The sequence below is a fragment of the Trachypithecus francoisi genome, unplaced genomic scaffold (genome assembly GCF_009764315.1).
Source record: "Trachypithecus francoisi isolate TF-2019V2 unplaced genomic scaffold, Tfra_2.0 Lachesis_group15, whole genome shotgun sequence".
NCBI classification, from domain to species: Eukaryota; Metazoa; Chordata; class Mammalia; order Primates; family Cercopithecidae; genus Trachypithecus; species Trachypithecus francoisi.
Genome location: NW_022681460.1, coordinates 25994623 through 26282980, shown reverse-complemented (window position 1 = coordinate 26282980; position 288358 = coordinate 25994623). Strand labels below are relative to the sequence as shown.

The following is a 288358-nucleotide window of genomic DNA, read 5'->3' as shown; positions in this document are numbered from 1 at the left end:
TAAAGGTGGCATCTGGTGGGTGCCCCTCTGGGATGAAGCTTCCAGAGGAAAGAACAGGTAGCAATCTTTGCTGTTCTGCAGCCTCCACTGGTGATATCCAGACAAACACGGTCTGGAGTAGACCTCCAGCAAACTCCAGCAGACCTGCAGCAGATGGACCAGACTGTTAGAAGGAAAACTAACAAACAAAAGGAATAGCGTCAACATCAGTTTAAAAAGCCCACGCAAAAACCCCATCTGAAGGTCACCAACATCACAGACCAAAGGTAGATAAATCCACAAGATGAGGAAAAACCAGCACGAAAAGGCTGAAAAATTCCAAAAACCAGAATGCCACTTCTTCTCCAAAGGATCACAAGTCCTTGCCAGCAAGGGAACAGAACTGGATAGAAAATGAGTTTGACGAATGGACAGAAATAGGCTTTGGACGGTGGGTAATAATAAACTCCTTTGAGCTAAAGGAGCATGTTCTAACCCAATGCAAGGAAATTAAGAACTGTGACAAAAGGTTAGAGGAATTCCTAATTAGAATAACCGGTTTAGAGAAGAACATAAATAACCCAACAGAGCTGAAAAACACAGAACAAGAACTGTGTGAAGCATACACAAATGTCATAGCCAAATTGATCAAGAAGAATAAAGGATATCAGAGATTCAAGATCAACTTAATGAAATAAAGCCTGAAGACAAGATTAGAGAAAAAAAGAATGAAAAGGAATGAACAAAGCCTCCAAGAAACATGGGACTATGTGAAAAGATCAAACCTACATTTGATTGGTGTACCTGAAAGTTACGGGGAGAATGGAACCAAGTTGGAAAACACTTTTCAGGATATTATCCAAGAGAACTTCCCCAGCCTAGCAAGACAGGCCAACATTCAAATTCAGGAAATACAGCGAACAACACAAAGATATTCCTCAAGAAGAGCAATCCCAAGACATGTAATAATCAAATGCACCAAGGTTGATATGAAGGAAAAAATGTTAAGGGCAGCTGGAGAGAAAGATCAGGTTACATACAGAAGAAAAAAAAAAGCCCATCAGACTATAGTGGATCTCTCTGCAGAAACCCTACAAGCCAGAAGAGAGTGGGGGCCACTATTCAACATTCTTAAAGAATTTTCAACCCAGAATTTTATATTCAGCCAAAGTAAGCTTCATGAGTGAAGGAGAAATAAAATCCTTTACAGACAAGCAAATGCTGAGAGATTTTGTCACCACCAGACCTCTCTTGTAAGAGCTCCTGAAGGAAGCACTAAATATGGAAAGGAAAAACCAGTACCAGCCATTGCAAAAACATACCAAATTGTAAAGACCATCGACACCATGAAGGAACTGCATCAACTAATGGGCAAAATAACCAGCTAGCATCATAATGACAGGATGGAATTCATACATAACAATATTAACCTTAAATGTAAATGAACTAAATGCCCCAATTAAAAGACAAGGCATGCCAACTTGGATAAAGAGATAAGACCCATTAGTGTGTTGTATTCAGGAGACCCATCTCATGTGCAAAGACACACATAAGCTCAAAATAAAAGGATGAAGGAACATTTACCAAGCAAATGGAAAAAAAAAAAAAAAAAAAAAAAGCAGGGGTTGCAATCCTAGTCTCTGATAAAAGAGACTTTAAAACAATAAAGATCAAAAAAGACAAAGAAGGGTATTGGGCATTACATAATGGTAAGGGGATCAATGCAACAAGAAGAGCTAATTATCCTAAATATGTATGCACCCAATTCAGGAGCACCCAGATTCATAAAGCAAGCTCTTAGAGACCTACAAAGAGACTTAGATTCCCACATAATAATAGTGGGAGACTTTAACACCCCACTGTCAATGTTAGACACACTAAGGAGACAGATAATTAACAAGGATGTTCAGGAGTTGAATTCAGCTTTGGACCAAGCTGACCTAACAGACATCTATGGAACTCTCAATGCCAAATCAACAGAACACACATTCTTCTCAGCACCACATCACACTTATTCTAAAATTGACCACATAATTGGAAGTATAATACTCCTCAGCAAATGCAAAAGAATGGAAATCATAACAAACAGTCTCCCAGACCACAGTGCAATCAAATTTGACTCAGGATTAAGAAACTCACTCAAAACTGCACAACTATATGGAAACTGAACAACCTGCTCCTGATTGACTACTGGGTAAATAATACAATTAAGGAAGAAATAAATAAATTATTTAAAACTAATGAGAACAAAGACACAATGTACCAGAATCTCTGGGATGCAGCTAGAGCAGAGTTTAGAGGGAAATTTATAGCACTAGATACCCAGAGGAGAAAGCAGAAATGATCTAAATAGATACCCTAACATCACAATTAAAAGAACTAGATAAGCAAGAGCAAACAAATTCAAAAGTTAACAGAAGACAAGAAATAACTAAGATCAGAGCAACATTGAAAGAGACACAGACACAAAAAATCCTTCAAAAAATCAATGAATCCAGGAGCTGGGTTTTTTTTTTAAAGATTAACAAAGTAGATATAGGTCACTAGCCACACTAAAAAAGAAGAGAAGAGAGAAGAATCAAATAGACACAACAAAAAATGCTAAAGAGGATATCTCAACTGATTACACAGAAATACAAACTACCATCAGAGAATACTATAAATAAACTAGAGAATCTAGAAGAAATGGATAAATTCCTGGACACATACACCCTCTCAAGACTAAACCAGGAAGAAGTCAAATCCCTGAATAGACCTATAACAAGTTCTGAAATTGAGGCAGTAATTAATAGCCTACAAACCCAAAAAGCCCAGGACCGGATGGATTCACAGCCAGATTCTACAAGGGTACAAACAGCAGCTGGTACCATTCCTTCTGAAACTATTCCAAGTAATAAAAAAGAAGGGACTCTTCCCTAACTCATTTTATGAGGCCAGCATCATCCTGATACAAAAACCTGGCAGAGACACAATTAAAAAAAAGAAAATTTCAGCTGATATCCTTGATGAACATCGATGTAAAAGTCTTCAATAAAATACTGGCAAACCGAATCTACTAGCACATCAAAAAGCTTATCCACCACGATCAAGTTGGCTTCATCCCTGGGCTGCAAGGCTGGTTCAACATATGCAAATCAATAAAAGTAATCCATCACATAAAGAGAACCAATGAGAAAAACCACATGATTATCTCAATAGATGCAGGAAAGGCCTTCGATAAAATTCAACACCCCTTGTTAAAAACTCTCAATAAATAAGTATTGATGAAATGTATCTCAAAATAATAAGAACTATTTATGACAAACCCACAGCCAATGTCATACTGAATGGGCAAAAGCTGGAAACATTCCCTTTGAAAACCAGGACAAGACATGGATGTCCTGCCTCACCACTCCTATTCAACATAGTATTGGAAGTTCTGGCCAGGGCAAACAGGCAAGAGAAAGAAATAAAAGTTATTCAGATAGGAAGAGAGGAAGTCAAATTGTCTCTGTTTGCAGATAACGTATTGTATATTTAGAAAACCCCACTGTTTCAGTCCAAAATCTCATTACACTGATAAGCAGCTTCAGCAAAGTCACAGAATACAAAATCAATGTGCAAAAAATCACAAACATCCCTACACACCAATAAAAGACAAACAGAGAACCAAATCATGAGTGAACTCCCTTTCACAATCGCTACAGAGAGAATAAAATAGCTAGGAATACAACTTACAAGAAATGTGAAGGACCTCTTCAAGGAGAACTACAAACCATTCCTCAAGGAAATAAGAGAGGACACAAACAAATGGAAAAACATTCCATGCCCATGGATGGGAAGAATCAATATCGTGAAAATAATGCCCAAAGTAATTTATAGATTCAGTGCTATCCCCATCAAGCTATCACTGACTTTCTCACAGAATTAGAAAAAACTACTTTAAATCTCATATGGAACCATAAAAGAGCCCGTATACCCAAGCCAATCCTAAGCAAAAAGAACAAAGCTGGAGGCATCAAGCTACCTGACTTCAAACAATGCTACAAGGCTCCAGTAACCAAAACAGCATCATACTACTACCAAAACAGATATATAGACCAATGAAACAGAATAGAGGCCTCAGAAATAACACTGCACATCTAGAGCCATCTGATATTTGACAAACCTACAAAAACAAGCAATTGGGGAAAGGATTCCCCATTTAATAAATGGTGTTGGGAAAACTGGCTAACCATATGCAGAAAACTGAAACTGGATCTCTTCCTTACACCTTATATAAAATTAACTAAAGATGGATTCAAGACTTAAACATAAGACCTAACACCATAAAAACCCTAGAAGATAACCTAGACAATACCATTCAGGACATAGGCATGATCAAAAACTTCATGATTAAAACACCAAAAGCAATGGCAACAGAAGCCAAAACTGACAAATGGGATCTAATTAAACTAAAGAGCTTCTGCACAGCAAAAGAAACTATCATCAGAGTGAACTGGCAACCTACAGAATGGGAGAAAATTGTTGCAATCTACCCATCTGACAAAGGGCTAACATCCATAATCTGCAAGGAACTTAAACAAATTTACAAGAAAAAACGAAACAACTCCATCAAAAAATGGGCAAGGATATGAACAGACACTTCTCAAAAGAAGACATCTATGTGGCCAACAAACATAAAAAAAGCTCATCATCACCGGTCATTAAAGAAATGCAAATCGATTTTTTGGAGGGTTTTTGGTGTCTCTATCTCCTTCAGTTCTGCTCTGATCTTAGTTATTTCTTGCCTTCTGCTAGCTTTTGAATGTGTTTGCTCTTGCCTCTCTAGTTCTTTTAATTGTGATGTTAGAGTGTCAATTTTAGATCTCTCCTGCTTTCTCTTGTGGGCATTTAGTGCTATAAATTTCCCTCTACACACTGCTTTAAATGTGTCCCAGAGATTCTGGTATGTTGTATCTTTGTTCTCATTGGTTTCAAAGAACATCTTTATTTCTGCTTTCATTTCGTTATGTACCCAGTAGTCATTCAGGAGCAGGTTGTTCAGTTTCCATGTAGTTGAGCGGTTTGGATTGAGTTTCTTAGTCCTGAGTTCTAGTTTGATTGCACTGTGGTCTGAGAGACAGTTTGTTATAATTTCTGTTCTTGTACATTTGCTGAGGAGTGCTTTACTTCCAATTATGTGGTCAATTTTGGAATAAGTGCGATGTGGTGCTGAGAAGAATGTATATTCTGTTGATTTGGGGTGGAGAGTTCTATAGATGTCTATTAGGTCCGCTTGGTGCAGAGATGAGTTCAATTCCTGGATATCCTTGTTAACTTTCTGTCTCGTTGATCTGTCTAATGTTGACAGTGGAGTGTTGAAGTCTCCCATTATTATTGTATGGGAGTCTAATCCAGGAGTTGGTTTTTTGAAAAGATCAACAAAATTGACAGACCGCTAGCTAGACTAATAAAGAAGAAAAGAGAGAGGAATCAAATAGACGCAATAAAAAATGATAAAGGGGATATCACCACCGACCCCACAGAAATACAAACAACCATCAGAGAATACTATAAATGCCTCTACGCAAATCAACTAGAAAATCTAGAAGAAATGGATAATTTCCTGGACACTTACACTCTCCCAAGACTAAACCAGGAAGAAGTTGAATCCCTGAATAGACCAATAGCAGGCTCTGAAATTGAGGCAACAATTAATAGCCTACCCACCAAAAAAAGTCCAGGACCAGATGGATTCACAGCTGAATTCTACCAGAGGTACAAGGAGGAGCTGGTACCATTCCTTCTGAAACTATTTCAATCAATAGAAAAAGAGGGAATCCTCCCTACCTCTTTTTATGAGGCCAACATCATCCTGATACCAAAGCCTGGCAGAGACACAACAAAAAGAGAGAATTTTAGACCAATATCCCTGATGAACATCGATGCAAAAATCCTCAATAAAATACTGGCAAACCGGATTCAGCAGCACATCAAAAAGCTTATCCACCATGATCAAGTGGGCTTCATCCCTGGGATGCAAGGCTGGTTCAACATTCGCAAATCAATAAACGTAATCCAGCATATAAACAGAACCAAAGACAAGAACCACATGATTATCTCAATAGATGCAGAAAAGGCTTTTGACAAAATTCAACAGCCCTTTATGCTAAAAACGCTCAATAAATTTGGTATTGATGGAACGTACCTCAAAATAATAAGAGCTATTTATGACAAACCCACAGCTAATATCATACTGAATGGGCAAAAACTGGAAAAATTCCCTTTGAAAACTGGCACAAGACAGGGATGCCCTCTCTCACCACTCCTATTCAACATAGTGTTGGAAGTTCTGGCTAGGGCAATCAGGCAAGAGAAAGAAATCAAGGGTATCCAGTTAGGAAAAGAAGAAGTCAAATTGTCCCTGTTTGCAGATGACATGATTGTATATTTAGAAAACCCCATTGTCTCAGCCCAAAATCTCCTTAAGCTGATAAGCAACTTCAGCAAAGTCTCAGGATACAAAATTAATGTGCAAAAATCACAAGCATTCTTATACACCAGTAACAGACAAGCAGAGAGCCAAATCAGGAATCAACTTCCATTCACAATTGCTTCAAAGAGAATCAAATACCTAGGAATCCAGCTTACAAGGGATTTCAAGGACCTCTTCAAGGAGAACTACAAACCACTGCTCAGTGAAATCAAAGAGGACACAAACAAATGGAAGAACATACCATGCTCATGGATAGGAAGAATCAATATCGTGAAAATGGCCATACTGCCCAAGGTGATTTATAGATTCAATGCCATCCCCATCAAGCTACCAATGACTTTCTTCACAGAATTGGAAAAAACGGCTTTAAAGTTCATATGGAACCAAAAAAGAGCCCGCATTGCCAAGACAATCCTAAGTCAAAAGGACAAAGCCGGAGGCGTCACGCTACCTGACTTCAAACTATACTACAAGGCTACAGTAACCAAAACAGCATGGTACTGGTACCACAACAGAGATATAGACCAATGGAACAGAACAGAGTCCTCAGAAATAATACCACACATCTACAGCCATCTGATCTTTGACAAACCTGAGAGAAACAAGAAATGGGGAAAGGATTCCCTATTTAATAAATGGTGCTGGGAAAATTGGCTAGCCATAAGTAGAAAGCTGAAACTGGATCCTTTCCTTACCCCTTATACAAAGATTAATTCAAGATGGATTAGAGACTTAAATGTTAGACCTAATACCATAAAAACCCTAGAAGAAAATCTAGGTAGTACCATTCAGGACATAGGCATGGGCAAGGACTTCATGTCTAAAACACCAAAAGCAACGGCAGCAAAAGCAAAAATTGACACATGGGATCTAATTAAACTAAAGAGCTTTTGCACAGCTAAAGAAACTACCATCAGAGTGAACAGGCAACCTACAGAATGGGAAAAAATTTTTGCAACCTACTCATCTGACAAAGGGCTAATATCCAGAATCTACCAAGAACTCAAACAAATATACAAGAAAAAAACAAACAACCCCATCAAAAAGTGGGGAAAGGATATGAACAGACATTTCTCAAAAGAAGACATCCATACAGCCAACAGACACATGAAAAAATGCTCATCATCACTGGCCATCAGAGAAATGCAAATCAAAACCACAATGAGATACCATCTCACACCAGTTAGAATGGCAATCATTAAGAAGTCAGGAAACAACAGGTGTTGGAGAGGATGTGGAGAAATAGGAACACTTTTACACTGTTGGTGGGATTGTAAACTAGTTCAACCATTATGGAAAACAGTATGGCGATTTCTCAAGGATCTAGAACTAGATGTACCATATGACCCAGCCATCCCACTACTGGGTATATACCCAAAGGATTATAAATTACTCTACTACAAAGACACATGCACACGTATGTTTATTGTGGCACTATTCACAATAGCAAAGACTTGGAATCAACCCAAATGTCCATCTGTGACAGACTGGATTAAGAAAATGTGGCACATATACACCATGGAATACTATGCAGCCATAAAAAAGGATGAGTTTGCGTCCTTTGTAGGGACATGGATGCAGCTGGAAACCATCATTCTTAGCAAACTATCACAAGAAGAGAAAGCCAAGCACCGCATGTTCTCACTCATGGGTGGGAACTGAACAATGAGATCACTTGGACTCGGGAAGGGGAACATCACACACTGGGGCCTATCATGGGGAGGGGGGAGGAGGGAGGGATTGCATTGGGGAGTTATACATGATATAAACGTCATGCACATGTACCCTAGAACTTAAAGTATAATAAAAAAAAAAAAAAAAAAAAGAAATTGGATGATTTTAAAAAGCAGGTAATCTCACAATAACATTTAAAAGAGCTTGTATTTTATAATCTGTTAAAATTGTAAAATATAGTTTCTTAAAAAAAAAAAAAAAGAAATGCAAATCAAAACTACAATGAGATACCGTCTCACGCCAGTTAGAATGGCGATCATTAAAAGGAAACAACAGATGCTGGAGATATTGTGGAGAAATGGAAACACTTTTACACTGTTGGTGGGAGTGTAAATTAGTTCAACCATTAGTGGAAGACAGTGTGGCAATTCCTCAAGGATCTAGAACCAGAAATACAATTTGACCCAGCAATCCCATAATTGGGTATATACCTAAAGGATTATAAATCTTTCTACTATAAAGACACATGCACACGTATGTTTATTGCAACACTGTTCACAATAGCAAAGACTTGGAACCAACCCAAATGCCCATCAATGATAGACTGGATAAAGAAAATGTGGCACATATACACCATGGAATACTATACAACCATAAAAAAGGATGAGTTCATGTTCTTTGCAGGTACATGGATAAAGCTAGATACCGTCATTCTCAGCAAAGTAACACAGGGACAGAAAACTGGACACCCATGTTCTCACTCATAAGTAGGAGTTGAGCAATAAGAACACATGGACATAGGGAGGGAAACATCACACACTGGGCCTGTTGGTAGGTGGGCTGCTAGGGGAGGGTGCTAGGGGTGCTGCTACATTAGGAGAAATACCTAATGTAGATGACGGGTTGATGGGTGCAGCAAAACACCACGGCACCTGTATACCTATGTTATAAACCTGCACATTCTACACATGTATCTCAGGATTAAAGTATATATATAAAAAAAAAGAAATGCAAATCAAATCACAATGAGATACAATCTCACACCAGTCAGAATGATTGTAATTAAAAAGTCAAAAATAGCATGTTGGCAAGGCTGTGGAGAAAAGGGAATACTTATGCCCTGTTGGTGGAAATGTAAATTAGTTCAGCCACTATGAAATGTATTATGGAGATTTCTCAAAGAACTGAAAACAGAACTGACATTTGATCCCACACTCCTATTACTGAGCATATACTCAAAAGAAATCATTTTACCAAAAAGACACTTGTATGTTCATCACAGTGGTATTCACAATAGTTAAGATAGGAAATCAACCCAGGTATCCATCAACGGATGACTGGATAATGAAAATTTGATACCTATACACCATGGAACACTATGCAGCCATAAAAAAAAAATCATGTTCTTTGCAGCAACATGAATGCAGCTGGAGGTTATAATTCTAGGTGAATTAATGCAGGAACATAGAAGCAAATACTACATGTTCTCACGTATATGTGGGAGAAAACATTGAGTACATATAGACATAAAGATGGGAACAACACTCACGGTAGACTGTTAGAGGAGTCAGAAAGCGAGGCAGGATGGGTTGAAAAACGACCTATTGGGTACTATGCTCACTACCTGGGTGATGGGACCTGTACCTCAAACCTCAGCATCAAGCAACATACCCATGAAATAAAATTGTATATGTACTCTTTGTATATAAAATGAAAGTTGTAATTGCAAAACAAGAAATGTTCTATAAAAATTCTATTTTTATATTTCATGTTACCTTCATATCACTCATAAATATATCACATAGGGTCAAATAACAAATGCGAGATAACTAGTGGTTTTACCTAGATGACTGTATCACACTGGTGATTTTTCATTTCTTGAAAATAGATTACTTACATGAGCATAGCATTTTTATGTGATGCAATTTAGATAAGCACTGGCAGCAAAATGAAAGCTGGATTTCAAATGACACAACTAAAATATTTCGTTCTGGTGACTGTGTTGCTCTAAGCTGATATGATTTCACAAAATATTACTAATTAAGATGTGTACTGAAATGGTATTTGTAAAGTTAAATAAGAAAGTGATATTCAACCAAACAATTCTGGGAGAACTTTTGAATATTATATATACTTCCATTCTTGGAAATACATATACATATATAAAAATGTATATGTACATATACGTATTTTACATACACATATATAAAATATACACATACACATATACATATACAGATGTATATACATATACACACATATACATATGTATATATACATATAGGCATATACATATTTTACATATACATATATAAAATCTGTATATGTAAAATATTTATTTATTTCACCCATACAAATTTATGGGTGAAATAAAGAATACCATAAACCACCAGCGTAAGACATATAATGTTCAGGTTTGTTTTGCTTTAGTGATTATTTTTTAAAAATGAAAAATGTACAACATACTAAAAATCTTCTTAGTTTTGTGCTATGATGAAGCATGTTTTTACTACAGCTACAGTTACGTAAATAAAAAGAGTGTAATAATGTCAGATTATGCCAAAGTTCTTTGCCCAGAAGGCCATTACTAAGACATCTGTTTTATCCATGAGTCAGAGCAGATCGACAGCTATATTTTTAAACAAATGTGTCATCTTGTAAACCAGTGACTGTATCTTTCATTTTAAATATCTAAAAAACAACTGGTTCCTCCAAATCAACAATTCCCTGATATATTATAAATTTGATAGCACTGAACATATTTTTGTTGTTTTCATTGTTGTAATACCTTACTGGGATAATAATTTTAAAACTATATTTAGACTAAAATATATATGATTGATTAAAAACAGAGAGTTGGTGGATAAGCTTGAAATAAGTTCAAAGTATGCAAAACAGAAAAATCAGAAAAATCTAAAATCCTTGATGTTTGAAATAGAAAAGAGTTACTATTAAGACTCCCTGCAATGAACCTGTAAGTGAAGATGGTAGTAATCTCTTAACACAATCAGAGGGTCTTTTGGAAGCAGCAGCAATGTAAGAAACAGTATTTATAGATAGTTGTTTGTAGTACGCAAATTAATGGAAGACAGCTGAATAATGGCTTTAAGAAACATCACTCTGACAATCACATTTAAAATTCAGCGATGGGAATTTTAAAGAAAGTGTCACAACTGAAGAGAAAAGTCTCTGTTAAAGATAATTCAAGAAAAGGATACTCAAAGCAGTACTAGTTTTCCAATTGCTGATTCTTCCATGAAAACCAGCTTCAGAATTTCCTTGGTAGTAAAAATTTGTACAATAGTACAAACATCGATGACCCAGAGAATTGAATCGGCTTTAGGTTGAAAAAAAAAAAAAAAAAAAAAAACTTTATGCTAAAAAACGTGTGCTTATTGGATAATATTATCAATCATTTTAATATACTTACATACTATTTTTAAATGACTGTGTAGAGGTTGCCTATTACTTGCTTCTTTACCTTAGAGGAAATAATGGAAAACTGATAATTTAGACATTTAACTGATATTTGGTTAAAAGGGTTAAACTCCTCTATTATCTCAATAATAGAAAAATGATGCCTAGTTGTCTTATTTAGCAGGCATGATATTGAGACCAAAGAGAAACCAAAATTACAGGACAAAATTGTGAATGTTTTGGTTTTCTTTTTGCACTACAAGATATGCAGACTAAAATGGAATTTGAGCATTGGGTGAGAGAGTTTATTATGAGAATGAGTTGTTTGAAATTCATTTTATTTACATGAGATGTATGGGTGAAATAACAAATATCATTAACCACCAGCATCCTCAAATTCTTTTCCCTGAGTTCCTTTCAATCTACAGTATCATGCAACCACCAATTCTCTGAGGAAGACATCCTTATCAACATTTTTATCAAAATGGGTGAAAAACATTCTATACCACATTTGGGGCAGTATTCTTAGTGCAATAACTTCACTGATTGCTACTATAGGGTATAGAGAGTGGAGAAAAACAGTTGCCATCTGAATCTATATACTTATATGAAAGATTATGTTAATATATTATGACATCGACTGAGAAGCAAGCCAAAATAATTCAATGTTGAATATGAAATGAGCATTAATTCTCTTCAATTCAGCCCAAATTTCTGAAGTTGACAGGCCCCTTGAAGAAGGAATCCTGTCTGTTAGTCAAGAACAGTAAAAAATGTTTTTTTCTGATGGTAATTAATTTTAAAGACTGCCACACCCCATGGAGTATACAATTTTTATATGAATCCACAGAATATTCATAGGGTGTGTGCTAGTCAGAGCCGTCCAGAGAAATAGATGAATAGGAGATATGTTTGTTTGTTTATTATAAGGAATTGGCTTATGCTATTATGCAGGCAGGTAAGCCCCAAGATCTACATGGCAAGCTGGAGACCCAAAATTGCTGATGGTTTAGTTCCAGTCCAAGTCTGAAGGCCTGAGAACCAGGAGAGCTGGTGGTGTGCTTCCTGTCTGAAGGCTGGCAGGCTGGAGATGGAGGAATGGCCAATGTTTCAGTTTGAGTTCAAAAGCAGGAAAAAAGCCAATGTCCCAGCTTCAAGGAAGTTGGGCAGAAAAAAAAAAAAAAAAAAAAAAAGAGTCTCTCTTATTTAAGACAGGGTCAGCAATTTTGTTCTAGTGAGGATTTCAACAGATTGGATGGGGCCCACCCACATTGAGGAAGGCAATCTGCTTTACTCAGTCTGCCATTCAAATGTGAATCTCATCCAAATACACCTTCATGAAAACACTGAGAATAATGTTTGATCAAATGTCTGGGCACCCTGTAGCCCAGTCAAGTTCACACATAAAATTATTCATTACAGGGTATATGTTCATACTTCATTCAGGGAGAATTAAAGATATGTGCTTCTACAGAGAGGTTAAGATCAATGCATATAATAGTCATTGCTTTTTCATGAAATTGTGGATTCTAACTGTAATTTAATCAAATGATTAAAATTTTGTTTTCATTTTAACAGATTAAAAAATGATTACCTATTAATTATCCTGCTTAATGAAACTAAAGAGTAGAATTCAACACTGTGTCCAAATCTAATAGTTTACCACAGAGAAAAGTAAATAGCAATATGTAATATTTTAAAAATTTTAAACATTTTATCTTCTATCCACTCTCATGAGACTGTTATTTAGTTTAATATCACATATATTTTTTCACTAGATAATATGCAAGATAGTATTCTTGAGATTGCGGTGAAGTAGGGGAGGGTACAAATACGAATCAAATAAAGTCTCTTACATCAAGCTTCTTATATAGTAATTATACTTTATTGAAATAGTGGCATAACTCTAGTTATAGTAGAACATAAGTTCACACAAAATTATAAATAATGAAATAAAAAAATAGAAAGCAATGGAGGGTTTTAAGTTGGAATTTAAACATGATCTATTCTGTGTTTCAGAAAAATCTTTCCAGCTAATATATGATGGATTATAAGGAGGTAGGAATGGAGTAAAGAGACAGAAAATTACGGGGTTTAAAAGTACTTTAAATAAAAGATAGTCATAGATTAAATCAGCATCCCCTCAGTGGGGGTGGTAAGTCGTCAGATTTCAGGATGTATTTTCAAGGTAGTGATGGCTGAATTTAGAAGCAGGTTTTTAAAAAGTACACAAGAAAGAGAATAAACAATAATGGCACCTAGCTTTGCAGACTAAATAACTTCCTAATTTACTGAAACGGGGAGGGCTTGAGGGAGAATAGATATGAAGGAAAATTAATAGTTCTATTATAGTCATGTCCAGTTTGAGATGTTCATTGCCCACCCTGACAGAGATTGAAGAGAGACCATTGCATAAATGATGCTAGAGCTCAAAGAAGAGACCTAAGTGCTAGATAAGACATTTGAATCAATATATGGATAGTATTTGAAGGCACAGGAAAGAATGAGATGGCACAGGTAGAAAAGGTAGATGCAGGAACCCATGGGCACTTCAACATCCAGAGCCCAGTAGACAGACGAGGAGGAGACAGGAAAGGTTTCTGAGGAGAGGCTGTGAGGGAGGGAAACCAGGAATATTAGAATCCTAGAGAGGTATGTGTTTTATAAAGGAGGCAGTAGGCAGTGGTCAGCCTTTTCAAGTGCTTCTTGGAAGTGAAAGAAAATGACAGAAAACTGATAGATTTGGCAATACATAAGTCACCTGTCACCCTAATAAGAACTATTTTAGGGGAGTAGAGAGTATAAAAGCCTCATTGGAGCTCTGCCATTCGCTATGAGGTTGTAGCAGTGATGCAGTAGCCCACACCATTGCACCCTTGCTGGCCTCTCCTTGCCTAGCAAGAAGGCCCTGCCACAGTGGCCCAGTCCACTGCCACACCCCCACAGCCAAGTCTACCAGATCGGAATCCTCATCCTCCTTCCTCAGAGTGCGCGGTGGCCCTAGCACTGTAAGATGGCAGAACTCCATCCAGAGCTACATGACGATGTCCACCACACTTGCAAGCCTGGGTAGTGCGCTGTGCCTTGGTAGCAGTTGCTGCCTCTATACCTTGTCTCCTGTGTTTTGTGTATGCCAGGAGCTACTCCACCATGTACCATCAACAGCAACTTGGAAAAAAATGCCTGCACCAACAAGAAAATGGAGCTGCAGGAGCTGAGTGATTGTTTCATACACATCGACAAGGTGCACTTCTTGGTGCAAAAGAACAAGATCCTGCTGATAAACCGAAGCAGCTCAAGAACCAGGGAAAGTCAGCCTGGGGAACTTCTACAAGGAGGAGATGCAAGAGCTGCATCAGCAAGTGGACCGGTTCACCAAGGCCAGTATCAAGGTTCAGCATGACATCCTAGCCAAGGACATGAAGACAATTTGCAGAAAGAGATGCTTCAGAGAGAGGAAGCTGAGAGCACCCTTAGAAATCATGCAAACTTGAAGATTGTGTGTTGACAATGCTTCTTTGGCACTCCATGACTTGAAGGTAAAGTGGACTCCTTGCAAGAAGAGATTGCCTTTTTGAAGGAACTGCACAGGAATGAAACCCAGGAGCTGCAGGTCCAGATTCAGGAAGAGCCACACAAATTGATGATGTTTCCAAGCCCGAGCTCACGGCTGCACTGCATGATGTGTGTTAGTAGTATGAATGTGTAGTTACTAAGAACCTTCAGGAACAAGACCAGGTTTGTTGGTCTCTCTGAGGCTATTAACTGAACCTGGACAGTGATGTCCTGCATTAGGCAAAGCAGGAGTCAAAAGAGTACCAAAGATAGGTCCAGGCCCTCACTGGCCAAGCACTCAAAGGAACTGAGAAGTCTCTGCAGTGTCAGGTGTGCAAAATAGATGAGAACTTTGTTGTGAACTACCAAGAAACTATTGGCCTCATGCAGGATGAGATTCAGAATGGTAAGGAAGAAATAATTAAGACCTGCCACCTTAATCAATGTCAGGACCTGTGGGATGTTCATAGAACCCTTGACATTGAAATTGCCACCTACAAAATGCTGCTGGAAGGTGGGGAGAGCAGGAATTCTCTGTCTCTTTCAAACTTTTCTTCTCAGAACAGGAGGGAAACCATTCTGAGTTCACTCCCTCTGGTTGACAGCTACTCATACAGGACCCTTCTGACATTTAAAACTGGGAGATGGACAGGCTATCAATGAACCTTCTCAGCCTCATGATTAGCTTGATGAAAATTGCACGTACTCACTGCAGCAATATATTACTAGCAAGAACACAAAAGGAAGACTATATCTTAAAGAAACAGCCTTCAAATGCCTTTCTACGGCTTTTCAGTAGCATAAGATAAATTTGGAATAGAAACAAGTTACAGTTCTTAAGAACTAGCACTCCTAAAAGATTTAGAACAAAAGTTTAAAACATACTCTGGTTTATGAAGAAGTTTTGTGCTACACCAGTTTTGTAAAAATATTTTGAAAATCGTTATAACTGCTTTTTTTTCCTAGCAAGTATTAGACTAACTTGTTTCTACTTCAATAAACCTTTGGAAAAACTAACCAAGAAACAACAACAATTTTTAAAATACTTCTTGGAATGAACTGAAGAGAGAATGGAAGGTAAGAAACTGGGGAGAGCAAGAATACTTTCACTTTTTGAGGAGTTTTGTTGTTAAAGAGAGAAGTAAACAAGATCAGTAATTGGAGGAAAATGTGGGATAAAGAGATGTGTTTTGATTTTGGTTTTTAAAGATAGGTGATATTGAGACACATATGGGCTAATTCTGTGGAAATGAAAAAATCTGATGAAGGTGAAAGAAGGTAGATACATAATTGTAGGAATAAAGCCTTTGAGAAGTAAGGGAATGAGGTTCCAGGTCAGCGGGAGCTGGCCTAAGAAGCAGATACTTGCTCTTTCATAACAAGATAGAGGGCTGAGATGTAGTTGGAGATGCAGGCAGGTTTTTAGAACTTGTGGGTGGAAACATGAGATTTTGATTTCATCACACTACACTAATTTTCTCTGTAAATGTTTTTGAGAGGTCATCATATGAATGTTAAAAGAAAATGTTTTGTTGAAGATTTGAGGAGAGAAAAGGATAGGATGGTGAATTTCACAGGAAAATGTAGTGGTATTCTGGAAGTGTTTAGTGTCCCTTCAAGATTTAAATTGAAGCCAGTTTGACTATGTGTGTATCTTTTTTTTTTTTTTTTTTTTTTTTGAGATGAAATCTTGTTCTGTCGCCCAGGTTGGAGTGCAGTGGCATGATCTCATCTCACTGCAACCTCCGCCTCCCGTGTTCAAGCAATTTTCCTACCTCAGTCTCCGATTAGCTGGGATTACAGGTTCATGCCACCATGCCCAGTTAATTTTTTATATTTTTAGTAGAGATGGGATTTCACTGTGTTAGCCAGGATGGTCTTGATCCCCTGACCTCATGATCTGCCCACCTCAGCCTCCCAAAATGCTGGGATTACAGGCATGAGCCACTGCACCAGGCATGTGGACCTTTTATTAGTCAAGTTTTGTTTTTCATGTGCACTTAGGAAGTAAGCAGGAAAATATGTTTAACTGGTACTGTTTTGCCAGAAGGATATGATGGCTAGACCATAGAATCTAAGAGAAGTAATGATAAAAGTAATTACGTGGGTGACAAAATAATCTGTACAACAAACCCTCATGACATGCAATTTACCTATATGGCAAACCTGAGCATGTATACTTGAGCCTAAAATAAAATTTAAATAGAGAAGCAAGTTCTCAGTACATTAATAGTTGATGATTGACTTTATTTTCTCTGCTGTCACACATGTATTTTCTAAAAATACTGCAAAGCTGGCTCAGATATAAAAAAATAAACAATGCATACATGTGGCCTTGAATCTTATTCCAATTCAAACTTTGACTCAATTTATTTGAGCACAGATTTTGAATATCAAGATAAATAGCCTATATATTTTGTGTTAAACCATTTAGAACACATATCATATAGATCAATTGAAGAGGGCATTTATAAATAGAACTGTATAAACAGTCCAAAGTGGAAGGAAGAATCTAGAGAAATGCCAAAAAAGATAACATAAAAGCAATTATAGCACACTCAATAAAGGGAGAAAACAAAGAGACAAAGGTTATGTCTAAATAATGCCAAAGCAAACAGTTGGTAAGTGAAACATCTAGTCAATCAGCTGCATGGTTTGTCTACGGAGAGCCTAGCAACTGACTTTACTGATTTTTTTTTTTTTTTTTTCACTGAATTGACTAAATTAACTGGTTTTTTTGGAGGCATGTTGACATATGCATAATGAAAGAGTCAGAAAGGAAGAAAAGGAAAGGATGCATTTGGGAAAAAAGTCCTTGGGATCTCGAAGTGATAGGTGATAAGATTAAAAGATTATAAATTGAAACGAGAGCAGATTTTGGGAGGGGATGAACTTAGTTACATAAATTCAAATTTGGAATATAAGCTACAGGAATGTATTTTCCATAATTATGGGAGACTTGTTTGTGACACAATGGAAATATTTGAAGACTAAGAAGAGTTTCTAAAGGGTCTGCTTTTAGTCTCTTGTATTGATTCTGCAACATTTATTACCAGCACATATTACTAAAGTGCAAATTATCTTCCTTGAATTATAATTTCATTTACTATTACAACAATATTCATCTTCCTACCCTTCCTACTTTTTAAATACTGACTTTGAGCTACTCTTCTTAATACTTCACTATACAAGTATACTAACAAAAGAACAACTTCCAAATCTCCTAATGGCAAGATCATCTACCTGCAAACAATTTATATTTAGAAAGTTATATAAGTTACATTATGCACTTTTAAATTTATTCTACCTGGGAAGTAGTGAATTACTAGAGGAGATGCACTATCCTGCTAGGTCATGTGGATAGTAAGGAGGAGGAGAAAGACACGCAACAGCGTACAGTATTTGAAAATAAATATTCTTTTAGCACTTCAATATTTAAGGATTAAGTATGTATATACATACATATAATTTTTAGTTTTGTTTAAAAATATATAAATTGTAGTATATGAAACAAGAAACTGTTCGTGCATATTATGTGAAGATTTACAGAAAGTATAGAAAAAAATGTCATTCAATTGACTAATAGTACAAATGGGGCCAATACAATGCTGACTCTTTGCTGCTACTTCTAGATTACCTTCCTGATTTTTTTCCCTAGATTCTCTTAAAATGGCTCACTTAAACAATAATTTAAAGCTCCATTGAAAAATTATAAGGAAATAACTTGACAAAAGATTCAAACACATTTAACACTGAAATATATATTTTCAATGATCTTTCCCTGCCCTCTGCCACCCAAAAACCCATGCTGTCCACATGAAGCCCAGAGAATAACTTCTTTCAGAATTCCCTTGTGCCTAACCCTGTAAGCAATATCCTACTTTCTAGAAAGCCATGTGTCATATCGGGAAAAGGACTGACTTGGAAAACAGACCCTGGTCTTTCAGTTTACTAACTCTATGATTTTGGATGAGTTGTTTAAATTTTCTGTGTCAATTCAGACAGATGAGTAATGGATTAAATGAGATAGTGTATGGAAAGTACGTAATACTTGCTTAATTTTCCTTATTGTTTTTACTTTGTATCAATAGATCACAGCAATTTCAAAATTCATTTTGTAAATAATCCACTAAAATGTAAGTTGTTTCTCTACTCAGAAATAATCATGCTGAATTCGTTAATAAGAAATCCCTAAATATATTATATTAAGAATACATAACGTGTTTACTTATAGACACGGAAGTTCAACTCCATTTTACTTCCCAAAATACACTTTTTGGGGTAGCAAAAAGGTCTCTATTCAAATCTGCCAGATCTTTTTATAACTTTCAGGTAAGCTGTTGTACTTATCATTCAAAGTTGTAATAGAAATCACTACTACTTTAAGCTCAACAAATTTTGCGCATTATTTGTTCCTCAAAATGTGAATCCAAATGGAAATTGCAGTTTTGAATTCTGAAAGTTTCCTGGTTTTTCACTTTTGTACAAAATGTAAGACTTTTACTAATTCATACAAAATATATGAGTGATTGGAGAATCACGTGTACTTTCTTAATCAAATGCTTAACTGAAAGTTTATAGCAAATGAGAAACAAATGATATCACTTATATTTAAGCAATAGGTGCTATGCTTAAAATAATCACTAACAAAAATAACTTATATTTATAATAATTAAGAGTGAGCAAATAGAGATAAGGAAAAGACAATAAAATGCTCACAAATTTTTTTTAGGTTTCTTACAAAATTCTGAGTGCAATGTAACTTTTTCAAAAGATCTTTAATAATTTTAAAGCAATAGATATGTATTCTTTCATGTTAATTTGCTAAACCTCATTTCAATCTCTCTTTATTTTCTGAAGTCTTATAAGTAACGTCTGTCATCCATCACTGACTGTCATCTGAGGGGATAAAACAAGGAATGTTCCAAGTATGTTTTGAAAGCACCATGGAAATAAGTTGTTTAGACAGAGTAAGAAGTGGTAAATAGGAAAAATAGCCAATCTGGAAAGAGAAGAATCAGCTATACAATGGGGGGCAAAGGGGAGAAAAGACAAAAAAATTAAAAGATTTTATCAATAACAGTAACAACTTCAAAATCCATCCTGAGCCTATTTTTTAAAGTAAAACTTAATTGAATTGAATGAAATTCTTATCTCATTGTTGAGTTGAAAAAATTTAATATCAAATGAACTTCTCTGTTTTAGGCAAGGGAAAAATATGAGGACAGTTCTTCCACACCCTTCTAGTAGCAGAAAGTTTGGATGCTAGGGGGTGGTATATTAGAAATAATAAATTAATTCCACAATGTTTTAACAACCAAAAAGAACATTTCAGTCAGATTTAAAAAAAAAACACCAGATGCATTTGTACAAGACATACTACACAGCAGCAGAACTCTCTTCTACCCTAGCTGTAGTCCCCACCACCACACTTAAAAGATTAGTGACATCTCAGGAGATATATTGGAGTTACATACATGAATAATTTGATTACAATGAAAACAGTCATCTAATTTCCTGATTAGGTATCTGTTTATGCAACAGAGTTGCTAATCTGCACTTGTATATTTGAAGCAGGGGAGGGGTTTAGGGAGGGTAGAAAACTTGAGGTATATGGCAGAGTGGAGATAGAGGGATGTGTATGGAAAGAGCTGCAGTGAGGCAAGTGCACTCTCATTTCTTTGGGTGGCAGTAGATGTGTGCCTCATCATGACCCAGTGGACAATAAAGAAGTAACAGTGCTTTAGATGTCTGCTTGGTATTCTATCAAGAGATCCTGGCAAGCATGTAAGGATGAGGAGCCAGAGAAGACTCCATCTAAGAAATTTCTTCAAAAGAGGGTAACCCAGAAAATAATCTTCATTATTTGCAAATGATGAAGAATTGATCAAAGGTGCCTCTAAAGAACCAACTCATGACACATGTAAAATGCCACTAGTTAAACACATGCCACAAAGAGGGCTTAAGAAGGAGGGAAAGAAAAATCAATAGAGAAGGGAGTGTGCTTTCTCTCTGAACTACTTTTTTCTATGCCTGGATAAAAATGGACTCAGAAGGGGAAGGGAAGGATGAAAGAAAGAATAGCCCTCACTGCTACCTACAAGTGGCTTTTGGCCCAAAGTCAGGTTTGAATTTAGGAAAAAAAAGGATATGAGTTTGAAACTTTAATCCGGATAAAACAGAATTGGATTAGATTGTTTCATGCCTTAAAATGAGGAGAAAGCTATAGGATCCTCTCAAGTATTATCTCTCCTCACTTTTCTATTACATATCTCTGGTTTTCTGATTATAAAAATATCTTCATTGTATCTTCTAAGTCTCTTAATATCTCTTTAGCTGTTTTAATCTGAAACTTTACTTCTCCACCTAGTTTTTAAACCCAATTATACAGGTTTTACAAAAATTCCATTTGCTAGATTTTTAAAAATATGTGTGCTTATATTTGATGGTTTCCTGTTCTTAGTCCTATTTCTGATATATCATTTCTTTAAGCCTACTAAGTATATTTGTATTGTATTTTCTATCTGGAAGTCTCTATAACTATTAATATATTATTTGTTGTGGTCTGATTCTGGCATTTGTTTCTTCTGACTCTCATTTATAGTTTTTTGTTTCCTTTTTTGTGTTGTGATTTTTGACTGTGAGTTCAAGTTTATTTGAATATTACATACAGCAATCTTTAGTACTGGCTTTATGTTACATCCTTCTAAAGGGGATTTGTGTTAGTGTCTTCTAGATGCCCAAGGGCAGAACTATCATGCTGAATTTATTGCTTAGACTTTGGAGTCATGCAGGAAGCCTGACTGAAAGCCCGTTTTATGCTCCAAATTCTCTGGGAAACTCTACCCTGCTCCTATATCTCAGCCATGATAAACACAAGTTTCTTTCTTCGGGAGGTGGAGTTTTATGTTGTATATTTGTTTATTTGATTGCTAAGTAATTTACCCTTTCAGAAGGGCTAGATTTACACAGGTTTCTCTGATATGACTTTTCACCTCACTCAGAATCTAGTTTTTCTCCTATTATTTAAGCATGGTTGATTAAAACTAAAAATCTTGCCTATTAAGAATGGGCTGAGAGAAACTCACATCTTTCATGTTACCACTCTGAATTTGTCCTTTCTTATTAAGTCTGAAAATCTGCTTACTCTTTTGCTATACATTTAAAAACCAAAGTTCAATTAATTTTTTCAGTATTTGTATGTAACTAGGCTATTTAGTCTTCCATTTTACCAGAAATAAAATTTACTATTATCCTAAAGTAGGAACTTGGTGTGCTTAACAGTGTCCATTACCTAATGTAGCTTTTTACTTAACATTGTTTATCAATAAATGATAGTATATTTTTTCTTGTCTTCTTGTAGAAACACTGAAAGGCAATGTGGTACCATGGAAAGTATACTGAACTGGGAAATAGAAAGTCTGAGTTTTCAATCCACCACTGAGACCCTATGTTACCTTAGGTGAGTCATTAAACTTTTTTGAGGTTTATGTATAGATAAAAAGAGGAAAACAATATCTGTTAAGCATAACTTACTCAGTAATAATACACACCAATAATAAATATGTATGTCAAAGTGCTTCATCAAAGCTGTTACATTATCTAAATACAAACTCTAATTATTAATATGAATAAATACTGGTGTCACAAAATAACATGATCTTACCTCATGCATTCCACAGGAGAAAATTACATGAGAGTTTTGGGGAAAAAAATCACACACACACAAATATTGCCATTTTACTTTCAGGTAGATATAAACAATGTTATGACACCCTCAGTCATTCTCTCAGGTAAAACCATAACCATCAATGGTATTTGATTTTCTTAAATCTTAACCAAAAGAATCCAGTATTTTTGTTCAAATATGCTTAAAGAAACTTCATAGAAAACTCTCTCTTTGTTTTTGATGTTTTCCTTTGTCAGTTATCAAATCTTTATTGAGGTTGGGCATGGTGGTTCACACCTGCAATCCTAGCACTTCAGGCGGCCAAGGTGGGTGGATCACCTGAGCTCAGGAGTTTGAGACCAGCCTGGCCAACATGGTGAAACCCCGTCTCTACTAAAAACACAAAAATTAGCCGGGTGTGGTGGCACACACTTGTAATCCCAGCTAATTCAGGAGGCTGAAGCAGGAGAATTGCTTGAATAGGGAGGCAGAGTTTGCAGTGAGCCGAGATCATTTCACCGTATTGCAGCCTGAGAGATACAGTGGGATTCTGTCTCAAAAAAAAAAAAAAAAAAAAAATATATATATATATATAATGTCCCTGGGTGTACAGATCTGTCACTGTGATTTGATGTGTGAAATTATATATTTTACTTTCCAGTACATTGTATGGCTTAATACAATTTAAACCTATGTTTTCATATTGGTGTTGTCTAAAATACCAAATTTTAATGCATTAGAGATTTAATGCATTACCAATCAATGTTTTACACTCTCATTTTGGGTCAAGTTCCTCACTCTAAGACTGTTGATATAAAGATAATTGTTTTGGCCAGGCGCGGTGGCTCACGCCTGTAATCCCAGCACTTTGGAAGGCTGAGGCGGGCGGATCACAAGGTCAGCAGATCGAGATCATCCTGGCTAACACTGTGAAATCCCGTCTCTACAAAACATAGAAAAATTAGCCGGGCGTGATGGCGGGCGCCTGTGGTCCCAGCTACTGGGGAGGCTAAGTCAGGAGAATGGCGTGAACCTGGGAGGCGGAGCTTGCAGTGAGCCGAGATCCTGCCACTGCACTCCAGCCTGGGTGACAGAGGTAGACTCCGTCTCAAAAACAAACAAACAAACAAACAAAAAAGATAATTGTCTTAATTCTCCACTTGGTTTTGTGAATGAAAACACAATTTGGGTTTACAAAAAAGGAATCATCAACAAAAGATAGTCACAAAACAAGAGAAGGAAATTAAAGTAAGCTCTGAAAATTCAAGATAAAATCAATATAGTCTGTGAGCCACAGTCACCTTTGGTTCAAATGAAAGTGTAATGTTAGATTGACTCTTCACCACAAAGTGATATCTAATATTAAGAATGTAGCACAAATATTACTCCTGTCAATCTTAAGGCTTTATCATCTAAGATACTGTATTCAACACAAGAATATTCACCGCTGATTGTAGAGAAGGAATGAGCATTGGCATTCCCTCCTGGTTCTACCCTTGACAGTTGTTTTCTTTATCCCTACTTTTTTCCTTGCTGCTGGGCAGTTCATACTGGTCTCGCTTCTTATTGATCCTACTATGTGCTTTTTGTAGATTAGCAATATCAAAAGAGATGGAGGCAAGGAAGAAAAGGAAAAAAAAAAAAAAGAAAGGCAAATGCCAGCAGTACTTCTTTTCTTAAAGTCTCTAGCCCAAATCCATTGAACGCCCTCCTTGCTACTCTGCACCCCATATACATCTATAATTCTAAGTCATGATTCCTGCCTAGAATATCCTCTTTGAAACTTCTACCTAATGCCACATACGGATGTTCTCACTCTTCCAGGCATCATTTTCTCTAAGCAAGTCCTCCCTAAGATTCATACTCCCGTTCCTCATGGATCAAGTATCCTAATCCATATTCAACAGTGATTTTTGACAAAATTTATTTTAAATTCTTATTACATGGCCAGCCATGCAAAATGACTTAGTTCAACATCAGATGACTTAATACACATTTCATTTCTTACAAAAACTTTGTGAGGCAATTATTATTATATTTACCTGTGATAACTAGGTTAAATAAATGTTCGAGGTGAAGCATTGGGTAGTGATAGAGCCAAAATTGGAACCTGGGTATGTGTCATTCTAATATGCTTGCTTTAACCCAATGCCTCTCAACACTTTACTTCTTAGTAGATTATAAATTAAACAGATTTCTGAAAACTGCCTAGAAACCTACCTACTAAGTATAACACTATTTCTATGTGTAAACACATCCAGAGTTTCAAATCACCAACTTTTAAACGGACCACAGTCATTTCTTAAAGTGGGGATTACCTGAGTTACTAGAGTGTGCAGAAACATGTTCTTGATCCAAATGATGAATTATGGGGCTGTGACATGGACTGGAAAGTAAGCACAAATTTTCTCTGACCTTTGGGTTCTTGCCTTCTTCTGCTCTGATGGTGAACCTTTGTTATTCTACAAAATAAAAGCTCATTACTCCCAGAGGTCTTCCCTTTGAAACTAGGCTAGCTAAAATTTTTTCTAAAGTAAATACATTGCACGAACTTTCCAAATTTGGCCATACAAATTGAGTTTATGAGGAAAGTTTGAGAGTTGAGTAGAAGTAGAAGTAGTAGTAGAAGTAGAAGTCTTGTCCAATGCAAATAAGAAAGTGAAAGCCTTGCTTCTCAGACATTAGAGTGTACGAATCACCTAAGGATCTTGTTTAAATGCAGGTTCTGATTCAATAGGCATGTGATAGTGCCTTACTTTTTTTCCTTTGGCATTTCCAGTGAGCACCCAGATGATGTGGATGATGTTGGTTTCTGCACGTTCCTTTGGATAACCATAGTTTATTTCATGTAAGGATTTTTTTTCTGACTTAAACTATCAATATAGTAGGTACCAATTAATTTTCATTGGTTTTACTTACATAAAAATATCTCCACCTACCATAAAAACTTAACATAATTTATACACACCACTCTAGCTGAGTTACTTATTTTTAATGAGAACAGTGTCCTTGGATAGCCATTCCCTAGCCCACTACAACTTGATGATGCATATACATTTCTAACCTGCTAGCTTATAGTTTTTTTCTTCTTAAAAAGTCCCTGTGTTTTGATACCTTCTGGGTTATATTTAAATTAAGAAACAGATGTTACCATTTTTTTTCTTGGAGAAAATGGCATGAAAAAGATGCTAGGGAAGACAATTGCTGATTGCAATATTTCAATGTCTATGTGAAAAAGAAATGCTTATTCTACATACGTATCAGGAACACTTGAGAATCCATAGTTCTTATAAGGCCCCATAGGGCTTTATTGATACCTAGTTAAGTTTTTATTGATGCCAAATAAAGGCTTTCTAACATAAATCCTTTACCTCTGACACTAGCAAGACTCTTTCTTGGTGTTTTCATCAGAACATAAATCTTCTTACATATCAAAAAATGATGTAGTATTTACATTTGGCAGAACCAGATAACAAAAGTGGTTAATGTAGATGGGTGTTATATTAACTATAAATATGATTTGATTCTAGTTTATAGAATTGAATTTCTTTTATAATTTGAGCATGTTATGCACATGAAGAAAGATTGTCCTGAATCTTTTCTGCAATACTTAAGTTTTTGGTCTACCTTTGATGATGACTTCTGAGTACAAATTAATGCCAACTAATTATGAATATGTCTACTGATATCAGGTTATAAATGCTTGTATTGATATGATTTACTTACTCTTGGTTCTGTTAAATTTTCTGTGGGGGGGCATATTTTTTTCATCTTTTTGGCCAGATTAACAATGTCTTCTTTTGGATGTGACAAAATAGGACACATATATACTAAGTTACTTACTTTGGAAGTATAGGTATTTTACTTCGGGCTATCGCTACAATTATAATCCATAATTTAAGCCTTGACATAATGACAATACCTTACACTTATGTAGTGTTTATATTTCCCAAGTCAGCTTTTCTTAATCTATTATGTTATTTAACATAGGCATTCAGTATAGATTTACAAAAGCTTAAAAGGGTTTATATTGTTTCCTCTCACACTAAAGGTATTTCACCCACCCATTAGTGAAACATCAGGCAAAGAAGTTTTAAAAAGGATTATCCTATTGTCTAAACCTGTCCTGTGTTACCAAAATACCAAAGATCCTGTTTCTTTCCTTAGCTTTATTTACATCCTTAAAGAAAAGATGCAAAGGTTAAAAGGGCAGTTATTACTGTTCTCACATTAAGAACATTGATATCTATCTGCTTTTGTTTTTACAAAGGGGAGTCACTGTCATAGACCAATAGTAAATAAAATAAATAGTTAATAGCAGAAAATGATTAAAGAAAAACTGTCTAACATCTCAGGCAATCAGTAGTCTCATCATTTTTACCCAATTATCTCTGGTTGTTGTTTTAAGTTTTTGCTTTACTTTCATTTATTGATTTAGTGAAAAATAAAATATATATGTATCATACACAGCATGTTGTTTTGAAATATGTAGACATTGTGGAATGGCTAAATTAAGGTAATTAACACATGTATTACCTTACTTATTTTTTGTGATGAAAACATTTAGAATCTATACTCTTAGCTTCACGTTTCAAGAATACAATACATTGTTATTAACTATGGTCTTTTAATCAAAATCTCCCCAATCCCCTCCAAACCCTTTACCCCTAGTAACCTCCATTCTACTCTCTACTTATATGAGTTTAACTTTTTAAGATAACACATGGTGAGATCATGCAATATTTATCTTTCTGTGTCTGGCTTATTTCGTTTAACATATATCCTTTATGTTCACCATGGTTTAGCAAATGACATATTTCCTTCTTTTTAAGGGCTGAATAGTATTCCATTGTGTATATATACACATTTTCTTTATCCGTTTTTCCATTAATGGATACTTTGGGTAATTCCATATTTTGGCTATTGTGAATAATGCTGCAATGAACATGGGAATGCAGATATATCTTTCACATACTGTTTTGATTTCCTTTAGATATAAATCCAGTAGCAGGATTCCTGGCTCATATGGTAGCTGTATTTTTAACTTTTTGAGGAACCTCCATACTCTTTTCCACCATGGCTGCACTAGTTAGCATTCCCAGCAGCAACATGCAAGTATTCCCTTTTCTCTACATCCTCTCCAAAACTTATTATCATAACCATCCTGACAAGTATAAAGTGATATCTCATTATAGTTTTAATTTGCATATCTCTGATGATTAGTGATATTGAGTATATTTTCATATGCCTGTTGTCCATTTGTATGTCCTCTTTTGAGAACTAGCTGTTCAAGTCCTTTACCCATTTAAAAAATGGGGTTATTTGTTTTAATGCTATTGAATTGAGTTATATATTTTAGATATTAACTCCTTATATATTTTGGATATTAACCCTTTATGAAATGTACGGTTTGCAGATGTTTTCTCCCATACCATAAGTTGTCTCATCACTCTGTTATTTCCTTGGAAGTGAAGAAGCATTTTAGTTTGATACAATTCTATTTGTCTATTTTTGTTCCTGCCAACTGTACTTTTTGGGTCACATTCAGACAGATTATTACCCAAACCAATGTCATGCAGCTTTCCCCTGTTTTCTTTTAGTAATTTTGTGGTTTCAGATATTTTTATGTTTATGTCTCTAATTCATTTTTAGTTGAGTCTTATGTGTGGTGTGAGAAAAGGGACTAATTTAATTCTTTTGCATGTGAATATCCAGTTGTTTCAACACCATTTGTTGAAGAGACTGTCCATCCCCATTGTTTGTTCTTGTCACCTTTGTTGAAAATCAGTTGACTCTAACTGCATGCATTTATTTCTGGGCTCTCTCTTCTGTTCCATTAATCCATAGATCTGTTTTTAAACCAGTGCAATGCTGTATTGATTACTATGGCATATTTTTAAACCAGTGCAATGTTGTATTGATTACTCTCTAGCATATTTTGAAGTCAGATAGTGTGATATCTCTAGTTTTTTTATTTTGGGTCAAGATTGCTTTGGGTATTTGGAGTCTTTTCAGTTTCCATGTGAATTTTACAATTTTTTTTTCTATTTCTGTAAAAGATATCATTGGTATTTTGATAGGGATTGCATTGAATCTGTACATAGCTTTGGGTAGTATGATCATTTTAACAATGTTACTTCTTCCAATCCACAAACATGGGATATCTTGCATTTATTTGTATCTTCTATTTCTTTCATCAATATTTTATAGTTTTCAATGCACAGGTCTTTCACTCCTTTGGTTAAATTCATTTCAAAGTATTTTTTGGCTGCTATAGGAAATGAAATTATTTTCTATGTCTTTAAGATTGTTTGTTGTTATCATATAGAAACGCTACTGGTTTTTTTACCTGCTGTTGTTGTTTTAATGGGAATCTTTAGCTTAACATAAAGAAAAAAACCCTTTTATGCCATTTGCTAATTTTTAATATTATTACATAGCAAATCTGGCAAAGTAAAATAGTCTATTAAGCCTTGTTTTGACTTGTCATCTCAACTTATTTTTCCTATCTGAAAATATTGTCTATTAACATTTCATCTGTTTTATTTTCCTAAAAAAATCATTCATTAGCTCTTTTCCAAAATTTGTTTCCCAGAGTAAATTTCTCCTGTGTAGTCCTTATTTTTTCACCTCTGCTTCAAATTTTATTCTCTATCCTTTAGTTTTAGGATCAAATTTAAAACCTAGAAAAATAAGCTGAGTGCAGTGGTTGCACTTGTAATCCCTACTTGGGAGACTGACACAGGAGCATTGCTTGAGCCCAGGAGTTTGATGCTGCAGTGAGCTATGATTGCACCACTACACTCTAGCATGGGCAACAGAGTGAGATCTCAACTCTAAAACAGAAGAAAACAAAAATAGAAAATTTATCTAATGTTTTCAAATCTATTTTGATATAAAACACAATATGTAATAAAAGACCTTTTGGAGATGGAATGTAACTTAGATTCTGTAACTAGGTCAAAACAGGAAATAAAGGCAAATCTAATAACATCTTAGCCTCACATTGGTTAGCCAGTCTTCTTAATCACCTAGAAAACTTGTTTAGGTGATTTTATTACAGTATTTCTAGGATTATAATAAAAATTATATCTAAAATTTAATAAAATTATTGTCATAATTGAAGTGAGAAAATAACCACTACATAATAATTATTCATTTAGAGATTTTTAAATGCTCCCAGGAATCAACTTTCAAGGGTTTATACCAGAAACTGTTCAATAGCAAATAGGAACCAAAAATGATACAGTTTTGATACGGCTAATAAAATGCAATGTATCAGATCAAGGAAGCAGTTAATAAGCTCTGAACTTCAACTCTGATCTTCTCCACAATAATCATTGTGAAGGCTTCTACTTCTGCTACTCTTTGGCCAGGCTGAGACTCTCGAAAATTTTATAACCAATGATAGATGCTTCTCTCTGTCTACAGTTAGAATGCATAGCAGAGAACTGAGACAATTTTAAGTCTAATTTAAGCCTACTTTCCCTCCTATTAGGTTACTGATACCTAAAATAATTCCAATGAGTGATAATCCAGGACATTTATAGATGCTTCAGATCAAACAAATCCTGAGCTACACAAAGCAAGATCAACTTCCTCTTGGTTGGATTTGAATCTTTTAGAAAAGGGCTATATGCTGTTTGGAGTTATATATTCCTTTGCTAATCTGATAAAATCTGTAGGTCCTAAATGCGAATGCTCCCCAAATTGAAAATTGAACATAATTTGATAAGAGTTTCTACACATCCCAAACCTACAATGCACAGACAGTGGTTTGAGAACAGCAGAGAACAGAAAGGAAATAAGTGATCCACTTAAATATCTCTGATATTTAACTTATGGATATATTTTCCTTAAATACAACTTTTTACTTAGATATGGTACACTTTATGGTTTCTCTAGATAAAAATTTCTCCATAAAACACATGGTCCATGCACAAGTCTCACTTTTTCCTACCGCAGAAACAGGCCTTAGACTGATCCTGCTGGGAGACTTACTATGTGGAAAATTGAAGTTCAGTTCCACAGGGATTTTTGTTGTTTTTTTTAGTTGTTTTTGTTTTGTTTTGTTTTGTTTTGACTATTTAATTCCTTCTGGTAAGAAAACAAGCATAATCTAGAATTTTAAAGTAGGAAGCTTGTGGTTATTAAAAAATAAAATATACCTTTATAAGATTACAGAAGAAAAATTATATAACTTTCAATAGATACAAACCAGTATTTTATTATATCCCACATTTATTCATGGTTTTCAAAACCTCTCAGCAAACCAGGAATAAATGGAACTTAATCTGAAAAAATGTACAGTGAACATCATATTTAATGGTGAACTCTTAAAATGTCTAAAATTTTTGGCCGGGCGCGGTGCTCAAGCCTGTAATCCCCAGCACTTTGGGAGGCCGAGACAGGTGGATCACGAGGTCAGGAGATCGAGACCATCCTGGCTAACACGGTGAAACCCCCTCTCTACTAAAAATACAAAAAACTAGCCGGGCGAGGTGGCGGCGCCTGTAGTCCCAGCTACTCGGGAGGCTGAGGCAGGAGAATGGCATGAACCCGGGAGGCGGAGCTTGCAGTGAGCTGAGATCTGACCACTGCACTCCAGCCTGGGTGACAGAGCGAGACTCCGTCTCAAAAAAAAAAAAAAAAAAAAGTCTAAAATTTTTAATTTCAAAAATTGGAAATCAGACAAGGTATGCGTGCACTTCGTTTCTATTACATGTGACACTGTGTGGGTCCACTTAATGAAATAAGGCAAGAAAAAGAAATAAAAGACATAAATATCACAAAAATGAAGCTAAACTACTTTTATTCATAGATTATGTGACAGCATATGTACAATACAAGGGAATGTGTCCAACAAACAAACAAACTTCTCACTAGATCCAGTGAGTGAATTCATGAAGGTCTCAGGATACATGATCAAATACAGTTACAAGTCGCTTAACAACAAGTGTATGTTCTGAGAAATGCATTGTTAGATTATTTCATCATTATGCAAACATCAAAAAGTGTACTTAACGTAAACCTAGATAATACAGCATACTACATACCTAAGCTGTGTGGTATAGCCTAGTGCTCCTAGGCTACAACCTGTAGAGCAAGCACAATATTATGCTAGATACTGCAGGCAATTGTAACACAATGGTATTTGTGTATGTAAACACTTGTAAACACAGAAAAGGTGCAATTAAAAGACTGTATTAGAATCTTATGTGATCAGTCTCTTAGGTGTGGTCCATCCTTGACCAAAATATGGTTATGTGGCACATGCTGTAGAAAAATTATTATTATTATTTTATTATACTTTAAGTTCTGAAAATACATGTGCAGAACATGCAGGTTTGTTACATAGGTATACGTGTGCCATGGTGGTTTGCTGTACTCCTCAACCCGTCATCTACATTAGGTATTTCTCCTAATGCTATCCCTCCCCTAGCACCCCAACCCCCGACAGGCCCTGATGTGTGATGTTCCCCTCCCTGTGTCCATGTGTTCTCATTGTTCAGCTCCCACTTATGAATGAGAATATGCGGTGTTTGGTTTTCTGTCCTTGCAATAGTTTACTCAGAATGATGATTGCCAGTTTCATCCATGTCCCTGAAAAGGACATGAACTCATCCTTTTTTATGGATGCATAGTATTCCATGATGTATATGTGCCACATTTTCTTTATCCAGTCTGTCATTGATGGGCATTTGGGTTGGTTCCAAGTCTTTGCTATTGTGAATAGTGCCACAATAAACATATGTGTGCATGTGTCTTTATAGTAGCATGATTTATAATCCTTTGGGTATATACCCAGTAATGGAATTGCTGGGTCAAATGGTATTTCTAGTTCTAGTTCCTTGAGGAATCACTACACTGTCTTCCAGAATGGTTGAACTAATTTACACTCTCACCAATAGTGTAAAAACGTTCCTATTTCTCCACATCCTCTATAGCATCTGTTGTTTCCTGACTTATTAATGATTGGCATTCTAACTGGCATGAGATAGTATCTCATTGTGGTTTTGATTTGCATTTCTCTAATGACCAATGATGATGAGGTTTTTTTTTTTTTTTTTTTCATGTTTTCTGGCTGCTTAAATGTCTTCTTTTGAGAAGTATCTGTTCATACCCTTCACCTACTTTTTGAAGGGGTTGTTTTTTCTTGTAAATTTGTTTAAGTTCTTTGTAGGTTATGGATATTAGCCCTTTGTCAGATGGATAGATTGCAACAATTTTCTACCATTCTGTAGGTTGCCTATTCACTCTGATGATAGTTTCTTTAGCTGTGCAGAAGCTCTTTAATTTATTTAGATCCCATTTGTCAATTTTGGCTTTTGTTGCTGTTGCATTTGGTGTTTTAGTTATGATGTCTTTGTCCATGCCTATGTTCTGAATGGTATTGCCTAGGTTTTCTTCTAGGGTTTTTATGGTTTTAGCTCTTACATTTAAGTCTTTAATCCATCTTTAGTTAATTTTTGTATAAGGTGTAAGGAAGGGATCCAGTTTCAGCTTTCTGCAAATGGTTGGCCAGTTTTCCCAACACCATTTATTAAACGGGGAATCCTTTCCCTATTGCTTGTTTTTGTCAGGTTTGCCAAAGATCAGTTGGTTGTGGATGTGTGGTGTTATTTCTGAGGCCTCTGTTCTGTTCCATCGGTCTATATATCTGTTTTGGTACCAGTATCATGCTGTTTTGGTTACTGGAGCCTTGTAGCATAGTTTGAAGTCAGGTAATATGATGCATCCAGTTTTGTTCTTTTTGCTTAGGATTGGCTTGGCTATATGGGCTCTTCTGTGGTTTCATATGAAAATTAAATAAGTTTTTTTCTAATTCTGTGAAGAAAGTCAATGGTAGCTTGATGGGGATAGCACTGAATCTATAAATTACTTTGGGCAATATGGTCATTTTCATGATATTGATTCTTCTTGTCTATGTACATGGAATGTTTTTCCATTTGTTTGTGTCCTCTCTTATTTCCTTGAGCAGTGGTTTGTAGCTCTCCTTGAAGAGATCCTTCACATCCCTTGTAAGTTGTATTCCTAGGTGATTTATTCTCTTTGTAGCAATTGTGAAAGGGAATTCACTCATGATTTGGCTCTCTCTTTTTGGTGTACAGCAATGCTTGTGATTTTTGCACATTGATTTTTTATCCTGAGACTGCTGAAGTTGCTTATCAGCTTAAAGAGATTTTGGGCTGAAACAATGGGGTTTTCTAAATATACAATCATGTCATCTGCAAAAAGAGACAATTTGACTTCCTGTCTTCGTATATGAATACGCTTTATTTATTTCTCTTGCCTGATTGTCCTGGACAGAACGTCCAATACCATGTTGAATAGGAGTGGTGAGAAAGGGCATCCTTGTCATGTCCCGGTTTTCAAAGGGAATGTTTCCAGCTTTTGCCCATTCAGTATGACATTGGCTGTGGGTTTGTCATAAATAGCTCTAATTATTTTTAGATACGTTCCATCAATATCTAGTTTACTGCAAGTTTTTAGCATGAAGGGGTGTTGAATGTTATCAATAGCCCTTTCTGCATCTATTGAGATAATCATGTGGTTTTTGTCATTGGTTGCACTGTGGTCTGAGAAACTGTGTGTTATGATTTCCATTCTTTTCCATTTGCTGGGGAGTGTTTTACTTCCAATTATATGGTCAATTCTAGAATAAGTGCAATGTGGTGCTAAGAAAAACATATATTCTGTTGATTTGGGGTGGAGAGTTCTGTAGATGTCTGTTAGATCTCGTTGGTCCAGAGCTGAATTCATGTCCTGAATATCCTTGTTAATTTTCTGTCTCTGTAATCTATCTAATATTGACAGTGGGGTATTAAAGTCTCCCACTATTATTATGTGGGAGTCTAAGTCTATTTGTAGGTCTCTAAGAACTTGCTTTATGAATCCGGGTGCTCCTGTGTTGGGTGCATATATATTTAGGAGAGTTAGCTATTCTTTTTGCATTGATCCCCTTACCATTATGCAATAACCTTCTTTGTCTCTTTTGATGTTTGTTAGTTTAAAGCCTGCTTTATCAGAGACTAGGATTGCCATCTGTACTTCTTTTTGCTTTCCATTTGCTTGGTGAATATTCTTCCATCCCTTTATTTTCAGTCGATGTTTGTCTTTGCACATGAGATGAGTCATCTGAATACAGCACACTGATAGGTCTTGACTCTTTATCCAAGTTGGCATTCCTTGTCTTTTAATTGGGGCATTTAGCCCATTTAAATTTAAGATTAACATTGTTATGTGTGAATTTGATCCTGTCATTATGATGCTAGCTGGTTATTTTGCCCATTAGTTGATGCAGTTCCTTCATGTGTCGATGGTCTTTACAATTTGGCATGTTTTTGCAGTGACTGGTACCGGTTTTTCCTTTTCCTGTTTAGTGCTTCCTTCAGGAGCTCTTGTAAGGCAGGCCTGGGGTAATAAAATCTCTCAGTATTTGCTTGTCTGTAAAGGATTTTATTTCTCCTTTGCTTATGAAGCTTGGTGTGGCTGGATGTGAAATTTTGGGTTGAAAATTCTTTTCTTTAAGAATGTTGAATATTGGCTCTACTCTCTTCTGGTTGTAGGATTTCAGCAGAGAGATCTGCTGTTAGTCTTATGGGCTTTTCTGTTATGGTGGGTAACCCGACCTTTCTCTCTGGCTGCCCTTAACATTTTTTCCTTCATTTCAACCTTGGTGAATCTGATGATTATGTGTCTTGGGGTTGCTCTTCTCAAGGAGTATCTTTGCGGTGTTCTCTGTATTTCCTGAATTTGAATGTTGGCCTGTCTTGCTAGGCTGGGGAATTTCTCCTGGATAATAACTTGAAAAGTGTTTTCTAACTTGGTTCCATTCTCCCTGTCACCTTCTGGTACACCAACCAAACATAGGTTTGGTCTTTTCACATAGTCCCATATTTCTTGGAAGCTTTGTTTGTTCCTTTTCATTTTTTTTCCTCTAATTTTGTCTTCACACTTTATTTCATTAAGTTGATCTTGAATCTCTGATATCCTTTATTCTGCTTGATCAATTCATCTATTGATACTTGTGTATGCTTCACGAAGTTCTTGTGCTGTGTTTTTCAGTTCCATCAGGTCATTTATGTTCTTCTCTAACTGGTTATTCCAGTTAGCAATTCATCTAAGCTTTTTTCAAGGTTCTTAGCTTCCTTGCATTGGGTTAGAACGTGTTCCTGTAGCTTGGAGGAGTGTGTTATTACCCACCATCTGAAGCCTACTTCTGTCAACTCATCAAACTCATTCTCCATCCAGTTTTGTTCCCTTCTGGTGAGGAGTTGTGATCCTTTAGAGGAGAAGAGGTGTTCTGGTTTTTGGAATTTTCAGAGTTTTTGTGCGAGTTTTTCCTCATCTTCGTGGATTTATCTACCTTTGGTCTTTGATGTTGGTGACCTTTAGATGGGGTTTTTGTGTGGTTGTCCTTTTTGTTGATATTGATGCTATTCCTTTCTGTTTGTTAGTTTTTCTTCTAACAGTCCGGCCCCTCTGCTACAGGTCTCCTGGAGTGTGCTACAGGTCCACTTCAGACCCTGTTTGTCTGGGTATCACCAGCAGAGGCTGCAGAAAAGCAAAGATTGCTGCCTGTTCATTCCTCTGGAAGCTTTGTCCCGGAGGGGCACCTGCCAGATACTAGTCAGAGCTCTCCTGTATGAGGTATCTGTCTACTTCTACTGGGAGGTATCTCCCAGTCAGGAGGCACAGGGGTCAGGGACCCACTTGAGGAGGCTGTCTGTCCCTTAGCACAGCTCACGTGCTATGCTGGAGATCTGCTGCTCTCTACATAGCTGACCCTGGTGGTGTAGGCAGCGTGGGGAATCTTCTGGTCTATGGGTTGCCAAGACAGTGGGAAAAGCATAATATCTGGGCCAGAATGCACCGTTCCTCAGAGCACAGTCCCTCACGTCTTCTGTTGGTAAAGGGAGGAAGTTCCCCAACCCCTTGCACTTCCCAGGTGAGGCAACACCCCACCCTGCTTCAGCTGGCTCTCAATGGGTTGCACCCACTGTCTAACCAGTTCCAATGAGATGAGCCAGGTACCTCAGTTGGAAATGGAGAAATCACCTTCCTTCTACATTGATCTCACTGGGAGCTGCAGACCAGATCTGTTCCTGTTCAGCCATATTGCCACCCACTATTTTATTTCCATACATGAGTAACAAATAGAACATGTAATTTAAAAAATTAATTTCATTCAGAAAAGCATCAAAAGTAAATAAAATATATGGGGTAAATTTAGAAAAATATAAAAAGGAACAAAGCATTGTTGAGAAAGTTTAGTGTTGCTGGAAGTTTCAATATTGTAAAGATGTCAATTATTCCTAAACTACTCATAATGTAATTAAGATAAAAATCCCAGCAGGCTTTTTTTAGATATTGACAAGCCCATACCAACATTATATAAAAATCTATTGGTCTCAATTTATCTAAACAATTTTGTAAAAGAAGAACAAATTTGGAAAACATACCAATTGATTTCAATACTTATTATAAAGTTATAGTGATTCATATAACATGGCATAAAGATAGATAATAAATAAATAGATCAATGGAACAGAATAGAAATGAAAAAGAAGCATACATATATAAACAAATGTTTTTCTTGCCAAAAATTCTAACGTAATTCAATAGAGAAAGAAAAATTATTTAAATGAGGGGTGGTAGACCACTAGATGTTGAAAACTAGATAAAGAATAAATAGAAACTTGATTCACACCTAATGTCATACACAAAATTAATGCTAGATGGCTTACAGACCTAATTTTAAAGACAAAAAATATACATGCTTCTAAAAGAAAACATAGGAACACATCTTTTTAACCTGGAGATAGGCAAAGATTTCCTGGACAGACACAAATATCTATAATTATAAAAGAAAAAAATATAAATTACACTTCATTAAAATTAAAAACCACTATAATTAAAACACCTTGAAAGAAATGAAAAGCAATCCCCAGACAAGAAGAAAATATATTCAGAAAAGCAACTCATATCAAGATTAAAGAAATTATAAAAATTATAATAAAAAGACAAGCAAACAAATACAAAAATAAGAAAAAGTGTTATACAGACATTTCACAAAAAAATGTATAAATGGCCAATAAATGCACACGAAAATGTTCAACATCATTAGCCACCAGGGGACTGCAAATTAAACCAGTTAGTTACTACTACATGCTTGAGAGAATGACTAAAATTTAAACAATAATTAAAAGAAATGTTCAACACCAACCATTAGTAAAGATGCAAAACAGCTAGGATCTCTTATTCATTACTGCTAGCAGGAGTATAAAATGTGTGTGGAAAACTGGCAGTTTAAATTAAATATGTGACTACCTTATGACACAGTAATTTCACTCTTGGCTATTTATAAATTTTTTTTAAATGTATGTCCACAAAAGCTTGTACTAGAATGGTCACTGTGGTTAATTTATATTAACAAAAATTGGAAACAAACCAAATGTCCATCAACAGGAGAATAAACAAATTGTGGTATATCCATGCCATGGAATATTACTCAGCAATAAAGAGGAACAAACTACTGATACATCCAATCTCATAGATGAATCTCAAAAATATTATTCTTAGGGAAATAAGTCAGAATAAAAGACTGCATACTGTGTGACTTAATTTTTATGAAGTCCAATTATGGCCCAAACTAATTTATGGAAGAGAAATTAGAGTAATTTCTGCATTCAGTGGAGAGGAACAATGTAAAGGGACACTATGGGACATTCTAAGGTGATGATGTTCTATATATCAATTGATATGCTGGTTACTTGGGTACATACTTTGTCAAAACTCACGGAACTCTATACTGAAGATTTGTACATTTTATTATGTAACCATATTTTCATTTTTAAAAATGAAGTTAAAAACTTCTTAGGATGAGAAAGAGAAGCTTCTTGCACCTGGTATTTTTTTTTTTTCTCTGTAAGTGGTAAAATTGGCAGCTGTAAGTCCTTATAGGGAATTTGGAAAACATAGGAAGCCTATAACACAGTGGTTCTTAAATTGGCTGCACATTGGAATCACGTGGGGAGTTTTAAAGAGCAGTGGTGTCTGGGTCTCACCCCTAGAGATTCTTTTTTAATTGCTTTTGGGGGTGGCCTAGGCATCAGATTTTTTAAAGCTCCCCAGATAATTCTTAAGTGCAACCAAGATTGAGAATCATTACTAAAACTGTTACTGGAAGCAGGCCGCACTGCCCCTTGGTTTGAATAAACATTTCCAAACATAGGATGGTATTCTTCATCATTTCAAAGTCTTTTATAAAACATATCAATTAGCATATTCGTAACCATCATATTACCACCCCATTGTGATTCCCTTGCAGGTGTAAAAACAAGGAAGAAATCAAATAAAAATGAAAGAGGTAGCACTTGACTTAATATCCAGACTTAATATTCCTATGCTGGAATCTCCTAGCGTAGGTTTTGCCCTTTGACATCTATTTACATAGTATCTTAAATTTTTCTGTCAACTTATTAGACCTGTACTATGTCTCTTCTGCCACCTCAAAACTTAAAAAAGCAGGGACCATATGTATCATTTAAACACTACATACAGAACACCTGACATATTACAGAAGCTCAATAAATACATGTTGAATAATAAAAATAAACTCCTCCTTATTTGGCAACTTGCTAACAGGAATGATGACTGTTCTTCTCATCTTTGATACAGGAGAAAAATACATGTAATGCTTTTCTCCCCTCCAATCAGGTCTGTGGTGAAGAAGCAAGAATGCTGTGGGAGAAATCTGTTTCAACACATCTGTACCAGACTCTTTGTTATTTTAGGGATATGTCAACCAACAATATGACAAGTCATGGCTGACTGGAAAGAAAAAGATTATGGGGTCTCTGCAAGGGGGCAAATGGGGAAGACGAATTGTTTGGACCACTGCTAATCATAGTTTATTATGGGGCTGCTATTGACAGGGCTGCAAACAGCCCATCTCACAGAAGAACAGGCATGTAGGCCACTCTTAGATTCCGTAAATTGCCTAAGAACAACACAGTTCATGAGCCTTTAATGAGGAGAGCACTTGGAGCAGGCAGCATAATTTGACACCAGCAAATAGAGATATCTACCACAGTTTAACACTCCTTAATCTTCACTGCATTAGACAGCTGCCCTGTCATTTATCTTTCTATTTTATTGGTGTTACATTAGTAGCAATAGTCAAAAAATGGACATTGATGCTGAACCATGGATCTGCTTCCAATCAGCATGCAGACAGGGACAAAGCTCCTGTAACACTGTGAGTAGAATGCTCCAGGAGTCAGTCCTTGGGGCATTTCATGGAGTGAGAGATGCAGACATTTGAGCGTTTCAGCCCTTTCCCATACTGCACACTGTGAGTACCTTGTTACCAGAAATTATAGGTACTGAATGAAATACCTGGCTGAACACAACCCATCTCTCTTCCATACCCTCCTTAGCCAAAATGGAAACCAAAGACTACAGAGAAAGAGACTTTTGTTTCAGACTACATTAAATCTTTCCTTTCACTCAAACTAATGTTTAATTATAGGTTATTAAAACTAGTTCCTGGCCACGTGTAGTGGCTTATGCCTATAATCCTGGCACTTTGGGAGGCCAAGCCAGTTGGATCACCTGAGGTCAGGAGTTCAAGACCAGCCTGGCCAGAATGACAAAACCCCATTCCTACTAAAAATACAAAAATTAGCCAGGCAGGTGGCACACGCCTATAGTCCCAGCTACTCAGGAGGCTGAGGCAGGGGAAATGCTTTAACCCAGGAGGTAGAGGTTGCAGTAAGCAGAGATCACAACACTGTACTCCAAGCACTCCAGCCTGGGTGACAGAGCGAGACTCTGTCTCAAAAAAAAAAAAAAAAAAACAAAACTAGTTTCTTCAACCATTATCAGAATGCTACCCACATAATTTTTTATTGATGGTTTTAATTAGTTTCATGATATTTTCCAAAGTAAACATTTACCTTCTTGGACTTGAGGGCTGATCATTTGTAAAACTAAATAGGTAGGCTCTGGTGATTCACAGTTCTATGGGAGTGTGTATGTGCATGTGTGCACACATGCCTGCCTGTGTGCACACTCATACACAAACACACACATACACACACACACACATAGATGTGTGTGTATGTTTTCCTTTGTTTTTGGAACAATTCTAAAGTAACAAGCCATTTCAGAAGCATTATATATATATATGTATGTATGTATATGTGTGTGTGTGTATATATATATGTATATTCACTGGAAATAGTACAAAGAAAATCATCTCTCTTTTTCTAATATACATACTGTGATCTGGGCCTAACCCAAGAAAAAGAAAGGTCAAATAATTTATAAGTCAAGAAGGACCCATAAGAGTGAAGAAGGCATTCAGCATCTGTTTATAAGACTTGTATGGAAATATCCATGATATAATGATTAGAATAACATGAAAACAGGGACCACATTTTCTAAATATAAGAGTAATATTTTTGCTTTAAATCCATCATCACATAAAACATAATGAAATTTTAAGTAATAATAACACCTTAGCAAATGGCATTATTATTATTATTGAGAAACAGATTGAAGCAGTTAGGAGACTGTTGGCTGATCTGAGTCATTTTCTACATAAAATACAAACTTGGAAGCAGTGAACAACTTTATTTTAATATTAAACCCTTTTAGTATAAAGTGAATACCTCTGTGCAAGGTTCTAGCCCAAAAAGTTAGAAGAGTTGTATTTGTTATCTATTGCTGCACAACAAATTACCCTCAAATTTAACAGATTACAAATAAGAAACATGTATTAGCTCACAGTTTCTGCGTGTCAGGCAAGTGGGGACAGCTTACATAGGTGTTTGTGGCTCAGGGTCTCTTATTCTCTTTAGGCTGTAGACAAGATGTCTGCAAGGGTTGCAGACATCTGAAAGTTTGACTAGGGCTGAGGGGTCATTTTCAAGGCGGCTCACTCAACATGCCTGGCAAGTTAGTGCTGGTTGCTAGTAGAAAGCATCAGTTTCTCATCATGTAAACCTTTCCACAGGGCTTTTTGAGTGTCCTCATGGCCTGGCAGCTGGTTTCCCCAAAGCAACTGATCCAAAGGAGCAAAGCAGAAGCTGCAATGTCTTTTACGGCCAGCTTCAAAAATCACAAACCCTAATTTTGTCAATATCCTTTTATTACATAGGTCAATCATATTTACTGTAGAAAGGGGCAACATGAGGTTGTAAATATCAGAAAACATTCAGAATTTTTGGGGGTCATTTGAAGGCTGGCTACCACACCAGTGGACATATAGAATAAAGAGACACCTTAACTAGCAAGAATGGGAATAAATTTAGGCTTGTGCTAGTCTATTACACATCAGATTACCATTCAAATGCATTTATAAGTTAATACACATCAAGCTGTTGTAGGCACTGTATTTATCTGAATGTGTCCTCCAATGTGTCACCTTTACAGGCATCTAGGCAAATTTCCCAAAATATACATGACCATCTTTTTCCAGGGTCCCTGATTCTGAATTTCAGTATTTATTCAAAAGGTTTCACAAGTTCCTATTATTGTACCATTTAGGACAGAATGTTACTTTATCAGAAATACTAACATTTAAATATAGGATTTGATATCAAAAATAAAGAAATGCTCTTTTTCCATATTTCTCTCTATATTGTCTAGGTATTGGAGCCTTTATACATTTTATTTAAAAAGTATTATGTTTAAATTTTTTCTAAGTGTTGCTCTGGAGTAAGAAAACAGGGAGGCAATAAATTTTGATGCTTTTATTCTAAACTTTACCTGATATTTTCTCCAAAATATAATCCAAACTTTTTCTAAGGAGTAGATTTTGGATCAATTTCCTCCAACTAAAACTATTTAAATATTTACAAAATGAGCATCAAAACTGAAACATTTTTTCAGTGTTTTATACACATATTTTCAAATAAAAATGTGACCTTTTCCTACTTGACTCTAAAATATTTTCTAGTTTACCCAAACATCCTTATCAAAATTATCTTCCCAGAAAGAAAATCTAGTCAAATCGACAGGCTTTTGGTTAGATAAACCTAACTTTTCAATATATCATCAAAACTTACATAAATTTAGGAAGTCCATCACTGGCCAGGCATGGTGGTTCACATCTGTAATCGCAGCACTTTGGGAGGCTGAGGTGAGCAGATAACCTGAGCTCGGGAGTTCGAGACCAGCCTGACCAACATGGAGAAATGCTGTCTCTACTAAAAATACAAAATTAGCTGGCTGTGGTGGTGCATGCCTGTAATCCCAGCTACTCGGAAGGCTGAGGCAGGAGAATTGCTTGAACCCGGGAGGCAGAGGTTGTGGTGAGCTGAGATTGTGCCATTGCACTCCAGCCTGGGCAACAAGAGTGAATCTCTTTCCTCCTCCTGCCTCCCAAAACAACAACAACAACAACAAAAAATGAAAGTCCATCACTCTTACTGAATTCTGGCTTATATATCTATACAACTGAGGCTAATGACTTTAAAATGTTGGTTTGAAGATTGGAGTTACATGTAAATTTAAGTTTAACTGCCTTGATCCTTTACTGATCACAAAATGAAACGGCACATTACAGAATAATGCTCAAACTCCTTGGCTTGCCATCAAGACCATTCATGAATGTGTCACAACTACATTTGCATTTCCCACCATCTCTACAACCTACATCCTCCAGCCACATTGGATTGTCTGATACTTCCCAAACATATCTTATAACATTATTCCATTCTAATTTTGTTTATGGCATTTGTTATCTATGAAATGCAAAAAGACTTCTTTACCTAAAGAAATCCACTCCTCGGCCGGGCGCGGTGGCTCAAGCCTGTAATCCCAGCACTTTGGGAGGCCGAGTCGGGTGGATCACGAGGTCAGGAGATCGAGACCATCCTGGCTTCACATCCTGGTGAAACCCCGTCTCTACTAAAAAATACAAAAAACTAGCCGGGCGAGGTGGTGGGCGCCTGTAGTCCCAGCTGCTCGGGAGGCTGAGGCAGGAGAATGGCGTGAACCCGGGAGGCGGAGCTTGCAGTGAGCCGAGATCCGGCCACTGCACTCCAGCCTGGGCGACAGAGCGAGACTCCGTCTCAAAAAAAAAAAAAAAAAAAAAAAAAAAAAAAAAGAAATCCACTCCTCTTTTAATGATCTACTCAACTATCTTCTCCTCTAGGGAACTTTGCTTGATAGTCTCAGAAAATTTTCTATCTCTGGACTTCCACTGTTAATTTATATGTATGTTACAACACTTGTCATTATTCCCTTTTGTTAGTTGTTAAAATGTTGTTAACTCTTTCATAGATGGTGTGGAAATAAAGACTCTATATTAATTATCTTTTTCTAAAACCAAGCACTGAGCAAGGCATATATGTCAGTTCAGGAACTGACACTGGAAAAATACTGTAAGTAATCAGTGGAAATCTTTGAGAAATGAAAACTTACCAAAATATGGAAAGTGATTAAATATTTTCAGAAGATATAAAAGATATTTCCAGATCAGTAAATTCTGCATTAGTCCATTGGAGATTCTGGAATAAACACTTTAGGGTACTTCTAAAGAACACTGTGGTCACCAGGAACTTACAAGATCACTACAAGAGAATGGTATATACAAACTACATTTTATTATTACTGCTCTTTAAGAGGGTAAACTCCACATATCTTGATTTTAGGAAGAGTTGGAAAAAGATTTTTAAGATGTAACTGACAAGAGGAAGAAATGTAGCCAGGATGATGATGATACTGACATGGGAGGGGGGCAGGGAAGTACTGGGTAGAGAAGAGCAGGGTCCCTGGCAAAGGCTCAACACTCGAACCTGGGCCTATGGACCTAAGTGAGAATAGGCACTCCTGTTTTCATGCCCAAATGTTGCATTTTCCAAGATCACTCTGGCCCACCATGCCCCCATCCTGTGTCCATATAAACACAAGACCTTAGGGGGCACAGACACAAGTGGCTGAACATCAAGAGGAGCAGAGGAGCAGACCAGCAGACACCAGCTGACCAGCAACAACAGAACAACACAGCAGAGAAAGAGAGAAGAGTAAGGACATCTGAATGAGGGGAGTTCAGCCAGAGGCAGTCGGAGAAGAGCCTGGCAGCTGTGTGGCCTGACTCCAGGGGAAGACCACTTTCCCACTCCATGCCCCACTTTACACCTCCCCATCCATCTCGCTGAGAGCAACCTCCACCACTCAATAAAACCTTGCAATCATCCTTTGAGCCCATGCGTGATCCAATTCTTCTAGTACACTAGGAAAGAGCTTGGGATATAGAAAGCTGTTGCACTGGCCCTCTGTTCTTCTGATAAGGCAGAAGGTCTAGTGAGCTGATCAACACAAGCCATCTGTAGATGGAAAAGCTGAAAGAGCACACTGTCACACACACCTTCTTGGGCTTCAGAAGTCACAGACACCCATCCCTAGACATTGCTGTGGATCCAGAGCCCAAAAGCGATCCCTATGGCCTCTGCACCTGCCCATCTGCATGCTCCCCCTGGGGATTTGAGGGCAGCAGGATGGCCAAAGGAGCCAGCCACAGCCCTGTCACAGGACCTGCAAAGGGTATAAGGGAACTCTTCTGTTTCAATACTAAATTAGGGTCTGATTGCAGGCAGTGCCCTATGAGTATTGATTAATGGAGAAAACCCAGTCAGGGGAATGAACTGCCTAGTGTTTGTCACTCAGTTTCGTGCTTATGGTTTTCTGGTAAGCATTTTTATCAGCTACTTGAGAAAAGACATAGGAAACAGGTTCATTATATTTGCCGATAAAATATAAGGAGGTACATTTTCCGAGACAAGCTACTGACATACATCACCTCCCCCTCCTCTATTTTGATAATCAAAAATATTCCCAGACATTGCCAGATGTCTCCTGGGAGCAAAATCTCCCTGAGTTGAGAACTCCTGGGCTAGAATCAGGAAGTGAACCGAACCACATGAAACATGTATAAATGCTTTGTGAGGTAAAGAATGCACTATCTTTCTGGCTTAACTTTTTACGTTCTGTGCTTGAGACATAGTAGACATTTATTGAATAGAGAAATGAATAAGCGAATAATTAAAACACCAGTTCTGAACTTATATTTTGAAAAGCACAATAACATCTCTTGAAGATGAAGAAAGTCCAACTGATTGAATGTACTTTCAAAAATACAAAATTTGCTACAAGATCAGCATGAGCCAAATAATAATATTGCTCCGGAGAACCAGAACAAACTAATAAATGCAAGGTTAGGCTTCATTCCTAATATTAATAGGAATATCCAGAACAAGGGATGTGATGTTACACTGACTAAAACATGGCATTCAGTTCTGTTGAAATATATTTAGAAAAAAATAATAGACCGGAGTGATTTTAAGAGTAAACATAGGTAAAGTTCCTGAAAAAAATACGTCACAAAATAAATGTCTAAAGTATAAGATTATTAAGATTAGGGGAAAATATCCTGGAGAACATGAAAATTTCAAATATTTGAAAATTAATCCTGTGATTAGATTCTGTGTATTCCAAAGGCTAAAACAGAATTAATGTATAAAGTTTTAAAGATAGATTAAGGCTCAAAGGAAATAAAGAACTTCTACAAATAGAACTTTCTAAAAATTTAATAAGCTACAATGAAACTTCATGACTAGCTTCTGTTTCTGAGATTCTAAGAGTTTTCAATGATCAGATTCATAATATCTTGAAAGTGCTTTGATATTCAAACCATGATGATGCCTACAGGACTATAATTATAGTCAAAATGTGATCAAAATAAAATGTTCAAAAGATATCTAGATTCAAAATTTATTTGCCTTGAATGTTTTTTTCAGAACCAATTTGAAATGTTTAATAATTATCATTGATACAGTAAGTGAATCAAAAACCTTTTTTTCTCATTTCTATAAAGTGAGGGATGTTGCAGTCTACAGATGTCAAATGAACATTGGTTCAGTAACTAAGTGTCAGCAGCAAGTAACCAGAAGTGGTGAGCTAAGCTAAGAAACTATCAGCTGTGAAAATGCCGGGGGTACAAACACAACAACCTGAGGGACAAATGAAAATAGAAGAAAAAGGAGTCCTGAGACAGTAGCTCAAAAGCACCAGGATTGGTCTTTTTTGCCAGGGATTTTTCCCAGAGAGAAAAAACGGTGTAACAAGCACTTTCCTGCCTAATTCTCTCACAGTAGCTCAGAACATCCTTTGATTGCCTCAGGTCACATGGTCTCATCTAGTCTTAAAGAGAATTGGACTGTTGAAGGCAAAAGAAATGTTTTCTATGAACCAGACATTCTTCCTGTCTCCCTGAAGAGGATGATCTACTTCTGCACAGTAAACCAGGGATTTCCATATGAGCCAATGGGAACTGTTACTCTGAGCTCTCCATGACTATTTCTATGATTGGCTCTCTGCAGCAAACTTCAACAGTGGTCCAATTCACTGACAGATTTTTTTTTTTAAAGAAATATCAGGGGCATAATAGGCTTATGGCAGAAGCATTGGTTTCTTCGTCATTATCTTAAGCTTTTTTAGCTACCACTATTGCTATAACAACCTCGGCACTTCTACCACTGTCTGTTCAAACCCCACTACATTCTATCCTTTTTGGACATTGGCCTCAACTCTTTCTACTATGTCATGGCTACCTTCTCAGCTATCTGAATCTTTACTGCTGGCCCTGTGCCAGCTACTATACTATCTACCAAAAAGCTGCTGACCCTGCCACTACAGAGGGGCATTTCTCTCTTCACATTCTTCACATTGACCTCTGAGCTTTCCCCACATCTAAACCACACATAAACTGCCTGACCACCACATCTTTTCTTTTAGTTCTATTTATTTATTCATTTATTTGGTACCGTTTTACCAAAAAGAAACTATGGTCCCAGCAGACTGGTCTCCCTATAGATGTTACAAAAAAGAAGCAATGTTGGATTTAATAAAACACAATTTTTAGTATGTTTTAATTTGAATTTTGGTCAAGAAATTGCCCAAAAGAAAATAAGCTAGTCATTTAAAAAAGAACACAGATGATTTCTGCCCACAAAAGCAAGATACAGAGGTCACATAACAATATGAATTAGAAAGAATCACATATGTTGAAAAACTCAGTGGGTCTCTGCTTCATAGATGAATTCTGTCCTCATTGTCATTCTAATCTCACTGATTCTTGAGCAAGGACAGAATTGTCAAGAAAACTTTAATTGTGCCTCAAGAGGTTCACTTTTTATTTTTTTTATTTTTTTATTATACTTTAAGTTCTAGGGTACATGTGCATAACGTGCAGGTTTGTTACATATGTATACTTGTGCCATGTTGGTGTGCTGCACCCATCAACTCGTCAGCACCCATCAATTCATCATTTATATCAAGTATAACTCCCAATGCAATCCCTCCCCCCTCCCCCTTCCCCATGATAGGCCCCAGTGTGTGATGTTCCCCTTCCCGAGTCCAAGTGATCTCATTGTTCAGTTCCCAAAAATAAAAAAATAAAAAAAATTTTTAAAAAAAGAGGTTCACTTTTTAAAGAACTTTAATAATACTTTGTGGACTCAGGAAGAAGTAGAAATTATTGCTTCAGACAAATCTGAAGATTAGATCAGTGTTAAGATAAAGAGTGCTAAATTTGGGGAGTTGTTTTTCAAGTGTAACCTCTGAATCTGTTGAAGTTGTTTATTAACAAGACAAACTAGCTCCTAACCAGACTTAGGAATGCATCTTGAGGCATTAACATTTCCTTTCAACTGACAAAGCTTACTGTGAATTTAGCATCATCCACCCTTAATCCCAAAGGATTCATCACACCTGGGCAATCACCCAAGTGCTATTTAAGTTCATGTATCAATTCGAGTAAGTTATATGTTATATGTAATGAAAACTAGCAGTCCACCAAATAATTTTACTTCATAAACATATCTAACAAGTGGAGAAAGGAATTTCTGCTTTTTATGAGCCAAAGTTTCCATTCAGTGTCTCAGACAAGTCTACTTTGACATGTACAAAAGGTGACTAGGAAGAACAGGACTCTCATAAAAAGCAGTGTAATATCAGAGTAAGTTTTTCCTTCTCTAGTAATGATATTCAGCTCATGTGCCTGCCAAAATTGATTCATTTTGGAAACATTTTATCCTGCTGTTCTCTCAACATACACCAAACAAAATACAGATCTGCTATAAACAGGGTAACTTTCGTAGTATAATATATAACAACACAAAGGAAACTCCTCCCCACATTATATCATTGGTATCCAAAGCCTTAAACCAAATTCAACCCAAACCAGCCTCATATTTTTATAAAAACCCAATAACAAAAAATCAGGAAAATTTCTGAAAACAAAGACAGTAAATTTCCTAGGAGTACTGGCAATTTTTGTAATCAGTGATAGAATATTCTCAGAACACACGTGTTGATTCTGTGGGACATGACAGTTCCCATAAGAGCTGAAAAAACCAACAGAAACACTTGTGTTAGTACAATGTGCTGAAGGTTGCATTGTGATGGCTACTTCAAAACAAAATAACTTTTGAATGGTAAAAAGTAATCAACTTTCGGGAAAAGTATGCAGTATGAGCCCCATTCAGTTGCTGAAACTTCCATGGAAATATTTCTCTTCTCGCAAACACCATGCAAGAATAGAGAACCTACCTATAGAAGGCAAGTCCAGAAAAGTTAGAAACATTGTTCTACCTGGCAAAAAGTAAAGAAATTTTTAAAACCACTGTCAGTACAGAAAAATGACAAGACTAGTCTTGATCATTTTAGGAGGTTTATTTGCCAAAGTCAAGGATGTGTGCCTGGGAGACAGGCCTCTGCTTTTCTCCAAAGATAATTTTGAGGACTCCAGATTTAAAGGGAAAAGAGTGGCATATTGAGAAGTATACAATTTTCATGAAGAGGTGGGTAGAGAAAAATAGTCATTTATGCCGTTGTCTGGCTCAGTGAATCTGTATTTTTTTTTTTTTTTTTTTTTTTTTTTTTTTACATAAGATGACATAGACAAATGGGGCAGAGGAACAATCAGACATGCATTCGTGTCTGGTGGGCAGGGGGGTAAATGCACTTGTAAAGATAAGCTATCAATAATATTGCCGTGGTGAAATTTTAACAGAAACACCTTAGGGTAAAGGTCTTGGAGCTCACTAGGAATTCTCCTGTGGGCAAAACATGGGGGAGGCATGTAGCTTTCCATCTAGTAGCCATCTTATTTAGGAACCAAAGGGAGGCAAGTTTGTGTAACTCAGCTCCCAGCTTAACCTTTCCCTTTGGCTTAATGAGTTAGGAGTTCCAAGATTTATTTTCCTTTCACACTACCATTTCCTATAAGTAAGTCATAATTATTTCTTCTAACAAAGCAAATCATAATCATGTAATGTTCCTATGTCTCAATGTAATATGCTTATATGTCAACGTGTAACTTATTTTTAACACTGTTGATCTGTGTTTGCAAATTCCTAATTAAACATTTTTTTTCAAACCTATGGCTGCCAAATGTATTAAACAATATAAGTGCTAATAAATAATTTTGAGGGTCAAAACAGGAAAGCAAGAAAAAGCATACAGTCTCAGGTTCACTGCCAAGGTTATCATCTAAATCTAATTTAGAGAGCCTCATTAAATATAAGCTTCCCAGCAAATGTAATGGAACTCAGGAGAGGCAACCATTTCAAAGTTTGTGGAGAGCAGAATGCGTGTTTTTAATTGATAGTTTATTTTATTTCAGAACCGTTTTTAAACAGAATATGTAAGGCACTACCAAGAATTACTTTATTCCATGTCATTTGTGTTTTAGTTGGGTACATCTTTTGCACCTGTCATTGAGAAAATATAGTATTTGAAAAAAATTAGATTTGAAAAGTAACATAATTTTAGTAGGATGATTTTTATATAAAATTATCTGATAAATCTTTCCTGTGTTATTTAAAAATCAAAGGTTTATTCCACACTGTTATCAAAAAGATGAATAATAACAAGTGTTTGTAAGGATGTATTGAAAAGGGAACTCTTCTACATCCACTGTTGGTGAGAATGTAAATTAGTACAGCCATTTTAGAAAATAGTGTGGCGATTTCTCAAAAAACTAAAAATTGAATTACCATATGATCCAACAATCCCACTTCTGGGTATATATCTAAAGGAACCGAAACTGATAATGTTGAAGAAATTTCTGCACTCCTATGTTAATTTCAGCATTGTTCAAAACAGCCAAGATCTAAAGGCAACATAATTGTCCACCAATGGAAGGATAAAGAAAATGTGGTATATATATAATGGAATGCTATACAGCCTTAAAAAAGAAAATTAGCTCCTTTGTGGCTATATATGACATTCCTTAGAATATCTGGCACATAATAGGCACCAAATAAAAAGTAGTTTTTTATAATCAATAATATACTGAATAAATTATGGTTATATTAACTGTAGTAACAGTAACAGGTAAGCCTGAAAATTTAGTGGCTTAACATATGGAAGCTTATTTTGCACTATCCAATGCAAATTTCCTTGTTAGAGAGTGGATTTTCTCATTATGGTAACTTCATAACCCAAGTTATTTCAATTTTGTGGCTCAATTATTATATGGTTGATGAGTCCCCTGCCCTAACCAATCTAAAAGGAAAATAGTGGCTCATGACTATAATCCCAGCACTTTGGGAAGCCAAGACGGATGGGTCACTTGAGGCCAAGAGTTGGAACCACCTGGCCAACATGGAGAAATGCTGTCTCTACTAAAAACACAAAGAATTAGCCAGGTGTGGTGTGCACCTTTAGTCTCAGCTACTCAGGAGGCTGAGCCATGAAAATTGCTTGAACCCAGGAGGCAAAGGTTGCAGTGAGCTGAGATTGCATCACTGCACTCCAGCCTGGGCGACAGAGCAAGAACCTATGTCAAAAAACAAAAAGGGACATAGAGAGTTGAAGCGTCTTAGCCACTATTTTAAAAACCCGGTCTCATGGTAACAATGATCACTTTCATAGATATTCCCTAATATAAAACTAATCAACTGACACACGTGGGTGTAAAGGTACCTGGCAATGTAGTTCCTGGTGGAATACCTTTCTTTCTAGTGATAACTCAACAATATAGAAGAGGTAACAAATTCTATGTGGACAGCTATCCATCTGTACCACAGTCACCTCCTTTGGCCATTAAATATCTTTGTGCACTCTTCTTCCCCACAATATACACTCACTCTTGCCCCAGACTGTATTCAAAAAGTTCCATCTAGTTATGGCATCCCTCTCAAAATCCAGGAGCCCTAAGTGATACACAGTTATTTCCTCTAGCCATATGTGGCACCTTATAGTCCAGTGACCCATGAACTAAAAGTCAAGTTGTCTTTCCCTGGCTCTTCTGACACCCAACATACAATGTGGCAGCAGAAATAGAATAATCACCATAAACACTCCCACTGGGAGAGGGAAAGAATAGGAAACATATGTCAGTCCCTGGTCCAATAATGAAATTCTGTCAGGCAGACATGGTGAAGACCTTTATTTACCCACACCATGATAGAAGCTCTCTTCTTAGACTTGGGATCAAATTTCCTTGCCAATCAATTATTTCAAAGTTATGAGGCTTCTGAACTGTTTGCTGCTAGTGAATTCCATGTGTCAATAATGACACCCAAAGTTTTTTTATCTTCATTGCAGAGTTGAGCCCACTGTTTAACTGAAGCCTTAATGAGAATTTTTTTCAATCTCATCCAGTTGTGGTCCAGACCTTGAGCTTTTACAACCTTGTGAGGCCTTACATTTAATCTATTTCCTTTTATATATGCTATCAAAGCAGTCAATTCTTGCCTAAATCCATCTCTTTCTTGTAGTATCTTATAAAATGTAGCAAGTAACAATAAACACAAAATATAATGCTGTTTTCCAACTCCTGCTTCTAGAGTCACAGCCTTGGAAGCATATGGCCTAACTTCAAAGTTATCATTGGCAACCGTTTTATCAATAGTCTGCCACTGTAAAACATGGATCTTCATTTTCCCAACCTCCAATATCTGTTTTATCATCATCCAGTCTTGAGGTCAATGTTACATATTTATGCTTTTTGGGAGCTGCAATCCCACTTCCAATGCCAATTTGGTTTGGTAATACTAGTAGCTATAACAAAAAATAATTTTACTGACAGTAGATAGTCATTTCCCACTGTTTTCCCAATTCCTTCTAGATGGAAAATCTTTATAATGATCTTATCAATCAAGTGGTCCTGTTAGCAGGCAGGACAAGACAATACGAAGATGCCCTACCAGCTCCTTAAAACCCAGGCCCGGTATGGCACACACTATTTCCTCTCATATTCTTGTGGTAAGAACAAGTGACATGGCCATACCCGGATACAATAGTAAATGTGAATTACTGGCTGGGCAGCTATCTTCCAGTATAACCTACCTTATAGAATGAGGTATATAAAATTTTTGTAATCAAATGACTTCCTTTTTCACATATAATTCATAGCACTAATATAATTCTTATAAAATAACTTATTAAAACAAGAACTGGAAGGTTAGAGCAGAGGTCTATGTACTGGGGCCTTTCTAATCTGTGACTAAAAACTATTTTAATTTCCTTATGAAAACAATTAATCTCCTTTAGTTTTTCCTTTAAAGAGAGAACCACTTCTGAGTTTAATTATCAAATTTCATTTGATCTAAGCATAGCAACAATATAAGGCAAGATTGCAGCTTTTCTTTTCATTCAAGAAATACTGATTCAGTGTCAAACTACTCTGTACCAGGCACTATTCTAGGCTCTTGGGATTCATCAGGGAACAAAATAGGCCCAGTGAGATATCTAATATCCTATAAATAGCACAGATTCAAAAACACAGTGTTAGTTTTTTAGACAATATATGTCCTTTATGACTATGGTCAACCAGTCTGGATTCTTACCCACACTCTGCCCATTATTAGAACTGTACTCTTGGGCAAGATGCGTATTCTCTCCCAAATCTATCACCTTCATCTCCAAAATTGAAATAGAATATCTCTCCTTCCTGCTTTACACAGTTGTTTCAAGAGTCAAAAGTCATATTATGTACGGAAAGTTATTGAATGCACAGCTGTGTTAAGATGCAGTAATGAATAATCGTTAGGCATTCAAGCTTTCAGAAATGGAGAGATACCTAATTTAGGGAAAATATTATCAATCTGTTAAGATTTCAACATCATTCCTTAAACAAAGTTTTTGGCATGAATTTGATTCTATCTTTCACAGCCATTCCATCGGAATTCCTGTTAAAACCCATTTCAAAATATAATTGCATTTGCATACTATTTACCATACTTACCACTAAAATCCTGATCTTTGTAACCTTTATTTCTCACCAGGTTAATCTCAGTAACTTCCTAATGAGTCATCCTATTTCACCTGTCTCTCTTAAGTCACTCTCCTCAGAGCAGCCATAGTGATTTTATTTATTGCTTGTTAGAGTTTATCCCAAGTATGCCTCAAAAGAGGCATATTTTCCTCAGAAGTAGCACATAAGTAAAATAATCTTTGCATTCTCTCACATCCTCAAAATTACACTGGCTGAACCTTCAAAATCTATCCAGATGCTATCACTTTTTACTGCCTCTGCTGCAGTCATCCTGGCCAATGTCCCTGTCATCTCTCACATGAATAATTATAATGGCTCCTACACAAGTATCTTGCTTTCGTTTTGCTTCATAGTCTATTTTTTACACAGCAAGGAGTTTGATCAAGTCACTCGTCTGTTCACAATTCTTCAATGATTCCAGCGCATTCTAAATAAACTCTAAAGCCCTACTCACGTCCTTTAAGGCACCTGTGATCTTCCTCCTGGCTCCCACTCTGGCCTTAACTCTTTTAGTTCTCTCCTTTGCTACTTGACTCCAAACTCACTGGCCTCTTGGATTTTTTTCCAGAATACAGACTCAGGTATGCCCTCACTACTGCTTGCTGAAATCTTGGCCCCCAGATATTTCTAAGACTTTCATTTTCATCCTGTCCACAGATAGAAGGACACCTTCCCTGATGAAACCCATAGGAAAAAAACTATTCATTTGATACCATAACTTACTACCTCCTTGTCCTGATTTTTTAATTCTTCATAGTATTTATTACTACTGCACTTGACTTATATCTGTTTAATACCTGGAATCCAGAATATAAGCTACAAAGAACAGAGATAGTGTCAGTTTTGTTCAGTGACTAAAACAGCATCCAACATATAATACTGTATATGTAGGTGCTCAATTAATCATTTTTAAATTCATCAGTGATCTTTAAGGATATCAGTTGTTGGCCGGGCGCGGTGGCTCAAGCCTGTAATCCCAGCACTTTGGGAGGCCGAGACGGGCGGATCACGAGGTCAGGAGATCGACACCATCCTGGCTAACACGGTGAAACCCCATCTCTACTAAAAAATACAAAAAAACTAGCCGGGCGAGGTGGCGAGCGCCTGTAGTCCCAGCTACTCGGGAGGCTGAGGCAGGAGAATGGCATGAACCCGGGAGGCAGAGCTTGCAGTGAGCCGAGATCCGGCCACCGCACTCCAGGCTGGGTGACAGAGCGAGACTCCGTCTCAAAAAAAAAAAAAAAAAAAAGAAAAAAGAATATTAGTTGTTATTTACATTCCTCTATTAAATAAATCAAGTATTATTAGTTACGAGTATAATCTCCAACCCCCCTGCTAGGGTTCAGTTAAGCTATTGTTATTTTAAATTAATAAAAATGTTGCCTATATATTTTATTTTTCCTGATACAATCCTCCTAGAAAGACTGTTTCTCATAATCATGCCAAACTGATGTATGTTATTAGAACAAGACTATCTTGATGAGTGTCCATAACTTTGTAGTCATATCCAAATGCATGTGTGAAGTTCTAGTTATATCCAAATGCATGGGACACTTTGATTTATATCATTCCATCATCTAAACTAAAAGTTGTTCATAGAGACAGAATTGTGCATGTGTACATGTATTATATAGAGAGAGATGAGGCCGGGCACGGTGGCTCAAGCCTGTAATCCCAGCACTTTGGGAGGCCGAGACGGGCGGATCACGAGGTCAGGAGATCGAGACCATCCTGGCTAACACGGTGAAACCCCGTCTCTACTAAAAATACAAAAAACTGGCCGGGCGAGGTGGCGGTGCCTGTAGTCCCAGCTACTCGGGAGGCTGAGGCAGGAGAATGGCGTGAACCCGGGAGGCGGAGCTGGCAGTGAGCTGAGATCTGGCCACTGCACTCCAGCCTGGGTGACAGAGCGAGACTCCGTCTCCAAAAAAAAAAAAAAAAAAAAATATATATATATATATATATATATATATAGAGAGAGAGAGAGAGAGAGAGATGATAGATTAGTATAGATTTAAATATTTTCATTTTAAATATTAAGTAAATATATTATAATAAATACATTATAAATAATAATTAATAAATACATTTCTCCCTCTTCTTGGTCTTCCATTTCTGCAGGGGTATGGCAAAGAGGGGAACATGTGCTTCTCTATTAAAATACAGATCCTTAAAACCTTGAAATCTCAGTATAAATTCTACATATTCCAGGAAAGGCAGAGTTTAACTTAAATATATTTTTCCAAGGCAATTAGTAGTTAATTGTTATTGCTTCCTTATAAACGTTATATAATTGCTGGAAACTCCTCACAAGATTTTGTTCAATTTAGCCATTTTTATAATTAAATTTTCTGTTGAAATTCTTGGGTTTTTGCTAACAGCTGCCAACTATACTGCATTTCAAGAATACATTATCAGTAAGAAAGCAAAACTGATCCTAAGATAATCACTACCCTCTTCCAAAACAAAACAAAAAAAAAATGTAAGAATGTATTACAGGATAGCTCCCAAAATATACTCTTCACATCAGAATGCTAGGCCCTGTGTGTTAAAACATAAAACCCAACATCAATAGATTCCCAGAAGACATTACTAAGCAACACTGGACTTCTGGCTCTGGGAATCACATGGGCTCAAGCGTTATGAGACCATTAAAAGCACTACTTGAGGAATGAAATAACTCATAGGTTCTAGATTATAGATAGTTGTCCTCTGAAACATTATTTTAAAATTTAAGAAAGTTAGGAAATATTTTATCCTCAAATAAAAACTAAACTAAACAAAAAATTTATGATAAAATAGGATGGAAAAAACCCTTTATATTTGTCTAAGTAATTTGATTATTTTGGAACTCATGATGTAAAAAAAAAAAAAAAAAACACTAATAAAATAATTAAAGGTACAGCTGTTCTGGCCATACAGTTCCTAAGATTTCTACAAGCTGAATCAAAAACAAAAAACAAAAATTGTGTTGACATAGTCCCTTGCTTCCTTCCATCCCCTTTGATATTGTTTCTCCCAATATGTTTACTTATGAGGTCAGTGCTTCATTTTTTCTCCCATCATATTCAAAATCACTCCTATAGGATTTTGTAGCATATCAAATTTAAAATGTTTCTATTTGTTTCCATTCATACTTTGCCTGCTTTCATTTCTTCCCAGTATATTTAACTATCTAGAAAAAATTTCCCAATGTGGCTTCCTCAGCATTAATAACATCTCCCTCATTGGGCTGATTTCAATATCCCCCTACCCAGGACTTCTAAGGCAGAAGTTATAAGAAAGCCACATCAAAGAATCTTTGAAATAATAGAAAAGTTTTTCCTTTTAATATCTCTAATTCATTCAGGCATACATTCAACAAATGAGCCTACTAGGTATGAGGTTCTGTACTTTGCACTGTGAAGCGTAATAAGCTCACAAAAGACATGGTCTTTTCACATAAGAGTTTATACTTATGTAGAAGAGAAAAATGTTTAGGCTCTATCTAAAGGGCAGTGTAAGGTAAGAGTTATACAACTGATACAAACTAGTTCTTTAAAAGGTGCAGAGGAAAAAAAATTTCTTACAGCTGCGATAACTATGAGCAGTATCAAAGAAGAGGCAGACTTTTAGCTTGGGCTTAAAAGAGGGCTAGACTTTGAACAGAGGACAGCACCTTACAGCTGAGGGATAGGTATGAACTGAAGAGACAATATGAGAAATTACCAATTTCAGTGTCCAAAGAAGGGTGACTAATCCACAGTGATTCAGGCCTGAGTCATGATCTATGGTGATGGAATGAAAAGGATGGACAAGAGTGAAGCAAATAGCAAAACTCCAGGCAAGTTGATTGGAATTTAGTACAGAATAGTAGTATTCAAGCATTCTTTTGTTTATAAACCCCAAATAATGTTGAAAACGGGATACCCCTTCACATATTTTTAAGATCTAAAGTAGTCATGATAAATTTAAATATTTGCAAAGAATATGATTTCTGGAAAATAGAATATGGTTTTTAAAATAAAGTTGTTGCATCACTCTTTTAAACATACACAATAGAACGTAGCATACTTTGTTCTCTGCTAGAACCTATATATGCTTTGACAAATACCAACTATCATCTGTTTACATAAAGGTAGATAGGCTCATATTTAAGTTTCACATTGCTAGTATTTTGTGTAGAGCTTATTTTGATCCCACTTCCACAACATAATTTTACCTCATCTATTTGTATGTTTGGAAGTCTCCTGTTACTATAACACTTCTTTGACAAAAAATATATAAATAGAAAGTAATGAATGTTTCCCTTGTCTTTAAAGTCTCTAATATTAAAATAAATGTTATACATTGAGTTATTAATACTAAGAGTAGTATGAAATTTGGCAAAAATCATATTTATATTACAAATTTTAACAAAAAGTATTAAACATAAATCTTTTCTGGAAATGACTCTCTCAGTGTGATAGATAAGATAGGTTTTTTCAATTGGTATATTATTACATAAATAAACATCATTTTTGCTAGGATAAAACAGGGAACATCATAATTCTATCTTATTTTCACTTTTATAAGTGTAGCACTAGGAAAAGTTGTTCCTAAAATAAGGACATGGGAAGGGAAAGGCTATTTTTATAGAACTGTACAAAATTCTTTGAACTCTGTCAGCGTTTCATGCCAAAAATCACATGGTGATCTATCATCAAAAACTATTTTTAATGATCTAGCAGCTGACAACAAGATTAGGTTTTCCTTCAGTTTTGTTGAAACATAGGAAACCACCTGCCTTGGGGGAGGGTGGAGAAGATGAGGGAGATCTAATCAGGTAAAAAAGTCCTGCGACCCACTACAAAAATTACAGAGAAGGAACCAAAGGACACGTTCATTTATTTATGTTCAAACTGGAAAGGAGATTCTCCAATCTCTTTCCCTCATACAAATGAAAAATAATGTCAGCTGCAGCAATAATAACAGCAGCAGCTGCACAGCCATTGTAAATATAAGGAACAACACTGAGAATTTGAATGCTTAAAATAATGGCAATTAAATAGCACATTTGAACCATCTTTATAATTCCATATAAAACCACTTATATATTTTTATAACTTTTAACATTTTTTTGCAGTTTTAACTTAGGTCTCTTCTTTTCTGGGAAAACATAAATCACGCAACTACTTTTTGTTATAAAAAGGTAGCTTACAACGTACAAACAAGATTCCTTTTGTGAAATTCATTATTTCCTTCAAAACTACCATGAGAATTGAATATAAAAGCAAACCAAAAGTCACATAGCTGAGTTGAGCCAAAGTAATTCTGAGATGTGCTCCAAATCTAGAGCTGACAATTTTTTAGTGCACTGTATTATAAAGTTGGCAAAATTACTTCTCTCTTCTTCCAAATAGAGAACAATGAAATTTGACTTGGACTAGTAGTCTCACAGACTCTTATTTTTTTTTTTTTAATTCAGACTAGTTTCCCACCACCTAACTACCAGAATTATCTTATTAAGGATTAAAAGGTATCATCTTTATTTGAGTACTTTTATAATATTTTAAGTAAGACATAGATTCACCAGAAAAAGTAAAGTGAAGCAATATAGGAAAATTCTTCCAAAAATATAGCAAAGTATGTGAAAGAAATAAAATCATGAAGACATGTGGCAGCATGCAAACTGATTTACATTTTCTTCTATGCCAGTTTGCTAAACTTTCCAAATTAAGAGCCCTCTGTGTTATCTTCCAAGGAAGTGCTCCCAAATCTACCAACATGACCAATTTTATTTAATTTTCCTTGCAGAAATCTATTAGGATTCATATTATAGACTCTTCTAGATCTCTCATTAAATCTCAATATTCATGAGTAAGGAAATAGGGGATGAAAAGCTAGAATTCACTTATTATTAATTTGTGCTTATAGAATCCATATTTTAGAAAATTGAAACTTCATCTGAACCAAAAAAGCAATACTCAGTTGGTAATTTGGGACAGTAGTAGTATGTTCCTTAAATTACTTTTGTACTCCTCTGTATTTAATTTCTCAAAAGAAATGAAAGAACATTTAAATAAAAAGAAAGAAAGAACAATACATTACCTTCCCAATACCTGCACACATCTAACACAAAACACACACATTACACACACACACACACACACACATTTTAGTCACTGATAATTATGCAAGAAGGACAAAAGAGTATGTGTAATCATATATTGGGGGAGATAATCAATTTGAGTTGATCAACTTTAAAATACTTTATCATAAACCATATCTAGGTCTGCATCTGTCTATCAATTCATTTGACAAAATTCTAATTGCAGCATTGATTGATGTTATATTATTAGAGACTCAAAATTGTTATTCTTGGTTATACGTGAAGAAGATGTTAAATAGATCAATATACGGGGTGCTGAGAGAGATATTGGAATAATAAATCTCTGGAGGATTCCCTCTTTAATTAATCTGTCTCTTTGCAAAGCAAATTCTGAAGAAATAAAAAGGTCCAAATATCCAGCTATTATTCATTTGACTTGTGGAAAACTCAGAAAAATAAATTTGGCTAAAACTAGTTTTAGATTAAATTCTAGCTGTTGAAAAACATTCAATAGTCTTAAAGTACTCTGAGAAATGTGAAACAAAGGAGTTATCTGTTACAAAAATTATATTTTTCCCAGAGATATTTAATATACAAATTCTGAACAAAAGTATAAATTAGACTAGAACAGAAAGAGTGGCACAAATGTAACTAAATTTTGGGTCTGATTTCAGCATAACCTCCAACAGATTACCCAATTTCATTTTTAAATTTCACAGCCTTACTTCCCTTTAAAGATACATATGCTATGAAAAAAACAGTTATAACTTGTCTTACAACGAAGGAAATAAATATACCATACCACAAAAGAGACTGCAAGGACTTTTCAGTGATTACTATGTTTTAGAAGCCTTAAAAAAAGATATGAATTTAATTAAGCAAAGACACCCTACATATTGACTGGCTCCACTGTCCTCTGAAAGTAGCCAGAATTCTTCTTTAATAATGTTCTTGAAAAAGAAAAAATCTGTTTCAATCTCCATGAAAATATATTTAGTCCTGTGTGTGTATCTTGGTTAGTGCACTCAAAACATTCAGGCTTGGTGTCCTTCCAAATATTTTTTTAAACCGCACTGTTCCACGACATTGATGAATTTAAACACGGGACTGGGAGCAAAAAGGAAGGTGTGGTGATTGAACACTATGAATAGGATTTTCAAGGTGATTCAAATAAAAGCCTTAAACTAACCAATCTGAGATATTCAGCATCTCAGAATTATTGCCAACAGTAAGGTTTGATTTCTTTCGACTATATTCATTTTTGTTGTTGTTCATAGTTTTTCATTAGTCATAATATAGCAAAAAAACAACTCTGATCATATTTTACTGCAGAGTTATAATTCATGTATTTAATAATTCAAATCATGTGAATAGAACATATGCACTAATTGAAAAATAGCTCGAACAATAAGGTTAAATTTTTATGTGGGAGTAATTTCTAGCTGATAGCACACACTTCATGTATAACTCCAGACTCTCACCAAATCAAAGAGATGTCCCAGCAGGGGATGCTTGCTTAACAGAGAAAAGAATACTTTAATGACAGCACATAATGCATACCCCATGCACAGCCCACAGGGAAGTCTGATTTCTTTTAACCCTTTTAGCTAACATTCACTGTCAAAGGATTCGTTGTTCTTGTATTCTTCTGAATTCCAAGAGTTTTCCGGACCTCAAATTACAAATTTTATGTATGTATAGCCTATAACTCTACAGCAGTTCTGAGCACTTAAATAATGAAAATATTTTGCCATGAGTTTTAACTCATAATAATGTTTTGCTATCTATTTACTATTCAAATCTAAGGCCTGAAGTGAAGTTGAGGGTGGAAAGCAAAATGGTCATTCTATAATGAGGAGAGTTCAGTTAAGACTATATTCCTAAACCAGATTGGTAAGTGTAGCCAAGCTGCAAAAGTTTATTTAAAATGCTAGAATTATACAATACGTTGTCTTCTGTACCAGAATGACACCACTCTCCCACTATCAGGCCATGTTAGCTCTGATCTGGGGCCTCCTTGAGAACCATTTCCTGATTTGTAAAGTAACCGACTTGGAGATATGGATTTCCTTTGTTATAACAAATCAAAACTATTTTATCTTCAGTGAAAACTGGCAAGTAATGGAGTTTTATATTTTAGTCCACCTTTGACACTCACACTACACTTTTTATCTCAGTATTGAAGCACTTGTGAAAATACATCATAGACACACCCCTGGTGTGAGGCAAACAGTACAGTCATCTGGCAGCCCTGTGAAAAAAAGGTTACAAGAAATTTGGAAGAAGCTTCTCCTTTGCATTTATCTTTCTTCCAAGGATAGACTTTTAGGTGCTTTCTGTCTTGTCCATTCTCATTGTGTTTGCCATAATAGGGAAAAAGCATTATTTTGTGTGTTTTACAGGCAGACCTATAAAATCACTCCACTCAAACCAGAAATATCATATGACATTTTTAAGCCACCTCCTGCTGTTACTACTATGTACACTTAATTGAACAGACATACAGCCTTTAGAACTTAAAGTTAGATTCTTAAATGGTGGCATATTGCTAAGAATTTTGGATTTACCAAGGGTGATTGTAGGATATATCTGTCAGAAACACCCTAAGTGTGATCCTGGTTGATGTTAGGGGATGACCAGGCAAACGAGCAGTGCCACTGTGGTAAAATGCCATGTTTAGATGACTTATCTTCACTGTTATTCCTATTGCCAAATGCTGAGAACACCTTCCTAGAGACTATGTCCTTTGAGAACATCCCCTCTCCTTTCTCATACATCATCTTTCAAAGTAAGAATAGGGAAAAATCAAAAAGTTGCTACATGAATAAAATATATCTGAGCACACATTTTATTCCAGGGGAGATTGTTTTAAAGAATTGAAAGAAAATCTATCTAGGTCCTGGGTGTTATGAAGTATAACTCGGAGCAGTTGAGTACTTTCTGGGTTCAACCTGTTCTCAGTATGGACTTGCTCTTGTGTGGCTATCTTGAAATTTCTAATTCTTGCAAAATGGACCTTGTTTCAGTTCTTCACTTCAGCTCAAGTCATCTTCCTACTTCTCCACTCCCTCTTCCATAGCACTTTTGCATTAAGAACATAAATATTTCCCTTCCTTCTTTATTTTCTCCCTGTCTTTCATCCTTCTCCTTTTCCTTCCACAGTGTGATAGATGAAAGTCTAGCTTCCACTGGTAGAAAGATTAATAAGATGGAATTTGCCATTTTCTTCCCTTGCTGGTGTCAAATGACTCCTCAAGACTTCCATAGATTTCCATAGCCATAGACTCCAAGGCAAAGCTAAGATGTTGAACCACAATTCTATTTGACTCACCATTGTTTTCATGCCTTTGTTGAGTACTAACTATGTGCTAACTATGTAACCTGGCTCTCCATGATACTCTGAGGATACAGAAATTAATACAATATATCTTTTTCCATTTAATATAGTGGGAGAGGTAAGTATTTAATTAAAATAAACACAGAAGGTGCTATAGAAAATTTACCGAAACATGCAGGAAATAAAGAGGGATCATGCATGGATTTTTTAAGAAGATGACTACTATTTGGTTTAAATCTTAAGTAAGGAGAAGTGGCTAACTTGAGAAGGATGAGGTAAGTGAGGGGGAACATCAAAGGAGAACAGCATGGGCAAATGACTTGTGGAAGGAAAAAGAATACCATGATGCCAGAGCAGACAAATATTTGATACTACTAGTACAGGTCATAAACAGGTAATCCAGGGTCCACGTGTCCTGAAGACTTGTCTTATTGCCCTAATACAAATAAAGTTGAATTCTTTAGGTGGGCCTTGTATATTTCAGAATGTCATAGTTCCCACAACTCCTTGTTTCTTCCACCCAGCCCACTTCAATTATTTATCTATCTATGCCCTGTGGAGAAGTGTTTTGCAAGCGGGGATGTTTGAAGGCAGGAATAGGCAGAGATGAGGCTAGAATGATTGGCAATAACCAGATTATGGAGGGCCTTAAAATATAATAACAGAGACTGGATTTTATCTTCTAGACAATAACCAGATTATGGAGGGCCTTAAAATATAATAACAGAGACTGGATTTTATCTTCTAGACAATGAAGAACTATTTTAGAAAAGAAAGTGACAGGGATGGAATAGATAGAACATTTTGTCTGTTGCATAGTAGACAGACTAAAGATAGGGAGACTAGGCTGGGCATGGTGGTTCATGCCCATAATCACAGCCCTTTGGGAGGCTAAGGTGGGTGGATAGCACTTGAGCTCAGGAGTTCAAGACCTGGGCAACACGGGGAAACTCCATCTCTACTATATATATATATATATATATATACACACACACACATACATATACACACACACACACACACACACAAATTAGCCAAGAGTGGTGTCACATGCCTATAGTCCCTATTACTCGGAAGGCTGAGGTGGAAGGATCACTTGAGCCTGGGCAATTGGGGCTGCAGTGAACCATGATCGTGCCACTGCCGTCCAGCCTAGGTAAAGAGTGAGACCCTTCTCCAAATAAATAAATAAATAAATAAATAAATAAATAAATAAAATAGGGAGACTAGGGCTTAACTAACTTTGCGCAGACAAGAACAGAAAGATGTGGCTGAATTAAGGCACTGAGAGAAGACTTGGAGATGAGTACAGGGATTCAAGGAATGTTTTAGGGGTTAAATCTGGCAGAACACAGATGACGAAGGGAGAGTAAAGGAGAGCCAATGGGAAGAGAGAGTGGGAGAATATCCTGGAAGTAGCGGTATTGTGGATAAGCTCATTAACAGGAAAAATGCAAAAGATGATACAGAAGCGAAGATAATACAGGTCAAAGGGTGAAGGAATAAGTGGGAGAGGCAAGGGATCATGTTTGCACACATCACTCATGTAATGGTTAATAGTATATTTCAAGTTGACTCAGCTAAGGGGAGCCTAGGTAAGGGGAGCCTAGGTAGCTGGCAAACATTATTTCCTGGTGTGTCTGTGAGGCTATTTCCAGAAGAGATTAACATTTGAATCAGTAGACTGAGTGAAGATCACCTTCAACAATAAGAGTGGTCATCATTCAATCTGTTGAGGGCCCAAACAGAACAAAAGGTGGAGGACATGTGAATTTTGTTCTCTCTCTCTCTCTCTCTCTCTCTCTCTCTCTCCTTAAGCTGGGATATCTATCTTCTCCTGCCCTCAGACATCAGAACTCTTCTTTCTCAGGCCTTCTGGCTCAGACTGAATTATACCAGCTTTCCTGGATCTCTGACTTGCAGACGACGTATCATGGGACTTCATCGGCCTTCATATCTGTAAGAACCAATTCCTATATTTTCTCTTATATATCTATATATCTTATTATCTCTGCTTCTCTGGAGAACCCTAATACAATCCCTTTGTGACTTATCAAAGCTAGCTTCCTCCAATTACTCTATGCTAACTTTCAACTCCCCCTTTTAATCTCTTTGTTCACCAGTTGTTACATATGAACCTTGTGTCTTGCCTTTATCTTATTGTCAAATTGCCAACCAGAATTCTGGCCAAACATATACCCATTTCAAACTAGCATATATAAACATGTTCACTTTATAGGGCAGTCTTCTTCAGAATATAACCAAGGACAGCACCCCAGAGACTCTCACTGATAAACTAAAGCCAGTCTAATATTTAAATAATTACTGTGAAAAGTGTTCTAAAGACCTCCACAAATATCCTACAATATTTTAACAGCTGAGGAATATGTAACAGCATGAACCTAATGCAACATTCTACAGTGACAAAGTTCTCACTTAACTTATAATGGTAATAATTTGCCACATCTGATTAATATTACCACCCTACTAAAGAATCTGTTATGGTGTTAGAACAGAAAGTCAAATAGTTTCTATTTTATATTGAAGTTTCGATCCTAGCCAAAAAAAAAAAAAAAATTGAAAGGGAGGTATTCACAAGTTCATGTTGAATATAGCTTTATTTAACCATTACAAAGTTCATGGAAAGTACAGGAAGTGAACTACTTATTGCTTACACTGAAAGGAACACTTGATGTACTCAGCCTCCTCCCAGATAGATGTCTAAGCTCCACAGAAAAGGAAATAAAGCAGATATTTCTAATACTAATTAGCCTGTGCTATATAAACACTTTATACTGAGAAAGGGCTTTATCATTTGCATTTAGGGACTTTTCACAAATCTATGGTTCTTATTACAGGGGATAACATTTGGCCATATCAGTGTTTGATTTGTACTTTCAATGTTAATTTTCCTGTACTGGGTTTCATGACTCTTGATTTCTGTACCACTCTCAGTGAGTAGGCATGTTATTTATACTATATATAATGTTATGTGAAACTATCATTAATATCCAGTTCTTTGAACCATGATTATCCCTAGGAATTCTAACTAATGGCCCTCAGAAAGTGGAGGCACCCTCCTCATATTGCTAAACAAGCTTATCATCTAGTGAAGAATGGCAAAATGTTGATTAGTATGACCTATAAAAGATCAAATTGTCCAGCCCTAAATTATTCAGAAAGGAAAAATATTTTCAAGACAGGAAGGTCAGCCTTTTTCTTTCACAGACAGTTCTAGCAGTATTATTATAAATTCACAATTATTTATAAACTGTTGATACAATTTCATGTTTCTCTCAAAGTACTGAATATCTCTAGAGATAGTAGTTCAAGCTTATGTAATGCTAATGTTAACTACTATCCTTTTATCTAAGCCAATGTCTTCACAAACTTGATCCTTAAATCTGTGAACTCTGGGCAGCCCTTGTCTTGTTACATGACTCTCAGTTTCCAGGTCAAGTGAGAAAAGCTAACGTGAACAAGCATCTCTGTGTTTCCCTCATTTCTGGCAAGAGTTTAGGAGAAAAAAAAAATGAGTAGGGTAAGATTAGAGTCCCTTTGAACCCCAATACGATCTGGGACTCTGCTTGAGTGGAAGTGGCTTTGGGTGATGATGTCATTTACACATCAATGTCTGTCTCTTCTGTTATCATTGTTCCACAGGGACTGTTTCTGCTGCAACTTCAAAAGATCCTTATGGCATACAAGTGTGTGCAAGCTATCAACAGCCAGTTTCCTTACTTGTCCTTTCTCCCTTGGTGCTTTTTATTTCCTTGCTTATTACATTAACACAGACTTAAGCTTACTGTGTAGTTTGGTTCTAATCATGCTAGCACACTCTGCTGTACAGTGGTAACATCACAACATGCTCAGTACTCTCTTTGATATTGTTGTGCATCTCAACATAGTTTCCTGTCCCAGGTAATTAATCTGGAGGTGATAGTCATCCTTCACTTAGCTTTGGCAGCAATTCATTCACCTTTCTTTTTTCTAGCCAATTGATCATTTCCTATAACTTTTTCTAACTTGATTTTTGGATAGTTTTCCCAACTATCTTTCTATGAACTTTCTAAGAACTATGATTCTTTAGCATCAGATAGATGTCTTCAAGTCATTTTGGTCTTTTTAACCACCTTACTTATTTTGTCTTTTCTGTCTTTTTTTTTTTTTTTTTTTTTTTTTTTGGAGATAGAGTCTTGCTCGAGTGCAGTGGCATGACCTTGACTCACTGCAACCTCTGACTCCTGGGTTCAAGCAATTCTCCTGCCTCAGCCTACTAAGTAGCTGTGATTACAGGCATGTGCCACCATGCCTGGCTACTTTTTGTATTTTTAGTAGAGATGGCATTTTGCCATGTTGGCCAGGCTGATCTCGAACTCCTGGCCTCAAGCAATTCACCTGCCTCGGCCTCCCAAAGTGCTGGGATTACAGGTGTGAGCCACCGTGCCCAGCCTATTTTGTCTTCTTAATGGGATATACTACAACCAACTCACTTTCAGTTTCAAATCTTATTCTGTCCTCTTATTTTGTAGATTCGCCACCCTATCCATCCCATTTAAGAAACTATTACTAGAAGAATGCCATAGCTGGATGTTTTGGAAAGTTTTAAAACAAAATTTTATTCTAATAATATCAAGAGAATAAAACTAAAAATTTTCCACTGAAAAGAGTAAGGTCTTAGAAATTCTGGCTGCTAGAGGGTAATGAGAAGGATAACCTGACCTATTGACAGAGTTTTGTTGCAAAAAATAAAATGTTACAAACTGAGAATATATATTGCATTTCTCAGATATATTATTATTTGAATATTAGAAAATAACTAAAATGAAGAATACAGATCTTTCATTTGAAGTTACTATAACCACTAATAAATAGCTCTAAAAATAAAGTCATTCAGAGATATCAAACAATACATCAGTCTTCCTCCCTTTTATTTCTATAAGATTGTGAGGAGCAGAAAGAGGATTAAAGAGATAAGATGCTACAAGAAATGGTAGGGCAATGGAATCATTCCGCATTTCCAGAGTACATTTCCTGGACCCAACATTACCAGAATCTCGTAATAGGGGTGGAGATGTTTTTTAAGGATCTTGTAATAGGACAGAACATGAGACAGATCCCTCTAGAATAAGGTAAGCCTACATAAAACAGGAACATGTATATATTTTATACTGAACATTTTAAACAAATGGTCTTCAGTGAGTAACTCTCAAAGCTACTTACTTTGAAGATGTAAAATATATAACAAAATACAGTGCATCAAAAATTATTATATCAAACATCACAAATAGACAAGAGGCATTGTTGCTGAGTGAACTAGTGGAGGCTTCTGTGCTGAGTCTGACTATGCCAGGTGAAACTAATCTGAATAGGAGACAAAGATGTTTCCTTTCCTCCTCCTGGAAAATCATTACAGTCCATCTGCTAAGCTTTCTCATCTCTAGTAGAATAAATGTGATTTCCAGTTTTTCACTTGCGCTGTTAACAAAACATACAGCATTAAAGAACTTCTTGTTTTTGAAGTCACAAAACCAAGTATAGTACAATTATTTCATTTCCCAGCATAACCTCAAATTTTTAGCAGAGATATTAATATAATTATATATGCTAAAAAGGTTAATATCAAGTCACTTATAATAAAAAAAGAAGCAATAAAAATGATAGCATTACTCAGACCTAATCAGAACTATCTAAGATAATACATATGCAGAGGCTGAAAAGATTGTTGGCTCAAAATCTGACTAACCTCTCCCCTCCTCCATTTGAAACAGCTCTCAAAAATATGTATTAAACTAAGAAGAGATTGAATATCTTTTCTTTCTTCTTGGCTTGACAAAATTAAATAGCTTTCATGTTACCAAAGAGTCCTTTTCAATTATTCTGCAAACATATCGTTTTAAATTAAGGCATTTAAATCAAAATAGACAACTGAAGGATGATCTGAATTATAGCTGGGAATATCTCAGATTCAAGAGGCAGTTAGAATACAGTTTACCTACCTACAAAATAATTATAAACTTCTCAACTGACATGATTTATTCTTCACCTACAAACCTGAATTCAAGTGCAAATATTCCTCCAAGTATAAAAATAATAATAAATAAAGTAGGAAAGATTTCCAACACTAAAACAAAAGGAAGAAGAGTAAAGAAATGAGAGGGAAAGTTTAATAGAAAGTTAGATATTTCTTAAAACTGCAGTGGCACTTTACATTAACAGAATACATTTCGATTAGAATCTTGGCCCCAGGCAAATTGAACCATGAAAAATCAGCTCCCTGAGTGTTCCTGTCAGAGGCCAGTGATGGAGGGATCCCTGTAAATTCTTAATCTGCCTTTTTTCAGAGCAGGACAATATAGCTCTACTGAAAGGAAGGTCGAGCTGCTGAACCTCCACAGTAGGTAACCCAGAAAGCAATCAAGCTGAGCTGGCAGGGAGTAGATTCCAACTGAACTCTGTAGTGAGGTCTTTTCTCTTCCCCTGCAGGTACCATACAGAAAGGAAGATTCCTAGGACTTGTGGCTTAATTTCTCTGGCTACCGCACTAATCGCACGCATCCCATAATTATTGTCTTCTTTCTTCCTCCAGACTGTCATTCTTCTGTCTTTTAGCTCCATCCCACAGGCAGACAGTGTCTACACAAAGGGCCAAGCTAGTTAGCCAGCCACCTGAGGGAACTTCGTGGCTCCACTGTGCTCCCCGTGTCTTTTTTTTTTTCTTTTTTCTCCTTCACTTGTCACCCCTCCCATTCTTTCTAGTAAAGAATAATTTGCATTCTTTCCCAGCTAAACCAGAGTTAACGAAATTGCTTCATTAAATGAGACGCCTATGCAGAAAAGCGGAAGAAATCTGTGAACTAAGTCTGGGCTCCTAAAAAAATTAACCACAGATCTCTCAGGTATCACCAGGATACCACAAAGAGGTGCCTTAGGCAGCCCACAGTGGCATCAAAGCTGCCCTGGCCATGCTTTAAACATTTTTACAGGTGTTTGACCTGTAACTCTCTCCCTGAACGGGGCACTGGAAGACTTTTCATATAGATTTATGGCTTTCCAATGGTCACAAATGAGGTTATTGAGAAATCTCTAGTCAAACTAGCTACGAAGTGATAAACATATGTGTGACTATAAAATTTAACAGGAGTGGAGCTTGTGCCTTGCGCACCAAGCTTGATTTGCTTTTCTGTGTGTCATGAGTATTCTTCTCAGTCATTGTAAATATATGAAGAGCCAAACAAAAGAATATTCAAAAGGTTCTGTTTTGGAAAGCTATACAGATCTTTTGGTGTGTCTTTCTAGGACCCTGGGGTAGGTGTACTAACCACTTATGTAAAAGATTGATTGGTTTCCAGACCTGGAGCATCTGGAGGCATTGTGGAGACAGTTTATGGTCGCCCTGGAGGTGCAAAGCACCTCCTACCATGCTGAGGTGACCCCATTGGTAAAGTGTTAATTGGCTCTGAAGGGAGCCTCATCTGGTCAATCCAGATGGAGATGCAGATTTATTTCCCTAGATTGAAAATAGCACAAAAATGCCAAGCCACCTTCTGAGAAGGATGGGATTGATGCTAGGCAATAACAGATTGTCGATATAATGAAAGGTTAAAGAGCAATCAAATGACTTGTACTTCCCCCATTTGCCATAATGAACAAAGCTGGAGTGTTCACAGAACATAAAAATAATTTAACTTATCTGTTTTGTTTAATTGAAAAAATATATATATAGATATGTGTGTGTATATATATATATATATTTTTAAATGCCCAGGTCAATCAATTCTTGGGTTATGGGCAAAATAATCAAGTATATTTAATCATTATAAATAAGTAAGAAAAATGATGTTTAGAAATGTAGTTTAATTCACACTAGACACCCTGTGTGCTTTAAGTCTCTAGAGCTCTCTTACAACACATATGTACCACAGGAAGACTTATTAAAGTGCGTTAACTCTGTTTCCCCTAAAACCAAGCCTAAGAATTAATGACCAATTGTTTCTCAATTATACATGTTGCTTTTTCTGTTAAGTATCTGGATTCTCTGGTGTGGGGAATTGTATTATAAGCTATCTGTCACAACATCATGAATGTAAAGCAATAACAACAAAATGTTAGACATGGTCGTTGCTCATATAGAAGTTGTTATCCTTATGCTTAAGGAGAAATTAGAAAATAGATAAAGATTTTAGAAAATATAAAAATATATATCCTCTCCCATTGAAACCAGCTTTCTTCAGCTAACGAATCTCATTATGGCCTGAAGTTCAGTTATGATCATTTATAAATATTATTTATTGTTTGTCATTCACTATACTCAGTAGTTTCTGCAGGTTGATGAAACCTCCAGCTTCACAACCACCCTGCAGAGTAGCTTTTATTTGCCTAATTTGGCTACCTAAATCTCTAAAATCGTTAGTATAAAAACATAAAATATCTCAAATATTCATATATTAAATTAAATAATTTATTCTGTATTACAGATTCACATTATTTATGACTGTTTGCTAGTACAAATAGATAGCTGTTTTTACATTTTAACACTGGACTGAACACATGGGAAAGGAGCCACAAGTTTAATCTTTACTTAGGTGACTTGTGAACAACACTCACAAAGAATAAGCTACAATCAGCTCTTGGAGACAGATGGGATCAGCTACCACAAAAAGAATAGGGACAAGTTGGGACACAAAAACCCCTACTATCCCTTTGACCCCTTTGATGTTCTCTGAACTACAGCTTGAATTTACACATTGAAAGGGCTGGTACAATCATTTCTGTTACTGCTCCTTCAGTATGCTCACGGAAGGCTGGCAAGGAAATTTTCCTTACCTTGACTATTTCGCTCAAAAAAACTATTTGGGGAAGGTGCTCACTTAAAAAATGATATGAAAACTTGATCTGTGTGCAAGGCTCACCACAGAAGTTTAATTATTTGGTATTCTGGTTGTTTATGTGGAGAAAAATTAGATATGTGTGACATATTTTCTCATTAGACAGTCTCAAAAACAGCTTAATGACTAAGAAATGGGATCAACACCGACTGCATTTCCTATGATTTGTTTTCTCCTCATTCTTGCAAACAGGAACTCATTTTAAGAAACAGTTTTGTTTTTGTTCCCCTCCGCCCTGCCCCCCGGCCAGGCATAAAGTATTGCTTCAATCTCCCAAGCATTCCTGGAAAAATAAGTGTTTAATATCTAGTTGAGTTTTCTATATAACTGAAGTTTATACCTGATGCAGTCAACATTTTTAAAGGTAGTTTTGATCAAGAGTCCTCAAATGTATATCTGAATAACTAATTTTAAAAATTAACTTATTAAGAACAAGATAATGTTCACATATATTCAGTCATGTCCCTTGTAAAGGATTTCTAAATTCAAACTGTATAAGTTGAATCTAATTTTATGAATGAAATAATTCAGTTTTATGTCTTTTACCAAAAGTCTGATGTTGATTGAGGGAGAATTGTAAACATTATGTTTCACTATCTTTGATCAATCCATAGTAGAATTTAAGCAATCATTGTCACTCACGAAATAAAACCAAACAAATTAAATGTGTTACAGTTACATAAACTTATAACAATGTGCACCATATGATTCAATATTCAGCATTTAGTGGGTTAAGCTGTTATTGTTTTGTCTGTAAAAATATAATACGAAATAAAATAATTCCTTCATTTTATAATAACAATGTTTGGGACATGGCATAACAATCATTGAGCAAGGTTTTACCAAAGACATGGCAGTAATTAACAACACTTTTAAAAACAAGTCCTGGAATGGAAAGATATCCTGTGTTCATGCATTGGAAGAATTAATATTTTTTAAATGGTAATACTACTCAAAGCTATCTACAGATTTAATGCAATCCCTATCAGAATACCAATGACATTTTTCACAGAAATAGAAGAAAACAAACCTAAAATTTGTATGGAACCACAAAAGATTCCAAAGTATCCAAAGCAATTTTGATCAAAAAGAACAAAGAGACATCACACCACCTGACTTTAAAATATACTACAAAACTATCGTAATCAATATAGCATTATATTGGTGTAAAAACAGGCACATAGACCAGTGGAACAAAATAGAGAGCCTATAAACAAAATTATGCATTTATGGTCAATTGATATTTGACAAAGCTTTCAGGTATACATATAATGGGAAAAGGACATTTTCTTCAATAAATGGTTTTTGGACAAATGGATATCCACATGCAGAATGAAATTAGACCTTTATCTCACACATATATAAAAATCAATTCAAAATGAATTGAAAACTTAAACATAAGATCTGAAACTGTAAAACTCCTAGAACATAGGGGAAATCTCCATAGAAAGACAAGTATCACATGATCTCACTTACATGTGGAATATAAAAATATTAAACTCATAGAAGCAAAGAGTAGAATGGTTAGTAGAATCTAGCAGAGGGTTTTGGGGAGGGTTGGTCAAATAATACAAAATATTCTTATGTAGGAGGAATAAGTTCAAAAGATCTATTATATAACATAGATACTATAGTTGATAACAATGTATTATATTCTTAAATATCACTAAGAGGATAGGTTTTAGATGTTCTTATCACAAGAAAATTATGTGTGTGAGGTGATACATATGTGAATTAGCTTGATTTAGCCATTTCATAAGGTATACGTATTTCAGAACACCATATTGTACACAATAAATATATACAATTGTTACTTGTCAATTAAAATATTTAATTAATTATTTTTAAATAATATAACCAATCTCTGAAGCACATGCTGCTTTTTAAATTTGTCGTTGCACATTTCTCTGTCAAGCATGGGAATTTAAGGTAAAGCTCATTTTTCTTTTACCTTTGAAATAAATGTCCTTTTAAGTTTTTGTACTTTCTATCAATATAAACAGCTTTAACCTTTTGTCCTTATGAAAGTGTATACTGCATTTTAGAAATTATTATTTGCATTCACTTCTTTATCATTTGATCACTCATTATTGAATTGTCTTCTATAGTGAACCCAATAACATGTAGTATTTAATTTAATCATAAGTTCACAGAATCAAATATCATTATCTCTTATCATTATCTCAATATCTATCTTATCATTACCTCAATATCATTATCTTTTAGTCATGCATTTTGCACAGCTAAAGAATTATTAAAGTTTAGTTATAGTGTGTCATTCTAAAATACTGAACTATTATGTATAATCCAACCAGTCTAGCAGCCCAGAGAGAGACATTAAGAGAAAATAGGATGTAGCGTTTGTTTGTTGTTTGTCCTTTAACATTCCAGTTCAGATCTTAGTATGTTTTGTGATTGTGGTGGTATAATTTGAAGAGAATTCTTTATATATGGAACTAAGGTAAATGCATATATCTAAAAATATTTGGGGACAGAGCAACATGGCAAAATAGAAAGTTCTACCTATCATCCCCCATACCAAGACATTCCAATTTAACAACTATCTACACACAAAAAAAAGAACCTTCATAAGAACCAAAAATTAGGTGAGCACTCACAGAACCAGGTTTTAACTTCATGTTGCTGAAAGAGGCACTGAAGAGGTAGGAAAAACAGTCTTGAGTCTCCAACACCACGTCTTCTCCATCCCTCTCAGCATCAGTGGCTGGTGCAGAGTGTTTTTGTGCACTGAGGAGACGGAGAACACAACAGTTTTAAGGCATCAAACTCCCCTGTTGTAGCAGAAAACAAAACCAGACCAAACTCAGCCAATGCCCTCCTAGGGAGGAAGCATTTAAACCAGCCCTAGTCTGAGGATAATTGCCATCCCAGTGATCTGAACTTGAGTTCTGCAAGCCTCATCAATATGGGCTAAAGTGTTCTGGGGCTCTAACTAAACTTGAAAGGCAGTCTAGGCCACAAGTACTGCAATGCCCAAGTGAGTCCTAGTGCCACTCCTAGCCAGTGGACTGGGGCAAGCTCAGCCTACTGAGACACCAGCAGAGGGCAGCTAAGAGAGTTCTGGCATTACCTCTCCCATAACCCCAAGCTACGCAGCTTGTGGCTCCTAAAACAACCCCTTCCTTCCACCTGTGGAGAGGAGAAGGAAGAGTGGGGAGGACTGCATCCTGCATCTTGAATATCAGCTCAGCCACAACAGGATAGGGCACCAGTCAGAGTCATGTGGTTTTCCTTCCAGGCCGTCACTTCCAAACAACATTTTTAGATATGACCTGCACCAGAATGGAATCTGCTTCCTGGAAGAAAAGAACCCAGTCCTGGCAGGATTCATCACTTGCTAACTGAAGAACTCTTAGGCCCTGAATAACCAGCAGCAATACCCAAGTACTATGTAGATGGCCTTGAGGAAGACTTTGAGACTTGCTGGCTTTAGGTGAGACTCAGCAAATTCCCAGCTGTAGCTATGGGGTGAGATAACTTCCACTTGAGAAAAGTGGAGGGAAAAGTAAGAGGTACTTTGTCTTTTACCTTAGGTACCAGCACAACCACAGGTGAATAGAGCATCAAGTGGGCTTTGGGGGTTTTCAATTCCGGGACATGGATCTTGGATGGCATTTCTGGACTTGCCCTGGGCCAGAGGGGAACCCACTTCCCTGAAGGTAAAATCCCAGGACAGAAAGCATTCACCACGAGCTGACTAAAGAGCACTTGGGCCTTAAGGGAACATCAGCTGTAGTCTAGCAGTAATCCCCATGGGCCTGTGGTGGAGGTGGCCACAGGGTGAGGCTCCTCTGCCTTTGGAAAGTGGATGGAAGAATGAGAAGAGCTACATCTTGTGGTTTGAGTCCCAGGTCAGACTAAGTACACTAGAACATCAGAGGGATTTCTAAGGTTTTTTGGTTTAGTCCCAGGCTCCCAGACAGCATCTCTGGATGCACCCCGGGCCTAAGGAACCTTGCCACCCTGAAGAGAAGGACACAGCACTGACTGGCTTTGTTACCTGCTGATTGTAGGGCCCCAAGGCCTTGAGTGAACGTAGGTGGTAGCCAGGGAGTGGTTATAGGAGACTTTGGGCAAGACCCAGTGCTCTGTTGGATTCAGGCCTGACCCAGCACAATCATAATAGTGGTGGCCACAGGGGTGCTTATGTCACTTCATCACTTGGTCCAGGTGGCTCAGAACAAATTCCATTTGTTTGGGAGAAAGTAAGGGAAGAGAACAAGAATCTCTGCCTGGTAATCCAGATAATTCTTCTGGATGTTGTACAAGACCATCAAGGTGGTATTTCAACAAGTCTGCAAGAACCACAATGTTAATGAGGTTAGGGTGCTCCCAAAAGCAGATACAGCTTAGATCACAAGACTCAACTCCTTTTGCATATCTGGAAAGCCTTCCCAAGAAGGATGGATACAGATAAGCCCAGACTGAGAAGACAACAATAAATACCTAACTCTTCAATGCCCAGACACAGAGAAACATCTACAAGTATCAAGACCATCCAGGAAAACATGACCTTAACAAATGAACTAATTACAGCACCAGAGACCAATACTGGAGAAACAAAGATAAGTGACCTTTGGACAGAATATTCAAAATAGCTATTGTAAAGAAATTCAAAGAAATTAAAGATAACACAGAGGAAGAATTCAGAATTCTAGCAGACAAATTTAATAAAGAGATTAACATATTTAAAAACAAGCAGAAATTCTGGAGCTGAAAAATTCAATTGGCACAGTAAAGAATGCATCAGTCTTTTAATAGCAAAATTGATGAAGCAGAAGAAAGAATTAGTGAGTTTGAAGACAGGTACTTGAAAATACACAGTCAGAGGAGGCAAAAGAAAAAAATTAAAAACAATGAAGCATGCCTACAGGATCTGGAAAATAGACTCAAAAGGGCTAACATAAAATTTGTTGGCCTTGGCCGGGCGCAGTGGCTCAAGCCTGTAATCCCAGCACTTTGGGAGGCCGAGACGGGCGGATCACGAGGTCAGGAGATCGAGACCATCCTGGCTAACACGGTGAAACCCCGTCTCTACTAAAAATACAAAAAAAACTAGCCGGGCGAGGTGGCGGGCGCCTGTAGTCCCAGCTACTCAGGAGGCTGAGGCAGGAGAATGGCGTAAACCTGGGAGACGGAGCTTGCAGTGAGCTGAGATCCGGCCACTGCACTCCAGTCCGGGCGACAGAGCGAGACTCCGCCTCAAAAAAAAAAAAAAAAAAAAAAAAAAAATTTGTTGGCCTTAAAGATTGTAGAGTAGGTACAGAAAGAGATGGTGTAGAGTTTATTCAAAGGGATAATAACAGAAAATGTCCCAAACCAAGAGAGAGATATGAATATTCAAGTGCAAGAAGGTTATAGAACAACAAGCAGATTTAACCCAAGAACACTACCTCAAGGCATTGAATAATCAAGCTCACAAAGGTCAAGGATAAAGAAAGGACTCTAAAAGCAAGAAGAGAAAAGAAATGAATAATATACAATGCAGCTTCAATACACTTGGCAGCAGACTTTTCAGTGGAAACCTTACAGGCCAGGAGAAAGTGGCATAACATATTTAAAGCGTTAATGGAAAATGTGTTTTACCCTAGAATAGTATATCTGGTGACAATGTCCTTCAAATATAAAGGAGAAATAAAGACTTTCCCAGACAAATAAAAGCTGAGATATTTCATCAACATCAGACCTCTCCTGTAAGAAGTGCTAAATGAAGTATTTCAATCAGAAAGAAAATGACATTATCAGCAATAATAAATCATCTAAAGGTACAAAACTCACTGATAATAGTAAATACACAGAAAAACATAGAATATTTTAACACTGTAACTGTGGTGTGTAAAATAAGTACCCTTAAGTAAAAATAATGAACCAGTAAAAAATAACAACTACAACAACTTTGTAAGAAATAGAAAGTAGAATAAGATGTAAATACAAACAACAAAACTTAAAAAGCAGGGGGATGAAGTAAGGCATAGAGTATTAGTTTAGTTTTCTATTTGCTTGTTTGTTTACATGAATAGAAAGTTGTTGTCATCTTAAAATGATGGGTTATAAGGTAGTATTTGCAAGGCTTATGGTAACCACAACCAAAAATCATAAAGCAGATAGACAAGAAATAAAAAGTAAGAAACTAAACCATATCACTTCCACTAAAAGGAAGACAGGAAGAAAGAAAAAAGGAAGAGAAGACCAAAAAACAAATAATAAAATGGCAGCAGTAAGTCCTTACTTATCAATGATAATATTGAATGAAAATTGACTAAACTCTCCAATCAAAACACACACAACTGAATGATTTTTTTTAAAAAAGACTCAATGATCTGTTGCCCTGTTGCCTACAAGAAAATCACTTCACATATAAAGACACATAGATGAGAAATAAAGGAATGGAAAAAGATATTTCATGCCAATGGATCCACAAAAGAGCAGGAGTAGCTACATTCATATCAGATTAAATAGATTTGAAGACAAAAATGGGTTGGTGCAGTAGGAATTGCAGTTTTTGCGTTGTTGGGACTTGCTGTTTGATATTGGAATACATTCTTAAATAAACGTGATTATGTTATACATTATTTTAATGGCCATTTCTTGCTTTTTTTCTAATGACTTATTACTTGCTGTTTATTTTAGACTATTGAAATTATCTTAGATAAGAAGCAAATTCAAGTGATTTTCTTATTCAAGTTCAAAATAGGTCATAAAGTAGCGGAGTCAACTGGCAGTATCAACAATGCATTTGTCCCAGGAACTGCTAACAAACGTACAGTGCAAGTGGTTCAAGAAGTTTTGCAGAGATGAGAGGCTTGAAGATAACAAGTATAGTGACTGGCCATCACAAGTTGACAACGACTAGTTGAGAGTAATCATCGATGCTGATCCTCTTACAACTACACAAGATGTTGCCAAAGAACTCAAGGCCAACCATTTTGCAGTTGTTTAGCATTTGAAGCAAATTGGAAAGGTGAAAAGGCTCGATAACTGGGTGACTCATGAGCTGACTAAAAATTTTAAAAATTGTCATTTTGAAGTGTCATCTTCTCTTATTCTACACAACAACAAATCATTTCCTCAACCAGATTGTGACATGTGATGAAAAGTAGATTTTATATGAAAATTGGTGATGACCAGCTCAATGGTTAGACTGAGAAGAAGCTCCAAAGCACTTCCCAAAGCCAAACTTGCACCACAAAAAGGTCATGGTCACTGTTTGACGGTCTACTGCCAGTCTGATCCACTACAGCTTTCTGAATCCTGGTGAAACCATCACATCTGAGAAATATAATCAGCAAATCAATGAGATGCACCCCACACTGCAATGCCTGTAGCTGGTATTGATCAACAGAAAGGGCCCAATTCTCCAGAAAAATGCCCGATCGCACATCGCATAACCAACACTTCAAAAGTTGAACAAATTGGGCTATGAAGTTTTGCCTCATCTGCCATATTCATCTGATCTCTCACCAAGGGACTATCACTTCTTCAAGCATTGCAACAACTTTTTGCAGGGAAAATGCTTCCACAACCAGCAGGATTAAGAAAATGCTTTCCAATAGTTTGTCAAATCCTGAAGCATGAATCTTTATGCTACAAGAATAAACTAACTTATTTTTCACTGGCAAAAATATGCTGATTGTAATGGTTTCTATTTTGATTAATAAAGATGTATTTGAGCCTAGTTTTAATGATTTAAGATTCATATTTTGAAATTGCAATTACTTTTGCACTAACCTAATAATAAGAGACAAAGAAGGTTACTATATAATGATAAAGGGGTCAGGTTGGGCATGGTGGCTCATGCATGTAATCCCAGCACTTTGGGAGGCTGAGGTGGGTGGATCACCTGGGGTCAGGAGTTCGAGACGAGCCTGGCCAACGTGGCAGAACTCCATCTCTACTAAATTTACAAAAAATTAGCTGGGCGTGGTCGTGGGCACCTGTAATCCCAGCTTCTTGGGAGGCTGAGGCAGGAGAATTGCTTTTACCCAGAAGGCGGACGTTGCAGTGAGCCAAGATCATGCCATTGCACTCCAGCTTGGGTGACAGAGTGAGACTCTGTCTCAAAAAGAAAGATAAAGGGGTCAATTCAGCAAGAGGATGTAACAATTGTAAATATATATGCACCCCAACACTGCAGCATCCATATATTTAAAGCAAATACTGTTAAGTTAAAAAGAGATAGATCACAACATAATAATAGTTAGAGACTTTAACACTCCAGTTTTAGAACCGGACAAATCATTGAGAGAGAAAACTCAACAAAGAAACATCAAACTTAATCTGCACTATAGACCAAATGAATCTAACAGATATTTACAGAACATTTCATCCAATGGCTACAGAATACACATCGTTTTCCTTACCACAAGGATCATTTTAAAGGATAGACCATGTATTAAGTCACTAAATAAGTCTTAAAACATTTTAAGAAATTGAAATAATACCAAATATTTTCTCCAACCGCAATGAACTAAAAGTAGAAATCAAAAACAAGAAGAATTTTGGAAAATACACAAACACATAGAAGTTAAACAATGTCCTCCTGAATGACTAGTGGGTCAATGAAGGAATTAACAAGAAAATTGAAACGTTTATTGAAATAAATGATAATGAGCATATACCATACCAAAACTTATGAAAAAGAGTTAAAGCAGTGCTAAGAGGGAAGTTCATAGCTAAAAGTGCTTACATCAAAAAAGAGGAAAAGTTTCAAAGGATCAACCTAACAATGCTACTGTATCTTTAAAAACTAGAAAAGCAAGAGGAAACCAAACCTAAAATTAGTAGAATAAAATAAATAATAAAGATCAAAGCAGAAATTAAAATTTATTTCATTGAAATAAATGAAATTGAAATGAAGAAAACAATACAAAAGATCAATGAAAAAAACCTTGGATTTTATGAAAAGTTAAAATTGACAAAACTTTAGCAAAACTAAGAAAAAAGAAGATCCAAATAAAATCAGAGATTAAAAAGGAGACATTACTGCTGATACTGATGAAATTCAAGGGATCACTAGCGGCTACTATGAGGAACAATATGCCAATAAAATGAAAAATCTAAAAGAACCAGACAAATGATTAGACATGTACAACCTACCAATATGAATCATGAAGGGAAACTTGATATATCCACATGCAGAAGAATGAAACTATATCCCTATCTCTCGCCATATACAAAAATCAAATCAAAATGGATTAAAGACTTAAATCTAAGACCTCAAACTATGAATCCACCAGAAGAAAACTTCGAGGAAGCTCTCCAGGACATTGGCCTGGGCAAAAATTTCCTCAGTAATATTTCACAAGCACAGACAACCAAAGCAAAATGGGACAAATAGGATCACATTAAGATAAAAAGCTTCTGCACAGCAAAGGAAACAATAAACAAACACCAAAAGTATTTGTCAAATGTCAAAAGACAACTCACAGAACTGGAGGAAATATTTACAAACTACCCATCTAACAAGGGATTAATAACCACAATATGTAAGCAGCTCAAACAACTCCGTAGGAAAAACTCTAATAATCAGATTTTAAAATGGGCAAATAATTAGAATAGATGTTTATCAAAAGAAGACACACAAATGGCAAAGAGGCCCACGAAAAGGTGCTCAACATCATCGATCATCAGAGAAATGCAAATCAAAACTACAATGAGATATTATCTCAGCCCAGCTAAAATGGCTTACATCCAAAAGACAGGCAGTAACAATTGCTGGCGAGTATGTGGGAAAAAAGTAACCTTCGTATACTGTTGGTGGGAATATAAATTATTACAACCACTATGGAGAAGAGTTTGTAATTTCCTCAAAAAAAAAAAAATACAGTTATCATATGATCTAGCAATCCCACTGCTGGGTATAAAACCAAAGAAAATCAGTATATTGAACAGATATCTACATTCCCATGTTTATTGCAGCACTGTTCACAATAGCAACAATTTGGAAGCAACTAAGTGTTCCCTAACAGATGAATGTATAAAGAAAATGTGGTACTTATACATAATGAAGTACTATTCAGTCTTAAGAAAAAAAAGAAAAAAAAGAATGAGATCCTGTCATCTACAACAACGTGGATGGCACTGGAGGTCATTATGTTAAGTGAAATAAGCCTGGCACAGAAAATCAGGTATCACATGTTCTCATTTCTTTGTGGGATCTAAAAATCAAAACAATTGAACTCATGGAGATAGACAATAGCATGATAGTTACCGGAGGCTGGGAAGGGTAGTAGGGGTGGAGGGTAGGTGAGGATGGTTTATGAGTACAAAAATAGTTAGAAATAATGAATAAGACCTAGTATTTGATAGCATAACAGAGTGTCTATAGTCAATAATAATTTAATTGTATATTTAAAAATAACTAAAAGAGTATAATTGGATTGTTTGTAACACAAAGGATAAGGATAAATGCTTGAGAAGATGGGTACCTCATTTTATATGATGTGATTATTAAGCATTGCATTCTTGTATCAAAACTTTCTAGGTACTCCATAAAAATACACATCTACTTTGTAGCAACAATAATTAAAATAAAAAAAAAAATAAAAATAATTCACAGAAATTGTCAAGAATAAAGAAGGAAATAGACCAGTTAACTTAAAGCTGATATTCCTGGGAATCCCTGAAAAACAAAGTGTCCCAGTGTAGAGCCAAATAAATTAACCATTTAGCCACCACAGATTGGCAGGGATTTTTTCTAGGAACAATTACAACGGTAATTTCTTTTAAAGTCATGAAAGTATTGAAATTAAAGTACTGGTCCTGTGCACTGCAGATATATGCTGTTTCAATTCCCACACAAGTCAGCAAACAAACATTTGTTAAATGCTTTAAAAAATCTTTATTGTTGAAGACAGTACAGTGATTTGGAAAACATCTTTCTAACCTTTGTTTTGAGAAAACAAAGCATTTTTAAATACAAATGGAAAAACAAACCAAGAAGGAAGTCAAAGAGCAGAAAATTCAGAGGCAGAAAGAGAAAATAATCAAAGCCAAAACGTTTGTAAGTGGAGAAATGTGATATTATGATGAAGATTTGTTTAAAAATTGAGGATCAACAAAGTTCAAGGAAAGGTATGATGGAAAATTCCTAGTTTCCATTTATGGCAAAACAGAACTGTCCCTAAAAGTATTCTGCTAAAACTACATAAAAATGTGAAAAACAGTAATATAAAAAGGATTTTAAGTATTTTACAGAGTTTTCAATAAATAAAGGGAAGTAAGTTGGAGATTTAGAGGAAAAGAGCCCTGAAAGCAATAGAAAGTAGCTAAATCTGTGACTTCTGTGAATACAAGGTGAAATGCAGGGTGAAAAGGTTAGCTCTGAGGGGGCAGCCAATATTTACAACCCAAGGACTCTAGTTTTAAACTCTGTGTGGAAATAGAAGGGAACGTCTCCTCTCATAAGGGGGCAGTTGGCACAAACGAATAAAGTCAGGAGCCTCAAAAGGCCATGCTCTTGTTTTAAGAACAGAAAAATTCTATCCACCACCACGGAGAGTTCCTGATGTAAGTATTTCTGTCGGAACTCTGGATGAGCAAAAACAAACAAATTTTTAAAAGCTTCCCTACAGATTCCAACTTTTGACTCATGTACATTTTAAATTTTAACCTCTTTATGATCTGAAAGCCCTCAAGTCAAGAAATAAATTTAAGAATTTATCTTGGGTTGGTTATTCCATGAAGCACTTGACAGAATGTGCAACCACATCTGCAGGGTAAACCATTAACTTAAATCACAAATTCTACTGATAAAGTCACCATGAAGATGAGTTCACAATCAAAAGTTACAAAATGTATGAAGAAACAATTTATCAGAAGCTAGATTTAGCAGAAAAAACAAAAAGAGGACTAGACACCCAAGAATTTAAGGAGGCAAAATTATCTGATATAAAATGTTTTAAGTAAATAAATAAATAGCAAAATAAAGTACACACGTATAACGTGAGTCAGACATTGGTGCAATATGATATGAAAAGAACTAAGAAAACTCTACAAAAGAAAGATATGGTCATTGAAATTTAAGGACAAATAGAAGAATGGATATGGGTAAACACAGAGTTAATAAACTAGAAAAAAGTATCAGAAAATTTACACAGAATGAAGTATAGAAAGATTAATAAATGATAAACAAAAAGAAGAGTTTGAGAGATATAAAGGGTAAGACAAGATTGCCAACTTTGGATAGGACTTACAAAAGGAGAGCATAGACAAATGATAGGAAAGACAGTACACAATTACATAATAGCCTGGTGTTGAGAAGAATCATAAGCTCTAAATAAGATAAATACAACTAAATTTCTTTCTAGACATAGTGTAATAATAAATAAACTTCTTTCTAGACCAAAAATAACAAGGTCTAAAAACAAACCCAAGATAAAAGAAAGGTTGGCCGGGCGCGGTGGCTCAAGCCTGTAATCCCAGCACTTTGGGAGGCCGAGACGGGCGAATCACGAGGTCAGGAGATCGAGACCATCCTGGCTAACATGGTGAAACCCCGTCTCTACTAAAAAAATACAAAAAACTAGCCGGGCGAGGTGGCGGGCGCCTGTAGTCCCAGCTACTCGGGAGGCTGAGGCAGGAGAATGGCGTAAACCCGGGAGGCAGAGCTTGCAGTGAGCTGAGATCCGGCCACTGCACTCCAGCCTGGGCGACAGAGCGAGACTCCGTCTCAGAAAAAAAAAAAATAAATAAATAAATAAATAAATAAATAAATAAATAAAGGTTATACATTTAAAATAACATTTAAACTGATAACCAATTCCTTATAGCAACACTATAGAACAGAAAATAATACAAGTAGCTTTATAGCAATGAAATAAAATCCCTATCAACCTAGAATTCTGCAGCCAAATCAATTATCATCTACTATTGAATGCAAAATTAAAATATTTTTAATAAAGACTGTTTGCCATTAATTACAATCACTGAAAACTAAACAATGTACTTTAGAAATAGAGAACAAAATAATCCAAATTAACAAAATACAAAATGAAAAACTAGAAGATGTCTACAAACACAGCCATTAAAAGAATAATAAATCTAATGAAACAAAGATAAGCGAAAGTTGATTTGGGGAAATTAAAGTGAATCAACAGAGATAGTGCAGATAGCTTAAAAATTAATCAACTCACAATTATTAATGCCCCTTTCTATCACCTAAAAATAGAACAGAAAATACTATGCCACTCTCTAGTGCAAAAAAAAAAATCTGCAAACTAATCTAGCAAAAATATTCATAGAGAAAAAATTTTAAATCTTAAAAATGGCATAGAAGTGGATCTGAATAAATGAAGGGATATACCAGTTACATAGAGTTATTTGTATTTCTCAGCCTAATAGTGTGACCCTCTGCATGCTTATACATTTGTGAATTTTCAGTAAATTATATAATTTCTTCAACTTTATTTTGTAATTTTTGTACACATTATAATTTTATTATTTTCCAGGTTGAATCTTTTATCTTGAATATATGAATTCTAACGGATACATGACATTTTATTTCAGGAAAATAGTTGTAACTATATGCCTTAGCTTCAACTCAAAATAACAAAAGGTACAAGCATATTAAATTAGTGTCCTAATATTAACTTCAGAAAAACTGACTTATTTCTGTGTATATTTGGTTTATTAAATCAGAATCTTACTCTGAGTGTGAGATACTTTATATTTTTTACCAGCACATGAAGTTAATGGACATATTAGTCCCACCAATCATTTAGTCTTTTCCTGATTACCAATGAAACTAAGCATATTTTAATATAATTATTAACTATCCAGATTGTCTTTTTTGTGAATTGCTTGCTCATATACTTTTGCCCATTTAAACAAAATGTTTTTTAAGTTACAAGACACAAATGCAGAACATGTAGGTTTGTTACATAGGTATACGTGTGCCATGGTGGTTTGCTGCACCTATCAACCCATCATCTAGATTTTAATCCTCACATACATTAGCTATTTGTCCTAATGTTCTCCCTCCCCTCCAGCCTCACCCTCTGAATGGCACCTGTGTGTGTTTTTCCCCTCCCTGTGTCCATGTGTTTTCATTGTTCAACAGGTGTTTTCATTGTTCAACTCCCACTTATGAGTGAGAACATGTGGTGTTTGGTTTTCTGTTCCTGTGTTAGTTTGCTGACAATGGTGGCTTCCAGGCTCATCCATGTCCCTGCAAAGGACATGATCTCATTCCTTTTTATGGTTGCATAGTATTCTATGGTATGAATCTACCACATTATCTTTACCCAGTGTATCACTGATGGGCATTTGGGTTGGTTACATGTCTTTGCTATTGTAAATAGTGCTGCAGTAAACATAGGTGTGCATGTGTCTTCATAGTAGAATGATTTATATTTCTTTGGGTATATACCCAGTAATGCGATTGCTGTGTCAAATGGTATTTCTGGATCGAGATACTGGAGGAATTGCCACACTGTCTTCACGATGGTTGAACTAACTTACATTTCCACCAACAATGTACAAGTGTTTCTATTTCTCCACAGCCTCGACAGTATCTACTGTTACTTGACTGTTTAATTATTGCTGTTCTGACTGACATGAGATGGTATCTTATTGTGGCTTTGATTTGCACTTCTCTAATGATCAGTGATGCTGAGCTTTTCTTCATATGTTTGTTGGCTGCATAAATGTCTTCTTTTGAGAAGTATCTGTTCACATCCTTTGCCCATTTTTTGATGGGGTTGTTTACTTATTCTAAATTTGTTTAAGTTCCTTGTAGATTCTGGATATTAGCCCTTTGTAATGTGGGTAGCTTGCAAAAATTTTCTCCCTTTCTGTAGGTTGTCTATTCACTCTGACGACAGCTTCTTTTGCTATGCAGAAGTTCTTTAGTTTAATTAGATCTCATTTGTTGATTTTGGCTTTTGTTGCTATTGCTTTTGGTGTTTTAGTCATGAAGTTTTTGCCCATGTCTATGGCTTGAATGCAATTGCCTAGGTATTCTTCTAGGTTTTAATGGTTTGGGGTTTTACATTTAAGTCTTTAATCCATCTGGAGTTAATTTTTGTATAAGATGTAAGGAAGGGGACCAGTTTCAGTTTTCTGAAAATGGCTAGCCAGTTTTCCCAGCATCATTTATTAAATTGGCAATCCTTTCCCCATTGCTTGTTTTGGTCAGGTTAGTGGAAGATCAGGTGGCTGTAGATGTGTGGTGTTATTTATGAGGTCTCTATTCTGTTTTATTGATCTACATGTCTGTTTTGGTACCAATGCCATGCTGCTTTGGTTAGTGTAGCCTTGTAGTATAGTTTGAAATCAGGTAGCATGATCCTTCCAGCTTTGTTCTTTTTGCTTAGGATTTTCATGGCTATATATGCTCTTTCTCGGTTCTATACGATATTTAAAGTTTTTTCTACTTCTGTGAAGAAAGTCAATGGTAGTTTGATGGGAATAGCATTGAATCTATAAATTACTTTGGGCAGTATGGCCATTTTTATATTGATTCTTCCTATCCATGAGGATGGATTGTTTTTACAGTTGTTTGTTTCCTCTCTTATTTCCCTGAGGAGTGGTTGGTAGTTCTCCTTGAAGAGGTCCTTCACATCCCTGTTAGCTATATTCTGAAGTATTTTATTCCATTGGAAGCAATTGTGAATAGGAGTTCATTCATGATTTCACTCTCTGCTTGTCTATTGTTTGCATAAAGGAATGCTTGTGATTTTTGCATATTGATTTTGTATCCTGAGACATTGCTGAAGTTGCTTATCAGCTTAAGGAGCTTTTCAGCTGAGATCATGGGGTTTTCTAAATATGGAATCATGTCATCTGCAAATAGAAACAGTTTTACTTCCTTTCTTCCTATTAAATACATTTTAGGTCTTTCCCTTGCCTGTCTGCCCTAGCCAGAACTTCCAATACTATATTTAATAGAAGTGATGAGAGAGGACATCCTTGTCTTGTGCCAGTTTTCAAAGGGAATGCTTCCAGCTTTTGCCATTCTGTATGATATTGGCTGTGGGTTTGTCATAAACAACTCTTATTATTTTGACATATGTTCCATCAATACCTAGTTTATTGAGAGATTTTTTTAACATGAATGGATGTTGAATTTTATCAAAGGCTTTTTCTGCATCTATTGAGATAATCATGTGGTTTTTGTTATCGGTTCTGTTTATGTGATGGATTACATTTACTGATTTGTATATGTTACCCAACCTTGCCAGGGATGAAGCCAACTTGATCGTGGTGCATAAGCTTTTTGATGTGCTGCTGGATTCAGTTTGCCACTATTTTATTGAGGATTTTCACATCAATGTTCATCAGGGATATTGGCCTAAAGTTTTCTTTTTTGTTGTGTCTCTGCCAGGTTTTGGTATCAGTATGATGCTGGCCTCATAGTAAGAGTTAGAGAAGAGTCCCTCCTTTTCAATTGTTTGCAATAGTTTCAGAAGGAGTGGTACCAGCTCCTCTTTGTAACTCTGGTAGAATTCAACTGTGAATCTGTCTGGTCCTGGGCATTTTTTGCTGGTAGGCTATTAATTACTGCTTCAATTTCAGAACTTGTTATTGGTCTATTCAGGGATTCAACTTATTCCTTAGTCTTGGGATAAGGTTTGGGTCCAGGAATTTATTCATTTCTTCTAGATTTTCTAGTTTATTTGCACACAGGTGTTTAGAATATTCTCTGATGGTATGTTGTATTTATGTGGGATCAGTGGTGCTATTCCCTTTATCATTTTTTTATTGTGTCTACTTGATTCTTCTGTGTTTTCTTTTAGTATTCTAGCTAGTGTCTATTTTGTTATTTTTTTCAAAAAACTAGCTCCTGTATTCATTGATTTTTTGAAGGGTTTTTTGTGTGTCTCTCTCCTTTAGTTCTGCTCTGATCTTAGTTATTTGTTGTCTTTTGCTAGCTTTTGGATTTGTTTACTCTTGCTTCTCTAGCTCTTTTAATTGTGATGTTAGATGTCAAACTGACATCTTTTGGCTTTCTGATTTGGGCATTTAGTGCTATAAATTTCCCTCTTAACATTGCTTTAGCTGTGTCCCAGAGATTCTGTTATGCTGTCTCTTTGTTCTGATTGGTTTCAAAGAAATTCTTGATTTCTACCTTAACTTCATTGCTCACCCAGGAGTCATTCATAAGCAGGTTGTTGAATCTCTATGCATTTGTGTGGTTTTGAGTGAGTTTGTTAATCCTGAGTTCTAATTTGATGCACTGTGGTCTGAGAGACTCTTTGTTATGATTTCTGTTCTTTTGCATTTGCTGAGGAGTGTTTTACTTCCAATTATGTGGTCAATTTTAGAATGAATGCCATTTGGCACTGAGAAGAATGTATATTCTGTTGCTTAAGGGTGCTGAGTTCTATAGATGTATATTAGGTCCACTTGATCCAGAGCTGAGTTCAAGTCCTGAACATCCTTGTTAATTTTCTGTCTTGTTGATCTGTCTGACAGTGGGGTGTTAATGTCTCCCACTGCTATTGTGTGGGAGTCTAAGTCTCTCTGTAGGTCTCTAAGAACTCGTTTCATTAACCAGAGTGCTCCTGTGTTGGATGCATATATATTTAGGATAGTTAGCTCTTGTGGTTGAATTGATCCCTTTGCCAATATGTAATGCCCTTCTTTGTCTATTTTTATGTTTCTTGGTTTAAAGCCTGTTTTGTCAGAAACTAGGATTGCAACCCCTGCTTTTTTCTGCTTTCCATTTGTTTGGCAAATTTTCCTCCATCCCTTTATTTTGAGCCAAGGTGTGTATTTGCACATGAGATGGCTCTCCTGAATACAGCACACCAGTGGATATTGACTCTTAAACCAATTTGCCAGTCTGTATCTTTTAATTGGACCATTTAGACCATTTACATTTAAGGTTAATATTGTTATGTGTGAATTTGATTCTGTCATTATGATGTTATCTGATTATTTTGCACACTAGTTGATGCAGTTTCTTTATAATATCTTTGGTCTTTATAGTTAGGTATGTTTTTGCAGTGGCTGGTACTGGTTTTTCTTTCCATATTTATTGCTTCCTTCAGGAGATCTTGCAAGGCAGGCCTAGTGGTGATGAAATTCCTCAGCATTTGCTTGCCTGAAAAGGATTTTATTTCTCCTTTGCTTATGAAACTTCTGGGTTGAAAATTTTTTCTTTAAGAATGTTGAATATTGGCCTGCACTCACTTCTGGCTGTAGGTTTCTGCAGAGAGGTCTGCTGTTAGCCTGATGGGCTTCCCTTTGTAGGTGACCTGGTCTTTCTCTCTGGCTGTACTTACCATTTTTTCCTTCATTTTGACCTTAAAGAATCTGATGAATTTGTGTGTTGGGTTTGATCTTCTTGTGGAGTATTAGTGGTGTTCTCTGAATTTCCTAAATTTGAATGTTGGCCTGTGTTTCTCACTTGGGGAAGTTCTCTTGGATAATATCCTGAAGTGTGATTTCAATTTGGTTTCATTCTTCTAGTCTCTTTCAGGTACTCCAATCAATCATAGGTTCAGACTTTTACATAGTCCCATATTTCTCCGAGGTTTCATTTGTTCCTTTTCATATTTTTTCTCTAATCTTGTCTACATGACTTATTTCAGCAAGATAGTCTTAACTCTGATATTCTTTCTTCTGCTGGTCAATTTGGCTATAGATACTTGTGTATGCTTCACAATGTTTTCTTGCTGTGTTTTTCAGCTCCATCAAGTCATTTATGTTCCTCTCTAAACTGGTTATTCTAGTTAGCAGCTCCTGTAACTTTTTTTTTTTTTTTAATTATATTTTAAGTTCTAGGGTACATGTGCATAATGTGCAGGTTTGTTACATATGTATACTTATGCCATGTTGCTGTGCTGCACCCATCAACTCGTCAGCACCCATCAATTCATCCTTTATATCATGTATAACTCCCCAGTGCAATCCCTCCCTCCTCCCCACTCCCCATGATAGGCCCCAGTGTGTGATGTTCCCCTTCCCGAGTCTAAGTGATCTCATTGTTCAGTTCCCACCTATAAGTGAGAACATGCGGTGTTTGGTTTTCTCTTCTTGTGATAGTTTGCTAAGAATGATGGTTTCCAGCTGCATCCATGTCCCTACAAAGGACGCAAACTCATCCTTTTTTATGGCTGCATAGTATTCCATGGTGTATATGTGCCACATTTTCTTAATCCAGTCTGTCACAGATGGACATTTGGGTTGATTCCAAGTCTTTGCTATTGTGAATAGTGCCACAATAAACATACGTGTGCATGTGTCCTTATAGCAGCATGATTTATAATCCTTTGGGTATATACCCAGTAGTGGGATGGCTGGGTCATATGGTACATCTAGTTCTAGATCCTTGAGGAATTGCCATACTGTTTTCCATAATGGTTGAACTAGTTTACAATCCCACCAACAGTGTAAAAGTGTTCCTATTTCTCCACATCCTCTCCAACACCTGTTGTTCCTGACTTCTTAATGATTGCCATTCTAACTGGTGTGAGATGGTATCTCATTGTGGTTTTGATTTGCATTTCTCTGATGGCGAGTGATGATGAGCATTTTTTCATGTGTCTGTTGGCTGTATGAATGTCTTCTTTTGAGAAATGTCTGTTCATATCCTTTGCCCACTTTTTGATGGGGTTGTTTGTTTTTTTCTTGTATATTTGTTTGAGTTCTTTGTAGATTCTGGATATTAGCCCTTTGTCAGATGAGTAGGTTGCAAAAATTTTCTCCCATTCTGTAAGTTGCCTGTTCACTCTGATGGTAGTTTCTTTTGCTGTGCAAAAGCTCTTTAGTTTAATTAGATCCCATGTGTCAATTTTGGCTTTTGCTGCCGTTGCTTTTGGTGTTTTAGACATGAAGTCCTTGCCCATGCCTATGTCCTGAATGGTACTACCTAGATTTTCTTCTAGGGTTTTTATGGTATTAGGTCTAACATTTAAGTCTCTAATCCATCTTGAATTAATCTTCGTATAAGGGGTAAGGAAAGGATCCAGTTTCAGCTTTCTACTTATGGCTAGCCAATTTTCCCCACACCATTTATTAAATAGGGAATCCTTTCCCCATTTCTTGTTTCTCTCAGGTTTGTCAAAGATCAGATGGCTGTAGATGTGTGGTATTATTTCTGAGGACTCTGTTCTGTTCCATTGGTCTATATCTCTGTTGTGGTACCAGTACCATGCTCTTTTGGTTACTGTAGCCTTGTAGTATAGTTTGAAGTCAGGTAGCATGATGCCTCCAGCTTTGTTCTTTTGACTTAGGATTGTCTTGGCAATGCGGGCTCTTTTTTGGTTCCATATGAACTTTAAAGCAGTTTTTTTCCAATTCTGTGAAGAAAGTGATTGGTAGCTTGATGGGAATGGCATTGAATCTATAAATTACCTTGGGCAGTATGGCCATTTTCACGATATTGATTCTTCCTATCCATGAGCATGGTATGTTCTTCCATTTGTTTGTGTCCTCTTTTATTTCACTGAGCAGTGGTCAGGACTAAGAAACTCAATCAAAACCGCTCAACTACATGGAAACTGAACAACCTGCTCCTGAATGACTACTGGGTACATAACGAAATGAAAGCAGAAATAAAGATGTTCTTTGAAACCAATGAGAACAAAGATACAACATACCAGAATCTCTGGGACACATTTAAAGCAGTGTGTAGAGGGAAATTTATAGCACTAAATGCCCACAAGAGAAAGCTGGAAAGATCTAAAATTGACACTCTAACATCACAATTAAAAGAACTAGAGAAGCAAGAGCAAACACATTCAAAAGCTAGCAGAAGGCAAGAAATAACCAAGATCAGAGCAGAACTGAAGGAGATAGACACAAAAACACTCCAAAAAATCAATGAATCCAGGAGTTGGTTTTTTGAAAAGATCAACAAAATTGACAGACCGCTAGCAAGACTAATAAAGAAGAAAAGAGAGAGGAATCAAATAGACGCAATAAAAAATGATAAAGGGGTTATCACCACTGACCCCACAGAAATACAAGCAACCATCAGAGAATACCATAAATGCCTCTACGCAAATCAACTAGAAAATCTAGAAGAAATGGATAATTTCCTGGACACTTACACTCTCCCAAGACTAAACCAGGAAGAAGTTGAATCCCTGAATAGACCAATAGCAGGCTCTGAAATCGAGGCAACAATTAATAGCCTACCAACCAAAAAAAGTCCAGGACCAGATGGATTCACAGCTGAATTCTACCAGAGGTACAAGGAGGAGCTGGTACCATTCCTTCTGAAACTATTCCAATCAATAGAAAAAGCGGGAATCCTCCCTAACTCATTTTATGAGGCCAACTTCATCCTGATACCAAAGCCTGGCAGAGACACAACAAAAAAAGAGAATTTTAGACCAATATCCCTGATGAACATTGATGCAAAAATTCTCAATAAAATACTGGCAAACCGGATTCAGCAGCACATCAAAAAGCTTATCCACCATGATCAAGTGGGCTTCATCCCTGGGATGCAAGGCTGGTTCAACATTCGCAAATCAATAAACGTAATCCAGCATATAAACAGAACCAAAGACAAAACCACATGATTATCTCAATAGATGCAGAAAAGGCTTTTGACAAAATTCAACAGCCACCTGCTAAAAACGCTCAATAAATTTGGTATTGATGGAATGTACCTCAAAATAATAAGAGCTATTTATGACAAACCCACAGCTAATATCATACTGAATGGGCAAAAACTGGAAAAATTCCCTTTGAAAACTGGCACAAGACAGGATGCCCCCTCTCACCACTCCTATTCAACATAGTGTTGGAAGTTCTGGCTAGGGCAATCAGGCAAGAGAAAGAAATCAAGGGTATCCAGTTAGGAAAAGAAGAAGTCAAATTGTCCCTGTTTGCAGATGACATGATTGTATATTTAGAAAACCCCATCATCTCAGCCCAAAATCTCCTTAAGCTGATAAGCAACTTCAGCAAAGTCTTAGGATACAAAATTAATGTGCAAAAATCACAAGCATTCTTATACACCAGTAACAGACAAGCAGAGAGCCAAATCAGGAATCAACTTCTATTCACAATTGCTTCAAAGAGAATAAAATACCTAGGAATCCAGCTTACAAGGGATGTAAAGGACCTCTTTAAGGAGAACTACAATCCTGTAACCTTTAATCAAGTTTCTTAATTTCTTTGCAATGGGTTAGAACATGCTCCTTTAGCTCAGTGGAGTTTATTACTCACCTTCTGAAGCCTACTTCTATCATTTCATCCATCTCATCCTCTGTCCAGTTCTGCACCCTTGCTGTAGAGGTGTTGCGATCATTTGGAATAGAGGCACTCTGGCCTTTTGAGTTTTCAGTGTTTTTTTCGTTAACTCTTTTTCATCTTCATTAGTTTGTCTAGTTTCAATCTTCGAGGCTGCCAACCCTTGGATGGGTTTTGGTGGGGACTTTTTTTGTTGATGCTGCTGTTGCTGCTTTCTGTTTGTTTTTCTCTCAATGGTCAGGTCCCTCTTCTGTAGAGCTACTGGTTTGCTGGGGGTTCACTTCAGGTCCTGTTCATCTGGTTCACTCCTGCATGTGGATATGTCACTCGAGGAAGCTGGAGAACAGCAAAGATGGGTGCCTGCTCCTTCCTCTGGGATCCCTGACCTCAAGGGGCACTGATCTGATGCCAGTAGGAATGCTCCTATATAGGGTGTCTGACAACCCCTGTTGGAGGGTCTCACCCAGTGGGTAGCATGAGAGCAGGACTCATTTAATAAAGCATTTTGCCTACCCCTTGGTGGAGGGGGTATGCTTCACTCGGGGGGCGGGGGGGAAACCCAGTCATTTGGGCTGCCCAGATTCCTCAGAACTAGCAGGAGGAAAGACTAACTATGCTGGTCTGTGGATATGATGGCCAACCTTCCCTCTATAGGCTCATGCCCAGGGAGATCAGAATTCTGTCCCTGTGTCCCTGGCTAGAGTTGTTGAAGTTCCTGCAGGGAGGCCCTGCCCAGTAAGGAGGGATGGGTCAGGGTTGGGCCTGAAGAGGCCCTCTGGTCACAGTCTGCCACAGCCAGTATGTTGGGCTGTGGGGGATACCTCTTGAGACCAATCTGTCTAGCTTCACTAGCTCCAGCAGGGGAAAAGCATGGCCTGGAGCTGTAGAGATGGCTGTCACCCTTTCCCCACCCTGGGATCTTAGGCAGCTATCAATCCCAGTGTTGGCTGCTACCCCTCCCCCAAGGAGCTCAAATGGCTTAGACAGCAAGCAGCTACAGCTGTGGTGCTGGTCATCCTTCACTCTTGGGAACTCAGCAGAAACAAGCAGATTCTAGCTGAGCAGCTGTTGAGAATCTGCATGGCTCCATGGTTGGGACCCTAGGCCCAAGTGGCATGGGCGCACAAGTGGGATCTTTTAATCCATGGGTTGCACAGTTCCATGGAAATAGCACAGTTTCCCAGGCTGGGTAGCATGCTCACTCACTGTCTTCCTTGGCTGGGGGGTGAGGGCTCCCCTGCCCCATGTGGCTCTCAGGTGGGCCTCTGCACCATGTTGCTCTTCCTTCCTCTCTGTGGATCAAGCCAGCTGCCTAATCAGTTCTGATGACAGAACCTGGATACCTTGGTTGCTAGTGCAGGATTTGCAGGCTGTTACGGTTCTTTTCAATGGAAGCCTCCTATTGCTGCGGCATCTAGTTGGCCATCTTGGCCCACCCCCAACCCCCACATTATTGGCTGTTTTCCAAGGGACAATTCAGTAATTTCCTTGTGTATCCTGTGTAAGAGTTCCTGTTTGGTTATATGTATTATAAATATATTTCTATAGTTTGTGGCTTTTCTCTTAAGTGTGTTTATTATATTTTTCATCAAATACATTAAAAAATTTTTTTAATTCAAGATATTTTTCAAGTGTGTGCTTCCGTACTCAATACAGAATATGAAAAAGATATTATTCTTGTATTTGTCAAAAGTTTTAATATTTTAGGTTCACATTATTTTTTAAAGAATCCCTTCATAAAACTCTTGGTATTTTATCATGCTGTATCCTGACCTGGTTCTTTTTTTTTCAAAATTGCTTTAGCTATTCCTCATTCTTAGCTCTATAAACTTTAAGATTAGCTTATCATTTTTCCCCAAACAACTCCTTTTGGGATCTAAATGAAATTACATTAAATTTATATTAATATAGAGAAAACTAACATCTTTAGAATACTGAGTGTTCCAATTTGTGAAAATAATATAGCTCTCCAGTTGCTCAGGTCTTCTTTAATGTTCTCAATAGTATTTTACAATTTTTCTATAAAGTATCTTGAGGTTTTGTTGTTACTGTGAATACTGTATTTACCTATAACATTTTCTAATTAATCATTACTAGTGTTTAGGAATCCTGATTTTTTTTAATGTTGATCTTACATATAGCAATCTTGCTGAACTCCCTTATTAGGTTTCTGCACTTGCTGTAAGTTCTCTTGTATCTTCTATGTAACTATGTATATCATTATCATCAAATAGTAGCTTTTCTCGTATTTTCCTATGCTTCCTTATTTGCTTTGTTTTTCTTTTCTTATTATTTTAGCTATGATCTATAATACAATATTTATAGAAAAAATGACAGCAATAATCCCACCCTTGTTTTTGCCTAGAGCTCTGTTCTTCAAAACGTTTCTAATGCTTCACGATTAAATATAATGGTTTGTCCTAGATTTTGATAAATCTTGATCAGATTAAGAAAGTTTTGATTTAATCCTAATTTAAAGCTTTTTTCCTAATCTAAGCAAATGTAGAACTTTATTTTTTAAATTTTTCATCTATTGAAGGAATCATATGGTTTTTCTCCTTTAAGGTATTGTGAAGGATTTTAGTATAAATGCTTGCTAAAGTTGAACCATCCTTACGTTATTGGTATAATAAGTTGTGAAATACATAAGAATTAATTATATGTGTGTGTGTGTGTGTGTGTGTGTGTGTGTGTTTGTGTGTGTGCTGAGACCAGCTCGTTCTTGGAGACCCTAACCTAGTGGTGCTAGAGGAATTAAAGACATACACACAGAAATACAGAGTGTGGAGTGGGAAATCAGGGGTCTCATAGCCTTCAGAGCTGAGAGCCTTGAACAGAGATTTACCCACATATTTATTGACAGCAAGCCAGTCGTAAGATTTACTAAAAGTATTCCTTACAGGAAATAAAGGGATGGGCCAAAATAAAGGGATGGTCTCTGACTAGTTACCTGCAGCATTAACACATTCTTAAGGCACAGATCTCTAATGCTATTGTTTGTAGTTTAAGAACACCTTAAGTGGTTTTCTGCCCTGGGTGTACCTTGCCCTCATTCCAGTAAACTGACGACCTTCCAGCGTGGACATCAAGGCCATCACGAGCACATCACAGTTCTGCAGAGATTTTCTTTATGGCCAGTTTTGGGGCCAGTTTATGGCCATATTTTGGGGACTTTTCCCAACATGTCCCCCTTTTATGTTTTGTAAAGTGATAAAAGCAAAGGCAGCTTTGTCACGGCAAGCTACTTCTTGCAGGAGTTGGGATCTGCATCTGCAGACTACATAAAGACAAACAACACAGAGTAATAACACAATCATCATTGAAATCACAGAGCTTCCAAGTGTTTTTATCCATTTTAACGGGTTACTAGCTGCTAATCTGTCTGCAGCTCCGTCAAACACTCCAGTTCCTGGCATTAAGGTCAGGTGTACCTGGGATGCTTTAAATATTTGTTCTTTTAATTTTGCAATATCCAAAGACAAGTTTGTAGAGTATCATTCTAGATGCTTTTTTATTCTTTCCTAAATTTTGATCTTAGTAAGAGGCATTAATTGTTTCCACAAATCCTTATGTTTAGTTCCTACAGTGGGCCATATCATTTGAAGTTGAGGTGCCACTATACCGCCATGTTTCCAGGTAACAGAAACTCTTGCCATACTTCTTACCATTTCTACCATCTGACCATTTTGTTCAGACCAGCTGAACATAGTGTGGCCATGGCATGCAGACTGAGAGGTGCAATTCAAGCTACACCCCCTTAGGGGACACATCAATAATGATTCCATAGGAATCATTGTGCAGCACCTCTGCCTGTTCTGCAATGCAATCTTCCTAAACAAGCACATTCATTTTTTCTGGCCAGGTCCAATTCTGTTTACAAATAGGTTTTTGAAGGTGGTATGCCTCAATTATAGGAGCAGATTTATTATGGTAAATCAGAAAGAATGTGTAAATGTGTCATAGAGCAATTACATCCAGGCAATTGCCAACCAAGATTGATAAATATGCCCAATAAGTATAATTGCTCCCTGTGTCAGCCCTTGTTGAAGGAAAACTCACGGCAATGGTGATCACGGCTATCATAGCTGCCATTAGATTATTCATTATGACTGGTTGTCCCACTTTCCTCAGGTTTTATTTCACCATATGTGACAGTTTCTTGATCTGTCCCCAGGTGGGTGGCTGTGTTCGACGGGTGTTGCTTGTGACAGTTGGGGTCCTACTCAGCATCAGTCTCAACATGGCTGCAACCAGGGGCGTCCTCAGGATCCTCCCAGAATCTCTTCCTCAGCATCTGGCTCATGATAAGGTGTCAGGTGTCTTGATGGTATCCAAATCGGCTGCTGATTTGGTCCTGGAGAAACAAGCATAACCTCTACCCCAAGTTATTATTTTACCTATTTACCAACTTTTCATTATCAGATCTCTCCACCAAACCAGTTGTTCTTCATCTGTCTTTGCAGCTGGTTTCTGTAGATGTTGTTCAGTTGCTGATAACATCTGGCCTTCAGGCAGGCTCAAAAACATTAAAGTTAATAATGCTAGATTCAGTTGCATCTGGGGTGTCCCATAGTCTCTATTTCCCCCCTCTGCTTTTGCAATTGTCATTTCAGGGAGAGATTCATTCTTTCCACTATGGCTTGTCTTTGAGAATTAGATGGGATGCCAGTAATGTGTTTAATATTACATATAGAGAAAAATGTAGCTAGAGCTTGGCTAGTACAGCCTGGGGCATTATCTGTTTTAATAGAAGCTGGAATGCTCATAACCACAAAACACTGCAAAAGGTGATGTTTAACACAGGCAGAAGACTCTTCTGATTGTCATGTAGCCCAGACGAAGTGAGAAAAGGCGTCCACGCGTACATGTACATAAGTTAGTCTCCCAAAAGAGGGAACATGTGTGACATCCATTTGCCAAAGAGAATTGGGTTCCAATCCTCGAGGATTAACTCCTCCTATAGAAGATGAAGAATGCACCATTTGGCAAGTTGGGCATCGCTGACTGAAAGACACAATATTGATAAAATGCCAATCTCTCTCAAATCAACATAATCTCTATCCAAATCCCAGCCTGTTATTTTGCGCAAATTCTAAAATGTACATAGAAATGCAAGGACTTTATGTAGTCAAGAAAATATTACAGAAGAAAAACTAAACAGGAAAACTTATACTACCAAATTTCGAAGCGTTTATAAGGCTAAAAATAATTAAGATGGCGAGGAAATAATACAACAAAAGGTAAACAAATGAAACAGAGTTCAGAAATATACTCAAAAATACTTAGCTGGTTTTGATAAAACACTATTGCAATTCAATGTATAAAGGATGTCTTTTTGATAAGTGGTTCTGGGTCAATTGGATATCCATATAAAAATAAATTAACCTAAATCCATATATAATATCATGTATAAAAATCTTATATTTAAGGACCATCAAAACCTAAATGTGAAATGTAAAACAAGACTTTCATAGGAAAATATAGAACATTATTGTCATGATGGGTGCCTCTTTCTCAAATAGTATATAAATAGCACTTATCATAAAAGATTGACATATTAAACTTTTATTATATCTATCTGACAAAATAATAATATTAATATATGTAATGCCTATAAACTGGGCATTATACTTGCTAGAAGGAAAATTGTACTTGCTGGAAAGCACTTATCTGGTTTTAGAGGATATTTTATTAAGCAGATCATATTTGCTCTCAGAAATGTTGCACTGAGAAAATCAAACTTGATCAAACAGCCCAAGAAAATGATGATATCCAGTAAAATTAATAAACCCAGCACAAGCAGTATCTATACTCTGAAATAAATTTTTCTACCACAAAAGAAGTTATTCCTGAATTATAGAGCATTTCCTCCAGCATTTTGGGACGTTTTTGATGAGTATGGAAAATAAATACAACAGAAAGAAAAAATGGTCAGAAGGCTTCAAAAGGAACTTCGCAAAGTAATATATCCAAATGATCAATAAGCATTTGGAAATAAGTTCAATATCATTTATTATCGAATTTTTAGTCATTAATGCAAATTAATACCAAATTTAGTATCACTACATATTCATTATAGTGCTAAAATTAAAATAATTGATTATACCAAGTGTAGCAAGATTTTGAACAATTAGATCTCTCAAATGATTCTGGTGGGTGTTTAAAAAATGAGTACATTCACTTGGAAAACTGGCATTTTTATAGCAAACATATATGCTATGGTTTAAATATTCCTTCCAAAACTCATGTTGAAATGTAATTGCTATTGTGACAGCATTAAGAGTTGGACCTTCAAGAGGTGATATTGTATTATAAGGGCTCTGCCCACATGAATACATTAAGGCCATTATTGTGGGACTGGGTTAATTACTGCTGGAGTCAGTTGCTGATAAAAAGATGAAGTTCAGCTCTCATTCTTTCTGTCACAAGCATGCTGCCTTGTCATGTGATGCTTTCCAACATATAGGACACAGCAAGAAAGATTTCACCAGATGCAGCCGTTTGATCTTGGACATCTCATCCTCCAGAACTCTGAGGGAAATACATTTCTTTTCTTAATACATTACCCAGTCTACAGTATTATGTTATAGCAGCAGAAAACAAACTAAAACAATATGCCTATCAAAAGATCCAGAAATTACATTCTAAATATGCACCAAATAAGAAAACAAGTGCTTAGTTATATGCACTACACAATCAAAAGTATTCAACACTCAAAATTCCATGTTTGAGCTCAGGTAATCTGAAACTAGATATTCAGTAACATATATTCTACCAAATATTAAGAGAAGACAAGAGGATAAGCAAACAAGAAAGAAATACAGTAGTGAACTGATAAAGTAAATAAATTAGTTATAATTTATTATGACTAAAGTTCATTAGACATATCCTTAATATGTATATGTAGGATTAGTGCAAACTGAAGCTGATTCCATTTGCCCATTGATCTTATTCCAAAGCTGTGTGTGGTAGTTGAGATTTTTGGTATTTTCTTTTCTCTGGGGTAAAAAGTTTTAGAATAAAATGTTTTAGAATATAAATGTTTTACCTCTGGTAAAATATAGCATATTGAATGTTAATGTGCTTGCTGGAAGGTATTTATCTAGCTTTAGAAGATATTTACTTGAGCAGATCATATTTGCTCTCAGAAATGTTACACTGAGAAAATCTAACAGCCCAAGAAAATTATAATATCCAGTAAAATTAAGAAACCCAGCACAAGCAGTGTCTATACTCTGAAATAAAAATTTTCTACCACAAAGAAGTTATTCCTTAATTTCATAGCATTTCCTCCAGCATTTTGGGATGTTTTTAATGGGTACTTGCATAATGTTCATCTTCCTATTCATTTTGTGGAATTTGAGGTGATCTATTAATAACAAATTAAAGATGTTATGATTCTAAAAAGCTCAGCATTTCTTACATTTCCAACTAACCCTTGGTGTATTATTTATTTAGCTGCACTGTCAATTAAATTAATGATCTCCAAGTAGACTAGAAGTCATAATGTAAGTGAAATGAAGATATCAGGTAATTTGTCCATGACCACCCACAGAGTTCATTTTCAAAGCCAGCATTAGTTAAGAAACTTTCCTTATTCTCTGTGCGATGCTCATAGACCACAACGCCATGCCTCATAACCCAAAATGATGAAATTAAGTATTGCAAAGTAAAATAACATTTTTTATTTCCTCTAACCCTTTCCTTGACCCTCTAGAATTTCTTATATTAACATTATTCCTATTTTATTTCTCTCTCTCTCTCTCTGTGTAGATAAGACTTTTAAAAACAAAGTTAAATAATAAACTATGTATTTTGCCCAAACTTTGTACTACAAATATGACAAGGGGAAGTAGGAGGGTGGGAAGAGCACTATAACATGCACTAAACGTTATACACTTGGGTTGGGCTTCTGGTTCACACCCATGTCCTCCATGCATAGTGGGAGGTCAGTTTGGTTAGAAGAGTAGTTATTTTTAAGACATGGAAAGCCATATATTAAGTGGTTATGTAAGCAGTTAGGAAAAGCATTGGGAAAATTTTCCCAGCATGTTAAGAAAAAAAAGAGTAAAAGCAAAATAAAACAATAGAATCTGCAAGATGCCTCTTAAAATTATAGTGTTCTCATATAACAAGTGGAAGCTTATATATTATAGCAAAAACCGAGAGAAATTAAAGATCCAAATGTAAACACTTGCTTGCTAAAAAGAAAATTAATCTAGAAAATGAGATTTAAAAATATATGTGAAAGACATCTGTGATCCCTTACCTCCCACACCACCAGCCTTTCTTAATATGCTGAAGAATAGTCAGGAAAAAGATGCATTTTTGAGACACATAGACTACGAATCTGAAGGGAGAAAGAAAATCCAGAATGTGTCCCTCAAGTTTTGTTTTGTTTTGAATGAATTGTGTGTTCTACTGGTGAGAGGGGGAATTTGACAGAAAGAAGGTGAAGATGATCTCATTTTTAATGAGGGTAGAATCAGGGTACTCATAGAATACTCAGGAGGTGATGTACAGCAAGTAAGTAAATTTTAGGGTCTGGAGCTCAGAAAAAATGTAGATAAAAATGTATAAGATATTTGTTTATAGGTAGTATCTAATAACACAGAGCACAATGAGTTTGCCTGGCTAGGAGGCCAAGTGGAAATAAAAATGGATTAAAGACATAGAGCCCCGGGATAACAGCCTTTAAAGGAAAGCAATGAAAGAACAAACTATAGTTCCCTAGGAAGAAGAACCCAGAGAACAAAGAGATAAAACCAAGTAATGTGCCACATAAACAGAAGGAGGATTGCTCAAAGAAGGAGAAAAGAATAAATTTTTTTGTAGTAGGACCGGGACTCAAATGTATGCAGGACTCTCTGTGGAGTCTGGTAGGGAAGTATATAAGAAGGCTTATCCAAGGACTTTGGCTAAAGAGGTCTTTCTTCACAAATGCACCCTATCAAGAGAGGCAGCTACAGAAGCCAAAGTTTTCTTCATTAGAAACTCTGAAACAGGAGAACCCAGCTGTTTCTTTTCATGTCTAGATAAGAGAGTGAGAAAGAGCCAAGAAGATTTTCCTACTCCTTCACACATCACAGCATAGCTGTGAGGCATCATTTTTAGCAGTTCCAGTGTTCTGGGATATTTGGGACTATCACCTTCCTACAGATATCAAGGGCCTAGGAAGGACACCAATAGCAGTGAGTAGTAGGTAGGTAAGTCAAATCTCTTCAGAATGCAAGTAAAGAAACAACTGTAGCCAGTTTAAACAAATATGGGCTTTGTCACTGACAAAACTGGGATGGACAGAAAAGGATTCAGGGCCAAATACTGTGTTGAGAGCACATTTTTTACTCTCCCTACAATTCTAGTTTCAGCTTTCTCTATATGTTGGCTTCAATTTGTTTATCTGCAAATAGCTTTCTTTATACTTACACCCAGAGAGAGAGAGAGAGAGAGAGAGAGAGAGAGAGAGAGAGAGAGAGAGAGAGAGACTTCTATTTGGAGGGAGTGGTGACAGATGACTGTTGGCAGACCTAGACTTTTTTTCCAGCTTAGTGGCCTGGAGGAAAAATGAGGTGCTTCTCTTTCCACTTCATTATTTAAACATCTCAAAGAAAACACCAGTTCACTCAGATTGCCCGCTTCTTAGACCAATCACTGTGATTGTCTGACTGGGTAAACTCAACTCCCTAAGTCAATGAAGTCAGGGAGAAAAGAAATAGCTTTGGTGTAATCAGAATAAGGGAGAAGAAATCCTGTATAAAACATATAAAAATGAAATACAGATTATTCTTATAAATTTGACCAATTGGTGTCCACAGTCTGGTGAAGCCAGAGGAAGTTGGATCTCAAGAGTTAAGTACTACCTGGGTCAAGTTAGGCAAGAATAAGAATTGAAAAGAGCTGGTAGAATTCAGAAATTAATGATCACTGTTCATCTGCAGATGAAGCAGTTTCAAGTCATGGCAGAAGCAAAATGACGGATGGCAATAAGAAGAGAAGAAAACTGGTGGTAAGGAAGTGAAAACAACAATAGACAGGACATGTTCTGAAATCTAGAAGCTTAGCTGTGAAAGAAAAGAAAGCAAAAAGAATGTTCAAGATAACAAGACAATTTGCTGGAATTTGGGGGAATTTTAAAAAGCTATCACTTAAAAGTTAACTAAACTTCTTGCTGTCTTACTATCACAGTTGTTTTCTTCACATAATTCAAACTTTTACTCTTTGGGCTACAGAGTTCATTAGACTTTGCTCAAATCCTACATGCACAAAATTGAGTAAATCATTTGAACTCTTTTTGAGTCTGTTCCTTTATTTGTAAAGTAGAATAGTGCTTATCACAGAGTGTGTGAGAATTAAATGAGATTAATACATTATTTCCTGGCAGAGATCTCTTAAAAATGCTTGGTTCAACAATCTATTATAAATTTTCTCAGATGAATGTGATTGTCATCAGTTCAGAGGCTAAAATTAGAGCATTAAAAAACCCTGTTAAAATTTCATTTGTTCAAGCTCTTTTTACATTTGTTCTCATGCCAACCTCTTTTGGTTTTAATGATTTACAGTTCTGTCATATTATTAATGTTAATAGTTACCATCGATCTAGTTTTTGATTCTATCAGTGATACTATTAGGAAGTAAGCAAACTATATATTAACATTGTACTCTCTTAATAGGCAACTGGTGTTTCTTCAATAATATGTTGGAGACAGCATATGTTAGCAAAATTAAGGTTAATGTAAGAAATATGATCCAAACTATTAATGGTAGACTTGAATTTTCTCTGAATTCCAATATGGTGTTATCCTCATGTTTTGAATGTGGTAATATTAATTTCTTTAGCTTTTATTTCTCTAATAAACTTAGATTTGTTTGTTTTTTAATGAAGTATATTTCCTTTACTCATTTACTATATATGGAGAATTAAGTTAGAACAGTCACCCATTTAAACTGATAAGGCTCAGTTCACATTCTTTAATCCATCTGGTTTTAGACACTTCCACAGTTCTTCTCTTTATGATCACACAGCTGGATATATAAGGACAGCTACAATCAACCTCTCAGATCATCTGTCTTTATAAATGGGAAACGATTATATAATTTGTGATATGTCTCCTTCAAAAAAGGTTCATGTGCAATGATATTCTCTCATACATAGATATTGTAAGTGTTCCAATGAGTTAGCACACAGATGGGAAGCCTTACAATCTCAAATCAGAATTACAAGATCTTTCGAAATAGAAATAGGGTTCTAACAAAAGTCATTTTGTAATACTCAACACATAATGTGACTCCTCTACTAAAAGGACAAACTGTATTTTCATTGCAGGTTTAACTTTAAGAAATCAAACATACAGTAATAAATTATTATCTCTAGATGAGCCACACTAAAGATCTTGAATAAAAGCACTGATTTTCTCATGATTTTCAGTTCGAAGTGAAATTTTAGAAAATTGATCACTAATGCTTTTTCAGTAGAAAGCTAGAGGGCATACTGATCTTCGTCATGTTTAAATTCTTCCAAATTAATATTTTAAGAAAAAGTAAAACTAGGAAAATCATCACAAAACGTAATCTTTGAGATTTGACTGACCACAACACACAAAACAATGAAACAAACAAAAAATATCTTCTAGCTAATAGTCAACTGTCCCTACTGAGTGACCTGAATATAATTCCACTAGGTAGGAAGAGTGGAGGCTATGAGGGGAAAAACTTAATCACCTGATTTTTTTTTTTTCTATAAGAATACTAGAAAAATGTACTGGCAGTCAGGTAGAAAGGGTGGAGGAATTAGAGCCAGGGATTTGAGTTCTACTACTACTACTAGCAGTAGCATTAATTCACTATAAGTGGCATTCAATAGCTCTGATGAGACAGAGACAGTTTCCCCAACTGAAAAATTAGGGAGTTAGTGGCAACTCAATAATTTCTAAGGTCTTTTTTAAGGCTGCCATTCCATGTATAAAGATGCCAAACTTATCAAGAGTGGTGTAAACTGAAGAATGCATAAGCAACCTCAGATATTATAAACACATATATAATAACAGTATTTTTCAGTGTTTCAAAGACCCTATGTCAATGTTTACATATATTATTATAAAGTTTTAAACTATTTGCAGAGTAGTTTTCATCATCCACACTTACAAATGAGGAAATGTAAACATAAGAAAGGTTACGTGACTTACCAGAGATGACTGGTAAGTAGCAAAACCAGGCTTTAAACTTGAGACTCCTAGGTGCAAAGCCATTGTTCTTTTCAACAAATCAAATATTTTACCCAGGTTATGGTTTGTTTATAAGACTTAATTAAAAATGAATATTATTGCCTTCATATTTTGAGAAAATGAAAACGAACTGAAATTCATAAATTCATATAACCTTTCATTTTTATAATTTTTTATTACTTAAAAAAATTTTTAATTGTATCTATTTATGGGGCACAAGAGATGTTTTGATAAAGGCATGCAATGTGAAATCATGAAGAATGGGGTATTCATCCCCTCACTTATAATTTGAGTTACAAACAATCCACTATCCACACTGTTTACAATAGCTAAGATTTGGAAGCAACTTTTTATTCCCTGATATAAAATCCCCTGGTAATAATTGTAACTAATATAAAGGTGACTATCTACATAATTGGTTATTTTTGGGGTGACACTCAAGTTTTGAATTTTCAAAATAAATGTTATTAAAATTTAAATTAGAAATAAAAATACGAAATTTTAAAGATCTTTAAATTCAGAACATTTAACTTTTTTTTTCCAGAAAGAGAAGTTTAAAAGAGCTAACTGGTGGCTGCTTCAAAGTATTTACCTTCCACATGCTACATGTAATGTGATTATGAGCCTTGTGAGACATACTCGCTGGTGTCATACAACCTTTCTCTTCATAGCAGGCACCTAAAATCTGCTTTCATATGTAGCAAAGTAAAATTTATGGAACTGGATGATACAGTGTCATTATTTCAAACTATTTTATTGGCAAAAACTAATAAAATCTTCAATGGATTCCACATTTACTTTTAGAAATCTTGATGCTCTACCCTGGGATAGAGATCACAGGTGAATTGAGAGTAAAACCAGTGAATAAGAGGAAATAGATCTGGTGTGCTGAAGGGTAATGATATTGTTTGCATATGATTTACATTATAAAGTATTTGCTTCAAAGGGTGATAAAATATTCTGGCCAATTTAAGAATGATGGTGGCTTACAGCAGAAGTAGAACCTCAGAGAGATAATTGTCATAGAAGATAAAAGATGAAAACTTTCCACTGGCCCTAATAATTCTTTTGGGAACTACCTGTTATTAAAATATTCTAAACCTCTTTGCCCTTGGTCACATACAAGGAAACCTCCATGTCCTCAGGAATATGAAAGAACCTCAGGTCACAGTGTGGGTGCCCAGTAATTGGTTCAAGCCCTAAATTTCTGACTCTTTAAACCCACAAGGTTTACATGGGGAAAATTATTATTATTCTGAATCCTTAGCAAGAAATGTAAAAACAAACAAAAAAAAAAAAAAAAGAGCTTTATTGTTTAGGCTAGAACTTCCAGTACATGTTGAATAAAAGTGATGAAAATGGGCATCCTTGCCTTGTTCCCAATCTTCATAGGAAAAGCTATCAGTTTGTCACCACTGAGTATAATGTCAGGTGTGGGCTTTTCATATATGGTCTTTATAAGCGGAGGTAATTTTCTTCCATTTCTCATTTATTGAGAGGTTTTCCTTCTTATCATGAATGGGTGTTGAATTTTTCCAAATGTTTTCTGCATATACTGAGCTAATGAGTAGTTCTGGGGTTCAGTTAATGTGGTATATCATATTAATTGATTTTCCTATTTTGAAGAATCCTTGCTGCCCTCAGATAAATCTTTGATTATGGTGCATAATCCTTTTAATGTGCAATTGGATTTAGTTTGCTAATATTTTGTTGAGTATTTTGCATCTATGTTAGTCAGGTATATTGACCTATAGTTTTCTTTTAGTATCTTTATCTAGCTTTGGTATCAGGATAATGCTAGCCTCATAAAATAAGTTTGAAAGTATTCTCTATCCTTCAATATTTTTAGAAGAGTTTGAGAAGGATTGGTGTTTATTCTTCCTTAAACGTTTGATAGATTTACCAGTGAAACCACCTGGTCATGAACTGATTTTAAAAAATATGGTACATACATATACAGGAATGTTATTCAGCCTTAAAGTGAAGAAAATCCCATAATATGCAAAAACATGAATGAACCTAGAGGACATGATTCTAAGCTAGTCACAGAAGGACCAATACTGTATAATTCCACTTACATGCGAAATAAAATAGACTCGTAGAGTCTATTGAGAGTAGAATTAGGGGACAGAGTAGAATGGGGGCATTGCTGGGGACTGGAAAGAGGGGTAAACAGGGAGATACTATTCAGTGGGTATGAAATTTCACTTAGGTAAGATGAATAAATTTTTGAGATCCGTTGTACAACATCATGCCTATAGTTAACAATACTGTTTTATATTTTTAAAAATATGTTGAAAGGGTAGATCTCATGTTAAATGTTGTTACCACAATAAAAATAATCAATTAATTGATTTTTTAAATTAAAAAGTAACCAAAGTAGCACAAAAATAAATGTCAAGAATGGTCTCCTACTTAAAAATCATACCTTTTTAATATTATATTTAGTTTAAAGCCAAGGGCCAACAGTATATATATCAATGATAATTCTAGAATCTGGAACAAGTCAAAGATACTCATGATCAACACAATTATTTAACATTGCTTTGGAAATGTTAATATAATTAAACAAGAAACAGAAATAAACACTATAAATATTGGCAGAAAAAAAGTCAAGTGGTTTCATAGCTAATGACCAAGTTCTCTTCAATCAAGAATGTCTACAGTTAATTAAGAAGGGCACAAATGCCATGTAATAAAGCATCTACTAATTGCTTCCATCTCTAGTAGCACATAGTGGCTTGCCCAAGAGTCAGTCCCTAATAAAACTACCTTTAACTAATGAAACACTGCAGAATGCAATGTTGCTTACCAGTTTTGCTGAGGTATGGTTGCTTGAGTTTTCATTTGCTCAGAATAAATGTTCTTCTGAATGATATCAAATGTTCAAGTGGAATTGGCAAGATCCCATACTCACCTGCATAAGATACTCTCTTTTCTTTAAAAAAAAAAAATTCTGGGCAAATAATGTGTCATAACTAGTCCAAGATAATTCTATAAACTGAGGCCTGAGCTAGGGGTAGTGAACAATAACCACAGTTATTGTAGCAACAGAGCAATTAGGATACTGAGCCTTGGACCTGAGACACCACTGGATTAGGCCAGAGTCTTTAATATGCACAGTAAATTTTCAATAGTGTCCATGAAAAGGACTGAAATAAAGTGCAAATTCTAAACCAGCATGGAGGAAAAAGGGAATATACATAATAAAAATAAAATGCAATTGATTCAGAATAAAAGGAAAGAAATAAACAACAATACTGTAGCAGAAACAGAGCAACACAGAAATAAACAACAAAGGCCGGGTGCGGTGGCTCAAGCTTGTAATCTCAGCACTTTGGGAGGCCGAGACGAGGTCAGGAGATCGAGACCATCCTGGCTAACACGGTGAAACCCCGTCTCTACTAAAAGATACAAAAAAAACTAGCCAGGAGAGATGGCAGGCGCCTGTAGTCCCAGTTACTTGGGAGACTGAGGCAGGAGAATGTCATAAACCCGGGAGGCAGAGCTTGCAGTGAGCTGAGATCCGGCCACTGCACTCCAGCCTGGGCGACAGAGTGAGACTCCATCTCAAAAAAAAAAAAAAGAAAGAAAGAAATAACAAATAGAAGATACATCCAAATATGTAAATAGCCACAAAAATTATAAATTGACTACATTCAAAAAGAATAATTATTAGTTAAGGTGAAAAAAATCAATTTATATGCTTTCATATGATACATTAAATGTAAGGACATAAAATATTTGAAAGTAAATAAGTAGGAAAACATATAACAGGAAAATACTAACAAAAAGAAAGCCAAACTGGCTATATTGCTGATCCAAGTAAATACTAAGGAAAAAAATTAGAAAAATATATGCTCACTATATAATGTTTAAAGGTCAGCTCCTCATAATAACTCCAAACTAGAGTGCACCAGTAAAAATAGCTTGACATAAATTAGTAATACTGAAATAGTAAAAGAAAAAAAATTGCTAGACATTAAGGAGACATTAAAAAATCTACCTTTATAGTATTAGGTTTCAAAACACATCTCCTGATTATTGATAGATGACATAGATTTTAGAAATTAGTAAGCATATAAAAAATGAAAACACATAAGTACCAAGCTCGATTCAACAACACATATAATATTATATAGTGTACCAAGCTTGATTCAACACTATATATATTATATGGTATTTAGTATAAGTACCACGCTTGATTCAACACCATATATATATACTAAATGGTATTGAAATTCTATACCAAATGATCAGAATATATAAAATTCTATAAATGATTAGAATATACACACACATAACATTCATAAAAATTTACCACATACTATTTTGTAAAACATTTCCCAGTAAATTTCAAAGAAGCTTCAAGTTCTGTTGCCACAATCTAAATAAATAAAAAATTAATGAGAAAAAGAAAAACATTAAGTCCATATAGTAATTATAAAGATATATATGTGTATATATCTCTCTCTACATATATATATAATATTCTACTCTCATTGTGTCCCCAGTAGAATGACTAAAATGATAAAAGACTGACCATAAATATATATGTGTGTGTATATATATATGTATGTGTGTGTGTGTGTGTGTGTGTGTGTTGTGTGTGTGTGTGTGTGTAGAGAGAGATATTCACTCTGTTATCCAGACTGGAGTGCAGTAGTGTGACCTTGGCTCACTGCAACCTCCGCCTCCCAGGCTCAATCGATTCTCTTGCCTTAGCCTCCCAAGTAGCTGGAATTAAAAGTATGTGCCACTACCACCCAGCTAGGTTTTTATTTTTAGTAGCGACAGGTTTCACCATGTTGGCCAGACTGGTCTTGAACTCCTGACCACAGATGATCCACTTGCCTCAGCCTCCCAAAGTGCCGAGATTACAGGAATGAGCCACTGTGCCTGGCCTATAAAGATATTTCTAAATAGCATGGGTTAAAGAGGAAAAAAGTTAAGATAAAAATACTTAGAATTCTATAATTTAAAAGCCATATATCATATTCACTATGGAAGAAAGTTTGCCAATTTTTTATAGAACTAAACATAGTTTTACTATGCAATCCGGCAATCTAATTCCTAGGTATTTACTTAAGAGATTCAAAAACTTACATCCACCAAAACAAAAAGGCCTACACGTGAACATTTATACTTGTTTTATTTATAATTCCCAAAAGCTGGAAACAACCAAGATGTCCTTCAGTAGGTGAATGAATATGCAAGCTTTGGCATAACCATACAATGAAATACTATTTAACAATAAGAATAAATGAGCTATCAAGCTATGAAAAGGCACAGAGAAATCTCAAACGCATAATGCTTAAGTGAAAGAAGCCTATCTGAAAAGGAGGAATATTATAGTATTTCAGTTACATGTCTAATAATGTTGAGTATCTTTCTTGTGTTTATTTGCCACTAGCGTATTCTATTAGGTAAAAATTCTACTCAAATCCTTTGTTGATTTTTTTAAAGTTAAGGATATAGAAATTAAAATCATGAAGAGATAACATTGTGCCCCTAGTAGAATGACTAATATGATAAAAGACTGACCTTACCAAGTGTTGGCAAGGATGTGGAGGAACTGTAACTCTCATATGCTGAACAACTGTAAAGTGGTAAAATATTTGGCAAACAGCCTGTCAGTTTCTTATAGATTTAAATGTGTATAGATTTAAATTTATATGGTAAATATAGTCTACTCATTCTACTCCTATGTGTTTAACAAAGAAAAAGGGAAATCTATGTCTATACAAAGTGCTCATAGCAGTTTTATTTCTAATAGGCCCAAACCGGAAACAATCCAGATGTCCCTCAACATATGAATGGATAAGCAAATTTTGGCATTTCCATACAATGGAAAGCTACCTATTAATTAAAAGGAATGAACTATTGATACATGCACCAGCATGGGTAAATCACAATTCATTATGCAGAGTAAAAGAAGCCAGACAGAGTACATACTATATGATTTCATTCATATAAACCTGTGGAAAATGCAATTTCATCTACAGTGACAGAAAGCAAATCAGTAGCAACTGGTATGGTTGGGCCAGAGCAGAGAGAATTCCAAACAGGCACAAGAAAATTTAGGGTGGTGAGGAAAACTTACATTTCTTGATTATGTATTATGGCTTTCATGGGTGTATACATATGTCAAAACTTGTCAAATTTTATATAATAATTATGGGCAATTTCTTGTAAGCCAATTGTAACATACTAAAGAGCTTTAAAAATATACCAGGGAAAAAGGAAAGTTAAATAATATTGGCAAAGGTAATAATTATTGAAGCTTTATGATAGGTCCACAGGTGTCATCATATTATCTCCCTTTGGGTACATTTGAAAAAATTTTACTATTAATAGTTACTTTAAAATGAGCTTTTGTTGAAAAATATAAAGAAATTGAAAACACAAATGTAGTAAAGAGATTTATAGCCCAATAACTGATATCAGATTCATGTGCAAAATATATTTATATTCCAATGTAGACAGATAAAAAAATTTATCAACTTGAACACACCCATGTGATGTGCACTCTCAGATCAAGCAACAGAACATTACCAAACCGTCATAGGTCCCCCTCTTGCTTCCTCCCAATTATTGCACCCTTTCCCCATGCATTAGTTTTGCCTATTATACAATATATAAATAACATGGGATGTACCTTTTTGTATATCTGGTTTTCTCTACCAACTTTATATTTCTGAGATTCATCATATTTTTGTGATTAGTTCTAGACTGTTTATTCCGATTACTGTGTTTTCAATGGTAAGAATATATATTTATCCATTCCAGTGTTGATGAACATTTTGATTGTTTTCAATTTTTGGCCATTTAAAATAGTGCTGCTATGTAGATTTTGGTACATATATTTTGATGACATGTATTCAGGATACATAGTGTATTAGTTTATTTTCACACTGCTATAAAATTACTACCTGAGACTGTATTTTATAAAGGAAAGTCTCATAATTCTGCACAGCTGAGGAGGCCTCAAGAAACTTACAATCATGGCAGAAGACAAAGGGGAAACAGGCACCTTCTTCACATGGTGGCAGGAGAGAGAGAGAGTGCACATAGGGAATCTGTCACTTTTAAACCATCAGATCTCATGAGAACTACCTCACTATCATAAGAATACCATGGGGGAAATGCCCCCCACAATTTAATCACCTTCCACAAGGTGCCTGCTTCCCCTTTGTATTCTGCCATGATTGTAAGTTTCTTGAGGCCTCCCCAGCCATGCAGAACTATGAGACTTTCCTTTATAAAGAACAGTCTCAGGTAGTAATTTTATAGTAATCAACACATGGGATTACAATTCAAGATAAGATTTGGGTGGGGACACAGAGCCAAATAATATCATTCAGTCCCTGGCCCCTTCCAAATCTCATGTCCTTTTCACATTTCAAAACCAATCATGCCTTCCCAACAGACCCCCAAATTCTTAACTCATTCCAGCATTAACCCAAAAATCCAAGTACAAAGTTTTATCTGAGACAAGGCAAGTCTCTTCCACCCATGAGCCTGTAAAATCAAAAGCAAGTTGGCATTTCCAAGATATAATGATGGTACAGGCATTGGGTAAATGTTCTCATTACAAATGGGAGAAATCAGCCAAAACAAAGGGGCCACAGGCCCTATGCAAGTCCAAAATTCAGTGAGGCCATCATTAAATCTTAAAGTTCCAAAATAATCTCCTTTTACTCCATGTCTCACACCCAGGACACGGTCATGCAAGAGGTGGGCTCCCAAGGCCTTTGGCAGCTCTGCCCCTCTGGCTGTACAGGGCACAGCCCCTGTGGCTGCTTTTATGGGCTAGTGTTGAGTGTCTGCAGCTTTTCCACATGCACAGGGCAAGTTGTCAGTGTATCAACCATTCTGGGGTCTGGAGCACAGTGGCTCTCTTCTCACAGCTCCACTAGGCAGTGCCCCAATGGCAACTCTGTGTGAGGACTCCAAACCCACATTTCCCCTCTGCATTGCCTACTAGGGGTTTTCCATGAGGGCTCCACCCCTACAGAAGATTTCTTCCTGGACATCTAGGCATTTCCATATGTCCTGTGAAATCTAGGCCGAGGTTCCCAAATCTCAACTCTTATCTTCTGCACACCCACAGGCCCAAAACCACATGGAAGTTGCCAAAGTTTGGGGCTTGCAGTCTCTGAACCAACGGCCTGAAATGTATGTTTGCCCCTTTTAGCTACAGCTGGAGCTGTAGTGACTGGGATGAAGGGCATCAAGTTCCAAGGCTGCGCAGAGGAGCCGGCACCTGGGTCCTGTCCACGAAACTATTATTCCCTTCTAGGCCTCCAGGCCTGTGATGGGAGGAGCTGCCTTGAAGATCTCTGGAATGCCCTGGAGAAATTTCCTGCATTGCCTTGACAATTAACATTTGATTCCTTATTTTACCAATTTTTGTAGCCAGCTTGAGTTTCTCCCCAGAAGATGGGTTTTTCTTTTCTACCTCATGGTCAGACTGCAAATTTTCTAAACTTTTTGCTCTGCTTCCCTTTGAAATATAAGTTCCAATTTCAAACCAAGTCTTTGTGAATGCATATGACTGAGCACTTTCCAAATCAGTGAGGTCACCTCTTGAATGCTTTGCTTCTTAGACATTTCTTCCACCAAATACTCTAAATCACCTCTCTCAAGTTCAGTTACACAGATCTCTAGGGTAGGGAAAAAATGCTGCCATTATCTTTGCTAAAGTGTAGCAAGAATGACCTTTGCTCTGGTTCCCAAGAAGTTTCTCATCTACATCTGAGACCACCTTAGCCTGGACTTCATTGTCCATATCACTGTCAGCATTTTGGTCAAAGCCATTTCAACAGGTCTCCAGGAAGTTCCAAACTTCCCACATCTTCCTGTCTTCTTCTGACCCCTCCTAACTGTTCCAACCTCTTCCTATTACCCAGTTCCAAAGTTGTTTCCACATTTTCAGGCTACGTTTGTAGCAGAAGTCCGCTCTATTAGTAACAATACTCTGTATTAGTCTGTTTTCATACTGCTATAAAGATACTACTTGAGACTGGATAATTTACAAACCAAAGAGGTTTAACTGACTCATAGTTCTGCATGTCTGGAGAGGTCTCAGGAAACTTACAATCATGGCAGAAGATGGAGGGGAAACAGGCACCTTCTTCATAAGGTAGCAGGAGAGAGAGGGAGCCTGCATGCAGGATAAACTGCCACTTTTAAACTTCCAGATCTCATGAGAACCCCCTCACTGTCACAAGAGAAGCATGGGTGAAATGGCCCAGATGATCCAGTCATCTCCCACCAGGTCCCTCCCTTGTCATATGGGGATTAAAATTTGAGATGAGATTTGGATGGGGACACAGAGCCAAACCATATAACATAGATCCATAGATATAGAAATGCTTGGTTGATTGTAGTGGTTCACACCTGTAATCCAGCATTTTGGGGGGCCAAGGTTGGTGGTTCACTTGAGGTCAGTACTTTGAAACCAGACTGGTGAAACCTTGTCTCTACTAAAAATACAAAAATTAGCCAGGCGTGGTGGTGTGTGCCTGTGGTCCCAGCTACTCAGGAGGCTGAGAGAGGAGAATCACTTGAATCCAGGAGGTGGAGATTGCAGTGAGCCAAGATCGCACCACTGCACTCCAGTCTAGGTGACAGAGTGAGACTCCATCTCAAGAAATAAAAAAGGATATGCTCCATATTTTTAGCAACAATTTATACCATATTCCATCTTGATGTTATAGTTATTCCAATGTAAGTCTTATAATATCTCATTGTATTTTTAAAATAAGAAATTTTAGAACAACTTTAAATTTACAGAAAAATTGCAGATAGTATAGTTACCAGGCATCCTGCATCCAGTTTCCCCTATTATTAATATCTTTACATTAGTTTGATACATTTATTATATTATATAAACTAACAATGATACATTATCACTAATTAAAACCCATAGTTTATTCAGATTTCTTTAGTTTTTCTCTAGTGTTACTTTTCTGTTTCAGGATTCTATTTAAAATACTGCATATTTAGTGGCCACATTTCTTTCTCTTTTTTCTTTTTCTTTCTTTCTTTTTTTTTTTTTTTTTTTGAGATGGAGTTTAGCTCTGGTTGCCCAGGCTGGAGTGCAATGGCACTATTTCAGCTCTTTGCAACCTCTGCCTCCCGGGTTCAAGCGATTCTCCTGCTTCCCAAGTAGCTGGGATTACAGGCATGCACCACCATGCCCAGGTAACTTTGTATTTTTGGTAGAGATAGGGTTTCTCCATGTTGTTCAGGCTGGTCTCAAACTCCCAACTTCAGGTGATCTGCCCCCACCTCCATCAGCCTCCCAAAGTGTAATCCCCCAAAGGGATTACAGGCATGAGCCACAGTGCCAGGCCCAAGTTACCACATTTCTTACTAGTTGCCCTATCTCTTTAGACTCCACTTGGCTGTGACAGTTTCTTCTTTCTGAGTGTCCTTGTTTTTGATGACCTGGACATTTTGACATTTTAGTACTGGTTGTGTATTTTGTACGATGTTTCATAATTGGAATTTGTCACATGTTTTTCTTATAATTATATTGCAGTTATGAGTTTGGGGGAGGAAAATCACATAGGTAAAGGACAATTTTCATTACATTGTATCAAGGGTATGTATTATCAACATACTTACTATTGGTGTCAATTTTGATCAACAGTTGAGCTAATATTTGTCAGATTTCCCCACTATGAAATTACATTTTTGCCCCTTTTTATACTGTACTTTTTGGAAGAAAGTCGCCGTGTGCAACCCACCTTAACAAGTTATGCCCCTTGAAGATGGAGTATCTGCATAAATTATTTACAATTTTTCTGTCTGGGAGATTTGTCTCATCTCCCACATTTATTTATTCAATCATTTTTATCGATATAGATTCATGAATATTTAATTTACATTTACATTATAATCCAATGTACTTTGTCTCGCTGATCAAATTATTCCAGCTTTGGCCACTGGAAACTTTTTCAGTAGGCTCTTGTTTCCCTTTGACACACTCCCATCTTTCTGGGTTTTGTGGTATTTATTTGTTTTTAAGTTTTTTTTAGCATTTCCTTCTTCCTAGTTTTCCCAGCACCATTACTGAATAAGAGATACCTTCCCCATTGCTTTGTTAGCTTTGTTGAAGATCAGATTGTTGGAAGTGTGCAGCCTTGTTTTGGGGCTCTCTATTCTGTTCCATTGGTCTATGTATCTGGTTTTGTACCAGTACCATGCTGTTTTGGTTACTCTAGCCCTGTAGTATAGTTTGAAGTATGGTAACTTGATACCTTCATCTTTGTTCTTTTTGTGTAGGATTGCCTTGGCTATTTGGGCTTATTTATGGTTTCAAATGAACTTTTAAATAGTTTTTTTCTAGCCTGTGGAAAATGTCATTATTAGTTTGATAGGAATAGCACTGAATCTGTACATTGCTTTGGAAATTATGGCCATTTTAATTATATTAATTCTTCTAATTCATGAGCATGAAATGTTTTTTCACTTGTGTCATCTCTGATTTCTTTGAGCAGTGTTTTGTAATTCTCATTGTAGAGATCTTTCACCTGTCTGGTTAGCTGTATTCCGAGGTATTTTATTCTTTTTGTGGTAATTGTGAACAGGATTGAGTTCCTGATTTGGCTCTTAGTTTGACTCTTGTTTGTCTATAGAAATGCTAGTGATTTTTGTACATTGATTTTGCATCCTGAAACTTTACTGAATTTGTTTACCAGCTGAAGGAAATTTTGGGCCAAGACTATGGTGTTTAACTGGACCCCTTCCCTACATTACATACAAAAATCAACTCAATATGGATAAAAGACTTAAATGTAAAACCCAAAGGAATATATGGATGTGCACACACACACGCACGTGTGCACACACATGCACACACCTATAAATACATCTACATGAAAATGTCTATATCTATATTAAATTAAACATGAGTTCATACCAATGGCTCCATCTTTATACCATTACCACATGGATAATTCTTATCTCCTGCCCTGCTTATCCATAAATCTCAATTCCAAAAATGAGAAGTCTGGTCTCCACTATTCACCACAGATTTACTTAATTGTTCAATTCTAGTACACATACAGAGGGTGGGTCTACCTCTCCCAGAGAACTGACTCAAATGTTAATCTCTTTTAATCACAGACACACCCAGAAACATTACTTTGCATCCTTCAATCCAATCAAGTTTACACTCAATATTAACCATCACAGTGCCCTTTATCAGATAAAATTCATTTCTATTCTTTGAGAGTTTTCATCAGGCATAAATATGACATTTCACATCACAACTGCTTTTTCAGCACCTATTGAGATGTTCAGGTGGTTTTCTTTTTATAATTTTTAATATGGAGAGTTGTACTGATTGTTTTTAAATGTTAAACCAACCCTATATTTCTAGGGTAAATCCCACTTGATCGTGATGTATTATCCTTTTACCATATCACTGGATTTGATTTTGCTAAAATTTTGTTTGCAATTTGATAACAATAACATATATGTTTAAAGAGTTATCAATATGTAGTTTGTTTTTCTTACAACAAAGTTATTATAATATCTGTCTGGTTTTGATATAATGGTAATTTTGACTTCATAGAATAGGCCAGAATTCTGTTAAAAAGTATCCTATTTAAAACTTTTTGAAAGCGTTTATGAAAAGTTGGCACTATTTCTTCCTTAAATGTTCTGTGACATTCACCAGTGAAGCCATCTAGACCCAAAGGTTTTTATGGAAAGTTTTTAATTACAGTACCAAGTTGTGTAATAGGTATAGGGCTATTTTTGTTTTCTATTTCTTCTTGAGTGACTTTTTGGTATTTGTGTCTTTCACAGGCATCCATTTGAAGTTGTCTAATTTATTGGCATAAAATTGCTCAAGTATTTATTCTATTAAGATCTGGAAATCACAGTGATATAATCTCTCTCTTTCCTGATATTAGTAATTTATGTTTTCTCCTTTTTCTCCTGATCAGTTTGATTTTATCAATTTTATTTACTTCCTCAAGGAATCAGCTTTTGGTTTTATTGATTTTCTCTATTGTCTTTATGCTTTCTATTTCATTGATTTGTTCTCTGATGTTATTTTCTTTGTTTTGCTTAATTTGGGTTTAATTATTACATTTTCATTTCCTTAAGATGGGAATGAACAATCTATAGTCTTTTAAAGGAAATGGCTTATCTCATCCTTATTTCCTAAACTGTGATTCCAAAAGTCAGATTTATTTCATCAATAAGAAGACACTTACATTTTTCATAATTTATAGATAGCCTCTCCGCCTCTACGTATATCCTAGGGTCTCCAAACCACACTACAAACACCCAGGACTTTGGTCTTCTTGTGGGTGCACTCCCACGTAGAATAATGTCAGTGAAGAAAAGGATTCAAAGATCATGCAATTTAACATGAGAGAAGAATGTGTCTGTAACTGTCATGCAGTAAATTAGGAACAGAGCCACAGTTAAAACTCATGATTCAAGACTTTATACCTAATCTTCTTTTCACTATATTATGCTATTTTCTAAACTTGTCCCATTAAGTTGTCATAGCATGAACTAAATGTAATATCCTACTCCAAAATGGCATGTTTTAGATAAATCAATATTCTAATTTGCAAAATAATACAAATTTATCAAATTGTAAAAATTATATTTTATGCCTTCAATTCATAGGCCCTCTATTTAAATACACATGAGTCAGTTAATCCAGCAGTTGATTTTACAAGCACTTGTCCTTTCAAGTCTGCCACATAGCTGAGCTCATTATATCAGTCACAGGCAAAGACACCAATGCCTATATATATTACAATAGAAGGGTAATTATTGTTTTTTTAAAAAAATACATAATTTTGAGTGTAGTAGAGTATTTTGTATATTGGTCTCAGTCTGGGACACAGTCTTATTTTATGTGTGGTAGTGCTCAAAGGAATTTACCATCTATGTAAGTTAAAGGAATGTAAAACACAAGAAAGAGAGTAAGAGAACTTGCATGCGCGTGTGCGTGTGTGTGTGTGTGTGTGTGTGTGACAGAGGGAGAGAGAAGAGAAGAGGTGAAGGAAATGAGGGAACAAGAGTTATCATTTTCTCCTCAGCTTTCTACTTGAACTAAAAAAAAAAAAAAAAGCTGAACAATGTTCTTAAATTTTCTAAACAATCTAAACCAAATCACTAAAATATATATTAAGAAAAGCTAAAAATTATTGGGTTGTATGTCTATCAGTTTAAACTTCGTTGTAAGTTACATAAGTAAAGTGGCATGACAGGAACACTAGAAAGCTGTCCTTCCTTGTGAGGTGATGGATATGTTAATTTGCTAGACTATAACTATTTTACTGTGTACAAATACATCAAAGCATCATGTTGCACACCTTAAATACATATGATAAAAAATAAAGATAAAAGAAAGATGTCCTTCTTGCTCAAAATAATTTCCCCAACTGATATCTCAATATTTATGAACAATCCACTCTATCTATGTTTGCAATATCCCAACGCTCCTTTTAAATGAAAAATTCTCGTAGGAGAAAAGCATACTAAATTTCTAATATTTTAGTGAGAAGTAATTTACTGGTCAATTTACTCACCTTACAATGTAATTAGAAATGAACCTACTTCTAGACAATGATTCCTAAAGAGTGTAATTCAGGATTGTTACCACTAGAAACCTTAGAGATCATCTAGTTGGACCTTCTAATTTTAAAATTGAGAAAACCTATATATTAAGAGACTATTTTAATGTCACATATTGAACACTTTTCTTTGCATTATAATTCTCTATTATTACTTACAACATACATCAAAGCTGTATCATCATTCTCTGTTTGGGAAGAAGTCTTACATAATGGCAAGTGTGCCAAAAGAGATAATATGGTAAAGTGACTAGAATACAGACACTGGAAGGCATTATGTATATTTATTTCTCACATCAAAATTTTTAGCTAAACATTACTATTCTCATTTTAAAGATGAGAAGACTAATCCTCAGAAAATTGCACATGGTCACAACTGGTATTAGGTTCAAGATTCAAACCCAATTCTGTCTGACTCCAAAGTCAGTGCTCTTTTTTTGAAATAGCTTAGTATTTGGGACACACTTAGCATTCAGTAAGACTCCAAGGCTAGCACTTTTTCTTTGAAATAACTTAGTATTTGGGACATGTATTAGTCCATTTGCATGCTGCTAATAAGGACATCCCTGAGAATGAGCAATTTACAAAAGAAAGAGGTTTATTGGACTTACAGTTCCACATGGCTGGGGAGGTCAGACAAGAGAGCTTGTGCAGGGAAACTCCCATTTTTAAAACAATCGGATCTCATGAGACTTATTCACTATCATGAGAACAGCATGGGAAAGCCCGTCCTGTGATTCAATCATTTCCCACCAGGTCCATTCCACAACACGTGGTATTTATAGGAACTACAAAATGAGATTTGGGTGGGGATACAGAGCCAAACCATATTGAGTCATATCACCCAACACCCTCCCCCTAATGTATAACTTCAGAAATATTTAGTGAACATCTTCTCTCTGCCAGCCAGTATGTTAAGAACTGGGAATACAAAAAATAGATATACTCTGTGCCTTTAAGTAATCCCCCGTCCAGTGACACAGACTTTCTCCTTGACTAAACTTCAGTCAGGCTCTTCTAAGCCCTCTAGTCTTCAACATTTATGTCTGCCTTGTTGGGCCTGCATGGCCCAGCTGTAGCACAAATCTTGCTAACTTAGCTTACAGACCATTTCCCACCCCTGATACTATCTTGTCACTCTCTTGATGACAAATCCCTACTTGCCCATGCTGCATTAGAAACTGAGCCAAGTTCTATACTGAGGTCTCTTTTCCCCCATTGCAATAGCTCTGAATAAAATTTATTTTTACTGCTTTAACTACTGTCTAGCTCTGGTTTTCATTAATACTAGTAAGTAGAAAAACATGGACACAGTAATAACTTAAGTGATGAGGGAGAATCATGGCACTTTTAAGGACACTGAAATCAGGAGGGGTAAGACGTTAGGGCCAGCGTTGACACTTGAGTCTAAAAAGATAGAATGCTCTCCTTCTTTAAAGTGCTTGCATTACACAGGAAAGCAATTGTACAAACATGAATAATAAAGGCAAAAATCCCATGATTTTCAGACTAAGTTCTCAGAACCATCCATTTGCGTATCAAATTGAGAGCAATTTAATTTGAGTATTAGTGAACAATATTGTTTATATTAGTACTCGACAGGAAATACTTACAAATCTTAAATTAAGGGTCCCAAATGTGATTCAGGATTCTCTTTTCTTCAAGTAAATTTAAAACAAATCCTCAACCCCTGATCCCAATTGTTTCCACATTAACACATGTGGTTGCCGGCTTAGAGACTTTCAAGATAAATAATGAACTAAGTTACCGAAAATTTGGTGTAAGCTTTAAAATGAGAATTGTCATCACTTGAGTATATTTTTCCCCCCAATTTGAATGTGAACAGCAATCCTGCATCTTTGCTTATTAAAAACACAAAATTACCCACAAGAATAGAATTTATTTGTTCAAAAACAAATAATTAAAATGTAACCACCAAAGAAAGAGGGCTTTCCTTAAAAAAAGAAAAAGAAAGGAAGAAAAAACATTGTCAGTACATTGTTTTGAGACATCTAACAGTTGTTAATACTACAAACAGTGTTTCATTCTAAGAGATAACCATCCTAAAATCCCCGAATTACAAAGGAATTAGTGAGGAGCACAAAGTTAGGGAGAAGAAGAAGCTGTTTAACGATACGTTGAGTGATCTCTTCTAATACTGATTTTTAAAGTTAATTTTCTTTCCAAAGCAGCTAATTCACCGACTTGCTCTTGAAAACACCAAGACATTTGATTCCTCTAATACGGAATGTTGCAAGCTAATATACAAGATACTTTTTAAGACATCATGCCATATTTTACCCAACTGGTGTTACCTCAAAAATAATTTCAGTTTTGATAATATTTTCTTGATAACTCAATTCACAAATTACTATGTGAATTCTGTGTTTACAAATCCTTTTGTAAGGTAAACAATTGTCATTCTGCCTTAAATACATTAACTATAATAGATACTTTCCAACCTTATTTTGTAAATCATCTTTTAAGATAAATCGTATTTGCATTTACAGATTATTACCAACCTTTCAGTCTTTACTTCTCATCATTCTGGAGTTTATTAATTCTTTCTTTTCTTTTTCATTGTTAGTAATTATCTAAAATATAGACTCTCTAGCAAAGTTTCTTCACATAATGATAAAAAAATCTGAATGGAGAATAGCAAGTCACAGAGAAGCTAAAAAAAATCCATTAGCATTGAATCAATGAAAATCAGAACAGAAATAGGCATTGGAGGTGAGATACAAAATAATTAAATAACAATGAAAGATTATTTATAAATAAGTGACAAAAATTATGGTACAGATAATAAAACTTGAAATTTAGACACGATGAAGATGACTACATACTGGAATAATCAGAGAAAACGCCCTAGAGAACTTAGTTTTACTGGTCCATGAAGAAATTGTAGGCAAGTTTCCACACAGGAAAAGAAAATAGATCATTTATTACCTTCTACACAGACCAAAATGGATCTGGGAATGTAAAATTAAGCAAGACACATAATGTACATTTTAGTATTATTCTAATTCCCTGAGACATCAAGATCTGTTACTTAAAATCTTCAAAAACTACATTATTACTTGTAGTTGTCTTTAATAATTGTTTCAAACTGATGATGACTCCTTTCTCTAGGTGGACCTCCTTTCTATCATGATATAGGCAATGTCATTAATAAATATTCATTATAAGCAAATTTATTCCCTCAGTAGGTTGATTCCACAAAGATTCTCATTGTCTTCCTGAAAATTCATTACTTTCTTCCTCAGGACACAAATAGAGAAATTACCCTTAAATAGGGGCATGGAAAGCTCACCAATGGTAACAGACTGGTAGAAAAACTATAGATGGTGATAAATGGCAGATGTGGTAAAAGCCTGGAAAAAATCTCATTTAATTGTTTCAATATTCTCAGTAAATTAGAAAGTTGAATAAAAACAGGAAGAAGAAATGTTGTGGTTTGAGGACAGAGGGGCATATATGAAATATTTTGGGGGAAAAGTGAGAGAGCAATCTGACTAGGAACACATAGTATGATTGCCTAAAAGCAATAAGATCCCCTTTGAGGATCATAGCCATGAATCATCCTGAGATCAGCACATTCAGCTGTACATGTGCTGATGGGAAATGGGTGGAGAACTGGATTAAAACAGGAGTTCAGTTTTGCCATAAGAGGAAAGTAAAAGAAGTGAAGGAAAGCCAAAAGCATATCCAAGGAAATGATTATCATTGACCAGAAATTGTAAGCTCAATAGAAGAAATCGAAGACAATGAGACGATAATATAGACTGGCATTCTCAATGAAGTCAAAAGTAAGTTGAGGTAAAGATTCTAGAAGGTAAGAGCTAGACAGATGATGGTGATAAACAGAGAGTCCCATGCCTGAAGTTTAGATTATTGGATGGTACTTCCATCATTGATTCTGGGGCCCAAATATTTCTACCATGAGGGGGACCATACCATAGAATGATCTGTGAGTTAAAGTATATATTGACTCTTGTAAGAGAGAACCCCATCCTTTCAGAGTGTTGTGTTCCTATTGATGCCCTGAGTCTTCAATAAGCCATTTTGCTTTTCCATTAGGCCAGCCACTACCAAGCGGTGGTTTTAGTGATAATACCAGTTAACTTCATAGACATGAGCTCATTGCTATACTTGCTTTCCAGTAAAATGAGCTCCCTGGTCAGACACAAAAATATAAAGAATGTCATGACAGCTGATAAAGCCTCTTCTGAGTGCTAGATCTTGCTATTAGCAGAATAATTACAGTAGGCCCCAGTGTCGGTTGTTTCCTTGTGTGTGTTCATGTGTAATCAGTGTTTGGCTCCCATTCATAAATGTGAACATACAGTATTTGGTTTTCTGCTCCCATGTTAGTTTGTTTAGGATAATGGCCTCCAGTTCCATTCATGTTGCTGCAAAGACATGATCTTGTTCCTTTTTAAGGCTACATAGTATTCTATGGTGTATATGTACCACATTTTCTTTATTCAGTCTACTATTGGTGGGCATTAAGGTCAATTCCATGTCTTTGCTATTGTGAATAGTGCTGTGATGAATATACATGTGCATGTGTCTTTATAAGAGAATGATTTCTATACCTTTATTGGTATATACTCCTATATTGGTATATACCCAGTAATGGGATTGCTGGGTCAAACAGCAATTTTGTTTTGAGTTTTCTGAGATCACTACGTTACTTTCCACAATGGCTGAACTAATTTACATTACTACCAGCAGTGTATAAACATTCATTTTTCTTTGCAACCTTGCCAGCATCTGTTTTTTTTTTTTTTTTTTTACTTTTAATAGTAGCCATTCTGACTGGTGTGAGATGGTATCACATATGTGATTTTCATTTGCATTTCTCAAATTAGTGGTGCATAGCACGTTTTCATGTGCCTGTGGGTCACAGGTATGTCTTCTTTTGAAAGTGTCTGTTCATGTCCTTTGCCCATATTTAATGGGGTTGTTTTTTGCTTTTAATTTGTTTCAGTTTCTTATAGCTATTGGATATCAGACCTTTGACAGTTGCATAGTTTGCATATTTTCTCCCATTCTATAGGTTGTGTGCTTACTCTGTTGATAGTTTATTTTGCTGTGCAGAAGCTCTTTAGTTTGATTGGTCCTATTTGTCAATTTTTGTTTTGGGTGCAATTGCTTTTGGTGTCTTCATCATGAAATCTTTGTCAGGGTATATGTTCAGAATGGTATTTCCTAGGTTATCTTCCAGGATTTTAATGGTTTTGGTTTAATATTTAAATATTTAATGTATCTCAAGATGATTTTTGTGTATGATGTAAGGTAGAGGCCCAGTTTCAATCTTCTGCATATAGCTAGCCAGTTACCCTAGCACCATTTATTGAAAAGGGAATTGTTTCCTCATTGTTTGTTTTTGTTGACTCTGTCAAAGATCAGATGGGTGTAAGTGTGTGTCCTCATTTCTGGGCACGCTATTCTGTTCCATTGGTCTATATGTCTGTTTTTGTAGCACTATTATGTGTTTTTGGTTACTGTAGCCTTGTAGTATAGTTTGAAGTCAGGTAACACAACACCTCCATCTTTGTTTGGCTTAGGAATGCCTTGGCTATTTGGGCTCTTTTTTGGTACTATATGAATTTTAGAAGTTTTTCTAATTATGTGAAGAATGTCATTTGTAGTTTGATAGGAATAGAATTGAATCTGTAGATTGCTTTTGGAAATATGGCCATTTTAACAATATTGATTCTATCCATGAGCATAAAATGTTTTTCATTTATTTGTGTTATCTCTGATTTCTTTGAGAAGGGTTTTGTAATTCTCATTGTAGACATCTTTCATCCCCCTAGTTAGATAAATTCCTATTTTTTTGTGGCTGTCGTAAATGAGGTTGCATTCTTGATTGACTCTCAGCTTGGACATTGTAGGCATCTAGAAATGCTACTAATTTTTGTATCTTAATTTTGTATCCAAAAACTTTGCTGAAGTTTTTGTTTTTTAATCAGATCTAGGAGTTTTGGGGCAGAGACTATGGGGTTTTCTAGATATAGATTCATGTCATCTGCAAAAAGAGACAGTTTGACTTCTTCTCTTTCTATTTGGATGCTTTTCTTTCTTTCTCTTGCCTGATTACTCTGGCTTTGACTTCCAGTACTGTGTTGAATAGGAGTGGTGAAAGTGGGCATCCCCGTCTTGTGCTGATTTTCAAGGGAAATGCTTTCAGCTTTTTCCCACTCAGTATGATACTGGCTGTAGGTCATTCACAGATGGCTCTTGTTATTTTGAGGTGTGTTCCTTCAATACCTAGTTTGTTTAGGGGTTTTAACAAAAATGGATGCTGAATGTTATCAAAAGTCTTTTCTGTGTCCATTGAGATGATTGTGTAGTTTCTGGTTTTGGTTCTGTTTTATGATTAATTACATTTATTAATTTGCATATGTTGAAATGCTTTGCATCACAAGAGTAAAGTCTACTTGATCATGATGGATTAGCTTTTTGATGTGCTGCTGGATTCAGTTTGCCAGTATTTTGTTGAAAATTTTTGCATCTATGTTTATCAAGAATATACTCCTGATTTTTTTTATGTCTCTGCCAGGTTTAGGTAACAAGACGATCCTAGCCTTATAAAATGAGTTATGGGGGAGTCATGCCTTAATTTTTTGGAATAGTTTCAATAGGAATGGTACCAACTTTTGTTTATACATCCACTAGAATTTGGCTGTAAATCCATTTGGTCCTGGGCTTTTTCTGGTTGGTAGATTTTTTTAACTACTGATTCAATTTTGGAACTCATTATTGGTCTGTTCAGGGATTCAATTTCTTCCTGATTTAATCTTGGGAGGTTGTATATTTCCAGGAATTTATCTTTTCTTCTAGGCTTTCAAATGTTTGTGCCTAGAGGTGTTCATAGTACTTTTGAGGGTTATTTTTTATTTCTGTGGGGTCAATAGCAATGTCCTCTTCATCATTTATAATTGTGTTTATTTGGATCTTCTTTCTTTTTTTTTATTTGTCTAGCTAGTGGTCTATCAATCTTATTTATTCTATCAAAACACCAACTCATGGATTCATTGAACTTTTGTATGTTTTTTCGGTGTCTCACTTTCCTTCACTTTAGCTCTCATTCTGGTTATTTCTTTTCTTCTACTAGGTTTGGAATTGGTTTCCTCTTGTTTCTCTCATTCCTCTAGGTGTAATGTTAGGTTATCAATTAGAGATCTTTATAACTTTTTCGATGTAGGCATATAGTGCGACAAACTTCCCTCTTAACATTGCTTTAGCTGTCTCCCTGAGATTCTGGTATGTTGTATCTTTGTTCTCATTAATTTCAAAGAATGTCTTGATTTCTCTCTTAATTGCATTGTTTACTCAAAAGTCATTCAGAAGCAGATTGTTTGATTTACATGTAATTCTAGCATTTTGAGCAACTTTCTTAGGATTAATTTCTATTTTTATTGAGCTGTGGTCTGAGAGTGTGTTTGGTATGATTTCAGTGTTTTTGAATTTGCTGAGGATTGTTTTATGGCTGCTCATGTGTTAATTTTAGAGTATGTGCCTATGTGCACATGAGAAGAATCTATATTCTGTTGGTTTGGGGTAGACAGTTCTATAGACGTCTATTAGGCCCATTTGGTCAGGTTTTAAGTTCTGTTTTCAAATATCTGTGTTAATTTTCTGCTTTGATGATGTACCTAATACTGTCAGTGGGGTGTTGAAGTCTCCCACTATTATTGTGCAGTTATCTAAGTCTCTTTATAGGGCTCTAAGAACTTGCTTTATGAATTTAGGTGCTCCTGTGCTCATGCATATATATTTAGGATAGTTAGGTCTTCTTATTGAATCAAACCATTTACCATTATGTAGTGCCCTTCTTTATGTTGTTTTTGTTTGTTTGTTTGTTTGTTTGATCTTTGCTGGTTAAAAGTCTCTTTTTTCTGAAGTTAGACTTGCAACCCTCGCTTTTTTCTGTTTTCTCTTTGCTTGGCTGATGTTGCGAGAAGTCAGGGACCCCAAGCGGAGGGACCGGCTGGAACCATGGCAGAAGAACATAAATTGTGAAGATTTCATGGACATTTATCAGTTCCTCAAATTAATACTTGTATAATTTCTTGTGCCTGTCTTTACTGCAGTCTCTGAATATAAATTGTGAAGACTTCATGGACATTTATCACTTCCCTAATAATACTCTTATAATTTCTTATGCCTGCCTTTACTTTAATCTCTTAATCCCGTTATCTTTGTAAACTGAGAATGTACGTCACCTCAGGACCACTATTGTACAAATTGATTGTAAAACATATGTGTTTGAACAATATGAAATCAGTGCACCATGAAAAAGAACAGAATAATAGCAATTTTCAGGGAACAAGGGAAGATAACCATAAGGTCTGACTGCCTGGGGGTCGGGCAGAATAGAGTCATATTTTTCTTATTGCAGAGAGCCTACAAATGGATGTGCAAGTAAAAGAGATATCGCTGAATTCTTTTCCCAGCAAGGAATACCCTGGGGAAGGAATGCATTCCTGAGGGGAGGTTTATAAATGGCCACTCTGGGAGTGTCTGTCTTATGCGGTTGAGATAAGGACTGAAATACACCCTGGTCTCCTGCAGTAACCTCAGGCTTACTAGGATTGGAAAATTCCAGCCTGGTAAATTTTGGTCAGGCCGATTCTCTGCTCTCAAGCCCTTTTATCAAGACAATACATGCACAGTGGGACATATACCCTCAGTAATTCTAATTTTGGCTTTGCCTTGTGATCTTTATTGCCCTTTGAAGCATGTGGTCTTTGTGACCTACTCCCTGTTCATACACCTCCTTCTCTTTTAAAATCCCTAATAAAAACTTGCTGGTTTTGCAACTCAGGGTCATCACAGACCTACCTATCTGTGATGTCACCCCAGAGGTCCAGCTGTAAAATTCCTCTCTTTGTACTCTTTCTCTTTATTTCTCAGACCAGCCAACACTTAGGGAAAATAAAAAAAAAATACGTTGAAATATTGCTGGCTGGTTCCCCCGATAGGTTGATTTTTCTTCATCCTTTTACTCTGAGCCTATGGGTGTCATTGCATATAACATGGATCGCTTGAAGACAGCATATCATCAGGTCTTGCTTCTTTATCCAGCCTTCCAATATGTGCCCTTTAATTAAGCCATTTAGCCTCTTTATATTTAAGCTTAATATTAACATGTACAGATTTGATCCTGTCCTCACATCATTACCTGGTCATTATGCTGGCTTATTTGTGTGATTGCTTTATAGTGTCACTGGTCTATGTACTTAAGTGTGTTTTTGTAGTGACCAGTAAGAGTCTTTCTGTTCCATATTTAGCACTCCCTTAAGGACATCTTGCAAGGGAGGTATAGTGGTAGAAAATTCCCTTAGCACTTGCTTGTCTAAAATGGATCTTATTTCTCCTTCCCTTATGAAGCTTAATTTGGCTGGATTTGAAATTCTTTAATGAAATTTCTTAAGAATGCTGAAGAGAGGTTCTCAATCTTCTTTGACTTACAGGATTTCTGCTGAAAGGTCCATGGTCACCATGAAGGGAGTTCCTTTTGTAGGCTACCTGTCCTTTCTCTCTATCTGCCTTTAACATTTTTTCCTTCATTTCAGCCTTGGAGAATCTGATGACTGTGTATCTGGGGGATGGTCATCTTCCATATCATGTCACAGGGGTTGTCTGCATTTCCCGAATTTGAATGTTGACCTCTCTAGCAGGGTTGGGGAAATTTTTATGAATGATATCTTCAAATGTGTTTTCTAAGTTGCTTGCTTTCTCTTCATCTCTTAGTTTCCCTTCATCTGAGAATGTCTATTTTACTGTAATTTCATATCTGAAGGACGTTTTTGCTGAATAAAGAGTTTGAGTTGACAATTATTTTATTTTCTTTTAGCACTTTAAATACCAGTGGTCCCACTTCTTTATGGCCTGTCATGTGTCTGATGAGAAATTACAGAAAGTCAAATCATTGTTCCTCTATAAGTAATGGATCATTTTTGTCTGGATTATTTTAATAATTTTTGTCTTTAGCTTTCATCAGCTTCATTATGATGTGTCTGGTCATGGATTTCTTTGGCTTCATCATGCTTGAGGTTGCCTAAATTTAAACCTGCAAGTTTATGTCATTTGCCAAACTTGATAATTTTTTAGACATTATTTTTCAAAAAGTTTTTCAGTATTGCACTTTTTCTCTCTTTCACACTCTGATGGCATAAATTTTAGACATTTTATCATTGTTCCACAGGTTCCTGGGGCTGTTCTTAGTTTTTTTAAATATCTTTTTCCTGTGTTGTTCTACTTATATAATTCCTATTGACCCATTTTCAAGTCCACTGACTCTCATCTGTCATCTTCATTCTGCTCTTGAGCCCATTCATTGAGAATTTGGTTTGGTTTGTTGTTGTTGCTACTCTTTTCTCAGCTCTAACATTTCTAATAGGTTCTTCTGTATATCTTCTATTTCTTTTGTAAAATCTTCTATTTTTCCATTCATTGCAGAAGTGTTTGCAATTGCTTGCTGTAGCATTTCTACAATAAGATGTTTAAATTTTTGTCTGATGATTCCAACACCTGTGTCATTTGTTCTGGAATCTCAATTCTTCTCCATGCAATTTGAAATATTCTTAGTTTCTCATATATCACGTTATTTTGAATTAAATCCTGGATGTTTTGAATAACACACTATGAGATAGTAGGTTCTATTTAAATCTTATTGAAAATGTTGATATTCTTCTTTCAGTAGGAAATCAATTTGGTTAAGTTTAGGCTGTAAGTTCTAACCCATCTTCTGCAGTCTATGATTTCAATGTCACTTCAGTTGTCAAAGCCTTTGCATTTCCATTTGTACCTGTTCCACATGTGCACCAACCAGTATCAGTCTATGACCTGGGTGGTGGTCTATTGGTTAGTTCATGCCTCAAAGTCTTTAGTATAGTTATTAGGGTCAGATCCACACATGTGCATCTCAAAGATGAGTTCAGGAATTAATATTCTATTTGTGGACTAATTTCCCTGAGCTCTATCCTCCCCATGATTGCCACAATCCTAACCAAATTTCTTGGGCTCCACTTTTCACACCTCCTACTAAAAAGCTGAAATTGTATTTACTCCTCTCTGTCACACACTTATGTGACTGAACCACATGTAGAGCTAAGTGGCAAGAGGAAAGGGGGGAAGACAGCAACAGGGGAGGGGGGTGTTTATCCCACCATCTTGGAGGTCATTCCTCCACTGATCAGAAGTCTCCTCTCTCCCAAATTTAGTCTCCTTGCAGGTTCCCACTGAAGCTTCTTTATCCACCCTACAAGCTTGCCTGGGGACCAGTGTGCACGAAAAGAGAGAACAAATAACTCAAGAATCTTATATTATCTTTCTGAGATTAAGAAGTTTAACTTCCTTTTCCTCGAGCTGGAACTATAGGGCTTTTCCTAGAGATCTCTCTTTCTGCACATATACCCACATCCAGGTTTCAGGATGTACATTTAGGCCAGAGAACACCAATGGGAGAAAAATGATAAACCTTTAGGCTTTTTCTTAGTATATTGAATTCTAGTCTTCTTCCCTACTCTGCTTGCTAATACTTCCTTCTGAGTACTCAATTATTTTCCATGCATTCCATCAAAGTTTTATAGTTGCTATCAGTGGGAGAGACAGGTAGGGTATGCCTACTCTATTGTGCTCCAAAGCAGAATCCATTAAATTTTAAAAGAAAGATGTAGAAAAATTTCTAATATTTAACCTTGACTATATTCCTAATATTAATCCCATTCAAAGTTGGTGCATTTTATTATCTTAATATTTGCTGAAACAGAATTACTAATATGTTAACTAGAAATTTTGCATTTATGCTCTTAAGTATAATTGCTTCCATAGTTTTCTTTTCTTTCTTCTGGCTTACATAGAATTGTGGCAGCTTTTTATACTGTTTTTGATATATTTCATTTTTCTGAAGTTCAAGTAACATGAATTATTCATTCACTGAACATGGGAATTCACCATTAAAACTTTCTAGGTTAAATGTTGTATTACTAGTTTTTCAAAAATTTACCTATAAGTTTTTCTCCTTACCTATTAAGGAGAAAAATAAATTTGACAATTGTTAGATGCAGCCACTAAAACTACAAAGTGGATTATGTAAATTAATATATAACATTCTGTAAATCTAATAGTAAACAAACTTGAATAATACTGTGGAAAATCCATGCCTTTACAGGAAAAATAACTACATAAGCATGCCTTTCCACAAGTTGCTTCTCATTTTCATTTAGAGTGTAACAAATACAACAAAATGAAAAAAAAAAAAAGTAAAGGATATCTGAAAAATCAGTAAGTCAAAAACCTTTTTCTGCTTAGTTCATGTGGTAGAAGAAAAAATGGAACTATGAATCAAAAGGCCTGAATGAGAAAACCAACTCTAGTACTTACTGGTTGTATGACATCAGAATATATCACTTAATGTCTTCTGACTTCAATTATCTCATCGATGGAAAGGTTGCTCTATAATTCAGTGTTTCTCACCAGATTTGGTATAAGATTTATCTTTAATACTTAGTAAAAATTATGACTTCAGGAGCTTTACCACAAGATTCTGATTCAATAACTCAGTCTTACAAATTTACATTTTAACAAATGCCAAAAGTGATTTAATACCTATTGTTTAACAACTACAACTTAGAATATATAAAATATTCCAATTTCCATTTGGTCTTATCTTGAGCCTTTTTAACCTACTCATCTGACAAAGGGCTAATATCCAGAATCTACAAAGAACTCAAACAAATATACAAGAAAAAAACAAACAACCCCATCAAAAAGTGGGGAAAGGATATGAACAGACATTTCTCAAAAGAAGACATTCATACAGCCAACAGACACATGAAAAAATGCTCATCATCACTTGCCATCAGAGAAATGCAAATCAAAACCACAATGAGATACCATCTCACACCAGTTAGAATGGCAATCATTAAGAAGTCAGGAAACAACAGGTGTTGGAGAGGATGTGGAGAAATAGGAACACTTTTACACTGTTGGTGGGATTGTAAACTCGTTCAACCATTATGGAAAACAGTATGGCAATTCCTCAAGGATCTAGAACTAGATGTACCATATGACCCAGCCATCCCACTACTGGGTATATACCCAAAGGATTATAAATTACTCTACTACAAAGACACATGCACACGTATGTTTCTTGCGGCACTATTCACATAGCAAAGACTTGGAATCAACCCAAATGTCCATCTGTGACAGACTGGATTAAGAAAATGTGGCACATATACACCATGGAATATTATGCAGCCATAAAAAAGGATGAGTTTGCGTCCTTTGTAGGGACATGGATGCAGCTGGAAACCATCATTCTTAGCAAACTATCACAAGAACAGAAAACCAAACACCGCATGTTCTCACTCATAGGTGGGAACTGAACAATGACATCACTTGGACTCGGGAAGGGGAACATCACACACTGGGGCCTATCATGGGGAGTGGGGAGGAGGGAGGGATTGCATTGGGGAGTTATACATGATATAAATGATGAATTGATGGGTGCTGACGAGTTGATGGGTGCAGCACACCAACATGGCATAAGTATACATATGTAACAAACCTGCACATTATGCACATGTACCCTAGAACTTAAAGTATAATAAAAAAAAAAAAAAAAGAAAACAAATAAAAGCAGAACTCAATTTTTAATCCACAGCGCTTTTAACTATCAGTTCTTTAAACCTTGGTTTACAAAACTCATGAATCTCCTGAACAGTTGGAGTTGACAGAAATTGAATCTTTTACTTGAAAGAACTACTTTTACTTGAAAAACATTACTGGGCATTGTAGAAATTTCAAATACAATGTGGTTGGGAAGTGCAAAAAGTTTTTAGGTTGAAACATAGGAAATTGTTAATATTCAATCACTTTTCACCTACAAAACTGCAATTTCCTATTGTTTAACTAAGGTCATTTTCTTTTAGTTTACCCTTTCCCATAGATTAGTTGGCATAATTCTTTTCAGTATTTCTGTACTATTCCCTACGTTGTGAGCAAGGATATTTATAGAAGGCCTGATGGAGAGGAAATTATTATGAGGTTTTTAGGTCATTAATTTTAAGAGTTGAGAAGGTTATGTTTGTGCTGGTGATAAAAATCAATGTTAGTTATTTTCTTTTCTTTCTTTTTTTTTTTTTAGTTATTTTCTTTGTGAAGCTATTTACTAGTTTCACCTAATCCATAGTCTCTTCTGACAGAGCAGAGAAAAATGGATAAATCTGCAGGAATTAACTGGTCCCTATCATAGCAGTCAAGTAGCTTCTTAAGATTTGAGCTCTGAGTTGTCTTACTGGTTAGCCAGAAGTTTGGTTGGCAATACACTAAAGAGACACAGAATGAACCAATTTCCAGTATTAGGAAGGAGTAAGGAGATCATTCATTTTTTCATTCTATAAATATTTATCAAGATTTTGCAAGGCACCACTAGACACTGAGGGAATTTCAAATATAAATAAGTCCTAGTTTTTGTTCTCTAGAGGCTAACAATTTAGTGGGAAAACAGATACATGCACAAGTAATTACATTACAAGGTAGATGGTGTGATAAGGGTTATAACTTTAATATCATCTCTAATGAAATGAATATGTCTACTCACCCAAACAGCACCCAGTGGAGGCGGAGTACATTTGGTCTCATTTCTGTTTTTAAGAAAATGTAATAAAAGGTTTAGATATCTTTAAAAGAGATCAAAGAAGGTTTGTTTTTTTACATACATTGTGAGGTAAATATTTGTATTAATATCTCTAAAGACAACATGGCATCAGTTGACCCATTATTCAGAAATTATAGTTTGTGCTTGGGAATTTATGGTAATGGCAGATAAGACATGGCAAACAGCAGAGCTTCTTGGTTAGCAGCAAGATAGTTTGAATGAATATTCAGTTTGAATATTTAGTTCGAATGAATAATGAAAGAATATATATGAACACTTCATTGGTTCTTAACTTACTTTGGGGGAGACAGGTGGGTATAGGCTTAGTGTTGTTTTATTTCTATTTTTTTGGCTTATTTCTTTTGTCATAGAACCTGATTTGAGAGTGGATTTATCCTTTGCAGGGAGTTATATGAATGTCATGGTAAAAAACCTATTACAGTACCAGTGACAGCAAAGCCTCAAATACATGGATGCTTCCTTGACCCTAGGATTTACCGGAAGATCTCAACAGGTTTTATAGGTATTAAGTAGTCAAGCCTCAGATCAGCTCTGAAACATGGATATTACCCAGAGTTGTTGCTATGAACCATGGGGCACTAGGATAAATATATTTAAACAGAAAATGTTTCAAGAAACATCAAGCTGAGACTGAACAGTACTGCTCCACACTTGATTGTAGATCATGTGTTAGTGCACATATTCTCCAACTTTCTGATGCCTAAATCCACGGAAGCAACTTATTAAAAACACAGTTATCAGTTATTTTCAATACACAGTTACTGAAAGCCCACATATGTTGTTAAAATACAGGTTCTGTTTCAGTAGGTCTGAGATCAGACTACATATTAAGAACCAGAGGTTGGCACTGGTATCACTCAGAATCAGTAAGTTAGACTGGGGCTTACCTCGATAAAACATAGATGGCTGGGCTGCACCCCCACAGATCCTGATTCAGTAAGTCTTGGATCAAACCCAAGAATTTACATTCCTAACAAGCTCCCAGGTGATGCTGATGCTACCTGCCTAAGGATGACACTTGGGGTAACACTAATCTCCTTTGCTCTCCATAACTGCTAGTCTGAGCAATCTTATTTATTTTATTTTAATTATTTATTTATTTAATTTAATTTATTTATTTATTTATTTATTTATTTATTTTGAGACGGAGTCTCGCTCTGTCGCCCGGGCTGGAGTGCAGTGGCCAGATCTCAGCTCACTGCAAGCTCCGCCTCCCGGGTTCATGCCATTCTCCTGCCTCAGCCTCCCGAGCAGCTGAGACTACAGGCGCCCGCCACCTCGCCCGGCTAGTTTTTTGTATTTTTTTTAGTAGAGGCGGGGTTTCACTGGGTTAGCCAGGATGGTCTCGATCTCCTGACCTCGTGATCTGCCTGTCTCGGCCTCCCAGAGTGCTGGGATTACAGGCTTGAGCCACCGCGCCCGGCCGAGCAATCTTATTTTTAACATACTCTGCTGATAATTATAGTGAACATAAAAATTTGAAGACCATAAAATTCAATAGAGACTCGCCTGGCTATATATAGGGGGCTGACCCTGGAACAGGAAGCAAATAATACATATTCATGAAAGCAAAGTTTTCCTTCAGTCAATGCCCAGAGGAGCAACACAAGAAGTGGAACAGTGAGTGGGGATAAGAGGTAGTTATAAACACATAGGAACAGGACCAACCTTGACTCCAGTTCCAGGAGGCCTAGCTCCTCAAGGTATTACTTGGTTCGGGAGTGGTGGATAGAGGGAGCAGGATCTGATCAAGGCAATGGATGGCAATCACAGAGCCAGAGCAGTAGGTAGAGAAATGAAACATGGAGCGACAAGCCAAATATAAAGCAGTCAGAGCAAGCTGCTCAGGACAAAGGCCCAACTGGATATTGTAGTGGCTGGTCTGACATCATACCTGAAAGAACTGAGTGAAGTGAACATGGACATTTAAAACACTGTATCTATTTCAGTACTAATACCTACAAATCCCTCTTTCTGTTTCATGTGAAATTAGTGTGAGTTCCTTATTGTTTACCATACATACTTCCATTCTCTATGTAATCAGTCTTCTTCAACCATCAAGCTACCTGTCATTTTCATAATTTTTGCTTCTATTTGTCCCGACTTTCTATTTGCCACTGTTTACAGCACAATTGATCATTTTCTTTTTCAAAAAACAATTGTCTCCTGACCACTAAAGTTCACAAATTGTGCTTGGATTCTTTACCTGGCATCTAAAATCCTAATAAAGTTATTTATCAAATTAAGGTCTGAAGACAACTTACAGTATCACACATATAAAATGCAGATTCCTGGGCATTATTCTAAGCTTACTGAATCTGAATCTCTGGAGCTAAGCCTCTGTATTTTTAAGAGGTCCTCCTGAAAATATCTATGCACACAAAAAGTTGAGAATGACTGTACTTACTGTTCTTTCCACTCCACATCCTGTCCCCCTATAACAGCAGGTAGGCCTCAGCTGTTATAAATTTTCTAGTTTGGGTTACTCCTTCTAGGTGAATAATTCAAAATAGCTTCTTAGACGCATAAGATCAATATCAAACTTGGATATTCTGATCTGATGCTATCCCAAAATAGAGAGAAAAAACAATCATTTAAACATGATTAAACAGTTTATTTTCCATGTTAAAATATATAATATAAAGATTGCTTTGAACCAGATCCTCTGAATATCAAACCAAACGGACATACTATTGAGTACCTAGAGAAAAAACTACCTACAATGTTAATTTGAAGTAACTTTATCTATGTTGATATCTAATAATATGGAAATAAATAAAATCAGATATAATAAGCCTGAGTAACATCATCCTCTACTTTATAACCCAGAACATCAAGTACCTTCATTTACTTATTTTATTTTTGGTTAGGTTGGAAGGATAAACCCATCACAGTAGCCTCTGGGCATATTTACAACATTTTAGGAGAGACATTCTACAGTTTCTGTATAAATTCTGAGCAGCTTGAAGTGAATACTAGCTCTGTTATTTAAAAGGATTTCTGGTTTGTTTCAACTTGAAAGTGATTTAATAGGAGGCCCACAGAGAAAATCTGTCTCAGTAATCAAATTATAACAAGTAAGGATTAAAAGTATTAAGAAGTTTAAGCAAACTTCTCAGCTGCCCCGTTTTTTTCTTAGGGGGCAGGGAGGGGGTCATTTGAAGTTGGCTGTGGGAATAAGTACAACAAAATTACACGAAGGAAAAACACAAAAACTGCACGTATTCTGGATTCATTATAATATCTCCAGCAGCAGTGTTTTTCAAACACTCTTTGGCCAAGTCCTGGCAGCCTTTTCCTGAGGACATTTGTCTCAGTTTACTACTCCCTTTCTGAATTTATAAAACCAACTATATTTTACAGGTAAATTTAATTTACATATTCCAGTTCATTTGTACTTAATTCATCAAAGTATTTTGTCATGTGAGCCACTGGGTTTTCGAAAAGAATTGTGATAGTTTCAATTGAGTTTTGGAATTTTTTTTTTTTTTATCCTTTCTTAGAAACAGGAAGCCATTTTAGCTAAAATCAAACAAGGTTAAACTCCAAAGTGTTCAATTTGGGCTTGATGTTTAGAAACCACATATCCAAATGGGTCTTGAGCTTGGCAAAACATTCCTTCCCCTTTTTATTAGGTGAGAAGAAAACATTTAGGATAAAAGCAAAACGATCAAAATGGGAATGCATTCCTGAGTCTTTTATAAGCAAAATAAATTCACATTTTTTTAATTTAAAGAAACTCTTTAAAATAATTTGTAAACTAAATCAATTTTAATGTGTTTTTATTAACATATATATTACATAGATGTGTATTATATATTGTAAATTTTTGTGTATACATACACGTTTACAAAGAGCACATTTTCTATTAAGAATTTATTTAGGTAACTGCTTTTCTGAAGTGACTAAATTGTATAGTAGGATATAACAATGGCAAAGACCTCAAAAAAGCAGATAGTTAAATTTATAGACTCCTGCCCTGAATATGCAAAATGATTGCTAATTAAATCTTCAAGGAAAAGAGTTCAAATCCTCTTAGAGTCATGAAAAAAGATTAAGAATAAACTGATTACTGGTTTCTAGCAGGACAGTATAGGCTACACTGGACTGGTATTTTAATCTTTCCAAACCTTCAATAAAACAAAGAAGCTAGAATGACAAAACAAAATCTTATGTCAACATCTATAGCTGACTTCACAAAAAGGGTGTTCCTGCAATACCAAAACTTGACCTTATATCAGGCCCACATGGTATCAGCTCCTGTATGGGAGAAAGCAGAAAAGAGAAAAGTACTTCTGATGAGTTTGAGATCCAGAAACCAAATTCCGAACAGATATTTACCCTCAAAATAAAGTGTCCTCTCTAGTGGTGACAGCTTAGTGAGTCATTTTGAAGGCATTAAAAGGCTACAATTCATGAGTGAGTTCAAGGGACCATAGAACAGAAAGATCATGCAGAGGAGTCTCGAGCAACATAATTTGTTGTGAAAGGACCCTTTCAAAACAAATGCCCAACCTAAGAAGAAATACCTTGGAGGAAAATCTAAGTAGAAGCAGTGTGGAAATATTAATGGCAAAGAAAAGAGAAGCTCCAGGATAGAAGTATGGAGAAGTCCAGAGCCATGAAACTGGGAACGCTCATCTGACCCTCCCTTTCTTTGAATACAAGAAAACACTTCTCACTTAAAATCAGCAAGAGGAATGTATTGTAGACAGATCACATGTAAAGTTTTTGTAAGGAAAAAGGATAATATTCATGTAGATAATAGAGGCATGCCAGGAAACATCCCATAAAACAGATAAAAATATTTCCTAATATTTCAAAAGAATCTAAAAGAATTTTGTAAAATAATAGAAACTATGAAAGAATAGCAGAAAAATTAGAAACAGAAATGAGCTGAAGGGAAGAAAAAAATATATTTGTAAAGAAAGGGAACAAAACTCAAGAAAGACTTAGGAATAAAAGAAAAATCATTTCAGAAATGATGACTAAACCTAAAGGAATACAAGAACAAATAAATGGATTTGAGTGCTCGCTTCGGCAGCACATATACTAAAATTGGAACGATACAGAGAAGATTAGCATGGTCCCTGCGCAAGGATGACACGCAAATTCGTGAAGCGTTCCATATTTTTAAGACCAAGGAAGCACGCAAGTGCCGTGAAGAGCGCCTCCAGGCCAAGAAGGAGGAGATCATCAAGACTTTGTCCAAGGAGGAAGAGACCAAGAAATAAAAGCTCCCCCTTTGTCTGTACATACTGGCCTCTGTGATTACATAGATCAGCCATTAAAATAAAACAAGCCTTTATCTGCAAAAATAAATAAATAAATAAATGGATTTGTATAGTGAAAAAAAGCATTTGGATACATGGATAATGCCTTATAAAAAAGAATATAGAAAAAGAGAAATTTAAGTAAAATGTAAAAGTAAATATAGAAAAACAACTTAAAAGAAAGTAATGAGAGATAGAGGAAGGCAAACAAAATCAAACACGTATGTAGTAGAAGTCTCCAAAGAAGACACCTAAAGCAATAGAATAGAATCCAGACCAAAATGTAAATTCAAGAAAACTTTTCTGAAATAAATAAAAACTTCAAGCTACATATATACAGAAAGAACAAACCATATACCTAGAAAAAAGTTAACCAGAAGAGAACACAGGGAAACATATTCTAGTAAAAACAACTTTTAAGAAAAAATTAAGATCCTTTCAGTGTCTAAACAAAAAGACCAAGTCACTGATACGGGGTGGGGTGGGGGGGAAGACCTGATTGACGTCATGTTTTTTAAGAGAAATGCTTTATGACAGAAGACAATGAAATATCTTAATATATTTGAGAGTCTCAAGGAAAGAAAACGTGAGCCAAGGACTTTATATGCAGTTTAAGTGACCTACAAATAAAAGTGTTGAACTTTTTGTGAACACACAAGAACTCAAGAAATATTGCCCCATAGAGCTCTTCCATAGTATTCTACTACAGAACAAACTTCAGACACCAAAATGACTGGAGAGTAGGCAATAAAGATCACACATAAGGGGCAGTAGTAATAATTAAATTCTTATTTACCTATAGAACCAAGATTAAATAATAAATGCAACGAAAGCATTATAGTATATAATGGCTATATGTCATGATAATGTTGATATAGCATAGTTATTAAGAAGTGCAGGGAGAAAGAAAAGATAATATAGAAAATAGAATAAACATACTAGTTACCTTAGAGAAGTTGTTAGATAATAAATGAAGGTACCATAGAGTTAGAATATCACCAGTCCTTAATGAAATAAAGGATCTAAGAGAAACAACCAGGCCTCCTGATAAAAGTACACATTACCATCTATGAAGTGCTTTTGTTATGCAGAATAAATCAAACCTGAATTTGAAAAAGTTTCCAAATCCCACTAGTTTACAGAAAACACAGTGAAAAGAAGAACATATTGAATAATTCTACAGGAATGCAATGAGTAAAATCCAGACTGTGGGAAATTCTTCTGGACAAATTATGCAGTTTCTTCTACAAATAAATTGCAAGGAGAAATTAGGAGTAAAGGAGGCTTACCAATCAACAGAGACTCAAGGTACAAGTCAAAACATTGTAATATATATACTTTGAATTCTGATTTGAAAAAACTAATTCTTAAAAAAATTGATGAAGCAATTGAGAAAATTTTAACACTTTTTGGATATATAATGATGTTAAGGAATTACTACAAAATTTTAAATATTTTGTAGTTCTGTTTCTTAGAAAAAATAAACAGCTGACTATAAAAATCTCATAATTCTATTAAATAATCGTATTGTCATAAAATTACATTGTCACTCTAAAGACAATAACATCAGATCACAGTGATCAAATAGAAATTTAGAAATTCTATGTATAAAAGTAAAGAACCGAAATGCTAAAAAAGTATGTCAAATGAGGTCTAGTCTAACAAATGATTCCTTGGCCCCAACCGTGTCATTTTAAGGATGTTCAGTGATAAAACTTTGAGTTCACTGATTAGTCTATTCCATAGATACAATTAGTATTCTATTAAACTGCTTATTTTTATGCCTAAAATGACCTCTTTTTGACTTACATTTGAACCAACTTTCTTTATTCATCCTTCTTAGAAATAGTCATATCAAAAGAGACCTGGATCTGACTATCTTTTTGTAAGTAACCACTGGGTGTTTTGGGGAAACTTAGAAGCTCATAAAGCAGATGTAAAGATTAAGTGAGATAATATTTTAAATGGTGACATGTAAAAAATATTCATTAGTTATTATTACAAAGAAATTTGATTAATGGCAGTAACAAGCAGAAAACTTACTCACAGGAAAAGTAATCCATGCTGGATGTATAGATTATGAAGATTTTCTCCCACTCTGTGAGAAACTGTTTACTCTGCTGATTATTTCTTTTGCTGTGCAGAAGGCTTTTAGTGTAATTATGTCCCATCTATTTAAGGACTAACATCCAGAATCTACAAGGAACTAAAACAAATGAGCAAGAATAAAACAAACAATCCCATCAAAAAAAAGGCTAAGATCATGAATAGACAATACTCAAAAGAAGCTATACAAATGGCCAAGAAACATATGAAAAAATGCTCAACATCGTTAATTGTCAGAGAAATGCAAATCAAAACCACAACGTGGTTTTGATCTCACCTTACTCCTGCAAGAGTGGCCATAACCAAAAATTCAAAAATTAATAGATGTTGGCATGGAAGTGGTAAAAAGCGAACACTTTTACACTGTTAGGGGGTATGTAAACTAGTACAACCACTAAGGAAAACGCTGTGGAGATTCCTTAAAGAACTCAAAGTAGAACTACTATTTGATCCAGTAGTCCCACTACTGGGTACTACCCAGAGGAAAAGAAGTCATTATATGAAAAAGATACTTGCACATGAATGTTTATAGCAGCACAATTCACAACTGCAAAAATATGGAATCAGCCCGAATTCCCATTAATCAATGAGTAGATAAAGAAAACATAGCATATATATACCATGGAATACTACTCAGCCATGAAAGGAACAAAATAATGGCATTCACAGCAACCTGGATGGAATTGGAGACAATTATTCTAAGTGAAGTAACTCAGGAATGGAAAACCACACATTGTATGTTCTCACTCATAAGTGGGAGCTAAACTATGAGGACGCAAATGCATGAGAATGATACAAGGGACTTGAGGAACTTGGGGGAAAGGGTGGGAGAGGGGTGAGTGACAAAAGACTAAACTGGGCACAGTGTACACTACTCGGGTGATAGGTTCACCAAAATCTCAGAAATCACCACAAACTTATTCACGTAACCAAACACCACCTGTTCCCCCAAAACCTATAGAAATTTTTAAACTTTTTAAAAAGTAATCCACTATCCCAGTTTTAGAAGAAAGGGGATTATTGTGACAGGGAATGGAGTGAAGTTAGGAAGTTTACAGAATCTCTGGAAGAACAAAAAATTCTGTTTGATTACTAGAGTCAGGAACAGAGCATCCAAGGAAAAATGCCCAAATTTCTATAGGCTATTCTAGTGTCTACATGACAGCTAAACAGCTATCATCTTGCTGCTTAACACCTAAGTCACCAGGGACTGGTTACCAGAAACTTAGATCATTGCTAGCCATAACAGAACTAAATGCCTCCACCATCAGGATTGCCAGCTGATCAGATCTCATTTACATAACCACTACTGCTCACTTTCACCTGCCAATCTTAATTGGGTATATCTGCTTGGTAGAATGTAGACCATGAACAGAATTTGCCATGCTGCAAAGGATTCTGAGAAGTGTGACATTAGTCTTCTAGTTTCTATTGTACAAAAATTATGTTAGAAGGGAGTCAAATTCTTACTAGGTAAACTCAAATAAATATCTTCCATTGTGTTCCAAAGTACTTAAAAGCAACCTATGTTTTCCCTCTCTAATACAAATACAGCTAACACTTCTGACCCTCCTCAAATGGATCATTCTTTCTGAATACCTTTAATCATCTTCACTAGGCTTCTCCAGTCCTTTCAAATCCTCCATTAAAACATTATTAAGCTAGGCCCTATAATCAAATTTATCTAATTAATGCCAAATATAGCAGAATAATGACTTTTTTAGAAGGTATATATCTGCTAAAATACCCCACTATATTCTGACCTTTATGAAAATAAGTTGATTTTGCAGATACCTGTTTGTTTGATATGATGCTTTTTTCTGTAGACATCTATAACATGTTCTCTATATATTAGCATATACTCTTTAATTAGATCTACAGTTGAATTCTAAATTACCTTTTAAATTCATTAAAATTAAGAAAAATAATTATCTTTTGATGAATATTTAGAATATGTTAGATACTACTTTTAAAAGGGGTAAAACAAACAACATAAATGTTACTAAATTACTTTTTAATGAAATAAAAACCCCCAGTGGCACTTGCAATAAAATAGAGTCAGATTCTGAAATTCCCATTTTTTGAGATGGAAGGTATACTGTCTTTTCTCTTTTTAGTTCAATGTTCATTGCTTATGGCCACTTTTAGAGTTTAAGGAATTATACAAATTATATATTGCTTATGGCTACTTTTAGAGCTTAAGAAATTATACAAACTATATTTATTCATGCTGTCACCTATGAATGAATCCCCTTCCTTAAAACTCTTCTTCTTTCTTACTAGGCAGTCATATATACATACATGTAAAATCATTTAAATATAAGTAGACCCAATGAAGAGTGAGAGACTTTTGTCTTCTAGAAGTAGATGTGTTAATAAATGCATCTGCTCATCAAAGGTTGACTACCAAAAATGATCTGACTTAGACATTTCATAATTCTATTTGCAATCAAAATGGTAAAGAAATCAAATGGAAAAATAAAATTTGTGAAAGCCTATGAGCTGAAGAATAGGGAAGTGTGGAAAGAGATGAAGGTAGAGGTTAGGAATTACTTGAAGTTATGGATGAATGGTTTGAATATGATATGGAAAGTCATGAAGAACAAGTAGTTTAATGATTCCAGGGGAACACCATGATCTTGGCTATAGAATTCGGAAATGGCCTGAAGTATAAGAAGGCCTAGAGAGAGTGGTTAGAAATATTTGGCTCCATTGGCCTAAAGCAGGTATATTTCAAAGTTTCTTAGCTTTGATAAACTACAGTCATCTTCAAGTGCAAAATAATCAATTTGGTACAAACATTCATGTACAAATATTAGCGATCAGTTGTTCACAACAGTAACGATTGATAGACTGAAACTTTTCAATATAATAAACAAATAATAGCTAAAACCAAGGAAGAGGAAAAAAATCCTCTTTCCCTGAGAAGTCCCAGAGAAAAGCCTCATATATACATAACCAAGTCTTATAGGCCAAAGTTTTCAGGCTTCCTTCTTGCTCTAGGGTTATTGGGCCATGTCAGAGGCAATAACCAACCTCTTTCAAGTGGGCCCAGAGGGATCTGACAAGCAAAGTTCAAATCTCTGGAGAATATTTTCATCCCTACGATTAACTACAGGCCATGCTTGTGTTTACCATATGGGCTTATTCTCCAGCCAATTAAAAGATAAGCAGCATCAGAAAACATGTGGTACATATTCTACAATACTTTAGAGAAACTAAGACTGTATCTTCCATAGAATCTACAATTTAACAGAGAATACAAACCTGCATTACAGTCTCAGGAAAACTACCAGTATCAGATTGTTCTTAGGCATAAGTAAATATTTATTTTGCTCTTCTTAATAGGAGGAAAAAAATCCAGATTATCCAGTGTAGTTGGTATTCTATAATTTTTCTCCTTGTAAACATAACAAAAATACATACCTTTGCTCGCCATAAATTACCAATGTATACTCTTTTGTATCTATGTAAGTTACCTTCTTCAAAGTATGTAATACAGTTTAAACAGTTCTTGTGTATTATGTCTTAAAGAAACATAATTATTCTATCAAATGATGTTGCTATATTTTGTTTAATTAAAAGTGCATCAGTATGCAAGTGCTTTAAAATATTTTCAATGAATCTTTAAGTCCTATCTCATTTCATCATGATATAAAATTATAATCTTTTCCCCTGAGTATACAATAAATATCAGTTTATAGGGCATCTCTGGGTAGTATCTGGGGTGTACTTATTGCAGAAAGTGTGTTTGTACTTCCAAAGAGGGTGACAAGATCCCTTTAATTTATAATGTAGAGTAACTGTGCTATTTTACAGCAGGCAATTTTTTTATTTTCTCCTTGTCTTTATTTTTAGTTCCTATGTTGTTTTGTTCCCAGATGTAGGAATGTAGCTGAACAGGCACTGCTGCTAATTGTTAAACAAACACTGTATCCACATGAAGTCCAGATGTTAATATGTGATTAATTTTTTCTATCAACAAATAGATTTCTTTCTGTGTCATGTTGAGATCAGATAATTCCCTTTCTATACTTTACCTTAGTCATTTGGAGCCCTAACTTTATTTAGTTTTCAATCGGTCACATATCATTCAGCAACATTTTTATTTAAGGTTTATATCCAAATGAAATACTTCATATATGTTTCTTAATTTGTTAAGCCCAATTTAGGTTTATATAATAAGAGAAGCCCTTAAGAAAGGTATTTAATTTGCAATTTATAAAATAAAATGTGAAAAGTAAATAAAAAGATAATGTCTGAAAAGGGGAGAGAGAGAGAGAGAGAGAGAGAGACTACATTTTACTGGGCATTAACATCACATTTTCTTCCAGGGTGATTACTAATAATGAGAGAATAATATAAAGTCATGGCAATTTTAAAGGTCTCTCTGTTGGAAGAAAAAAAAGTCAATCTCCCATTGTTTTCCAATTGATCAATAAATATTCACTATAGAAAAATGTTTTTATATTTTAATTCTAATTTTATTTACGGAGTCTATACTCCAGCACTAGCTGCTTAAATAGAGACAATTAGCACAATGTTTTCTAAAGCTAACCTTCTACTATCAACTGATTTCACTTTGTTTTGGACGCTGCAGAAATATTAGCATTATAAACTGAACACTCAACACTAGAAAATGTGCATTTCAGGCCCTAGCTCCCATATGGGAGTAAAATGAGAGTAGAACAAAACCAAAATTGATAATTTGAAAAAAATAAAAGGTCAATGAGCTTAAAATTGTTATGGCAACTTCCATACAATTATTAATTTTTTATTCTTGGAAACATTAAAAAGCACATTCTTAAAGTATGTCTCCATTACTCAGTAAATATATAAATTTATTTCCATTTGTAGACAAAACTGGGTGAAGAAATCCAGAAGACACTATAATTTCAAGTTGTATTTTTGCTCAAACTGAGGTTATAACGTTACAAAGTCTTTCCACCAACCAAGGAGCCAAAGAGGCTGCTCGTTGTCTGATTTGGCTTAAGTTATAAGGGCCATGGCCTTGGCCTTCAGCAGAGTTGGTGGAAAACCAATTTCAACTGGGCCAGAGTCAAAAATGAGCATGATACAGATATATCTGATTGTTTTATATAAGAACATACGGTATGGAAAGATTAATTTTGAGAAATATCTAAGGGTAAACTGGCTTTACTTTCTATTTTAATTTTCTGACAAATTTAGTTTCCTTTTTCCATGCCAGGCAATTTCAAACACATTTGCTTAAGAAACTTTGCTTAAAAGAAATAAGCCATTTAGTCTGGCATTAAAATAAAAATTACTGTCTACAGACCTCCTTCTGTTGTGCGTAATCAATGAAAACTTCTAAATGACTCATATACAGGTTGACTTTAGTTTACCAATTAGCAAGTCACACCCTATGAATGCCAAAAAAAAAAAAAAAAAGCTTCAATGTCCATTACAGAACTTTTCATCATGTGGCATTAGAATACTAACTCTCCAATGTAAACTATCAATTCATACATGTTAATAAATAACAGCCATGTGAACTAATACATTAATCTAGGGCCAGAAAGAAACCAGGCCATATGCCTAAAAGAAATCAGATGGCATATCTATAAGTTCTATTTTTCTTTTATTTCTATTAGCAAACAAAATTCAGCTGATTTATTTTTATTTATTTAGCCTAATGACATATGGTGAAAAGGGGAGTTATGATTAGATAATAACAAAAATAAATAGATTTTAAACATTCTGAAGGAAAGTGAAAAATTTTGTGAGGTCATTGATCTAAAATAGTTTTAAAAGTTTTCATCTTTGGTATTGTGCTTCATATTTCAGGAGCTTGAACCCCAAACTGCATCTTTAACATCGTGGAAGTATTTAAAATATATTTCCCTGCAATGCCATCAATGTCTCATATTCAGAAGCAAATATCATATCTGGGTGATATTAATAAGTAGAGTTGTGTCCACAGTCCTCACTAAAGTTGGGACCTCAAAAGACACTATAGATTCCGTAGAAGTGATGTCTCAACTAACAGATTTGTGATCACTTTCTTTCATCATCATGTCGCATAATACTAACATCCTGGAAACAAATAACTTTGGTGGACTGAAAAGCATTTTGTTAAAATTATCATGTCCTTGATTACTCAGCTTTACAAAACCATAGACTAAAAAGTCTTTCAAAGGTGATTAGTACACTTCCCTGATTCTAGGAAGGATTACACCTAGATTATCTAGTAAATGTAATTGGTGGGAAAAAAATACAGAAAATACATCAAATCGATTATGATAAGCTCTAGTCCCAGAGGTTTCATTGCCAGGCAATATTTTTTATGTCATCATAAACCTTACCCACACTGACCCCGGAACACTAAACTCTGGATAATAAGATTGGTCCCAAAAGGAATCCCCTCAATTGACTGCACACAATCATTTACAGGCCAAGCTTTTAATGAAAGCATAACAGCATTGAAACATTATTTTTACTTCATTAAAAAATATAGTGTAATATTTATTTCTCCAAAATTTGCACTGCATTTGAGAGCATACTTTTAAAAAAACAAACCATGAAGCATTAAGAGTCCAAGGCTTTATCCACACAAATAAAGTGAAATATTAGCAATGTGGTCTTGTGGGAAGGGCAGTGGTCCAAAGGTTTTCACATGCCTCTATCTAATAAGACATTACACTGAGCAAGTGACTCAGCCTCATATTTAATATTTTTAAGCAGTAAAATTGGAATAACAATGGTTATCTGAGAAAATTAATTACATAAGTAACATAGATTGTAGGATTTACAAAGATGCTAAATTCGTATTTTTACTTAACAGCAGGATATGAGCCTTAAATTACCTAAGTTTCACAACAGACATAGGATACTGATAAGTCACAAAGTTTTACTAAAGCATCCAGAATTTCTCCTTCTATATAAACAGATATAAGATGGATGAAGTCTAGTAGAGCACCAGAAAGGCAGAAAAAACAAAAAATATATCAATCACAATGGCTGAGAGGCTAAATAACCTATTAATAGAAAAAAGGAAGCATAATATAACCATAAATGTAGAGATTTATGTAAAGAGGACAGAAAATAATGTACCTGCCATTTTTCACATTTTCATTCAAGCGCATTATAAAATATTTTTTCCACTTTGGAAAGAGTTATTAAAATGAAATTTCCAGAGGCCAAGAAAGAACTATTAAAAAGAGGAAAAACAATTATTACAACATACTGTTAAAGAAGTGGGATGTTTTAAGACAGAGAAGTGGATGCTTTATCTACTCTCTAAGAGTGGAAGGCTATTACAAGGAGAATGTTAACCAATTGTTCTATGTCATGATAAGATGAAAGATTTTAAAAACATTACAAGGAATATTTGTAAACCTTAGCAGGAGGGGCCATAATTAGAGTTATTGTATAATTTTTCATTATGTGGTTAGGCATTGAAACAGACAAGGAAGAAACAACATAATCTGGATCTTTAGAAATAGAAATAGAACAGACAGCAATTCATGTTGAATGACTTGGCTGTACCTTTGCTAAATAAAGTCTGGGCATTTGATCATTGATCTTTGATGTCTCCTCCAGATCTCAGATTTTATAGCTTATTCTCAGAAACAGAAACAGGCTGATCAACTGTGGGTTATAATTTCTTATTTTATTATATGTATTGTAATTTTAACACATCATTTTTTTGCCAAGTTAATAGCAATGTTTTACTAGAAGATGTGAAGCTCTGTATTCAATGAGTTTAATGCCAATCTATTCACTTTAACTGGGGCAGTTTTGAAATAGAGTAGCTGTAAGGTGAATTTGTGACTTAGTTTTCATACACACAATGAATACTACTGTGTTTTCATTTCTAGAGGTAAGCATAATTGTACATGTCTAGCCAGCTATAATTAAGTCTGAAAAGCTGAAACATTGCAGACAGTATTCACAAGAAGAAATGTAATAGAGTAGGTTTCTATTATTAAATGTTATATGTATTATGATATGCCACAAAAGAGACATTTCATTTTTAAAAGATTATTGGTTATATTCAAAATGACCTTCTACACCATTAGGTAGAATTTGTTTCCTTACAGGACTGAAAGTGATACAGCCCTCATCATTTAACTGCTGATTTCTTGGTTCCCACATATTCCAAAACTAGGATTTGGCCTGCTGAGTTTGGCAAGTTTCATGTTGGTATCAAGCAAACTACCATTCAAAAAAGTTGTTGGATAGCACTACCATAACTCTAAGCTGTACTGAAATCCAAATGTGAATTTCCTGGAACACATATGGGAACATGTAATCAACAGATTTCTGAAATTGCATACCAGCACTTTGCTTTGCTTCTACAAGTGCTTGCCTATCTTGGAAGAAAGTCTATTAAAATGTTTCCTGATGGATTCAGAGAGAAAATAACTGCAAGTAAAATGGTCACTTCACTAGTCAGCTTCAAAATTATATATTCTTTCATATAAAACAGAATAAAACATATTTATTATGTATATATAAAGGCATACTTCCAAAATAGCAAATGATTAGAGTGATAAAATAATTATCATCATCCTCTATGCAAATTTTCATTAAATTCAGTCATTCCCCTTACCCATAAACCCCATAATCAAGACAAGGTTGAGACTTAAGACTAAAACTTGCTATTAATATTTTATGCTTTTTCCCAAAAAGAGGTTTGGCTAAAAGCTGTTTTACATTGCATTTTCTTAAACTATCTGACTAGAACATTGGTTTACATATATTTAAATTTCTTTCAACTTGCTCAATTTCCTACTCACCTTATACCTCTTATTTCTAAAAGAATCCTCTTGTTCCCTGCTGAACATATTCTCTACACTTCAGTTTTAAGATACCTGAAAAGCAACAACAAAGCTGAGAGAAAAGCTCCACTGCTTTCTGAGATACTATACCAATGGTCTGATAAAATCAAGTTAACTTGACAAAAAAACTTAGTTATTGTATAAGCAGCTAATGCTTATTCTCTTCTTCTTACACAGTCACTGGGTTTCTGATGCATACAGAGTATTCTCCAGTCAAGGTTTATTCAGCTTACCAGGTAGCCCTGGGCATTTTAAACTACCATGATAAATAGATTCTAGCACAAGGCCTAACATACAGTAAAATGAGGGAAGGACAGAATTAAACATAGAAATACCTTTTCTAGAATCTTAAAAACTACTAAATGTAGTAGCAATAATAGTTTTTAATAACTAAAATAATATGTGTTTCTAAATGAAATGTGTTATGCATAATCTTTAAAAATACAAATTTTTGAAGACAATGGACTCCTATATATGACTGGCATAGAGATAAGCCTCAAATCAAAGAATCAGAACTGACAGGCCTCCACTAAGCAGACTGGGCCAGTTCACAGAAATCCAGGACAACTAGCACAAAATCACTGTTTGCTCTTGCCACTCCTTCCCCCAAAGCTTTCTTAAAAATGGGTTTTAATCATAAGAAGGCCATATTAAAAAAAATACTTCCTGATCTAGGGCAGTAGAACAAACTGGTATTTTAGATATGAAGTTTGAATTAGATTTAGGGCAATGACTGTGTTTGGAGAGAGAGACTGTCATAGTGTGGAAGGTCTCAAGTCTAAGTGATGTGCACAGCTCAGATTCAGACAGATGTGTCCAGGTCTGGCAGATAACAGGCAACCTAAACAGATGTTTATCTGAGTGAGAGGCATTAGAATGGACACAGATCATTTTAATGGATGAGAATCAGATTCATAGACTTGGGCCAATAAAAACAACTGGGTTGATGAGCAGGAGTGGTACTAAGTGTGATAGTTAGTATAATAAGGAGCCTACTACTAATCAGATTAGTTTCCTGACTCAATCTGATATCTGAGTTTTAAGGAGATGGAGACTGCAAATTACAATGAAAAAAAAAAAAAAAAACCTTAAAAAGCTGATTTAAAAAAAACACTATAAGATACTGAGGTTCAAGCCAATTCTTTGGTATATACCCCTAGAGAGGGGATAGCAGTATGAAGACAACAGAGACATACTTGCTAATCGCCTTGCAGCATTGTAGGGTACAGGATATAAGCCATACCCCAGTTCCATAGGCAGTGGGTTGCAGCACATAGCCAATCACTTACACTCACAGTATTTTCTAAGAGCGAGGGTATTGGGAACATAGAGAGTAGTGAATAGACAGTATGGGTGACGAGTGCCATGGGTATTTATGGACATTGAGAATTTGAGAGCACATGAATGCCATGCAGCATAATTCCCAGATAAAAGAAAACCTTTGAATTGAAGTAAGTCTCAAAACAGGAGATGAAAATGAGAACCATTTTTTGAGATGGAATCTCACTCTGTTGCCTACGTTGGAGTGCAGTGGTACGATCTTGGCTCACCATAACCTCCACCTCCCAGGTTCAAGCAATTCTCCTGCCTCAGCCTCCTGAGTAGCTGGGACTACAGGTGCGTACCATCACGCCCAGCTAATTTTTGCATGTTTAGTAGAGACAGGGTTTCACTATGTTGGCCAGGCTGGTCTTGAACTCCTGACCTCATGATCTGTCCACCTCAGCCTCCCAAAGTGCTGGGATTACAGGCGTGAGCCAACACACCCGGCCAATATTGCTCATTTCTAATAACCCATCTCCATAACACTCTCCTCCAGGTTGCTGTGGCATGAAACAACATGGGTTGCATATTTATTATATATATAAGCTAGGACTAGAAATAGTTTAGATTCTAAGAACTCAGGAAAAATCAGATTGTTTGCATTTCCACCCACAGCAAGTAGTTTGTTAGAATTTCATAATAACGGATTGTTTGATAAAACTCACCAGCTTCATTGTGAAGCAGGGGGTAAAGAAAACTGCTTCTTTTACTTTACTTGAAAATGTAAACACTCTTAACAGAGGAAAAGCATTTGAAGTGGTTTCATCAATATAATCAGGTTTAGTGTATGTTTGGAGAAACAATCCCCAAATCTCATACATTGTGCTTAGACAGGAAAAATCCTTGAAGGATGAGAGAATCTCAGCCATTGCTCTACTTTACTTCACTTGTTCAATTGTATGTCCTTTTAAAATGCAATCCAACATTAGCAGATTAAAACAAACAAGCAAAAAATGCACTGGGGTCAGAGCATTCGGGAGGTAAAAAAGAAAGGTCCTCCTTCTAATCATCCAATGGACTAGAAGTTTATGTACTTTTAAATCAACAGGTGTTTATCTCATAAAATTAAAACAGTATACTTAACATCCTCCTTGGCTATCCTAAGGATATTTAGGATAAAATAGGAAGAAAATTCTCCTGTCCTTGAAGTAATGATTTCAGCTGGCTTGACTATGTCTGTATGCATGTGTGTAGGATAGTGCTGAGGAAAATGAAGTGAAAATATGGTCTTTCTTATTTTATAAAACATTCACTAATTGGATTCAATAATAATATTTTTAAAATTTTAATTTTATTATTATTTTATTTATTTATTTATTTATTTATTTTTGAGATGGAGTCTTGCTCTGTTGCCCAGGCTGGAGTGCAGTGGCGCCACCTTGGCTCACTGCAGCCTCTGCGTCCCAGGTTCAAGCAATTATCCTGCCTCAGCCTCCCCAGTAGCTGGGACTATAGGCAAGCGCCGCCATGCCTGGCTAATTTTTGTAATTTTTTTTTTTTTTTTTTTAGTAGTGATGGGGTTTCACCATGTTGGCCAGGATGGTCTTAAATCTCCTGACCTCGTGATATGCCCACCTTGGCCTCCCAAAGTGCTGGGATTACAGGCGTGAACCACCGCGCTCAGTCAGGATTCAATAATAATCTTTATAGATATCAACAACTGACCTTTCCTAGCACCCACTACTGTGAAAACAGTTCAAACTCTTCCCAAAGCAGTGAGCATCACAACCCCATCAGAACAGGACCCACGGGGGAGGAAATCTGTCAGACCTATGTGCAAAACAACACTCTGCCTGCTCCATTTGTTCAATGTATAGCAAAGATACAGACAATGAAAAGTGTAATTATTTAAATTATGCTGGCATATATATGTATTTTTTATTTTATTTGAATGGATCATATGTAAGCAGTCGTATATACTAAATTAAAGTTTAAATCTATTCAAGGCAAATCATTCTTTTCTATGTTGAGCACTGGCTCATTTCACTTAAGAGAGTTATAAAGCCAAATTGTGTTTTACCTATATTTCCCTTCATACTTGTTTGTAAATATAAATTTACTAGGTACTACATACCTGATATGTTCAAGACATGATGCGGATAAATCAAGGGTGGGGAGTGACACAGAAATTATAAGATACAGTCAGTACACAAAACAGCTCAGAATCTATTCCAGACACAGACATGGGTCACTAATCATAAAGTCAGGCATTCCATGATAAGTGAGCTAACACATGCCACAGAATACTGTGGGAGAACAGACATTTGAGCTGACCTTGGAGTCTGAGGACATGTTTTCTCTCAGGTGGGGAAGGATATCTGAGGAAGAAGTACAAACACAGACAAAGGCATAAAGGCATGAAAAAAACTGTATCAAAATTAAAATGTCTCTTGTTTGCCTTGTAAGAGAGGAAACAACTTTGGGGAAAGAGTAGACGGGCATTTGAGGACTTTTTGTTCTCAATGTACTCTAAGGAATTCTTAGATCCCTGTAGAAATTGTCTAAAACATAATACACCTATAAGGAAAAACTCTAAATAATTAATAAATATATTTTTAAAACTCAGCCTAACTGAATAGCAAAGAAATACAAATTGTATTATGCCATTCTTGCATTACTGTAAAGAAATATCTGAGCCTGGGTAATTTATAAAGAAAAGAGGCATGGTGCTGGCTGGCATCTGCTTAGCTTCTGGGGAAGCAGCAGGGAGCTTTTATTCATGGCAGGCGGTGAAGTGGCAGTAGGCACATTACATGTTGAAAGCAGGAACAAGAGAGAGTTGGGAGGAGGTGCCACACACTTGAACAATCAGATCTCTCAAGTTCTCACTATTGAAGGGCCAGCACCAAGGGATGCAGGATCCACCCCCATGACCCAAACATCTCCCACCAGGTCCCACCTCCAACACTGGGGATTACAATTCAACATGAGATTTGGGCAGGAACAAATATCGAAACTATATCACAAATTAAAAAAAGATATTTGTTTTTCACTTACCAAGTAAAGAAATAGGACAATAACACTCTGATTTAGCAAGGGTGTGGAAAGATAGTCATAGACATTTTTGTATATTTCTTGAGACGTATCCTAAGGAATAATCATTAGCCTACAAGAAGATAAAATAACAAAAGAGATTAATCAAGACATTATTTACAAGTAAAAAAAAACTTGGAAAAAATTAAATGTCTAATAATGAGAAATAGGTTAAATAAATTATTGTACAAACATAAAATGAAATATGTATTCAACATATTAAATAATTACGGAGATGGCTTATGTGTGCTCTTTGTATTAACTGAAAAAAGTGAAGTCTATTACAGTGTATACAGAAGCAGAACTAATAGAACACATACAAAAAGAGTAGTATTAGTTATCTCTAGGTGGCATATATAATTATAGTTATTTTCTTATGTTCATCTGCATTTTCTAAAATGAGCATGTAATGATTTTATGTCAAGAAAAATTATGTTTCCAACTTTACCAAAAAAATCAACAGTGTAAAAGTGTTCCCATTTCTCCACATCCTCTCCAGCACCTGTTGTTTCCTGACTTTTGAATGATTGCCATTCTAACTGGTGTGAGATGGTATCTCATTGTGGTTTTGATTTGCATTTCTCTGATGGTCAGTGATGATGAGCATTTTTTCATGTGTCTGTTGGCTGTATGAATGTCTTCTTTTGAGAAATGTCTGTTCATATCCTTTGCCCACTTTTTGATGGGGTTGTTTGTTTTTTTCTTGTAAATTTGTTTGAGTTCTTTGTAGGTTCTGGATATTAGCCCTTTGTCAGATGAGTAGATTGCAAAAATTTTCTCCATTCTGTAGGTTGCCTGTTCACTCTGATGGTAGTTTCTTTTGCTGTGCAGAAGCTTCAAGTTTAATTAGATTCCATTTGCAAATTTTGGCTTTTGTTGCTATTGCTTTTGGTGTTTTAGACATGAAGTCCTTGCCCATGCCTATGTCCTGAATGGTACTACCTAGGTTTTCTTCTAGGATTTTTATGGTATTAGGTCTAACATTTAAGTCTCTAATCCATCTCGAATTAATTTTCATATAAGGAGTAAGGAAAGGATCCAGTTTCAGCTTTCTACTTATGGCTAGCCAATTTTCCCAGCACCATTTATTCAATAGGGAATCCTTTCCCCATTTCTTGTTTCTCTCAGGTTTGTCAAAGATCAGATGGCTGTAGATGTGTGGTATTATTTCTGAGGACTCTGTTCTGTTCCATTGGTCTATATCTCTGCTTTGGTACCAGTACCATGCTCTTTTGGTTACTGTAGCCTTGTAGTATAGTTTGAAGTCAGGTAGCGTGATGCCTCCAGCTTTGTTCTTTTGACTTAGGATTGTCTTGACAATGCGGGCTCTTTTTTGGTTCCATATGAACTTTAAAGCGGTTTTTTCCAAATCTGTGAAGAAACTCATTGGTACCTTGATGGGGATGGCACTGAATCTATAAATAACCTTGGGCAGTATGGCCATTTTCACGATATTGATTCTTCCTATCCATGAGCATGGTATGTTCTTCCATTTGTTAGTGTCCTCTTTGATTTCACTGAGCAGTGGTTTGTAGTTCTCCTTGAAGAGGTCCTTTACATCCCTTGTAAGTTGGATTCCTAGGTATTTTATTCTCTTTGAAGCAATTGTGAATGGCAGTTCATTCATGATTTGGCTCTCTGTTTGTCTGTTACTGGTGTATAAGAATGCTTGTGATTTTTGCACATTAATTTTGTATCCTGAGACTTTGCTGAAGTTGCTTATCAGCTCAAGGAGATTTTGGGCTGAGACAATGGGGTTTTCTAAATATGCAATCATGTCATCTGCAAACAGGGACAATTTGACTTCTTCTTTTCCTAACTGGATACCCTTGATTTCTTTCTCTTGCCTGATTGCCCTAGCCAGAACTTCCAAGACTATGTTGAATAGGAGTGGTGAGAGAGGGCATCCCTGTCTTGTGCCAGTTTTCAAAGGGAATTTTTCCAGTTTTTGCCCATTCAGTATGATATTGGCTGTGGGTTTGTTTATAAATAGCTCTTATTATTTTGAGGTACGTTCCATCAATACCGAATTTATTGAGCGTTTTTAGCATGAAGGGCTGTTGAATTTTGTCAAAAGCCTTTTCTGCAGCTATTGAGATAATCATGTGGTTCTTGTCTTTGGTTCTGTTTATGTGCTGGATTACGTTTATTGATTTGCAAATGTTGAACCAGCCTTGCATCCCAGGGATGAAGCCCACTTGATCATGGTGGATAAGCTTTTTGATGTGCTGCTGAATCCGGTTTGCTAGTATTTTATAGAGGATTTTTGCATCGATGTTCATCAGGGATATTGGTCTAGAATTCTCTTTTTTTGTTGTGTCTCTGCCAGGCTTTGGTGTCAGGATGATGTTGGCCTCATAACATGAGTTAGGGAGGATTCCCTCTTTTTCTATTGATTTGAATAGTTTCAGAAGGAATGGTACCAGCTCCTCCTTGTACCTCTGGTAGAATTCAGCTGTGAATCCATCTGGTCCTGGACTCTTTTTGGTGGGTAGGCTATTAATTGTTGCCTCAATTTCAGAGCCTGCTATTGGTCTATTCAGGGATTCAACTGGTTTAGTCTTGGAAGAGTGTAAGTGTCCAGGAAATTATCCATTTCTTCTAGATTTTCTAGTTTATTTGTGTAGAGGTGTTTATAGTATTCTCTGATGGTAGTTTGTATTTCTGTGGGGTCGGTGGTGATATCCCCTTTATCATTTTTTATTGCGTCTATTTGATTCTTCTCTTTTCTTATTAGTCTTGCTAGCAGTCTGTCAATTTTGTTGATCTTTTCAAAAAACCAACTCCTGGATTCATTGATTTTTTGGAGGGTTTTTTGTGTCTCTATCTCCTTCAGTTCTGCTCTGATCTTAGTTATTTCTTGCATTCTGCTAGCTTTTGAATGTGTTTGCTCTTGCTTCTCCATTTCTTTTAATTGTGATATTAGAGTGTCAATTTTAGATCTTTCCTGCTTTCTCTTGTGGGCATTTAGTGCTATAAATTTCCCTCTACACACTGCTTTAAATGTGTCCCAGAGATTCTGGTATGTTGTATCTTTGTTCTCATTGATTTCAAAGAACATCTTTATTTCTGCCTTCATTTCGTTATGTACTCAGTAGTCATTCAGGAGCAGGTTGTTCAGTTTCCATGTAGTTGAGTGGTTTTGATTGAGTTTCTCAGTCCTGAGTTCTAGTTTGATTGCACTGTGGTCTGAGAGACAGTTTGTTATAATTTCAGTTCTTTTACATTTGCTGAGGAGTGCTTTACTTCCAATTATGTGGTCAATTTTGGAGTAAGTGCGATGTGGTGCTGAGAAGAATGTATATTCTGTTGATTTGGGGTGGAGAATTCTATAGATGTCTATTAGGTCCGCTTGGTACAAAGCTGAGTTCAATTCCTGGATATCCTTGTTAACTTTCTGTATCGTTGATCTGTCTAATGTTGACTGTGGAGTGTTGAAGTCTCCCATTATTATTGTATGGGAGTCTAAGTCTCTTTGTAAGTCTCTAAGGACTTGCTTTATGAATTTGGGTGCTCCTGTATTCGGTGCATATATATTTAGGATAGTTAGCTCTTCCTGTTGAATTGATCCCTTTACCATTATGTAATGGCCTTCTTTGTCTCTTTTGATCTTTGATGGTTTAAAGTCTATTTTATCAGAGACTAGGTTTGCAACCCCTGCTTTTTTTTGTTCTCCATTTGCTTGGTAGATCTTCCTCCATCCCTTTATTTTGAGCCTATGTATGTCTCTGCATGTGAGATGGGTCTCCTGAATACAGCAGACTGATGGGTCTTGACTTTTTATCCAGATTGCCAGTCTGTGTCTTTTAATTGGAGCATTTAGTACATTTACATTTAAGGTTAATATTGTTATGTGTGAACTTGATCCTGCCATTATGATATTATCTGGTTATTTTGCTCGTTAGTTGATGCAGTTTCTTCCTAGCCTCGATGGTCTTTACATTTTGGCATGTTTTTGCAATGGCTGGTACTGGTTGTTCCTTTCCATGTTTAGGGCTTCCTTCAGGGTGTCTTGTAAGGCAGGCCTGGTGGTGACAAAATCTCTAAGCATTTGCTTATCTGTAAAGGATTTTATTTCTCCTTCACTTATGAAACTTAGTTTGGCTGGATATGAAATTCTGGGTTGAAAATTCTTTTCTTTAAGAATGTTGAATATTGGCCCCCACTCTCTTCTGGCTTGTAGGGTTTCTGCCGAGAGATCTGCTGTTAGTCTGATGGGCTTCCCTTTGTGGGTAACCCGACCTTTCTCTCTGGCTGCCCTTAAGATTTTTTCTTCATTTCAACTTTGGTGAATCTGGCAATTATGTGTCTTGGAGTTGCTCTTCTTGAGGAGTATCTTTGTGGTGTTCTCTGTATTTCCTGAATTTGAATGTTGGCCTGCCCTACTAGGTTGGGGAAGTTCTCCTGGATGATATCCTGAAGAGTGTTTTCCAACTTGGTTCCATTTTCCCCCTTACTTTCAGGCACCCCAATCAGACGTAGATTTGGTCTTTTTATATAATCCCATACTTCTTGCAGGCTTTGTTCATTTCTTTTTCTTCTTTTTTCTTTTGGTTTCTCTTCTCGCTTCGTTTCATTCCTTTGATCCTCAATCGCTGATACTCTTTCTTCCAGTTGATCGAGTCGGTTACTGAAGCTTGTGCATTTGTCACGTATTTCTCGTGTCATGGTTTTCATCTCTCTCATTTCATTTATGACCTTCTCTGCATTAATTATTCTAGCTATCAATTCTTCCACTCTTTTTTCAAGATTTTTAGTTTCTTTGCGCTGAGTACGTAATTCCTCCTTTAGCTCTGAGAAGTTTGATGGACTGAAGCCTTCTTCTCTCATCTCGTCAAAGTCATTCTCTGACCAGCTTTGATCCGTTGCTGGCGATGAGCTGCACTCCTTTGCAGGGGGAGATGCACTCTTATTTTTTGAATTTCCAGCTTTTCTGCCCTGCTTCTTCCCCATCTTTGTGGTTTTATCTGTCTCTGGTCTTTGATGATGGTGACGTACTGATGGGGTTTTGGTATAGGTGTTCTTCCTGTTTGATAGTTTTCCTTCTAATAGTCAGGACCCTCAGCTGTAGGTCTGTTGGAGATTGCTTGAGGTCCACTCCAGACCCTGTTTGCCTGGGTATCAGCAGCAGAGGTTGCAGAAGATAGAATATTGCTGAACAGCGAGTGTACCTGTCTGATTCTTCCTTTGGAAGCTTCCTCTCAGGGGTGTACTCCACCCTGTGAGGTGTGGGGTGTCAGACTGCCCCTAGTGGGGGATGTCTCCCAGTTAGGCTACTCAGGGGTCAGGGACCCATTTGAGCAGGCAGTCTGTCCGTTCTCAGATCTCAACCTCCGTGTTGGGAGATCCACTGCTCTCCTCAAAGCTGTCAGACAGAGTCGTTTGCATCTGGGCAGGTTTCTGCTGCTTTTTTTTGTTGTTGTTGTTTAGCTGTGCCCTGTCCCCAGAGGTGGAGTTTACAGAGGCAGGCAGGTTTCCTTGAGCTGCTGTGAGCTCCACCCAGTTCGAGCTTCCCAGCGGCTTTGTTCACCTACTTAAGCCTCAGCAATGGCGGGCGCCCCTCCCCCAGCCTCGCTGCTGCCTTGCGGTTATATTGCAGACTGCTGTGCTAGCAATGAGGGAGGCTCTATGGCCGTCGGACCCTCCCGGCCAGGGGTGGGTATAATCTCCTGGTGTGCCCGTTTGCTTAAAGCACAGTATTGGGGTGGGAGTTACCCGATTTTCCAGGTGTTGTGTGTCTCAGTTCCCCTGGCTTGGGAAAGGGATTCCCTTCCCCCTTGCACTTCCCAGGTGTGGCGATGCCTCGCCCTGCTTCAGCTCTCGCTGGTAGGGCTGCAGCAGCTGACCAGCTCCGATTGTCTGGCACTCCCCAGTGAGATGACCCCCAGTACCTCAGTTGAAAATGCAGAAATCACCGGTCTTCTGTGTCGCTCGCGCTGGGAGTTGGAGACTGGAGCTGTTCCTCTTCGGCCATCTTGCTCCGCCCCTCCTGATATGTTTTTATAAATTTTAAGAATAGGCAAAATTAACCTATGATAATAAAAATCAGAAAAGAGTAAAGGGATATTGAAAGGGCACCAAGAAACTTTGGAGGTGACTGAAATATTCTAACTTATGATCAGGTTGATGATTACATAGGTCAAAATTCATTGAACTGTTCACTGAAATTTAAGAACTTTACATAAATTAAATCTCTATTATATACTCAGCACTAAAAAATCAAAAGAGAAACTCATAAAAGCACCATTGTAATAGTTTATTAAGATATAAATGACAAATAAAAATTGTATATATTTAAGGTAATAAAAAAGAAAAACAGATGTAAAATGGCCATAATAATAAGCACGAAGATCAACTTCTTAAAATAGATTTTCTATTTAAAGCCAAAGTTAAAACTTGTAATTATTCTGTCAATACCTGGTGAAATACTACATACCATCCACTCTGCCCTTGTGCCAGCACAGTCTCCTTCAACTGCTGTTTCTCATTTGTCATTTGATATAGCTGGCCCTCCATATCCCCTGGTCCCCATCCATGAATTCAACCAAAATAATATATCCTGTTGATGAGAATATAAATTGTTCAGCCACTATGGAAAGAAGTTTGAAGACTCCTCAAAGAACTTAAAACAGAACAACCATTTGACCCAGCAATCCCATTACTAGGTATATACACAAAGGAAAAATAAATCGTTCTTTCAAAAAGACATATGCACCCGTATCTTCAACACAGCATTATTCACAATAGCAAAGACATGGAATCAACCCAGATGCCCATCAGCAGTTAACTGGATAAAGAAAATATAGTACAAATATACAACGGAATACTACACAGTCATAAAAATAAATGAAATTATGTTCTTTGGAACAACATGGATGCAGCTGGAGGCCACTATCCTAAGAAAATTAACACAGGAATGGAAAATCAAATACTGCATGTTGTCACTTATAAGTGAGAGCTAACCACTGACTACACATGGACATAGAGACGGGGACAATAGACATTTGAGGATACTAGATGTTAGAGAAAAAGGAGGGCAAAGGTTGATAAACTATATATTGGGTACTACGCTTAATATCTCGGTTATGAGATTATTCCTACCCCAAACCTCAGTGTGACACAATATACCCATGTAACAAATCTGCACATGTATCCCCTGAACCTAAAATGAAAGTTGAAATAAAAAATACACTTATAAAATAATTTAAACAATAAAAGTAATAGAACTGAAAACCAAGACAGCATAACTATTCATGTAGAATTAACATTGTATTAGATAGTATAAGTAATTTTACAGGAGATGATTTAAGGCATATCAGAGGATGTATATAGGTTACATGAAAATACTGTCATCTTACATAAGGAACTTGTGTATCCTTATATTTTGGTGCATGTTGGGAGTTCGGTCCTGGAACTAATTCCTAACGGATACCAAGGGAGAACTGTATTTAATTCAGGGCATATTTTGTTTATTAATAGTGTTTCACACATATTTATTTGCCACCTGCAAAGCACTAGGCATGATGCTGAGGATCAAGATGCTTCAGTGAACAAAACAGACACAGGTCTTTCCTATGAAGCCTAAACTGAAATGGGATAGACAATTAAAATTTAATTATACAAGTAAGTGTTTAACTGCAATTGTGTATGCACAATAAAGGTTATATACAAGTGAGGAAACCATAATTTGAAATCCAAACCTCAACATTTTTAAGATCAAAAAGAGGTGCTATTGGTAGTTATGTCTGCACAATAGGAGTAAATCAGGACTGTCTGAGAAAAACTGGAATGCACAGACACACACACAAGGTGTAGGAGACCAAGCAGGCTTGTAAGGAATCAAACCTAGTTTGATGAGTCAACAAAAAAGGTCTTTAAAAAGTAATATATGAAATCAGCTCTGCAGAAGGTATACATCTTTTATCTACAGAGATAAAAGAGGGTTAAGAGCAGCACAGGTAAATGGAATAGGATGTGAAAAGTCTCTGAGTCAAGAGAAAGCATGGCAAGGTTGAGGAATTGAAACAAGAACAATGTAGCTAAAGTTTAGAGTTAGAATGAAAGTAATGAGATAAGTAAGTTTGATAATGTAAGAGGGAACAGGTCACGAACAATGGGGAACCTTAAAGGGTTTTAAACATCAGAATGATATAAGCATGTGTGTATTTGTATAAGAACAATCTAGGGGCAAAGTAAAGTGGCTGAATAGAGGCCTCCATTGATTGTCCATTATCTCTCACAGGAATGCTAAATTTGATAACCATCTACACACACACACACACACACAAAATCACCTTCATAAGAATCAAAAATGCGATGAGCAATCATAATACCTGGTTTTGTAATAATTTTATATTACTGAAAGAAGCACTGAAGAGGGTAGGAAAGACAGTTTTGAATCACCGAAGCCACTCTCCCTGATTCCCTGGCACCAGCCACATGGTGTGGAAAGAGAATCTGAGTGCTTAGAGGAGGAAGAACACAGAGTCCTGTGAGCCAGTGCACTGAATTCAGTGCTTCCCTGTCACAGCAGAAAGCAAAATCAGGCTAAACTCAGTCAATGCCTACCCATGGAGGGAGCATTTAGACTAGCCCTAGGGAGAGAATTGTCCATCCTTGGGGTTAAAACTTGAGTTTCAGCAAGCCTTGCCACCATGGGCTAAAGTACTCTGGATTCCTAAATAAACTTGAAAGGCAGTCTAGGCCACAAGAACTGTATTGCCTGGGCAAGTCCTAGTGCTATGCTGGGCTTGGAGTCAAGTGGACTTGGAGACACCAAGTGACACACCAGATAAGGTAACTAAGAAAGTACTTGCACCACCCATACCCCAACCCCAGGTAGTGCATCTTGCAGAAACAAAAGTGACTCCCTCTTTCTGCTTGAGGAGAGAACAGGAAAGAGTAAAAAGAACTTTGTCTTACATCTTAGACACTAGCTCAGCCACAATATAATAGGGGACAAGACAGACTCATGAGGACCCCATTATAGGCCCTAGATCCAAACCAACATTTCTAGACATACCCTGGGCCAGAAGGAAACCTGCTGCCTTGAAGGGAAGAACCCAGTCCTGGAAGGCCTCATCATCTGCTAACTGAAGAGCCCTTGGGCTTTGAATAACCAGCAGTAACACACAGGAAGCATGTCTTTGGTCTTGGGTGGAACTCTCAGATATGTTGGCTTCAGATGAGATCCAGCACATTCCCAGCTATGCTGGATATGGTGAGAGACTCCTTCTGCTTGAGAAAAGCAGAGAGAAAAGTAAAGGTAACTTAGTCTTGCACCTTAGCTACCATCTTGGTCACAGTGTGGTAGAGCACCAAGCAAGCTCTTAGAGTCCTTGATTCCAGGCCTTGGCCCTTGGATGACATTTCTGAACCTTCTCTGGGACAGAGGGAAGCTCCCTACCTTGTTTCAGGACTAGCAGCATTCAACACAAGCTGATTGAAGAGTACTTAACCCTTGAGTAAACATTGGCAGTAGACAGGCAGTGCTCCCTGTGGGCCTGAGGAGGTGGTGGTGGTGGAGAGTGGCTCATCTCCAAGCAGGGTGGTGCGGGGGGTAGGAAGAGTGGGAAGGATTTTGTCTTGTGGCTTGAGTATCAGCTTAGTCACCGTAGCTTAGAGCACCATATAGATTTCTAAGGCTTCTGCCTCTAGTCCTTGGCTCCTGACAGCATCTCTGGACACATTCAGGGTCTAGGGGAGCTCACTGCCCTGAAAGGAAGGACACAAATCTAACTGGCTTCACCATCTCATGATTGTAGAGCCCTAGATTCTTGAGTGAGTAAAAGCAGTAGCCAGTTAGTGGTTACACTGGGCCTTGGGTGAGACTCAGTTCTGTGCTGGTTTCAGGTCTGACCTATCACAGTCCCAGTCGTGGTTGCCACAGGGAGCTTATGTTACCTCACCCCCAGCTCCACGTGGCCCAGCACAGAGGGAGGGACTCCATTTGTTTGGGAGAAAGTAAGGGAAGAGAACAAGAGTCTTTGCCGGGTAAGCTAGAGAATTCTTCCAGATCTTATCCAAAGTCACCAAGGTGGTACCTCTATGAGTCTGCAAGAACAACAGTGTTACTGGGCTAGCAGTACCTCCTGATGCAGATACAGCATAGATCACAACACCCAAGTCCCTCTGAATACCTGGAAAGTCTTCCCAAGAAAGACAAGTAGAGACAAGATCAAACTGTGAAGACTACAATAAACACCTAACTCTTCACATGTACAGATATTTAAAAAAATCTGCAAGCCTCAAGACCATCCAGGAAAACATTACCTCATCAAACTAAATAAGGCACCAAAGACCAATCTTGGAGAGACAAAGATATGTGATCTTTCAGACAGAGAATTCAAAATACTTGTGTTGAGGAAACTCAAAGAAATTTAAGATAACAAAGAGAAGGAATTCTGAGTTCTATGAGATAAATTTAACAAAAAGTTTGAAATACTAAAGAGACTCAAGCAGAAATTCTGGAACTGAAAAATGCAACTGGCATACTGAACAATGTATCAGTCTCTCAATAGCAGAATTGAAAAAGCAGGAGAAAAAATTTAGTGAGCTTAAAGACAGGTTATTCAAAAATACATGGTTAGAAGAGACAAGAGACAAAAGAACAAAAAACAATGAAGCATGCATAGTTCTAGAAAATAGCCTCAAAATGGCAAATCTAAGAGTTATTTCCCTTAAACAGTAAAAGGGGTAGTAGAAAATTTATTCAAAGGGATAATAAAAGAGAACTTCCCAAATCTAGAGAAAGATATCAGCATCCCAGTACAGAAAGGTTATAGAATACCAAAATGATTTAACCCAAAGAAGATTACCTCAAGCATTTAATAATCAAACTTGCAAAGGTCAAGGATAAAAGCAGCAAGAGAAAGAAGCAAATAACATACAATGGAGCTCCAATACGTCTGGCAGCAAACATTTCAGCGCAAACCCTACAGGCTAGGAGAGAGTAGCACAACATATTTAAAGTATTGAATAAAAAAAAAAAAAAAAAAAAAAAAAAACGTTTAGTATAGAATAGTGTATCTGGTTTAAAAGAAAAAATAAAAATCCTTCAAAGATGAAGGAGAAATAAAGACTTTCCCAGACAAACAAAATCTGAGGGATTTCATCAACACCAGACTTGTCTGACAAGAAATGCTAAAGGAAGTTCTCCAATCTGAAGGGGTGTTAATAAGCAATAAGAAATTATGTGAAGGTACAAAACTCACTGATAATAGGAAGTACACAGAAAAACACGGAATATTATTATAACACTGTAATTGTGTTGTGTAAACTACTCATATTTTAAGTAGAAAAATGAAAAGACTAAATGATCAAAAATAACTACAATGTTTCAAGACATAATAGTACAATAAGATATAGGTACAACGAAGAGTTAAAAAGCAGGCAAAGTTATAGAGTATTTTGGTTTCTTTTTGCCAGCTAATTGTTTGTTTGTTTATGCAACCAGTGTAAACTCATCATCAGTTTGAAATAATAGATTATAAGATTTTATTTGCAAATCTTATGGTAATCTCAAACCTAAAAACATACAACGGATAAACAAAAAATAAAAAGCAAGAAATTAAAACATACCACCAGAGAAAATCACCTTCACTAAAAGGAAGATAGAAAAAAATAGAAGGAAAAGAAGACCACAAAACATCCAGAGAGCAAATAACAAAATGCTTGCAGTAAATCCTTACTTATCAATAATTGCCTTCAATGTAAATGGACCAAACTCTTCAATCAAAAGACATAGAGTGGCTGAATGGATTAAAAATACCTAATGATCTGTTGCCTACAAGAAACATACTTCACCTATAAATACACATATAGGTTGAAAATGAAGAGATGCAAAAAGATATTCCAGGCCAATGGAAACCAAAAAAGAGCAGGAGTAGTTGTATGTATAGCAGACAAAATGGATTTCAAGATGAAAAGTATACAAAGAGACAAAGAATGTCATTATATAATGATAAAGGAGTCAATTTAGCAATAGGATATAGCAAATATAAATATATGATGCACATATACTTATATATATGCATATATAATTTATATATAAATATATATCCATATGTAATATATATGTGTGTATCTCCATATATAATTTATACATGTAAATCACTCTCAAGGACAGACCATATATTAGGTCACAAAACAAGTCATGAAAAATTCCAAAAACTGAAATAATATCAAGCATCTTCTCTGTCCACAATGGAACAAAACTACAAATTAATAACAAGAGAAATTTTGAAAACAACACAAACAAATGGTAATTAAACAATATGCTCCTGAAAACGAGTCAGTCATGAAGAAATTAAGAAAGAAATAGAAAAATTTCTTGAAATAAAACACAATGGAAATACAACATACCAAAACTTATGGGATACAGCTAAACATTACTGAGGAAGGGGTTTATAGCTATAAGGCTCACATCAAAAAAGAAGAAAAACTAAATAAATAACCTAACAGTGCATCTTAAAGAACTAGAAAAGCAAAAGCAAACCAAATTCAAAATTAGTAGAAGAAAATAAATAACCAATATAGAGCAAAATTAAATAAAATTGAAACAAAAAATGCAAATGATCAATGAAATGAAAAGTTGATTTTTTGAAAACAAACGAAATTGACAAATCTATAGCAAGACTAAAAAAATGAGAAGGTCCAAATAAATAAAATCAGAGATGAAAAAGGAGATATTACTTCTGATAGTGCAGAAATTCAAAGGATCATTAGTAGCTACTATAAACAACAGTATACCAATACACTGTAAAATCTAAAAGGAATGGACACATTCCTAGACACATACAACCTACGAAGATTGAACCATGAAGAAATCCAAAGCCTGAGCAGGCTAACAGCAAATAACAAGATTGAATCTGTAACAAAAGGTCTCCCAGCAAATAGAAGCCCAGGACCCAATGGCTTAACTCCTGAATTTTTCCAAACAGTTAAGGAAGTACTAATACCAAACCTACTCAAACTATTCTGAAAAATAGAGAAAGAGAAAAATACTTTCAAACTCATTCTATCAGACCAGTGTTACCCAGATATCACAGCCAGACCAAGACACATGAGAAAAAGAATACTAGAGGCTAATATCCCTGATGAATATGAATGCAAAAATCCTCAGCAAAGTACTAGCAAACAGAATTCAACAACACACTAAAAAGATCCACGACCAAGTGGGATTTATCCCAGAGATGCAAGGATAGTTCAACAGATGCAAATCAATGTGATACATCTTTCTAACAAAATGAAGGACTAAAACCATATGATCATTTCAATTGATGCTGAAAAAGCATTTGATAAAATTCAACATCTCTTCACGAATGAAATCCTCAAAAAATTGGGTACAGAAGTAACCTACCTCAACATAATAAATGCTATATATGCCAGACCCACAGCTAGTATCATACTGAATGGGAGAAAACTGAAAGTCTTTCATCATAGATCTGGAAAACAATAAGGATGCCCAGTTTCACCACCATTATTCAACATAGTACCAGAAATCCTAGCTAGAGCAATTAGACAAGAGAAAGAAATAAAAGGCATCCAAATTGAAGAGGAAGGAGTCAAATTATCCTTCTTTGCAGATGATAGGATCCTATATTTGGAAAAGCCTCACTCCACCAAATGATTATTAGAACTTATAAACATATTCAGTAAATACGCAGGATACCAAATCAACATTCAAAAATCAGTGGTATTTTTATATGCCAACTGCAAACAATTTGAAAAAGAAATCAAGAAAGTAATCTTTTTTATAACAGCCACAAATAAAATTAAATACCAAGGAATTAATTTAACCAAAGAAGTGAAAGCTTTCTACAATAAAATCTACAAAACATTGATGAAAGAAATTGAAAAGGAAACAAAAAATGGAAAGATATTTCATGTCCAGGGGATTGGAAGAATCAATATCGTTAAAATTTCCATATTTCCCAAAGCAATCTACAGATTCAATGCAATCCTTAACAAAATATCAATGACATTCTTCACAGAATTAGAAAAAACTGTCCTAAAATGTATATGGAATCAGAAAAGACCTAGAATAATCAAAGCTATCCTAGGCAAAAAGAACACAACTGGAGGAATCACATTACCTGATTTCAAATAACGCTACAGAGCTATAGTACCCAAAACAGCATGGCACTGGCATAAATTTGGGCCAGTGGAACAAAACAGAGAACCCAGAAATAAATCCATACATCTACAGTGAACTCATTTTTAACAAAGGTGTCAAAAATATACACCAGGGAAAGGACAGTTTCTTCAATAAGTGGTGGTGGGAAAACTAGATATCCCTATGCAGAAGAATGAAACTAGCCTCCTATCTCTCACCATATAACAAAAATCAAATTAAAATATATTAAAGATTTACATCTAAGACTTCAAACTATGAAAGTACTAAAAGAAAACATGGGAAAACTCTCCAGGTAATTGGAATGGGCAAAGGCTTTTGAGTAATATGCCACAAGCACAGTCAACCAAAGCAGAAATGGACAAATGTGATCACAACAAGTTAAAAAGCTTCTGCACAGCAAAGGAAACAATCAATGAAGTCAAAAAGACAACCCACAGAATGGGAGAAAATCTTTGTCAACCATCTATCTAAAAAGGCATTAATAAGCAGAATGTATAAGGAGCTCAAACAATTCAGTAGGAAAAAAATCTAATAATCTGATTAGAAAATGAGAGAAAGATCTGAAAAGATATTTTCAAAAGACATACAAATGGCAAACAGGTATATGAAAAGGTGCTCAACATCACTGATCATCAGAGAAATACATTTGAAAACTACAAAGGGATATAACCTCATGTCAATTAAAATGGCTTATATCCAAAAGACAGGCAATAACAAATGCTAGCAAGGATATGGAGAAAAAGGAACGCTTGTACACTGTTGGTGGGAATGTATGTTAGTACAACCTCTGTGGAGGACAGTTTGGAGAACAGTTTGCCACAAAGTAGCAATACAGCTATAATATTATCCAGCAATTCTCCTGCTAGGTATATACCCCAAAGAAAGGAAATCAGTATATTGAAGAGATATCTTTATTCCCATGTTAAATGCAGTTCTATTTACAACAGCCAAGATTTGGAAGCAACCTAAGTATCCATCAAAAGATGAATGGATAAAGAAAATGTGGTACATATACACAATGGAGTATTTTTCAGCCATAAAAAATAATATTATGTAATTTGTGACAACATAAATTGCACTGGAGGTTATTACGTTAAGTGAAATAAGCCAGACAAAGAAAGACAAACATCACATCACATGTTCTCACTTATTTGTGGGAGCTAAAAATTTAAACAAGTGAACTCATGGAGATGTTTGGAAGTATGGTTAACAGAGGTCGGGAAGGGTAGTGCAAGGGGTAGGACTTGTAGGGGAAGTGGGGCTGATTAACGGGCACACAAAGAAAGTTAGAAAGAATGAATAAAACCTAGTATTTCATAGCACAATTGGGTAACTATAGTCAATAATAACGTAATTGTATATTTTTAAATAACTAAAAGAGTGTAATTAGTTTGTAACACAACAGATAAATGCTTGAGGGGATGGATATCCCATTTATGTTCGTGTGATTATTGTGCATTGGATGCCTGTATCAAAATATCTTTTGTGCGCCATAAATATACACACCTACTATGTATCCAAAAAATTCAAAATAACAAAATTTTAGAAAAGAACACTCTAGTTGCAATGTGAATAACTGATCATAAGAAGGCAAAAACAGATATGGGGAGATCAGTTAGCAAGCTATTGCTAGGAAAGATGATTTGCCAGGAATTATGTAAAATCCAGTTAAGATCTCTAAATTTTATTCCCACTATATATATATCATCTAATTCAGTGTACATAAATATTTATAGATTTGGAAGGTGAAACTCAGCTCAAATAATATGCCCAAGGTTTCATAGTAACTGGAAAGGGACTTTCAAATAAAAGTTTGACTCCAAATGCCCAAATTCATTTCACTCTGGTACAACAATGGCCTGCAAGTAAAATGCTGCTGCCACAAATGCAAGTTATGATATATGTGTGCATTATAATGATACATACTAGTCTTTGTAGCCACATTTTCTCATAGGTGATTCATTTTTTAGAATTCATAGGAAAGGACAGCATATTTTGCAATTTTGCAAAAGCCAGAAAGAATGCTGAGTTTCAATCTTGATTCATCACTCTTCTTCACAGTCTATAGTCAACCAGTCATCAAATTCTAAATGTATTTCAAATCTGTGTGTATGTGGCTTGATTGCCCTGACAATGTAAATTATTTTTCACAGGCTGGATGAGATGGAGTTGTAGAAAGGGAAAAGAAAAGGATTCTTTTCTCTAGGGACATAACTAGAGAAGGCAGTTTTGAACAAAAGAATCCCAAGAAATGTTTGGGAGAAATCAGTGCCTGGTTTCCTAAAGGAAGCCTAAGGAGGTAGAAACCTTTGGAAATGTTCCCTATTAACAAAAAACAAAGTATTCTTACAGTAAAATTTAAAAATGTGACTAACTCATCTACAACTGTAGATAGCAATTGTCTCCTATGTGGTCCCACATCTGTGTTATGGCAGCAGCAGAGATAGTTAGAAATTATCCTGTGTTGGAAATGAGTTGGAAGCTTTCTTGGTGTCCATCAATTAGAGAGTGATAGGTAAAATGTAGCAAATGCATGCAAGAGTATTATGTTACAGTTAGAAAAAAACAGATTGTGTCAAAGAACAACATAGATGGATCTTTAAAAATTAGGTCTTATGCAGCCATAAAAAAGGATGAGTTTGTGTCCTTTGTAGGGACATGGATGCAGCTGGAAACCATCATTCTTAGCAAACTATCACAAGAACAGAAAACCAAACACCGCATGTTCTCATAGGTGGGAACTGAACAATGACATCACTTGGACTCCGGAAGGGGAACATCACACACCGGGGCCTATCATGGGGAGGGGGGAGGGGGGAGGGATGGCATTGGGAGTTATACCTGATATAAATGACGAATTGATGGGTGCTGACGAGTTGATGGGTGCAGCACACCAACATGGCACAAGTATACATATGTAACAAACCTGCACGTTATGCACATGTACCCTAGAACTTAAAGTATAATAAAATAAAATAAAATAAAAGTAACCAATCTTAAAAAAAAAAAAAAAGGCAAAGGGCTAGAATGTTAAGTTTTTTTAATTGTCTGAGTTCAAGCTGTTACATCCTTAATAATGATTTATTTGATCTGTTATTGTCTCAATGTAATTGTATATACATTTAGGTCTAGCTTTACATTTTGAACCTCATTGATAGGGGAAAACATCCAGAAACAGAACCACATAATCAATAGAGGGCTCACTGTTTGTTTTATTTGTCAATAACTTTAGTAGATGCAGTGTGTCTGTCTCAAGTGGCAGCAAAACATCCCTTTAGATAGACTGTATTATACCTGTCTGTGAAAAAGAAAATAATAATGTCTCTTCTCCTTGTTAGTTACAGCCTCTGAAACCCCTGAACTCTCTATATCTTCCACCCTGCCCCTGCCAATTTTTCCAAAAGTTAATTCTGGCACACTGTTCAGTCTCTCATTTAAGTCAAACAATTGCAATTTTTTTAATGTTTATTGTATGGTTTTCCTTCATATTTGGCAAAAACTCATCCAGCTTTTTTTTTTTTTCTTTTTTCTTTTTGTTGAGACAGAGTCTCACTCTGTCACCCAGGCTGGAGTGCAGTGATACAATCTTGGTTCACTGCAACCTTTGCCTCCTGGGTTCAAGCAATTCTCCTGCCTCAGCCTCCCGAGTAGCTAGGATTACAGGCACATGTACCACACCCAGCTAATGTCTTTGTATTTTTAGTTGAACAGGGTTTCACCATGTTGGCCAGGCTGGTCTTGAGCTCCTGGCCTCAAGTGATCCTCCCTCCTCGTCCTCGCAAAGTGCTGGGATTACAGAGGTGAGCCACCATGCCCGGCCGCTCTTTTGGTATTATGTGGAGACAACAAACAAGTAGTGATAACTTTAGGAATCTGACTTTTCTGGACTCATCTGGATTCTTTTTTATTGAACACATTCTAGAGATTTTCTTCCATGTGTCCTATGCTGCTCTTTTTAAAGCCATCTGTCCTGGGATATTACTTTTTTAGTTTAGCATAACTATTGATTTTCAGAGAAACTTAGCGATTTCAGTTTATAAACTTGTCTAAGTCACTGTTTTACCAACTAATTTCTATCAACTGATTTCAGAATATTTCTGCAACATAAGGAAAACCCTTTAATGTGAAACATGTTTTGGATCTAGGAAATCTCTGCTCATAGGAGGGAAATAATTGAAAATACCTAAACCATACATTCTGCTTGTTCTGTGTTTCTTTTTTGTGTTTTTAAAAATTTATAAGGTATATGTGCAATTTTGTTACATGCATATAACAAAACTGTATAGTGGCCAAGTCAGAGCTTCTAGGGTATCCGTCACCAAAATAATGTATACTACACCTGCATTTAGATTCAGAAAAATCAATTCATAGGTATAAAAGGAAGTCCCTTTGTCATAATTTACATTAAAAAATCAGGCTGTTTTACTTGACTAAAAGCTCCATATCAGTCAATAAGTTACGCTTCCTATTAAAAAATTTACTTTGTATGTGTATCCAGACCAAGGAAAACAGCACTGCACTTTTCAGTGGTCACACCATCTCTAGAGGGTTGAGTTATATTCTGACACTTCATTTTAGGACAGACCTTGGCCATTTGGAATGTGTTCAGAGAAGCATGGTAAGACAATAAAGAAATTTCACTATAGGTGTGATGGTTACATAAAGTAAAAAAATATATATAGGTCTTGGGAAAAAATTAGGAAACAGAATGAGATCTACAATTTTTTTCATTGATTACTCATCCTCTTCCTCCATGATCATCAAATCTACGGAAACCCTTTGAATGCTTGCTTTTTCATCTAGTCATTCAACAGATATTTCAGTCCCTATTATGTACCAGCCCAAGAGCTACATACACACTATTCGATGTTAAACAAGAAGTGTTCAATCCTCAAGAAGCTTAAAATCTAGTAGGAGTGCCAGAAAAGTAAACAGGCAATCACAATGCAATAAAATAATTATTAGCATGTATTCATTCTCTTTCTTACCCTTTTCATCTTTCCAGGTGAAATGTCAGCTTAGCAACTGATACAAAGACACACCTAAAGCCCAAATGACTATAACGGTCTCCAAGTGCATCAACCAAGTAAGCAATGTCTCATGCATTATCTCTCAGACAGTTGAAACTCATTAGTTTCCTTGGGCAGTCCTATAAATATGTCCTCCACCCAAACATGAACAGTAGGTCCTGACCTTAGTCAGAAAACTGACAACCAAATGTCCTGTGTGTTATCCATCTGTGGTATTCACTATGACAACAAGAACCACTTCAAAAAACAATATGTGGCATTTGATAAAATAGAAGGTGCTGGAGGGAAGAGATAATCAATTCAGTAAAATTAGATCCAGCTGTGAGGCACTCAGGCTGGTGCTATCTGTAAATCGCCTTTTTCCCTCTGACTTGTATGTTATAGCAATCTACTACAGATTACAAGAGCATGGCCAAAAGCCATATGTTTGGCGTCATATGAATAGCATCTGGTATTTTTTAAGATACAACTAAAAATGTTGAAAACACAATAAAACAACTGTCATTCACTTAATGTTTGTGCTTATATCTTAGCTCATAGATGGTTTTATGATAAATAAACAGTTGTATAAAGTCTCAGTTTAGTCACCTTTTTACATTTTCTTTTCTTTATACATTTCTTTCCTTGGTGAATTACACTTTTGTCTTTCCTTTTGGCTTGGTCTGAGTGTCCTTTTGTGCTACTGTAGATGGTGAAACATTGTATAAGCAGAATGAAGATATCTTTTGAGGTGGATTCAACCAAACAGTCTACAAGGCCATAAATATGATTTACACTCAATTATGTTTACTAAAAGTCAGTCGGGCTCTGGCTAGTATGTTTCATAGGGTCTAGAATTCAGGATTCCATTAAAATAGTAAAGGAAAAACACATGTAGTTGGCACTTTGGAAAGTGGACATGGGCAGTTTTTCCAGCCTATATACAAACTATCATTCTTGATCAAGTCTATCCTCTGATTTGGAAACAATTTAGGCATTTTGACAAGGGTACCTATTAATAATTGGTAACCTCTAAGTGGTTTATGTAAACCTAACAAGAGGTAGAAACTTCTTAGTTACTGATTTAGGAAGACACTTAACCCCTTGCTGAAACAAGTTAATTATATGGTCTGATTCATGTCTTCTTTGCATCTGCCCATACAATATTGCAGTTAGGCTTAAAATTTTAAGGTAGGAATAGTGTTTCCTTTCTGTCTTCAGAAGTCAATTCAGGAAACGGTAAGTATACCAATTGCACTTGAAAGGCATATTACAGAGAGGATGGCAAAAATGTTACTATGGCTTTTTAGAAAACCAGTTTTAAAAAGCGGCAACTTTCCTCTGTAAAATTGGGATATAATTTCCCAAATCAAGGTACACTACATATGAAACACCACATTTATACTTATTGAATACTTCTAACCACTCTTTCTTACTTCAGAGTTTACACTTTTCATTGTGATTTTTGAGAGTAGCTAGTATGTGGTCTGCTCTGCAGATATGTAGATTTCATATCCAAAAAAAGATAATAATAACAATAAAGGTAAAGATGAGTTAGAACAATTTCTCAGTGAAAAGCAGAAAGGCTTGGAATTTATGAAAAGAAAAACTAGAAAATCCCTTAATTAATTTAGTTAATTTATAATCAAAATTAAGGATTTATACTCTAGATTTATTACTTCACTTGTTGGTTAACTCTTAGTTTCTCTAAATAAATCACTTAGTCACTTAAAAATAACTAATTTATTTGTAGTAAATTATTTTTAAATTAGTGATGTTTAATGGTATTACATGGACTAAATTCCAAAGTCTACTTTAACAGAGCACAGAATGTAATTTTTAACTATATTTTTTCCTACCTTGGCACTCCCATGCTACTTTATTCCAATTATATTACTTATCAAGGTAAAATACATTTACTATAATTAGACTATGTGTTCTTCTAGTATCAAGTCCATGTCTTATTTATCTTTGTGCCCCTAGTGCCTACCTGGAAAAAGCTAACTGGTAGAGCAGTGGAGGGGGAATAAAAAAGGTTGTTGAATAATAAAAAAAAAAAAATTGAAAACAAAAGAAGCTGGTCAGTTTGGAGACTGTTTCTCTAGTGCACACTGCACAATTATTTCATCTCTTTAAAGACGTAAACCCTAATCAGTGCGAATCTGTGAAACACAAACCCATTAAAATGGCAGAAGGCACAGTGTACATAATCCAAAGAGCAATAAAGTTGACTAATGGAACTGATGACCATTAAGTTCCAAGCAAGGAGCCTGATATAGTCAAATAGTACTGGGCATGTTTAATAGTGCACTTTACTATGTGAGTTATAGATCAGTCACTGCTAGTTTGGTGAGAGGATGGAACATGGCAGCAGACTGACAACATTTCCCTCACAGAGATATTCTCCCTTCATTTATATACATGGGGAATTTGTGTTATAACTGAAAGACAGTAAATAGTCTGACTGAGGTAGATGTTACAAGTGGGAAAAAAAGTAGCCTTTGTTTCCTACCTGACCATATGGGTTAGATTTGAGCTCTTGCTCTTAAATGACAGAAGGCTAAGTGGATGTTAATTGGACTTAATGTTGATCCTCCGCATATCTAAAAAGATAAAATTGTACAGAATGGTTTAAAATAACTCCTACTAATCTTGAAACTCACTCCCAAGGATAATTCCTTTTATACCTTTTGTAATATTCTATATTTCAAAAGAATACATTTATACTCTCTTGGTTTATGAATTTTAGGCATTATCAATTGAATTCTAGTTATCTGAAATTTTAGCTTACCTATTGAACTAATCTCTTCTCCTCCTTCTTTTCAATATGAATGGATTCATCTGTTTTCATATTGCTAAAAAGAACTGCTCAAGACTCAGTAATTTATAAAGAAAAGAGGTTTAGCTGACTCATAGTTCAGCAAGGCTGGGGAAACCTCAGTCTTACAATAATGGCAGAAAGCAAAGGGGAAGCAAGGCACCTTCTTCAATAGGCAGCAGGAAGGAAAGGTGCCAAGCAAATGGGGAAGAGCCCCTTATCAAACTGTCAGATCTCATGAGAACTCACTTTCAGGAGAACAGCATGGGCGAAATGGCCCCCATGATTCAATTACCTCCACTTGATCTCTCCCTTGACATACGGGGATTATGGGGATTACAATTAAAGATGAGATTTGGGTGGGAACACAAAGCCTAACCATACCAATGAATAGGCAATATTTTGTCTTCTTTAGTAAAGTTTAAGTAATATATTTACTCATTTATTCTTTGTTGCATCAACCAAAGTAACAGTATGTCTCAAAGGACATGAGTTCGTTCTTTTTATGGCTGCATAGTATTCCATGGCATATGGACCACATTTTCCTTATCCAGTCTTTTATTAATGGGCATTTAGGTTAATTTCATGTCTTTGCTATGGTGAATAGCACTCTGATTAACATATGTGTGCACATGTGTTCATGATAGAACAATTTATATTTCTTTGGGTATATACCCAGTAATAAGAATGCTGGGTTGAATGGTAGTTCTGTTTTTAGCTCTTTGAGGAACTGTCACACTCCTTTCCACAATGGCTAATTTACACTCCCATCAAGAGTGTATAAGCATTCCCTCTTTGCAACCTTGCCAGCACCTGTTATTTTTTAACTTTTTATAATAGCCATTCTCACTAGTATGAGATGGTATCTCATGGTGGTTTTGATTTACTTTTCTCCGATAATCATTCACATTGAGCTTTTTTTCATATGCTTCTCCACCAAATGTGTGCATTCCTTTGAAAAGTGTCTATTGATGTCCTCTCTCCACTTTTTAGTGGAGTTTTTTTTCTTGTAAATTTAAGCTCCTTATAGATTCTGGATATTAGACCTTTGTCAGATGCATAGTTTGCAAAGATTTTCTCTCATTCTGTAGGTTGTCTGTTTACTCTATTGATAGTTTCTTTGGCTGGGCAGATCTTTCATTTAATTAGATTCCATTTGTCAGTGTTTGCTGTTGTTGTGATTGCTTTGCTGTCTTCATGATTAAGTCTTTGCCAGGTCCTGTATCCAGAATGGTATTGCCTAGGTTGTCTTCCAGAGGTTTTATAGTTTTGAGTTTTACATTTAAGAATTTTATCTATCTTGAGTTGATTTTTGTATATGGTGTAACAAAGGGGTCCAGTTTCAACTTTCTGCATATGGCTAACCAGTTATCCTAGCACATTTATTGAATAGGGAATGCTTTCCCCATTGCTTATTTTTGTCAGCTTTGTTGAAGATCGGATGGTTGTAGGTGTGCAGTCTTATTTCTGGGCTCTTTATTCTGTTCCACTGGTCTATATGCCTGTTTTTGTAATAGTACCATGATGTTTTGTTTACTGTAGCTACACAGTACAGTTTGATTGGGGAGCATGGTGCCTCCTGCTTTGTTATCTTTGCTTATGATGGCCTTGGCTATTCAGACTCTTTTTTGGTTCCATATACATTTTTTTAAAGTGCTACAAATTTCCCTCTTAACACTGCCTTGGTTGCGTCCCAGAAATTCTGGTATGTTGTATCTTTGCTCTCATTAGTTTCAACGAACTTCTTGATTTCTGTCTTAATTTCATTATTTACTCAAAAGTCACTCAAGAGGAGGTTGCTCAATTTTGATATAATTGTATGGTTTTGAGTTATTTTCTTCACCTTGAATTCTATTTTTATTGCACTGTGGTCCAAGAGAGTGATTGCTATGATCTCAGTTCTGCATTTGCTGAGGATTGTTTTATGTCTGATTGTGTGATCAATTTCAGAGTATGTTTCATGTGCACAAGAGAAGAATCTATATTCTGTTGTTTGGGAGTGGAGAGCTCTGTAGATGTCTATCAGGTCCATTTGTTGGGTTCAGGTCCTGAATATCTGTGTTAATTTTCTGCCTTGATAACCTGTCTCATACTGTCAGTGGGTTGTTGAAGCCTCCCAGTATTACCCTCTAAGAGTCTAAGTCTCTCTGAAGGTCTGTAAGAACTTGCTTTATGAATATGGGTGCTCCTGTGTTGGGTGCATATATATTTAGGATAGTCAGATCTTCTTGTGGAATTGATTCCTTCTTTATGTAATGCCCTTGTCCTTTCTGAATTTTGTTTGTTTAAGGTATGTTTTGTCTGAAATTAGCATTGCAACCCCTGATTTTTTTTTTCTTTTTTCCATTTCCTTGGTTGATTTTTCTCCATCCCTTTATTTTAAGCCTATGGATGTCACTGCATGTGAGATGGGTCTCTTAAAGACAGCATCCCACTGGGTTTTGCTTCTTTATCTAGTTTTCTACTCTATGCCTTCCAACTGGGGGCATTTAGCCTGTTTACATTCAAGGTTAGTATTGATATGCATGGATTTGATCCTGTCATCAGGTGAATAGCTGGATATTATGCTGATTTGCTTGTGTGGTTGCTTCACAGTGTCACTCGTCTCTGTACTTTAGTGTGTTTTTGTAGTGGCTGGTAATGGTCTTTTCTTTCCATATTTAGTACTTCTTTAAGGAGCTCTTATAAGGCATTTCTGGTGGGAACAAATTCCCTCAGAATTTGCTTATCTAAAAAGAATCTTATTTCTCATTCACTTATGAAACTTAGTTTGACTGTATATAAAATTCTTGGTTGGAATTTCTTTTCATTTTATCACTGTTGAATGTAGGCCCCCAATCTCTTCTGACTTGTGGAGTTTCTGCTGAGGTCTGCTGTTAGTCTGACTGACTTCCCTTTGTAGATAACCATTCTTTCTCTTTAGCAGCTTGCTTCATTTCAACTTTATAGATTCTGAACATTATGTGTCTTGGGGATGATCTTCTTGTAAAGTGTTTTGCACGAATCCTCTGCATTTCCTGAATTTGAATGTTGGCCTCTCTAGCTTGGTTGGGGATATTCTCATAGATAACCTGAAATGTATTTTCCAAGTTGCTTCCATTCTCTTCATCTCTTTCAGACACACAAATGAGTTGTTGACTTGGTCTCTTTACATGATCCCATACTTCTTGGAGGTTTCTTTCATTCTATATATTTTTTTTTTATTCTTGTTAACTAGCTTATTTCAGAAATTAGTCTTCAAGCTCTGAGATTCTTTCCTCAGCTTGGTATATTCTGCTGTTAATACTTGTGATTGCATTATATAATTCTTGTGGTGTGTTTCTCAGTTCCATCAGGTCAGTTACATTCCTTTCTATACTGATTTTTTCTGTCAGCCCTTTATCATTTTATTGTGATTCTTTACTGTCTTAGACTGAGTTTCAACATTCTCCTAAGTTTCAATTATCTTTGTTCCTATCTATATTCTGAATTCTATTTCTGTGATTTCAGTCATCTCAGCCCAGTTAAGAACTTTTACTGGAGAGCTAGTGCAATTGTTTGGAGGAAAGAAGGAACTCTGGCTTTTTGAGTTGTCAGAGTTCTTGTGCTGGTTCTTTCTCATTTTGGGGGCCTTATGTGCCTTCACTCTTTGCAGCTCCTGTCCTTTAGATATCTTTAAATCCCATTTAATGACCTTCAAGATATTATTATTATTATTATTTGAGATGGATTTTCACTTGTCACTCAGGCTGGAGTGCAATGATGCGATCATGGCTCACTGCAACCTCCTCCTCCCGAGTTCAAGCGATTCTCCTGCTTCCACCTCCCAAGTAGCTGGAATTACAGGCATGTGCCATCACACCCGGGGTTTTTTGTTTTGTTTTTGTATTTTTAGTAGATACAGGGTTTCACCATGTTGGTCAGGCTGGTCTCAAACCCCTGACCTCAGGTGATCCACCTGCCTTGGCCTCCCAAAATGCTGTGACTGCAGGTGTGAGCCACTATGCCCAGCCAGACCTTCAAGGTTTCATTGTGCTATGAGGTGCGTTCAGTCGACTGGCTTCATTTCTGCAAAATTTTAGGGAGCCAAGGTTCAGTTCAGGACTTCTGAACTGTGTGCTCTAACTTCAGGGGACTGGTATTGAGCCCTGGTTTTGTGCTCTGGCCCCTCAAGGTTAGGAACTTGCTGCACTGGCAGGACCAAGATGCTATTGGACCACTGGTCACAATACTATCATGGGTGGTGGCAGCCAAAGCACTTCATAGGGCAGTGACAGTGGGATCTATATTTATTCACATGTCAGCAGCAGCAGCAGTGCAGCAAGGTGCACACTGGTTGGCTGGTGGCAGGGTGCTAGAGGGTGCTGAGGTGAACAGCCTCCATGTGAGCGTTCAGATAATGTTGGTTTTTGTGTCAAGAACACAGAGCAAAAAAAGTAGAAAAGCATTTCCCTAGGGCTTGCACAATGTTAGTCTTGACAGTGGATGTTCAGGATATTTAAGGTTACTGGTTACACTATCAGAGCTGGACACTGGATCATGAGTAACAGAGGTAGGTGCTCACTTATAGTTTAATGAAAGTTTATATGCATGCATTTGGGATATCTAGTCATCAACTACATCTCTAAAGAAATGTGAGGCCCAAGGCTAAGGTCCTCTTGCCTAGTAATAAGGGTGATACTGCTGCCAACAATGGAAGTGACTCAGATGCCAGTAAAGGTCCTAAGACAACATATACAAAAAGAATAAATATCATTGTTAGACAAAAACAAAAACATTCAACAATACCTGTTGAAATATGGCAAGGAAGATTCATTAAGGACCACTGAGGGACTATAGCTACAGGATTTGTCAGTAGAGGAGAACTGGGGTAAGGGGGATACTTCCCGAAGACAGGCCAGAGTAGTTAGACATCATCTGGGGAATGGTGAAGGATTAAAGAACTTGATCAAATGTTGAGAGTAATGAGATGTCAAGGGTGGGAGGTTCTTGCCAAACTGTCTTAGCAGGGTTCTTTGCTAAAACTGGATTTTACAATAAAGTACAAACACAGGCCTAGGAGAAGGTTCAGAATTCTGGCTAAAGTTCGATCAACAGAGAATCTTTGTCATTACTAACAGTGACCCTTAAAGGCTCCTATGTCATTGTTATTATTTCAGGAGAAAATAAAGTTTTAAAAATTAATAAATTTGACAAACAATAAACTGCAACTTCCATGATGCAGGTATCATGTCTGTGGAGGTCACTACCACATACTGTGAATACTTGATGCCCAATAGGATCTTTAAAAATATTCATTAAATAAATTAGTGAATAAAACATTTTTATTTTGTCTACTATGCAATATGTGATAAGCTAGAGTTAAGACAGTGGGTGCTCCCTATCCATGCCTTCAAGGGGATACCAGAGACAAGATCCACACGCTAGAGTAGAATTCAGCAACCTCTCATCAGCCTTTCTACAATTTCCGGGACAGCTCAACCTAAAGCACAGGGAGACCCTCTGCCATAAACAACATTAGACACAAGAGCAGAGCCATTGCTCATTATTAAGGTCATAGGTGAATTTCAGGGTTAAGTCAACACCAGATCTGGGTTCTCATTACTTTCAATTCAATGCACAATTTGAAAGGAAGCCAATTAATCTGAGAGGATATGTTTCAGTACTATGACAGCCTTATTCCAGTTTCAGCTTGGACTTTGGTTCCCATTGCTTTCAATTCAATACACAATTTGAAAGCAAGCCAGTTAATCTAAGAGGTTTCAGTACTGTAACAGCCTTATTCCAGCTTCAGCTTGGACTTTGGTTCCCACTCTGCTTCTGCTCCCGAGCTTAAATGAACTTCCAGTCTCTGTTCCAAATTGGAGTTGTGCCACAAGCATTTCCCCTGGCAAGTCACTTTAGTGATGAACTTTAGGGGTTGGTGGCACAACCCATGAACTTAATCTGGATGGGTAATTTGGAACTGGTAATGAAGCTTGGTTCAATTTATCAGCTGCCAAACCTTGATTGAAATATTTAAATTCATCCAAGCCTCAGAAAATTTATGGGAACTTTATAAAAAGAGAAAAATAAAAGTTGTTGCAATAAAAGGAAACATATTTTTGAATAATGCCTACTTTTATAGCTGTCAAAGATTATACTTTTCATGGAATTATACTTTAATTCATTTGATTTTTCTTTCTCCAGAATAATCACACATACCCGGACTCCCAGTCCAGGTAATTACATGAACATGTCAACTCATTTAATGACAGCATGGAGTTTTTTTTTACCAGTTATATGTAAATAGTGTACTTGTACAACTGGAAGTGATTTGCAACAACTTTGACTTATCAAGCAATACTAAGTTTAGCACTGATAGATATTAGTAAAATGTTGGATGGGATTCAGACCACATTGGTTGGAATAAACCAGTTTAGGTTTCAGAGGAAGCAGAGGGTTAGTAGTATAATAAAAATCAAGAGCATTAAATTCACCTAAAGGGCCAGGCTGACAGCCCTGGAGGCCAATATCTTTCCTTTATCCCCAAAGCATGTATAACATAGGCTTCATACTCAAGTATTAGTAAGATTTCCTTTAGCGTTCTTCCAATAAATGTAACCATTTTCCATGAAGGAATGCCTTATATATATTAAAGAAAAAAGCCTCCACCTCATCATTTAAAATTTAATCTCAAAATTTCTTAATAAAAGAAAAAATATTTCCTGAGATTACAAAAATCTCCACTGTGAGTTTAAAGCACTTGGAGCTCCTTAAAGACAGAAACTATGTTTATAAGACACATTCCTCACAGAAAGGGTTTAGTCCAAGGTGGGTGGTTCTACCCATGCTTATTGAGTAAATGTATTAGTTAATATAATTTACTAATTTTTTCAGCATTAACTTAAAAAAATTTCAATTGGAATAAGAGTTCACACATTTTGTAACTAGTATACGAAGGCCAGATACTGAAGTGCCAATTATCTACCTAAAAATATGCTGAGACAATACAATGTATGTTTTACAATGTAGTATTTTTTCTATATGCAATAGAAGGTTAAATTCTTTAAATTTCTATATACAATATTTCCATTTACAATGCCAGTGGCTAATCTTTCCTGCTTTTTTATTTAGGCTTATTTCTACGAGATTTTTTTCTTAAAGAATATGATGTGTATTTCCTTTTTCTCTATAGAGTGCAGCTATGGGAATTAGAAACATTTTCAAATCGTCACATAAACATGTCTGACATTCTGCATTCTATGGATCTCACTGTATGCACACAGATCTAATCCTCCTGTTCTGGACTTTAGGTTATACCTTGCACATAAGATTAATTACCATTCCCTGCTTTATGAACCCAAGGTGCTCCAGGCAATATATCACAGCAAGAATAAGTTCTAAGGCAGTACGATAAAGTATCTTACCATCACAGCTTTACCTTATTTGGGGATAGAGTGCTCACGACCACTACATTTTTTTTTTTTTTTTAATTTCTGCCTACACTGATTGAAGTTCATACTAGTTAAGAAAAAAAAAAAAAAAAAAAACTCAAGGGACATTTTAACTTTAATGGTCCTTATACGTGTGGTTATAGCAGAGTGCAAAACTACTAAAATGAAGTTGTCGTACCATGGTTTTATGGTACTATAACAATTACCTGGGAATTGCATCCATGATAGAAAACTCTACAAGTGGTCAATTATCTTGTGCTCTTAGGCAGAAAAGTACTAAATGAATATATAAATAATTGTATCAATGTATGAAATCATTAGTAGCCAGTTTACAAATACTCGAGCTGCAAAAAGCACAAGCCAACTAGAAATAACAGCACTTATCACCCATTCTAGTAAGGTCAACAATTGGAAGTATTTTGGTGGAAAAGTTAAGTTTCTGTTTTCTTCCAACTAAAGGAGAAGATAATTTGTAGCACTCAGACCCTGAGGGTGCTAAAGCCAAGCTGTAGCTAATTTCGAGTTTTAAAGATGGGAGAGCTTCCCCTGGTTATTTCATACCATTTCCCCCTTTGAAAGAGTTCTTAAGCAAATGTTTACCTTGTCATCATGTGTAACTTGGGCAATATGTTCTGAGTATTATGGGGTTATGTGCTCCCCACTGTAGGTTATTCACAAAACTTCCTCTAGTTGTTGTGCAAAGCAAATTACTGTGAAGGTTCTCCAAGGTTCTGGTTGATTTGTGTTTGGAATAAGTCTTTTGTTGTTACTTGCTCTCTGACAGAGGAACTGGAAATTATCTGGACTTTGGAAGAGACTTTGTGATATTTGGATAACGTTCTCAAAGTGAGTGGTGTATTAGCATGTGGCTTACTCATGCAAAACAAGTCAAAAGATGAATTTAAAATATATTTCTTACAAGTCTGAGTTTTCTGAAGTCCCTAACAGTCCCAATTTTGTGGTACAACAGACTCATATTGGCTAAAAAATCTAACAAGGCCTTTAACTATCACCTTCTGCAATCTGAGTTTAGTAACACTGCAGAAACTGTTTCTCCCTTCCCCATAAACTTATAACAAATGCATAGTTTATTTAAGAATCACATCTTAAAAATTAAGTAGACAGTGATACCACTTGTCTGCCACTATATTTTGCCAAGGTCTAAAATAAAGTTTTTGAATAGCAACACCACAAATCTAACTCGATTCTATAGTGACTAATTCTGGTCTTTTTTCTTCATAATACGATGCTGGGTAGTAAACTGCTAAATATGTAAAGTAGTGAACAGTTAATTAGGGCATATACATTTTCATAAAAGAATACATCCTTTTATTCAAATTGTGAGGATCTCTGTAATTATATAACTCAGACCCTGAGTTTATACTAGTTAAGAGGATCTCTGTAATTATATAACTCCAGTTAAAAAATAGAAGTAAAAATTTGATGCCCAATGTAAACACAGGTCTGGGTCAAAGGACTCTCTAGCTCTCCTCTATTTCCCTACTCTCTATTCTCCACAGACCACTAGAAGATGATGCTGCATTCTTTTATCATAGCTCTCTTCCTTACCCCCAGAATCTACAAATGAAATAATTAAAGAAATGATTTAATTGATGTGCTGGATAAGTTGATTATCACCTTTACCTAAAGATGTGTGCACACAGGATGACTTCATCTCAGAGTGACTTTGTCAAAATGAGAACCGACATACCAACTACAGCCCCATGCCTGACATGCTGGAACACCAGGGCGCCCCCATCAGCACAAGACACTTCTGTGCTCTTCTCTCCTTTTATCAATCAATGGCACATTATTCACCATGTGGAACACTTTTTTGTGGTGCCAAATCCTATGATTAAGGGAACGTATTATGTGCTGTTCAGTTTGCCTTTAGGGAATATTTTAACATTTTAATACATCTAAAAACATGATTTGTGACTAGCCACAGAAATTCTAACAAATGTGTATTCCTAAGTAATGCCCAGTTCCAAGACTTCAGCTGAAGCACCTAGTCTGGTTCTGCTGGCTGTTCTCAACCACAGCCCTGTCAACCCTACTACTATTATTAGGAGATCTAGCTGCCTCCTGAGTTGCTACCTTTAAATAGTAATGACTGAAATGACAAGAGAGGCCTACTGTTACTAACATTGTAAAACAATCCCATATTAGGGGTATGTCCTTAGAACAGTACAAGACTAGAGACAGTTGGAATCCCAAGTCAGGAACATGTTGACCCTGATGCCCATTCTATCTCAGCAGGATGATGGGCTGCCTGACACACTTATTTGGTCCCAAGCGATAACCTGGCATGTGAAGACTATCAAGAAGATAAAAATTTTTCAGCTATGAACGCAGAGATGAATGGCTATCAGCTTATATGAAACACAAAATATCTTTTTGGAACCAAGTGTTTATTTCCATTCATTCACTAATTTATTCATTCACTCAACTCAGTATCAAGTAAGACTCTTTCTTGATGCTGAGGTGAATGAATTAATAAGCCATAGCCAAATAAAAACTGGGTTAGTGTCTCAGCCAGTTCCATCTTCAAGACATGCATGTCATGTTTATTGATATATTCCTTTGAAGAGCAACTACATTTTGAGACTTTTCCATGGCCAACTAAGGCTATAATGAGAACCAGGTTGACAGGCCCCTGCATAGGAAAGAGAGAGACAAGCTCAAAATCTTTTAAATTTCCTAGGCTGGATAAATTATAAAAAACTAGCTTCTTCATATGCCTCCTCAAACGAGTAAAGGATTAGAAATTCAGGCCTATGTATGAATGGAAATAAGACGGCCTTTATAAGGCCTGAATATAACTAAAGTAATGAAGAGTGAGAGAAAAAAGAAAAGCAGAAAGGAATGACATATAAAAGAAACAGGAGAGGAATATGGACAAGCAGTATTACAGAAAGAAGTATAATAGGAGAGAAAAGGGGGCCAAAGGCAAAACCGGTGAAGAGCTGTGATGCCCAAGACAGGCCCTCACCAGCTATTGCACTGAATTAGGAGAAGAAAAGGCAATATGTAGAGAGCAAGGATGGGAAAGACAAAAAGGTGAGAGGCAGAGAACATCAAACTTGTCACCAACTCCACCACTTTACCTAATGGAGTACTGCAATAGTGTCTTGTCATCTTTCTGACCCCTGCTTCTCTATAGTTTTTTCTACACAGAATCTAAAATGACCCTCATAAAAAGTAAAAAGGCGATTATGCCTGCTCAGAACATTCAAATGCCTTCCCTTCCCACTGAGAATAAAATTCAAAGTCCTCATTACAGTTTCAGAGTGCACACATTATCTGGCCTAATTTACCTCTTCTTCAGCATGCTACAAGGCTGACTTACTTTGTTTCTTGAACACACTGGGTTTATTTTCTCTTCATGGCCTTTGTGCTCAGTTGAAACTCTCTCCCATCAGATCTTCTCAAAGATGGCTTCTCATATTGGAGATCACAGTTGAAAACTTTCACTGTATCTATCTCATAGTAAAACTAATAAATGTCTGCTGAATGAATGAATGAATGAGGCTTATAAAAGCTTTGTCATAAAATTAACCTGAGGAGCAAAGATGACTTGGGCAATGAGAATGCTTGTTTCCATAGATGATTTAGGGATATCTTGTAGGAAAAAAACTAATTTCTTTTTCTAGAGCACAGAAATAATGCCAATGTATGTAAGAGGAGAATAGGTTTCAGTCTAATACAATACTTTCAAAATTAGAATAGTTTATGCTTCTTTGGATTTCCTCTGTATTGAGCTATTCATATAGCTAGTAATTGGCAAAGGTGTTAAATGAATGAATGGAATTATTTCCTATATGCTTGGAATTGACTTTAAATTCCAAAGTGGAGGCCATTGTAACTACTTGCTTTATTAAGAGTTCACTCTAGACTTTTACTTTACACCATAACTACTGTAAAGTCAAGACTTACTTGTTCACAGGAGATATGTATTATAACACTCTGAGCTGTCAGCTCTCACCTGAGTGATGACGAACGTGATCTCAGTTGCCACAAATCTGTTCTCTACTCATCAAGGAAGCAAAAGTCCCAAGCCATGTATATGCCTGTCTTTTCTTACTTGTCATATATTTGAATAACACGCTGGTTTAGTCTGGCATTAACAAGCTATCAGAAAAAAACCTCAAATCTCACGAGAACAGAAAATTTTTACAAATTAAATTTTGCAATTTTATTTCTAAACCCAAAGATGGCTCAATTTTTAAAAAGCCACTGGCTTTGCTATTGTTAAAGAACACGGTCCCTATTTAGAATTGCATCGGCCTTTAAAAAAAATCTATTCCCTATGCAATTTCCTTAGTTCTTTCTGCAGTAATTGATACTAGCAATACTAGCTCTATTACTTTGAGTTAATTTTTAAATTTTTATTAGAGTTCTTATTAATCCAATGACATTGTTTTCCTACCAGCACATTTTTGCATATGCTATTCTTCCTGACAGAGGATCCCATAATTCTCCCCCCATCCCTTGGATCTCTATGCCCAGCCTTTATGATGCAGAAAAGTCTTAGCTCATCTTTGGAGAGTACTCCAAATTGAGAGAATTCTTTATTTCTTAGAACTCCCACAGCAATTAATGCCTAGACCACTAATCAGGCAATGTGGTAGCTATTCTCTAAAGACAGCCTCCCTTCCCTGTCTGCTGTTTCTCACATCAAGAGGTGGGATTTATTCTATCCCGTTCCCTAAACTCAGTGCCGATTTTGTGACTGCCTGGCCCAATAGAATGTGGTAAAAGGGGGTATTTTGGGAAACCCAACTTTGACTTTCTAACTCTTGGAGGTCTCAACCATGATGTAAGAGGTGCAGGCCAAAGAGGCCACATGGAGAGGTTCTGGAGGATGAGACATCTCTGGGAGACTGAGTCTACTTGGAGGAATCCTGAGAACTCAGGCAAGTGAAGAAGTCGTCTTGAACATTCTAGTCTAGCTTTGATTTGATTGCAAGAGTATGAGAAACTTCAAGTGAACCAGCAGAAGAACTGCCCAGAATAGCCCCAACCAGTCCACAGAAATAATTGCAGTTGTCGTAAGCCATTAAGTTTTAGAGTAGTTTGTTATGCAGCAATAAACAAACAAAATAGGCAGTCGTGTTAGAAGCACAAATTTTTATGGCTCGAAGGGCTTAACATCTTAGCAAACTGTCATATGTCTTCAAGTTATTTTCTGTGTTATTTGTTCAAACTGTAAACTTCTTAAGGACACAGAATGTGTTTTAATGTTTTATATGCCTCTCATTCTAAAGCATAGTGCATTAAAAATAGTACATTATGAAATAATATTTAATATCTTGTCCACAGAATAAATACCTTAGAGTTTCATTTAATTTCTTTTGGTTCCTGGAAGCTTCAGAATAACGCAGATTTTGTTACAAAATCATTTACAAGATTTCAGAATCTGAAACATTATTATGCTACCATTTATATCTTATACATTTATTATTTTCCATATGTGAAGACGCATTAATACATAGTTATTCAACTATAATAATATAAAAAGAAAATAACTTTGAGCTTTCCCTTAGAAAGCTAAGTGGAAAAATGACTCAGTTGCATCCATAAACAAAGCAACATTTAAAATTCCAAATGACTAAGAAAAATATTTTATTTTATTACTCCAGGGCATAGAATCTATATTACTCGTAATATCCCAAAGCACTTTAGAGGACTTATGTGAGTAGCAATGAAATGATTGCATTTCCAGAAAGGACACTTAGCAAGTTTATTGCTGTTTTTTTCTGTACTTCATCAGTGACTCAATCTTTTGGCTAGACATTATAACTCCTTCTGAATCACTGGAGGCTTGTTCAAAAAATATTTCAAATAACTGTGTACCTTTAGGGCCTCATTCTTAAAACCTTCAGGAATATTTCAGCAATTTCATGATCTCATTGGCTAATTACCTTTAGCTGTACAATTTTGCACCTATATCACATATTGTCTGAGGAATAAAGTGTACTAAATGTACCTGATAATGTATCTGGCTACATTTATTTCCTATTACAGAAGTGTTATAAGTATTCTGGGTCATTCATTTAATTTAAAGGCTTACCTTCAACTGAGATCACAAGTGGTACTAGAAAGCAAGATAATAAAATGATATGCAATTTTGAAAAGATAATTTAAAATGTTAGAAGCTGAAACTATAAACATAGAATATAAATCAAAATTTTAAATTTAAAGATGTTAAAACTATGTACTTATATAATATTTTTCATATGCATAAATTGGTCCTCAAAGCACATGAATTTTCTACATTTTCTTGCTGGTGTCATCTGGGTTTCCTCTGGTTACCCAATGTGAGAAAGAAATAGGATCAGAATAATAGTAAAAAATGTCCATTTAAGGTCACACCTCAAGGAACTGGAGAAACAAGAACAAATTAAACCTAAACCCAGCAGAATAAAAGAAATAACAAACATCAGAACAGAACTAAATGAAATTGAAACAAAATAACAATACAAAAGATAAATGAAACAAAAAGCTGGTTCTTTGAAAAGATAAATAAAATTGATAGATCACTGTGAGATTAACCAAGAAAAGAAGAGAGATGATCCAAATAAGCTCAATTAGAAATGAAACAAGATTTATTACAACCGATACCACAGGAAAAAAAAAAAAAAAGATTGTTCAAGGCTACTATGAACACCTTTACACACATAAACTAGAAAACCTAGAGGAGATAAGAAATTCTTGGAAATATACAACACTTCCAGATTAAACCAGGAAGAAATAGAAACTCTGAATGGACAAATAACAGGCAGTGAGATTAAAATACAAATTTTAAAAATACCAACAAAAAAGTCCAGGACTAGATGGATTCACAGCTGAATTCTATCAGACACTCAAAGAAAAACTGGTACCAATCCTATTGACATTATGCTATAAGACAAAGAGGGAATCCTCCCTAAATCATTCTATGAAGCCAGTATCACCCTAATATCAAAACCAGGGAAGGACATAACAAAAAAAGAAAACTACAGGTTAATATCCTTGATGAATACAGATATAAAAATCCTTAACAAAATATTAGCTAATCAAATCCAACAGCATATTAAAAAGGTAATCCACCATGATCAACTGGGTTTCATACCAGGGATGCAGGGACAATTTAACATATACAATTCAATAAATGTGATGCAACACATAAACAGAATTAAAAACAAAAACCATGTATCAACAGATGCAGAAAAAAAAATTTGACAAAATCCAGCATTTATGATTATTTATGATTTATAATTAAAACCCTCAGCAAAAACACCATAGAAGGGACCTACCTTAAGATCATAAAAGCTATCTATAACAAACCCACAGCCACCATAATACTAAACAGGAAAAAGTTGAAAGCATGTCCCCTGACAGTGGACAAGACAAGGACACCCATTCTTGCCACTTCTATTCAATATAGTACTGGAAGTCCTAGCTAGAGCAATCAGACAAGAGGAAGAAACAAACTGCATCCTGCCAGGCATGGTGGCTCACGCCTATAATCCCAGCACTTTGGGAGGCAGGGCAGGTGGATTACCCGAGGTCAGGAGTTCGAGACCAGCCTGGCCAACATGGTGAAACCCGACCTCTACTAAAAAAATACAAAAAAAAAAAAAAAAAAAATTAGCCAGGCATAGTGGCAGGTGCCTGTAATCCCAGCTACTCGAGAGGCTGAGGCAGGAGAATCGCTTGGACCTGGGAAGTGGAGGTTGTAGTGAGCCAAGATCGTGCCACTGCACTCCAGCCTGGGTGACGGAGCAAGACTCCATCTCAAGAAAAAAAAAAAAGAAAAGAAACTGCATCCAAATCAGTTAAGAGCAAGTCAAACTGTCATTTGCTGATGATATGATCGTATACCTAGAAAACACTAAAGACTCTTTCAAAAAGCTCCTAGAACTGCTCAATGAAATCAGCGAAGTTTCAGGATACACAATTAATGTACACAAATCAGTAGCTCTGCTATACACCAACAGTGACAAAGCTGAGAATAAAATTAAAAACTCAACCCCTTTTACAAAACCTGCAAAAGTAAAAAATAAAATACTTAGGAATATATCTAACCAAGAGGTGAACAACCTCTACAAGGAAAACTACAAAACACTGATAAAAGAAATCACAGATGACACACATGGAAACACATCCCATGCTCACGGATGGGTAGAATTAACACTGTGAAAATGACAAATTCATTGCAAAAAGCAATCTACAAATTCAATGCAATTCTCATCAAAATACCACCATCATTCTTCACAGAACTAGAAAATATAATACTAAAATTCACATGCAACCAAAAAAATCCCACGCAGTCAAAGCAAAACTAAGCAAAAAGAACAAATCTGAAGGCCGTCACATTACCTAACTTCAAACTATACTATAAGGTCCTTGTTGCCAACATATCACGGTAGTGGTATAAAAATAGGCACGTAGATCAATGGACCAGAATAGAGAACTCAGAAATAAAGTCAAATACTTACAACTAACTGATCTTTGACAAAGCAAACAAAAACATAAAGTGGGGAAAGGACACCCTATTCAACAAATGGTGCTGGAATAATTGGCAAGCCACATGTAGAAGAATGAAACTGGGTCCTCATCTCCCACATTATATAAAAATTAACTCAAGATGGATATAGATTTAAATCTAAGACCAGAAACCATAAAAATTATAGGAGATAACATCGGAAAAACCCTCTTGACATTGAATTAGGCAAATACTTTATGACCAACAACCCAAAAGCAAATGCAAATGCAACAGATAAATAGATGGGACTTTAACTAAAAAGCTTCTGCACAGCAAAAGAAAAAATCAGCAAAGTAAACAGACAACCCCCAAAGTGTGAGAAAACCTTCACGATCTATAAATCTGACAAAGGACTAATATCCAGAATCTACAAAGAACCCCCCAAAAAAATAGCAAGAAAAAAAAACAATCCCAACAAAAAGTGGGCTAAGGACATGAATAGACGATTCTCAAAAGAAGATATACAAATGGCCAACAAACATATGAAACAATGCTCAACATCACTAATGATCAAGGAAATGCAAATCAAAACCACAATGTGATTCCACCTTACTCCTGTAAGAATGGCCATAATCAAAACCTTTAAAAAAACAGATGTTGGTGAGGATGTTGTGAAAAGGGGACACTTTTCTACAGCTAGTGGGAATGTACAACCACTACGGAAAAGTGTGCAGATTCCTTTAAAATTGAAAAGTAGAACTATTATTTAATCCAGCAATCTCACTACTGGGTACCAGAAGAAAAGGAATCGTTACATGAAAAAGATATTTGCAAACACATGTTTATAGCAGCACAATTCACAATTGGAAAAATATGGAACCAGCCCAAATGCACATCTATCAACGAGTGGGTAAAGAAATTGTGGTATATATATGGTATATATATACACCATGGAATACTACTCAGCCATAAAAAAAATTAATAATAATAATGGCATTTGCAGCAACCTGGATGGAACTGGAGATCATTATTGTATGTGAAGAATTCGGGGATGGAAAACCAAACATCGTACGTTCTCACTCTTAAGTGGGCGCTAAGCTATGAGGACACAAAGACATAAGAATAATACAAGGGACTGCGGACTTGAGGGAAAGGGTGGGAGGAGGGTGAGAGATAAAAGACTTTGGGAGGCAAGGCGGGCAGATCACGAGGTCAGGATATTGAGATCATCCTGGCTAACACAGCAAAATCCCGTCTCTACTAAAAAATACAAAAAATTAGCCGGGCATGGTGGAGGGCGTCTGCAGTCCCAGCTACTCGGGAGGCCGAGGCAGGAGAACGGCATGAACCCGGGAGGCGGAGCTTGCAGTGAGCGAGATCGCACCACTGCACTCCAGCCTGGGTGACAGAGCGAGACTCCGTCTCAAAAAAAAAAAAACAAAGAAAGACTACACTTTGGGTATGGTGTACACTGCTTGGGTGATGGGTGTACCAAAATCTCACACATCACCACTAAAGAATTTATTCATGTAACCAAACAGTACCTGTTCCCCAAAAGCCTATTGAAATTAAAAAAAAAAAAAAGTCCTAATACAGTATCCAAACAACTAAAAATACTCCAACCCAATACATTAAAGTTTTTATAGTTTATATTTTTGAAGAATCAATGGGTTCTACAGAACAACTTATTTGTCAGAAATGCCTACCCAGTGTCTGCTTCTCCTTCCCTTAATTACAGAACCTTTACTGTGCTCAGCCAAAACCAAAATAAAACAAACCTCACTTTCTCCAGACTCCAGTGCAGCTAATGGTGGCCTATGACATGTATAAGTCAATAAGATAAAAAGCTTTTTCTTTCCTGATACAGGCACCACCTTTTCCTGTTTCTCCTTTTATTCCCCCAGTGCAGAACATAAAGGTGATACCTGGATATGCAGTAGCTGTCTTTAGACTAGAGGGATATGCACAAAGATGAAGAAAGGCCTTCACAGAAAGACTGAGAAACAGAAAGAGCCCAGTACCCTGATGAAATAGTTAAGCCACCACAGAAAACCTAAATCGCCCACTTCCCCATTTTATCTAAGCTGCTGTATTTGGAATTTTCATAACATATCTTAACATCCCAAACTAATGCAAGTCCTCTAGATTATGGTTTAAATCAAAATCGTAATTCATCAGTGTTTACCCTCAACTGATTAAAATTAAGTTAAACTGACTTAGACACTAAACAAATACTTTATGTGATTTTTTTTTCCTTCCTGAGTTCTCCCACATCTGCTGTCTCGTCTTTATTTCAGAACGTCAAGCCTTTGGTGTAATTACTTCATACCTAACCCATCAAATGCCTTCCAAATTAGTTTCACTGTCCCTATTATCTCTTAACCCACTCAGTTACTAGAATAATCTTCAAAAAACTCACTACCTCCAGGTCCCTGCACTCATTCTACATCTCTGGTGTTTCAAGTCTCCCACCATTTGGAAGTCTTCCTGACAATCTCTTCAGTCTCATCCTATCCACCCGGCTTCACTCTAATCTGGAGTTACTCTTAAGGTTTATTCCTTCTTGTCTCATTGTACCACTGCCCGTATGTTTTCTGCCAATTGTGAACCCTCCTTTATCCTTTTCCACCATGTCTGAATTTAGTGCCAAAAAAAAGAAAAATTATTTCAGGAAGACTTTCTGATCCAAATCTTGTACATTGCCATCTCTGTGATTACTATGACCTTGATTGTTTTTCTGTATTATATATGATCACTATTTTTTAAATTTATTTTACTTTTTCTATTGGATACAATATATACTATCTCGGTGATAGGTACATTTAAAACCCAAACTTCACTACTACACAACTCATCCGGGTAACCAAAAACCACTTGCACTACTAAAGCTATTAAAATAAAATTTAAGGCCGGGTGTGGTGGCTCATGCCTGTAATCTCAGCACTTTGGGAGGCCGAGGCGGGTGGATCGTGAGGTCAGGAGATCAAGACCATCCTGGCTAACATGGTGAAACCCCCTCTCTACTAAAAAAATACAAAAAAATTAGCCGGGTTTGGTGGCAGGCGCCTGTAGTCCCACCTACTCGGGAGGCTGAGGCAGGAGAATGGCATGAACCTAGGAGGCGGAACTTGCAGTGAGCAGAGATGGTGCCACTGCGCTCCAGCCTGGGCAACAGAGTGAGACTCCGTCTCAAAAAAATAAAAATAAAAATAAAATAAAAGTAAAATAAAATAAAATATAAAAACAATAAAATAAAATTTTTAAATATATGACTGATTCTTAAAATTTTTCACTGGCAAATATTTAAACAAATTCTATAGTAAGATACTCTGGTATGGTTTGAATGTGTCACCCAAAATGCATGTGTTGCACATTTAATCTCCAGTACAATAGTGGGGAAAGGTAGAGTCTAAAGGGAGGTGTTTAGGTCATGAAGGCTCTGCCCTCATAAACAATTAATGGCAATTATCAAAGGGCTTTAGGCTGCAAGTTCCGTCTGTTGCTCTCTTGTGCATCTGTCTTGACCCTCCCACCATCAGATGAGACAGCAAGAAGGCCCTCCCTAGATGCAGGTCCCTCAACTTTGAACTTCCCAGCCTCTGGAACTATAAGAAATAAATCTCTGTTCTTTATCAATTATCCAATCTCAGGTATTCTGCAACAGCCACAAGAAAAGAGACTAAGATATACTCTCAAATAGTTAGATGGTAACCTGAAGTACAGAGACAGTGTCTCTCTTTCACTCTACTTGATTGCTGAGCACATAGCAAGAACTAAATAAACAAACACTCCTAACAAGATTGAGTATATGATATATATTTAAAAATTCAGAAACTACTCATAAAATGGCACTCATAAAGGTATTATTCAATCTCAAAGGTTCGTATACAAGTATGGTTCATTAATACTTAATCCAAGATCCACTTAAAATCTAAACTGACAAAAATGTATATAGATTACTAAAAAATTTGTTGCAATAGTATATTGAAATATTAGATGACAATTTTAAAAACAGAAACTTTAATGGTTTAATTTACAACAAAATTTCAATGAACTTTCTAAAATTCCTAAAATTTGTAGTCTTGAAAACTGCCTCTATTTCACTAAAGAGTTTATGCAAAAAAACTAATAAAATATATGTATTCTATTTATGAGTAAGGTAATTTTTAAAAAATCAGAGTAAAATTTTGGAAAAGAAAAAAATTATTTTGAAGGTTCTAACTTGAACTTATAATACAAATCAAATGTAACTATACTATACATATATTAGAGTCGAATGTTTTCCCCTGCATAGTAAATATCATGAAAACTCAACCCCAACTTTATTTTCATATTTGACTTATTTTTAGTAATGTTTCACAATTTCAAAGCCTTAAACTTCAATGCTAGTAGGGATAAAAATGAATGTTTTTCCTCATTTAAATTTTGGCAGCCTTAACTCTCAAAGTTCAGAAATAAAATTTGATTTAAAAGCCCACTAAGAACAAACTGTTTAATCAGAAATCTGGACTTCACAATTAAGTTGGTTCATCATCCACAAAATATGGAGAGAAAATTCACTGTCATGAAACAAAAATGTTCATTTCCTTTCATTCTTTGTGGGTCAGAGTTAAGGAGAACAAAAACAAACGTGCTTTTCTTGCTTTACCAGTTACAAAAAAATCTCTAAACAGTAGCTTTCTATTATTCTTTACAACAAAAATGCTTTGCACATGGGTAACATTATTTTCTTTATACTAACATATCCTAATAGTGGTTGATATGGTCGGGTTCTGTGTCCCCACCCAAATCTCATGTCAAATTGTAATTCTCAGGATTAGAGGAGGGGCTGGTAGAAGGTGACTGGTTCATAGGGGCAGACTTCTCCCTGGTTCTTCTCATAATAGAGTTCTCAGGAGATCTGGTTGTTTGAGATGTAGCATCTCCCCCTTCTCTCTCTCTTCTTCCTGCTGGTCATACAAGACTTGAGACATGCCTGCTTTCCCTTCAGTTTCCGCCATGATTGTAAGTTTCCTGAGGCTTCCCCAGAAGCAGAAGCCTGTACAGCCTGAGAAACTATGAGTTCATTAAACCTCTTTTCTTAAAAATTACCAGTTTCAGGTATTTCCTTATAGCAATGTGAGAACAGGCTAATACAGTGGTTTAATTGCAACTCATGTAAATTCCTCAAAATCTATAATTAGGTCACAATTCCATTTTAATTATATCCTTGACTCCCAAGTTTACAATATTCAAAGAGTTAGGCCAGGTAATCTAAGTTATCCATCCCCATAGTCTACTTCTACCCCAAAATTAAGAAATACTAAATCACTTCACATTATCCAGATCTCAATATTCACCAGGACTATTATCTTCAATCCTTGTGTCTACATTAAAAATGCCTGCATGGGCAATTTTGAGCATGTTTATGTGCATCAATTTACTTCTCTCTGAATCTTAAGTTTCTTGATTTGTGACTAAGTGAATAATTGTGAATATCTTTCTTACAGGCTTTTGTGGGGACTAAATACCTTAACTATTATGCAAACAGGGTATTTTCTGAAGTGCTTTTACTCCACAATGATTGCCTGGGTATTAATATGCTTTATATATCCCACGGTATTTCAGTAATTTTCTTTCTTCATATAGGAGGGTGACAAGGTAAGAGACAAACTAAATTTCCTCCATTCAAGCTTTCATTGTACATACAACAAAATGGACAGTTTTATTTACTCATTCACAAGAGAGTTGTTTCTCATGAGAAAAGCAACCTTGATAGGAAAAAGTTACATATAAAATGGATAGGGGTAGGGATAACACCAGACATGGAGGGTTATGTGTTCACCTACATTAGGATGATTGGAAATGTAGTGCACAAGAAGAAGAGGAAGAGCTACTGAACATTGAAAAAGAATATATTGACAGTTCTCTGGAGAGAGTAGGAGAAGCAGAAATTTTATTAATTGGAAACTTTGGGGAAAGGGAAACTTATCTGAAGAAAAACCTTAGAAACTTCTCTGTGAAATGCTATAGAAAACCCTATATTAGGTCTTTAAGAGAGCCTAAATTATGATCTGCATTATTCTTCAAAACATTTGAACACAGGTTTCTGTTCCTTTGAATGTGGCACAAAGACTAGGTCAAAATAAGATGAGTTTTAAGTCGTTTCCATCACTCATCCACTCAAAAAATATGTAACTCACTGCTCAAGTGTCGTAGGCATGGCAATGCATTTTGCGGGGGTACCATTCAGAATTACAGAACTCAATACCAGGTATTACTTACAGTAAATTACCACTCTAGAACTAAGTCTAGAGTACATTTTCACTGTAGCCTGTCAAATTCTTGGGATTAAAAAGCAAAGGAGTGTGAGCAAGACAATTAACTCTGTGCTATTATGGTTCCTAGAGAAGCATCATAAAAGAAAAAGAGACATTGCTGAGTAAGTACAATTTAAGAAGGTCCCCTTTGGTACTGAATATACAAAGAACCAAACCCCATGTAGCACTATTATCTGCACACTAAATTCAGGAGGTCCAAGAAACTCCCTCGGAAAGCAGCAAATTGGACACTAGTTTTAATCTAGCCTGTTTAGAAACAAAAAATCTTAACAAATTTGAGTTCCCTTTGAATAGGAAAGATAAGGTTTGATAGGATATTTTCTTAGATGAGTTCAAATACTTAGCACTACTCTAGATTCCTTAAGGCCCTGGCTGTTGCTACTGGACTTACGATTGAGCAAGCTCTTAAACCAATGGTACAGGCTAATTGCTCCCGGAAACATGAGAAAATATTGGAAAATACCATGATGAGAAAGAGAATATAATAGAGTCACGGGTAGTGCATGCCACTAAAATAATATAAATGTCAGATTTAAAGTTTTCAAATGGCTTATGAACTCAAATGCCTACAGAGGTGCTATAGTTAACATGAGTAAAGTCTAAATGGAGTGAACCAAAAATGTGTCTTCATCTAAAGGGAGAAGCTACTATTTAGGTTCAACTAATTATGGACATATTATTGCCATATTGTTCAGTTTTTCAAAAGAAGCCAGAAACTAAACTTGTACATGAAATCTAATTTTGAAATGTAATCAAGTAATTCCATTTTTTAAAATACTATGTGGGCCAAATAAAACTTATCTGCAGGCCAAACATATATACCTGGGCTGCCGGTTTATGGCTTCTAGTTCTCCCATCCAATTCTAGATGGCCAAGTGATGAAATCTCTCCATCTGAACACGAACCACTTTTCCTAGCTGGTCTATTAGATGTTAGGAACTCAACACAGAAATCCCAGAAACTCTCCACTTAGCAGTACACTGTCTCTAGGTAGTGCTGTTGTTCATTAAAGAAACAGATCTTGCTGGCTGTGAATCCACAAATAATCTTCAAATTGAGACTAACATAGGTAATTTTTATTTTAAAATATATTTTTAGATTAGCTAAAAATATGTTTTTAAAACAAAATTTCAGCATGCAAGCCAAAACTGTCGTAATTCCATACAAGAGATATCTTTGCAACAACCCATCTTCCACCAGCAGTATTTCTCTCATAGATAGCTTTGGACAAATCAAGAAGAGTGGTTCAGTATGAGTCTTAACTCCAAAAAGATTGTTTTCTGTACAATTTTAAAAGACATTACAGGAAATCATAGGAGAAGAAATCAGAAGAGAGGAGGACACAGAAAAAAGAATTAAATGCTACACAGACTTAGAAAGGTTATCCACAAAACAGCTTCTCTCCTTCAGTGCTCTTATATAAGCAAAATTAAAGATACTAGTGCGCTCAGAACTGTTATATGTAATCGAGGTGGGGGACAAGATAGCAAACTAGACACAGCCACGAAGCACTGTTACCACTGAGAGAGAACAAATTAACAAGTAAACCAACATAATTTGGGTATATCTTTGGAGAGAAAACACTGAGGGTGGATAGAGAGACAAGACTAACACTGAGGCTGAAGAGGAAGCTGAGAACACTGAATCGGGTGCACCAAACAGCTCCTGGGGAAAGGGTGAAGGGACTGAAGGACAGTTCAATCTCCCTGCAGACCACTGGGATCCTAGCTACAGGGAACCCCACACTCCCATGAGCCTGTGAATTGGCAGAGGGATATGGCCAGGGAGTAAGCAGACAGGGCTTCAGCTGGCACAGAGCCCATGAGCTTTTGTGCATGGGGTGGCTCTAACAAAGTGCAGTCACAGATGCTCACTCCCAGGGCATGTCATCTCCCTCTGAGAAGCTCCAGCCCCAGCTGACTACCAAGCCAGGAAAGGGCAAGACTGGCTTTCCTGCAGGACTAGGGTGCATCAGTTCTACAGGCTCTCCTGCCCACTAGCCCCTCCCAGGGCCCCTGTTGACCCACTCCATAGAAGTGTATGCATAGCACAACCTCCAGGGCCCAGCCTGAGTGCTTTAATACACCTGAGTACCTTCCTGGGAGCACTTTGTATCCCTCAGCAGAGCCAGAGCCCAGCCCTAAGCCACTGGCCCTTCCAGCATGCCAGGGCTGTGGCACACAGCTCTGGAGTACTGAGCTAAGAGCTGTGGCCGGCACTCAAGCAGAGGAGCCCCTACTCTCACAGCACCAAGAGGGACAAGATGTGTGGCAGTGGGGTGTGCCTCTTTCCACAGGACCAGTTCAGAAAGAGTGTGGTCTATCTCCCCGTCCTGGCCTCTACCTGATGAAGTGCCACAGCCTGGAACACTCAACAAAAGAAAAATGAGAGTGGTGCTAGTGATCAAAGGGGACTCCCTAAATGCCCAGGAGCAGGCCTGGTGAGAGTGTCATCTTTCTGCCCACCACAGAGCATGGTTATGAACACAGAAAATACAGAAGAGGCCAGGTGCAGTGGCTCACACCTGTAATCCCAGCACTTTGGGAGGCCGAGGCCAGTGAATCACGACGTCAGGAGATCGAGACCATCCTGGCTAACACAGTGAAACCCCCTCTCTACTAAAAATACAAAAAATTAGCCAGGCGTGGTGGCGGGTGCCTGTAGTCCCAGCTGCTTGGGAGGCTGAGGCAGGAGAATGGCGTGAACCTGGGAGGCAGAGCTTGCAGTGAGACGAGATCGCGCCACTGCACTCCATCCTGGGCGACAGCAAGACTACATCTCAAAAAAAGAAATACAAAAGAGCCACACACCTTGATTAAGAACCCATCTACCCCATTACTCCTAAGCGCCTTCTACTGGATCACAGCTGAAACTACACCACCAAAATTATCTGGCTAATATACACCTCTGTGAAACCAAGTACAAGAATTAATTCACAAATAAAGATCCCATACAAAGTCATTACCCTCTGAATGCATCGAGAAATGAACCCAACTTACTATATTCAATCTATACCACAGTTAAGAGAATACTAGCCCCTCCAGATGAGAAAGAATCAGTGCAAGAACTCTGGCAATTCAAAAATCCAGAATGTCCCCTTAACCTACAAATAAGCCCACTGCTCCCCTAGGAATGGTCCATAAGCAGATTGAAATGACCGAAATGACACATATAGAATTCAGAATCTGGGCCGGGCGCGGTGGCTCAAGCCTGTAATCCCAGCACTTTGGGAGGCCGAGGCAGGCGGATCACGAGGTCAGGAGATCGAGACTATCCTGGCTAACACGGTGAAACCCCGTCTCTACTAAAAATACAAAAAACTAGCCCGGCGAGGTGGCGGGCGCCTGTAGTCCCAGCTACTCCGGAGGCTGAGGCAGGAGAATGGCATGAACCCGGGAGGCGGAGCTTGCAGTGAGCTGAGATCCGGCCACTGCATTCCAGCCCAGGCGACCGAGCAAGACTCCGTCTCAAAAAAAAAAAAAAAAAAAGAATTCAGAATCTGGATGGCAAAGAAGCTCATTGAGATTTATGAGAAAGTTGAGATCCAATCCAAGGAATCCAGTGAAATGATCCAAGAGCTGAAAGATGAAATAGTCATTATAAGAAAGAAACAAACTGACCTTCTGGAACTAAAAACTCACTATGGAAATTTCATAATACAATAGAAAGTAGTAGCAGCAGAACAAACCAAGCGGGGGGGAAAAAAAAAACAACTCAAGAGCTCAAAGACCAGTTCTTCAAATCAACTCAACCAAGAAAAAAAACTAATTTTTTAAAAAAATTAACAAAATCTCTGAGAAATATGGAATTATATAAAGATACCAAACTTACAAGTCATTGACATTCCTAAGAGAGGAGACAGAATAAGTAACATGGAAAATATATTTGAGGTTACATACGGTAAAAATGTCCTTAATCTAGCCAGAGAGGTTGACATGAAAATTCAAGAAATACTGAGAACCCCAGCTAGGTACTATATAAGACAACCATTCCTAAGGCATAGAGTCTTCAGATTCTCCAAGGTGAATGCGAAAGAAAAAACTCTTAAACACACCTAGAGAGAAAGGTCTGGCCACATACAAAAGGAACCCCATCAGCAGAAATCTTACAAGCCAGAAGACACTGAGAACCTATTTTCAGCATCCTTGAAGTAAAGAAATTCCAACCAAGAATTTAGTATCATACCAAACTATACTTCATAAGCAAAGGAAAAATAAAATCCTTCCCAGTCAAGCACACACTGAGGGAATTTGTTACAATTAGACCAGACTTAAAAGATGTCTTTAAAGGAGTGCTAAATATGGAACTGAAACATGTTTTCTTACCACAAAATTAAACGTAAGGACATAGCCCATAGACACTATAAAGCAACTACACAATCAAGTCTGCCTAACAACCAGCTAACACAATGACAGGATCAAATTTCACATACCAATACTAGGCCTGAATGTAAATGGGCTAAACATTCCACTTAAAAGGAATACAATTGCAATACAGATAAAACAACAAGACCCAATTATCTGCTGTCTTCAAGAGGCCCATCTCGCAAGTAACAACACCCACAGGCTCAAAGTAAAGGGATAAAGAAAAGTCTATCATGCAAATGTTAAAAAAAAAAAAAAAAGAAAAGGCAGGAGTTGCTATTCTTATATCAGACAAAACAGAATTTAAACCACCAACTATTAGGAAGGAGAAAAACAGGCATTACATAATGATAAAGAGAACAATTCAACAATAAGATGTAACTATCCTAATTATATAATCACCCAACATTAGAGCACTCAGATTCATTAAACTCCATTCTTGACCTAGGAAAAAACTTAGACACACAGTAATAGTGGGAAACTTCAACATCTCACTGACAGCATTAGACAGATCACTGGGGCAGAAAACTAACAAAGAAATTTTGAACTTAAACTCAACACTTGACTGATTTGATCTAATAGACATCTACAGAATAACCTATCCAAAAATCACAGCATATACATTCTTCTCATCTGCACATAGAACATATTCTAAAATCGGTCACATGCTGTCATAAAGAAAGTCTCAATAAATTAAGAAAAAAAAAAGAAATAATATCAAGTATACTCTCAGACCACAGTGCAATAAAAATAGAAATCAATATCAAGATCTCTCAAAATTACACAAATACCTTAACAACTTTTTCCTGAATAACTCCTGGGTGAACACTGAATTTAAGGCAGAAATCAAAATTTTTTTGAAATTAATGAAAACAGGGATATAACTTACCAAAATCTCTGGGATGCAGCTAAAGCAGTGTTAAGAGGAAATTCTGTAGTGCTAAACACCTTCATCAAGAACTTAGAAAGGTCTCAAATTAACTATCTAACTTTGCACCCAGAGGAACTAGGAAAGAAAAGAAAAAAAAAAAGAGTAGAAACCAACCCCAAAGCAAGCAGAAGAAATAACTAAAATAAGAGAAGAACTGAATTAAATTGTACCATCTGGAAGAATGTGCCTATGAATCCATCTGGTGGGTTTTTCTTTTTATTTATGATTAAATTTTGGAACTTGTTATTGGTCTGTTCAGGGTTTCATGTTCTTCCTGGTTCAATCTTGGGAGGTACCAATTTTACTGAAACTACTCCAAAAAAATCAAGGAGGAGGGGCTTCTCCCTAGCTCATTCAATGAAGCCAGCATCAGTCTGACACCAAAATCTAGCAGAGACACAATGAAAAAAGAAAACTTCAGACCACTATTCCTGATTAACATAGATGCAAAAATCCTTAACAAAATACTAGCAAACCCAATCCAGCAGCACATCAAAAACTTAATACACCACAATCAAGAAGGCTTCACTCCTGGGATGCAACACTGACTCAATATATGTAAATCAATAATGTGATTTACCACACAGAATTAAAAGCAAAAATCATATGATTATTTCAGTGGATGCAGAAAAAGCTTTCAGTAAAATCTAACACTTCTTCATGATAAAAACCCTCAGCAGACTAGTCCATCTAAGGAGCATGACTCAAAATAACAATAGCTATCTATGACAAACCCACAGCCAACATCATACTGAATGGGCAGAAGATAGAAATATTCCCCTTGAGAACTGGAACCAGATCAGAATGCCCACTCTAACCACTCCTATTCAACATAGTACTGGAAGTCCTGACCAGAGCAATTTAGGAAAAAGAAAGAAGGAAAGGGCTTTCAAATAGGAAAAGGCAATATATCTTTACTAATGATATGATTCTATATCTGGAAAACCTTAAAGACTCCACCAAAAGGCTCCTATAAGTGATGAACAAATTTAGCAGTTTCAGGATGCAAAATCAACATACAAAATTCAATAGCAATTCTATACATCAATGACATTCAAATTGAAAGTCATGGAAGAAGACAATCCCATTTACGGTAGCCACAAAAAAATGGAAATACCTAGGAATACAGCTAACCAAGGAGGTGAAAGATCCTATAAGAAGAACTGGCCAGGAGTGGTGGCTCACGCCTGTAATCCCAGCACTTTGGGAGGCAATGGCAGGCAGATCATGAGGTCAGGAGTTCAAGACCAGCCTGGCCGATATGGTGAAGCCCCATCTCTACTAAAACTACTAAAATTAGCCAGGTGTGGTGGCACATGCCTATAGTCCCAGCTACTCGGGAGGCTGAGGCAGGAGAATCACTTGAACCTGGGAGGCAGTGATTGCAGTGAGCAGAGATTGCGCCACTGCACTACAACCTGGGCGACAGAGTGAGACTCCATCTCAAAAGAAAAGGAACTATGAATGAAATATTGCTGAAAGAATTCAGAGAAAACACAAACAAATCAAAAAATGTTCCATGCTCATAGAATAGATGTCATAAAAAACAGCCATACCACCCAAAGTAATTTACAGATTCTATGTTATTCCTATACAACTAACAATGTCATCTTTCACAGAATTAGAAAAAACATTCACATGAAACCAAAAAAGAACACAAACAGCCAAAGCAATCCTAAGCAAAAAGAACAAATCTGGAAGCATCATACCACCTGATTCCAAACTATACTATGAGGCTACAGTAATCAAGACAGCATGGTAATGGTACAAAAACAGACATATAGACCAATGGAACAGAATAGAAAACCCAGAAATAAAGCTGCACACCTACAGCCATATGATCTCCAACAAAGCTGACAAAAGCAATGAAGAACGCACCCCTATTCTATAAACGATGCTGGGATAACTGGCTAGCCATATGCAGAAAGATTAAACTGCACCCCTACACCATATAAAAAATTAAGCAAAATGGACTAAAGACTTAAATGTATGACCTAAAACTATAAGATTCATAGAAGCAGCCTAGGAAATACCCTTCTCAACATTGGCCTTGGCAAATAATTTTGGGCTAAGTCCCCAAAAGCAATGGCAACAACAACAAAAATTGACAAGTGGGACCTAATTAAAAGTAAAAAGTTTCTGCACAGCAAATAAACTATCAACAGAGTAAACAGACAACCTACAGGAATGAGAGAAAATATTTACAAACTATGTATCTAACAAAGGTTTCATATCCAGACTCTATAAGGAACTTAAATCAATAAGCAAAAAAACAACCCCATTAAAAAATGGGCAAAGAACATGAACAGACACTACTCAGGAGATATACAAGTGACCAAGGAGCATATGGAAAAGTATTCATCATCACTAATCATCAAAGAAGTGCAAATCAAAACCATAATGAGATACCCTCTCATACCAATCAGAATAACTATTATTAAAAAGTCAAATAATATTAGATGCTGGCAAAGCTGCAAAGAAAAGGGAATGCTTACACAAAATTGATGGGAATGTAAATTAGTTCAGCCACTGTTAACAAAACATAATTATATTCTCAGGTTACTAAGGGGTTTAATTAGGAATGATTAAATGTCTCAAACATCTATTTTGGCATCTTTGATATTACTAGCATAGCAAATCCCGCTGTCCCATATTTCCTTCAAATCATTACCTTCTCCATGTTTCCCAGAAAAAAACCTTATCCTAATTTAAAGTTCTACCTATTAGTTTCACCTACTCTTGAACTTTTTACAAATAAAATCACACAACACACAAAAACAAACAAAAAGAAGTGTTATAATCACGTTGTGGTTTATAAACTCAAGATAACATGAGTTAGGGCTTGGATACATCCAAATAGTAGGATATTCACCATGTCAGCTTTCTCAAAAACTAGTGTCTTTTTTATTTTTAGAGTTAGGTGTTAGATACCATTTCCTTCAAATCCTTAATTTTATACAGAGAGATGGACTTACTTTGCCTAAGTGTAGTTTATGACAGCATCAAGACAGGCATCCAGATTTCTTAAAACATGCAGCAATGTTCTTTCTCTTGGATTATTATCCTTACAGTTAAGTAAAGTAATGCATGCATTACTACTGGCTACATGTAACTGGAAGAATTGATGCTCCCTCTCTATTAAGTCTTGCTAGTTGAAAATCCAGTTCTTATTTTGTGAATAAAACATCTGTACATGGACTTTGAGTACTAAAGAATCAGAAGCTCTTGTCCTAGAAGAGCTTCCATTCTGAACGGCAAAATACCAAAGAAATGTGAAATTTAAAGTTAAAAATAAGTTAAAATATAATTTAAGACAGCACAAGTACTCCCACAAGATTAATTGCCAATAAAATGGGTCTTGTACCTGATATTCAATATAGCCTTTTAAAAAATTATAACTCAATATTTTAAAGAAATACATCCACTTTTGTAGCATTATTTAATGGACAAACTTAAAATATCAGTATAACACAGGAAGGACAAGATACACTGTCTACAAGTGAAACAAATAACTGTCTTCAGGTTATGGAATACAGCTTTCTGTCCCCAAGAGCATAAAATATGCCTTTATAACACTTTTCTAAGGTACCCATTAGTTATGAATCCCTCAGAGTATTGAGTTATTGCCTTAAAATAAGACAAACTGGCCAGCCTGAACACAGCACAAGTTTCTGAGATGTTGATAGACAAACATTTTACAGTCAAAAAATACCTTTAAAAAGTGGGAAAATAGAATTCAAGTTTTATAAAAAACAACTCCAACTTTAGGAGGAAGAAGACATTCAAAACGATTTCAAAAACAAAACTAATGAGTTTGCTAATTATTTGCTTAAGAATGATTAACAAGATAATAAATGTTCTTTTAAACTCTAATAGGTACAATTTCTAAACAGTAATTATTTGCATTTGCCTCCTGGAACACTTTTATTCATGAAAAAAATGGTAATAAGAGCTTTAAAGTAAATAATTTAACACAAATTTCAATGTGAAAATTCTTTTCCACATGGGTTTTATTAAAAGTACCTTTCTGAATATTAGTTTCATATTCAATTAAACTTACATTTATTTCTAGGTGGATTGGAAATACAGTGACCAATTGTCCCAGTTTGCTGAGGATTGAGGGGTTTCCTGAGACGCAGGACCTTCAGTACTAAATTGTAACAGTTGAGCAAAGCAGGACAGTTGGTCATCCTAGTTGGAGTATATGTGTGGCCAATCTGTGTTCCCAATGAAAACAAAAAGAGCTAGATAATATACAGAAACCATTTAACTGAAGACAGCAAAGATCTGCTACAGTGACAAGAAATGGAGGGAATAAGACTCCAAAAGGGAGACACTTAAAGAGGTGAGCTGATGTTTATTGATGATTTTACCATGGAGACATTTATCAAGTCTAGGCAAATGGAGGTTGAGACTCCAGGCTACTGTAGTACAGCTTTTATGGAGACCTAGGACTTTTAATTAAAAAGTCAGCTTTTCCTTCTGAATATTTATAGAATTTTTGTATTAGGTGGACGCAAAAGTAATTGCAGTTTTTTGTATGTAGATATTAGGTTGGTACAAAAGTAATTGCAGTGGCAAAAATCGCAATTACTTTTGTACCAATCTAATATCTACATGCAAAGACTCTGAAGAGTAAAGCAGAGTTTTTGGCATTCTCACATGTCAAAGATTAGCATTCATTCGGTACATGCCAGAAGAAGGGCTGCAAAAAAACACAGCAAGCTCCCAGTTAAAACACCTGGAGGGCCAATGGTAAAAAGAGGCCGAGTGAGTCTCATGAGAAATACAACTAAGCCTTGAAATTAGTACAGTCACTAATTACATTAAGGTGCTTAGCCATCTATCTGCATAGTGGGGAAAAACATAATCCCTCTGTGGAGGCAAACATCTTTTTTTTACTTAACAAAATATTCATTATTTGAAAAAAATTCATTAGTAATGCCAAAAGACAGGACTACATGATCAAAAACCAAGAAAACAAAAAACAGATACTCCAAATATTGGAATTAGTTGATAATTACCTTAAAATAAATATAATTAATATGTCTAAGAAACAAGAAAAAGATAGATAAAACAATTAAGAATTTCCTCAGAGAATATTAATAAAAATCTTTTAATAATCAAATGTAGGCATGCAAAGAAAAAAACACACATACACACGATCTGAAATGTAGAACCCATTAGATGTTTTAGAGTAGATGAAACGGATGACAAAATTAGTGAAATAAAAGACAAGTCAACAGAAATAGCCAAATTTAAAGAGAAAAAATTCAATGGGAAAAACAGAAGAGTATGAGATATGTGGAACATAATCAAATGTCTAAGAACAATACATAATTAGAATCTCAAACAGGAGAGAGAAAATGGGGTAGAAAATACTTGAAAAGATAATGGCCAAGAATCTCCCAAACTGAAGAAAAACACCATCCTATGGTATCAGAAAGCTCAGGCAGGAAGCTCAAGCAGAATAAAAAGGAAAACAACAAAAAAGACAAATCCTTTACATCCCTTGTAAGTTGGATTCCTATGAATATTATTCTCTTTGAAGCAATTGTGAAAGGAAGTTCATTCATGATTTGGCTCTCTGTTTGTCTGTTACTGATGTATAAGAATGCTTGTGATTTCTGCACATTAATTTTGTATCCTGAGACTTTGCTGAAGTTGCTTATCAGCTTAAGGAGATGTTGGGCTGAGATGATGGGGTTTTCTAAATATACAATCATGTCATCTACAAACAGGGACAATTTGACTTCTTTTCCTAACTGAATACCCTTGATTTCTTTCTCTTGCCTGATTGCCCTAGCCAGAACTTCCAACACTATGTTGAATAGGAGTAGTGATAGAGGGCATCCCTGTCTCGTGCCAGTTCTCAAAGGGAATGCTTCCAGTTTTTGCCCATTCAGTATGATATTGGCTGTGGGTTTGTCATAAATAGCTCTTATTATTTTGAGACACGTTCCATCAATACCGAATTTATTGAGAGTTTTTAGCATGAAGGGCTGTTGAATTTTGTCAAAAGCCTTTTCTATATCTATGGAGATAATCACGTGTTTTTTGTCTTTGGTTCTGTTTATATGCTGGATTACGTTTATTGATTTGCATATGTTGAACTAGCCTTGCATCCCAGGGATGAAGCCCACTTGATCATGGTGGATAAGCTTTCTGATGTGCTGCTGGATTCAGTTTGCCAGGATTTTATCGAGGATTTTTGTATCAATGTTCATCAGGGATACTGGTCTAAAATTCTCCTTTTTTGTTGTATCTCTGCCAGGCTTTGGTATCAGGATGATGTTGGCCTCACAAAATGAATTAGGGAGGATTCCCTCTTTTTCTATTGATTGGAATAGTTTCAGAAGGAATGGTACCAGCTCCTCCTTGTACCTCTGGTAGAATTCAGCTGTGAATCTATCTGGTCCTGGACTTTTTTTGGTTGGTAGGCTTTTAATTATTGCCTCAATTTCAGAGCCTGCTATTGGTCTATTCAGGGATTCAATTTCTTCCTGCTTTAGTCTTGAGAGAGTGTAAGTGTCCAGGAAATTATCCATTTCTTCTAGATTTTCTAGTTTATTTGCATAGAGGTGTTTATAGTATTCTCTGATGGTAGTTTGTATTTCTGTGGGGTCAGTGGTGATATCCCCTTTATCATTTTTTATTGTGTCTATTTGATTCTTCTCTCTTTTCTTCTTTATTAGTCTTGCTGGCAGTCTATCAATTTTGTTGGTCTTTTCAAAAAACGAGCTCCTGGATTCATTGATTTTTTGGAGGGTTTTTTGTGTCTCTATCTCTTTCAATTCGGCTCTGATCTTAAGGACCTCTTCAAGGAGAACTACAAACCACTGCTCAGTGAAATAAAAGAGGACACAAACAAATGGAAGAACATACCATGCTCATGGATAGGAAGAATCAATATTGTGAAAATGGCCATACTGCCCAAGGTAATTTATAGATTCAATGCCATTCCCATCAAGCTACCAATGAGTTTCTTCACAGATTTGGAAAAAACTGCTTTAAAGTTCATATGGAACCAAAAAAGAGCCTGCATTGCCAAGACAACTCTAAGTCAAAAGAACAAAGCTGGAGGCATCATGGTACCTGACTTCAAACTACACTACAAGGCTATAGTAAACAAAACAGCATGGTACTGGTACCAAAACAGAGATATAAACCAGTGGAGCAGAACAGAGTCCTCAGAAATAATACCACACATCTACAGCCATCTGATCTTTGACACACCTGAGAAAAACAAGAAATGGGGAAAGGATTCCCTATTTAATAAATGGTGCTGGGAAAATTGGCTAGTCATAAGTAGAAAGCTGAAACTGGATCCTTTCCTTACTCCTTATACGAAAATTAATTCGAGATGGATTAGAGACTTAAATGTTAGACCTAATACCATAAAAACCCTACAAGAAAACCTAGGTAATACCATTCAGGACACAGGCATGGGCAAGGACTTCATGTCTAAAACACCAAAAGCAACGGCAGCAAAAGCCAAAATTGACAAATGGGATCTAATTAAACTAAAGAGCTTCTGCACAGTAAAAGAAACTACCACCAGAGTGAACAGGCAACCTACAGAATGGGAGAAAATTTTTGCAATCTACTCATCTGACAAAGGGCTAATATCCAGAACCTACAAAGAACTCAAATTTACAAGAAAAAAACAAACAACCCCATCAAAAAGTGGGCAAAGGATATGAACAGACATTTCTCAAAAGAAGACATGCATACAGCCAACAGACACATGCAAAAATGCTCGTCATCACTGGCCATCAGAGAAATGCAAATCAAAACCACAATGAGATACCATCTCACACCAGTTAGAATGGCAATCATTAAAAAGTCAGAAAACAACAGGTGTTGGAGAGGATGTGGAGAAATAGGAACACTTTTACACTGTTGGTGGGATTGTAAACTAGTTCAACCATTATGGAAAACAGTATGGCGATTCCTCAAGGATCTAGAACTAGAAGTACCATATGACCCAGCCATCCCATTACTGGGTATATACCCAGAGGATTATAAATCACACTCCTATAAAGACACATGCACACGTATGTTCACTGTGGCACTATTCACAATAGCAAAGACTTGGAATCAACCCAAATGTCCATCTGTGACAGACTGGATTAAGAAAATGTGGCACATATACACCATGGAATACTATGTAGCCATAAAAAAAGATGAGTTTGTGTCCTTTGTAGGGACATGGATGCAGCTGGAAACCATCATTCTCAGCAAACTATCACAAGAACAGAAAACCACATGTTCTCACTTATAGGTGGGAAATGAACAATGAGATCACTTGGACTCGGGAATGGGAACATCACACACCGGGGCCTATTATGGAGAGGGGGAAGGGGGGAGGGATTGCATTTGGAGTTATACCTGATGTAAATGACTGGTTGATGGGTGCCGACAAGATGATGGGTGCAGCACACCAACATGGCACAAGTATACATATGTAACAAACCTGCACGTTATGTACATGTACCCTAGAACTTAAGGTATAATAATTAAAAAAAAAAAAAAAAGACAAATCCTAGGAAAATGAATCAAGTAAGAATGCTGGAAACCAGAAAGAAAAACCTTTAGCAACACATTTTTTAAAAAAGATCTATTACTCTCTATAAGCCTCATTAACTTCTAAAAAAAAGTGAGAAGCCTGAAGACATAAAATGACATTTTTAACATGCTACAATAGGCAATCTAGACTTTCATATCTAATGAAAATATCTTTCAAGTTTAAAGTAAAATATTCATCAGAAAAAAAAAAAAAAAAAACAGGAATGTACTACCAAGAAACAGTCCCTACAAGAAAATAGTAAAGAGCGTTCTTCAGATTGTTTAAAAAAAAAAAAAAAAAAAAAAAAAAAAACCTAGATCCCATAGGGAAATATGAAATTGTTAAAGAAAAATGATCAGCAAAGAAAACGGTAAATGTGATAATATAAATATTTACTTAGTAGTGACAGTACCAATCGATACTAGTAATACTACATTTGTGTCTATATGGTTCAACAAATGTAAAATTAAAATAATCAAAAGGCAGCAAGTAAATGGCATTAAAGCCTTCTAAGGTTCTAGAAATAGTCAACAGTGCAGATTATAATCTTTAGTAAAAGTTTATATAAATAGCAGATTGATAGAGTATATAACAAGTCAACGATGCATGTTATCATTCCTAGCATAAGAATATATAACTAGAGTAATAAAGGATAAAATGAATCATAAAAGTTAATTCAAAAGAAAATAAAAGCAAAAAGAAAAAGGTACTTAAAGCAGCTGAGTCACATACACCAGCAAATAGTAAAATGTATAATAGAAACCAAACGTAGCACTAATTACATTAAATGTAAATGGACTGCAAATTCCAATTACCAAGACTAACAGATAAGATGAAAACACAAAACCCGAATATACACTGATTATGAGACACACTTTAAAGAATGCAGGATGTTTGTAAGTATCATGATGGAAGATATGTATCATACAAATGCTAATCAAGCAAAACTCTTATAGCTAGTTGGAAATAGGAAATGCCAAGTCTCAGTAAAGTAGATTCCCTCAAAAAGGAAACACAAGCAACATGGATTAGAGATGATAATATCTCAAGAAAACAATGTAAATAGTTGTTTTGCTGGTGATAACTGGAGTATGTCAAATCTCTATCCCTCACTAAATCCAATCAGAAGAAGTGTCATACTTCAATGTAGCTAATATAAACAAACAGTAGCCTCTGGAGTAGCAATCCCTCTTTTGCCAGTTTGGCTCAAGTAAAAGCAAAATACAGAGGATAGGACAAGAATTATCTAACAGGGGTCAGCAAACTTCTTTTGTAAAGGGGCAGATACTAAGTACTTTGGCTTGTAAGATACACAGTATTTGCTGCAACAACTCAACACTACCCTAAGTTGTCATATGAAAACAGCCACAGATAAGCAGCACATGTGTGCCTGTGTTCCAATAAAGCTTTATTTACAAAAATATTGCCAATCTGTGATCTAGAGCAGTTGTTCTCAAAAGCATGGCCCCTGGATGGCAACACTAGCATCACCTGGGTACCCGCTAGAAATACAGATTCTCAGCTCCCACCTAAGTAGAATCAGAATCCCCATGAGCAATCTGTATTTTAACAAACCTTCCAGGTGATTTTGAAGCTTAGTAAAGCTTGAAAGCCACTAATCTAGGGAGTATACTGTTATTAAACTTATCTAGAGCCACAAGGTCCTATATTGATTGTCAAGATTAAAATACTGAGGAGGAAGAACTAAATATCTATATTAAGGTCTCATACCCATCTCATGTTCAGCAATTGAGACCTAAAATGAGGTTGAGGATTTTAAAGTAAAAATGAAACCCACAGTTGACATATAGATCACCCATAACCATGAAGTCAAAACTGAAGTCATCCTGATTTTCCCAAAAAGGAAAATATGTGGCCAAAAACAGTAGTTACTAAATGTACACATGGGGAAACTGAGGCTCCAGTTAAATTACTTGTTCAAGGTCTCACTGACTCTCTTCAACATTCAGTTAATCTAACAAACACATCTTTCCCCACCTATAATGAACTCCATATTCTAGATTATCTTTTCTAACTCAAGTAGGGACATATGTAGCATATAAACACCCCAGACAATATAGAAAACAAGCCAATACATTTATCGTATCACTTTTACTATCCTCATTTTGACTTTGGTCAAGGAGGCTTTTGGCTGTGTGGTATCACACGGATACTATCACCTACTTCTACTGACTCTACCAACTTCCCTCATCTTACTCCACTTACACACACACACACACACACAAAATCTCTCTCTTTCTTTCTCTCTCTCCCGTTGCAGGGACAAGGTGGTGGGATTAACTGCATAATTATGATGATCTATCACTATATAAAAGAAAAGATGGGGAAAACATCATTTAAAGAAAAAAAAAAAAAGACATTACTTCTGAGCACATTAGTTCTAACCGCCCTAAAACCAAAATTCCCTAGTCCAGCTCTTAAAGGAAAAACAACATTTTGATATTAATTACATTTACAGAACTATTCAGCATTAACTACATATTCTAGTTGTGTTTTTTTCAAATTTTTCAAAAATGTAAATTTGACTTCTTGAGAAGTCCTATTTATCTATAACTATTTTTGTTCAGAATATAATTTTATGTTAAACATGTATACTTATATGACAAATAAGATTTAAATTTTTTCACATTAATGCTTTAAAAAATTACTAATTTAGTAACATATATTATATATATTACTATATTATGCTGAACTACGAATCCATGAGGCTTTCTGTACAAGACTGACCACACAGGTATTCTTTCCCTGAGATGTCATTAAAGTATAAAAATGTATAAGTCAATATACAGATGGCAAATAAGCACATGAAAATAAGTTCATCATCAGCTATTATGGACTAAATGTGTCCCCCAAAATTCTTATGTTGAAATCTAATTACCAGTGTGATGGTATTAGAAGGTACGACTTTTGGGAGGTAATTAGGTCATGAGAATAAAGTCCTCATAAATGAGATTAATGTCCTTTAAAAAGAGGCAGAGAGCTCTCTGGCCTTCTTTCCTCCATGTGAGGATAGAATGAGAAGTTAGCAGTCTGAAATTCAGAAGAGGACCCTCACCAGAACCTGACCATGCTGGCACCACGATCTCAGACTTTTGGTCCACCAACACGGTGAGAAAAAAATTTATGTTATCTATAAGCTATTCAGTGCATGGTATTTCACTATAGCAGCATAAACTAAGACATCAGTCACCAGGAAAATGCAAATTAAAACTACAATTCTACATATTCTTGTCAGAACAGCTAAACTAAAAAATAGTAACATTACCAAATATTTGTGAGAATATTAAGAAAGTGGATTTCTCATACACTGCTAATGGAAATGTAAAATGGTACAGCCACCCTGGAAAATCATTTGGCCATTTCTTTTTTAAAAATTAAACCTGAGCCAACTGAGCACAGCAAGTTGCACCTGTGATCCCTGCTACTCAGGAGGCTAAAGCAGGAGGATAACTTGAGCCCAGGAGTTGGAGACTGCAATGAGTTATGATCACACCACTGCACTCCAGATTAAGTGACACAGCAAGATCTAGTCTCTTAAAAAAATAAAAATAAATAAAAACTAGGCCTATACTTACCATGAACTCAGAATAAAACTCCCAGGCATTTCTCCCAGGGAAATTAAAATTTATGTCCATATAAAATCCTGCAGATGACCCTTCACAACAATTTGTAATAACCAAAACTGTAAGTAACCAAAATGCCCCTCAATTTAAGTGAATAGTTATGCAAACTGTGGTACTTTCATACTACAGAATACTACTCAGTAATAAAACGGAACAAACTAGTGATACATGTAACAACTTAAGAAAAAAATCCAATGCCCAAAGGTCACTTCCTGTATGATTCCATTCATATGACATTCTCAAAATGACAAAAGTATAGACTATAGACGGAGAAGAGTTCATGGTTGCCAGGGTTTAGGAATGGTGCTAGGGTAAGACACATTTTAAACAAGGTGTAATTGTAAAAGGATAACACAAGGAGACCTTTTTGGTAATGAAACATTTCTAATTACAGTAGTGTTTAAACAAATCTACACCATAAGATGGTAACAGAACCACACGTACACTGTACCTATATGAAATTCCTGGTTTTGATATTATACTATAGTCAAGTAGGATGTAACCTTTGGGGAACTGGGTGCACCGTACATGGGACTTCTCTGTACTATCTTTGCAACTACATGTTGAAATCTATAACTACTTCTAAATAAAAAGTTAAAAGTAACAACTATTTGATGATATACAATAAACTTCCAAATTATCTTATTTAGGGGGAAAAATTATCTATTAAATCCATGAGACCTGAAGAAAATAAGTCATTTGCTCCATAATTTCTACTATTTTGGTTTTGGGAGGGAGAGAGGTTTTGAAAAACCTACCTGATGTTTATAATTGTCCAGTTGAGAAATTATAACATTACTACTGGCATAATGTAAAAGTAGATTGCTTTGCTTTGCAAAGACATTAAAAGTTAAAATATTGAAAGTGCACCTAGATTTGACTGTATTTGTCTTTCTTCAGAGATTAAATTCCATAGTTAACTGTGGCTAAATCTAAATATATAAACTTAATTCTAAGAAGTACATTTTCAAAGTATTTAATATAGTAAGATTTCATTTTTGATACATAAAATATTTGCAATATCAACAAAAGCAAACTGAACTAGAGGACATTTAAAATAAAAATAATAGTAATTCCCATAAAAGAGTTAAATAGTCCTATGCATTTACTTGAGATATTTCATGCCAGAAAAAAAAATACGAACACACACATCACTTATAGCCAATATTTAATAATCCCAAATTGATGTGTAAAAAAGTCTTTATGATCTGTTACCGCCCAAAAGAAGGCATCATAATAACTTTCAAGAATATATCCTTTGACTTCTAACCTCTGCTCTTCTTTAGAATTACCTGTAAGTGGGGAAAAAATAAGATTAATATTATATCTATGAAAAACAAAACATCATTCTTTAACAAAAAGTTAAATAGTCCTGGGTGCATAATATGCAAGATTGACTTTATAAAACCCAATTTGGAAGATGATTAGGGAATCTTTGGTCTTATAATCTTAGATTTCTCTAAAAATAGTCTTATCTCAATGAATATGAAACATGCCTAGATTCTAAAAACCTGGCTTTATTAGTTACCGCTAGATGTTAATTTCTTCCACTGTAAACCAAGTGTTCAGATTAATGGTTTCGAACTTGAAATTTTTAGACAATTTAGTTATCTAAATTAGGAGTTACATAATACCAGTTAAGGAGTTAAACAATATTCTAAAACTCAAAAAGTCTATTATAAGTCAGACATTTCACAACTGTAAGTAGGACAAATCCACTGCAACATTAAATTTCTTATATTTGGACTGGAATTATAATCATTTGAGACTAAAACTGGTCATCTTATGCTGAACAACTTGTTAAGTAGATTATTTTTAAAATACATAGTCTGTGTGGTACAAATTTTTTAAAAAAGGAGATTTTTAGTTGTAAAAAGACTGACAGCATTAGTCAGAATATTTGTTTTTTTTTAAACTTATCTACGATTTTAAGTAAACAAACCTACAGTTTATTAATACAAATCCTAAATTTAAAAAATACATGTATATTCTTCAATATCTGAAGCGTTGTTTTTCCTGCAGAAAAATATTTACATTGACTTTAACAGTCTAGAAATTTGTCGGAATGTTTATAATTGCAAGATAATTTAAAATCCCTAGAAAATGCCAAGACATGCACACTTCTAGACTTCCACAAGACCATCAAATAAATCTGTATCTAGGTTAGTACTTCTCTGTTTTACAAGATAATATCATGTGTACTTCAAAAGAAAGTTTGAATAGTCAAATGAATTTACAAAATGCTGAGTATATTATGTACTCAAATAAGCTTACAAAATACTAAACGGAGTTCAACAGGTTTCCTTACTGCTGTATTTCTCTCTTGGCCTTTCATAACTTTATATAACTATAGTTATATAAGACATTAGGATTATGAGAAACTTGATACAGGGTGCATGGGAACTCTAAACCATTTTTTGTGCCTTCTTATTTTAAAATAAATTTAAAACAAAAACGTCTACAAAAAGGTAGACTGTCAAAAATAAGTTTCTCTCCTCTGTCATCCCCAGTCAACTGTGGTTGCCAGTTTCTTACATATTCTTATAGAAACAAGTTCTACGATAATACTGTGACTAATCAAGGAAGTACAGTATGCCAGGTTATCTACACTTATTTGACCACAGAAGTGTTTAAGGTAGGGCCTTGACTAACATCATTTGGAAATAACATTTTCAGGAACATATCTGGAAAATTGCACCGTAGACAATATATTCTTAACATTACATAAAAATAACAGTAAAAAGCAATCATCTCTACTTGTATTTTTTTTTTTTTTTTTTTTTTTGAGACGCACTTTTGCTCTTGTTGCCCAGGCTAGAGTGCAATGGTGCCATCTCGGCACACTGCAACGTCTGCCAAAACAAAGTTAAAAGAAATCAAATAGTGATATGCTTTGGCTTTGTGTCCCCACCAAAATCTGATCTCGAATTGTAATCCCTTCATGTTGAGAAAGGGAGGTGATTGGATAATGGGGGCGGTTTTTCCCATGTTGTTCTTCTGATAGTGAGTGAATTCTCTTTCCTTCATAAATAACCCAGTCTTGGGTATTTCTTTATAGCAGTGTGAAAATGGACTAATACAATGAGGTAATTAGGATAATTTTAAATGATCAAGAAGAAAGTAAGTTTTGATAAATTTCAAGGTGATATATCTTCTCCATCTACAGATTAGCAGTCTGTAGGAACATGAATGTTTCCTCTAAAGCAGTGGCCATTAATATTACCACTGGAAATCAATAATATATATATGGAGGAAATCTAACTCCTTAATTAAAATAATTAACTCATAAAAGGCCAAATATCGACTCAACAAAGCTGAGTAAGGTATACAAATCAGGGAGAGGTGATGAAACTAGTGATAATTTTGAGGTTTAATTCTTGCTCAAGAAAAGAAATCTGGATTTTACCTTTGCTGCAGCCAATACATGCTCCTTGTTAATGACTCTACACTTACTCTCATAAGCGTTTGTCCTGGACTCTTCTGCTAATCGATGAATAAACAGTAAGCAGTTCAGATGGACCTTTAAAACAGAAAATCCAAGTGGATTTTTAAGCTCAAATACTGATGCACTGAAATAATGATTTTTAAAAATTAATCATCTCAAAATGTATTGTTATACTATTTACCATTGTGATTAAGTAAATTAAGTCTATTTAAAATTACATAGAATTCAGTCCCTCTTAGATTCCCTGCAGAGAGACTTGGTCACTGCAATACATAAAACAAGCTATGCAAGGCAGAGCAAAGGCCATTTTGTAAAGCATCATTATATATCAAAATGTATGTAAGATTCACTTAGTAACAAATATTCCTGCTTCTGATTCCAAATGGATTTTAATTTATAACGTAATGTAAAATTTCCAGAAATTTTTAAATCAAAACATACCAACAACTACATTTTAGGCTATTATTCTACAATCTGAGGTCAAAGATTTTTAAACAGATATATTTAATTTGAAATATTTGTTTAAAAACATGTTAATAGTTGAAATTGTTTAAGTCTGCTAAATTGAAAAGTGTATGCACAAAGGTCAAGTTACTTGTCATCCAACAACTATCATAAAATAACCATACTTACTATTAATAATCTTCAAGCCTCTTTTAAAAAATTATTTAAAATAGGTAATATAAGCAGACTGAAAAATTTAAAAGTCAATAAAAAAACTATAGTTATGTAAGATATGAGAACTGTGGAAAGCTGGGTAAAGGATACATGGAAACTGTGTACTATTTTTGCACCTTCTTTTGAGTCTATAATTATTTTAAAAATATAAAACCACAAAGTTTATAAAAGGGTAGACTATCAAAAATAAGTCTATTCCCCATCTCATCCCCCAATCAACCATTGCTGACACTTTCTTGTACATTCTTACAGAAACAAGCTCTATATAAGCAAAACATATGTACTCATCATCAGATAATAGATCAATATTATCTGATTACATATATGTATAAACAAGTGCTGATATGTCATATAAAATAACATTTTGTTAAGTATTTTACTCAAAATCACCATCCAAAGCAACAAAAGTCCTAATCTACAAGCACATTCTTTGGAGAAAAGTTAAAGTACATGTAATCCAAGCAGAAGACAATGTGAAGTGAGCTAAAGTTGTATCTCAGTCTCCAATCTAGGATCATATGTAGTACTCTTATTTATATTATTGGACGTATCTTCCCCATCCTTTGCTTCTGCCAGGTACCTGAGGGCACTACCAACTTAGATCCAATTAGATAGTGTCTTTAACATGATTTATTTTGTTATTTACATCATGACAAGTGATCTTTGCAGTTAGAAGAACAATTTATACACAATACTTAATATTCACTATCTTGTGTACTGAACACTCTCCCACAGTTCATCAAATGTTAAATAACTAGTAATATGGTATTTTAATGCTTTCTATAATGCAGAAATCTTTAATAGATTGTTATATAGGTGTTTAATAATGTTCTAGTGATATGTGGAGAAAACAGAGGTTTGGGAATTTAAACAAGATGAACAATCTATAAAAGGTGGATATTCTTTTGGTACATTTTTGATGCACTATCTTCTTTGATTCTCACAAGAACTCCGAGGTAAAGCAACCCAATACCAATTATTTACATTATACTGTGCCAATTATTTTTTAAACTTTCAATGATAGCCCATTTATTTTGGTAGCAAAAACACCCCATAATATGGCACAATTTCATTTGTTAATCTGTACTTTGTACTTCTAAAAGTAAATAGCTTCCAGATACCCTCAGCATAAATTCCAAATTCCTTAACACTAAATCCCACTTGACTGGGGTTCTAGTTTCACCTCTCACTGTTCTAAGCTTCCAGTTCTACACTAAGCCTTTTGAATTTCTTTGAGAATTCAAATGCAACCTTGCCTCTAGGCATCCTACTTGTTTATAGACTTCTCTGAAAAGTCCAGCTTCCCCCAATATGTAAGGTTATATTGATCCACAGCACTCTGAACTTCCTATCACTGCATAGACTACATCATGCTGTAATGTTTCACTTAGCTGTCTTCCTCAGTGTACTCTAAGGACACGAATTATGCCTAGCCTTTTCAACACTCTATCCCCAGTGTCTCTTAACACATTTTTTAATACATAGTAGGTAGCTAATAATTATTATTGCATGAAGACCCCACCACATCTCCCCAAATAAGGCAAAAAAAAATTTTTTTTTTAATCAGATTCGATTAAACCACACTGTCTTAAGACTTAATTCACTAACCTAGATGGAATACCCTTTCCTCTTCATGGTCATGAGCCATGGATACTGTGATGGTTAATACTGAGTGTCAACTTGACTGAAGGATGAAAAGTATTGTTCCTGGGTGTGTCTGTAAGGGTGTTGCCAAAGGAAAATAATATTGGAGTCAGTGGACTGGGCAGACCCACCCTCAATCTGGGTGGGCACCATCTAATCAGCTGCCAGGATGGCTAGAATAAAGCAGGCAGAAGAATGTGAAAGTACTTGACTTGCTGAGTCTTCCAGCCTTCATCTTTCTCCCGTGCTGGATGCTTCCTGCCTTTGAACATCAGACTACAAGTTCTTCAGCTTTTGGACTCTTGGACTTACACCACTAATTTACCAGTGGCTCTAGGGCCTTCGGCCACAGAGTGAAGGCTGCATTGTCGGCTTCCCTACTTTTGAGGTTTTGGGACTGGGACTGGAACTGGCTTCCTTGCTCCTCAGCTTGCAGATGGCCTACTGTGGGACTTCACCTTGTGACTGTGTGAGTCAATACTCCTTAATAAACTCCACTTCATATATACATCTATCCTATTAGTTCTGTCCCTCTAGTGAACCCTAATACAGATACTGAGATAAATTAGTATTACTTTTTCAGATCTCACAAACATTTTTTCAAGCAACCTATATCTGTCATGAAACAGTTAATTGAGTGGTGCTACTCCAATGTACTAAGGTTTATATTAAAATGGTCAGAACAAAAGTTAGTTTTAGGGTATTAGCTAGGCATTCTAACTTGAAAAAGGTAAGCTATTCCATCAATAAGTTACTTTTGAAAATCTGCTTGCTTAAAAATAAATCAAAGGAAAATTTATAAAGAAATACTTATTGACAGTCTCAGTTGACAGAAAGACTGGGCCAGTCTGACTTCCTCCTCCCTTTGTCATAGCACTTTTGAATTTTACATGAACTATAAGCACCCAGATATTTGCACAGCATTTCTTTACATTTAACATGTTAACTCTCTCCCTAGTATCATCCCTGGGGCTAAACAATCAAATAAGGCATAAAACAAACAAAATAACAAACAGCCAGTGAAGAATGATAAAATAACACAAAGAAATTATAAATAAAATGCTAGAAATAACATCAATCCACATAGAGTTGCATTTACAAAATTAATTGTAGACTCAGAATGTTGAAGCTATTATGCAAAACACCAGGAATACAAAAATTTCCAAATTCAAGTTCCCAGACTAGTAGGATAATAAAACCCATAAAGAAAAAGGCAAATGTGTGACAACAGATGATGGAGAAGGATAAGATTGATCCTTTCTAAGGACATTAAGGAAAGCTTCACTGAAGTAACATACAAACTGGATTTTGAAAAAATTATAGGTTGCCAAGTAGAGAGAAGACTTCTTCAAGCAGAAGAAACATCATGTACAAATGCAGCATGAAAGTAGATTAATTTTGTATTAAAGATAATGGGAGACAAAGAAGGAGCTACTCATTCTCCTCAAGAAGCTGCATACCACACTAGGAGGCATCAACATATGAAACTCCTGGACAACAGTGTTAAGAGTCCCAACAACTCAACTGTATGATGTATACTCTTACTGTTGTCCAAGTTCAGAAAAAAGAACCGATCAAAACTAACTGCCTTAACTACAGAAAACTTTGTGGATGATGTGGGATGCAAGTGAATTACACTTCTACATAATCTCATTTGATCTTACCTTAGGTCTTTTCATGATTCTAGCTTTTCTTTACAAAGGCTGCTCCCTTTAATTTTAAGGTTCCTCTCACTTAATCTTGGAATAACTTTCAGGTGTAGTTTAATGCTAACTCATTGAACTTTCTGCTAACTCACTGAACTGGATAAGATTATGAAGTGTCAAAGGTGAGCAGAAAGCTATAAACCATGCCATATACAAGACAGTGAAGGGGAAGTGTTTAATGAAAGCCAAAGACGACGAGCATACTACCTGGGAAAAGCTAGTGACCAAAAGAACATTCTATATCCCATCAATGCAACCGCTTGAAATTTCAGCTCACCCACTTTCCCATGCCACCTGGATCCCACCGCACTATGGAGCTCCTCTGTCCATGGGTTCTTCGGAGGAAGAAAGGGGTAGATGTGGGAGGATGCTAACTACTTGAGAAATTTCGACTAAGCAATTTGCACCAGCTGGTAGTCTCCTGGATATCTTTGATCAGGTACATTTCCTCTCCCTCCACTTAGAAGCCCCAGTGAAAGCTCCATAATACACTACGTAAAAATGTTTTGCAAGTGAATTTCATTTTAATTCCGTTCATTTGTGCCACCTCTATCACCAGCATGGGGTAGTTAATTGGGGTCGAAGCACAAGACAGCCTGTATTGCCTCTTCTTACAGGATTTAAGAAAGTAACAAAAAAGAAGGACAGAAGATAGAAGTAATACTTTTCTGGGGGAAAATGTGTTTTTGTTGTGTTTTGGCTTCAGAGACCAAATTAGGAGAAAAGTGGCGATAATTCTATAGCAGTTTAGCAAAAAGGAAGAAACAGATAGGGTAGCAGTGGAGAACTCCGGGAAGTAAAAGAGTAAAGAGGAGGTAGAAAAACCAATGTCGTTTAAGAACAGCTAGGATGATGCATTCCTAAGACTATTCATGCAGTATGCTCTTATTACCCACATTACCCACAACTCTGTACCTTGATCTCCTGGAAATTATGTGTCCATTTGTAATGGCTCCTTTACTCAAAAAGCCAAGGACAAGATACCGAACATGCCTCCTGTGGTTTAAACCTAAAGAAACAGCGTTCATTGTGCCAGAGGAATATATATTGCAAGCATTCAACACACAAACTGAATTTATTTCAAGACAGAAACTTTATTATACAGTGGGTTGATTGTGGCTTCTTATTAGAATATTATGCTTCAGGTATTATGAGTCAGATAAGCAGGCTTTAGTAGTCTAGCTTAAAAACTGACTAGGTGTTCTATTATTTGTCTAGCAAAATGAATTAACAGTTGAGAGCATTCTTCCTACAAATAAACTTTCCCATCAGGGTCCTTTAGTAAGCACCCTAACCTAGAGGAAATAGGGCAACATGTTTGGTTAAATGCGTAAATAGAGGAGAGACGGAGGGAGGAAAGGGAGGGAGGCAAGAAGGGAGGCCCTTAAAAGGCATGTGAGCAATGCCTTTTACAATAGCTAAATAAAAATGGCACAGACTGAATTCCAAAATCTATTTTTTAAAAGGTGAATCTTTCATACCCTTTGCAAGTACATTAATCACGGTGCCAGATTGTGTTCCTAAACAGCAATATTTAAAAACTGTAAGCAGTAACTGTACGTTAAGCTCACGTGACTAAGAGCGTCCCTTTAACAAGACCCAGATATTTACGTTTCGGCGCGGCCCGGTACAACTGAGCGCCAGGAATATGAACTGACATGCCAGGGCAGGGCATACGTATCCTGTCATTGTTGGAACTGCCTTAAACATAGGCCTGAAAGAGCTATAAATTGGCTCGGGGCGGAAAAACAAAGGCTGGAGGTTATTGCCCTTACCTCTCCCGTGCCCCATTCCCAGCCCGAGAAGGGATGGAATCTCACCAGTAAGTCACCACTTTTCTCCAGACGAAGTTGAGGCTTCTGTCGCTTGAAGACTCGCTTTAGAAAGCCACGGGGAGCCTTCCGCTTTATCTGCTTCTTCTGGGAGACTATGGTCGACAGCGCCATCCTCTCCGTCAAGTACCAGCTGCCTCAGCTTCCGAGGTGCTCTCTGTATCGCACACAAGCTCCGGGGACACTGGGCCAGCGATAACAATCCGGTCCCTCTTACGCTTCTTCAGGCAGAGAAACCCGGGTCAGAACTTTCGAATCCACCGCCAACGGAACGCGCCCGTCGCTCAGTAGTGACGTCAATACTGAGCAAGCCCCGCCCCCGGAGGCGCCTGGCTGTAGGTGGAAAACACCCACGGTGGGCGGGTCCCAGGAATACCTGACGTCATTAAGAGTCTGCGTCCTCCTTTAATCACATTCTGTATTATAACTTTTGCTCTGTGGAACTATTTCTGCTAGGTTCCCTAGAGATGATTGGAAGTTGTGAAGAGATAGATTGGTAAGCCAAGGCAGTTCTTCAAGCACTCACTCTATTCTGTCCCTAATACCAATGAACAGAAGTTTGTGACGTTTTATCAGGATTCCTAAAGCACTAATGCAATGCCTTCCGAGCAAGGAATGCATGATTTTCAGATACTAACAGTTAAGAATTTTACACTTCTACGTAATTTCATTTGATCTTACCTTAGGTCTTTTCATGATTCTAGCTTTTCTTTACAAATGCTGCTCCCTTTAATTTTAAGGTTCCTCTCACTTAACCTTGCAACAACTTTCAGGTGTAGTTTAATGCTAACTTATTGAACTTTTTGTTACTTCTTCAAGCTGTTAATTTATCTATCATCTGCTACTATATAAGTATTAATAGTTATCACACCTTAATGTGCATCAAAATCACCTAGGGGACTTGTTAAACTACTCTTTGCAGAGCCCGCCTCCCAGAGTTTCTCATTCACTAGATCTAGGGGGTACTCAAGAGTTTGCAATTCTAACAAGTCAAGGACATTGGCATTCGCTAGTCTGCGGACCAATCTTTGAGATCCGCTCTGATTTTAATTATAATTATCTCTAATACTATCTCCATTGAGATCTCAATATTATATTATTATGATCTCACCCACACAAATGATCCTTCTGCTATCTGACCTCCCATTTCTAAGACCTCCTCTCTGCCGATCATATTCTACACCCTTGAGTTATTGACGCCTGTGGTCATACCCTAGGTGGTGTCATTACTAAATACCTCACCTTCGGTTTGATCTGCCACTTTCAATTTAGTTGTCTCTCTTCAACCGTATCTTCTATCTTTTGAACTTACTCCCTCCAACAATTCTTCGATGCTACTGGGACTACTGTCCTATCTTTTCCAGTTCCTCTCACCACACCCCCCAGCCCTGCCACCCCACTCTATGCCTTATCTTCCCTCCCGTAGTCCATTGTGCATCAATCATCATAATACTCCCCTGTATTTCTCCACAACTTTCTAGCCATTCTCTTTTATCCTCTTACTAATCTGGCAACATTCCAACTCTGCTTAAGTTAAAATCTCAATCTATTCAACACCTGCATCTGTGTATTAATATTGGCTTAAGAAAACAACACTCACAGGTATGTGTCTGATCTCAATTCAAATTCATGACCACTCATGTGGGCTCTAAGTACTGCAACAATCCTTTGATATTTCCTAAAGCCATTCATTCATTTACTCATTCTCTTAAATAGCTATGTCATGCCTTCTATTCTTTCTTACCTACCCCATTCTCAATCTCCAGTGATGACATTGCTTCAACAACAAAATAAAATGTTAAAAAATCCATGGAGACTTTCTGTATGCTTTCACCACCCTATCTTCCCATCAGTCTCCACCTGCTCCCATGGATGAGATGCCAACTACTCCACTTGTGCCTGAGATCAAGCCCCTTCCCCTTTCTTAAGGACATTTCTCTAGCAGTTCTCCTTGCTCCTCTGCTTCATGAATCTTCCTTCTTTGCCAATTTTTTTCCATCAGCATCCACACAGCTTATAATATCTCCAGGCTTTTGAAAACCCTCTCTTAATCCTACCTTTTGCTGTTGTCCTTCTACAAAACAAAACAAAACTAGAAACAGTTGGCTAAATTCAATGTCTCCAAATACTGTCCTCTCATTCTCTGTTGAAGCCAATACAATCAAACTTTTCTACCTATCTCTTCACCAAAATTGTTTTGATCAACATGACCAATAGCATCATACTTGCAAGTCCTATGACCAATTTTCAGGCTTCAGCTTATTCGTGTTATCAGAAGTATTTGTTGAGTTTCATGATTTTTCCTTCCATAAAGCAATATATTTAATTGGATATGATTCTCTTTTGTTTTTCTTTGTACTTGATAACACCTCAGTCTCCTTTTCTGGTTCTTCCTTTTCTTTTTGATCTCTAAATTTTAGAGTACCCCATGACCACGTCCTGAGATTTCTCCTCTATCTACACTCATACCCCATGTGATCTTGTCCAGTATAATAGCTGTAAATACCAAATTTACATCTCCAGCTGATTCTGCCCTAAACTTCAGGCATGTATATCCATTCATCTGATAGACTAGAATTCTAAAAGTCATCTTAACACCATGTCAAAAATTAGGGCTTGATCTGCCCTTGCTCCCCAAACATGTTTCTCCCACTCTCTTATCTATCTTATCTGCTAGAACTTCCAACCTTCCAATTACTTAAGCCAAAATCTTGGAATCCGCCTTAGTCCCTCTCTTTATCTCACCCCACATTCAATCTTTCAGCAAATTCTGTCAGTTCTGCTTTCAGTATCTGATCACATCTCACCATTTCCACTGCTGCTGCGCTTGGCCTAGACACCATCATTCACATGGCTTATTGCAACATCCTCCTGAGAGTGTCTCAATCTGTTTCTATTCTTTCTCAACAGAAGAGCTAAATTTAATTCAGATTATGTCATCTCAGGCCTCACTAGTTGTTTCCTGTCTCCCTTAAAATCAAAAACAAAGTCCCTATAATGACCTGAGGCCTTACCTACCCTCTACAAATGCACATGCACTTACAAATATACAATTAACTTTCTTATCTTCTACAATGGAGCAACTCACTCTCCACCAACTGTGTTAGTCTCCTTAATAGATTCAATAATCCAGATGTTTTTGTCCCCCCAAAATTCATATTTTGAAATCTAATCATCAATATGCTAATATTAAGAGGTGAGGGCTTTGGGAGATGATTATGTCATGAGTGGAGGGCAGGTTCCTCATAAATGGAATTAATTTCCTTATAAAATAGGTCCCAGAGAACTGCATTCCCTTTTCCACCAGGTGGGAACATAGCTAGAAGGCACACCATCTATGAACCCCAAAAGAGGGCCCTCACCAGAACCTGACTTTGCTGGCACCATGATCTCAGACTTTCCATCCTTCAGAACTGTGAAAAACAAATTTCTGTTGTTTATAAGTGCTATCGTTTGAATGTTCCCTTTAAAACTCACGCTGAAACTTAATCCACACTGTAGCAGTATTGAGAGGTGAGGCCTTTAGGAGGTGATTGGGACCCGAGGGTTATGTCTTTATGAATGATTTAATCCCTCCATGGGTTAATGGATTAATGGGATATCATGGGAGGGGAACAGGAACTGTGGCTTTATAAGACGAGGAAGAGAGTCCTGAGCTAACACATTAGCATGCTCAGCCTCCTCACCATGTGATACCATGCACCATCTCAGGAATTTACAGAAAGTCCTCACTGGCAAGAAGGCCCTCACCAGATGCAGCCCCTTCACCTGTAACTTCCTGGCCTCCATAATTGAAAAAAATAAAGTTCATTTCTTGTAGATTACCCAGTTTTAAGCATTCTGTAATTGCAAGAGAAAATTAACTTAGACAATAAGCCCCCCAATCTATGTTATTTTTGTTATATCACCCTAAACAAACTAAGATATTTCAGACAGACCTCAAGTACATGCAGCACAACACACTCACACGCCCATCAGGTGTTTGCACTAACTATTCCCTCTGTTAAGAATATTTTTTGGGCCGGGCGCGGTGGCTCAAGCCTGTAATCCCAGCACTTTGGGAGGCCGAGATGGGCGGATCACGAGGTCAGGAGATCCAGACCATCCTGGCTAACACGGTGAAACCCCGTCTCTACTAAAAATACAAAAACTAGCCGGGCGAGGTGGCGGGCGCCTGTAGTCCCAGCTACTCGGGAGGCTGAGGCAGGAGAATGGCGTAAACCCGGGAGGCGGAGCTTGCAGTGAGCTGAGATCTGGCCACTGCACTCCAGTCCGGGCAACAGAGCGAGACTCCGCCTCAAAAAAAAAAAAAAAAAGAATATTTTTTGGCCAGGCAGGATGGCTCATGCCTGTAATCCCAGCACTTTGGGAGGCCAAGGTGGGCGGATCACCTGAGGTCAGGAGTTCAAGACCATCCTGGCAAACATGGTGAAACCCTGTCTCTACTAAACATACAAAAATTAGCTGGGCATGGTGGTGCACGCCTGTAACCCCAGCTACTCAGGAGGCTGAGGCAGGAGAATTGGTTGAACCCGGGAGGCAGAGGTTGCACTGAGCGGAGATGGCACCAGTACACTCCAGCCTGGGCAACATAGTGAGACTTTGTCTCAGAAGAAAAAAGAAAAAAAGAATGCTTTTCCCATTTATCTGCATAGGTGGCTTCATCATCTCTTTCAGGTTTTTGCTCTGACAAGTATCAGAGAAATCTTCTGTTTACAGTATAAACACATGTAACTACATATATGCCTAGAAGCTCATGTACACACATACATACACATACTCAGTCATGTGCAGAATCTGATATCTCATCCCAGCTCTGTGTTCAGTAGTATTATGTTGGTAGTTAGAGACTAGTGATGGTACATATATTTACAATATGGAAATTGGCAAATACCAAAATTCAGATATTATTATTATTGTTGTTGTTTTTCTGAAAAGCAAGTTATTAAACAATTACCAAAATAAATTATACATATCTCTAATGGCTTGAAATCCCTAACCGTCTCTGTGGTTCATTTTTCTTTGTAACACTTTTTGCCATCTAATGTTTGCTTCTGCATAGAGAAAAATTTTATTGTAGCTTTATTTATAACAGAATTAGAGACAAATAACTTATTAAGAGGGTAATAGAGACACATGTTGTCATATGTATTAGTTTTCTTTTGCCAATGTAACAAATTATCACAAACTTATGGCTTAAAACAACAAAAATGTATTATCTTACAGTTCTGAAGATCAAAAGTCCTAAAACCAAGGTGTTACTGTGTGGCATTCTGTCTGCGGACTCTAAGGAAGACTGTTTCCTTGCCTTTTCCAACCTCTAGAGGCAACCTGCATTCATTGGCCCATGGTCCCTTCCTCCCTCTTAAAAACACATCACTCTAACTTCTGTTTCCATCATCACATTGTAAATCTACATAACAAAGACAGAGAGGTTCTCTTAAAAATAATATTTATTCAGGAATAGGGCATTGTAATGGGAGTATGCATGCCATAGTAAAATTTGTGCATACTGAGAGAAGTAAAGAAAGACAAAGGGGCTTATTTTGGTTTTGGTTTTAGTTTTTGCAAGAGAGTCTTGCTCTGTTGTCCAGGCTGGACTGCAGTGGCATGATCATGGTTCACTCTAACCTCTGCCTCTCAGGTTGAAGCAATTCTCAATTCTTCTGCCTTAGTCTCCTAAATAGCTGGGACTACAAGCACACACACCATGCCTAATTTTTGTATTTTTAGTAGACACGGGGTTTCGCCATGTTGCCCTGGCTGGTCTCGAACTCCTGGCCTCAAGTGATCTGCCCACCTCAGCCTCCCAAAGTGCTGGAATTACAGGTGTGAGTCGCCGTGCCTGGTCAAGAAGGACAAGGGCTTTAAAACAAAAAATGAAGAGGATTACTTGTTTTGAGGCAATGAACCTTGGCTATGGTGCCAGTCTGAGATTGGATAGGCAAATGCTGGGCAGATGTCCTTACAGAAATATTTTTTGTGTAAGATTGCAATGGCCTTTGTGAAAAGTTCTGGTTTTTGCAGACCCTTTTGGAATAGTTCTTGTTATAAGGCATTTATTAATCTCCCACCCCACTTCATGACCTTCCCCAGCTTTATTTGTCAGGTGTTTTTCTTGTTCGTTTGCTTTGAGATGGTGTCACATTCTGTCAACACAGGCTGAAGTGCAGTGGCACAACCATAGCTCACTGCAGCTTCAAATTCCTGGGTTCAAGTGATCCTCCAACCTCAGCCTCCTAAGTAGCTGGGACTCCAGGCATTCACCACCATGCCCAGCCAATTTTTTATATTTTTTTAAGTGACAGAGTATCCCTATGTTGCCTAGGCTGGCCTTGAACTCCCGGCCTCAAGCAATCCTCCTATCTCAGCTTCCCAAGTCACTGGGATTACAGGTATGAGCCACAATGCTCAATTTGTCACTTTTTAAAAATATGAATGAGTCCATTTTGATGTCAACAACTTTGATATTTCCCAATTTTAATCAAGACAGTTGTCTAAAAGCACTGCTAATAAATCATCCTGTAGTTCGGTTTTGATTGTTCCATGGTGCCAGGATGGACTTATCTTGGGTTATTGGTCTGGTCCCACATTGGAGGGAGTGAATGACTACTAAAAATCAGTTTCAAAATCTGTTTAGCCAGATTTGAACAACAGAAAAGTTTAAAGAGAGTGGCTCTCCAGCTAAGCCTGTGGTCCGTTATTAAGTTCAATTTTTGTCTGTTCCATAGTCTTTTGCTATCATCTCGAAGTGCTGGGTCAGCTTTATTCTGTTAGTACTTGTACTGCTGCACAAATTTAACAAGTAACAGATACACAGCTTAAAAAGGGGAAATATAAGGCAAATTAGTATTAATATGACAGTCTCAGTTTGCATAATGGTATTGAGCCACAAACCTAGGCTTAAAGGCAACCAGTTTAAATAAATCAATGACCATTGTCTTCTAAGTGAAAAAACTAGGCATTGAAAGGACTTAAAATCTCATTATGATATGGAGCCATTTTCTGTCATCTTGGAAAAACTGTCTACCACATGAAAATATAAACTTCTTGTCTTTCTTTGTAGTTTGAATATCTCTGGCTATAGTGTCAGGTAGTAGGGTAAACTTTCTGTGTAACCCATGCATTAGGCATGAGACTTGTTCCTTAAAATTCATCTACTTTCCACTTATCGGACTTCAAGAAGAGAGTAGTTTCTCTTTTAATAACTCTATGGAAGAAAATTGGATTGGAGGAACCTAGAAGAATTTAGAATCTAGTCTAGTCTACAGGTAGATAACAAGAACTTGAAAGCAATGCGCAAAGCTACAATCTAATAACAGGTGTAGTATAGCTTTTCTTTAGAAATGTAACTTTTTCTCTCCATATTGATAACATAGGAATCAGATTTTAAAACTTCCTGGGGCTAGGAAGCCAAACCAAGGTAGACTTTAGATTTAACTTGCAGTCTTCAATCCCTGGACCTGCCAAAAAGTGACAGTTTTTATTCATTCACTGTAAGCCTGGGAACCCTTGAAGTGAGGTATTCTATGCATATTCTCAAATATGACACTTTAGTCAAAATCTCGATAACATAACCAACATTTGCAATCGTATCTTGATATAAAAACAGAGCAGATTTTTTACTGAACTTATGCAAGTAACTATAGTGCCGTAAGAATACTCAACAATAGTTTCAAAATTTGGGGAGAACCAAGTAGAAAGAAAAAGCAAATGTCTCCACCTTTATTCACAGAAGTATTCTTTACCAAACTGCTGTATAAATTACTCTAGATAAAAAATTTTCTTAAATCTGGAAAAGATATTTAAGTAAATAACCAGCAATGCTCCAAATAAAAGTTATTATTATTTTTGTCAGCTATTCAAGTTGATGTAATGAATTTTTGATTTTTTTTTAGCAGTTTCATGAGCCAATCAATTTCTTTATGAGAGTTCTGAAACATTTTTATTCAGTCCATTTATCTTAAAGTTTTTTGAAACCTGTACTTGTTAACAGTACTTGTTAGAGTCTTTTCCATGAATCCAGTTGCAGGTCTCTTTAGAAAAATTTCAAAACATTAACTGTAGATGACAAAAACTTAAGAATAATTATGATTAAAAATCTGATGAAAGTTTACCATAACCAGAAATTGACAAGAAAATTTGGTCTTTTTTTTGGCATGCAACATAATAACTGGAATTACGGCTGATGACATACTAGATTTCTAAAATTTAATGTTGGAACTATTTGAATTTTGGAACATTCATATTAATAACATATTCATAAGCATAAATGAGAGAAAATCCAGTGTCACCTATCATTTGACAGTACTTCTCATGTAATTTACCAACTAAGCCTAATCATTTAATATCTCTATAAGACAAGAGATACATCCTTTGAGGTCCTTCAAGGGCCCAACTGGAAGATCCCAGGGTTAATTTTAGGTCAAAATTACCTAATTTAGAATCTTGATTCCAGGAAAGCCTACCAAATATATCAAAAGGTTCAAAACACAGATAAAAACAAAATTACAAGTCACTGTGAAATAATAGTCATTTATTTAACCGGAATGATAATCAGAAAATGTAAAGAAAGCTACTTGACTGTAATAGCCTTAACCTTTTCAAATCTCAGTTTTCCTACATAATCAGTAAAATCTAATAAAGACAACACAGGAAAATATCTTGATAAATATAAGATATTTTGGGTTTTATTTAGGCTAATTAAAAAGGTTAAAAGAAAACCTTCTGTAGTGTGATTGCTTTCTCTTAGGCAAAGCCCATTTAGATAACCTGTAAGTCAAACATAATGGAAAAGTCCTTGGATTCAATCGGACACATACAGAGTGTGTCCAAGGTTATGAATGTGTACCACATTAAAGAGGAATATAAACAAGAAAACTAGTACCTTAAGCAGGAGAATACATGGCTTTAGTAACAGCATGGGAAGTGTCCTCATTCCATAGAACAATTCAGACACATCAAGAAAAGTCAAGACTACAGAATCAAGTCTTACTGGGGGAAAACATTGTTTTTCTAGGTCTTAAGGACAGAACATTTTATTGACAGTTAAGACATCAGCGTTAGAACTAGAGGAAGGGGTTACAAACTCTGATGAGAAAGTTCAAAGACAGTTATTACCTTGCCAAGCAAAACGATTTAACTTCTGAAAAGGAGAAAAAGCTGAAGGCAATGATGTACAACTTGTAAATTATGTGCAAGATACGGCAAAAGTCTAACTTCTGAGATATGAATCTGAAAAGCTTCAAAAGTAAAACTCTACTTCAAGAAATGAAGTTACCATTCCAAATGGAAGAGACAGCATTTCCAACCTGAACTTGGGGGAATAAACAGATCGCAGGAACAAAAGTGGCAGAAATAAAAAATGTCTACAATTTAGAAGACGGCTGTTGAAGAAACAAATTTCAAAATTAAATCAAAACATCTTGCAATTTTACTAAGAGCAGATCCATACTTCAAGGAAAATGTATTGTTGTAACTTCAGGGAAAAAAATTTTTAGTCTTGTATCCATGTATTTTTAATATTAAAGATCAATCTTTTAAAAGACAAATAATTTCCTTCTGATTGTAGCCCATTTGATTACATATAAAATTCCTTTCATAAATTCATTCTTAATGAACATTTTACAGCCTGCATAGACCTTCAACAACATACTTAGACATTCTGATTTGTCCTATACTTAAATAACCACGCAAGATTCTTTTTCATACAAAATTATTTCTTTTCTTTTTAACTTTTCTTGCCAAACATCCATCTTTATATTCACAACATCGTCACATCTCTCTCTCCTACTTACTGATTCCTTTCCAGCTTTCTATTTCCTTTCTAAATCCATGTTTTGAAACAATCTTGTAATAAGATCATACAAATAAAATTAGTTTTTTCAATAGAGAACACATTTTAATGCCTTTCTTATGCCCCTACATGGCATACAAGGCAATTTTTATGCCAGACAGAGATACCTTATATTATCTCTCTGAACTTAAAATTTTGACCTGTTTGATCTGAAATTGTAACTTTTATAAACATTTATCCAGTTATTTTTATTTTAAAATATTAATCTTTCAATTAATTGTTCCATCATCCTAAGCAATTGTTAGCCAGGAAAACCTAAATTTACATTAAAAGAGATGACTCAGAGGTCTAGGTTGATGGTTGCCATAGAGCTATTGTAAATTATAGAGCCATAATTAAAAGCCCTTTAAGACTTTTTTTTTTCTGTCTTGGCTACAGTTCCATAAAGCAGTGAATTTTATCTGAACACCTGAAGACGTATCAGCAGATTCAAAGTAGAAAGAAAAAAATAGAAAAACAGAGAATGTAGAAGATTTTACATGTTAGGTCTGTATTTGCAGGGGTTTGTTGTTGTTGTTGTTGTTGTTGTTGTTATGGAGTCTCACTCTGTCACCCAGGCTGGAGTGCAGTGGCATGATCTCGGCTCACTGCAACCTCAGCCTCCTGGGTTCAAGTGATTCTCCTGCCTCAGGCTCCTGAGTAGCTGAGATTACAGGTACGTGCCACCATGCCCTGCTAATTTTTTGTATTTTTAGTAGAGATGGGGTTTCACCATGTTAGCCAGGATGGTCTTGATCTCCTGACCTCGTGATCCGCCCACCTCAGCCTCCCAAAGTGCTGGGATTACAGGCGTGAACTACGGAGCCCAGCCTGCAGGGATTTTTAAAAAGAGATTTAAGTTATGACCATCTGGTCTCTAATTTTTTCTTGTAATTTGCCCATCACTTTAAAAATCAGCATAAAAATTAGCAATGGGCTATATTACAGCCAGCTGGAGTCCCAGAAGCCCTGGTAAACCTTAATGTTTGAGAAGTCCATTTAAGTTCTTATTAAGATCTCAAAGCAAAGAAAATCCCATAAATCCTGTAATAGAATGTCAGGAGTTTATACCAGTGATTTAGATGATGGTGATTTCCCTAGTGGCTTTTAATTAGCCATTCTGTACCCACCATTTGTAATGTTTAGTTTTGCTTTTGGAAGATTTTTAGAAACAAACAAGAAAAAAGAGACAAATTATTTACAGACATATGTAACCAAACCAAAATAAAACCAAAATGAGAGTGCTCACAAATATTTTAACCCAGGTGTGTAGATCAAACGAAATATTAAATTAAGCATGCAGAAAAGAGCAAAACTAAATTAACCAGAAAAGAATGTCCTATAGAGAGAACATAAATTCTCTAGAAACCAGAGTATTCAAACTAGAGGAACACTTGTCTTTATACCAGAAAGGACTTGCCAGAAGAGACTTTTTCTTTTTTATCACCCCAGGAAGTATATAAAGGCTTTGATAAGCCTGTATCAAAGACTGTCTTATAACCAAACCAAATCCCAAAAAAGTTAAAAACAAAACAAACAAAAACAAAAAACCACCTCTACCAAAAAGAAGGAGGCTCAGCCTGAGGAAAGATTCACCAGGACAGAAATGGCAAGCCATGAAAGTAGAGCACTCAGAGGGCTCAAGTGAGTACTGTACACTAAATTCAAGAATTGCCAATTCCTTTCCAAAGTGATTACGCTTCAGGTCTTGCTTCTGGATACCATTTATGTCAACCTAAATAATAAACAGGGAAGCTCTCTAAAAGAAAACAATATTTATTAAGAAATAGGGCATCATATTGGGAATATACATGTGTCATAGTAAACTATGTGCACATTTAGGGAGATAAAGAAAGACAAAAGTTTTTAAAGAAAAAATGAAGAGGTTTACATAATTGTTTTGAGACAATTATCCTTGGCTATGGTGCCAGTCAGAGGTTGGGCAGGCAGATGCTGAAAACATGTCCTTGCAGAAGTACTTTTTGTGTAAGGTTGCAATGGACTTTGTGTGAGGTTATTGTTTTTGTAGTCTTTTGTGATAGTTATTATCAGGCAATTGTGCATGACAATTCTCCCTTCATGACTTTCCCCAGCTCTCTTTGTCATGGATTATTTTTTTCAAACACAGGCGACTCCATATTTACTCTAACAACTTTCACATCTCTTTTTTTCTGACTCTGACCCTCATGCCCTCTTCCTCTAGAAATTAGTTATTACACTGGGCCTACTCAGATAACACAAGGTAATTTTTTATCCCAAGATCCTTTACTTAATTATATCTGAAAAGTCCTTTTTGCCATATAACATAGTATTTTCAGGTTCTGGGTACTAAGACATAGACATTATCAGGGAGTTGTCATTCTACCTACCACAAGCTCTCTTATTGGACTTGATTGAAGAGCAATGTTGTTCAAAAGAGCTTTCTACAGTGATAGATATATTCCATATCTTCTCTCTCCAATACAATAATGCCATCCATATGGCTATCATTTGAACTATGGCTAGTATAACTAAAACAATAATTTTATTCAATATAATTAATTTACGTTTCCATTTAATAGCCACATGTAGCTCATGAATGTCATATCATATTGGACAGTGCAGTTAGAGCAAACAAACAAGTAATTCTAGCAAGTAATTCTCTCTGAAACTTTTGGAGGTGAGTAGGAGGCAGAAAGCAGGACCCAAAAAAGACTTACAATTTATTTGCATTTTTATGCCTTTACAATGAAAATACACTAATACATATTTTAAAAGTTCATTTACTTAAAAGAATACTTTTAGTTGGATAGGAAAGGAATAATTTTATTTATCCCCGTAATGAAGCTACACTTTATCTTATTTGATCTTAATAAAAGTATATTGGTAGGGTTGGGATGAATATTATAATTTCTATTTTACACAAAAGGAAATCATCAGAGAGTTTGAGAGGCCCAAAGTGTGACAGCTTGTGTGGAAAAGTTAAGGCCTTAACTGAGGTGTTTTAGTTTTTCAATATATTATACTGTCTTTCAGTGGAAGAGAAGCATCTGAATTTTGCTAAATTGCTTTCTTTTAAAAATTTTATTTTTATGGACTTTCATCCTCATTTATTAAAGAGTCACAGAGTATATTATTGACAAACTTTAGCACAACCTAAAATTTCAAACTGTTCTCCTTTTCTTTTATCATTTTTCAGTAGTTTAAGTTCCTTTGATTCAAAGGGTTAAAAATCACAAGGTAGCCATTGGAACCCTAGCACACACAGGTAGAATCTTCTCTCCTAACCAAAGGTGACTTGAGATATCTGAAAGCTCCTAATTCTAAATCAAATGGAACAAAATAAAGATCCCAGAAATAAATTCATGCACTCACATTCAACTGATTTTCAACATAGGTGCCAAAAACCCAAAATGGAAAAAGACAATCTTGTCAAGAAATGGTGTTGGAAAAATTGGATTTCCACATGCAAAAGAATGAAAATAGCCTCCTATCTCTCAACATATTAAAAAAAAATCAGCTCAAAGTGTATTAAAGACTTAAATGTAAAACCCAAAACTATGAAACTACTAGGAGAACATATAAGGGAAATGTTTTACAACGGGCTGGCTGAGGATTTTAAAATAAGACCTCAATTCACAGGAAACAAAAACAAAAATAAACAAATTGGACTACACCAAACTAAAAAGCTTTTGCACAACAAAGGAAACAATTAGCAGAGTGAAGATACAACCTACGGAATGGGAGAAAATTTTTCTAAACTGTAGATCCAGCAAGAAATAATATCAAAATATATCAGGAATTTAAACAACTAACAGCAACACAAAACAAAACAAAATCCACCAAATAACCCAATTTTTAAAGTGGTCAAAACACCTTAATAGATCTTTCTGAAAAGAAGATATTCAAATACCAACAGGTACATGAAAAAATGCTCACCATCGGCCGGGCGCGGTGGCTCAAGCCTGTAATCCCAGCACTTTGGGAGGCCGAGATGGGCGGATCACGAGGTCAGGAGATCGAGACCATCCTGGCTAACACAGTGAAACCCCGTCTCTACTAAAAAATACAAAAAACTAGCCGGGCGAGATGGCGGGCGCCTGTAGTCCCAGCTACTCGGGAGGCTGAGGCAGGAGAATGGCGTAAACCCGGGAGGCGGAGCTTGCAGTGAGCTGAGATCCGGCCACTGCACTCCAGCCTGGGCGACAGAGCGAGACTCCGTCTCCAAAAAAAAAAAAAAATGCTCACCATTGCTAATCATGAGAGAAATGCAAATCAAAACTACATGAGATAGGACCTCAATCCAGTTAGAATGGCCATTATCAAAAAGACAAAAGAATAGGTTGTTGGTGATGATCTGTGAAAAGGGGACACTTACATACTGTTTGTGGGATTGTAAGTTAGTATAAGCACTATGTAAACTGTGCTTAAAATTTTTTCCCTTAAAAGCTAAAAATATAACTACCTTATGAACCAGCAATCCCACTACTGGGTATGCAGCCAAAGGAAATGAAATCAGTAAGTCAAAGAAATGTCTGCATTCCCATGTTTATTGCTGCAGTTTTTACAATAGCTAAGATGTGGAATCAAGTCAAGTATCCAACAATGAATAAATTGATAAAGAATATATGATATATATTCACAATGAAATATTATTCAGCCATAAAAAGAATGGAATCCTATCATTTGTGACAACATGGATGGTCCTAGAGGACATAACATTAAGTGAAATAAGCCAGACACAGAAGGAAAAACAAATACCACATAATATCGTATGTGGAATCTTAAAAAAAAAAAAAGAAGAAGAGTAGTTGGTATCATAGAAACAAAGAGTAGAACGGTGGTTACCAGAGATCAGGGAGAAGGGAGAGAGAGGAGAGAGGAGGATGGGAAGAGATTGGTCAACAGATATAAAGTTATAATTAAATAGGAAGAATCACTTCTGGTGTTCTATTGTATAGTAGGGTGATGATGGCTAACAGTGAAATATTGTAACTACAAAATAGCTAAAAGAGAAGCTTTTGAATGTCCTCATCACAAAGAAAGGATAAATTAATGAGGTGATGCTTATGCTATATACCCCAAACTGATCATTTTACAACATATGTGTATAAAACACCAAATTGTACTCCTCAAATATGTAGAATTACAACATGTCAAGAAAAAAAAGCTATCAAGTACCATTGACAAAGAAGAGATCATCAAAGCATTTAGAGAAAATAAACTGAGAAAATAATTCTCTATAGAAAAAACAGAAATCACAAGACAGTGCTATAAAAACTTAATCTGCTGAAAATTAACAACATTCAACTTGGTATTTTATAACCAAACCATCATTCAGAAATGAGGGCAATATAAAAGACATTTTCAGACAAACAGTAGTAATCATTACTATCAGTAGCCTTGACAGAAAGGATGTCTCAAGTATGGCCTTCATGAAGAAAAAAGATAAAACCATAAAGAAGAATTTAGATGTAAAAAGTAAAACACAGCAAGTAAACCTAAACCAACATTGATTCTACAAAATAATAATGATATTCAATTTGGAGAAATTTGAGACAGTTAAATCCTAGACAACAACCACCTGTGAGATAGGAGGAAAGAATCATTATAAAATAATGTGATGTTCTCGTATCAAGCGAAGGAAAATAGAACTATTGGCTTACTTTATATTTTATTAATTATATATATTAAAATATTAAGCAAATTTAGAAAAGAAGAGGAATAGAAGATGTAGCTTCTAGTAAAAAAAAGAAATGCGTAAAAGAGCAGAATAAGCCAAAGTGAGAAAGTATACACAGCAACATTATGCTCACAAGTAAGAGATAATAGAACAAAAAATCTGAAGGAGAATTGAAAAATCAGCATTTGTTGTTGTTTTCTTTTCTTTTTTTTTTTTTTTGAGACGGAGTCTTGTTCTGTCGCCGGGGCTGGAGTGCAGTGGCCGGATCTCAGGTCACTGCAAGCTCCGCCTCCCGGGTTCACGCCATTCTCCTGCCTCAGCCTCCCGAGTAGCTGGGACTACAGGCGCCCGCCACCTCGCCCGGCTAGTTTTTTGTATTTTTTAGTAGAGACGGGGTTTCACTGTGTTAGCCAGGATGGTCTCGATCTCCTGACCTCGTGATCCGCCCGTCTCGGCCTCCCAAAGTGCTGGGATTACAGGCTTGAGCCACCGCGCCCGGTCGCATTTGTTTTTATTTTAAGATAATTTTTGACTTACAGAAAAATTACAAAAATAATATAGGGAGTTTATGCACATCTTTCACCCCATTTCCCCTAATGTTCACAACTTACATAACCATAATACAATGGTCAAAACCAGGAAACTTAATGATGCAATACTGTTATTGTATCTTATGCAAGAAAAATTGATATCTTAAAATAGTCAAATACATAAAATCCAAAGACGGAATTATTAAATTAAAAATAGACTTAGGGAAATTGTCTAGAACTTGGAACAGAGATATAAAAGCATAGAGACTACTAAAGAGAAATTAAGACAAGTTGGGGATAGAATGAGAATGTCCAACATGAACTGAAGCTGAGTTCCAAATGGAAAGAACAGAAAGAACAAGGGAGAGGCAATACTTTTTTAAATGTTTTAGAATTTTCCAGGGTCAACAGAAGATATAAAATCTCAGATTCCTAAAATACAAGCAGGAAAAATAAATTAATTTACAACACAGTCACCATAGAAGAACTGAAGAAACGTGAGAAAGAGAAGAGGTCTTAAGGGGAGTAAGATGAAAGAGAAGTTCTTGAAATATTTTATAAATATAACATTCACATAAAAACTACATAAAGACAATGGAAGGAAGAAATATGATAGAATTTTACTTATAAAGTAGATAAAAATTATAAATAAAAATCTTAGCAAAAAGAAAAATCAGTAATGTATTAAGAAATACATTTAACCCAGGAATGCAAGGATGATTAACTTTGGAAAAGCTATTAGTATGATTCACCACAATAACAAATTAAAAGAGAAAAATGAATATTTCAATAGAAGTAAAACAGTTTTGATAAAATTTATTACACATTTATAACTTAAGAAAACTACTAGCGGGCCAGGCGCGATGACTCACACCTGTAATCCCAGCACTTTGGGAGGCTGAGGCAGGCGGATCACGAGGTCAGGAGACTGAGACCATCCTGGCTATCACGGTAAAACCCAGTCTCTACTAAAAATACAAAAATTAGCCAGGCGTGGTGGCGGGCGCCTGTAGTCCTAGCTACTTGGGAGGCTGAGGTGGGAGAATGGCATGAACCCAGGAGGCTGAGCTTGCAGTGAACCAAGATTGCACCACTGCACTCCAGCCTGGGTGACAGAGCGAGACTCCATCTCAAAACAAAACAAAACAAACAAACAAAAAACAACAAAAAAGAAAACTACTAGCAAACTAGGAATAGAAGAGAACTTCCTTTTCTGATGAATTTTGTCTATCAAAACTCACTGCAGCTACCAAACTCAATTTTGAAACAATACAAGCATTTCTTTATAATTCAGAGGAAGGTGAGAATATAGACAATCACTGCTTCTAATCAACATCACATTGGAAGATCTTCAAGTAAACTAAGGCAAAAGAGAGTTATAGATGATAAAGAGTAAAATCAATAAAAAAGAAAAAAAAGAAAAACTTGTCATTCTTTTTAGAGAATAGTAATGCAAAAATAATTTCAGTGAGTAAAAGAGTTTGGCAATTTTGTTTGATATGAGCTCAGTACACAAAATGAAGAGTATACTTTATACTTTAGCAACAAACAGAAAAATGTACTTTAAATGTATTTTTTTATTTTTAAATGTACTACAATAGTAACACAAACCATTTATTTCCTGAGAATAAATCTAATAAATGAAATACAACAACCTTTGTGGAGCAGACTCTAAAACATTACTCAGAGACATATAAAAGTCTTAAATATAATAGCATGTTTATGGATAACAACTATAAATAATATAAACATGACAATTTTCAATTCACCAAAATTAATTTATAAATTCAATGCAATTTCAACTCACAGGATTTTTGTGAAACTTGACAAGGAGATCCAAAAATTTATATGGAACAGTAAAGGGACAAGTATAGAAACTGGATTGAAAAATAAACATATTAAAATATCCTTAAAATCATGGGAATGTAATTTAGGTAACAGTGGGATAAATTTCCAAATCATTAGTTAGACAATAACTAAATTTTGTGAGATGTCAGGAAAGATGAGTCATTCATACATTTCTGGAGGCATTGTAAAAAAGCAAAATGTGATATACATACTGTGGTAAACAGAAATTATTCCCATGAATTTCTGTCCCTGACAAACTTTCAGATACAAAGAAATAAGGACAAGGATTGCCGCTGAGTATTCTTTGCCACAAAAAACTTAAGAAAATACAACTGACTCCCATTAGCTGGCTTGCTCATGCAGTTGAATAATGTTATATAGCTGTGTAAATGATTGAAATAAGTCTGCCTGCATTAATATGGATACATTTTAAAAACATAACGTTGGATAAAAATTAAATCTGCAGAAACCTACATGCAGTATGGTAACACTGATTTCAAATGTAAAAAGTTCAAATGTAAAAAAGCAGTAAGGTTTGCATGTATAATAAGCATAAATAGCAAACACTGGAATGACACATACCAACTTGAGGGTAGTGGTTGCCTCTGGAATGGTAGGGAAAGATAAGTGATAGGGCTTTAGATGTTACTGGTTCTTACAAGCAACAAGCAATATACCCAAAGAGACTGTAACAAGTACAAAAAAGTACAAAGAGCTATATAATCTCAGTGGGGAGATCATATTTTTGGTATATTTAAAATGTTTCATGATTAAATGCTTAAAATAAATACATGTGCATAAAGCTGTACGTACATTTTTATTTCACCATTGATTACAATTGCAAAATAATCAACCTGAATATCCATAAATAGGAAACTGGATAATTAAGTTATAGTACATCATACCCAGGATTACTATTATAGAATAGTGTAAACCTATAAAAATGTGTGTCCCATTGATTCAATTAATGACCCCAATTCTTTGTCCCCTCTCAAGGGCAGGGCATTTTCCCATGCTTTGACTCTGGGCTTGACTATATGACTTGCATCAGTTAAACAGAATGTTATCAAACATGGCACAACCAGAGGTTTCAAAAGTTCTTGGTCAGAGGAACTTGTTCTCTTACTGCTCTCGCTCCTTCACCATAACCGGAACATGCCCAGGCTACCTGAAGAGCACATGGAGCAGAGCTGAGTTGTCACTAGGTTGACCATCCTACACCAACCAGCCCCCTCCATCACGCAGCTGACTACACACAGACACGTGGGACAGCCCAGCTGAGATCTGTGGAGCTAAACCTAGATCAACAAAAATGCCAAGACAATCATAGACTTCCGAGACAAAACTCAGTTGTTTCAATCCTTTTACCAAAATAGTATATTAGTAAGGATAATTCTGAATAGAAAATGATGTGGTAGAATGTTTAAAATGCCATTACTTAATCAGAATTTTTCCTAATAATCTATCTTTTTGAAAACAGAACTGAAACAGTATGCCTCACCATTACTTCCCCCTAAATATTTCTTTCCTTATTTGGCTCTCTCAAGAATTAAATTTGTATCCAGTACCCTAGATTACATTAGATTAGATTACATTTAGTATCAAATTTACTCTTGCTAAGAGTATATATCGGGGAAAACCACTCCCCCAATATTTATCTTGGATTCTTTTCTATTTCCTAGGAGTCTTGGCTGGTTTGAGAAATAAAGGGAAAGAGCACAAGAGAGAGAAATTTAAAGCTGGGTGTCCGGGGGAGACATCACACATTGGCAGGTTCCACGATGCTCTCCGAGCCATAAAACCAGCAGGTTTTTAATTAGCAATTTTCAAAAGGGGAGAGAATGCACAAATAGGGTGTGGATCACAGAGATCACATACTTCACAAGGTAATAAAATATCACAAAGCAAACGGAGGCAGGGTGAGATCACAGAACCACCGGATGGGGCGAAATTAAAATTGCTAGTGAAGTTTTGGGCACACGTTGTCATTGATAACATCTTATCAGGAAACAGGGTTTGAGAGCAGACAATCTGTCTGACCAAAATTTAATAAGCCTGGGAGCGCTACAGGAGACCGGAACTTATTTCATCCCCTCGGCTTCGACCGTAAAAGGTAGTTGCCCTAAAGGAGCTGTCTATAGACCTACCCTCAGGGTGCATTCTCTTTCTCAGGGATGTTCCTTGCTGAGAAAAAGAATTCAGTGATATTTTTCCTATTTGCCTTTGAAAGAAGAGAAATATGGCTCTGTTCCATCTGGCTCACTGGCAGTCAGAAGTCTTATCTCTCTTGTTCCCTGAAAATTGCTGTTATCCTGTTCTTTTTTCAAGATGCCCAGATTTCAGGTTCAAACACACATGCTCTACAAACAATTTGTGCAGTTAACACAATCATCACAGGGTCCTGAGGTGACATTCATCCTCCTCAGCTTACGAAGATGATGGCATTAAGAGATTAAAGTAAAGACAGGCATACGAAAGCACAAGGGTATTGATTGGGGAAGTGATAAGTGTCCATGAAATCTTCACAATTTATGTTCAGAGACTGCAGTAAAGACAGGCATAAGAAGTTATAAAAGTATTGATTTGGGGAACTAATAAATGTCCATGAAATCTTCACAATTTATGTTCTTCTGCCACGGCTTCAGCTGGTCCCTCCATTCAGGGTCCCTGACTTCCCACAAGTATAGAATTAGAACACCTCAGCTTATAACAGCAACAAATTTCTGTAAGGACTACTTACTTCCAGAATATAATATTTTAATCAGGAATGAAAGATAATTATTAACAGAGTATTACATCTAAAAGTGTTTCTTTTTCACATCAAAAATATAAATAAATCATGCAATTGTAGAAACACAAAATTGAAAGAATCCACAAGAGATGTTAACACTGGGTCAATAAGCAAAAATTTAAAATCAGCATTCATTTTAAGATACAAATTAATATGTGCATCTCTTATTGATCTTTTCTCTCATTTTATGAAAATACTGTGCTATCTAGAGGAATTGGAATCATGATTTGTTTCCCAAACTACTGCAAAGCAGGTACTTTCTTAACAAACAAATAGCAGACATGTTTTTCTGTTTAGGTAAATGTTAATACTCACAGTTGCTTTAGTAATTCAGTTATTCAGCAAAGACATTGTAAACTACTTGAAAAGAAACCATCTGGCTTGCAGTTGTAAAACTGAAACCAATTAAAGCATTCAAATGACATTTTGTTTTTCATTTTAATCTGTAAAAATACATTTTGCAAGTTCCAATTAGTGGTTGATTTTTCTCTATTGCTTTTATAATATGAGTCTGACTCAAATAATTTTTAAGTTCAATAAAGCCATTCCTATAATTGATGTTATATGGAACACCAGAGGATTTAAATAATAAAAAATATAAAATATACATACACTGATATACATAGACACAAATAGTCTAGTACACAAAATTTCCATGTGTCAAACTGATAATAGGGGAAACTGTCTGCCATTTTGCAAGAATTGGTTAGTTAGGAATACCCTAAAAGCTCATAATCTAGTTAAGGAACTGTATCCACTAAAGAACAAACAGCTAAATCACAGAACTCAAAGGTTGTGATCAGAAAGTACTTCTTTTCACCCACTTCCCTTTCAGTTTATTCAGCAGTCTGAGCTCTTCTTTTTGACCTTACAATAAAGCACAAGTAGCCCCATGACTACTCTCAGCTTTCAACAAGAAAAAGTACTAGAATCACTATGGGTTTCAAAGCTTCAAATGTTAAGTCTCAGGTAATAATCAAAGCATCCAACTCTATTCAAAATTAGAACTATTCTTGGTTCCCCAGGTGGAGCCTATAGTTGTCAATGAAAAGAGTCAAACTCTGTAAAATATTTGAAGAGATTTATTCTGAGCCAAATATGAGGACCATTACCTGTGACACAGCCCCAGGAGATCTTAAGAGCATGTGCCCAAGGTGCTCAGGCTATAACTTGGTTTAAACATTTTAGGGAGACATAAGATATCAAATAAATACATGTAAAATGTACATTGGCTCTGCCCAGAGAGGTGGGACAACTTGAAGTGGGAGTGTTGGGGAGCTTGCAGGTCATAGGTGGATTCAGATATTTTCTGATTGACAGTTGGTTGAGTTATTATCTGAAGACCTGAAATCAATAGAAAGGAATGCTTCAGAGCTCCTACCAGACCTAAAAAGGTGCCAGACTCTTAATTATCTCCTGGATCAGGGAAAAGACCTGGAAAGAGAAGGGGATTCTCTACAGAAAGTACAGTTTCCCTACAAGAACAACTTTTTAGGGACATTTCAAAATATGTCAAAGAAATAAACTTTGGGATAAAATACTTCCATTTCTTTCAGGGCCTGCTGTCTGTCATGTGATGCTATCTAGAGTTAGGTTGGGATTTGGTGTCTTGTTGCTGTTTTGTCAGTCTAAATGTCTGTTTTGTCAGTCTAAAGATCTCTGTTTTATTGTTAATGTTGGTGAGTTATGCCTGAATTCCTAAGGGAGGAGGGTATAATGAGTCATGTCGAACCCCTACTTCCCATTATGGCCTGAACTAGCTTTTCAGGTTAACTTTTGAATGGCCTTGCCTGATAGAGGAGTCCATCTGTCAGTTGGGGGGCTTAGAATTTTATTTTTGGTTTGCATAGGCCTGTTGTAGGTAAGAGGCCAATAAAGGAGGCGGGGTACATTTTTGTATTTTTTTCTCTCTTGCACTTCCCCTTAAACCTTCACTCCTGCACCAACATCTTGCTAACTGAGGTTTTGAACCTTTCCTCCAGTGTCAGAGGAGGGAAGAGGGGTGAGCTGGGGGCAGGAAGGTTTTATTAAATCCTTGAACACTACCATCTTAAGTTGCCTTTTGTGTTTTAAGGGCTGGCAAATGTTGAAAGTTCGCACTTTCTCTTCTGGGAATTTTGTGTATATTTTTTGGAATGTCCCATTCCAGGTGCTCTCTGATGTGCCATGCCACTGAGTAGGGTGAAGGCATGGCATTTCAGTGCTTGCTCACTTTTCCTGCTGCAAGGGATCCGGTGCTTCATCTCTAACTTGACCTGAGGCTCCCTTGCCCTCTGTAGACCTGCATTCACAGTATCTTATAAAGCATCTATGTCAAATCTCTCTCTTGGCCATATATGATATACAGGAAATACTCAGGCATCCTTGACCCCCACAATATCTGGGGCAATGGGACAACCCTAGTAGTAGAGCTTCATTCTACCTCCATGCAGCTAGCCACTCCACTGTTTTCTGTACTTCTATGGGACACCCTAACTGTGGGCCATTGCTCAGCCTCTCAGAGTAATTGGTTAGAAATCCTCTGCCTTGACTTAAGATGAAGAGGCAATCATGGGTTTGTTCAAAAAATCCTCTTTACAAATCTTTCCTCACCCTCTACTCTCTTTACTATTTATATTCCCAGTGAGAGGGTTTTTTAGTCAAGGGTTTTTTAGTCAGAGGGTTTTTTAGTCAAGGGTTTTTTAGTCAAAGGGTTTTTAGTCAAAGGGATTTTTAGTCAAGAAGCCCATTCACAGACATTTCCTTTGAAAATTTTCATTTTGGTCTTGCATCTCACTTTAGAATTTCATAACCCATTACATTCTAATGTTTCAATTAAATTTTCACTTTGGTATCTGGCCTTAATAGTGTTTTTTTTTTTTTTTATAATGATCCTTAGCCAAGGGACATTTAAATTATGTACAGAGAAAATATTTCCATCTTTAAAACGATAGTAACATTACAAATATTTGGCACCTGATATAAATCAGCTCTCCATATTCTCTATAATGTTACAGAATGGAGTACTAATAAACTAAAATAATTAGTTTCTCTTTGTAGTGGCTAGTGCCATTGTTGGTCTGGCACCCTAGTCACCCTTCTTTGAAAAACAGTTCCACATCTTGACAGTAGGTGGAATCATGTGACTCAGGCTGTACCACTCAGAGAAAGCTTTAGTCCTGGACACAGGAATTGGTGCAGGAATAGGTCTATCCTTCCGGGTGAGTCAATTCATATTCTTCACTATGATTTTTCTGCTAGAGATGATAAAATGCTATCTTTTCTCCCTGATTATGAAGGTGAAAGCATGAGACCCTAGAACTTTCCACGGCTATGTCCCTGACACCCAGAAAGAAGTACTATTAGAGGGGAAGAGTCTCTGAAACCCCTAAGGCTGTCCTAGTGCCTCATACCTTCCTTTATGTGGTCAACTCCAGCATCTCTTCTATGAATCTTATTTTCACTTGAGTTAGTTTAAAAGCAGTTTCTATCATTTTCAATCAAACATGAATGGGCTCTTGATTTTTTAATTCTCAAAAGGTATATCGTACCTAAGATCATAAAATGTTTTAAACCCAAATAAACAAAAGTAAGCCTAACTTTAATAGCAACTACATATAGCATTGATATTAAAATTAGCTGTAATCCTTCTAAAGACATGAACAAAGAATAAAAGAAGACATTCTACTATTTAAAATTCAAGGGAATAAATTGACAGTAGCAATAAAGAAAGCATATCTTTTCAATTCCCTGATTTTGTCACAACTAAGTGTTTCAACTACTGGTTCTTTTAGATGCTTTGGTGGGACTACAGACAAATATAGCAAGTTCAAAATAGACTAATTAATGGTTAATGAGGACATTGTTTTGTTCAAGTGCAGAATACACATAGTAGGAAGGTGAAAATGTAAATTTCTTTTCTCAACAAAGGCAAAACATAAGAGAATATATAGAGAGCACTAATTTTTAAAGAATACTTAAAGTGAGAGGAAAATTAACACATCATACATGGCTTACCTAGATCCAAACATTCCAAAATATACATGCTTGCTTTTATCTATTTATCACCTCATTGAAAAATGACTGTAAGTAGCAAGAGGTCATTTGGGACGCCCACCTTCCAACAATTTGAATACCCCATTCAAAGAGTCTCCAAAATACATGAGACATCTTGTGCTCATATCATCTTATCATCTCCATTATTATTTACTTTCAGTTTTAGATACTTTTTATAGAAAGCATAAAGGTGAGGCCGGGCGCGGTGGCTCATGCCTGTAATCCCAGCACTTTGGGAGGCCAAGGCCGGCGGACCATGAGGTCAGGAGATCGAGACCATCCTGGCTAACATGGTGAAACCCTGTCTCTACTAAAACTACAAAAAATTAGCCGGGCGTGGTGGCGGGCGCCCGTAGTCCCAGCTACTCCGAGAATAGCAGGAACCCGGGGGGCGGAGCTTGCAGTGAGAGGAGATCGCGCTGCTGCACTCCAGCCTGGGCAACGGAGTGAGACTCCATCTCAATAACAACAAAAAAAGAAAGCAGAAAAGTGAAATCGATTTACGATCTGTGCAGCAAACCACCATGGCACACATTTACCTATATAACAAACCTGCCCATCCTGCACATGTACCCCTGAACTTAAAACGTGAAGAAAAAAACAGAATTTAGAAACATTTGCCACATAGGTAACATAGTTTCATATTTAAATAGCAAGCTGACCTGAATTATATTCTTCATTTTGTTACTGAGTGCAATTTAGAGTATGAGCATATAAACAGGTTCACGTAGAGTAAGGAAAGTCTTTTGAATGAATAACTTATCTTTGATCTGGGGTTTCAATGACATTTTAACTGTTAATAAATTCATTTACTCACTTGCTATCACATATTTTTTTTTAATTTAACATGTGTATAATAATAAGAAATTTTCCTCATCTTAAAAGTCTTATGATCACATAGAGGCAATAACCAGGCAAATTCAGAACACACATTAAAATGTCATTATAGTTCTAATGGAAGTGTGTGTGAGAGTGTGTGTGTACGCATGCATGCACGTATTCGCTTGTCTATGTAAGATGTAATCTAATTAAAGAGGACTTAAATTTACATAGGTATGTAAATTCCACAGAAATGGAATTGGGAAACTGAATAAGAACATTTCACAGAAGAAATAATATTTGATTTCAGAATTGAAGAATCAGCTGGAGTTTCCCAGGTAGCCAACTGAGTATAAGGCATTCTAAGCAAAGAGAATATAAGGTACAAAAGCATGAAGATGTGAGAAAGCATGATGAAGTCAGTAACCAGGTAATTTAGTATGACTAAATCCTAAGGTGAATGTTAAATGGTAAAAGAATAGTCAATTAATAGCTATACTATGAAGTACAACGTTTGGATTTTTCTCCTGTAGCTGACTGTGAGAAGTGCATTTAAAGTCTTCTGGGTTAGGATATAATATAATCTAATTTTCAGTGTTAAAAATTAATACTGGTGCATAAGTGACTTTAGTCACCATCCTACTTTTTAGGGGTCTATATAACTACTGTATTTATATAGTTAAAGAACATAGGTGCTGGATTCAGATTGAAAGGGAGATAATTAAATATAATAAGTATTAAATACAGGCTGGGTGGAAGACGGTTGCCAGCTGGAGCACTTGAAATCTATCTGAACTTCATAAAGCACATAAGTCTTCTTAATAGGGACCCCATGTTTCATAATGCATTAATTTTTAAAATTATATTTTAATGTTATTTATAAATAGTCTTGAAATACTAAATGTTTCAAATATACAGCTAAAATTAAAAAGATTATGAGATACACATTTTAAATGAGTTTATTTTTAAAAGTAAGAAAATAGCTTGCCAAAATTGTATCATTGTAAAGTGGCTTTTCTTGTTAAATAGAGGGAAAGGCCATAAATCAAATATAATGATTTGTATTTTAACTTATATTTTCTCTTTGTAAAGTAGACCATTCAGAAGAAATAACTTTGAACGACTCTATTGTCAAACACATATCCATTACCTTTCCTATGATTTTCATAATCCATATAGTTATCCCAGACAATTCCCAGAGCTGTGTGTATTTAAACAGTGTTTTGCTTCCTCTTAGCTTGAATTCTCCATCATTTTGATTGTCAAGTAAAGTTGAACCAGTGAATTTGGAACATCAAAATCTGATCTAGATAACCTTTGGATACTGTGGTCAATCATGACTTTATGGTCTCTTTTACAGACATGAGAAAAAATTGCGGTAAAAGAGTATTTGTACAAATTATTCAAACAGTAGTAAAATTTAATCTCATGGCAATAGAAAATAATAGCTAACATAGTCTCTTCTTCATAAAAGTCCTCAGTTTCTGCATTCATAGAAGTATAAAACGTTTTCTTTAAAAAAAAAAAAAAAAGATAGCACCCCTACTTTTTTAAAGGCCATTTTTGGTTTGTTTGTTTTGTTGTTGCTGTTTTTTGAGAGGGTGCCTTGCTCTGTCACCCAGGCTGGAGTGCAGTGGCACCATCTCGGCTCACTGCAACCTCTGCCACCGCGGTTCAAGCAATTCTCCTGCCTTAGCCTCCCGAGTAGCTGGGACTACAGGTGTGCACCACCATGCCTGGCTAATTTTTAAATTTTTAGTAGAGACAGAGTTTCGCCATGTTGTCCAGACTAATCTCGAACTCCTGACTTCAGGTGATCTGCTTCCCTCAGCCTCCCAAAGTGCTGCAATTACAGGCGTGAGCCACCGCACCCGGCCTTGAGGCCACATTCTCAAAGGCATGCAAATATATGCAGCTTGTATGAAAATCACCATGTAATGTACCTATTTAGTTATATTGAATATTAAAGATTACGGGGTTAAGTAGAAGGCCAGAAAAAAGGTGAGCTGACCACGTCTTCCAGGACTTTGAACCACATTTTTGGCATTTAAAACAAAAACAAATGTATTATCCATTGCTATAGTACTTTGGTACCAATGTGTTTTATGCACAAGGGTCATATATTTGTATTTTTCTCTATCGTAATGGATTAAGGTTGAGTCCCATAGCACTATAATATTTGTATTTACAAATAGAAACCACATTTATTCTGAATGCATTTGTAACTAAGTGTACAATTCACAGCTTTATCGCTTGTTTTATGAGTTCATTTGGCTTGGGACAGAAAAAAATAATCAAGTCTGTATATTTCAGGGCCTGGTCTTTATTTATGCAGAAACTGCTTATTTATTAACATTAAGCATCTCCCATTTGGTCTCAAAGAGACATATAGTTACATGGAAACAGAGCAGCTTTCAGTTGATGATTGCACAACTACAGATGCTTTTTTCCAACACCGTCACAGCTGAGGAGGTCCAACCAAATGAAAAACAGTACTGATGAAGTGAGAAACAGAAAAGCGGTACCATGCAAACGTTATTACATAATAAAATGCAGGCCAGCACACATTTTTTAAACTCTCTTTATTAAATTTATGTGAATCAAGAGGAAAGGGTGAAAAGTATATTTACTGATGATAAAAAATATTCTCTGGATAATTTCAGTCATCTCATTTAAAACATGGTCTTTAGGAGTTTCTAGTTTTCCCAATATCCTTTTCAGCTTACCGTTGTCTACTCCAAAGTTAAGCTTTTTAGATTAAATAAAAAATAGAATTTGCAGGTAATATGTTCCTGAATAGGCAGCGTTCAACATCAAGTGATATAACAAAACACTTAAATGAAAATTGGAAGACTGTCCTCACTAATCCTAGTCTTAAAATATTTTCAGATGATTCATCATAACCTGTTTTGACAGCCATGTTAGTGTGTGTGTGTCGCTCCTGCCCCACCGGGAACAATGCCAGCCTTGTGATGCATGAAATCACGGGATGTGTTATGATGCTATCCCTGAAAGATTTCCAACCTAAGTTATACTCACAGCATTGTACTACAGGGAGGCTAGCACCCTGATGGATTCTTAAAATACATGCAGATGTGTTTTTTCTGAATACACAGTGCTAGAAATATTGCTTATCCTTTGGAATGTACTAATATAGAGGTGGATACAAATATTAGACTAGTTTTAAAACATACAAAAGTGAATTAAGCATAGTGATTTTCTGCTACCAAAAGTTTTTTCCTCCATTCTTTGTATATACACATATGTGAGTGTATTTGTGTGTACACATATATACAAATACATACGTATCCACATACATAAAGTTTTGTCATCTATTTAATTGTTCTGGTTCAAGTAATCATCTTTAAGTATACTTCCTAGTATTCAATTTTCATTTTCACTATCACTCACTGAGCATTTATTATTTGCCAGTAAACTGCGCTGAATGTTTAACATGGATTATCTCATTTAATCCTTACAATGGGTTTATAAAGTAAGTATTCTTATATCTGTTTCACCTATGAGGAAATTGTGCCTCTCAGAAATTGAGGCCTATGTAAGACAACCAATTAGTTAGTAAGTGGGGAGGGCCAGAATTTAAATTCAGGCTCTAGCTCTAAAGGCAATGCTCTTAGCAAGTATTTCTTTCAAGTCAGCTAACCAATAAACTAACTCAATATATTAGCACAAAAGGAATATAAAAGTGATTCCAATTAAGTATTTTTTTATTTAAAATATCATAATAAATGAATAAAACATGTATCCTAACCAAAGGCAGTAGGAGGGAATTTATTGCTCTACTGAGTCTCCAGCCCAACAGTCACACCAACATCCAAAAATATTTGCAAGAAATATAAATCTATCATAGGATCTGAGATATTTTGATACTTTACATTTATATAGCATTTCTGTAAATGTTCTTGATGACCTACACTTCCACAGCATTGCCATTTGCTTGGGTCAAAGTTGCCCAAGACTGCTTTGCATGCCGTTCATTCAAGAGACTCTGTCATATCTTTAATTTCTGTACAGTGAGTTCTACTCTTCTGGTATATATTTCCCCTTCTGCATTTTGTACTCTCTTCAGAGGTGTATCCAAAGATAGAAAAGATAGGAATGAAATGCAAAAGGCTTATTATCATAAACTTCAGAGAAAGCATGATAATATGTTAACACATTTTGTTATTTGGCTTGGATTTACTGGTGATGTGAAGGGTTATTTCTAGCAAAGCCATTTCTACCTCTTTCCCAAAGGGAGTACAAAGAAGATGAAGTTGGCATTTTTATGTATTTATTTATTTATTTGCAGACGGAGTCTTGCTCTATTGCTAGGCTGGAGTGCAGTGGTGAGATCTCGGCTCACTGCAACCTCCACCTCCCATGTTCTTCTTCCTCAGCCTCCCGAGTAGACGAGACGATAGGTACACACCACCATGCCCAGCTAACCTTTGTGTCTTTAGTAGAGACAGGGTTTCACCATGTTAGTCTGGATATCTTGACCTCGTGATCCACCTGACCCAGCCTCCCAAAGTGCTGTGATTACAGGCGTGAGACACCACGCCTGGCCAAAGTTGGCATTTTTAATATACCTATACTTGCATACAGGCAAGTAATATCTGAAACCCTAATCTACTGGACTTGTGAAAATTCTCATAACTCCTTTTTATTAGACAACAAAAGCAGGTATGGTCTCTACCCATGGTATATAAACCAGTAAAATAAAACATGCTTTGATGCTGCAGTCAATAAAGTTGTTTTTGATAGAAGTAAGATACAGCCTGTCCCTTTTCTAAACTGTGGAAAATTAATTAGATAGTACTGAACTTGCAAGTTCTTTTCTTCCTACCCATGTGCCCACTCCTCATACCATCAGTGAACCTATATGAAGTAGAACAGAGAGAAATAGTGTAAAGAAAATATGCAGTGCAAAGAAATAAAGAAGTCTTCTGGGACACTGAATGATATAGCAAATATTTTCCAGTCTAAGGGTTGGAGAAAAATAAAACTATGTTTAGTGTTGTGATTTTGTATGGATTTTTTCTATAGTAACCTAGACAAAAATAATAGCTTTAGTCTCAAAAATACAAGTGAACGTCACTGATGTTAAACTCTAAGCAGTTGCAAATAAGGCAATTATGAATTATCTGCAGTCACTATAAAATCATGATATAATAGTACTACCATTCTGACATTGTATAGCCTAAGATGTATTTCTGAAACTAAAAGAGAAAGAGTGCATGATTTGGAACCAGGATAAAAAAGGAAGAATGGAATCTAGATAAGAGTAGGACAGAGCTTTCCTAAATCACATCTGAACAAGAGTCTCATTATTTTCTGATAATAAGGCACCAAAATTACAAGGGCATATACCTTTTAAACTGTGTTATTATTCTATTTTCTTAGTTATGTATACATATTGATATCCACTGAAGCATCTTTGTAGTAACCAAAGATTGGAAATATCCCAGATTTTCATTAAAGGGAACTAGTTTCTAGGTGATTGTATATCCATGCAATAGAATACTACGTAGTTATAAGAAATAATGAGAAATTTCTCTATACACTAATAAGGAAAGCTTTCTAAGATCTATTAAATGAAAAAAAGCAAGTGCATAACTATTTTATAAAATGCTATGTGTTAAAAAGTGGAGCAAATGAGAATATATATTGATATTTTCTGGTATTTGTATTTTGGAAACTCAGAAAGCTCATACTGGAAACTAAGAAATGTGCTTCTTTGTGAAGAAAGAGTGGGAACTGGGAAGATGAAAGAGTACTTAGCACTTTTTAATATCTGGCTAATATGAATGTTATAACAATATCTAACTAATGTGAATGTTATATGTTTTAATTAAAAATAAAGTCAATAATTAAATTGAGCATTGCCTATAAATTGCCATTGAATTTTTGACAGAATTCAACACCCATTCATAATAAAACCATCAATAAGCTAGAAATAGAAGGAAAATTTTTCAACTAGATAAAAGAGTATCTAGAAACAACCTTACAGCTAGTATATATTAATGGTGAAAAACTAAATGCTTCCCACCAAGATTAGGAACAAACCAAGGACATTCATTCTTATTCCTTTTATTAACATTGCACTGAAAGTCCTAGTCAGGAAAATAAAGCAAGAAAAAGAAATAAGACATGCAGATATTAAAGCAAGATATAAAACTGTCTTTATTCACAAATAAAATAATTGAGCCCTTTCTTCCTTCCTTCCTTCCTTCCTTCCTTCCTTCCTTCTTTCTTTCTTCTTTCTTTCTTTCTTTCTTTCCTTCCTTCCTTCTTTCCTTCCTTCCTTCCTTCCTTCCTTCCTTCCTTCCTTCCTTCTTTCTTTCTTTCTTTCTTTCTTTCTTTCTTTCTGTCTTTCCTTCTTTCTTTCTTTCTCTCTTTTTTTTTTTTTTTTTTGCTGGTGTCTTGCTGTTGTTGGCCTGGACTGGAGTGCAATGGCGCGATCTCAGCTCACAGCAACCTCCGCCTCCCGAGTTCCAGCAATTGTCCTGCCTCAACCTCCTGAGTAGCTGAGATTACAGGCACCCGCCACCACACCCTGCTATTTTTTGTATTTTTTACCAGAGAGGAGGTTTCACCATGTTGGCCAGGCTGGTCTCAAACTCCTGACCTCAGGTAATCCACCAGCCTCAGCCTCCCAAAGTGCTGGGATTACAGGTGTGAGCCACCGTGCCCAGCCTTAAGGAATCAACAAAGAAAACTATGAAAACTAATAAGTGAATTTAGTGAGACTGTATAATACAAGCCCCATACAAATGTATAAGAACATATAAAATTAATTGTATGTATGTGTGCTATCAACAAACAATTGAAAATTCAAAACACTATTTGTAATCATAGCAAAACCTATAAAATGCTTAGGCATAATATTAACAAACTATATGAAAAACCTGTCCTGAAAATTTCAAAACGCTGCTGAGAGAAATTAGAGAGCAAAATAAATAGATCAGCATATGATATGGTTTTGGCTGTGTCCCCACTTGAATCTCATTTTGATTTGTAATCTCCATAGTCTCCACGTGAAAAGGATGGGACCAGGTGGAGGTAATCAGATCGTGGGGGCGGTTTCCCCCATGCTATTCTCATGATAGTGAATGAGTCTCGTGAGATCTGATGGTTTTATAAGCGTCTGGCATTTCCCCTGCCTGCATTCACTCCATCCTGCCACCCTGTGAAGAAAGTGCCTGCTTCTCCTTTTCCTTCCACCATGATGCTGTTTCCTGAGGCCTCCCCAGCAAAAAATGTGGAACTGAGTCAATTAATTAATTCCTCTTTTCTTTTAAATTACCCAGTCTTGGGTATTTCTTCATAGCAGTGTGAGAATGGACAAATATAGTATACCATATATATAGACAGGAAGACTAGTTATTATTAATATGTTAACACTGCCCAAATTGGTTTATGGACTAGTTCAATGTATTCTCAATGAAATATCAGCAGGCTTTTCATAAAAATTGATAAGTTGATTCTATAATTTTATAAAAAATAAACAGACTAGCCAAAACAATTTTGAAAAAGATGAACAAAGAAGATTTACAGTACATCATTTTTAGACTCACTATAATGCAACAATAATGTAGACTGGTATTGATTTAAGATTAGATATATAGATCAATTAAACAGAATTTTGAAATCCAAAAATAAACCCATACACATGTGTATACATAGATATGAATTATATGTATGATTTTAGATGTATATATAATTGTGTGTGTATGTATGCGTGTACATATATATATATATACATGGTCCATTGATTTTTGACAAAGATGCCAAGGAAGTTCAATGGGGAAAAGGATAATCTTTTCAACAAATAATATTGTAACAATGGAGTAGCCATATTTTAAAAAGAAAACTTGACCTGATCTCACACCATATACAAAATTACTTTTCAGTCTATCGTAGACCTAAATGTAACAACTAAAACACATAACTTTTAGTACAAAGCAGGAGAAAAATATTTACTGTATTGCAATAGGAAAGGATTTCTTAGATTGCACACAAAAGCAGAATTATAAGAATTATAAGATTAAAGCATAAGAATTATAAGATTAAAGAATGATAAATTAGACTTCATTGAAATTTAAGACTTCTGTTCTTTGAAAGACATTGCTAAAAATAAATAAAAAGCAAGCCACAGAATTAGAAAAATATTCACAATACATATTTCTAATGAAAGACTGAAATCCAAAATCCATAAAGACTTCTTATAACTTAATACTAAGATGACAAATAACTAAATATGTACAAAATATTTGAACAGGTATTTCAGAAAAGAAGAAAAATAATCAACATTCACACATAACAATACTCAGCATCCTTGTTTGTCAGTGTTGGCCTAGAGGTAGAGCTAGGCATTCGTGATTACAAAGAGGCAATTGAGAATTTAGATATGTTTTATGCCTTTAATTAGAAGAGAGATTACACAGACATATAGACATTTGTCAAAACCATCCAACTGTACACTTTAAATGTGTACATTTTATTTTATGTGACTTATACCTCAAAATTTGATTTTTGAAACAGTAAAAAGCATTAGAACAAGGAAGTTAAATGTGAAGAAGATGGGGAGAAAGAGTGGCCAAGGAGGTATAAGAAAACTCAGGAGGATGTGTGCATTGGATACCTCTTGAGCCCTACCTAAAATGCTGCTCATGGCCATACCCTCTCACTTCTAACCTTCTGTCATGCATTGAACCAGCTTGATACTAACAATTTTCCAATCTGAAAGTATGAAGGAATTAATGTGCATGGAGCCATCTTTGACTAATGGAGTATGAGAGACAATTAACGAAGCAGTCAGTATCAAAATGCATTGTATATGGTTTCATAGGGATTACTAACTTAACAATGCACCCTGTGTTGGTTTTTCATCCTTCCTTGTTTTACTCATCTGGTCCCTCACTTCCTTCCTAAGGTCATGTTACAATAAACTGCCTTCATGCATGCTGTTATTACACATTCCACTTTTTTAAAATGTGGGCTAGAACACAATTGGAAAGCAAGTAATATGATCATGAAGATATCTGAAAAATGTATGCTTATTATGTCCTAGACATGCTTTAAAATCTCCACATATATCAACTTATTTAAGTCTGATAACAACCCTATTTTATAGGTGAGAAAGCAGAGGCAGAAGAAAAGTAAGTAATGAGTAGGAAAGTGGCCAACAATAACAAATGTCACTAAAAATTATGAAATTCAATGGATTTGGCAATTGAATATTATTGATAAACTTTATACAAGAAATTTCAGTGGCATAATGGTAGTAGAATCCAGATTTGATGGGAATTTAAAAAAAAAATCGTAACTAATCAGTCTCCAGTTGTGAAGATATATAAATGTCATAACACTTGGAGGAATATTAAGAAATACTGTGTTGCATAAATTTAACAAAGCCTTCATATGCACTCAGATTCTAAACTTCTCTGAATCTCTTTAATACAGCTATTGAGAACTTGAGGGTTTGCAGTAAGGAACATTCTTTTGGCACTTCCAAAGATATGAGTACCTTAATAAATAAAGTGAAAGAATAATGTAATGTGTTGTTAATCTAAGAGAAAAGGGAAGAGTGAATATGATAGCAGTAAGAAGAAATGTAAAAATATTCAAGGCCAATTCTGATGACTTTCAAATGCGTCTTTATCATGAAGGAAATTTTATATCCCAGTGTGAATTCACCAAAATAATATGTTTAATATTTCAGTTTTCTTTGTGGCAATGCTGGGTTATATACTCTTATTTCTCTATGAATGCTAAATATAAAATAAGAAAAGCATGAACATTAAGTCCAACAAAGGACTATTGATTTGAGAAAATAAAACTCTATTTAACATTTGTCATGCACATCCACAAGCCATATTGTCTGTCTAAGTAAACTCTAGGACTTCACATTATTAGTAAATGAACACGTGACATATCTATTATGAGTTTGCAAGGTCATGATTATTAATCATTTTTTCTGCTATGTAAATCAATATGATAAGTTACAAACCTCAAAATGAAACAAATTATAAACACCCAACTCAAAATCCTGGTCTCTAGTTTTGACTCTAATCAATGCAAAGTCTGGATTTGAGAGTTAGCCAGTATGTTCAAGTATAAGTCCCAATAAATAAGACAGCAGTTGATATTCTTAGTAGACTTGTGGCAATTGCTGTCTGTCCACCATCTCTGTTGGCACATCATCCCAGCTAATAGTCTCATCATTGTAACAAGTGCTGTCATTTATCAGATATTCATCACTTTAAAATGAAACTAAACTTGAAACAAATTGAAAGCAAAACTTCATAAGATGTCTGTACACTCTAGAAAGAAGAAGACGCTTGGCAGGAATAAATATGTGCTGGCAACACATCTCCTCTCTTATTTCAAGGACAAAATTGAAACCATATTTTCGTGGGGGTGCAAACATTGATTGCTATATGTTCTTATAAACAGAGAACTACAAACAGTACTGCAGCATTCTCTTGATCCTCCTTCACTTTAATGTGAAGTCCAAAAATGTATCAGTTAAAGGAGGTTTTTGAATTCAATTCAAAAACCAGACAGGGATTCATATGTCACAAGGAGAGGCAGACCACATTCTAGGTAAAAACAAAAAAACAAAAAAAACAACTACACTTGTGTTCAATTTGAAAGATTTAAAACTATTATTCACTAATGTGTATAAAATGAATAAGCACAAATCATGGACGATCTCAAAGTTTTATTTAAGTCATAAGTGTTATCCTTTCATCTCTCTTCCTTGCTCTACTAATGGTCAGGCCTGGTTATCCATCCAATGTAGGCAAAGTACTTCTTAATCACTTTCCACTTACTTCCCTTCAAGAGTTTTATCATCACCTGCAAGACACTGCATTGTTTAGTTTCTACCATCCTTTGGAGCTTCATCTCTCACCACCCTGTCTACTTTCTCTAATAAGCCCCAGCCACATTGACTCTTTCAGTTCCTCAAACACTCTTTGGGTCTTTCTGCTCTGCCTAACAAACCATGTCCCATCAGTGTTCACCTGGTTAACTTGCACACATTCTTCAAATTTAAACTTTAATACCACTTACCCCACGAAGATGATCCTCCACCCCAGATTATCTCAAAATACCTATCGTGTTCTTTCATCACATCCTTTGCTTCTTCATAGCACCTATGATTAGAACAAAATCATTAACTTTGAAATAATTTATTTAATGTTTGAGTATAGGTTGCTTAAAGGCTATCTTGTCTGTGTTGTTGGTCATCAGGTCTTAAGTATTAAAATTAGTGCTCTAATTACTTAAGTGCATAAATAATTATTTGGGAAAGGAAAAAAAGGCAGGAAAAGAAGGAGGGAAAGGGAAGTAAAGAATAGAAAAGGAAGCACAGAGAAAAGAGAGAAATGGAAGGAGGTAAAAAAGGATGGAAGAAGAAAGGATGATAGTAGAGAATGGAGAAAAGACTGAATGCCTATTAACCAAGTTTTGATATGTAAAACAGAGGGCAATTATCAATCATCATGTATATAAATACAATGGCCAAGTGAAAAAATGATGTTGAAAACCTGTATTAAGCAAGTATCAGGAGTCAAGAGAAGAAAATCAGAGAAGTTAACCTCAAACAACAGCAGGTGGGAGTATAGATAGAATCTAGAGATGAGGAGATCAAGGAATAGCCAGTGCCTGCAAAGAAGATTTCTCACCATCTTAGATTATGTTTGTATGATAAGCACAGTCCATAAAGGGACTTGGATAAAGTAATTTTTGGCCATTTGTTTCCAGCCGGATTTTTGTTCTGGCCAATCTCAACAATTTGGTCACCATCCACTTCTGCCTGACTGTTTTGACAAGCATCAGACATATAAAATTTAACTTCTAGTAAAGAAAACAAATTTTTAAAAAATTAAATCCTAGAGACTGAGCAAAACATTCAGTGAAGTTTCATTCCAATTATTTGTTAAATAAGATTTGTACAAATAATCCTTGGGCATGATTTTTGTGAAAAGTGAATTTTATTGAAACATCGTATTATTTCTGGTTCCTTTTTATAGAATTAATAAATATATTTAGCATATACCCATTACTGTCTTAAAACCCTTTCCTTGTTTAAAAAAAAAAAAAGTTATGCTTCCTGGATGGACACAGTGGCATGAACCTATAGTCCGAGCTACTCAAGAGCCTGAGGCAAGAGGATAGCTTGAGCTCAGGAATTCAAGGCTGTATAATGCCTGGTGATCTCACTTGTGAACAGTCACTGAACTTCAGCTTGGGCAGCATTGTGAGACTCTGTCTCTAAAAAAAAAATTAAAGATAAAAATTGTACTTCTCAATTATCCAGCATAAAGATTCAAATTGGAAGACTGAAACTATAAGATTCAAACATGAACATTTTGACTTACTAGAGATGTTATGGTCTTATCTTTATGTACCCACTCCCAAATTCATACATTAAAATCCTCATTGGCCAGGTGACAGTATTAAGAAATGAGGTCTTTGGGAGGTGAGAGTAGGTTGTGGGGTTGGAGCTTACGTAAATGGAATTAGTGCCCTTATAAAAGAGGCGTGAGAAAAACTGCTTGTCCTTTCTGCCATGTGAAGTTCGAATGGGAAGACAGCTGAAGAAGCAGCCCCTTACCAGACACTGAATCCGGCAGCACCTCAATCTTGTATTTTCTAGCTTCCAAAATTGTGAAAAAAGAATTTCTGTTGTTTATCAGCCACCTAGCCTGTGGTATTTTGTAATGGCAGGCCAAATGGACTAAGACAAGAGGTAAGTTGCTAATATTACTAAAGAGTTTAGGGGAAAGTATACAATGTTAGAACCCTACTCAGGTTACAAAAACAAACAGAAAGCCTTCTGAAGGCATTGTGCTTTTCTAAATTTGTCTTCTGGCTGTCAAAATATTGTCTGTGTTAAATCAGACCGAGCCTATACAATTTCACCAATATAACAAAACCCCTGAGCATGTTCTGAACCCACAACTTTAGGAAAACAAATAAGCATTCTTGAGAATGATTACACTCTAGTTGCTAGTCTCCAAAGGTGGCTGCCATCAATTATTTTCTTCCCTGTTTGTACATATCTGCCACTCCCCTATGGAGAGATGGAGCTGATTTTCCTTCACTTGAATCTGGGCTGGCAATGTACTATTTTGAACAGCGGAATGTGGCAGAAGTGATATTCTGGAATTTCTAAGCTGAGGTTTTAAGAAGACAGGTGGCTTTGGCTTTCTTCCTATGAGAATTCTTGTTCTTGAGGTACTGCCCCATGGAACCAACCAATATGCTGTCAGAGGCCAAAGACACAAACAAAAGCCACATGGGCTGGGAATGGTGGCTCACGTCTGTAATCCCAGCACTTTGGGAGGCCGAGGTGGGTGAATCACAAAGTCAAGAGATCGAGACCATCCTGGCTAACACGGTGAAACCCCATCTCTACCAAAAAATACAAAAAATTAGCTGGGCATGGTGGTGGGCACCTGTAGTCCCAGTTACTCGGGAGGCTGAAGCAGGAGAATGGCGTGAACCCAGGAGTTGGAGCTTGCAGTGAGCCGAGATCGCGCCACTGCACTCCAGCCTGGGCTACAGAGCGAGACTCCGTCTTAAAAAAAAAGAAAGAAAGAAAGAAAGAAAAGCCACGTGGAGGAAAATGAAGGCACTCAGACTGACAGCCCCCACTGAGTTGCCAGTCAATACTCAATATCCACAGCCAGTCTTGCGAGCAAGCATCTTGTATGTTCCAGCTTGATTGAACTTCAAGATAACTGCAGATCAGGAAACATCACATAGAGCAGGAGAACAGCCCGGTTGAGCCCAGGTCCCCGCAGACTAATGAAAGATAATAAAATGGTTGCTGTTTTAAACAACTAAGTTTTAGAATCATTGGTTCCCCAGTAGTTGGTAATGAAAAACACACAACCATGAAACATATTTTTTTCTACATTGATCCATCACAAAAAATATATACAAACTTTGAATAATGTGTTCTAATTTGCATTTCTAGTTTCTCTTATTAATTAGTTCATAAGTAGCTTTACATTATTTGACTAAAAGTTCTCTCTGGATTTTACCTCACATTTTCTCCAAGTTTTACGTAGTCTGCGCTTTAATCATACTAAAGTGTCCATGATGGGATTTTTAAATTGCATTATATTACTATCAACAGAGCATTTTTAGTGTTTCACAGGCAAAGGCTGTAAAAATTTCACTGAATGTGAAAATTCACATTAAGTTCCAAGTATTTTTCAAGGTAATGTAAAAAAAAATCACGATTTCCTTTAATACGTTCTCCGAATCAATGTTTCCTGCCAAATCACTTTATTGAACTAGCTAAACTTAGTAGAGGGCAAGGAACAAGCAACTATATTCTTTAACAAAACTTACTGTTAAACTCACTTTGAGAAACAGTTCTCTCACTGCCCCTGAGTGAAATCTTGTGAGAATTCCCATAGCTTTAATAATAACGCATAAATACTTAATGAATATTCTTCAAGTCCAGTCTAGTGGTAATAGAACTACAATCTAACTGAAAACTTCTCTTTTCCTCTGGCTCGGGACTGCTTGGGCTTGGAAGTCTGATGTAGGTGAGGCGAGAAGGTTACAGTTTCTTCACAACATCTTAGTTTGAGTTCCCACCTTACTCACTTAACTGGTACAGTTGAAATCTGCGGTTGGTGTATGCTAGGTGCAGATGTTCCCACTTTCCTCTCATGAAAGACGATTATGCATTCTTTCAAGGTCTACCTGATGGCAGATTCTGACTGCATTTCTCTCAATACAGGTGATGTCTCCTTTGGCTATGACTATTGGTTTCTTCCACATCTCTTTGTTACAACGATTCATTATTCTGTTAGGGTCATTTCTCCCCCTCCAAGTGGCCGTATAGGGTGGAATCCCTTTTAGGACAACCCCAGAACAGCTCTGTTTTGTGGAATCCACACTGTTTCTGGGAAACATCTCGATTTTCTCTTTCCTATTGGAAATGCACCTCACTTTCAATGTGGTTATCTCTTTGCTCTGCTGTGAGGCTGTTCAATTCAGCTCTTAGATTTGCCAGGCAGGAGTCAGATATCAGTCCTTATTCCCCTCTAACAACCTAATGGAGGTAAGTCAAGCTCTCAATGGACTTTCTTGAAGTCTCCTTCAGTTGACTTGAATTGGGGTGAATGCCCCCATCACTCCACCCCCATAGTAGGATAGAAGGAGCACATAGCACACTACCAACACTCTCAAAAATAAAGTTTATCTGATATCTTCATTCTCTAAATGAATGCTCTTCTTTGATGAAGGCTAGAATTAACGATGAATTACTGGAAATTGCATTATTTCAGGCCCTCCTCTAATGTTTGAGGGGCCTGCTCAAGAGTACAGTGGAGGCTTACCTAACATATATTAATAATTAGAAGTTCAAATAAAGCTAAACAGAAATAAATATGTTTTATCCTCCAATCTTGACAGGTCTATTTTTCTAAAAACAAAATTGAAAAATACGTATATAACTCTGGTTTTTATATAAATTAAAATGAGCATACTGTTAACAAGCCATCAATGTTTGGATAAGTAATAAAATAAAGACAACTTATGCTTTTATGTTTATGCTATAAAATTTGTCTTGCCTTTGATTTAACAAAATTACTACTTATGTTTTCATGATCAATGATTTATTTATTTATTTATTTATTTATTTATTTATTTATTTATTTTGAGACGGAGTCTTGCTCTGTCACCCAGGCTGGAGTGCAGTGGCCGGATCTCAGCTCACTGCAAGCTCCACCTCCCGGGTTTACGCCATTCTCCTGCCTCAGCCTCCCAAGTAGCTGGGACTACAGGCGCCCGCCACCTCGCCCGGCTAGTTTTTTGTATTTTTTTAGTAGAGACGGGGTTTCACGGTGTTAGCCAGGATGGTCTCGATCTCCTGACCTCGTGATCCGCCCGTCTCGGCCTCCCAAAGTGCTGGGATTACAAGCTTGAGCCACCGCGCCCGGCCCTATGATCAATGATTTATGTACTATTGACAATGATGGCAACTTAACCAACTTTTCTTGAGTCAATGTAGTTCTTAAGCAGTAGTTTATAAATGAGTTTGTAGAAACTATCTCTTTGTAAAGTAATACCGATACAAATCAATAAAATTTCAAGACAGATGGGAACAAAAAATGTTACATATTGTGTTTAAACATTAAAATGGGATCACAGAACTATTTGTTATTGCAGAAGTGTTACAACTTTATCAAATCAATTATTGCTTATATGTTATAATCTTTATCATCTCTTAATATCTGGATCCATACACTAATGTACACTCAGTATCATCCTCCACTCATGCCATGTCTAGAATTATATATAAATATGAAAATCATATAGCTTTTTCAATATTGCTGTTTTCACTTGTTAAATGTTATTTAGCTGCCATGTGCAATGATTGCAAATAACTACACAAATATGTGACTGCCATAAAATGAAACACGAAGAGAAGGAGGAAATGGACACTGGGTGTTACTAGGATGTCACACTCCATTATGTAAGACTATATTGCATTGGTGCTAGCAAAGAGGAAGGATTTTAAAAGTTAACTGCTCTTTTCTCTTACCCCTAAGCACTTTTGCTGCTGAAATGCTCCCTCTGCTTCAAAGCAGTGTCAGCTCAAAATGTTGGCAATCGCATAATGTACACATTTTCAAGGTATTCAGAGATGCCTTTTCAAAAAAAGGCAACTTTTACTTTTTCTGGTTCAAAAAGGTAAGTCCAGAGATGTGGAGAAGCATTTCCCTAGGGTCTGACAGTTTTAACCACAAAGGTAGATGGCTAAGATTACTGGGTTTGCTATGGAAGTGCTGAATGCTAGACTCCAAGTAAGAAAAATGGCCACTTCTTTCTTTTAGAAATATTTACTTTTAATTCATTTAAAAATAAAAATAAACGCATGTCAATACAAATAACTTTTTTATATTAATTCATTATATTTTCTTCTAAATGATGAGAAGATGAAATTTTATATTTTTCAAATCTCATTGATGTCTGACTTAATGAAAGATAGATGAATTGTCATATGTACTGCTGTATTCAATTAGTTGCCATATGTTGTTCATGAAGTATATAAAGATAATCTAGTCACATACAGAAATGTAATGAGAAAAAGAAAAGGTATGTTAATCATTTTTTCAGATAATTCTGGAAATTATTCTTTAAGAGTACACCAAAGCTCAATAAGTAGAAACTTCTCAAAAGTCTGTTGCAATATGGATGAACTTTTTGTGTTCTGTGACATTAAAATCCATTGGTCTCCCTTGCACTTAATTAGTTCATTTACCCATATGTCATTTAGTAACATCCTGTATCGATTATTTGGAAAATATTAGTTTACTGAGCTGTGCAATTCTTCTAAATGTATTTCATTATATATTCTTATAAAATTATATTTGGTTTTGGTTTTAAAAATCATTTTATGTATTTTGATAAAATATCCACCAAACACCTAAGACTAAATAGACATAATTTGTTAGTCATTCTTTCAAGTGAAATGGTGTCCCATGAAAGAAGTGAGCACTTCAGTTTACAACTGAAGCAATTGCAAGAGTAATATTCCTCTTGACAAACATCATGCTTAGTTTACAGAAGTGCTTTATGCATAGCATTTCCCATTTATCACACAGAATATTAAGAAGACATGTACTCTAGAGTTATGGTTTAATAAAAATAACTCTTCTTTATCAAGAACATTTTGAAATAAAACTGGATCTTTTTTTCTGCCAGTGCAGTGGTGAAGAAATTAATGACTACAAATATAGTTTGAGGCCATGGCTCTGATTTGAGCCAACAGTTTAGTCACCAATCGCTTTTGAACATTCAGTACAAATGTCAGCACAGCTGTTTCAGAAGCCATATGATTCAAAAGAAATCATTCAATCCTTTGAATATTTTAGCACCATTTGTGTTTGTTGTCAAGCATTCACATAAAAGAAGATTTTCAATCATTGGTTCGTACTGATACTATACAGCTGGTACTGGAATATAAGCAAAACAGCAAGCCCAGCCGTGTGGATAGGTTCTTCCATTTGTATGGAAAAGGTACAATTCTACAGAGAAGTGATTGAATTAATATTCATACTTGCAGCTAAATTATTAATTGGATGAGTTGCTATAGTTTTGGAAAATGGCAGTGCCATTATTTCTTTTACTAATTTTTTTCATCTAGCAAGCATTCAGCAATGTCAACTGTATAAGACATTATTGTATATGCTTCTCTGTGTAACGCAACATAACTTACCCTTCGAGAGAACCTGTAAAACTTTTAGTTTCTAGTCTGAAATTCTATAATAAACCAATCTTTTCTTTTAAAAGAGTTCATCATTGCCTACACTTAAAATTTAAATTTCTTTTTTTAAACATGAAATGATTAGTCTCAAAATGTCAGTGTAATATAACTGGCACCATAAATATTTTAAATGTTCTATTGACTAAAAAACAACAAAATAAATCATTAACATCTATTAAACCTAGAGAAGAACAGCTTTCATTATATTCATGTTTTAAAATTAAAGTTTCACACCAATTTTCTTTTAGTAGATTCCTCCCATCCATGAGTAAAACTCTATGATAAGTCATTTCTTCTGTTTTTTTTTTAATAGTATCTTTATACATAAATGAAAGCAGCTGTGGGTTGAGAAACCGAGTCTTCTATTTTACTGTTTTAAAGTCAAAACTTTATCTTTCTAATACAGCCACTCCAAGATGCTGCAAATGGGGAACTGAAATTGTGGTGCCACAGCTGGCCACCAGTCACACAACCAAGAAGAAATGGCCTCATCTATTCTTTAAGTATTTTATTTTTGCTTATTGAGGATATGTAGGAAATACTAATGTGTGGGGCTCAGGGAAAGGACCCTTCTTAGCTGGGCCTATGGTATTACCTAAGGATATCCCTGGCAAGCTACCATAGATTATCCAAAATTTATATAGCCAGGCATGGTGATTCATACCTCTAATCCCAGCACTCTGGGAGGTTGAGGTGGGAGGATTCTTCGAGCCCAGGAGTTCAGGATCAACCTAGGCAACAGAGTGAGACCCCAACTCTGCAAAGTTGTTTTCAGAAAATTATCCAGGTGTGGTGGCATGTGTCTGTGGTCCCAGCTACCCTTGAGGCTGAAGCAAGAGAATCACTTGAGCCCAAGATGCCAAGGCTGCAGTGAACCATGGCCGTGATAGCCTGGGTGACAGAGCAAGACCCTCTCAAAATAAATAACTTGCATAAACCATCAGACAACCTGCCTAGCCAAAAATGCCCTGGGGTTTGATGCTGAGCTCCTGGTTCATATCACATAAACTTAAATGAGATGTATTTTTCTGAAGGAAGCCAATCTACTGATCTCCAAAATATACACTCAGTTGGTTATTTTTGTTGTTTGTTTGTTTGTTTGTTTTTTAAAAGACATGGTCTCACTCTGTCACCAAGACTGGAATCCTGTGGTGCAATCATAGTTCACTGCAGCGTCGAACTCCTGGGCTCAAGAGATCTACCCTGTCTTAGCCTTCTGAGTAGCTAGGACTATAGGTATGTATCATCATGCCTGGTTTTATGTTTTTAAGTTTTCATAGACATGAGGTCTCACTATGTTGTCTAAGCTTTGGTTCTTATGGTCTTGTTAAGCACCATCAAATTTTTAGGATGCCTATTAAAACCCAACTCATTTTACTTAAAATAACAAAGGAAAACAAAACACAAAAACTCTTAAAATTTTATGATGGTAATATTTTAATCATAAGCCAAAAATTTTTCCATTATGATGAGTTTCTAAAATCAAAATAAACTGTATATACTGTGTAATTTCGACTAATGCACAAAGAAAAAGGAGCAAAAGGACATAATGGGTTCCCACAACATTACAATGGGCCATGTCTGTGGAGGGCAGTGGAATGGGGGCTGGTACCTTGTAAATTGATTTCACCTCTAGCAAAAAATTACCTCCATCTATTAAAAATTACCTGTTTTTCAGTTTTGTTTTAGAAGCAAATAAAGGGATAGATGCATAGTCTTATATCCCTAGTCAAATATACCTAGCATGATTGGATAACACTCATGACACAGAGAAAGTAAAGATTCACAATTCTCAAGTGTCTCTTTTCAAGTATTCTTTCCTCTAACTCAGACTCTTTCCCCAAAGCAAAAGTGCATTTAACTCTTCAGATCACCAGAACAATGCCATCCAGTGAAATCTCTAAGCAGTGAACAATTTCTAAGATGATTAGGGCCCATCCACTTAGTTCTTGAAAGATTACATTTAACACTTTCTTTTAAAGTTATCTCATATTTGTAGAGGACAGAATCTTCACCATCTAGTGTAGAGCAGTTTTCATCCATACTTAGGATATTTTCTACACCTTTCAATTGAGTTTTTTGGTTGGGGCTAATTTATATTAACAATAAAAAAGATGAAAATGGTCTTTGTCCTCACTCCCACTGAAAAAGTAATCACTGATATTCAATAGCTTAGAGGAAAATTAGCCTTACCACTGATTTAAATTTTATGACCTGTGAATTTTAATTAGGTGAGCTTTTCAATTGCTCCTATAATGAGCCTACATTGTCAAATAAAAAGAACCTGAATTGTAGAGAAAAAAGTTAGTGTCAAAGATCTAATAAAAAATCAAAAAGAAAAACATGCTGTAGCTGGAGTGTTTAGGACATAAGGAGTGCACAGCACAGAGGTGGCAATGTATTTTGAAACCTTTATAGTTTAACTTATGACAGTCATATAGAGTTCTGTTTGTAAAGGAAGGAGGTCAGGGAATAATGCCACTGCAGGACTTACTCAAGTTTTATCTACCCAGGACCACCCATCAATAAGGAAAGAAATTGGCTTTTATAACTCATCAGTCATAAGCCATACACAAGTCAAAGGCAAGATTAACTTAAGTCTTTTGGAAATAAAACACACATACACCATTTAGTTTTTAACTTTATAGAAAATATAAAGCTCTATTCAACAAATAATAATTATATAGGCCTCCATTTTACTATGTTGACTGGTAGAGAGATTAGGACAGGTTTGAAGAGAGGTGTTGCTTGATTAAGGTTCCTCCTTATATTGCTCTGTGGGACTCAACCTATCCCCTATTATCCTCTTCTCCTGTTTTATTGCTTGTTAGTTGATTTGGTTGCTTTGTTTTTAGGTGTATCCATTATTGGCTACTTGTCTTCCAACTGTAAAAACAAAATCTTCCCTTGATTCTATGCCACCACTAGCTAACACCCTAGCTCTCTTCCTTTTCACCTAAGCAACGTGAAAATAAAATTAACCCTCTTTCACTCCTTAAGACATTACAATCCAGCCGCTATCCCTACAACGTCATCCAAACTGCTCTTAAAATGCATTACCAACTTCTGGTTGCAAATTCAAAGAACACTTTTTAGTTCCTATATATTTGATTTGTTTTGCAATATTGGCCATCATCCTTTACTCACTCCACAGCTTTCCAATAGACTGCTTTTCCACTCACATTTCCATCCACTTCATCTTTCAAATTGACTCCTGATCCTCCAGTATACACTGAAACTGTGTAATCAGAGTTTCTAGCTTCTGGTCTTTGAACCCTTTCTGATTCTCAAATCTTTATATCTCAGGTCCAATAAATCTATGTCCAACAACCAAATAAACAGGATGCATTTTGATTTTCCAAGGATTCTCAAACTTATTTTGTATCAAAAGAACTAATCTACTCTTCTATAACTTCCCCCTCCTCCCTAATCTCTGTCTAAGTGAATGACATTACATCCCTCACATACTAGAGTGAGAAGCCTGGGAAGAGACTACTATCTCCCACCATCACATCAGTTGAGTCTTGGCTTCTATTTTCCTATATATCTCATAAACACCCCTCAACATATTTCTTCTTCTCCATATCCACAGCCTTTGTTTTGATCCTTATAAATTCTCTTCATGATTATATCAGTAGACTCTATATATCTCTTCCTGTCACCAGCTTAATTTTTCTCCTAATTTCTCTACCATTTCCAATTGCCATTTCTCACAAAACAGATTTAAATATTCTCCCTCATTTAAAATCTATAACAGGCCGGGCATGGTGGCCCATGTCTATAATCCCAGCACTTTGGGAGGCCGAGGTGGGCAGATCACTTGAAGTCAAGAGTTTGAGACCAGCCTGGCCAACATGGCTAAACCTCATCTCTACTAAAAATACAAAAATTAGCCTGGCCTCGTGGCGAGTGCCTGTAATCCCAGGTACTCAGGAGACTGAGGCAGAAGAATCCCTTGAACCCAGCAGGGCAGAGGTTGTAGTGAGCCAAGATCATGCCACTGCACTCCAGCCTAGGGAACACAGGGAGACTCTCTCACAATCAATCAATCAATCAATCAATTTCTATAACGTTCAAAGATTTTGCCAGGGTCTTGTAGGCCAAGGTAAGGCAATAGGATTATATTTTAAGTGCAATAAAATTCACTAAAAGGTTTTATTCAGGTGCATGTATTAATCTGATGAACATTTTAATAAAATCACGCTGGCTATGAGGAATGGATTATGACAAAACAAGATTGGAAGCAGGCACACCATTATAGAGGCTAGCATTCCAGATGATGGTGGCATACACTAAGGTATTGACTGTAGAGATGGATAAGTGACGAAATTCAAGAAATTCTATGAAGATGGAGGCAATAGGTCTTGCTCCTTGCTTTGATAATGCACAGTAAAAAAATAAAAATACTCATGGACAAATCACTCCATGTTTTATGCTTAAGCAAGTGGCTAGATAATTGTGCTTACTCAATTTGATAAAAAGTCTGTGAAAGGGAGATTTTATGGATGAGGATGTCGGAACCCAGGAGAATCAGGTAATCTGTGTTAGACATGTTTAACCTTGAGATTCCTATTAGATATTGCTATGGACTGAATTGTATCCCCCACTCCAAATTCACATGTTAAAACCCTAAGCCTCCACATGACAATATTGGAGATAAGGCCTGTAAGGGGCGATTCAGGTTAAGTGAGGTTGTAAAAATGGATCCTATAGAATGATTCTTTATAAAAAAGGAAGAGAAAGCAGAGATTTCTCTTTCTCCACTATGCGAGGGCAAAGGGAAAAGGCAGCTATCTGTAAGGCAGAAAGAGCCCTTACCAGAGACTGAACCCTCTTGGAGCTTAATCTTGAACTTTCTAGCCTCTACAACTATGAGAACATAAATTTCTGTGTTTTAAATCACCCAATCTATGGTATTTCATTATGGCAGTATGAGCCGTCTAATGCAGATATCTTGCTAGAATAATAATTTGACGTATTATCTGATTTTTACTTTTCTCCTCTTCATACCCTGTATTCAAACAGCCATGCCATTCTGTGGCCAGAAAAGAAGAGATTCCCTGGGAGAAAATGGAACAAAGAAGTGAAGAGAGTTGGTGGTATAGTTCAGAGGGATAAATCTGAATGGGCCACATGGACAAGAATGGGGACTAGCTCAGCAAAGAACGACAGGGAGGAGCATTGCTTAGGTACCTAAGAGCCATGTAGAAGTCATCATCTGATAAGTGCACTGGTCTACCTTTATGCAATCACTATCCATCCCTTGTGCCCTGATATTATGCAAGCTGTCTTTTTCATCAATGACTAATAAAAGCATCTCTTCAATAGTATCTGGCACTTCTCCAAGCCACTGCTCTGCAGAAGTGACACCTCTTGGTCCTTCAGATTTTGTTTGACCCTTCTCTGACTTACCCCATATGAACATATAGACAAATCATTTTGCAATATCCCAGGGACTAATAAGCCTTAAGCAAGTCCTGGACACTTAGTGGAAGATGATGGTCTAGAAGGGACGTTTCCACACATGTAATGAGTGCAATGAAATGCCAAATAAGGCCACCTTGTGATGCTTTCTAAACTGAGATGGTAATATAATATATTTAAGTAGGTGAGTGGATATGAATCTGATGCTTAAGGGGGTCATGATGCAAAAGAAAAATGTAAAGCCATAGAAATGGATGAGATCACATAAGGAGAGCCAAATCCTGAAGAATAACAATAGTCAAAGAGACTATCAAAGAAGAATGAAATGATTGTGGTAGGCCAGTGTGGTAGGAAGATAGAACAGGCACAGAAGCCAAGGTAAAGAGGGTTTTGAGAAGAACCTAGATGTCACATTGCATATTGCTAAGAGGTCTAATAAGATGAGGATAGAAAAATAGTTTATTAACTTTAATGAAATAATTCACACCAATGAAGATATGAAAATGGAGATAGATTGGAGGATAGTGAAGAATGAAGAAGAGGTGAGGAAATGGAGGTGGAGTGTATACATCTCTTATAATAAAAATGGATATGACACAGGGCAGAGAAATGGTTTGGTAGTTAGAAGGAGCGCTTAAAGGACAAGTTTCCTTTCCATTCTCCTCCTCCTCCTCTTCCTCCTCCGTCTTTTGTTTTTCAACATGGTATATATCAGATGTTTAAGCTGATAGGAATGTTCCAGCAGAGACAGAGAGATTATGCAGAATAAAGAAGCAATAGTAGAGATAAATTTCTATATAAGGCAAAAGTGGAGGCACTGACCTTTGATGGAAGGAGGCACACCTCCTCCAAGTTCACAGGAAGAAGGAAGGTGAAGATAGTACAGATGTAGGAAGCCTAGACATTTGGTGGTAGGCAGATGAGGGAGTTATTATAGGAACTTCTATTTTGTAAAAAACAAATGAGGCAAAATCAATTGAGAGTACTTAATAGGTGAGGGAAGAAAGAGGTTTAGGGAGAGAAGAGAAACCGGTAAACATTATCTTGAAGGATTCCAAATTAAGTCCAAAGAAAGACATGGAAGAATCAGTGAAAGTTGTTGAGAATTCATTTCAGTTTGTAATCACAAAATTTAAAATGGAATTCGCCAAGTCAGTTGTGTGATTTTCCCCCAATTGTGATTTGGTGAGACAAAAATAAATGATTTTTTTTCAAGTATGTGGTGGAGAAAGAAAGGCCGAGGAATCTGAGGGTATTTTGTGACTACACTGAGATGACTCCGCTGAGATAACAGTGCTTCCTGAGCATCCTTGGAGCATACCAACTTTCACACAGAACTGTGAGTACTGGTTTTGTGAATACTCTATTATGAGAACATGAAACCCATTTGGGATAGTCTCTAGTTCACCTCTACAGTTTCAAAAATCACTAGGCACTAAAAAATATTTGTTCAATGAGCTCGTGGAAAAGCCATGGAAGATAAGGCAACATAGAAAAAGATAGTAGATATCTAGGGTCAAAAAGACTCAAAAAGACTCCAGGTTTTAATCAAATAAATCTGACTATAAATTTATCTATAAATTCGTAGGGATTTCTACGGTGAACAGAAAAAAGAAACATAATAAAACACATATTATCATTCTTTCATTTTTAGTAAACAGTCTTAGAGTTCCTCAGAGTAACAGTGAATATTTTCCTAATTTTCTGACAACATGTATACTGTCTATTTACATTTATTCACTCAACAAATGTTTACTGAAAGTCAATCCTATTCATTATGTGTCTAGAGAGAAAATAAAATTTGCTGAAATATATATATAAAAAAGAAAAAGATAGTAGATATCTTTTAAATTTCAAAAAATAGAGAGTGGACTTAAGCACCTGAGTTCCCATGAAAAATGAGAAGCACAACTATAAACCCTGGAGTGATAAAACTCTAAGAGAAAAAAAAATGTCATCAGTGCACAGAATGCTGAAAACAACTGTGAGACCCAGGAAGAGCAGTGGGCCCTGAAGACTAATGCCTTCTTCAACACGGACAGAGGTAATGTAACATTGAGAAAACAAACCTTTGATGGTTAATGACTACATGACCTATTTCAGCGTGCTAGGGTTTCAGGGCTAAGGAGTGTTTTACAACCACCAAAAGAAGCTCCATGCTGTAACACAGCAAGTTGAACTATGCCCAGCACAGAGTTTTAATTACAAGAGATCATAATAACTTACTTTATCTGAACACAGGCAAAAGTAACTTCAGGAAGTGCTATAGGAAACTGGCCATTGGAGGGAGAGAGAGGGAGAAAGTGAAGTGTCTACATACTTATATGCATACTTTATACTTACATATAAAATTAGCTCATTTTAGTAGATATTTATTGAATGACTAGTGTGTTCCAGGCACTGTATTCAGTTGTAAAACTTCCAAGTATACATCTATGTCAAGACAGCATATTTCACTTAATCAGGGGTAATGTATGTGTTTATTGCATGCATGTATGTGCACCTCTGTTTGCACAGTAAATTATATTTACCTATATTCTATGTCAACTTTTCTCAGAAAATGTTCCTTAGAATACAAGGGTCCCATGAAAGATTAACAAATGTTTTGGCGAACAAAGGGGTTCAAAACATGAATAAGTTTGGAAGTATAAGGTTAAGCAAGTTAAATGGGTTTCTTTATGGCAGAACTTCTAGAAGACTTAAAAGTACTAATATGTGTTATGTTTTAATAAGAAAGGGGAAATGAAACAATAATTTGTCATTAACAGATTTATTTGATTATGGACTCATATTTCATGAAACAACTTTTGACAACTCAGAGGCTTCTTGTTTCATTGCTTGAAAAATTCTAAATATATCATATTATACATTTTATATTAAATATGTAAAGTATATATTATATATGTATATTCATGTATATTTAATTATCTTCTTTTAGTCCCATCTCCACCCCCAACTTTGGGCAAATTGTGGAGATATTTTACTATCAGTTTATTTTAAAAAGATAAATGTTTTCAACCTATTGAATATAGGTATTTTAATCAACATCAAGTACCTATAATTTAATTATACATATTCATAAGAAGTTTATAGCAGGACAATGGAGAAAGAAAGAAAACATGAAATATTTTATCTCAAACTAGAGTACCAACTAAACCTTTTCACGACCCAGAAGAGGTAAGTTTCAAAATATCAATTAATCCAAGTATTTTACAATACACAAGAATATTTACATTATTTCAAAGACTTGGACACTCAGTAAAATGACACTTGATGTTCTACCCAGATACTTTTATCTAAATATGTCACAAATATTTCTTAAGTCAGCTTTGCAAATAATTTTAAAAACTCATGCCCACAGAAACTAGTTTGGCCAACATAGTTGGAACTGTTCGTGTGTATTAAGTTTAAGTTTTCATTCCTCCTACATATCCCCATGGTTCACAGGCTATATCGGCCGTCTTCAGCTATATAGAAAAAGCCAAAGGGCTGAAGCCCAAGAGTGGAAATTATATAGTTGTTCTTTTTTGTTCCATATGAAACTTAAAGTAGTTTTTCTAATTCTATTAAGAAAGCCAATGGTAGCTTGATGGGAATAGCATTGAATCCATAAATTACTTCGAGCAGTATGGCCATTTTCATGATATTGATTCTTTCTATCCATGAGCATAGAATGTTTTTCCATTTGTGGCCGGGCACGGTGGCTCACGCCTGTAATCCCAGCACTTTGGGAGGCCGAGGCCGACAGATCACAAGGTTAGGAGATCGAGAACATCCTGGCTAACACAGTGAAACCCCGTCTCTACCGAAACTACAAAAAAATTAGCCGGGCGAGGTGGCGGGCGCCTGTGGTCCCAGCTACTCGGGAGGCTGAAGCAGGAGAATGCCATGAACCCGGGAGGCGGAGTTTGCAGTGAGCCAAGATCGCGCCACTGCACTCCAGCCTGGGTGACAGAGCAATACTCTGTCTCAAAAAAAAAAAAAAAAGTTTTTCTATTTGTTTGTGTCTTCTCTCATTTCCTTGAGCAGTGGTTTGTAGTTCTCCTTGAAGAGGTCTTTCACATCCCTTGTAAGTTGTATTCCTAAATATTTTATTCTCTTTGTAGCATTTGTGAATGGGAGTTCACTCATGATTTGGCTATTTGTCTGTTGTTGGTGTATAGGAATACTTGTGATTTTTGCACATTGATTTTGTATCCTGAGACTTTGCTGAAGTTGCTCATCAGCTTAAGAGGATTTTGGGCTGAGACAATGGGGTTTTCTAAATATACAATTATGTTATCTGCAAACAGAGACAATTTGACTTGCTTATTTTCCTATTTGAATACCCTTTATTTCTTTCTCTTGCCTGATTGCTCCAGCCAGAACTTCCAATACTATGTTGAATAGGAGTGGTGAGAAAAGGCATCTTGTCTTGTGCCAGTTATCAAAGGGAACACTTCCAGCTTTTGCCCATTCAGTATGATATTGGCTCTGGGTTTGTCATAAATAGCTCTTATTATTTTGAGATATGTTCCATCAATACCTTGTTTATTGAGAGATTTTAGCATGAAGGGTGTTGAATTTTATTGAAGGCCTTTTCTGCATCTATTGAGATAATCAAATGGTTTTTGTTATTGGTTCTGTTTATGTGATGGATTATGTTTATTAATTTGCATATGTTGAACCAGCTTTGAATCCCAGGGATGAAGCTGACTTGATAGTAGTGGATAAGCTTTTTGATGTGCTGCTGGATTCGGTTTGCCAGTATTTTATTGAGGATTTTCACATAGATGTTCATCAGGGACATTGGCCTGAAATTTTCTTTTTTTTTATTGTTATGTCTCTGCCAGATTTTGGAATCAGGATGGTGCTGGCCTCATAAAATGAGTTAGGGAGAAGTCCCTCTTTCTCTATTGTTTGAGATAGTTTAGAAGGAAAGGTACCAACTCCTCTTTGTGCCTCTTGTAGAATTTGGCTGTGAATCCATCTGGTCCTGGGCTTTTTTTGGTTGGTAGGCTATTAATTACTGCCTCAATTTCAGAACTTCTCATTGGTCTATTCAGGGGTTCAAATTCTTCCTGATTTAGTTTTGGGAGGGTGTATGTGTCCAGGAATATATCCATTTCTTCTAGATTTTCTAGTTTATTTGCATACAGGTGTTAATAGTATTCTTGGATGGTAGTTTGTATTTCTGTGGGATCAGTGTTGATATCCCCTTTATCATTTTTATTGTGTCTATTGGATTCTTCTCTCTTTTCTTCTTTATTAGCCTGGCTTGCAGTCTGTCTACATTGTTAATCTTTTCAAAAAACCAGCTCCTGGATTCATTGATTTTTTGCAGGATTTCATGTCTCTATCTCCTTCAGTTCTGCTCTAATCTTAGTTCTTTCTTGTCTTCCACTAACTTTTGAATTTGGTTGCTCTTGCTTCTCTACAAGGCTACAATAAGGAAAATAGCGTGGTACTGGTACCAAAACAGATATGTAGACCAATGGAACAGAACAAAGGCCTCAGAAATAATATCATACATCTACAACCATCTGATCTTTGACAAACCTGACAAAAACAAGCAATGGGGAAAATATTCTGTATTTAATAAATGGTGTTGGGAAAACTGGCTAGCCATATGCAGAAAACTGAAACTAGACCCCTTCCTTACACCTTATATAAACATTAACTCAAGATGGATTAAAGACTTTAACATAAGACCTAAAACCATAAAATCCTTAGAAGAAAACCTAGGCAATACCATTCAGGACATAGGCATGGGCAAAGACTTCATGACTAAAACACAGAAAGCAATGGCAACAAAAGCCAAAATTGACCAGTGGAATCTAACAAAACTAAAGAGCTTCTGCAGAGCAAAAGAAACTATCATCAGAATGAACAGGCAACCTAAAGAATGGGAAAAAATTTTGCAATCTATCCATCTGACGAAGGGCTAATATCCAGAATCTACAAGGAACTTAAACAAATTTACAAGGAAAGAAAATAACCCCATCCAAAAGTGGGCGAAGGAAATGAACAGACACTTCTCAAAGAAGACATTTATGTGGCCAACAAACATACGAAAAAAAAAGTTCATCATCACTGGTCATTAGAGAAATGCAAATCAAAACCACAATGAGATGATATCTCATGCCAGTTAGAATGGCAATCATTAAAATGTCGGGAAACAATAGATGCTGCAGATGATATGGAGAAATAGGAACACTTTTACACTGTTGGTGGGAGTGTGCATTAGTTCAACCATAGTGGAAGACAGTGTGGCAATTCCTCAAGGATCTAGAACCAGAAATCCCATTTGACCCAGCCTCCCATTACTGAGTATATACCCAAAGGATTATAAATCATTCTACTATAAAGACACATGCACACGTATGTTTATTGCAGCACTATTCATGATAGCAAAGACTTGAAGCAAATTCCCATCAATGATAGACAGGGTAAAGAAAACGTGGCACATATACACCATGGAATAATATGCAGCCATAAAATAGGATGATTTTATGTCCTTTGCAGGGACATGGGTGAAGTTGGAAACCATCATTCTCAGCAAACTAACACAGGAACAGAAAATCAAACATCGTATATTCTCACTCCTAAGTGGGAACTGAACGAGGAGAACACATGGACACAGGGAGGGGAACATCACACACTGGGGCCTGTCGGAGGGTAGGGGGTTAGGGGAGGGGTAGCATTAGGAGAAATACCTAATGTAGATGATGGGTTGATGGATGCAGCAAACCACCATGGCACGTCCATACCTGTATAACAAACCTGCACATTCTGCACAGGTATCACAGAACTTAAAGTATAATAATTTTTTTAATTTTAAAAAAATGATACTTTAAGGATTCCCATAGCCAGCCCACTTAAACAAAATCAAGGAGAGGTGAAAAAGAGATAATGCACTATCTATTCCCTTTTAAACACACTGAGTTTTTTAAAAATCACCATTAGTGTTTAAATATCTTTACTGGTTTCCCATTATCTGCAGGATCAAGTCCAGGCTTCCTGATATAGTAAACAAGTCTTTAACCATATATATTTTTTCCATCTTCATCCATCACCATGTCACTTGGGTCCTCATTTTTCCTTTCCTCAGGTTACACTAGGTTTCCATTGCTCCTAAAAGACACCATTTTATTTTCCACACCTTTGTACATTGTTCCTGTTGTCTGATTCTGTTCATTTTCTTTGCCCTTTGAGGCGCAGGGCAGATTTTACCCCTTCTCTGAAGATTTATCTGACTCTCCTAGGCTGTTTCTTTCTTTCCTCTTTTTTCACCCACACTTTAAACATTTCTCATCTGTATATCTATTTTTTTCTCCTACTAATTTCCTGAAAACAGGGACAAATGGCTTAGTTATTTTATTTATTTATTTATCTATTTATTTATTTATTTATTTATCTATTTGGAGACGGAGTCTTGCTCTGTCCCCCAGGCTGGAGTGCAGTGGCGCGATCTGGGCTCACTGCAAGCTCCGCCTCCCGGTTTCGAGCCATTCTCCTGACTCAGCCTCCAGAGTAGCTGGGACTACAGGCGCCCGCCACCACCGCCGGCTAATTTTTTATATTTTTAGTAGAGACGGGGTTTCACCGTATTAGCCAGGATGGTCTCGATCTCCTGACCTCGTGATCCGCCCGTCTCGATCTCCCAAAGTGCTGGGATTACAGGTGTGAGCCCCCGCGCTTGGCCGGCTTAATTATTGTTGTATCTCTACCACCTAATCCAGTATCTTTTCCAAAGAGGGAACTTAACAAATATTTGATAAGCAAATATTGAATAAATGTTTAAATGAACAATGTAAACTATAGTCCTGACACTTTATTTAACTGTCATTAATAGGTAAATTGAGATAGCAAAAGATATTAATTACCTGGGATCACATCATTACTTTCTATTTATATAGTTTTGTGAGGAATATAAGTATTTTCCTCTCCCTACTTGAACTCTACCTAAAGTTATATTTCATCAAAATACGTAAAAGAATGACAACCAACTTTAGTCGGTAAATATCTATGTGTTGACATTATAAAAATTTCCCCAAATTCTGCATTCATTTTCCGTAACACACAAAAAACAAAAATCTATATTAAGAGACCATTGTCACTGATTTTGTTGAAATTATTCTCAGTAATGGAAATTGCTAGGGGAGGTCTTATTTACCGACAATGTTCCCACAAGATAGACTAAAAGTGCCTACACAAATTGCCTCCGGACCCTAACATGAGTTTCTGCCGTTCTAACTCTGAAGTTTTATAATTCTTCTATTGGAGCTTCAAAAGCTGCCATTTCCACTTACACAATTTTTCTGAAAAGTCACAGGGCTTTGTACTTCCCCCGAAAAAGGGATATTATGGGATGGTCTCCACGAATTCAGTCTTATCTACTAGTTACATGAAGGTTACCATGTAATTCTTACTAGTTACCCTGATCTGTTCTAAGTAGTTATGAAAAACATAAATGGTTTCACACTTTTGTCAAGAACATGTGTTGAATGCCTGCCCTGATAATGAGCTCATTTGAGAACTTAATATTTAATTTAGAGTAATAAGTAGGGACAATATAAAGGAGTGGTTAAAGCTACTGGTATTGGAGGCAATATGTAACACCAACACCCCAAGCTGTGACACTACACATATCTTGTAAACCAATACTGCAATTAGGTAGCAATCTTGTGCCATCTAATCAATTACACTGATCCATGAGCCTGGAACATGAATATATAATTGAATATATAAGAAGCACAGGAATAATGACCACAGAGCTATGATGCTGCTGAAAATGATGATGATAAAATAGACAATCATCCCCACAAAGAACTAAAATTATGTCACTACCAAAAGTTGCAAGCATAGTACTTTCTCCACAGTAGATACTTAATAAGTTCTTGCTTTATTTGGACCTTCTTAGGCTCATACTTAAACTGGGGGAAGATATCCAAAATATTTTTGGAACATCCTTGAAATAGTTTATTGTAAGCACTTTGAGAAAGAAAAGGATTTTCCTGTTTTAATACAAAACCCCAGAGCATGAAAGACCATTCGGACCTGCAAAAGATGCTCAAAAACTAAAGTTTATTGAATGTTGAATAGCAAACGCATGCCTAAATACTTTCCTTTTTCAGAGCTAGAGGAGGAGTACCTCTTACCTTACATTTTCTTATGCATTAGTCTTTTATATTTGGGATTAATTTTTTTTTGTTTTCACAATTTGCCAGCAACCATGAAAGAACTTGACCTATAATAATTTGGTTTTGGCTTAGACAGAAATTACAACCCAATATACAAGGAGGTTGGTTCACTAAATAGAATCTAACCTACTAGTAAGCATCTACTTTTTCAATATATTCCTCCATTTGGAATGTAAATAGTGACATTTCAGAAATCCTGAAATTTATTCATTGACATTTGGATCTGAAAGACAAAGAAAAAAAGAAAAGAAATAAATGTATTTCTTGGGGAAAATATCCCTGAATATAAAACCATCCACTAGTTGTTACTATGGGAATGAACGAATGCATAAATTCATGGTATTGAATAAAGTAGGTGGATGGAAGAAAACATGCCCTAGTGAGACAGTGGTTTAGAATAATGCTAGTGAGTTTTCTTTCCATAATTATACCCATGCCTACACCTACATTTCATCTAAACAAAATTTTTTGGCTGCAGTATGCCATTACTGTTTGGGATGAAATATGAATTTGAGATAAATTATGAAAACAAATACCAAATTTCCTAATGGCTCTACAATGTGAATAATTTCACCATATTTTTCACTGGATATAAGAAAGAGTAATTTGTAATATTATTTCTATATGAGCAAAATAACAAATTTTACTTGGGTAAAAAGTCAGGGGCCTGTAGAAACATATCTGTAAAGCTATAGGTGGTACATTCCTAGTACAGCTACAGGAACATATTTTATCATGTGGAAAGATTTTTTTTATTTGAAAAAACATATAGCCTTACATAATTTGAAGTAAACTAGAAAGGTAGCATCCTTGGACCATAACCTTATACATATGCTATCCTCCCAAGCTAAAGAAACACATAAAGAAGGTTAAAATAACATTCAGACCAGAATGAAAATTGTTAGAAAAAACTGTCTTAGTGAGAATACACAAGGGAAAGAGAACACAAATTTTCAGGTGACCAAAGCCAAACTGACCCCAACTTTAAGGTAATGTAGCCAACAGCGTAATTAAGCCAGGTTTATTTACCTTTCTGCAAAATTCAGGGCACCAAGAGGCCAGATTTCCTTGGCAGAGGTATCTGAAAATGTGGATAATGGTATATCTCTTTTGAGACTGGTTTAATAAATGTTTTGGCCAAAAGCGTAGCAATATATTGCTTCCCATAACTTTGAATTTAAGGTTCCACTAATACATCAAATATGCACAAGCAATTTTCATGTCTGAGTGTCAATTAACATGGTGTTCCTTTCCCCTAACATCATGACACTCTCTTAGCCCTCCAAACCAAGTTCTGATGACATACATACTATGGAAAAGAGCTAAACACTGATGCCAATGGCTGGAAAAATTAAAACATGCTTATATTACAACATTGCTAAATGATTGATGAACATTAAATCCTTAGTGGGTGAGGCAAAATGTGAAAAGTGAAATTTTTAGAAAGCCATGTGGTTGGAGGCAGGCTTCCATCCAGAGAGGATAGAATGATGCCCATTATAAGAGCTGCACGGAAAGTGAGTGGTGAAGATTTTGTGGACCCCATTGTAGGTCATGAGAAAGAGTTAGTTAAAGGTATAGAAAATCGGGAGATTGGTTTCAACATGGCAGCAACTACAATGCTGAAGAATAAGAGCAAACTATTTTGGGCCTTTGAAAATGTACTGAGGATTTTCAATCTGAAATGCAGAGCTTCTAACATATATGTTTATTAGTAATAATTAATAAACAAATATGTTGGAGACATTTTAGGAGATGCAAAATTAATTGCTCAGAGCATAAGGATAGCTATCATTCATGATATACCTTAATAACATATTTCTTTGCAAGCTACCCACCTTCTGGTATCCTTCCATGTGCATGTTATTATTTTACCCTGACTTATCTCCATCAGCTGCTTCTTCCATAAAGGTCAATGTGGCTGCCTCAGCAAGTCAAGAGGCCCTTGTTGAACAGTTTTGAACCAACCTTACCTGCTGTGAAATATGTTTCATCATTGCTCTCACCTACTCTGTACCTGCATTGCAAAATAGAAATTCTCACTCAGAATCACCACTGTCCTTGGGTTTTTTGTTTTTTGTTTCTGGTTTTTATTTTTTGTTTGTTTTTTGTTTTATTTTTGAGATGGAGTCTCACTCTGTCACCCAGGCTGGACTGCAGTGGCGTGATCTCAGCTCACTGCAACCTCCACCTCCTGGGTTCAAGCAATTCTCTGCCTCAGCCTCCCGAGTAGCTGGGATTACAGATGCCCACCACCATGCCTGGCTAAATTTTTTTGTATTTTTAGTGGAGACTGGGTTTCACCATATCTGCCAGGTTAGTCTCAAATTCCTGACCTCAAGTGATCT

General features: G+C 36.1%; 1 protein-coding gene and 1 non-coding gene across 6 annotated transcripts; one reads left to right on the top strand and one right to left on the bottom strand.

Annotated features, from left to right (window-relative positions):
- Nucleotides 1-99520: 99520 nt before the first annotated feature.
- Nucleotides 99521-228179, bottom strand: CENPW (centromere protein W). Of its 5 annotated transcripts, XR_004442781.1 has the most exons (4): nt 227569-228179; nt 221682-221795; nt 152201-152275; nt 99521-101888 (listed from the first exon to the last, which is right to left on the bottom strand). XR_004442781.1 is itself a non-coding variant. In XM_033234482.1 (3 exons), exons 1-3 carry the CDS (start codon nt 227692-227694, stop codon nt 219541-219543), a joined length of 312 nt encoding a protein of 103 aa, XP_033090373.1. In that variant the 5' UTR covers nt 227695-228179; the 3' UTR covers nt 219427-219540. The 5 variants fall into 5 exon arrangements, 4 of the variants coding, with proteins under 4 accessions (XP_033090373.1, XP_033090376.1, XP_033090375.1 ...); XM_033234482.1 differs by lacking the exons at nt 99521-101888; nt 152201-152275 and adding an exon at nt 219427-219567 and having other exon boundaries at nt 227524-228179; XM_033234485.1 differs by lacking the exons at nt 99521-101888; nt 152201-152275 and adding an exon at nt 219427-219567 and having other exon boundaries at nt 221682-221755.
- On the top strand, nt 141088-141194 carry LOC117098225. Its single transcript, XR_004443266.1, has one exon. It is a non-coding gene; the product is annotated as a U6 spliceosomal RNA (small nuclear RNA).
- Nucleotides 228180-288358: the final 60179 nt, after the last annotated feature.

Excerpts from the sequence above, each read along its gene's own strand:
- CENPW (XM_033234482.1), bottom strand. The coding sequence starts at position 227,694 with ATGGCGCTGTCGACCATAGTCTCCCAGAAGAAGCAGATAAAGCGGAAG. Across the intron at positions 221,796-227,523 it reads GGGAATGGGGCACGGGAGAG|GTCCATCTGAACTGCTTACT; the intron begins GTAAGGGCAATA and ends TCTGTTTTAAAG. Across the intron at positions 219,568-221,681 it reads ATGTATTGGCTGCAGCAAAG|GTAATTCTAAAGAAGAGCAG; the intron begins GTAAAATCCAGA and ends CCCCACTTACAG.